The sequence below is a fragment of the Periophthalmus magnuspinnatus genome, chromosome 10 (genome assembly GCF_009829125.3).
Source record: "Periophthalmus magnuspinnatus isolate fPerMag1 chromosome 10, fPerMag1.2.pri, whole genome shotgun sequence".
Lineage (NCBI taxonomy): Eukaryota > Metazoa > Chordata > Actinopteri > Gobiiformes > Gobiidae > Periophthalmus > Periophthalmus magnuspinnatus.
Genome location: NC_047135.1, coordinates 9,476,716 through 9,729,112, shown reverse-complemented (window position 1 = coordinate 9,729,112; position 252,397 = coordinate 9,476,716). Strand labels below are relative to the sequence as shown.

General features: G+C 39.5%; 10 protein-coding genes across 25 annotated transcripts; 5 read left to right on the top strand and 5 right to left on the bottom strand.

Annotated features, from left to right (window-relative positions):
* Positions 1-8,998: 8,998 nt before the first annotated feature.
* On the bottom strand, positions 8,999-27,886 carry LOC117378079 (uncharacterized). The gene is made up of 11 exons (XM_033974617.2): positions 27,772-27,886; positions 27,323-27,382; positions 21,910-22,183; positions 21,224-21,483; positions 20,627-20,926; positions 19,804-19,924; positions 18,238-18,380; positions 17,767-17,809; positions 11,875-11,911; positions 9,980-10,100; positions 8,999-9,237 (listed from the first exon to the last, which is right to left on the bottom strand). Exons 1-11 carry the CDS (start codon positions 27,884-27,886, stop codon positions 8,999-9,001), a joined length of 1,713 nt encoding a protein of 570 aa, XP_033830508.2.
* A 3,401-nt stretch (positions 27,887-31,287) lies between these two features.
* Positions 31,288-36,168, top strand: c1qa (complement component 1, q subcomponent, A chain). Its single transcript, XM_055224758.1, has 7 exons — positions 31,288-31,369; positions 31,859-32,029; positions 33,248-33,412; positions 33,745-33,818; positions 34,251-34,370; positions 34,876-34,959; positions 35,616-36,168. Exons 2-7 carry the CDS (start codon positions 31,870-31,872, stop codon positions 35,754-35,756), a joined length of 744 nt encoding a protein of 247 aa, XP_055080733.1. The 5' UTR covers positions 31,288-31,369; positions 31,859-31,869; the 3' UTR covers positions 35,757-36,168.
* A 222-nt stretch (positions 36,169-36,390) lies between these two features.
* Positions 36,391-43,638, top strand: c1qc (complement component 1, q subcomponent, C chain). Its single transcript, XM_033973801.2, has 7 exons — positions 36,391-36,467; positions 37,839-37,934; positions 39,029-39,091; positions 39,184-39,334; positions 39,736-39,876; positions 40,834-40,960; positions 42,820-43,638. The coding sequence occupies exons 1-7, from the start codon at positions 36,419-36,421 to the stop codon at positions 42,952-42,954; spliced, it is 762 nt and encodes a 253-aa protein (XP_033829692.1). The 5' UTR covers positions 36,391-36,418; the 3' UTR covers positions 42,955-43,638.
* Positions 43,639-45,701: 2,063 nt separating this feature from the next.
* On the top strand, positions 45,702-49,533 carry LOC117377409 (complement C1q subcomponent subunit B-like). The gene is made up of 5 exons (XM_033973804.2): positions 45,702-45,782; positions 47,041-47,203; positions 47,874-48,102; positions 48,368-48,479; positions 49,309-49,533. The coding sequence occupies exons 1-5, from the start codon at positions 45,780-45,782 to the stop codon at positions 49,510-49,512; spliced, it is 711 nt and encodes a 236-aa protein (XP_033829695.1). The 5' UTR covers positions 45,702-45,779; the 3' UTR covers positions 49,513-49,533.
* A 490-nt stretch (positions 49,534-50,023) lies between these two features.
* LOC129456632 (ribonuclease inhibitor-like) lies at positions 50,024-78,151 on the bottom strand. The gene is made up of 8 exons (XM_055225062.1): positions 78,055-78,151; positions 74,258-74,418; positions 73,920-74,008; positions 73,695-73,850; positions 70,098-70,265; positions 62,616-62,780; positions 60,675-60,721; positions 50,024-50,316 (listed from the first exon to the last, which is right to left on the bottom strand). Exons 1-8 carry the CDS (start codon positions 78,149-78,151, stop codon positions 50,024-50,026), a joined length of 1,176 nt encoding a protein of 391 aa, XP_055081037.1.
* A 1,536-nt stretch (positions 78,152-79,687) lies between these two features.
* Positions 79,688-81,984, bottom strand: LOC117377811 (protein ATP6V1FNB). Of its 2 annotated transcripts, none has more exons than XM_033974313.2 (4): positions 81,753-81,984; positions 80,677-80,863; positions 80,277-80,379; positions 79,688-79,806 (listed from the first exon to the last, which is right to left on the bottom strand). In XM_033974313.2, the coding sequence occupies exons 1-4, from the start codon at positions 81,965-81,967 to the stop codon at positions 79,688-79,690; spliced, it is 624 nt and encodes a 207-aa protein (XP_033830204.2). In that variant the 5' UTR covers positions 81,968-81,984. The 2 variants fall into 2 exon arrangements, with proteins under 2 accessions (XP_033830204.2, XP_055081052.1); XM_055225077.1 differs by having other exon boundaries at positions 81,768-81,984.
* Positions 81,985-83,430: 1,446 nt separating this feature from the next.
* Positions 83,431-160,141, bottom strand: LOC117377810 (filamin-B). Of its 3 annotated transcripts, none has more exons than XM_033974311.2 (49): positions 159,722-160,141; positions 135,940-136,046; positions 135,234-135,369; positions 134,821-134,918; positions 133,112-133,259; positions 131,183-131,301; positions 131,023-131,097; positions 129,688-129,850; positions 129,076-129,276; positions 128,549-128,686; positions 126,928-127,054; positions 125,510-125,646; positions 124,775-124,968; positions 124,406-124,519; positions 122,797-122,940; positions 116,067-116,190; positions 113,361-113,521; positions 113,088-113,178; positions 112,602-112,756; positions 112,086-112,203; positions 111,459-111,538; positions 110,984-111,163; positions 110,038-110,352; positions 109,379-109,481; positions 106,809-107,009; positions 106,306-106,479; positions 105,219-105,381; positions 104,740-104,900; positions 103,889-104,180; positions 103,069-103,222; positions 102,486-102,675; positions 102,036-102,283; positions 100,983-101,066; positions 99,066-99,171; positions 97,888-98,028; positions 96,715-96,843; positions 96,239-96,412; positions 95,916-96,074; positions 95,441-95,644; positions 94,618-94,770; positions 93,769-93,891; positions 92,367-92,633; positions 91,482-91,619; positions 90,993-91,108; positions 88,925-89,057; positions 88,101-88,277; positions 87,026-87,244; positions 86,321-86,530; positions 83,431-85,742 (listed from the first exon to the last, which is right to left on the bottom strand). In XM_033974311.2, the coding sequence occupies exons 1-49, from the start codon at positions 160,011-160,013 to the stop codon at positions 85,555-85,557; spliced, it is 7,824 nt and encodes a 2,607-aa protein (XP_033830202.1). In that variant the 5' UTR covers positions 160,014-160,141; the 3' UTR covers positions 83,431-85,554. The 3 variants fall into 3 exon arrangements, with proteins under 3 accessions (XP_033830202.1, XP_055081051.1, XP_033830203.1); XM_055225076.1 differs by having other exon boundaries at positions 83,434-85,742; positions 112,086-112,199; positions 112,598-112,756; XM_033974312.2 differs by lacking the exon at positions 100,983-101,066 and having other exon boundaries at positions 83,434-85,742.
* Positions 160,142-164,663: 4,522 nt separating this feature from the next.
* On the bottom strand, positions 164,664-203,683 carry slmapa (sarcolemma associated protein a). 13 transcript variants are annotated; one of them, XM_033973788.2, is made up of 26 exons: positions 201,934-203,655; positions 190,870-191,017; positions 190,377-190,449; positions 187,760-187,796; positions 185,794-185,856; positions 185,270-185,365; positions 184,676-184,747; positions 184,371-184,511; positions 183,632-183,769; positions 181,835-182,003; positions 180,543-180,593; positions 179,234-179,485; positions 178,397-178,462; positions 177,533-177,583; positions 177,371-177,445; positions 176,715-176,798; positions 176,566-176,625; positions 176,047-176,172; positions 175,414-175,488; positions 174,741-174,841; positions 174,127-174,325; positions 173,683-173,800; positions 172,689-172,860; positions 171,956-172,090; positions 170,213-170,299; positions 166,714-166,852 (listed from the first exon to the last, which is right to left on the bottom strand). In XM_033973788.2, the coding sequence occupies exons 1-25, from the start codon at positions 202,129-202,131 to the stop codon at positions 170,216-170,218; spliced, it is 2,784 nt and encodes a 927-aa protein (XP_033829679.1). In that variant the 5' UTR covers positions 202,132-203,655; the 3' UTR covers positions 166,714-166,852; positions 170,213-170,215. The 13 variants fall into 13 exon arrangements, with proteins under 13 accessions (XP_033829675.1, XP_033829677.1, XP_033829676.1 ...); XM_033973789.2 differs by having other exon boundaries at positions 176,047-176,169; positions 176,715-176,795; XM_033973784.2 differs by lacking the exon at positions 170,213-170,299 and having other exon boundaries at positions 164,664-166,852; positions 201,934-203,683.
* A 2,278-nt stretch (positions 203,684-205,961) lies between these two features.
* dennd6aa (DENN/MADD domain containing 6Aa) lies at positions 205,962-217,982 on the top strand. Its single transcript, XM_033974389.2, has 19 exons — positions 205,962-206,337; positions 208,054-208,092; positions 208,168-208,210; positions 208,864-208,976; positions 209,296-209,376; positions 209,629-209,734; positions 210,540-210,619; positions 210,745-210,804; positions 210,953-211,008; positions 211,341-211,463; positions 211,552-211,647; positions 212,328-212,422; positions 213,952-214,017; positions 214,127-214,191; positions 215,066-215,155; positions 215,328-215,491; positions 216,134-216,236; positions 216,672-216,746; positions 217,737-217,982. The coding sequence occupies exons 1-19, from the start codon at positions 206,122-206,124 to the stop codon at positions 217,866-217,868; spliced, it is 1,803 nt and encodes a 600-aa protein (XP_033830280.1). The 5' UTR covers positions 205,962-206,121; the 3' UTR covers positions 217,869-217,982.
* Positions 217,983-220,787: 2,805 nt separating this feature from the next.
* Positions 220,788-227,210, top strand: LOC117378175 (C-reactive protein-like). Its single transcript, XM_033974720.2, has 5 exons — positions 220,788-221,004; positions 224,780-224,956; positions 225,208-225,488; positions 226,606-226,727; positions 226,877-227,210. The coding sequence occupies exons 1-5, from the start codon at positions 220,914-220,916 to the stop codon at positions 227,055-227,057; spliced, it is 852 nt and encodes a 283-aa protein (XP_033830611.1). The 5' UTR covers positions 220,788-220,913; the 3' UTR covers positions 227,058-227,210.
* The last annotated feature ends 25,187 nt before the right edge of the window (positions 227,211-252,397 follow it).

Here is a 252,397-nt window from a genome sequence, read left to right as displayed (position 1 = left end):
ATAGCAGGCTCATTAAGAGCTGAATAGGGTAGTTCCAGCTGAAACTGGAGACAATGGATGTTTACAGTTTCATTGTAGTTAGCCCCTCCCTTCAGATAGATGTAAGGCAGTGGCCACCAGCAATCTGACCAGAACTGAAGAATGAGCAGTGAAACGTCTTCACTCTTAGCAAAAGATGTTAAAATATGTCAAATGGACAAATCGTAAGGATCAGACCTGGATCACTGAGGGTTTACACAGATAGCCTGAAATAGTATGGCTGTTTCTGCTACTACTGCTAGTACTACTAAGATGTAGAGGTCAGACAGGCTCATAGTTCTGTAATAAATGCACTTTCTTGCTTCTTAAACTTGTATTTTTACCAATTGTACCAGTATGTAATACAACCGGTAGTTACACAATTATGAAAAGAAAACCTGCCTAAAAACCTTTACACGACGCTGTTAGCGCGGGAGAAGCTAGAAGTTGTTAGCATCAAAGCCAGCGCAGCTAGCATCCACTTTTACTTACACAGAACAATTTCAAAACACCTTCTAGTTGAACAAAGTAACATCTTAAATCTGTACATGTGTATTAACTTATGATCTATCAAATGCTTGTGCACTCAACTCACCTGTGAACACAACAAAACACAGTTTTTGTTGAGTAATGGCTTCTTAGTGTTGCTATACACAGCTTATGACTGAACTGAGCTTCTTCTGCGTAAGGCCAAGAAGTCAGTCTGCTTACTCTGCGCCATTACTGACATCTACTGTCGTAATATGGTATTACAAATACAAGCAATTTCACAGGTAAAAAATTAGTAAAATGCAACTTCAAAAATAAAAGAAAAAAATATAGAAATTATTATAAAATGAAATTGTCGGGGTGTCTCTTTTTATGCTAGATATATCCAGGGTGCCACACTATACTGCCTAAAATGTCTTTTGTCCCAATGTTTGAGTTTTTACAGCTTGACTAACCTTTTGATTTTGCAGGTTGCTTGTCTGTGTAATTAATTTCAGCTTAGCAGGGAAAGGGTAAATTGTTTATTAAACCAAATTTAAGATCAGCTGTATGGTATTTAACAACTTTCATATGTGAGCAACCTTTCGATTTCACAGGTTTTGCAGCTTTTAATTTGTATGTGAGAGTACAGCTGATCTTATCGAAACTCGTGTATGAATGTTCTTTGCAGATTTTGTGTACTATATTTTGACTAACAGCCCCTCTTTCATTGCATTTTCTCTGCATGTTCTGACTAACTACTAACACTACTAATATCACTCACTAACCTTGCACAAGCACTGGGAGGTGGGTTTAATCCAGCCACAAAGGGTCGCTGTGTGTCCCCTTTGTGCCAGTCCCCAGCGTGGACAAATGGAGAGGGTTGCTTCAGTGTAAAATCTACCTCTTCTCTGTGCAAGATTCAGGTGACCAAGTAGGTAGGTCACTGTGTCTGCTTTTGACTTTGCCAACCTAACCCTTCCACAGGTGCCAGTTTGTGCTTGACTCCCAGGTCACCAGGCCTTTTTGTGTGAGTTTGCATGTTTCTCCATTAACTTAAAGCACGCACAATAGGTCAAATCCTCAAGCTAGAAAGAAAAGAAGCCTATACTCTGTCAATGTACATGTATTTTTTTTCAATTTTGAATCCAAATTCAAGAAAGAAAAAAAAAAAAAAACGGACTCGCAGCAGAGTCTCTTAGAGCAGTCTCGCTCAGTCTGGACACTGTTTTAAGAGCAATGCTGGATTGAGAGTCATAAATTGTCTGTAGCCTATATAGTTTTTCTGTATTTTTTCTTTAAGCAGAAAACCCGAAAAATGTGTGAAGACAAGGAAAAACCAAAGAATTAACCTATAGCCGTATTACATACATAATGTGTACTGTCTTTTGTAGGGTCAGAGCAGACCATGGAGTGGAGAATGCTCATTTGATGTTTTCTGTCCAAGGAACAGGGAGAAGTAGCTACACTGCAGGCAAGTGTTCACAACCAAAGGTAAAACACGCAGATGGTCTTCTTCCATCTGGACAATTTCATTTCATTGTCCAGATGGAAGGAGTGAATGATATGATACCTCACTTCTTGAGATTTGATCAGTCACCTGCCTCTCCCTCCACACAGCTGCATGTCCTCACTTCTACCCTTGCAGAGGCTCATTAGTGTTTTCACACCTCTGCCCCAGCCCATCAGATGTAGATGGGTTTGTGCACACTTTTCTGATTGTTGATCTTTATTTGCGACAGGGCTGTAGTACACCTTCATGAAGTCAAGAAGTTTATTCTAGTTGTATTTGTGGGGAACTGATAAGTCAAAATCTCAGGCTTTGAGCGGAGTTAGGAGCAATGGAATATGCTACTTGTTGCTTTTTGTTACAGGATTAAAAGATTGTGGCGAGATGTGTTCACAGCAATTACAAGCCGCTTCTATGATGTCCTGCACCAGCTTGAAGAGGAAGGGAATCTTGACATATCCAACAGTCTACACCTGTTTTGCTGCCATTATGCCCTTGTCCCACTCATTCAAGCTCATCTGGATGTATTCAGGGATGGGTGGGATTGCCATTCCCTTTCTACAGGGGGAAATTGCTCACCAAATCAGCTGTTGCATCTAGGACAATACTACCAGTTTGAGGTTTGGCTGGCTATCTTCATTCAGACATAATTTTTTTTTTTTTTTTTTTTTTTTTTTTATTCATTACAATTTGGTGTGGTTGTGTATTCTAGGTTCTACAAATCCAACACATATTGGGATAGTCACGGCCTTTCAAGCGAGACAGGCATACAAGTACCTCATGTTGAAAATCCAGTTGAACCACATGAGTTTGAAGGACTGAGATCTGCAGTGGATCCGCTGCAATCTGAATGTCTTGGTGCGAACGTCTATTTAGTTGAGTTGTGATGTGTTCCTATTTGATGACAAAAATGTGCCATAGTAGGGTTTTTTTTCCCCCAGTCACTAAAAAATATATTTCATAAAGTAAAATCTACTCCTCAGATCTGTAATGCTGTATTATGTATATCAGCTGGTTGCAGGGCAATTCAGTTGATACAGAGCACAATAAATCATAAGTTAGTTCTTTATGTTAACTACAAATTCTCTATAAATAGTGAAACATTTTAACATGTTTCGAAAAGAATATGAACAGTATATATTGTATTAGTTTCACAATTTCTATTTCAGATTTCTCTAAAATGCTAACTTTGAATTGAAATGTATTTTGAATAGCTTAATCTTTGTTTACAACTTTTCAAACAAATATTTTTGTTGTTTTAAAGTGACTATTCCTCACAATAACTAATTCCTAATAGGCCCTGTAACAATCTCCCTGCCCCATAAGGACATGCTGAGGATCTCCTCAAGACGTGTTCAAACACTGTTTGATTGCCTGTTCAAGGTGCTACTAATTCATTAGAAAATCAATTCACAAATTAATTTGTTTTAAATTCACATGTTGATGAATGTACTATTAAAATAAAAGCAGTGTGGCACTAAATGGTATAAGAATGAATTTACTGCTGTGCAAAACACAATAAAGCACCAAAATGAATGTTGTAAATAAATAATGATTGACAAATTATTAGCATTGACATAAATCATTTGCATATAAATTATTGATATTGATACCAGCTCTATACTCTCCATCGGGTCCTCGAGGGCTCATGGGAGTATGCCCAACCAGTCCACATGTGTTTTGTGGATCTGGAGAAGGCTGTGTCCCTCGTGGTGTCCTTTGGGGGGTGCTCTGGGAGTATGGGGTCCGGGGCTCTTTGCTAAGGGCTGTCCGGTCCCTGTATGACCGGAGCAGGAGCTGTGTTCGCATTGCCGGCAGTAAGTCAGACCTGTTCCCGGTGCATGTTGGACTCCGCCAGGGCTGCCCTTTGTCACCAGTTCTGTTCATTATATTTATGGACAGAATTTCTAGGCGCAGCCAGGGGCCGGAGGGGGTCTGGTTTGGGAACCACAGGATTTCATCTCTGCTGTTTGCAGATGATGTTGTCCTGATGGCTGCAAACCGCCCAGTGCCTGTTGCAGGTCCTGGCTCGAAGAAGCCGAGTGTGAAGTGGCTGGGATGAGAATCAGCTCCTCCAAATCCGAGGCCATGGTTCTCGACCGGAAAAAGGTGGTTTGCTCTCTCCGGGTGGGTGGTGAGTCTCTGCCCCAAGTGGAGGAGTTCAAGTATCTCGGGGTCTTGTTCACGAGTGAGGGAAGGATGGAGCGGGAGATTGACAGGCGGATCGGTGCAGCGTCTGCTGTGATGCGGTCGCTGTATTGGTCCGTTGTGGTGAAGGAGGAGCTGAGCCCAAAGACAAAGCTCTCGATTTACCGGTCAATCTACGTTCCTACCCTCACCTATGGTCATGAGCTCTGGGTAATGACCGAAAGGACAAGGTCGCGGATACAAGCGGCTGAAATGGGCTTCCTCCGCAGAGTGGCCGGGTGCACCCTTAGGGATAGGGTGAGGAGCTCGGTCACACGGGAGGAGCTCGGAGTAGAGCCGCTGCTCCTACACGTTGAGAGGAACCAGTTGAGGTGGCTATACATGGCGATACAAACTGTAAGGTAATTTGCCATGCCGTATGCAAAGCGCTGTGCTATAAAAGTACATACCTCTAGGTGGTCTGCACTCTCTTGAAGTTGAATGACTCTTCTCCCTAACCCCACCTGGAGTAGAGCGGCTTCATCACTTGATGTTCTTGGGGAATTCTCACTTTCCAGGCAAAAAAAGAAAATCCAGAACACCAGCTGGTTTGCAAAGTGGAGCTGGTGCCTTTTGTTTCCTCTGGTTCCCAGCAAATATAGCTGGGAATGATCCTGAAAGAATGAGAACATTTTTGAAAATGGAGACTAATGTTACCACAAATGCATTAGTAACCACAGAATATAACTGAGTGTGATTTTGCAAGCACATAAAGTTGACAATATTCCCTTACCTCTACATCTCCTGGTTCAGGGTCACTGGCCCAGGCTGTGGATTTCTGGAGAGCCTGGACTATGGATACACAAGTGGTCTGTATGTCCCTGGAAGCTGTATGCATGTAGATATAAGAAGGCATGGACATATAAACATGGAAATTATTACTTCCCAAAAATAAAACTGACTTACTATGAGGTCCTATAATAATAATAATACATGTATTATTCATATTGTCATTGTTATTATTATTATTAATATTATTATTAATAATTTTAAAAGCCAATCGCATTCTACTGAACATGCATGTAAAGACTGCTTTGAACTTTTAAACATGGAGGCTGTAGATAGATATTCTTTCTTAAATCACTGCAGCTACAGAATTGCTATTGATCATGTCTACTGGGCAAAACAGTCCAAGAGGCAGTGTGTAAGAGGCAGGTCCATATTATGTTTATGTGGGATCAATAATAAGAGACAGTCACTGTTAATATTACGTTTGTACAATTGGAATACTTTAGAATAGACCACCCACCCACTGTATATTTTTCACTATTTTATTATCACGTTACAATAGTTGGACATTTTTATTTTTGGTAATTTTGTGCACATAAAGCAAAGTAAAATTATATTTTTAGTCAGGAGATAAGCAGACGACTCACGCAGGCAGGTGAAGGCAACTCGTGGGGGCCTCGCTGGTCCAATTGAAAAAGTGTGCTCAGACGTGAATGGCGTGGTCACAGAATTGTCTCTTGTATTTAAGTGCATACGGCAAATAAAGGAAGAAAATACCAAACTCTCTCAAGCTCCTTTTTCCGACCAAATGTGCTACATTTACAAGCAATAGCATATCTGTGTAATCCCTTAGTCGTCCAGGTAGTGTCAACATAAAAAGAAGTCTTACTAGAGCCTAGTCATGAACTGAAAAAAAAAAACACAGAAAAAGCCCCACTTGGATCAGTGACCAAATGTATTCAGTTTTGCGCAGTTGACAGATTTTAATCTTGGAATTTTAATTAATTATTAATTAAAAAAATTGGTACGTACTTATTTATATAAATATATATATAATTTTATCACCTTGTCATTTACTGAATGGCAGTAGATGTGGTAGGTTGTGGGGACCTAGATCAACAAAATAGACTGCTTTTTTGACATATTGAAGTAATTAATAAATTCAATGTGTTGTCATCTATTGGTTCATATATTCTTACTCTGTTGATGAGTTGTATGTCTGTAGACAAGTGATCAGATTCCTGACAGTCCTCTCCAGATCAGTATTCTGCTCCTAGGAAAAAGAAAGAATGAAATCCCATAGAATACAATAGCAACAATAGCATTTTGTCCTTCAATTTTATGCCTCGGTCAGACTGCGGCATCAAAAACGCTTTGGACGCCTCGAAATAAATACTACTTGATGGTAGCGAGAAACTTTAGGCTAATGTAGTCTATTCTGTTAGTTCCAAGCACTGCATGTAGGATAAATAAAGTCACATCCTTCCTGTTTCACCCTACAACTTTTATATAATTACTATATTGATCGTCAGTACTGATTTGTCACCTGATCTTGACAAACGCCAGAGTCAGAAGTGGGACAAGCTTGAGAGAACACCGGCATGAGGTAAATGTACCTTCATACTCAGCACCCAGCCTGTTAATTTTTGATCCACCAGTCATTCTGCCACTTCAGTGTGCTGATGATGACGGGACTAGGCAATGTAGGTTTTCCATGAAACAAATGACAAAAAAAATCAACCAGTGAAAGTAGGTCTTTTGAAATGGAAGCGTAAAACGATATTTGAAAGTGTAGAAAATACATTTGTAAAATATTTTTTAATCACAAATTAGCTCTGGCTCCACTCAGGAGATGGCTGTTCAATTGCCATGGTAATTGCCATGGTAAAAGAATGCATACCGTGTTCCTTTGGCGTTCCATTATGAAGGTTCATTTGTTCCAAAAAGTTTCAATGCAGAAATGTTGATTTGTACACTGGCAAATAATTATTTTTTATTAATTTTTTTTAAATACTCACAAATTTTGTTTTAGGCTTACAAATATCGTTTTTGCGCTTGCAAATTTCATTTTACCATTGCAAATATACATACATACAAATCTGAAAATTATGCTCTCATGAGTTTTGAGACATTCGTTGCGCTGAGTTTTTCTCAAAAAGGTTTGTGAGCGCAGCGGACCTGAAGACAGCAGTGGGCGGGGCTAGAGGGGATCAGGGTTCCTGTGGCAACGGCTGGACCAATCAGGTCTCTTTTTCTACTGGAAAAAGAGACAATGTCACAAAATGGGGTAAGTTTCTACCAAAATCTTCACTGTTTATTGTGTCATAAAAGTACTCTCTTTACTGAAACTGTTCGTTCCATTGGAGACCCTATTTTGCGCTCAGTATTTATAAAAGATATCACATCGCATAGGCTACATTGGCCTCATACCAGTGTTCTCTCAAGCTCGTCCCACTTCTGACTCTGGCCGTGTTCCAATATCATTTTTACATTCATAGTCTATAAACCAGAGAACAGTGATTAGTTGTACATAAAGTGGAATATTGGAGTTTAAGGATTCGTTATTTCATGTATGGCTAAACCACTTTAATACCAGTAGCGGGCGCCGTTTACCTTCTATGCCATGCCAGTTCATTTCATTTTATTACTGTAAGTTATTTTCTAGCAGTGCAACACTACATCAAACTGGTAGTTTCTCATTGGTCAAAATTCTCTCACCTCAAAGTTTAGTGTGTTGCTCATTGAAACCCACCAAACCAAACTCCACACAAAACAGCTCTATGTGCAGTGTACAGAAATGCTACTATTGTGACCTCTTAATCAGGAAAACAGGGTACTGGAAGTTAATGTATTATTAGTTTGTAACTGTTCTATATATTTCACAAGAACTATTCCACTGAACAAAGTGCATTGAACACAAAGGACAAAAACTGTAAACTGTATTTTAAGTAACTTTATTTTATTTATTTACTCAATTGGCATTTGGCAAGAATCACAAAACAACATGTAGGTTTCAAGAATTTTATTTGAAAGATGTTTTGTTTGTTTGTTTGTTTTTGAAAATTAAAAAACAAACTGGTTCAAGGAGCGTATCACACACATGGGATAAGGCACTTAACAGCGGAGTAGGGTACCCACCCTGTGGGGGAGAAAATGTGTCATATTAAGTTATTGATGCAGCAAAAACAATTAATTCAAAATCTCAGATTTTTCCACAATGCATAATTTGTATATGTATATTATGTGCCACGTGTGGTAACTCCACATCAGAAAATAAATCACAATTTTGAGTCCAATGCTATGCATAGATTTTTCATGGAATGTGTAAAGTTTGTTTCACAAATGTTGGTGAAGAATGCACAAATTAGGTGATCCACAAATTCAGATCACAAACATAAAATATGTTTTTTACACATATATAGATTTTATATACATATATCCATAAATGCAAGTCAGGCACTGCAAAGAAAGTCTGAAACGTACACCATCTAGTGCCTGGCGTTTTATCCCGTGTGTGATAAGAAGTAGGCTCCCTCGTCACAATTTATGCTCCTTGGACCTGCTCATTCTTGTATTTCTTGTATTTTGTCTTTTCAAAGTCCTTCAAATCGGGAAGTAATTGTTTGTCTGGCCTATAGAATGTTGTGATGTCTCCTGAAACCCAGCATTAAACCTGGATGACTCTGAGCTGTAGATGTGAAAGCAGTCACCTCTGCACTTCATATTTGGCCCGTTTGAGTTTCAGCTGCAGACGCTGGTTTCTGCAGATTCAACCATTTTGATCCAAAGAGTAAAAGTGCAGAACATATTTGTGAACACACATGATGAGGTGTGAGCTCCGGTGACACGCTCCTCTCAGTCTGTTCACCTACTGTCACAGATACTGATCGATACTAAAACTAGTATTGAAAGTAGATATTCTATTGTCTAAATAAAAACTGGAATCGGAATTGGTATTGGTATAAAATTTAATATATATAAAATTAATAAGTAATAAGGAAGGTTAGGTAAGAGATCCCAGAACAGAGGAGGGTAGTACTCCGTTATATTTACTTGAGTGTTTAGACTTGTTTGTGACATACAGCCTTAGTGCACAGTTAGGATGGGCCACAGCTCGCTCAGCAGGAGGTAGTCCTTGAGGGCGAGGGGTAAGTCCAGTGTCCAGACCTTAGGCTCCAGAGGAGAGGGTCTCAGTGCTCTGCGGATCACCCCCCGACAGAGGCTCTGCAATGGGGCCGCACTTAGCTCCTGGGCCCTGGAGCTGCTGTGGAAGTCCCAGAGAGCAGAGACTCCGCTGTAGTCCAGAGGAGGAGAGGGGCCAGTCCCTGAGGATGTCCAGATTATTAAGTTAATTCAAAAACCAGATCAGAAATCGATACTAAAAAGTCACATTCACAGGACAGAAATAACCTTTCCTGAATAGCTTTTTTTTCTTGAGCTGTATCAGAGCATGTATAAGACACACAGACTAGTATTCGCCCATGGACCACTATGGTACCTACCTGGACCGCTGAGGGATTACACAGATATAAGGCCACATGGGAATAGAAAAGAAAACACTACCATTTAATCAGGAAAATTACATTCTATTGTCTTTACTTTACTTCACTCATACAGTTTTATTTCATAAACCAGGTCACATACTGTAACATTTCTGCTAACACAAAAGAACATTAAGGATTTAATTTTTCATTAAAGGCCCTATATAAAAAAAGACTCTTCTGATCTTTAAGCCATGTCATAATGCTGTTACCTCCTCAAAAACATACCCATTTTTTGTTTCATTCCCACGTTTGAATAACCTTGCATTATTAGTCTGTCTACATTTCCAAAGCTCAAAATGCTCTGTTTGAGAAAATAACTCTAAATATGAAAAAGAAGTCTAAATATGCAGGGTTTGTGTGTTAAACATGTGTGAATGAAACAAAGCACAACTCCAGGTCTGTTTGTGATCAGGAAACAACATTAGAACATAGATCAGAGAGCAGCCTGATATGAATCCTTTAAATCGTGGTGTTTTTTCACAGTATTAGTAACACTAAAGTTTGATATGATATGTATCTGTACCAGTCACACGCATCAGCGGCTTGTCTGCTTTAGCCAGCTCCAGCAGTGCTCCAAACAAGAACCATAAGGTTCCCAACGCCTCTCCACGTACGACCCCACCGCCTTGAACAGCACGTCGTACCTACAGGGGGCGACAGTGACACAAAGAAACCTCACATTGTTTTAACCATCTTAAAAATGATATTCAGATCATATTTTATACATTGTCCCAATCCACGGCTGTATCTGCTCCTTGCTAAAGTGACAAACTTACATGGCCTGCTCTGATTGGCCAGACTTCAGAGAATGTGCTGTAAGGTCCTTTTCATGGTGTCGTCTAGTCGGCTAGTTCTGATTCTCTCTAAAGCGAGTCCACACTTCCCGCTAAAATAAATCATTATTTAAATCCCAGAAAGCAGACAGCAGGTTACAGATGGATGATCACAGACAGCGTAGAGCCTTATAACAATGTAAATACTTCACCACAGGAAACGTATAACTTATAAAAGTACATATTTGTGGAAGGTAACAAAGTAGTAAAGTACTGTAGAATTTTTAGGCATCTGTACTGTACGTAAGTACATTTTACAGTGTCTGTGTAATCCCTCAGTCGTCCAGGTCTGATCATAGCAAAAGTTTAAATGAGCAGCGAAACATCTTCACTCCTGTTGACAGATTTAAACTTTGTCTTTTACTACATTTTACAGTGGATACTTTCTACTCCACTACATTTTTGAACTGGACTGAAAAATAAAAAGTACTTTTCATATGATTTGAGGGGTTATTTTTTACTATGTTTGTGGTAACATCCTGACTTTGTTAATCAGTATCACTACATTTAACACTTTAACACATTTTTAAACAGGTACTTAAATACTTTTACTTAAGTAGATTGTTTTACTTTTACATGAGTAACTTTTTACCTCTTTATTTAAGTAACAAAATTGAGTACTTCATCCACCACTGAAGCTAAACTAATCTAAATCGGACAATAGAACATATAAAACAAATATAATCACAAGATAATTCAGATATTAACACTATTTTAACATCAGTAATTCATTTTAATTTCATCTAACAAAGTTAGTTACAATGGAGATATGATCTATTTTTGGCTATCTCTTCCTCTCCTCCTCATACCGGGACCAGCAGTCGTGGTCCTGGGGGCAGAAGGGGGCGCCACTGTCTAGGAGCAGAACACTCAGAGGCAGCAGAGAGGGGAAATGTTCCAGGGAGAGCTTTAACAGAGAGCCTGAAGCAGTGTTTTCCACACAGCAGCGCAGAACCAGGCCCGAGCGCAGTAACAGAGACACCATCTCCACAAACGCTACAAGGTCAAAACGCCGCTGCTTATCCCAGAAGAAACCAGCGTCCTCCTCTTCCTCCTCTTCCTCCTCTGTTAGCACAAACCTGAGACAAAAAACAAATAAGGATCCCACTGGGGCTGCAAATAACCATTATTTTAGTAGTCAACTACTCAAGTGATTATTGCTATTGTAGTGTTGTCATGATATTAAAATTTCAATACTAAGGAATAGACTTGATATTCAATACTGATTCGACTACCACAATTATAATAAAAACACACTTTCTTCTGCCAACAGAATATGATTTTCAACATTCAGTGGTCCAGGTAGGTTCCATAGTGGTCCATGGGTGTATACTAGTCTATGTGTCTTATACTTGTTCTGATACAGCTCAAGATATTCAGGAAAGGATTATTTCTGTCCTGTGAATGGGACTTTTTTAGTGTTGATACCTGCAAAAAATGAAATGGAACTACTAGCGAGTGGCAGAAGTTTTTTTTTTTGCATTTGTACGAAAAAAACTATGTGATGCTGCTGTATCCTACGTGTATCACAGATTAAGAAAATAAAATTGGAGAATGAAGAATATACAGAGCAGTGGGCATGTACCGGTGTCAGTGACGGGGGTTGATTGGCAAAATGGCATCTTGAAAATAAGCGAACAAAGATTAAGAGTAAAGAGTAAATGGCGAGGAGAAGGTAGGTCTGCTTTTGTATTTTAATTTATTTGTTTTAAAGCCTTTTCATATGTGTTTTAGAGTCTGTATAGTCTACATAATTATTACAATGATAAAAATACAACTAAGATTACTTTTTTATAGTCAACTAGTAACAATTAGCCCTAGATTTCACACTGGCTTTGTTCACATGCACAGAAGAATCTGATCAATATCTGATTTCTGAAGATTTTTCAGATGTCATGTAAACAGTCTGGTCTGATGTGAGTAATTTGATCTCTTTCAGACTGTTCCCATCTATGCAGGTTTTGACAAAGAAATTATGCAAAAAGGTCAAAGTCATGTGGCTAAGACATGTTAAATTAATTGTACTTGGTCTTTCAAATAAAACAGTTATTCTAAAAATCCACTGATTCACTGACACGTGTCACCAGGTGTTTTTGATGATCTGATTTCTCTTGTGCTGAAAACACACACCACAAATCAGATCTCATTACTGGGTTATCAGAGCGCTCTAGGTATGGTCACATTTTATATAGTGTTTTTTCACCTTCAAGGCACTCAAACTGTTTTACATCAAAGGAACCACTCATCCCATCATGAGGAAAGAACATTATGTGGAAATACTGAAGTAACATCTCAAGACATCAACCAGGAGGTTAAAGCTTGGGCACAAATGAGTCTTCCAAATGGAAAATGACCTGAAGCATACTGCTAAACTGGTTACAAAGTGGCTAAAGAACGCTGCTGCTCAGGTCCTGACTAGAACCAGGAAGTACGAGCACATAAGTATGAGCACTGTAGCTCAAAGAATACTTTAAAGCAGCTCTGCTTGTGTATAAGTCTCTCCATGGCCTAGCACCAAAGTACATCTCTGAAATGTTAGTGCCATATGAACCATCTCGCAATTAGAAGACTTCGGGGACAGTCAGGACTAAACATGGGGAATCGGCATCTCAGTTTTATGCAGCTAAAACTTGGAACAGTCTTCCTGAAGATGTGAGACAGGCCTCTACTTTGACAATGTTTAAATCCAGGCTCAAAACGGTTCTGTTCAGCTGTGCACTGAAAGGTTTTTATTATGCACTCTTCTGTTTTAATGTTAATTTTATGATGATTGTGATTATTTATGTTTTGATTTGTGTGATTTTAATGTCCTTCTTATTCTGTAAAGCATTTTGAATTACTTTGTGTACGAATTGTGCTATACAAATAAACTTGCCTTGCCTGCCTAAAGGATAACAAAGTCAATATTTTGGAGTGGTCATCACAGAGCCCTGATCTTAATCCTATTGAAAATGTATGTTCAGACCTGAAAAGGCATGTGCAAGCAAGGTGGCCAACAGACTTATGCAGTGACACCAGTTCTATCAGGAGGAATAGGCCAAAATTTCTGCAAACTATTGTGAGAAACTTGTGGAAGGATATCCAAAACATTTGACCCAAGTCAGATTTAAAGGCAATAGTACCAAATCCTTCTCTCATTATTTTTGGAATATAGCAAATAGAAATTATTTCGGTCATCCTAAATGACCTAAAACAGGAAAAGTTTAGTCTGATTTCATCTCAGTGAGAAAAAAAACATGTATCTTTTTAAACAGTGTATGTAAACTTCTGGTTTCAACTGTACATGCCCAATCATGTATCGACTGAACTAATATTTGGAATCTAGCAAATTTTTCAGTATCAGTGCCAATATTCGATAACCAGTATCAGATCGTTACATCCCTACACACTATATTCATTTATAATCATGTAATATTGTACAATGGGCCTCCCCTGTTTCTGATATTGTCACATAAACAGTCTTCCACTGACTCCTCATGCATCGACCTGGCGTTTGGGTCTGACCCTGAAACACACATGTACAGGTGAAACATGCACACACGTACAGGTGAAACACACACACGCACAGGTGAAACGTACACACACATACGTGCAGGTGAAACGTACACACATGTACAGGTGAAATGTACACACACACATACAAGTGAAACACACACACGAACAGGTGAGACATACACATGTACAGGTGAAACGTACACACACACACATACTGGTGAAAAAAGAAACATACACACACAGAGAAATGCGTACAGGTGAAATGTACACACACACGTACAGGTGAAACATACACACACACATACAGGTGAAACGTACACACACACACATAAACATGTATAGGTGAAACGTACACACACACGTACAGTTGAAACATACACACATGCACACACACACACACACACACATAGATCCAAACACACACTGATCAACACACATACTGATCCACACACGCACTGATCCACAAACGCACTGATCCACACACACACACACACACCCCACACAATGATCCACACACACCTATCCACACACGCAGTGAACCACACACGCACTGATCCACACACACTGATCCACACACACACTGATTCACACACACACAATGATCCACACACACTGATCAACACACAATGATCCACACACGCACTGATACACACACACTGATCAACACACACACTGACACACACATGCACTGATACAAACGCACTAAACCACACATGCACTGATACACACACACCCCACACACACACTAATCCACACACGCACTGATACACACACACAAACTGATACACACACACACTGATGCACACGCACAGATACACACGCACTGACACACAAGCACTGATCCACACACGCACTGATCCACACACTCACAGATCCACATACGCACTGATCCACACACATACTGATACACACACACACCCCTACACACACACCCCTACACACACACACTGATCCACACATGCACTGATCCACACACACTGATACACACACATACTGACACACACATGAACTGATACACATACACTGATACACACGAACTGATACACACACACTGATCCACACACGCACTGATACACACACACACACACTGATCCACACACGCACTGATCAACACATGCACTGATACACACACACACTGATCCACACACGCACTGATACACACACACTGATCCACACACACACAAACACACCCCCACACAGACACACACACACACATACCCCGACGCACACACACCGATACACACACACTGATACACACACACACACTGATCAACACACGCACTGACACACACATGAACTGATACACACACACACGATACACACGAACTGATACACACACACTGATCCACACACGCACTGATCAACACATGCACTGATACACACACACACCTACAGACATACACTGATCCACACACACACTGATCCACACACGCATTGATCCACACACGCACTGATCCACACGCACACACACATACATGGATTCAAGCACACACTGATTCACGCACACACTGATACACACACGTACTGATACACACACACACACACACACACCCCTACACACACTGATACACGCATGCACTGATCCACACACACTGATCCACACACACACTGATACACACGCACTGATCCGCACACACACACTGATGCACACACAAAGATCCATACACACACTGATCCACACACACACTGATCCGCACACACTGATCCACACACACACTGATACACACACGCACTGATACACACACACACTGATCCACACACACACTGATCCACACACACTGATAAACACACATATTATATACACACGCACTGATACACACACGCACTGATACACACACACACACACACCCCCACCCCGATCCACACACGCACAGATACACACACACTGATACACACACGCACTGATACACAGACACTGATCCACACACACAAATCCAAACACACACTGATCCACACACGCACTGATACATACACACAGATACACACAATGATGCAGACGCACTGATACACACACACTGATCCACACACGCACTGATACACACACACAGATACACACAATGATGCAGACACACTGATACACACACGCACTGATACACACACACACTGATACACACACACACTGATCCACACACGCACTGATCCACACACGCACTGATCCACACACAATGATCCACACATGCACTGATCCACACACGCACTGATCCACACACGCACTGATACACACACGCACTGATACACACACACTGATCCACACACACTGATACACACACGCACTGATCCACACACGCACTGATACACACACACTGATCAACACACGCACTGACACACAAACACTGATCCACACACGCACTGATACACACACACACACTGATCCACACACGCACTGATCAACACACGCACTGACACACACACGCACTGACACACACACGCACTGATACACACACACTGATACACACGCACTGATACACACACAGTGATCCACACACACACTGATACACACACACACCGATCCACACACGCACTGATACACACACACACTGATCCACACACGCACTGATACACACACACACTGATCCACACACATTGATCTTACATACACTGATCCACACACACTAATCCACACACACACTGATCCACACACACTGATCCACACACGCACTGATACACACACACACTGATCCACACACGCACTGATCAACACACGCACTGACACACACACGCACTGACACCCACACGCACTGATACACACACACTGATACACACGCACTGATACACACACAGTGATCCACACACGCACTGATACACACACACACCGATCCACACACGCACTGATACACACACACACTGATCCACACACGCACTGATACACACACACACTGATCCACACACATTGATCTTACATACACTGATCCACACACACTAATCCGCACACACTGATCCACACACACTGATCCACACACACACTGATCCAACTACACTGATCCACACACACACACACACACACACACACACTTAACTGTGAAACTTGTCTTACGCTCTTTATGTTATAGATATACAGTAAGATCTTCCACAGTCAGTGTTTAAGATGCTTTGGGCCTAAGTGGAAGAAGTTTGATGCAATCAAATTCTATTTTCCAAATCTATTCCAAATTTCCTATTCCAAATTTCCTATCACCCCCAGAGCAACAGATTTATCATGACCGACACGGCTGCGCCCTATAACCCAGGATTAGATTTCAAACAGAATGACGGCTTTAAACAACCGCTCCAGTAAAAGTCAAAGAAATGTGTCCTCTGCATCTGCCCTCTCCTTCAGTGTCTCTGGGTTAAAGCCGTTGAGAGCAGTGGACCAGGTCTGAGCCAGGATCCTGATCTGGAGTCACAAACACATTCTAGATATGAGCCAAGAGCGCTGCTAACTACTCTGCCACACAATAATGTCATATTTGATAAGATTCAAGCAAGAGAAAGTTTGAATTTAATATTAAACTGTGAAAACTCATGAAGCCTCAGAATGGTGTGAATCCCTTAGGACAGGGATGTCAAACTCAAATTCACAGAGGGCCAAAATTAAAAACTGTGACTAAGTCGTGGGCCAAATTTAATATTTATTGAAACATTTCAACAAGATCTGCATGTTTTTCAGAAGGGGTGGATTAAATTTCAGTGAAGCGACAGGTAGCAGATGCTACTGAGTGTCAACAAAAGTGGTGGGGGCCAGCGCCAACACATTTGCAAAGCATTCTGGGATTCATATTATTAGAGGTGCATGCGCTATACTGACGCGGCGGCCGGCGGGCCAGCTTTAATACATATTTGATATGATCTCGAGTGCCAAATATAATTGTATCAAGGGACAAATGAGTCTGACCTGTCTGACCTGTCTGGCTTAGGGGCTTCTGATTGGACGCGAGTATGAGCTCACCCTTAAAGGAGCAGGTTTGGAGCAGATGATAAACACAGAGTAAAGTGTTAGACTCACGGTGGCTGAGGGTTCAACTCCTGCACTTCTGGCTCACTTGGAGCTACAACACAAAAGTACAGTTTATTACACACAGTGAAGCACTGCTTCTGCCTCTAGATTACTCTTTGAACAACAGTTTAAAACACAAATCTACTTTGGAAATCACATTAACACTGTGTTATGATGAGTCACAAAGGCTTATATGAAATTTCATACAAGTATTGATTCTTCTAGAACTTTATCGATACAATAAATTAGAACAGCTGGTATCGAAAGTATCGATACTTAAAATCGATTTGCACATTCCTAACTTATCGTCACAGTACCGTAATAGTAGTAGTATTAATAAAAGTAAATAAAGTAAATAGTAAATAAAAGTGTTACTTATGAGGCGTGGGCTGTTTGGCTGAAACAAAAACAAAAAAACATGTTAGTTTAATGTTTGAAGTTTTGACAAAAGGAGAAACGCATGACTAAATGTTGTGTTACCTTTACATCTCCTGTACAAGATGAAGGTGACCACAGCAAGGACAGCAGCAGTGAGAACAACAGCGAGAGCAGCCGACACAGGAGAGATGAGAGCTGTGCAGTTCTTCTTTGAGACAGACAGGGGACAGCACAGGTGAGTCACGCTAACACCACAGACACAGGTACAACAGGTGAGTCACGTTAACATCACAGACACAGGTACTGATGTGCGTTGTCTGCATCCTAAATGTCTAGTTTAGTTACTTTAAGTGAATTCATACTCTAAATAAGGGGTGCCCAAACTCTTTTCAACGAGGGCCATATCTTGAAAAATATTCGACACAGAGGGCCAGTGGTCAATACAGTGGATAATTCAGATGGGTGCATTTAACATAGTTTTGACTCTATACTTTAAATAAGGCTTGAAATATTAATATTAGGTCTGTATGACAATGCAATGTGATGTTATTTAGGTTATATTGGTAGGATTGCTCAAATTTGCTGTAAAAAGTACTGATTATGATCAATTGGGCCAGTTCAACTGAAGACCTGAGGGCCAATAAAAATTCCTAGCATCTGGGAAGAATATGATATATTAGACCAGTACATTAATTAATTCCTCTTTCAACCTCAAACCACCTGAAACATACAACCGCAAACCACCTGAAATATACAACCGCAAACCACCTGAAACATACAATCGCAAACCACCTGAAACATTTACTCAGGATGGATCTCATCCACCCCTGGAACCTTGTCACCGAGGAGCTTGCCAACCATCTCAGTGACTTCAGCCAGGGAGATGGATGAGTCCGCCTCCGGGTACCCAGTCTCTGCTTCCTCCTCGGAAGACGTGACAGTGGGATTGAGGAGATCCTCAAAGTATTCCTTCCTCTGTTAAGGTCAGCAGCTCTCCGCCTGCATTGTAAACAGTGTTGGTGGAGCACTGCTTTTGCCTCTTGGGGTGCTGGACAGTTTACCAGAATCTCTTCGAGGCCGACCTAGGGTGTCCTGGTATCTTGTGCTCGAACATGGTGTTCGTTATGGACAAATTGTGACTAGCACAGAAGTCCAACAACAGAACCCCACTCAGGTTCAGATCAGGGAGGCCGTTCTTCCCAATCACCCCCCTCCAGGTGTCACTGTCTTTACCTGGGCATTGAAGTCGTAGAACAACAGAGTCCCTGGTCAGTGTGCTGTCTAGTACCCCTCCCAGGGACTCTGCATCGCTGTTTGGCCCGTAGGCCGACATGGTGAGAGACCTGTCCTCAACCCAAAGGCGCAGGGACGCAACCCTCTCGTTCACTGAGGTGAACTCCAACACGCGGCAGGTGAGCTGTGGGGAATAAGCAAGCCCACACAAGCTCACAGTCTCTCCCTAGGGGCAACGCCCAATAAATGGAAATGTCACTCTCAAGAAGTTGGGTTCCAGAGCCCAAGCTGTGCATGGAGGTGAGGCCAAGTATATCTAGTTGGTAACGCTCAATCTCTCGAACAAGCTCAGGCTTCTTTTCCCCCAGCGAGGTGACAGTCCATGTCCCCAGAACCAGTCTCCATGTCCGGAGATCCGGTTGTCAAGGCCCATGCCTTCGACTGCTGCCCAGATCTCTCTGCACCAGCCTCTCATGGATCAGCCTGCAGGCGGTGGGTCCACAGGAGGACGGCCCCACGTCGTTCCTTTGGGCTGTGCCTGACCGGTCCTCGTGGTCTTCGTGGCCACCAGGCGCTTGCTGTCAGGCACTCACCCCAAGCCTGGCTCCAGGGTGGGGCCCCAGTGATGGCGGTCTGGGCAACGTAGCTGACCTTGCTTTTTCACTCGTCATAACGGGCTTCTGAACCACTCGTAGTCTGACCCAATCCCCCTCGACCTGTTTGCCACGGGTGACCCTACCAGGGGCATGAAGCTCCTGATGATATAGCTCTCAAATGTGCCTTGATACACAGGGCTCGTAAACATAAGTAGCGTGTGTGTGTGTGTGTGTACAAGAACTTTCCTCCAACCAGGCCAAAGTCCACTCACACTGGACAAACGTACCACGCTTTAGGGGCTATCTATGCTTGGGTCTGATTGGGTGAGTGTGAGCATCCCCTAAGGAATAATGCATGATCATCTTATACAGCACTTTTCCAGACGCTCAGTCACTCAGTTTACAATTTGGTGCATTATCCATTTACTCTGCCCTCAATCTGCCCCATCAACCCCTCTGACCACCAACACTCACACACCACATTCATACTGGGCAGGGTGGGTCAAGTGTCTGCTATTAACCACAACAAACTCAATTAAGGATGTAACTCTTGTTTGGTCAGAGGTCAAAAACTACAGAATCTTTAAGCCGTGATAGTTCTTCTCACAATAATCTTCAGACTAGAATGTGATATTGTGACATCCCTGTGATCAAAAACTCACCATTGTTCCTGATCATGCAATGGTCCAGTCTGTTCAGATACTTATTTTTGTCCCCGGACAACTGGAATGCACAGTGGTACCTGTCCCAGTCCTCAGGGGGGACAGAGGACAGGTCCAGGGACACACTAGTCTGGAAGGTCCCATCTCTGTTGGGCAGGATCTCTCCAAGTTCCACGTCCTCCAGCAGCTCATCTCCGTCTTTGGTCCAGAACAGCATGGCTCTGTCGGGGTAGAAGCCTGTGGCGTGACACGTGACTAGGGCTGAGGAGGACTTCTGCAGCAGGGACACCAGGGGGAGCTCTACACAGCACCACAACAGTGCATTACACAACTACTGACATGTTGACAGATGCCCTCCCAGCCTCCTATGTGTCAGATGCCCTCCCATCCTCCTGTATCCCTGTGTGTCAGGTGCCCTCCCATCCTCCTGTATCCCTGTGTGTCAGATGCCCTCCCCTGTAGTGTTTAGCTGAAATGGGAGCAGATAATCATTATAGTCCATAGTCGTTATTGTCTGTTTTCCTCCAGCGTGAATTACACGCACAGACAGTTTTTGTCATTATCTGTTATAGAGTTTTAAAACTACATGTCTCTTACCTATCCTGTTCAGAGCGCTCTCTCCGTGGCGCACATATTTCTTCAGATACTCAGCACATTCATGGATGATGTAGTGTTTCACTCTGACAGCCTCTCCATCCCTCTCCCATATCAGTTGGGTGATAAAAGCCTGTTGTTTTGGAGCGACAAAAGTTTCAGGGTCAAAATCCAATGAAATAAAATCTTCTCCATCAAAAGAGTGTTGCTCATATCCTCTGATTTCACTAGTCTCATTGTCCCATTCACAGCCATAGAGCTTCAGATAATCCTTTAAAGGATTCAAACTTCTTCAGGGACATTTATTTCATTTTTTATAAATCACAAGTTGCATTTTGGAGTGAAATGTTTACATTTGCAATGGTTAAATTCCTCACATTTTACAGCTTCAGTTGGTCAATGTTTCATTATTGTTTCTTTTAAATCTACAACTTTGTGAAGCTCTGTGAGGAAACTGCTGTTGTGATTTTGGGTTATATACAAAGATTGACTGAATAGAATATGAAAAACAAGTAAATGTACCACAGCCCTGATCCCTGACCAACAAAACTCCAGTGCTGCAAACAAACAAAAAGATTTACATCAAAACTACATTTTTCCTACTTTCACTACAAGAAAAAACTGTCCATAAATATTTCAGACTAAATGTGTTTCATTTATAAAAAGTTGATACATGATAATCTGAAAAGTGCAGACAACACAAACCTCCGGTCACATTAAGGCGGCGTTTCACAGTTTCTATGTTTCCTTTTCCCGCCTGCTCATTCTCCAAACACCTCTGAGTGTTTCTTTCCCAGTACCTAGGGTCCTCCTCTGTGAGTTTGTTCATCCACTCTTGTTTGGGGACCAATTTCTTTGTGTCACTGTCGTAATGAATGATCTGAAGGTCGTTCACAGAAACATACTTTGAGAAGTTTGGAACTTGAAATGATGAAGTGTAAAAATATCTCAAAGTGTGAACTGCTGTGGAAACAACAAGAACCATTTCAGATCTCAGTATAAATAACAGTTAAGGCTCTTGTGTTATTAGTGATTTTTATGAATGACTTTAATTTGAATGAACGCTGCAAAGTTTTGAGATGAATATACAAAGCAGTTTACCAATAATATAGAAAATCCACCCCCTGTGATTTTCTGCCATTTACTCCAACAACAAACTGGAGCAGCCATTACAAAAAGGGCTGTGCAATGAATCAAACAGAGATTCAGTCATTTCTAGTGGTCAATAATCAGATTGGGTCTTTTGAACGGAGAAGTCTATAGCCAGTCCTCTGTCAGGAAAAACAACAGGTTTGGAGCAGACGCAAGACTCTGGATGAAGGAAATATGGCTTTTGTGTGAAATGAAACTGATTAAAAGTCTGTCTTGTTTATGTTCATTAAATTAAGAAAGACATTTTTATTTGTTTTAACACGACAAAATACAACTGAATCCAAAAATATAAAAGTAAAAATATTTATCATAATAGATTTTATCATATTGCTGAGCTTTAAATTCTAATAAATGAAAACACTACTACGTTAAAGAATGAGCTTAGGGATATTCAGTTCTATCTGATATTAGTGTAGTAAGTGACTGGTGCAGGATTAAGATGGGGCCAAATCATTTAACTGTAACTAAAGTGTGAACAAGATTAACAGGTAAATATCCTTTTTATGACCAAATTTGTTTTAATTAATGTTTAATAAACAAATATATTTAATTTTCCCTTAAATTTAAACTGATTTTCATTTGCATCTCAAAATGGAAAATGGTAGTATTTTTAACTACAAAACTACGACGGCATTAAAGTCGTAATTTAATGAGAATAAAGTCGAAGCCAGAAAAAGTCGTAATTTTGTGAGAATAAAGTAATAATTTCATAAGAATAAAGTCAGAATTTTATGAGGATAAAACTGTAGCGAAAAACATTGACATTTAATGAACAATATACAAATATAATAGATTACTTGCTTTCTCACAAAGGTACAAAACGTTCTGTTTCCCATGCAACAGTATAACAGTATATTCTTGTAATCACAGGAAACTGAGATATAGCGGCTATACTTTTCTATCACTTTGGTCAAGGCCGCATTTATTCTGTGGTCTCTTTCATACAGGAGTGCATGACTCCCTCTAAGAGAGGATTTAAAACAGTGGTGTAATCTCAATTTGTTAGACTCATCGTTAGATTCATCGTTAGACTCATCGTTAGACTCATCGTTAGACTCATCGTTAGACTCATCGTTAGACTCATCGTTAGACTCTGCTTTTGACTCTGCTTTTGACTCTGCTTCTGACTCTGCTTCCAATTTTGCTGTACGCTGCCTTTAATCAGCCACAAACTGTTGAATGAAGTAGGCCACATTTTGTCCTTGTGGAGTGACTGGACTTCTCCTGGAAAAAGCTGCAGAGACTGGCGCCCCCTGGAGCTCACTGTACAGAACACAGGCTGTGCTCTGAGACGCAGACAGATGGAGGAGTCTCAGCGCAGACCCACTCTTCACTAACAGGTGGAGGAGTCTCAGCGCAAACCCACTCTTCACTAACAGGTGGAGGAGTCTCAGCGCAGACCCACTCTTCACTAACAGGTGGAGGAGTCTCAGCGCAGACCCACTCTTCACTAACAGGTGGAGGAGTCTCAGCGCAAACCCACTCTTCACTAACAGGTGGAGGAGTCTCAGCGCAAACCCACTCTTCACTAACAGATGGAGGAGTCTCAGCGCAGACCCACTCTTCACTAACAGGTGGAGGAGTCTCAGCGCAAACCCACTCTTCACTAACAGGTGGAGGAGTCTCAGCGCAAACCCACTGTTCACTAACAGGTGGAGGAGTCTCAGCGCAGACCCACTCTTCACTAACAGGTGGAGGAGTCTCAGTGCAGTCTCATACTCCGCTTCGTTTACCTTCGCTTCTCTACTGTTGTAAACATGGGCACTTTGCGCACACTCACCGTTCAAAGATGTGCTCCTTGTTGATAACTTCAGCCCCTCCGGGCCTGTGGAGCCGTGCGCACTGGGCAGCCCCGGCTTTACGCACCGAAGTAGCCTAATCTCTATGTCCACTGTGCTGTCCTGTTTCTGTGTGCAGATGGTCACAGTTTAGTGCAGTCCTTCTCAATTACAGTAAATACAAATATAAATCACGTTTATAAGAAACAATGTTATCAAAGTAATGTTTTGTTGTAAATGTATCTATATTTATTTATATTTATATTATATTATATTATATTATCTATATCTATATAATGTTTTTCTTTCTTTTTGTTTTGTTGTTATCTAGTACTTAGAGCTATTTTATAGACAAATTTTATAGACAGCTTGTTTCAGTCCCTGATCCCAAATTCTTTATGCGGGATCGACATTGCACACTGTCTTCCGTTCCCCAGTACAGGGTCTGGAGCACTGCGCACACCCTGTATCTGTGGATGTTCCAGGTACACCTCAGGCACAGACTCCTACACCTGTCGGTGTCCTGCCCAGGAGCGCTCAGCTACGCACAGAGGCTCATGGGTGTCATATCTGGGTAAATGATTCAACAGTTGTTAATGTTTAAACGGCCAGCAATATAAAGATCTACTATCGTACGTAGGTTTTAATGTAATCTTTTAACTCAAATAAAGGCCATTCTTTTGCACTCTGGTCGTGGTGGTGAATTACGCTGTCCCCTAAATCTGGATAAAATTACATCTTTGCGCTGACTGCGACTTTATTCTTGTAAAATTACAACTTTATTCTCATAAAATTGGGAATTAATTCTCATTAAACTATGACTTTAATGTTAAAATGTTACGATTTTATTCTCAAAGCGCCCGCATAATACAAATATAATAGTAATAATAATAATAATAATAATAATAATAATAATAATAATAATAATAATAATAATAATAATAATAATAATAATAATAATCGCTGCTCCACTGCTCCTTATTGAGTGTCTCACAGTTGGGGTAGTAAATTCTGCCTTTAAACTGGCTATAGCTGTATGTGGTGGGGAGTTTTCCGCACTTGGTGCATCTGTTGGGAGGTGATTGTCCTTGTGTGCTTGCGGTTTTGTGGTTTGTCTTGTGTTTGGGCAAGATCAGTAGGAGTGCTCTCAGATTGTGGTGTGGAGATGAAGAGAACATTGGTGTCATGTTGCCTGGTGCTGTGGTCTGAGGTGGCATTAGTGGCATATAAAAACTGGCTGAGATGTTTGAGGTGGTTTTGGCTGAATGGGACTCAGCTCTGCTCTGTCCCTGACACAAAGCTTGGTATTTGCCTGCCCACTTGTATCAGGTGGCATGTCTGTGTGGAGTAACTTCAGTGGGCTTTGTGTTGATGGAGAACAATGGTCCACTGCCAACCCTTGCAGCAGAATGGCAACATCTTGTGCCTTAAACCATTTATTATGCAACTGCCTTAAGGTGTTCAAAATGAGTTTTAGAATTAGTGACCATCTTGATAAGGTTTGGTGTCATGGCTGTTATGAATGTTACATAATCGCATGAATATAGTTTCTACTAGGCAGCTGCAGTTCGGCCACTGAGCTGCAGACCCAGTAGAACCAAGTACACACCTTTGTGTGCTGTCAACTCCTGCATTAACAGCCTTCTTTTTGGGGGACCTACAGTGCCCTGTGAACAGCTTTTCCTGATGCCATGCACCATACAAAATTCTGTCCTTATCATTTTATTCCAGATTGGGCCCCAGACCAATAATGGTGCTAGCATGCTGCTTGGTAAGAGTTAGAAGTTTGCAGCAGTCTTTCCAAATCTATTCCAAATGTCATAACACCCCCAAAGCAAACAATGATTTATCATGACCAATACGACATGGCCCTGCCCTATAACCCAGGTTCAGATTTCAAAGAGGCTTTAACTGCTTTAAACAACCGCTCCAGTAAAAGTCAAAGGTAAGAAATGTGTCCTCTGCATCTGCCCTCTCCTTCAGTGTCTCTGGATTAAAGCCGTCAGGAGCAGTGAACCAGGTCTGAGCCAGGATCCTGATCTGGAGTCACAAACACATTCTAGATATGAGCCACGAGCGCTGCTAACCACTCTGCCACACAATAATGTCACATGTAATAAGATTCAAGCAGGAGAAAGTTTTAATTTATACTGAAAACTCATGAAGCCTCAGAATGGAGCGCTGATCTGTCCAAACAAATATCACCTGTGAACAAACACAAGTGTCAGAATGAGAAATACAGCTTACACAGTCCTGTTCTACAATCTGATGATGTCATAGTTTCAAATGGAGGGCGGGGGTTATACAACTCTGGAGATTTGTTTCAAAAACAGTGAATCTCCCATAAACTTACCATCGACACGTGTAGAACCTTCTCATTATGCTTGAGATTGGCTCCACAAACGTATTAATCTTATTAATATTATTGATTAAACATTAATCTTATGGCTTAAAAAGTGGCTTAGCCATAGATCAAATTAAATCTGCCCAAATACTGAATCGTTACGTTGCTAATCAGTGTTTTCTGGTTTATAGACTATGAATGCAAAAATTATATTGTCTCTGTTATTACGTTTTAACAAGGTATATTTTGTTAACGTTATGTAGAAACTACAATTGGGAAAAAATAACTTTGAACGTTATATTTACCTATTTATATTCAAACGTAGTTCATTCAGTCTAAATAGAAATAAACGGATGCAAGAATGACACCTTGTCTCTTTTTTTATTAAATAATAAATTATTATAAATAATTAAAAATAACATGCGTAACGTACGCGCAAAGACAGCAGTGGAAGTACGGTCCGTGGTGTAGGCCTGTCCCATTTAAGCAAGATGGCGGCTACACTGAGGAATACACCTTTTTGGTACTTCGAAGGGTATGCATTTGGCGAAATGAGACACGGTCTTCGGTTATGGTCGATCTCCATGGAAACACTTGGCACATTTTTGTCCGCATTCGTCGGGTGAGCTGAAATGGGACAGCGCCGGAAGTTACGTAATGCCCTTCGACGCACACTTCGAAGGGTGCTTTTAAGGGCATTTTGGCGAATTGGGACACGGCCTCTGGCGTTAGTCAAGAGCAGGTGGCAAATCAGTGCTGACGATCAATATAGTAATTATATAAATGCTGGAGGGTGAAACAGGAAGGATGTGACTTTAGTTACCCTACATGCAGTGCTTGGAATAAACAGAATAGACAACATTAGCCTAAAGTTTGTAGCCACACTGACTTTAATGTGAAGACATAACATACGTTTAAGTTAACTTCACAGTATCTATATTAATTGACTTGTACTTGGGTACTTAATATACTTTTGACTCCATTACATTTGTGGTGACAAAGTTTTAATCTATTTTAGGGTCATTAGGGTCAGTTCTAATCTTTTTTTCTAGAACTGTATAAGAATTAGACAAATTGAAATGTGCATCTTGTCAAGCCATTATAGACAATACTGATTTAAAATGATTTGCAAAAATGTCTGTATGTTCAAATTATTTCTATGGATAATACTTGAGTACTTTAACTAAAGTAGTAATTTGACTGAGGTCCTTTTGTTGTATTGGAGTAATATTTGACCAGAGCAACTATACTAAAACTCAAGTAATGAAATGCAGTACTTTGACCACCTCTGCCAAGGTCATCTTTGTCTTTGGCCCTGACCAGCAGATCGGAGATTGGACAGCGCTCCACCACCCATGTAAAATGGCACAAAATAGGGTAGGTTTCTTTCATTTCAATTTTTCACACTGTCATTAAGACGGGTCGACGTAAAAGAGCCCAGCAGTTGCACTGTAGGCCGGTCCGAGAGCGCTGAAAGAAGAGGTCTCAGAGCAGCTCCACTCGTACTTTGGAGCGGACAGTCTCCATGGTGTATTTAGCCACAGGAGAAAGAAAAGACAACCTCCTGCAGAGGAAGCGAGCGTGTGCGCCTTTATTCACGAGTCTCCGTCTGCTTGAAGCGCTTTGTCATTAAAAAAAAAAAGTTCAGGGATCAGCTGATGGACTCGCACTTGGCTCAAGCTGCGTGTTAGGGATGAATGATGGGTGCAAGTTAATAAAGCTGATCAAAAAGTAAAATAACCAAAATAAATCTAGTGTGCACTGGGGTTGCTCCACAGAGCGAGGGTTTCACACCAGCATGTGTGAAAACCACTTAAATGAGTATTAGTTTAATTGTAATCTTACCTCTGTTAGGAATAGATATAGTTTTGTCCCCTGGGAATCTAGCACAGGCTACTCTTGCACCCCCAGCACCCCTGCTTCCCGCGGTTATGAAAGTCACAGTCCGCTTTTGTCCACGCTCCTAGACTTAAATGTTATGTTGTTTTTTATGAGAATTCAACTGATTTTTTCCTAGAAATGCGCCACCATATGCTTGCGCTATTGAATCTACATACATATTATTGCATCAGCAGTTGAATAAGAGGCGGATTGTCCAAAAATAAAAACATGGCTAATAGCTTGTGTAGAACATCTTTATGGACTCTAAACTGTTCCTTCTGTGTTTGATTTGGCGCCATATGCTGTTAAGGCAGGGGTCACCAAACTTTTTTAACCTGAGAGCTACTTTATGGGCACTGAGTCATACGAAGGGCTACCAGTTTGAGACGCTCTTCTGAAATAACACATTTTCTCAGTTTGCCTTTAGTTATATATTATTAATAATGATAAATGATAATCATCTATGTGAACACACTGATCATGTTGCAAGACACTGATCACATTAATGACTTCTCAAAATAATTATCAACAATGAGCAAGGAGGGAAATAGATATCAGTATTTAGCACATTAACTTTACTAATCTTAGTAATTGTTAAATTTCCAGATGACATTTACAGCACTACATTTCATAGGAAAAGTGTCCCATTTTCACTGTCCATTGACAAACCTTTTTAACAAAACATAAATAATATATATATTCACCATGTTTCATAAAGTTATCAATTATGTAATGTTAAAGAAAAATAAGCTTACATATTTTAAAATAAATCTCGGTTGCGTTGTGTGACTTTTTCACCGGTGTCGTGAAAAAAGCCTGTTGTTTACCCACAGCTGCGTTTAGCTCTGGGCTTGTTCTGCCCATAGTGTGCGCCCCCGTGGGGAGTGCGCGTCCCCGTGGGGAGTGCGCGTCCCCGTGGGTAGTTAGTGTGGAGTTTTGTGAGACGTAGTGAAGTGTCCCTCCACATTGTGCCGCTTTGCCGTCACCACAGTCGCTCCGCAGATGAGATACGTGCAGGTTTCTTTTACTGTCTTAAATCGTTGTGAAAGTGATCTCTTAATTTTCTACCATGTTTTGGAGTAAGAAACTGCATTCAGCGCATCCTCACAACGCAGAGCGGAGCACTGGTTTTGTCACGCGCACAATAAACATATGTTTAAGATATTGTCACTTTTAAATCTATATAAACGCAAGGGTGATAAAAAAAATAGCAACAGAATAAAATTTTATTTTAGATGCAGCTCATTAGTGAGTTGTGCTATTTTTAGAACAGGTCTGCGGGCGACTCATGTGGGGCTTGGGGGCGACATGGCGCTCGCGGGCACAGGGTTGGTGACCCCTGTGTTAAGGTTAAGACACACGTGGAGTCTGAAGCTGTGACAGACAGACGTACATTAGTGCGCGAGAGAGAAGCGAAACGACAGCGACATACTTTAATTGTTGAGTGTTTAAAACCCCTTAGCATTTCGGGTGATTTTGGTGAAATTGCCTTTGTTCTGACCTCTCCAAATTAAAATAATCACCATTATTGAACCCTCAGTAGTAACTGCACTAGTTTGGGGTCTTTGTAAAGGTAACAAACTATAGTTTTACCCACAGGTGTCAGAATCACTGTAAGTTTGTCTGCTGAGCATTTATACACTTTGGAACACACATAAAAAATTTTTTTTCTCATCCTCGCCAAAGAAATTTTGTGAAAATGAAGGTGTAGAAAGCTGCAGTGGGGAGCTGGGGACAAAAATACACCATACCTCAACTGACAAGACTGTTGACCACTTACATTTCAAATTTGAGGTCAATACCTATAAAAATGAGAGTTTTACAATCATTTTATCATGAGTAAGTCCAGGCCTCTCCACACCTATCCGAATGAAGACATTTGGAGAACGTTTGGAAAAAGTGCAATAACTTTTGAATGTTTCAACCCACAGACATCAGTGAGGGCTCTACTGAAAACTCACACTGAGAGGAATCTGTATCTGCACACCCAGCTGCTCTATTACTGTACATTTATATATCATATCAAAACACAATATAAAATGTATATTTGTATATAAAATACAGTCAAAACAAGTGCTATGGGTCAAAATAAATATATATTTACAAACCACACACTGCAAACAATCAACAAACACACACACACACACACACACACACACACACACACACACACACACACACAGTCATTCTGCAACAGTGGCTCAGTGGTTAGAGCTTTGGTCCCGCAACCCGAAGGTTGGAGGATCGAGTCCCACCAATTTCTGTCATTGACACTTCACCCAAGTGGTGTGTGCGTGATGATTGGTGGTGGTCGGGGGGCGCAGATTGGCATTAGCTTATGATTACACATGATACACATTTGACCCACAATTAAGTAAATAGCAGAATAAACCACGCTTACCGATCAGGAACAGCATCCAGTCCATCAAATCATAAGGTCCCCCTGCTCCTGAGTCCACCATGAGATCTTCACTCGGTTCCACGAATCTGAAGGACCATGACCAGAAAGAAATCAGATTTTGCTGTTTTTTGAGTGTGCACGTAACCACAGTAAAAAGCCTATACTAATCTGGTGTAAATCTTTAAAATAATGTTAAGGTGCACTGTGTATCTTTTTTCTGGCTGAGGGTCACTTGATTTTTTCCATAGAGATGTTATTGCTTTGCCTGAAATGTTCCACAGTATGGCATTAGACTCATCGATCCCCATTGTGAAAAGCATATAGTGCCATCTCACCAAGTTATAGATCAAATCTGTGGAAAGGTGCCCCCGTTTACACTAAGAATGCATGTTTTTCAAGATATTTTTGAGCAATAAAAAAACGGTCATAGAACAAATGCACGAGATTTAAGATGAGTGCCTCTTTAAAATGAGAATGATATTTATGACACTCCATTGGTTGGTGCAGATCTCATCAGTTTCAGTTCCTCTGTGAGAGTTTGGGAGTTTGAACCTTTAGAGGAATAGTTCAGGTCAGTCTCTGCAGAGAAGTGGGTGAGTAAAACACTATAGTGTTTAGGCTCATTTAGATCAGTTGTCGGAGATAGATTTTCATTCAGGTTTTGGTTGCAAAATGAGAAAATGATATAAAGTGATGTCCAAAAACTAGACTTTTAAGTTTTCTTTTCACTTTTATTTCTGGGTTTAGTGCTTTAATTGTGATTCACTTTGCTTCTTTATGTATTTTATATGCATTAATATTTACCTAACTTTGTATTGGTATTCTATTTGTATTGTATTGTATTGTATTGTATTGTATTTGTATCATGGAGCTAAACTGTTAATACTTTTTTTTATCACCTTTTGAAATATTTTTGTTAATTTAAAGTATGCATTTTAACCTAAGCAGGCCTGTTAATAAAGGTCTCTGGGCTTGGGGAAGGAGGCACAGAATATGCTACTCCTCTGATGTCAATCCACGTAAAAGTTAAATGTATTTCGTATGTCAATACTATAAAACCTTATTTCTTATTTTCTGTTTAGTGTATGTGAAAATGGGAGGCTCCTATTGGCTGTTGTTGCTGGTGGGCGGGATTTTGCTTCTGTCAATCAACTGTGGTGATGCCAGTTGTCCGCAAGATGGGCGTCCGGGAGTGAACGGAGGACCGGGACGAGACGGTCTTCCAGGGCCCAAAGGAGAGAAGGGGGAGCCAGGTGGGACTATTGGCTAAACAATGACTGATACACAAGAGGTGTCCTGAATGCACCCTTGACTCAGTTTATTTTCCTTTAAGTTGTTTTTTTTTTTTTTTTAATTAAACTAAAAACCTAACTCTTATTTGGTCTGGAGGAGGGCCTCTTCCTGCTTGTTTCCATGGCAATGTATAAATTGTGTTTATCTCTGCTGGAACCGCTGAACATATTACCTTAGCCTGAATAAATGAATAGTGGCTTGAAAGGGATGGTCTGCTGTGATTGGCCATTTGAAATGATGAATTTTAGGAACAGGATTAGTTAAGGTGAGGAAAATGGTTAAGGTTAGGGTTAGGAAGCAGACCTAGTTGGCAAAATCAACTTTTCAAAGCTTTCAACCATGTTGTTTCCACTTACCATTTACACACCCAGAGTTGTATTTGGAGTGATTTGTGCATGTTTGTGTAATCTTTAATCGCTTATGTTCCAGACGCCATTTTACTGATCAACCTCCCTTTTCACTGCTGCTAGCACTTACCTCCTTCTCCAATTTTATTTTCTTGTGATATGCACGGGGGAAGTGTCATGTCATTTTGATACAAATGAAAAAAAAATTGTGATAAGATAAGATATGCCTTTATTAGTCCCACAGTGGGGAAATGCCAGTATTGCACCGCACAGTTCAAAAACAGCAGGAAAATGGTACATGCAATAAAACAAGATAATAGATAATAGCTTAAAATTATTTTAAAATAAACTTAAAAAATAAACTAAAAATAGACTCTAATGTAACTCACTGTTTCTTATTATGTACAATAAGAGTAACAGTGCAGCATATAAACAGAATCAATCTCAGTAAAGTGACTTCAGTAGATTTACATGGTAAGTGACTTCAGTAGATTTATATGGTAAGTGACTTCAGTAGATTTATATGGTAAGTGACTTCAGTAGATTTACATGGTAAATGGTTATTAGCAGAAGTAACTTTAAACACAAATTTGCCCCCCACTAGCCTTATTCCAACTTACACAATTAGCATAAAGCAGTCAAAAATATAACATTTAAACCTGGTCACAGCTACAGATGATAACACATTACAGTGGTAACCAGAGCTACATCATTACTTCTGTCCTGACCTGACTATGTACATGGATCTATTAAAATAACTATCTTGCACTAAGCAGTGTATTTCCCTGTAGATCAGTTGTGTTTAGCTTCTCTCTCTGTCTCCCTCTGCAGTGCTGGAGCAGTACACTGGCTCTCGCCTGACGCTGAAGGGAATCTCTGGGCCACGCGGTGCCCAGGGGCCGATGGGCCCAAAGGGTTACAGTGGGCAGCTGGGCCCGCGTGGAGAGCCTGGTTCAACAGGGAAGCCAGGCCCGGACGGAGTGCAGATCGGACAGGGTGAGGGTTTCAGGAGGGAATACAGCAGTACAAATGTGTTGTTTTCTGTAGTTCGAGAAACTGTATGTATGATCTTTATTATAAAATCCATAAATATGAATTATCTGTGTTTGATATGAGAGATATGTTCAACTCAAATATAGGTGTTACTGATAACAATTGTAATGTAACAATTAATACATCAGTATTCCTAGACACAGAAACATTGATCCCAGGTGGTTCACATTACAGTATAATTTTCCACTATATGACGGTTAAGGCTCTGGCAACCCAGGTTCAGTTGAGCTTGTAGTACCTTTCTAAAACTAGCATTTTTCCTGTGTTGTTTTCAGTTAAGAAGGCTCCTCAGAAGAAAAGCGCATTCTCTGTGATCCGAACAAACAACAGATATCCTCAGGTTGGACAGGTAACTCATTTAGAGTCATCTGCTCATGAGCCGTGAATGATCAGAAATGATTCACAGTGAATACTTACTTTGCAGCTGTGGTCGCCGATGTTGAAAACTAATATTAAAGCACTAGAACACAGTTATTGAGATTTGCAACAGAAATTATGAAATCCATATGTGAGCTGTTTTGGTGTCCTTGGGCAAGACACTTCACTATGTCCAATATGAATGTGGTGTGAGCATGAATGGTGGTGGTCAGAGGGCATGTCCTTCTATAGCGCAGGGCAGTTGTGAGTCCAGAAGTAGTCAATGATTAATGCACCTTTTGAGTGAATAAAAAAGCTCTCAAGGCATGAAGCCTTTATAGTTATTATTATAAAAGATATCTGCTGCTTGAAAAAGTCTTTGCCTTGGCCTAAAACTCTGACTTTATTTCCCTGTTCATTTTAGAATGTGGCGTTCGAGAGTGCTGTGGTGCTGACCAACCCAAGCGAATTTAACTTGCAGACTGGAGTGTTCACCTGCAGCGCACCTGGAATCTACTATTTCACCTTCAACAGCGTCGCCAAGGTGAGGTCAGGCAGACAGTGGGGGAAAGTCACAAAGTACAAAAGTAAAAGTACTGCAGATTAATACATTAGTTAGGTTAAGTATCTGTCCAAAGTTTTACAGTGGATCCTTTTTACTTACGTCACTATATTTGAGAGCAGGTATACAGTAGGTACTTTCTGGTTCTTCGGGAGTATTAACATTTGAAAGAAGACTGATAGAGGTCAAACTACAAGTATAAAAGTTTTGTATAAAAATTTGATATTTTGTTGTAAATTAATGCAGCCTTTGCGAGTTTGATTATTGCAACCCTAAACTAATTTACACAATAGTCAATATTATTAGCCAAAAAGGTATATGACAACACCTTTATTTTCTTAAGTAATATATAGATATTATTATATTAAATTATGTTAAAAATCTCAGTCCCTACATTTTGTATAGAATGTTGTACCTAGTGCTCCTTCCTGTTATAACATGACAATCTGTCTTATGCACCTTGATTCACCTGTTTGGTGTTTTACAGGTGTCCATGTGCCTGGCCATTAACAGCAACACCCTGAATGCAAGACTAGGTTTCTGTGATCACAACAACCGCAATCTTGACCAGGTTCGGACTGGTTTATACCTGGTTTGGTCCTGGTTCAGTCCTGAGTTAATCCCATTTAGATCTTAGTTTAGTCCTTGTTCAGATATGTTTTTTGTCCTGATTTAGCCATAGTTTAGCCCTATTTTTATCCTAGTTTAGTCCTGGTTTCAATTTTGGGTTAGTTCTTGTTTAGTCCTGGTTTCGTTCTGGTTCACTCCTGGTTCAGTCCTTGTTTAGACCTTGTTTAGCCCTTGTCTGTGTAATCCCTCAATCATTCAGGTCTGAAAAATTTAAATCTGTCAACTGGACAAAAAGTTGTAAGAGTGAAGACGTTTTGCGGCTCATCCAAGCCACTTCTTTAGTTCTGAACTGTTTCTTTTACTTTGTTTAGTCCTTGTTTAGTCCTAGTTTAGCCCTAGTTTTAGTCCTGGTTTAGTCCTTGTTTAGCCCTGGTTTAGCCCTAGTTTATCCCTAGTTTTAGCGCTGGTTTCATCTTTGTTCAGTCCTGGTTTAGTTCTTGCTCAGCCCTGGTTTAGTCCTGGTTTAGTCCTGATTTAGCCCTGGTTTAGTCCTTGTTTGGCCCTGGTTTAGTTCTTGTTTGGCCCTAATGTAGTCCTGGTTTAGTCCTGGTTTGGTCCCGGTTTAGTTGTTTTTTATCCCAGTCTCTCTTTTTGCAGGTCCTTTCTGGGGGTGTGGTGCTTCAGTTGGAGGCAGGACAGCAAGTTTGGCTGGAATCTTTTCGTGAAATTCAGCAGAGCTCAGACTTTAACGACAGAAGAGACAAACAAGTCATCTTCAATGGCTTCCTGCTCTTCTGATTCTGAAATCTGATATTTCCATGCACAGTTTTATTCTCTTTTAAGGACTTTTTCAATAAATGTTAAGAAAGAAAGTGTGAAAATAATTCTTTATTAAAGTGCTGCAGCTGTAGGTTTTTGTTTCACCATATTTATCTTGTGGTTTAAAAAATCCTTGTCATATTACAAATGATTAAGTTTAAATACCTTGTCATTTGTCTCCATGGAGATGTTATGTCTGCATATCTTGCATTTATGTCATTATGGATGTTATTTTTGCTCGAAAATAGACTGAAAAACATGCATTCTTACGGGGCTCACCTCTCCATAGATGTGACCTGTAACTTGGCCTGGTAGTACCCTGTGTCAGTATGGAAATAGTTAAATCTAATGCTATATTGTGGAACATTCAGGAAACATAATAAAATCTCCTCAACCAAAAAATGCATGCGTTTATGTTTTACTATTATTATTCATTGTTAAACCACATCACCAAAGTAAAACTATAGTTTGTGAAGTTTATTCATCATCAATAATGACAATAAAATTCTTCTGATTTTGAAAAGGTCCATAAACACAACTTAAGTCACCCCTTTAAAAAATGTTCATCATTTCAAAAAGCAGAAGTAAAAGTACACGCGCTGAGTCTGTCATTCTCTCAGTTTTTGCTCATTTCACTTTTGATGATCAGTTCGAGATCTCCAAGTGTCCTTTGTCCACAGCAATTCTCAGGTAAATCTCCTGTTTGTACCTTCCTATATAAAAGCATTATGACTTTATTTACTCTTTAAATGTGTGTTTTTGTGCACTTTATGTTACCTTGCAATACTGAAGTAAATATTATTTCGCCATCTTGTCAATAACATTTTTGTGAGTTGCTGGATAAAATTTCCTTAAGATTTTAAGTCTCATCTACATTAATTTGTTGTTGTTTGGATTCTCAACAATAGAATGACAAACACAATTACCAAAATTATTGCCAGTCATTTGAACTGGGAAAAGGAAGTTCATACGGTTTTATATAAATGCTATCTCAACTGTACCGGATTTTTATTGAAATACTAAATACTGACACCTCCTCAGATGGGGGAGGGCCTAAGAAGTTGCTTTGATTTGATTTATTTAATTCTTGCTGGCAAAAAAAAAAAATAAAAATCTGAATTTACAACATTAAAAACTACAAAATAGGAATAAAAGTGTCTGGGGAGGGAGAGGGGTGGTGTAATCAAATTACCACTACCACACAGGCTGCTTCAGGTGAGACCTAGCCCAGACCTGGCCCAGACCCGACACAGACCCAGTCCAGACACGGTTCAGGCCCGATCCAGATCAAGTGCAGTCCTGGTTTAGTCCTGTGTTTATTTTCCTGATCTAGTCCTGGTTCAGTCCACATCAGTCCTGGTTTAGTCCTGTGGTTTGTCTGATTTAGTCTTGGTTTTAGTCCACATTAGTCCTGGTTTAGTCCTGTGGTTTACCTGATCTAGTCCTGGTTTTGTCCTGCTTTAGGTTTTATATGAATGCTCTCTCAACTGCAAGGGATTTTTACTGAAATACTAACTCTTATTCATTAAACTAATGGCAAAACAGATGTATTGATACTTTGCAACCGATGTCATCAACATTCCTCGTGGGTGTAATGCTAACTGTAGGCACTAACCTGTTTGAGGCTTTGTTAGACTTTAATCTGAGCTTTGTTTTAAAACAATCTGACCCCCAAAAAGATGACTTGGCCGGAAATACAACAGGTGAGATGATTTGAACTGTTAAACATTATCTTACACATAACATCACAGTCACAAGCTAGCTAGCATTAGCCAACAGTTTTTCAGTTACTCCCTCTATTGAAAATGTGTTGTTTAATTATATTTCATATTTTTCTTGAGTTTTCAGACAATCTTGAAACCTTTTTGTCTTTTTTGTGTTTGCTAATTTATGTATTATGTCACCATGTTAACTGCTGAACATTTCTCCATTGACATACATGCAGAACACTCCTAGAGTGATTCAGCGATTTCAATTATTAAAACCATAGAAATTATTGTTTATTAAATTTTTTTCACACCAGTAAAGTAACATTTAAACCTTACTCTTCATATTTGTCAGCTTCAACCATGTTTTGGGGAACTCTCCTCCTGCTCTGGTTGGCTGTTCCTGTCCTCCTGGCTCTGGAATCATGTCCTGCTGCACCCGGTATCCCAGGTAACCACTGCAGCTCCATGGAAACTTCTGCTGCTCCATGGAAACAAAAGTCACCATACCAACCAGAGAATGCCCGATATCATCAGATCTCAAAATCTAAACATGGTTGAGCCTACTATTGAGAGGCTACAAAAATTTCAAACTCAAAACTAAGGAATTCACTCTATACTCAATACGATTCCAACCATGATGAAAAAACAAACAAAACACTCTCTATTTAGACAGTATTTAGACAGTCATTTTCAACTTAAAATCATAGTACTTTCTTGTGTATTACCATGTGGCTGTATATCTGTAATCCCTCAGTTGTCCTGTGAAGGGGACTTTTTTTAATATCGATACCTGAGAAGCTAGTGTCTGATTTTTTATACTTTTGACAACCCTAGTTAGGTCTGGTTTGTACCTGGATGGGAGACCGCAGGGAGTAATAGGTGCTGTGTGGGGAAACAGTGGCTCCTGTGCATGCTGTTGTTGTGTTTTAAGGCAACACACTTCTATGTGATTGGGTATGTGAGTGAGTGGTGGTGGTCGGAGGGGCTGGTGCCACAGATTGGAAGCCTCACTTCTGTCAATTTGCGCCAGGGCAGCTTATAGAGGCTAGTTTAACATAAGTGTGTATGGAATGAATAATATACATAACTGTAAAGCAACTTTGGCTGTCTGGAAAAGCCTTTAGCATTAATGCATTATTATCACTGTTAATAGGCTATTGGTGAAACAGCAGTTATGGGGACGAAACTGATATGTCCAATGCATGCCTGGACATTATAACGTCAACAGCAACACAGTGAATACATGAAATATAAAAACCATGGCATGATCTACTATAACTAATGGAGGATTTACTTTAGAAGATTTTGGAAGCTGAGTACAGGACAGATACATGGTTTACTCATTCAGTGGTCCTGGTGCTAATTCTATGAGCTAACCACTCTGCCACAACACCTGAGTACAACAAAGAAATTTACAAGTAAGCAGTCAAGAAAGAGGAGCAAGTTTGTTGTTTATGGTCAAAGGAGAAATAGTTCAACAAACCTGTTAGTTTCAATTATATGGCATGGATAGGAAAATAACATTTCCCCCCTTTCCTCCAGGAATACCAGGTTTGCCAGGTAAAGACGGACGAGATGGTCTCAAAGGACAAAAAGGAGATCCAGGTAAAATCTATTGAGTTTAACTTAGCAAATTTTTGACATTTGCAATAAACTTAGGTCAATTAAACTAGTTAATATTGTTTATTTCTGCCCAGGTTTAGCAAGCAGCGAGCTGAGGGCCCAGAGAGGAAAGGAGGGCGAGCCAGGACCTGAAGGAGCTATGGGAAAACGAGGAGAGAGCGGGCTGCCTGGAAAACCAGGACCACTGGGATTCCCAGGGGAAGATGGAGAGCCAGGAGAACCGGGGTATGGAGGAGGTGTCTGGGGAGGGGGATGCTTGTCTTGATATTGCTGCATTCATTTTTCCTGGTTTGGTCATGATCAAACCAGGAAAAATGATCTGTTCTAGGCCAGGTTTAGCCCAGGTTTAGTGCCAGATTTAGAGTTCATTTGGTATTGGCTTTAGCCCAGTTTGGTCCTGGTTTAGTTCCAGATGCAGTCTTGGTTTAGTTCCAGATTTAGTCCTAGTTTAGTCAGATTTTTGATGTGGTGTGAACACTGCTTTATAAATACATTTTACTTTGACACTGATAAAGCTCCAGTTTTCACAGTTGGAAGAAATGTCTGGGAAGAGGGAGGGTTGGAGGAGTTGTCTGATGAGAGGGAAATGGCAGATTTAAGATGGCGGATGTGTTTTTTTGTTCCAGGGTGGGTGGGGTTCCCCAGAGAGTGGCCTTTAGCGTGGCTCGAATGACCAATGACAATCCACCCAGAGCCAGCATCATCAAATTCACTAAGATCATCACCAACTTAAACAACAACTACGACACCCAGACAGGACGCTTCAGGTGAGACCCGGTCCAGACCCAAGTCCTGGTTTAGTCCTGGTTTTGTTCTGGGTTAGGCCTGGTTCAGTCCTTATCAGTCCTGGTTTAGTCCTTATCAGCCTCTAGTTTAGATTTTACCCTGGTGTGTTTCTGTCCTGGTCTAGTACATATTTAATCCTGTTTTAATTTAGTCCAAGTTCTGCCTCTTTTAGTTTGGGTTTAGTCATGGTTTGGTCATGGTTTATTACACACTCTGCCTGCTTTAGTTCTGGTTTAGTCCTGGCTTAGTCCTTCTTTAGTGCTGGTTTAAATGTTTTGTTTTTGTCCTGGTCTAGTTTAGATTTGGCTCCCTGTCTCTTATCAAGTTGACCTGCTTCAACCCTATGCTCCTGCTCGCTCACTGGGACCGTGCCTTCTCTATGGCCGGTCCCAAACTGTGGAACGCGTTGCCCCTGCACCTTAGACAGGCTGAGTCACTTTCTACTTCTAAATCAGCTCTTAAAACACACCTTTTCTCTTTAGCTTTTCATTGATATGTTGACTTTTATAGTGTACAGTTTGTAGTTATTAATCTGTATGTCTGTCATTTATCTGTGTTTTTAAAATGACTGTTGTGTACTGCACTCTGGTCAACTCTGTTGTTTTTAAAGTGCATTAGAAATAAAGTTGGATTGGATTGGATAGGTCCTGTTTTAGTCTTATTTTAGTTCTTGTGTAGTCCTATTTTAGTCCTGGTTTAAATGTTTTGTTTTTGTCTTGGTATAGTCCTGGTTTAGTTCTGGTTTAGTCCTGGTTTAATCCTGGCTTAGTCCTGGTTTAGTCTTGGTTTAATTTTGTTTTAGTCCTGGTTTAGTGCTGATTTGAATGTTTTGTTTTTGTTCTGATCTAGTGATGTTTTAGTTCCGTTTTAGAACTATTTTAATCCCGGTTTAGTTTTGCTAGTGTCCTGGTTTACTCCTGGTTTTCCTGCCTCTCCAGATGCAGCGTCCCTGGCACATATTACTTTGTGTACCACGCCTCACTGGACAGTAGTCTCTGTGTGAAAATGAAACTCGATGATACTCTTCTGGCTTCATTTTGTGACCACCGACGCAAACAAAAACAGGTACAAAACTGAAACAATAATCTAACCAGGGGTGCAGCTAAGTGTGACTTCTGCTATTCCCAGTAGTTGATGACATGACACAGAACTGCCCTGATTACAGACAGGTGTTTTTGATTAGAAACATCTGGCTACAGGGGTGGAGTTTGAAGTATGGATACCTGTTAGACCAATCACACTGTTCCTCTGTGCGGTTGCAGCTCCTCTCAAACAAGCCTAATGGTTCACTCTGCTTTGAGGGCAGGAGGAGGCAAGTGGACAGAAATTGGACACCTTCTTGTCTCCATGGAAATGTTATTGCTATGTGTCTTTCTAGGATTGATATAATTACGGAGTATTTTTATTGCTCAGAAATGCCTTGAACAACATGCAATCTTAGTGTGAGCAGGGTCACCTCTCCACAGATCTGACCTGTTACTTGGCCTTGTGGTGCAACCTGCTTCTCTCTCTGGGGAGGAATAAAAGTTTAATGCTATATTATTGAACTTTCTAGGCAAAGCAATAACCTCTCCATGGAGACAATCAGGTGGCCTCCTCTAGAAAATGTACACACTGCGCCTTTAAGAGAACATTTCATTTAAAACTCTTGAGCTACTTGTTCTAACAGCCGTGAATTAAAGAGTTCTTCAAGATTCATTATAATTGAATCAAAAGGGTCATTTTGTTACACATGTGACAAAGATTATTTGTATTTATTCAGTGTGTTTATGTTGCACTTTTTCACCGAATCAAGTTCCTAGTTTGTGAACTGTGTTCAAAGACTATGGCAATAAAAGTCTTCTGATTCTGAAGAAGACTGTAGCTGATGTGTAACAGTGTGACTTTATTTCTGTGAACACAACAAAACACAGTTTTTGTTGAGTAATGGCTTCTTTGTGTTGCTGTACACAGCTTATGACTGAACTGAGCTTCTTCTGAGTAAGGCCAAGAAGTCAGTCTAATATTTTAGTAATTACAGAGTTAATTACGATCACTTGTGTTACATGACTTTTACAAAAGAAAAACATGTTTCATGGACATAACCTTGAACCTGTAATAAATGCACTTTCTTGCTTCTTAAACTTGTATTTTTACCAATTGTACCAGTATTTGCTATGAAAAATATGTAATACAACCGGTAGTTACACAATTATGAAAAGAAAACCTGCCTAAGAACCTTTACACGTCGCTGTTAGCGCGGGAGAAGCTAGAAGTTGTTAGCATCAAAGCTAGCGCAGTTAGCATCCACTTTTACTTACACAGAACAATTTCAAAACACCTTCTAGTTGAACAAAGTAACATCATAAATCTGTACATGTGTATTAACTTATGATCTATCAAATGCTTGTGCACTCAACTCACCTGTGAAAACAACAAAACACAGTTTTAGTTGAGTAATGGCTTCTTTGTGTTGCTGTACACAGCTTATGACTGAACTGAGCTTCTTCTGCGTAAGGCCAAGAAGTCAGTCTGCTTACTCTGCGCCATTACTGACATCTACTGTCGTAATATGGTATTACAAATACAAGCAATTTCACAGGTGTCATGTTATTGCAAATCTTGTCGTAACTTACGCTGTATTTTCCATGGTCCCTCTGAAGTTTTTAGCATATTTTAGCATATGACAATAAAAAAATAAAAAAAGATCACACCTCATTTTACCTGCCGTCTGACTGGTTTAATCATATTTTAGCATATGACAATAAAAAAAAAAAAAAAAAAAAAGATCACACCTAATTTTACCTGCCATCTGACTGGTTAACCCTGATTCTGTTCTTTGTTCTGATTGGGTGTTGGTAGCTTCCCTGTAGGTGATTTTCATTTTGAGAAGTCCATGCTCTTTCTTAGTTCCTTCTCATTGGTTGTTGGTTGTTTACCTGTAGGTGACTTCTGGAGGCGTGGCGGTGTATGTGTCCAGAGACCAGGAGGTTTATCTGGAGACGTCAGACTACAGAGGCATGAGAGCTAACCCCTCCGCATACAGCATCTTCTCCGGATTCATTCTGCAGGCCCACTGAACCCTCTGGGTCAACAGCACAGAATACCTTACCTTTACCAGAACAGACAAATAAAAATATTACCATATCTGTGTAATGGATTGCATTCATGTGACATCACAACACTCTACAATCCCTATAGTGTAACACTGCGCTGGAGGACAGGTCAGAATGTCTGTTTAAACTGCACATAACAGGTTAGACTACTCATTTCGCTAATATAAAATTAGACTAATACAAATAAATGCACCTTTATTTTGTTAAATCAGTGTTTTATCAGCCCCAAAAATGTCTCTCTCCTGCATTTTGAATGGAATCTTGTGTTGATGACATAGTTCAGGGGTGTCCAAACTGTGGCCCAGGGGCCTCAGTCCAATTTTTATTGGCCCTCAGGCCTTCTGCTGAACTGATCCAATTGAACATAGGCCATAATTATTACAGCAAGTGTAACAAATCCCACCCTCATAACCTCCATAACACCACTTCTCAGTTTGATACAGATCTAAAATGTATGTTTCAAGCCTTATTAAAGATATCTTTGCTCTGTAAAAAACATGGGAAATATCTGAATGCCCTCCACTTTGAATACGTTTCAAGATTTGGCCCTTGGTGAAAAAAAAAGTTTGGACACCCCTAGGTTATGTTTTAGAACTCAGCACTACTTCATGATTTTTGTTTACTTTTCTTTTCCATTTTCTTTTTCTTCAAACTGCCGCTTAACTAATGTGAAACTCTGATAAATATTTACCACAGGTACTATCTCACAAACAAAGCAATAATTATAAAAACATGAAAACCTGTAATATGCACTTTAACCGTCAGATTCAGATTTACCTGGTTTATGGTTAGTATCTCTGTAATAACTGTATACAGATTACAAAAGCCTCAGAAAGTGGTGCCATAATTCAGTCCAATCAAGACATGATTGTTGTCAACTGAAAGAACTTAAAGCCATAAGATTAATACGACAAGTTTGTGGAGCCAATCCAAACAAATAATGATAAAGTTCAGCAAAGATCATAACATTTCTTTCAAAGACTGAATTTCCCATAGAGTTATATAGACCCCTGGCTTCCATCTGAAATTATATCATCAAATTCTATAACATGAATGCAACCTACTGACTGTTGAGCTCCATAATGTTGTTTCTTCTTAAAAAAATGCACCACTAAACTGATTTAGCTTGTTTTGTTCATCAGCGCTTAAAACACTTGGTTGCACCTTGTGTCACCGTTAAGTGGAGATTCAAAATGTGCACCAAATGTGAAATTTTAAAATCCATTCATATTCTCTTAAACCAAGAAGCATCTCTTTGACGCTAGCAGCTGCTTTTGCTTTAGCCTAATTTGAACAGCTTCACTTGTTTCCATATATATGAAAACTAAAGCTAGTGTTCCCCAAAGTGTTCATAATAGCTCCTTTAATCTGTCTCTTGTTGCAGCTAAATAATAATAAAATACAATACTGACATTCCTTCTGACTGATTTTCATGTTACTCAAGTATTAAAAGTACTGATAGATTTAATACCAGCAAACTCTGATGGTAGTGAAGAGGAGAGATAGTGAGGCTTGAGGTAGCTGATGATTCTGTTGCTGTGGTCTAAATCTTGTTTTTGTATTTTGTTTTGGTACACTTAATTGGAAGATTTTTGTCCTCTGCATTTGACCCATAATACTCAAGGACAACCTTCCAGCAGCAGCAAGTGATTGCAGCACTTCTTTCCTACTGGTTTCAACATGCTCACTTTGCTAAATATTTTGTTGGTAGATTTTTTTTTATAAGATTCTGGGAAAGTAATTTATAGTCTCTTGAGAAATAACAAATTCTCAGAAATTGTTTTGACAGTTTTTGGTCAATGGATGAACCCAAAAGAAGAACAGATACTGACATCTCTGCATGAATTTCAACTTTGAACTAAATACAGAAGAAATATATAATTCATTCAACACAGATTTGCCTAATCATCATTTTATACAGTTGTTTCACTTCTCTGTGAAAAACTGGCACAGAAACACACTGCAAAAAACAAACATGTGCATGACTTTTTGGCTTAGGATGCAGCACAACTGCAGGTGCACTGTATACATTTTCTGGTGGGGGGGGGTCTGCCGCTTACTTATCTCCATGGAGATCTTAGTGTTTTGCCTAAATTCTTCCACACACATTAAAACTTTTCTATCACCATGGAGACAAGCAAATTACACCATTAGGCCAAGTTATATATCAAATCTGTGGAGAAGTGGGCCCAGTCAAGTTAAGAATGCATGCGTTCCAAGGCATTTTAGCAATAAAAAACAAAACATGCAAGATTGATACATTTAATGCTATATTGTGGAACATTCAATGCAAAGCAATAACATTAAGCAGGTTTCCCCCCCCACCCCCCCACCCACCACCACCACCACCACCAGAAAAGTTACATAGTGCCCCTTTAACTAACACTCTGAACACTTACATTTCAGCATATGGGGGAAAAGAAAAGATTTGTGTTTTAATGGTATCTTTTCTATAGTAAATTAGGTGTAAACCATAGACTGTATATATAATATTTATACAGTCTGTGGTGTAAACTACATCACTACAGCACCTATACAAAGAAAAGGAGCACCAAATAGTAGATATCTTTGACTCTAAATGAAGCCAATATCAGAACAGAGGACCTCTGTACCACCAGTGTTTATTGTCATTTAGTGACATGTAAAACTTAACTGAACTTGTTATTGATCGCCACATGAACTGTCTGCTCTTGAACTATGTGTGTGTCACAATAGTTTCATTTCTCCATCTGCATCACTTCTGTAAAACACAATCTTTATTTTAGGAGACAACACAAGAACTGGGAGAAATGGTGAGATAATTTCATTTTTAATATGCAATAAGCTTTTTTGCATTTTGTTGATTTTTCATGTGAAAAATATTATTTAAAGGTGCACTGTGTACATTTCTAATGAAGGGTATGTCACTTGCTAGGCTCCAAATGGTTCTGTTTAGCTGTACGTATGACAGAAAGTTTTTTATTCTGCACTCTTCTCTTTTAATGCTCATTTTAGAATGATAAATACATTTGCCTTGCCCTGCCATCTCATGCAATGTTGCTGTTTTGCCTGAAATGTTCCACAGCACAGCTTTACACTTCACACATCATTACAGGTCAATAATTTGACCTGGCAATGTTTCCAGGCCAAGTTACAGGTTAGATCTCTGGAGGCGACCCTGCTCACAGTAACAATGGAAAATTTTCAATGTATTACTGAGCAATAAAAACACCTGTATATGGATAACTGTCAGACCAAGTTTAAAGCTGTACTGTGGAACATTCCAGGCAAAGCAGCCCCATGTCCTTGAGAAAAGCAGGTGGCGAATTGTTTCAGAAAAGTTACAAAGTGCACTTTTAAATTAAACTGACTCATATCCTACTCTCAACCAATTTGCCAGTCCAGATTTTGACAATGCCAAATCTTAACCAAAATATATTTGTAAGTTCCTTATTTTGGCATGTGTGTATTGTCTGTATGATAAATTATATACATTTTTCCAACAAAAAGGTTTTTTTTTATCTCTAAATGCACACAACATACACATTGAAACTGTAGCTCACTGTTTTGACACTGTTTTTTTGTTGTTGTTTTTTTTCATCAATCAATCAATCAATCAATCAATCAGTCAGTCAGTCAATAACTCTATTTGTCCCTTAGGGGCAATTTAAGCACACTGAGCAATAAAATACAAAAAAAAAAAAAAAAATATTCTGGAACATCTTCTGCAGAGCATTATGCTAACCAGCTAGCTCTGAAATGCTACAGGGTTGCCATAAATACATGAAGAAAAACAACTGCTCAGTTCACACAATCCAATAGTCCACTATCCTTTGAACTGTGCTTTGAACTGTGCACTTCTTCCTTTGTCAAAATCCCCAAATTAAATAAAAAATTTAAGATAAACATTTTTGCCAGCCAATCAGCCACAAGAGCAGCCAGGCACAACCATGAAAACCACAGCATTTTAGCCTGATATATGATTTTAATGCATAGTTATTTGCCATTTGAAATATGTATAACACATATTTTAAACACAAAGAGAACTACTGTTTTCCCCTCTCTGTGAAGGCCCCCTACTGGCTGATAAGTGGAACTGCACTGCTGTTGCTGATGTCTGGTTTGAGCCTGGTCTGGAGCCAGTCCTCATGCGATGGACCAGGCATTCATGGTGTCCCAGGAACTCACGGACGCTATGGCAGAGACGGACCTAAGGGAGATAAAGGAGAGCCAGGTGCAGATGTCAATACCCTCTCCTCTGCATCTCTTCCCGTCATTACTCTTCAATTAAGCCTTCCTCCCTTAGCATCCTTATTCACTATCCTTCCTCTGTTCTATCAATCTTCATGCTAACTTGTTTTGGCTATTATTAACTTATATTTATATAGCCTAAGTTTAAGTACTTCACCCACTCTACAAGTTAAGGTTAACATACACTTCCATACAAGAAATGTGTCCTCATTTCACTCATCCTTCACTGACCCATGTCCACATCTTGAACTAGGCTTGGTCAGGGTTGAGACTAGCTAGAGGATTTTACTATTGCTTTCCCTGTTATGTTTTAAGTGTTCATGCAAATTAATACATTTTTTTTTCTTAATAATTTAATTTATGGTTTGGTATCCCATCGAACCACAATGATCACAATATTTATTGCTGTGTTCAAAAAATAAAACAAAACAAAACAGGGATTAAACCCAGAACTAAACCTGGACGAAACCATGACAAAACCAAGACTGGAACATGAAACAAATTTACATCAGGACTAAACCAGGATCAAAGACCAGAAGTGTGAATAAAGCCATACATTTTCTTACCTTATACACAGGCCTACATAATCCCCGTATATCATTACATTCTAGAAACAACCATAACAATCACCTGTCTCATGTAATTTGCTGCAGGTGAGTCACTCAGTTCATCCCAGAGACTCAAAGGGGACCAAGGAGCACAGGGCCCCACAGGACGTCCGGGGCCAAAAGGGGACCCAGGTCTGACCGGGCCCCCCGGTTACGCTGGGCGACGAGGAGAGAAGGGCCAGCCATTCAACCCCTATACCCAAAGAGTTCTATTCTCTGTGAAACGAGAGATGGGAAGCTACCCTAATAACGATGAACCAATGGTGTTCAACAGGTATGCCTATAGAGCAGAGCAGAGTAGTAGAATAGCTGATTAAAGGTGCACTATTTAACTGTTCCAGTGGTGTGCGTGTGGGCACTTAGTTAAAAACTGTTTGCTTTGTGTGCCAGTCACTCAGCCACAAGAGCAGCCAGCCACTGCCATGGCAAACACAGGATCCTAAATTAGTACTAGACACAATGGACTAAAGGGTTTTAAAGGTAGTCATGTTTTGTTTTTTGTTTTTTCTGCTCCTGACTATAGTTTTCTTGTGTTACAGGCCCATCCTCTCAGACCAAGCTGCTCAGGGCGTCTCTCTCATAAACAGCTCATTCGTCTGTGAAACTCCAGGAGTCTACTTCTTCAGCTTCCACATCTCAGTCAAAAGCAAAGTGAGCTCCAGCTGTTCTGTGTTTCACAAGCCAAACAGCATCCAACATTATAAGCTTTTAACCTTTAATAATGCACGTAAGAACTGTACCCTAACGTGTTGTTTTTTTGTTGTTTTTTTTTGGAGTAAGGTTTGTGTGAGGTTAGTCCTGTTTTAACACCTAAAATAAATCCTGTTTTCATAACTTTTATACTTACACACCAACCATGAATGGTTATCTATAGATGACAGAGCATGTGCCTATGATCAGTTCAATGCATTGCATTTATTTTATGAGCAGTGTGAGGGGCTAATAGAGATGCAGTGACACTGGGCAGTTAGACTCCACAGTTGACCTGCTGCACTTTCTGGAGTTGGGTTTGACCCGTGCATATGCAGTGTACATATCTAACTCACTCCAGTTACTCCAGACCATGGATGTATAAGAAGAATGGACATATTACATTTTGTGCATCAGGCTACTGCAGTTGATCAGAGCACACACAGGAAAGTCTTTGTTCATTAATCAGTTGATTACAAAAGAAATAGCTTGCACCTAACACATTAAAGAAGAACCTAAGGCAGCTGTGGGCATAGCTTTCATGGGGGCTCAGGTATAACTTAATATTCATCCTGATTTTTGTCATGAAAACAGAAACTTTTATCAAGTGAATGCAGTAAGCTGCCATACGGGGAAAAACCTAACCTACTATAAAAAGTATATTACTTACAGCCTTTGGCTCCATTTCCAAGTCCTGGTCACTTCATTGTCACTGTTATATGGTTTGTGTAATTGCAATGGTGCATATTCATGGGTTAATGGTTAAGACTGATTTGCTGTTCCTCAACAGGTGTGTCTGAGGTTACTAAAACGCTCTGACGTCCACCTGACCCTGTGTGATAACTGGGAAGGTTACCTGGTGACCTCTGGCTCTGCAGTGCTCCCCCTACAGGCTGGAGACAGTGTTTCTCTACAGACCACTCGATTCAACCAGATCGTGACCGCTTTAGGGAGCAGCCACACGTTTAATGGGTTCCTCATCTACAAAACATAAAATACACAGCATGTACACACATAGTTTTAATTTACTTTTTTTTTTTGTCCATTTGTGGTTAAAATCTGGGGGAATCTCTTTATATAAGTTCAATGTAAAAGTGATTGGAATGTACAAAACACCAACATATGAAAACAAGATGAGGACATAACATAAAAAGTAGTAGTAGTAGTAGTAGCATAAAATGTGTTTTACCACATCTTGAACTCAATAAAATATATTGCAAAAATGTCCCCCATGTCTTACTGTGTGTCCTCTGTCCTCTGTTCATAGACTTCCATGTAGGCACAGGAGGTGGCAAGTGCATATGACAGGTTAGACTATTCACTTTACTAAAACACAGTTAACATCATTATATTTAAGATTTTACAAAAAAATTTGCCCAGTTTCATCTAGTTTAGTTTATAATTTCACTTCCTGCTTATGTCACGGTTTTACTTAGGACCCAAAAGAAACTCACAACTGGTAAGTAGTTCAACTGTTTATTATCCAGGCTAGTAATCAGGTAAATCTACCTCAGACTCCAGGATTGCTCATTGTCTCCAAACCTACAGTCCTCCGCGTCTCCTCTCCGTCTGATTCCTTTATAACTCACTGCTATATCTACATTCCCTCTCCACTCCACCTCCCAGTAACAGCGCCCAGTCAGACCAGTGGAGCTCAGGACCTGGGCACAGGAGCTGAACCTGTCCTGGTGAGAGAGATACAGCTGGAGCTCGTCCACACTGGTCACAGTCCTTTTGTCCACAGACAGCTCCAGTGTGTTGTTGGCAGTGTTTGGATCCAGAGAGACCTCACAGAAATCTGTTAGCACACAATTATAATATAGTTCATTAACAACTAATCAATCATTTTTTCTTATTATTATCATCATTCTTTCCCCCTTATTTTATTTTTGTTTATTGGCCCTCGCCACTCACGAAGTGATGGCGAGGGGCATTGTTCTTCCTGGGTTTCTTCTTCTTATTATTATTGGCCCTCGCCACTCACGAAGTGATGGCGAGGGGCATTGTTCTTCCTGGGTTTCTTCTTCTTATTATTATTATTTTTCCGCCAAAAGGATCGCAGTTTTCACCCCCTGAACGTCGACGAAAAGTCCCACATATAGGTATAGGATCGACCGGCTCGGCGAAAAATTTCATAAAATTGGCATCGCGATAATGTCCGAAGCACACCGGCTCGACAGCGCCACCTAGAAATTTTGAGATTTTCAATTTAATAGGAAGGCCCGACTCAGATTTTGACGAAATTCGTACCAGTGATAGAGCTCATAGAGAGAAACAAAAAATATAATTATAGCGCTGCCCTATGACAGACAGGAAGTCGGCCATTTTGGATCAAAAATTCGCCGCTTCATTCGCAGCGTGTTTTCAAAACGCTACTAGTCTCAGGTTTTTGGTCCAAATGAGCTCAGATTTCACATGCCACATCCACACACATGGGTTTTCAAAAGTTATCCACATTTTCTCCGAATTCCACACGGTTCGCCCATACGCCGCCGCCAAAATACGCCTTCGTTTCCTGTTTTTTCGATGTCCTCTCACGACCACAGGCATTGCCCTACAGAGCTCACATTCACATCACATATGTGTGATTGGGGCATGAATGGAATGCAATATTAATTTTAATCAAAATGAATACTATAGCGCCCCCTACCATAGGGGTGAAACGCCAACATTATCGGATTCCTACGAAATTCGGGAAATAAATTGGGGGAATGACGTGGACCAAAAAATAATATTACGGGCATAGGTCATTTTTCACACTTGGCCACCAGGGGCGCAAAGACTCCAAAAAAAATCATTTAAAAATTTCTGACACGCACATGCATTGGTCTACACAGCTCAAATTCACATCACACGTGTGATATGAGGGTATTAACAGAATGCACTATTAATTGTTATCTAAATGAACACTATAGCGCCCCCTACAGTATTGGTAAAATACACAACTTTGTCCGATTGGCATGAAACTTGGGGAGATAATTATGGGCATTAAAAGGGTCAAAAAAGTCCATTACACCATACCTGTATTATGTACACGGTTGCCGGTGCAAAGCCACAGACCCCTCTCATATAGAGTCAGAGCCACACAGCTCAGGGCCACACTGCATATTAACATTGTTCTTCGTTTTTCCGCCAAAACAATCGCAGTTTTCACCCCCTGAACGTCGACGAAAAGTCCCACATATAGGTATAGGATCGACCGGTTCGGCGAAAAATTTCATAAAATTGGCATTGCGACAATGTCCGAAGCACACCGGCTCGACAGCGCCACCTAGAAAATTCAAAATTTAAAAATGAATTGGGAGCCGACATGCATTTTTCGCCCTAGCTCGACGAAATTCACACCAGTGATAAAGCTCATGGAGACAAGCAAAAAAGCCAATCATAGTGCGGCCCTAGGACGGACAGGAAGTCGGCTATATTGAATCGAAAATTTGCCAAATGTTTCGTTGCGTATTTTCAAAACCCTACTAGTCTCAGGTTTTTGGTCCAAATGAGCTCAGATTTGACATGCCGCATCCAGACACATGGGTTTTCAGAAGTTATCCACGTTTTCTCCAAATTCCACACGGTTCGCCCGTACGCCGCCGCCGAAATACGCCTTCGTTTCCTGTTTTTTCGATGTCCTCTCACGACCACAGGCATTGCCCTACAGAGCTCACATTCACATCACATATGCGAGATTGGGGCATGAATGGAATGCAATATTAATTTTAATCAAAATGAACACTATAGCGCCCCCTACCATAGGGGTGAAACGCAAGCATTATCGGATTCCTACGAAATTCGGGGAATAAATTGGGGGCATGACGTGGACCAAAAAATAATATTACGGGCATAGGTCATTTTTCACACTTGGCCACCAGGGGCGCAAAGACTCCAAAAAAAATCATTTAAAAATGTCTGACACGCACATGCATTGGTCTACACAGCTCAAATTCACATCACACGTGTGATGTGAGGGTATTAATAAAATTGATTATTAATTGTAATAAAAATGAACACTATAGCGCCCCCTATCATAGGGGTGAAACGCCAATATTATCGGATTCCTACGAAATTCGGGGAATAAATCGGTGGCATCAGAAGAAACAAAAATTACATTATGGCCATGAGCCATTTTCCACGGTTGGCCACCAGGGGCGCAAAGACTCCAAATAAAATCATTTAAAAATGTCTGACACGCACATGCATTGGTCTACACAGCTCAAATTCACATCACACGTGTGATGTGAGGGTATTAACAGAATGCACTATTAATTAGTATCTAAATGAACACTATAGCGCCCCCTACAGTATTGGTAAAATACACAACTTTGTCCGATTGGCATGAAACTTGGGGAGATAATTGTGGGCATTAAAAGGGTCAAAAAAGTCCATTACATCATACCTGTATTATGTACGTGGTTGCCGGTGCAAAGCCACAGACCCCTCTCATATAGAGTCAGGGCCACACAGCCCAGGCCCACACTGCATATTAACATTGTTCTTCGTTTTTCCGCCAAAACAATCGCATTTTTCACCCCCTGAACATTCACGAAAAGTCTCACATGGGGGTATAGAATCGACCGGCTCTGCGAAAAATTTCATAAAATTGGTTTCGGGAAAATGTCCCATGCCCCCTGACTCGACAGCGCCACCTAAAATTTCACCCCTATGGGAGAGGAGCCTGGTTTATTTTGGAAAACACACACAAAAATCAGAACAGTGATAGAGAATGGGGGGACAAGCATAAAAATGAATTGAAGCACTGCTCTATGACAGACAGGAAATCGGCCATTTTGGATCAAAAATTCGCAGCTTCATTCGCAGCGTGTTTTCAAAACGCTACTAGTCTCAGGTTTTTGGTCCAAATGAGCTCAGATTTCACATGCCACATCCAGACAAGTGGGTTTTCAGAAGTTATCCACTTGGGGCGCAATGAATGAACTTTGACTTGCATGTCTATGAATCATATCTACTCCTAGGTTTTTCATCCGAATTACATCAAACTCCACATACAGTATGTGCATATGTCGATTGTCAATAATCATCCACGTTTTGGGGATATTCTTTCTGGTTTATGCACAGCACACTGTCAAAATATGACTGCTTTCCTGCATATTTGATTACCTCTCACAGACACATGGATCAGCCTAAAAAGCTCAAATTGTAATCACTGATTCGGATTAAAACTGTGAATAGAGAACCATTATAAACATGTGGCCAGTGACCTCCATAGCGCCCCCTACTGTACAGGTAAAAAACTCAACTTTGTCCGATTGGCATGAAAGTTGGTGAGATCATTGTGGACCTCAAAAGAGGCAAAAAAGTCCATTACACCATACCTGTATTGTGCACAAGGTTGCCGGTTCAATGCCGTGGACCTCCATTATAATGTGTGGGTCACGCATATTTATATAGAAACTGTGTGAAGGGGGGCGGGTTGCAGCCGTGGGGTGGCCAGGCGGGGAAAATGGTGCGTGAAGGCGGTGGCCGGCCCCGGGCGGTCGCGTGGGGGGGCGGTCGCGCAGGGGGCGAGGGCCATCATCGCCGCTTGCGGCTTTAATTATTATTATTTTTCCGCCAAAAGGATCGCAGTTTTCACCCCCTGAACGTCGACGAAAAGTCCCACATATAGGTATAGGATCGACCGGCTCGGCGAAAAATTTCATAAAATTGGCATCGCGATAATGTCCGAAGCACACCGGCTCGACAGCGCCACCTAGAAATTTTGAGATTTTCAATTTAATAGGAAGGCCCGACTCAGATTTTGACGAAATTCGTACCAGTGATAGAGCTCATAGAGAGAAGCAAAAAATATAATTATAGCGCTGCCCTATGACAGACAGGAAGTCGGCCATTTTGGATCAAAAATTCGCCGCTTCATTCGCAGCGTGTTTTCAAAACGCTACTAGTCTCAGGTTTTTGGTCCAAATGAGCTCAGATTTCACATGCCACATCCAGACACATGGGTTTTCAAAAGTTATCCACGTTTTCTCCAAATTCCACACCGTTCGCCCGTACGCCGCCACCGAAATACGCCTTCGTTTCCTGTTTTTTCGATGTCCTCTCACGGCCACAGGCATTGCCCTACAGAGCTCACATTCACATCACATATGCGAGATTGAGGCATGAATGGAATGCAATATTAATTTTAATCAAAATGAACACTATAGCGCCCCCTACCATAGGGGTGAAACGCAAACATTATCGGATTCCTACGAAATTCGGGGAATAAATTGGGGGCATGACGTGCACCAAAAAATAATATTACGGGCATAGGTTATTTTTCACACTTGGCCACCAGGGGCGCAAAGACTCCAAAAAAAATCATTTAAAAATGTCTGACACGCACATGCATTGGTCTACACAGCTCAAATTCACATAACACGTGTGATATGAGGGTATTAATAAAATGGATTATTAATTGTAATAAAAATGAACACTATAGCGCCCCCTACTATAGGGGTGAAACGCCAACATTATCGTATTCCTACGAAATTCGGGGAATAAATCAGTGGCATCAGAAGAAACAAAAAATTACATTATGGCCATGAGTCATTGTCCACGGTTGGCCACCAGGGGCGCAAATACTAAAAAAGAAATCATAAAAAAATTTCTGACACGCACATGCATTGTTCTAGACAGCTGAAATTCACATCACACATGTGATATCCGGGTATTAATAGAATGCACTATTAATTGTTATCTAAATGAACACTATAGCGCCCCCTACAGTATTGGTAAAATACACAACTTTGTCCGATTGGCATGAAACTTGGGGAGATAATTGTGAGCATTAAAAGGGTCAAAAAAGTCCATTACACCATACCTGTATTATGTACGTGGTTGCTGGTGCAAAGCCACAGACCCCTCTCATATAGAGTCAGGGCCACACAGCTCAGGGCCACACTGCATATTAACATTGTTCTTCGTTTTTCCACCAAAACAATCGCATTTTTCACCCCCTGAACATTCACGAAAAGTCTCACATGGGGGTATAGAATCGACCGGCTCGGCAAAAAATTTCATAAAATTGGTGTCGGGAAAATGTCCCATGCCCCCTGACTCGACGGCGCCACCTAAAAATTCACCCCTATGGGAGAGGAGCCTGGTTTATTTTGGAAAACACACACAAAAAGCAGAACAGTGATAGAGAATGGGGGGACAAGCATAAAAATGAATTGAAGCACTGCTCTATGACAGACAGGAAGTCGGCCATTTTGGATAAAAAATTCGCCGCTTCATTCGCAGCGTGTTTTCAAAACGCTACTAGTCTCAGGTTTTTGGTCCAAATGAGCTCAGATTTCACATGCCACATCCAGACACATGGGTTTTCAAAAGTTATCCACGTTTTCTCCAAATTCCACACCGTTCGCCCGTACGCCGCCACCGAAATACGCCTTCGTTTCCTGTTTTTTCGATGTCCTCTCACGGCCACAGGCATTTCCCTACAGAGCTCACATTCACATCACATATGCGAGATTGAGGCATGAATGGAATGCAATATTAATTTTAATCAAAATGAACACTATAGCGCCCCCTACCATAGGGGTGAAACGCAAACATTATCGGATTCCTACGAAATTCGGGGAATAAATTGGGGGCATGACGTGGACCAAAAAATAATATTACGGGCATAGGTTATTTTTCACACTTGGCCACCAGGGGCGCAAAGACTCCAAAAAAAATCATTTAAAAATGTCTGACACGCACATGCATTGGTCTACACAGCTCAAATTCACATAACACGTGTGATATGAGGGTATTAATAAAATGGATTATTAATTGTAATAAAAATGAACACTATAGCGCCCCCTACTATAGGGGTGAAACGCCAACATTATCGTATTCCTACGAAATTCGGGGAATAAATCAGTGGCATCAGAAGAAACAAAAAATTACATTATGGCCATGAGTCATTGTCCACGGTTGGCCACCAGGGGCGCAAATACTAAAAAAGAAATCATAAAAAAATTTCTGACACGCACATGCATTGTTCTAGACAGCTGAAATTCACATCACACATGTGATATCCGGGTATTAATAGAATGCACTATTAATTGTTATCTAAATGAACACTATAGCGCCCCCTACAGTATTGGTAAAATACACAACTTTGTCCGATTGGCATGAAACTTGGGGAGATAATTGTGAGCATTAAAAGGGTCAAAAAAGTCCATTACACCATACCTGTATTATGTACGTGGTTGCTGGTGCAAAGCCACAGACCCCTCTCATATAGAGTCAGGGCCACACAGCTCAGGGCCACACTGCATATTAACATTGTTCTTCGTTTTTCCATCAAAACAATCGCATTTTTCACCCCCTGAACATTCACGAAAAGTCTCACATGGGGGTATAGAATCGACCGGCTCGGCAAAAAATTTCATAAAATTGGTGTCGGGAAAATGTCCCATGCCCCCTGACTCGACGGCGCCACCTAAAAATTCACCCCTATGGGAGAGGAGCCTGGTTTATTTTGGAAAACACACACAAAAAGCAGAACAGTGATAGAGAATGGGGGGACAAGCATAAAAATGAATTGAAGCACTGCTCTATGACAGACAGGAAGTCGGCCATTTTGGATAAAAAATTCGCCACTTCATTCGCAGCGTGTTTTCAAAACGCTACTAGTCTCAGGTTTTTGGTCCAAATGAGCTCAGATTTCACATGCCACATCCAGACACATGGGTTTTCAGAAGTTATCCACGTTTTCTCCGAATTCCACACCGTTCGCCCGTATGCCGCCACCGAAATACGCCTTCGTTTCCTGTTTTTTCAATGTCCTCTCACGACCACAGGCATTGCCCTACAGAGCTCACATTCACATCACATATGCGAGATTGGGGCATGAATGGAATGCAATATTAATTTTAATCAAAATGAACACTATAGCGCCCCCTACCATAGGGGTGAAACGCAAACATTATCGGATTCCTACGAAATTCGGGGAATAAATTGGGGGCATGACGTGCACCAAAAATTAATATTACGGGCATAGGTCATTTTTCACACTTGGCCACCAGGGGCGCAAAGACTCCAAAAAAAATCATTTAAAAATGTCTGACACGCACATGCATTGGTCTACACAGCTCAAATTCACATAACACGTGTGATATGAGGGTATTAATAAAATGGATTATTAATTGTAATAAAAATGAACACTATAGCGCCCCCTACTATAGGGGTGAAACGCCAACATTATCCTATTCCTACGAAATTCGGGGAATAAATCAGTGGCATCAGAAGAAACAAAAAATTACATTATGGCCATGAGTCATTGTCCACGGTTGGCCACCAGGGGCGCAAATACTAAAAAAAAAATCATAAAAAAATTTCTGACACGCACATGCATTGTTCTAGACAGCTGAAATTCACATCACACATGTGATATCCGGGTATTAATAGAATGCACTATTAATTGTTATCTAAATGAACACTATAGCGCCCCCTACAGTATTGGTAAAATACACAACTTTGTCTGATTGGCATGAAACTTGGGGAGATAATTGTGAGCATTAAAAGGGTCAAAAAAGTCCATTACACCATACCTGTATTATGTACGTGGTTGCTGGTGCAAAGCCACAGACCCCTCTCATATAGAGTCAGGGCCACACAGCTCAGGGCCACACTGCATATTAACATTGTTCTTCGTTTTTCCGCCAAAACAATCGCATTTTTCACCCCCTGAACATTCACGAAAAGTCTCACATGGGGGTATAGAATCGACCGGCTCGGCAAAAAATTTCATAAAATTGGTGTCGGGAAAATGTCCCATGCCCCCTGACTCGACGGCGCCACCTAAAAATTCACCCCTATGGGAGAGGAGCTTGGTTTATTTTGGAAAACACACACAAAAAGCAGAACAGTGATAGAGAATGGGGGGACAAGCATAAAAATGAATTGAAGCACTGCTCTATGACAGACAGGAAGTCGGCCATTTTGGATAAAAAATTCGCCACTTCATTCGCAGCGTGTTTTCAAAACGCTACTAGTCTCAGGTTTTTGGTCCAAATGAGCTCAGATTTCACATGCCACATCCAGACACATGGGTTTTCAGAAGTTATCCACGTTTTCTCCGAATTCCACACGGTTCGCCCGTATGCCGCCACCGAAATACGCCTTCGTTTCCTGTTTTTTCAATGTCCTCTCACGACCACAGGCATTGCCCTACAGAGCTCACATTCACATCACATATGCAAGATTGGGCCTTGAATGGAATGCAATATTAATTTTAATCAAAATGAACACTATAGCGCCCCCTACCATAGAGGTGAAATGCCAACATTATCCAATTCCTATGAAATTTGGGGCATCAATTCATGGTCTCAGAAGACACAAAAAATTACATTAGGGCCATGGGTTATTTTCCACTGTTGGCCACCAGGGGCGCAATGAATTGAAAAGAAATTGGCACTAGGCACTTTGACTTGCATGTCTATGAATTATATCTACTCCTAGGTTTTTCATCCGAATTACATCAAACTCCACATACAGCATGTACATATGTCGATTGTCAATAATCATCCACGTTTTGGGGATATTCTTTATGGTTCATGAGTAGGATGCCCTCAAAATATGACTTCGTCATTGGATTTAAATTCCTACACGACTTTTCCTTAAGTGCAAATGAAACCTATCTAGTCCTAGGTTTTTCATCCAAATTTCCTCAAACTCCACATACAGCATGTACACATGATTATTGTCAATAATCATCCACGTTTTGGGGATATTCTTTCTGGTTTATGCACAGCACACTGTCAAAATATGACTGCTTTCCTGCATATTTGATTCCCTCTCACAGACACGTGGATCAGACTAAAAAGCTCAAATTCTAATCACTGATGCGGATTAAAACTGTGAATAGAGAACCATTATAAACATGTGGCCAGTGACCTCCATAGCGCCCCCTACTGTACAGGTAAAAAACTCAACTTTGTCCGATTGGCATGAAAGTTGGTGATATCATTGTGGACCTCAAAAGAGGCAAAAAAGTCCATTACACCATATCTGTATTGTGCACGAGGTTGCCGGTTCAACGCCGTGGACCTCCATTATAATGTGTTGGTCACACATATTTATATAGAAACTGTGTGAAGGGGGGCGGATTGCGGCCGTGGGGTAGCCGGGCGGGGAAAATAGTGCGTGGGGGCAGTGGCCGGCCCCGGGCGGTCGCATGGGGGGGCGGTCGCGCGGGGGGCGAGGGCCATCATCGACGCTTGCGGCTTTAATTATTATTATTGTATCATTATTATTATAACTTTAATTTATTCCTTTACTAGTATTATATTATTATATTTTTCTCCTCTCCCAGTCCCCTCTTGAATTACTAGCAGCAGCATTCTCCTCTGCTGCATTCTCCACCTTATCCCCTCCAAAATCACACAAATATCACACACACGTCACACACAACACAAACTTGCCACATACAACTGTAAATATCTGTTATGTCTACAAACCATGTTATGTCTTGTTATGTCTTATTACCACTTGTCATCTCTGTGTATGACTGGTCACTAAACACTATACAGAATACACTACAAAAAAAGTACATTCTGTAAAAGAAAATATAAATGAATGTAATCTAGATTTGGGATGGGGTTAGATAGTTTATTGTAATAAATATAATTATACATTAATTTATTACTCAATACATATTATTTAAAATAATATATGAAGGAGGAATAGGGGAAGTCAGTTGTTAATTAGATCTTTATAAATATTTGTTTTTGCCTTTTTGTTAATCAGATGGTTTACAGATTCAGTGTTATGATTTCGAAAAGTATTTGGAAACAAGGTTTGTATTTAAAGAATTTTGCCATGTGAATTATTTTTATTTGTTTGCATAAATATGGTAAAACAGAGTGTACATGTGACATGTTTTCGTGTTTTTCTCATTATTGTTTAATTGGTGATAATGGAAACATGAGAGTTAGTCTTCCTGCCCCCTCACACTACACTTGCTGTCGAGAGTTGAGACCCTCTCCACTCACTCAAACTGTACTTGATCATTTGCACTGTACTCAATGTGACATGAACACACAAACCTGAATGTTAGAGCAAAGAGACGGGTGTTTGGAAAGGCACAGGTGAAAAACAGGTGAGTTTCACTGTTGACGTTATGTCTTATTCTTCATACCACACTTATGACATCACTTCCTGTTTACTCACGTTTCTTGAGACCTGGAACCATCCAGCACTCTCCAGCAGGATCCAGCCTGAAACACACACAGCTCAGAGGATCACTCTCACACATGAATAGTAGAGTTTTCTAGACAAGAGCAGGTCCTAAAGTTGTTTGAGAGAGCAACTATTCGACAGACATGACAGAAAATAGGCCACATAACAGTAACTAGACACAGTAGAATGGCTGAAACCACTGTGAGTGACAGTGATTAGTGACAAAGTGCCAGAGTCTAGGTTTCAAGCAGCAACTCTGTGATGTATCCCCTACACTATGACTTACACAGGACAGAATGGACTGTTAGACCCAATAGGTTAAACTGGTGTCAGCTGTTAAGAACACTATCTAATAACCTCAACAAAGAGCACACTCGGAGCAGTCTTCAGTGTTCAAGTCTGACCCATTAAACCATCAGAGCGAACTTATCTTTCAACATAACGAACTAGGCACAGTTTCGTGACACCTGCTGGTTTATAAATACAGAGTGTCCATAAAGTCTCTTCACAATTTTAAAATTGAATTACACAAGCAATTTATAAGATATATCCATTAGATTTGTTCTACTGTTGTCAGTGGTTATAAAAGTTTTTAATCACATTGCATTTTTTGTGAGTTCTTCAATAAAACATTTTCAGGCCGTTGGATTGGAAGAGATGGACCAATTTCATGGCCACCAGGTTTATTAGATATCACACCTCTGGATTTCTTTCTATGGGGCCATGTTAAAGATATCGTGTATTGAACAAAGATATGGGACATTACTGAACTAAAGCAAAAGATAACAGATGCAATTGCAACCACTGATGAGGCTATGCTAGAGTGAACATGGCAAGAAATCGAGTACTGTCTTGATGTGTCTGTAATGGTTCTCGTAAAAACATTTGACACGATATCTTGCCTTCGTAATATTTTTTTTTTAATAAAAAGAGATTTTACGTAATTGTAAAGAGACTTTAAAGACACCCTGTTTATCAGCTCATACAATCAGTTTTAATAGTTAGGTTGATGTAAGGCTCCATTCACACTCTGGAGCAGGGCGAGTGCGGTGTGAAGTGCTTGAAATTGGGCTCGCCGGACAAGGCGGTTTGGATCAACTTAATATCAGAGAAGTCTCCTCCAACCTCTGTCTGCACAGGTGAGCCTGGGTGTGTCTGTGTGTCTTTCAAAAATCTTTTACTCCTCCGCCACCAGGACATACAGTCCTCACAGTATATTTAGCTACACTTGTATTGTTGAACAGTGACAGTTAAAAGTTCTGCAGTCTGGGTTGTCAGGCAGTGGACAGTTCCAGTTTCAGTGGAGCCTTAGCTGATGGGAGTCATTATTTTATTATTTATCTTTATTTATACAGGGGGACCCAATGAGAGCACTTGGGCTCTCTTTTTCATGGGTGCCCTGTTTAAAATACAACACAAACTGAAAAAACAATCAAAACAAATAAGTCCATAAAAAACATCAATAACAAGTGCAGGTGTGTGTATAAAAGTTTGTTATCAGATTATTAAATTGCAATTGTGTCACCAACGTGACCAGTTTTGCTTTTGCTTGGAGCATATTCCATTTTTGTGAAGCAAAACAGCCAAAAGCCCTCTTTCCCATCTCAGTTCTGGTGTGGCTCGTCCTTAGCCTTATGCAGTCATGTGATCTGGTGTTAAATGTTCCGGTATCAATAATTAACAAGCAGGTGAGGTATTCTGGCAGTTTTTGAAGTAATCCCTTATAGATAAACTTAATGCAGTGCTGTTCTCTTCTAACAGATAGTGATGGCCAACCTACTTTTTCATAGAGCGTACAGTGATGAGTTTCAAATCCATCACCTGTAACAAAGCGAAGGGCGGAGTGAAACAGTTACATTACAGTTTATGTGACAGCAATGTGGAGTGTAGTGCTACAGTTTATGTGACAGCAATGTGGAGTGTAGTGCTCACCTGAGGGAGTCCAGGGGACAGTGGTCCCGTAGAGTGGTCAGGAGCTCTGCTGAGGGTCCTGGATGGTTGTAGCTCAGGTCTAACTCTCTAAGATGGGAGTGGGCGGAGCTCAGAGCTGAGGCTAGAGCAGCCCCGCCCCTCTCAGAGATCAGACATCCAGACAGCCTGTAGACACACAAGGACAATTTCTTAGAGCCCCTCCAACTCATCTGTGCACTCAGGAGTTTTCATTATTTAACAGTGATTATGTGGTAGTGTGGATTTGTTGAGACAAAATGAGCATATTCTTATGTTACACTTATTTAACCTGTTAACCTTCCGACGGCCCGCCCCTGGGCCACCGTCTTCACTTTACAACTTGACAGCAATGTACATATATTTCTGCGTCATGCAAACAATCTACACATCAAATGAAAGCTACAGCATTCATCTTTCTGAATATGCAAACCATTTTCACCTCCAATCACCACAGTGCTGACAGGAAAGACATTTTTACAGAAAAGTAAAAAATGTGGATTTGGAATTCACTTATGTTTGAAGGCTCTGGTTCTGTTAAACATCAACATATTCCTACACAGTTGGTCTCATTCATTCCGTACAGGTCCAGAAAATATAATTAAGTGAAGAAATTATGTCCACAAAATAAGTTAGTTCCTCCATATCCAATCTGCTGCAGGAAAGTATTCCAAATGGGAAATCTGCTCCATCCTTTGTTGCATTTCTTTTGTCGATTTCAGGCATAATAAACTTGTGTCAATGCCAACTTTGTTCCTCGGCGCTAAACAAACATGTTAGCTTGTGACTGACACCAATGTTGGCCAATAAGGTGGAGGTTGTGGGTTACTGGAGCCCCAGACAGCGAATCATTGCTACAGATGAGTGAAAGTTTATGCCCCACTCTTCCCCTTGTAGAACCAAACAGTTACATTACACACGTTTACTGATGTTTTCCCCTTACAGCCAATGAGCAGCTGAACACGGCGATGTATGACATGCCAGGCTTTTCCATAAACGATCGAGGACAATGTGGATGTTTGTGCAAGCTATACTAGAGGCATCTCGGACCCAGAGTGGTTCGTGGAACCTTATGTTTTGATGGACTGGATGCTGTTACTGATCAGTAAGCGTGGTTTATTCTGCTATTGACTAAATTGTAGGTAATATGTCATGTGTAATCATTAGTATGGCTTCTGTGCACATTTGTGTTTTTCCTTAGGCACATGGGTGACGCTGACCTATCAGATGCGCTCATCGGCTAGTATGAGTTTATTGGATTTTCTTGGGGGAGGCGCTTGAGATGTAGACGTGTTTCTTGCAAGCTCCGTGCAGGTCCACTATTTTTCATTTTAATTTGGTTCTGTCTTTTGATTTCTGTTTCTTTTTTCATCAGTGTTGTACGAGGTTATATTTTTTTGAAAGAATAGTTCGAAAATGGCAACTCCAGTGACCCGAAACCAGTCAAATAAACACCGTGGCTGCTCCCAAGCTAGCTCCGCGTTAGCCGCTACTGCACCGGAGGAGGCGGAGGCTGAGAACGCGCTAACGACTACAGTGTTCACTGAATCCCTGAAGAGTCTAAGGGAATCCATATGTGAGAAGATTGGACAAGACATAAGGGACTTGAAAACTGATCTGAACAAGAGCATTGAGTCTGTGAGGGCTGAATTGACGGCATCAGTTACCAATATACAAGCCACGCTCTCATCACATGATACTCGTATCAAGGATCTGGAATGTTCCGCGTCCTTCACTGGGGACACTGTAACTAGCCTTGACTCTGCTACGGCACAACTCCAAAAAGAGATGAAGGAGTTACACGCTAAATGTGAAGATCTTGAGGGCAGGTCCAGGCGTAATAATCTGAGGCTGGTCGGGGTTGAGGAGGGCGCGGAGCGCGGTCAACCAACAAAGTTTGTGTCTGAACTTTTGAAAGAAATCTTGGGATTAGATGCTGCTCCTCTTCTGGACAGAGCGCACCGGTCCAGTCAAGAAAAAACAAAGCAAGGTGGGCCTCCACGTGTGTTCATCATGCGCGTTCATTACACTCACGTGAGAGACGAAATTCTGCGCAAATCCAGCCAGCAACCACTCATGTACATGGGAAGGAAAGTGTATATTTTTCCCGACTTTACCTCGTCTGTGGCGAAGAAGAGGGCAGCATTTGGAGACGTAAAAAAGCGTCTGCGGTCTGTGGAAGGAGCCAGGTATGGCATGCGCTTCCCTGCGACTCTGCGCGACACACTCCCGGGAAAGAGAGAGCGCACGTTTGTGGACCCTAAGCTGGCGATGGACTTTGTGAACCACGAATTGGAGGACACTGGAGCTGAGTAACGGGACCCATCGGCGTCAACGTATGCATTAGATTAGTTATTGTTATTGTTATTGTTACTTTTATTTTTATTTTTACTTCCTTCCTGTTTTTGGGTTTATCTCAGTCTGTTCTCATTTCGATGTTTCTCTTCACATGCTTTATTTATATTGGAACTCTGATTTACGTACTTCGGGCCGAACCTGGCACGTTAAATGCCGTTGTGTCACCACTTTTAGTTTAAAATTCTTATATGTCATCATCTATAGGTTCTAGTGTAACATTTGCAAGCTGGAATGTCAGGGGGTTAGGAAAGCCATCAAAGATCAATAAGGTTCTTTCTCATCTTGCTAGTCTAGGGGTCAAGGTTGCCTATCTACAAGAAACTCATTTTAAAAAATCTGACCATATGAAGATTCGCAGAAGCTGGGTTGGCCAATCTTATCACTCTCTTTTCAATGGAAGAGCCAGAGGCACAGCCATTCTGATTCACAAATCATTACAATTTACAGCATCAGATGTCATTGCAGACTCTGGGGGTCATTACATAGTTGTTACAGGCCATATTGCAAATATACCATTAATTTTGGCAAATATATATGCACCAAATTGGGACAGTGACAAATTCTTTTCAGATTTTCTTTATAATTTGCCAAACTTAGACACTCATCGCCTGGTTTTGGGCGGCGACTTTAATTGCTGTCTCAACCCGTTATTGGATAGATCTTCCTCATCTGCATCCAAATTAACTAGATCTGCACATGTAATCAATGCATTTATAAATGACTATAGTATGACAGATTTATGGCGAAGTCTCAACCCAACTGGACGAGCATACTCATTTTTCTCACCAGTGCATCAAACATTTTCTCAGATTGATTATTTTCTTGTTGATAGTAGGCTGCTCCAATCAGTAGAGACTTGCTCATATAATGCCATTATTATTTCTGACCACTCGCCTCTCACTGCTACCTTCAGACTTGCATTCCATGCTCCGAGACCACCATGGAGGCTTGGCATAACTGCCTTGTCCCAGGATGAGGTTGTCCAATACATTGCCCTTCAGATTGATCTATATTTTGAAACAAATGCATCCAATGAAATTTCATACGGAACATTATGGGAGGCCCTCAAAGCTTTCGTCAGGGGACAAATAATTTCGTATAGGGCTCATAAAAATAGAGAGGCTAACAAAGAAAGATCAGATATGATTAATCGTATCTCACAACTCCAAGCAACATTTGCTTCTGCCCCTACACCTGATTTGTTGAAGGAGCTGCTCCTCACAAAAAACAAGATGGATATCCTGTTGTCCACTGAGGCTGAAAAAAATTTAATTAAGTCCCGCCATCTTTACTACGAATTTGGAGATAAAGCAAGCAAGATACTTGTTCATCAATTAAAACAGACTTCAGCCTCAAGGCTCATTACTAAAATTGATACACCACAAGGTTCTACACATGATGTCAAAAAAATTAATGATAGTTTTAAGGATTTTTACTTGTCTCTCTACACCTCTGAGCACGATACGCAGCCTGACTTTGACTGTTTTTTCTCCCATTTAAATCTACCCCAACTCAGTGAAGAATCTCAAAATAATCTTGAAGCTCCAATAACAGTTGAGGAATTGGGAATTGCCATTAAGTCCTTACAGTCTGGTAAGAGTCCTGGACCAGATGGGTTTCCACCTGAATTTTTAAAAACGTTTTCCCATCAATTAATTCCACACCTCTTGAACATGTACAATGAGTCTTTTGATGTGGGTATTCTTCCCCAGACATTAAGAATGGCATCTATATCTCTCATTGCAAAAAAGGGTAAGGATCCAACAAAATGTGCATCCTACCGCCCCATATCGCTACTGAACGTCGACGTTAAAATTTTGTCTTGGCCTTACGCTTAGAACATGTTCTAGCACAACTAGTCTCTGCTGACCAAACAGGCTTTATAAGAAACAGATACTCTTTTTTCAATATTCGCAGATTATTCAACATTATTTATTATTTAAGTGAACCAGTGAGGCTGTGGTTCACACCCAGACTGAGACATCTGAGGAGGGAAAAGGAGATGGCTTACAGGGCAGAAGATCATGAAGGCTACAGGTGTTGCAAGTATGCATTTAGCAAAGAGGTGGAAAAGGCAAAAGCAAAGTACAATACACGTCTGGAGCAGCATTTTTCCACCAACGACTCTGCTTCTGTCTGGAGAGGGCTTAGGCAAATCACCAACTACAGGCCCAAAGCCCCTCCCGCTGTGGACAACAAACAACTAGCAGAAAAGTTAAACAGCTTTTATGTAAGGTTTGAGGTCTCACACCCCTCCCACTCCTCCCTCACTACCATGGACATTACAGCCAAACCCACGTCGGTCCCCTCCTCCTCCGCCACTGCGCTCGCAGTTTTGGAGCAGGACGTGACTAAGCATTTCAGGAAGTAAAACCCCCGTAAGGCCGCTGGCCCAGACGGTGTCTCTCCTTCCACCCTTAGACACTGTGCTGAGGAACTGGCTCCTGTCTTCATGGACATCTTTAACACCTCCCTGGAGTCATGCCATGTCCCAGACTCCTTCAAGCTGTCCACTATTGTCCCCGTCCCCAAGAAGCCCAGGATCACTGGACTTAATGACTACAGACCTGTGGCGCTGACGTCTGTAGACATGAAGTCATTTGAGCACCTGGCCCTGCACCACCTCAAGTCCTTCACCTCCCCCCTCCTGGACCTTCTGCAGTTCTCCTACAGAGCCAATCGGTCTGTAGACGACGCCATTAACCTGGCCCTTCACTTCATCCTCCAGCATCTGGACTCCCCGGGAACCTACACCAGGATTCTGTTTGTGGACTTCGGCTCTGTATTAAACACCATCCTCCCTGCTCTGCTCCAGGACAAGCTTGCTCAGCTCAACGTGCCTGACTCCACCTGCAGGTGGATCACTGACTTTCTGACGGACAGGAGACAGCGCGTGCGGCTGGGGAAGAATGTCTTGGACACTTGGACTATCAGCACAGGATCTTTCTCCCCCTGCTCTTCTCCCTGTACACCAACTGCTGCAACTCCAGCCACGACTCTGTCAAACTGGTTAAGTTTGCGAATGACACCGCCCTCATCGGACTCATCTCGGATGGCGATGAGTCTGCCTACAGGAGGGAGGTGGACCGGCTGGTGTCCTAGTGCAGCAGCAACAACCTGGAGCTTAACGCCCAGAAGACAGTGGAGATGATCGTGGACTTCAGGAAAGTCACAGCCCCCCTGCCTCCCCTCACCCTGACGGACTCCCCCATCACCACTGTGGACTCTTTCCACTTCCTGGGCACCTGCATCACCCAGGATCTCAAGTGGGAGCCGACCATAAGCTCCCTCATCAAGAAAGCCCAGCACAGGATGTTCTACCTGTGGCAGCTGAGGAAACGCAAGCTGCCAGTCCAGATGATGGTGCAGTTCTGCACGGCCATCATTGAGTCCATCCTCATCTCCTCCATCACTGTGTAGTTCGCTATTTGAGCCATTTCCCTTTGGCAGGAGACTACGGTCCACTGGGACCAGAACCTCTCGTCATAAGAACAGTTTTTTCCCCTCTGCCGTTTGTCTCATGAACACTTTATAATATCTGCACAAAATTGGACACTTTATAATACCGGTCACTTTCATAAGTCATGTTTGCACTGTTGTTCTGATGCTGCTGTTGTTTATATTTTCTACCTCTAAGTATTTTATTTTATTTTTTAAGCATGTCTTTTTTAACTTTGTGCATGCCCTTATTTGTATTTGTATTTATTCAGTGTGTTTTATGTTGCACTTTGTCACCGAAGTAAGTTCCTGGTTTGTGAACTCTGTTCACAAACGATGGCAATAAAATTCTTCTGATTCTGATGATGTTTTACACAAAACAAAGAAATGGCACAAGACTTTTTTTTTTAACCATTTTGTGGACATTGCCTTTGTGAATGCCTTCAGTCTCTATAAAGGATGCTGTAAAGGGTAGAATCCTTATTCACCAAAAGGCCTTTAGAGGCCTTTTATCTTGGAGCTGGCAGAGGCAGGAGCCATCAGAACACAGCAGGAAGAAGGAACCAGGGAAAAGTATCATCGTGTTGTGTACATCAGCCTGGGCAGTGACATGACACACAGGGCAGGTTGAAGTGCAAGAAGTGACATGCCAAAACTCCAGTTAAATGTTTAACCTGCAATATACCTGTGCTTCCAGCAACAAAGAGACTGCTATAATGACTGGCACACAGAAGACCAGTTATCATCATGTACAGTGTGTTTTCAGTTTGCAATCTGTGTTTGTTTACATTTTGAAGTGTGTGTGTTTGGTCACTGTTTGCAGTGTGGAGTTTGTAAATATATATTTATTTTGACCCATACCACTTGTTTTAACTATATTTTATATACAAATATACATTTTATATTAGGTTTTGATATGCTATATAAATTTAATTTAATTTAAATTCTAGGTGTGCAGATACAGATTCCTCTCAGTGTAAGCTTTCAGTCGAGCCCCCATTGATGTCTGTGGGTTAAAGCATTCAAAAGTTACTGCATTTCTTCCAAACGTTCTACAAATGTCTTCATTTGGAGAGGTTTGGATAAATTTGGATACATCAGAAGTCCCTCCATAAAACACCTGCATTTACTAATGATAAAATGAGTGTCAAAATTTCATTTTTATAGATATTGTCCTTAAATTTGAAATGTGAGTGGTCAACAATATTTTCAGTTGAGATATAGTGTATTTTTGTCCCCAGCTCCCAACTGCAGCTTTTTGTACCTTCAATTTAACAAAAAAATGGAGGATGGCGAGGATGAGAAAAAAATATTTCTTTATGTGTGTTCCAAAGTGTATAAATGCTCAGCAGACAAACTTACAGTGATTCTGACACCTGTGGGTAAAACTATAGGGTGTTACCTTTACAAAGACCCCAAACTTGTGTATTTACTACTGAGGGTTCAATAATGGTGATCATTTTAATTTGGAGAGGTCAGAACAAAGGCAATTTCACCAAAATGACCTGGAATTCTAAGGGGTTAATATGATTATGTATTAATAAATAAAGAGGGACCTCAGTTCAGCTGCAGAGGAGAGTTCACAGCCAGTGTAGAGGAGTGCGTAAAGAAGAGGAACTTTCACAAAAGGCCAACAAAATACATTAATGTGGGACATGGGGCCAGTCTTACCTGAGGACCTCCAGTCTGCAGGCGGCGCTCTTCAGTCCAGAACACAACTGTTCCACTCCTGAGTCCTCGAAGTCGTTGTTACTGACGTCCAGATGTGTCAGACAGGAGGAGCTGAGGACTGAGGCCAGAGCACCACAGCAGCGAGCGGACAGTTCACAACAGGACAGACTGAGGAAAGAACATGTGGCACTTCGAGATTTGTTTTCAAATGTAAAATATGTTATCAATGAAATGCATTATTATTAGAAGTAGTAAGTAATTAGTAAGTATTATTCCTACTACTACTACTATAATAATAATAATAATAATAATAATAATAATAATAATAATTAAAACTGCAAGCAGTGATAAAGGCCACCGCGGAGATCCTGCCTTTTGTTCCCGCTTACATCGCTCCTCCCCCCAAAATCAGCGACTGAGTAATACTACTCCATTCACTCCAATGACACCATTTATCACATTGTCACGCCTGCACGGTTGGAAATAAAGGTATGTCTTCATTGGCTTTTTTGTTCAGTATGATGAGAGGAATATGTGTACCAAATTTTAATGGTCTATGACACAGTAATTATTTTTCATCCTTGTTGACCAAAACCCATGTATTTCAATGAGAAATGTCAGATGTTGTCATGGCAACACCTTTCAAAATAGAGGTATGGTGTCTTTGACTTTTTTGTTCAGTATTGGAGTAGGGATGTCCATGCCAAATTTCAAATGTTTGTGACAAAGTAATTTTTTTACGTGCCATTTAAAAATTTCAAGGGGGCGCTGTGGAGCAATGTAATATTTGATAGGTGTAAATTGCATATCTATCAAAAAATTCAAATGTGAGAGGTAAAATTTTGAAAAAATGGGGTTCTGCCCACAATGGCCGACTTCCTATAGGGTTTAGGGTGGGGTCATAATATAATTTTTTACTTGTCTTGACATGTTCTATGTTTCTACCAAATTTCATTTGTCTACGATGAAAAAGGTCTCTCATTGCCGCAATGTATTTCAAATTTTGAGGTGGCGCTATTGAGTCATTTTTAAACATTAATTTTTTTTAAAGATCAAAATAATAAATTTTTCACCAACCTTGAATTTTGGGTCCAATAAAATTGACTTTTCATTAACGTTCAGGGGGTCAAAAGTGGCTTTAATTCGGCCACCAAAATAATAATAATAATAATGGATTTTTTTTTTCCACCCATTATTTTTCTCCTAAACCATAACAGCTACAGTCATGTGACTTTCTCACATTGTGCCCCATCACAAATAAGGCCCCTGTGAATTTTTTCACACGTCCACGTCAAAGCGTTTGTCTTCTACGAATTTTTGAAAATGAAATTTGAAGAGGGCGCTAGAGAGCCATTTTGTGAGAGAGTGCCTTGATTTGCATATCATTGCGTTCAGCTCACAAATGTGCATAAACGCTGTAGTAGCATTTTCCCAACAAAAAATGTGTGAAAGAGAAATATTTTTTTGAAATATTCCAAAAATTGTGATTTTGTTGAAAACAACAAAACAACTGACCACACCCAAAGTCATAATCAAAATGTAATTTATAATCTTTAATCACACATGGGTTTAGTGGGATTTGGCCAAATTTGAAGTGTTTGTGATGAAAACTGTGCGAGAAAATGTCCTAAATGCACTTTTGTCATTCCTGTGTTTGATCCAATATGGACGACTTCCTGTAGATTTTAGGGCGGGGCCATGATATCATTTTTGTCATGTCCCGACATGTACTATTTTTTAATGTGAGTTTCAGATTTTTACGTTGACTTTTTTCCGAGTCGGGCTCCCATTGGCCCCATGAAAATCAAAGTTTGAGGTGGCGCTACCGAGTCGTCTTTTGTTATTTTTTCTCGGGGTCTTTTGTGACAATTAGAGCTCGTCGAGTTCTAATTTTTGACACCACTCACTGCCATGTCGGGGCGTGTTTACTACTTGATTTTTGCCATTTTCCACGCTCCGGACGCGGTTTTAATGAGTCCCTCGCCAGGACGGAGTCCCAGGCTCGGGCCTAATAATAATAATAATAATAATAATAATAATAATAATAATAATAAAGGCACTGACTCTGACAATGTTTATTTCATAAATAATACAAAATGTGCATTCTGACAAAGCCAGAGAAGGTCCCATAATCCTGCATTTACTTTGTTTACACAACAATAAGTCACTGAACAAAGGAGAAAACTTAATATTTTCAGTATTAAGGTGTGATGGAAATTTAAGTATATTCACGTTATGTCTTTAAATGCATTTGATCTGTGTCTGTCAGACCCAGACCAGACATTAACATGTGTGAAGGCTCTGTCTCCATCCCACAGGAAACTTGCTGAAAAAGTAAAAGTTCATTATCTTAGGGGTGTGAAACAAAAGTCACACTGAAATGTATGTAGCATTGTCATTCTGGTATAAAATGTTAGAGCTCAGATGCTCAGAGGTTTTTGAGACTGGGACAGACTTGGTGCAGATTAGGGGAGATGCCGGAAGACTACCAGTCTGTGGCCAGGGCAGGCCTGGGCGCTGTCCTGTCTGTATCTGCTGTAACAAAGAATAAAGCATTTTTTCAAAACAGGCAAGTTTCGCAAATGTATTACTTTTCATTGAGAATTACTTCCACAACAAAGGACTCTGAAGACACAGTTCCAGCTGAATGTTGTCCAGGTGTTAGAGTTACTGCAATCCCACTGAAAAGCCCACTTATATTTATCACCATTCATTTGGATTGGTTGGATTTAGTACTGACATACTGCCCTTGGTTTGTGTTTAGTGTTACCACATAAGATTCCAGTTTTTCCACAGCAGTGCTCCATTTGTTGATAAATATGTCTTGGTTTTGTTATTACCACATTTTCACATAAATCAAATCAGAATCATTCACATAACTATGAAATGTAAACATTAAGACTATTTAAAAAGTGAAAATGGGCAGAAATAAGACCCAAGCTCCAGTTGAAACAGTTTGCAATAAATGTATTCCTTTCATAGAGCCTTATAACAAGACTTGAATTTAAATATTTGAACATATGAGTATTGACTTAACAACAAAAATATAGCATTTTAAATCAAAATACCAAAACTGAAACTAAACAAATCGATCCACTCTAAATCATCAATGTTACCAAGGCAAAAACAAGTTAATTTTGTGTCACTCAAAGAACAGAACAAATGACTGATTAAAAAAGTTCAACATTTCCATTTGTTTTCAGTTGACAAAAATATAGAATCATCTAAACACTATTTTTGCTTTTAAGGACTCTGATCTAATAGATCTCACTCAGTTTTCTTGACTCTTTACTTTAAAATACTTCTCTATTTATTGAGAAGAAATTATTTAGTTAATGTTTCAAGCTTTTTCCCCTTTCTGTCAACTGTTGTCATGTTTTTTGTTAATATAATATATCTGCTGACTAAAACTGAATGAAATAAACAGTAATAAAAAATAACTAAATCTTTATAGTGTTTTTTCCTGTAATGGTCATGTCTTTGTGTATTCTAAAAGTGATTTAAAATTCAAATAATAAAATGCGGTTGTACAGTCCTGCAGCTCTGGTGAGAGGCAGAGCTGTCTATGGTCTGATCTGAGGCTGTTCTGAGTCTCACCTGAGGACCTCCAGTCTGCAGGAGGCGCTCTTCAGTTCAGAACACAGCTGCTCCACTTCCGAGTCCCCGAGGAAGTTGTTACTGAGGTCCAGATGTGTCAGACAGGAGAAGTTGAGGACTAAGGCCAGAGGTCCATAGCAGCTACAGTTGGACAGACTGAGAAGAGACAGGAATGAGAGGAACAGTAGAATCATGATGATTCATATTAATAAAGTCCAGACTCACATGACTTTGGGGGAGGCTCTCAATACAGGCAGCAGACCAAGGAAAGCCTCCTCAGATGTATCATATTTCCTGAGGTCAAACTCCTCTAGCTAAGAGTCTGAGGACAGTAAGAGGAAGGCCACAGCCGACCACTCAGCAAAAGACATGTCTTTATTAGAGAGACATCCTTCTCTCATGTAGCGCTGCACCTCCTCCAACAAACTGTGGTCGTTCAGTTCGCTCAGACAATAGAGCAGGTTTATATAACTCTCTCCTGGCATAAACTCAAAATCCAGCCTCCATTTGAAGTACTCTACTGTGCCCTGATTGGTTTGTGAGTTGCTTCCTGTGTGACTCACCAGACCCAATAACAGGCTCGGATTGACCGGCAGAGACAGACCGAGGAGGAAGCGCAGAAACAGGTCCAAATGTCCGTTTGGACTGGACTCTGCCAGCTCCGCAGCAGAGTGGTAGAAGTCTATCTCTCGACGTTCCTGTTCTTCAAACTCAAAGTCAGAGTCTGAGTAAATTGGCCCTTAATTATAACATACACTGCCTGGCCAAAAAGTCACCACCTGGATTTAACTAAGTAAATACGCACGAGCCTCCTATTGGATAATGACTGCATGGGCGATTGAGGTCAGAATGAAAGAATGAGGTGAGCTGACTACCTGAATATACTGAATGACCAGGTTATTCCATCAATGGATTTTTTCTTCCCTGATGGCACGGGCATATTCCAAGATGACAATGTCTGGATTCATCAGGCTCAAATTGTGAAAGAGTGGTTCAAGGAGCATGAGACATCATTTTCACACATGGACTGGCCATCACAGAGTCCAGACCTTAACCCCATTGAGAATCCTTGGGATGTGCTGGAGAAGGCTTTGTGCAGCAGTCAGACTCTACCATCATCAGTGCAACATCTTGGTGAAAAATGAATGCAACATTGGATGGAAGTAAAGCTTGTGACATTGCAGAAGCTTGCCACAGTGAATGTGTGCCGTAATTAAAGCTAAAGGCGCTCCAACGAAATATTAGAGTGTGTGACCTTTTTTTTGGTGCTGACTTTGTTTTTGGCCAGGCAGTGTACATAGACTATACCTTTTGTTGTAATTGTAATTCCCAAGAATAGCATTGAGTTCAAACAACTTAATAATAGAAAATACATCCGATTTTCACTTCCTGCTACATGACAAGTTAAGTTAATGACAACATTTATTTGGATTCTTAAAGTTGTCTTAACCTACATGTGACACCATGCTGGTTTGAAGTTAATCTATACTACCAGAAATATGGAGCTCAACAGTGACCTCCCACCCCGCGCTTCTGAACAAGATTTCCCCAAATTTTTCTCATAGACTTTACAAAATTAAAAAAATAAAAATAAAAGTTTGAAAGCTTGCTCAGGAACAATCAGCTATGCAGTTACTAATGACCACAACACCTATAATTTTATTTAAAATGTGTTTCTGAAACTTTATACCAAGCATGACAACCACAAAAGCAATAGAATCACTTTTTTAAAAAGCTTTAAAAATATTTGATAGAAAATCTTTATCTTTTCATCATTGTCTCATATTTCAGAAGTATAATATTTTAAGTTTTGCAAATTTTAGGAAATTTAAACTAGCCTGTTCAGTATATAAGCTCTTAAATGGACTCACTCCATCACCCTTGGGTGAGTTCATTATGGCCAAAACCAGTACTAGTGGTAGGGTAACAAGAGCCTCTATCAGAGGTGACTGTGTAATACCTTATAGACGCACTACATTTAGTGAGCAGGTGTTATCAGTCAAGGGTACAGAAATCTGGAACAACATCCCAGCTGCAATAAGAGACTCTACGACATTCAGTATATTTAAAAAATAATCTGAAACGATGGCTCAAGAGGAAGCAGAACTGTCATCATTAATGTTATGCTACTATACATGTCAGTGTTGTATATTATGATTGTGTTTCATTGTGCTGTTTCATCCATGTCTGTCCTATGAATTGTAATTGACAATCTGTTCTTATGTCTATTGTATGAACTTGTTTCTATCTCTATAAGCCTTCGGGCTAATTCTGGCATATTTACATTTATATGTTCATGAATATGCACTGTCCATTTAAAAAAAAATAATAATAATAATTATATATATATATATATATATATATATATATATATATATATATGTATACCCCTCCCTGAACCGCCACCTTAATGTGGTGGAGGGGTTTGAGTGCCCGAATGATCCTGGGAGCTATGTTGTCGGGGGCTTCATGCCCCTGGTAGGGTCACCCATGGCAAACAGGTCCAGGGGGACGGGTCAGACGAAGAGCGGTTCAGAAGCCCTTTATGATGAGTGTAAAAACAAGGCCGTTTACATCGCCCGGACCGGCGTTACCGGGGCCCCACCCTGGAGCCAGGCCTGGTGTGGGTGCTCGACAGCGAGCGCCTGGTGGCCGGGCTCAGCCCGAAGGAGTGACGTGGGGCCGTCCTCATGTGGACCCACCACCCGCAAGAGGATCCGTAAGGGGCCGGTGCTTGAAGATCTGGGTGGCAGTCGAAGGCGGGGGCCTCGACGACCGGATCTCTGGACATGGAGACTGGCTCTGGGGACATGGAATGTCACCTCGCTGGGGGGGAAGGAGCCGGAGCTTGTGTGGGAGGTTGAGCGTTACCGACTAGATATAGTCGGCCTCGCCTCCACGCACAATTTGGGCTCTGGAACCCAACTTCTTGAGAGGGGCTGGACTCTCCATTTCTCTGGCGTTGCCCGCGGGGAGAGGCGGCGAGCTGGTGTGGGCTTGCTCATTGCCCCACAGCTCAGCCGCTTCGTGTTGGGGTTCACTCCGGTGAACGAGAGGGTCGCGTTCCTGCGCCTTCGGGTCGGGGACAGGTCTCTCACTGTTGTGTCGGCCTACGGGCCAAACAGCAGTGCGGAGTACCCGGCCTTCTTGGAGTCCCTCGGAGGGGTACTAGACAGTGCACCAACCGTTCAAGTTCAAGAGTTCAAGTATCTCGGGGTCTTGTTCACGAGTGAGGGAAGGATGGAGCGTGAGATTGACAGGCGGATCGGTGCAGCGTCTGCAGTGATGCGGTCACTGTATCGGTTAGTTGTGGTGAAGAAGGAGCTGAGCCCAAAGGCAAAGCTCTTGATTTACCGGTCAATCTACGTTCCTACCCTCACCTATGGTCATGAGCTCTGGGTAATGACCGAAAGGACAAGATCACGGATACAAGTGGCCGAAATGGGTTTCCTCCGCAGAGTGGCTGGGCGCACCCTTAGGGATAGGGTGAGGACCTCAGTCACACGGGAGGAGCTCGGAGTAGAGCCACTGCTCCTACACGTTGAGAGGAGCCAGCTGAGGTGGCTCGGGCATCTGCTCAGGATGCCTCCTGGACGCCTCCCTAGGGAGGTGTTCTGGGCATGTCCCACCGGGAGGAGGCCCCGGGGAAGACCCAGGATACGCTGGAGGGATATATATATATATATATATATATATATATATATATATATATATATATATATATATATATATATATATATATATATATATATATATATATATATATATATATATATATATATATATATATATATATATATATATATATATATATATATATATATATATATATATATATATATATATATATATATATATATATATATATATATATATATATAAAATCTACCTGTCCTCGTGGTATATACCTGTTTTTACTGATCAAGGCTGTGTGTCTGTGTGTCTATTTGTGTGTGTGCGTGTGCGTCTGTGTGTGTGTGTATGTGTGTGTAAACAATCCTAGACTTTACTTAAATTCACCTGTACAAGCCCAGAGAGTTGATTTGGACTTGATTTGGTTATAGAAATGATCCTGTTGATCCGGGTTTAGAGTTTATTTTTTGTGTCTGTGTGTGTGTGGGTGTATGTGTGTCTGTGTGTGTGTGTATGTTGTGTATACATGTGCAGGTGTGATTTAAGACTCTAGGTTTGGGACTGGTATCCAAAGAGGACCTAATAATGTGAGGGCCACAGGTCACAGAGGACGAGCCAGAGGCAACGTGACATTAAGAGCAACCAAACATGAAATTAACTGAGAATAGTGTCAAGGGGAAGTACAGAAGTAAAACTGTGAGATGAGATATGCCATGGGACGACTGACGACGTGTCTGTTCAATAGGAATTTTCTTTAGCGTGAGGCTTGAGAGCAGAGTGGAGGGCCCAACTAGAAGGAGCTGCAGTGCTGGAGGACTGACCATCTTAGTTTGACATCATTTTTAGTCAGCCCAGCCCTTCAGCATCTGCTTTCATAAAACCTAACCTATGCAAATTATAGTAAAAGTGTTACTTTAGTATATTCCAGGACATCTGCATTGTGCACTTTGTCTCTGCACCACAATAATCCAGATATTGTAATTGTGTGATTTTTTTGCTCCCCCCAATAACTTTTAATTTTGTAATGTTCTGTCTACATTTTGGTTCATTTATGTGTGTCACTTACATTTATTATACAGTTACAGATGTAATACTCAATACTCAAAAATGACTCGAGTAGGTGTCAGTAATGGCGCAGTGAAGGCAGACTCACTTCACTGGGCAGTTAGTCTGATCTGAAGCAGATCAGTGTAAACTGGTGTTTACAGTCAGTGCAGAGAAGCCTCATCAAAGCTGTTTTTCTGTGTTAAAAGAAATAAAAGGCAACCTGTTTTTATTTATAGGCTATTTATATATTTTTTCCATAAACAAACACAAAAATCACACCATTATAATCTATAGACAGCGCAGAGAGAGAAAGTGCACAGTGCGCATCTCAGAAGATGGAGCTGCACTTTGTCCTGAAATATACTAAAGTAACACTTTACTAGAATCTGTATAGGTTAGGTTGTATGAAAGCACATGGTCTGGGCTGGCAAAAAATGATGTCAAACTAAGCTCCTTCTAGTCTTCCACTCTGCTCTCAAGGCATGCAAAAGAAAAAGAGGAACAGACAGTCCTATGGCGTATCTCATTTCTGACCTCTGTACTGCCCCAGAAGTCAAGGGGCACAAAATGAGACACAAAGCAGCTATTGCTGTATTTTTAACCCATAATGGCTGAAGGAGGAGAAGAGATTGATCTGGTTGCAGATATACTTTCAAAATGGGCCTTTCACTAAAAGCTGGTTATTTGATATGATATTTGATATAATAGTAACAAGTTTGTGGTCCCAATCTCTAACAAATAATGATATGGTTCAACGTTTGTAAAAGAAATATCCCAAATAAAAACTCACATCATCAAGACATCATCAAATTAAAGCCACCTATCAATGAATGTAAGCACTTTAGGTTCTTCAAAGATGCTAAATAAAGTTGTTATTATCTTTGTAATTCCTCGGGCATCCAGGTCTGATCCATAGCAAACGTCTACCTCCTATCTATAACTCCATCCTCAGACCCAAAGTGAAACAAAGAAAGCACCAGGGCTGACCAGGATGCTAATAGGTGTGAAATCACTCATTAGGGGCTTGAATGACTATGCTAAGTATGACTCAGGCACAGTGCACACTTAGGGTAGCACAATAGACCTAGACTACTAACAGCAACTGTAAACAAACAGGTGTTTTGAGTTTCAATGTAATTAGCTCCTCCCTTCAGACAGATATAAGGCAGTGTCCACCAGCAATCTGACTCACTCAATCACTGCAGGAAGAGCGAAATTTTAGTTTTTATTATCACTGTGCAGTCAATTTGGAAGAAATACACATATATAATATTTTAAACTATACGTTATTTTTATGTGATGTGTGGTGCTGTTCATCCCAGTGCATCTGTGGGAGAGGGGCTGTTGAAAACTCCATTCCGGGCATAAAATGTGCTTTTGACGACTGACGATCGAGCTCGAGTTGGAGTTTTGTAATCCAGAGTGAAGTCGCCTGGAGAGACAGAACAAAACAGAACAGGGGATTATAGAGGAACTGAGAGAGTGAAATGTTCAGGAAATCAGCTGGATTCTGGTGTAACTGACAACTCATTAGAACTTACATTAATATGTTATGAGCTATGAAAAAACTACCATCTATAATTATATTGGCTGTTTGCTTCACCACTAGATACTGTCTACATTACTGCTGTTTGATAGTGTACCAGATTTGCCCTGACAGAAAAAGACCAGTGGAGGGCCCGCCACCTGCTTGTCTCAGTGGAAATGTAATCAATCTAGAGTCCAGGCCATGTTACAATGTTTTTGGGCAGCTGTAATTCAATGCATGCAAGTTTAATGCCATCCTGTGAAACATTTCTAGCAAAGCAGTAACATCTCTGTGGAGGCGGACATCCCAAGTTATATAGTGCACCTTTAAGTTCAAAAAGTACAAATATATTAAACATGTTTATATGTCCTGACCCAGTCTCCAGCCGTACTCCCAGGATGACACCAGTGGGAAATCAAACTTCTGCTCAGGTAGCATCAGGCCACGGCTCCTCAGGTACTGGCTCCGCCCCCTGCCCTGGACACAACAAGCCATTATTTATTATGTATCCAAATGCAGTTTTGGACATGTGGTTAACAGTATGCTGACTAAGAAGGTCTGGACGTGCACAAAGGATGGCACAGAGGAGGGACTGTGAGTGTATGGCACAGAGGAGGGACTGTGAGTGTACGGCACAGAGGAGGGACTGTGAGTGTACGGCACAGAGGAGGGACTGTGAGTGTACGGCACAGAAGAGGGACTGTGAGTATATGGTACAGAGGAGGGACAGCGAGTATATGGTACAGAGGAGGGACAGTGAGTATACATAGTCACCTGGTGGGAGGAGCCTTGGTAGAGTGACTGTCTGGTCTGAGGGGAGGCGGGTCTCATCACTGGAGGAACTGTGAAGGGACGCGCCCTCTCTGCAGGAACAGGAAGTGATGTCACAGGAAGTGATACCGAGGAGAGGGATGTGTTACTCCGCTTCATGGTCGTCATGGTGATGGGAGGAAGCACAGGACTGAGGAAAACAGAGAATACAAGGTTTTATACCAATCAGAGCCCACCTACAGAGGATGGATGAATATTTGATCACATGAGATTGCAGAAATTACACAATTTGTTAGGAGTGGGGAGAGACTTTCAGTAGAATTTCAGGACTTCAAAATGTCACCACCTGCTTGTCTCTATGGAGATGTCAGAGCTTTGTGTGGAGTGGTCCTCAGTCTGGCATTCTGGATCTCAATTTAGGCGATGCCACTAGATCAAGTTACAGGTCAGATCAGTGGAGGGGGAATGCATGAATGGGAGACCACTGAGAATTCCAGGTGCCACAGTGGGGCGTCAGTAGAAAAAAATGTTGTGTCCTTGGGCAAGGCACTTCACTCACATTACCTGGTATGAATGTGGTGAGTGAGTGTTGATGGTGGTCAGAGGGGCTGATGGCACAAGTTGGCAGCCTCGCTTAGCTCAGTCTGCCCCACGGCAGCTGTGGCTACAATAGTATCTTACCACAGAGTGTTGAGTGAATGAATAATGCACTGTAAAGTCTGTTTGAGAGTCCAAAAAGCACTACAACTCTGATGTATTATTATTATTATTATTATTTAATTGAATAAATCTACAACATGCAAGTTTAATGTGATACTGTGGCACGTTGTGGCACATCAAAGTCACCATGGAGATGAGCAGAAAGCGGACACCCAACTAGAGAAGTTACATATTTTAAAGTCATTTTCCCCGTGAATCAATACAGTTTGTTAAAGTGTGTGTATTTCTATTGACTCCACCCTGTGGCTGGTGTTGGTATTTTTATTTTCAATCTTGCAGTCATATCAAGTTCATAATTATATTGTACTAAAGGTAGACCGACTTCTTTGACTTTAGATCAAACACAGACCAAATCTTACCTGGTTTTGTCCCACCTGGCCCCTCCCTGCAGTGGTCCTGGGCCGGTCTCTATGGAGTCCTTGTTTAGACCTGGTTCAGACCCAGAACTGGTTTTGGTCTGGTTGGTGGGATAGAATCTGCTGTAGCGCTGTTTCCAGGTCAGTCGCATCATCATTTCTTTGTGGATCTGTTCTCTGTAGGAATTCTGGCTTTGAGTGGTCAACAATGAATGCATCTAGAGTAGAAAAAAACTTTAAATAGTGTCTCTGATGTCCACGCACACATGTACAGGCGAAGTGTCTCTGGTAACACACTAAACCGGTAAAATAAATTATTAGACTAACATAAGGACAATCCAAACTAGAAATCCTGTCTTAAACTTGGCATTCTTTTAAAGCTACGTTGACTTATATATTATCTATACACTACCTTGCTCTGAAGCTGATGCCTTTGACCCAACTGTGCCTGCTCAGGTGTCACTGTAAGTAATATGATTCTCTTTCTACCTCTCTCTCCTCTCCCTCCATCAGCCCACCCTTTTCTCTTTCCCGACCTGCCCCTCCCTCTCTTATCTCTCTCTCCTCTTTTGCTTCCTCCCTTTTTCTCTGAACTTATTTTACTTTCTCTTTAAATCTTTCTATAATCCCCCTCTCTGTCCCTCCATCTTTCTCCCTCCTTACCTCTCATCCGCTCCTATTTCCTCTCCGTCTCTTTCCCCTCTCCACACTCTCTCTCCTACACCCCTGTCTCTCTCCCATCCTTTACCCCTCTTTTCTCTTTCGCTCTCCTTTACCCCTTTTCTCCCCCTTCTCTCCCCTTCTTTATCCCCTCCCCTCTGTCTCTTTACCTCATCATTTATCTGAGGTTAAATTCTAACTCACTGCTGGGGGGCTTTTTTTCAGATCCCACTGACTGGAAAAAACTCATAACTTTAATTCAAAACTTTTAACTTGAATTGAGTAAATGCATTTTTTTTAATAAGCAAAGGACTTTTTTCTCTGACAAGATGAAGTTAATGCTTGATATTATTGGCAAATCCCATTTCTAGACCAATGAAAATGTCCTGCATTGGTGTGGGTTGAGAAGCAAAACAGGACAATGAACTATAAAAAATAAGTCAACTGTATTCTACACTTTCAGAAACTGACATTGTAAATACAATGTGGCATTTTACATTGAACAAATATGATTTACAAGGAAGTCCTGAGGAGGTATTTTACTTCTATGGGGTATTGTGCCAACACATATTTTGAAAATGCTATATTCTCCGAAAACATTGTAGTAACGTGTCACCCCTCCCTTAGCTCTCCACGCTAAGTCACTCCCCCTTCAGAGCACTATCACAACACAATCAGTGTGCATCCCGCTAATGAAACTACTGCACACGCATCAGGTTTGTCAAGTTGCTGTGCACAGTTTTGCATCATGTTTTTATATATTTATGGAGGATTGCTGTGTGGGAGCATGGGTGACGTAGGCTTGTGGGCGGAGCACTGGACAGAATCCTACAGCTAAATGTAAGAAGGGTTTGAATAGGGCCTGAGTGAGATCGCTAAAAGACTCAAACATGCATGGATGCCATCTAAAACCTCATCAGGCATGTTTTTGATGAAGGAACCTTTACCTCTCTTTTGCCACTTGTTGTCAGTGGTGTGTGTGTGTGTGTGGTTAGCTTGGTGAAGATCAAAAACAAGAAGTACTACAATTTTAATCATTTATTTACCAAATGTACATCCAGTTAGTGTTTCCTGTCACATAAAATCCCTTTTTCAGAGCAGCACTGATTCACCAGCCTGATACAGATCACATACACATGGACAGGACTCCAGACTATAGCACAAGAACACATTTCAAATGAAAAGATACATTACAACAAAACATTTGTGCAATTTCTTTTGACAGTGGAAAAAATAAAGATTAAGACTGATTTAGGCCACATTTTTACAGAGACATTTGAATTAATTTGTTTGAAAACACATTTTTCTCGATTTTGAAAAAAAGTGAGTGTGCAACCCAAAAGGTGTTGCTTTTCAATTTCAGTTCTCGTGATACAATTTCTTGCTTACAGTGTTTTCTTATCCAATTTTGCCAAACAGCTATGGCACCAACACAGTTCAAGATGGCTAAAAACATGCAAATATTCCTATCAAATAAACTTATGATTTACAAATTTCGAAAATGTTTTGTTTTTATTCTTGGCCCAAACCTCAAATGCACATTCTTACACATTATGAAAAAATACATCAACAAAACACAATATAGTGCAGAAGACAATTGGAAAAGCAGCTTCTAGTCACTTCAAAGGCACTAAACAGAAATCATTATGTCAGTAGTAGAAAAAGCTACAGCGAGATTTCAAAATATAAAAAAATATAAATCAGAAATTAGATGAGTTTTTGTTTGACAGCAAGCCATACTTTTAAAAATATGGCACCAAATCTGATCACTGAATTTTCAAAAATATTCTTCAAAAACAAATTATTACAAATTTTGAGATATAATTTTGAGGAAATTTAGATATTGCTACAGACAGTTTTGGATTTGCTCAGAGTGGCATCAACAAATAAGCATCCAAGAAATGCAAAAATGAAATCTTATTATTATTCTTATTTTTTATGTGATATTGATATTTAATATATTTTTTGTGTCAGGGCTTAATTGACTGATGTTAAATGAATGCTAAAATCTGTGGTATTGTAATCTTGCAGACCCAGCTTCCAGTTCCAGATATCAAATTAGTTCCAGTTTTAGTCTTACATAAAGTATAAAAATATAGTTATGGACAAAACTCCCACAACTTTCCAGCACATTGTGATATTTTGGACATTTCAAAATTATTTACACAAGATTGAAGAGTCTAAGAGTCTACATTCATTTTTGACATTTTTTGTTTAGTTTTTATGGCACTTAAACTTAAGGTTTATAAACCGGAGTGTAAGTCAAAAGTAAATACACCAAGTGAAGACATAATGTGTGCATGTGGGGGTGAAGATTTACAACATAATTTAACATTTCAACATTTAATTTTGCAATTTTAGAAGACAACAAAAGAAACATGGAAATGAAGAGCCCTCATTAAGACCAAGTCATGGTCTGCTAAGAAAAACTAATATGTTCTAACATGGTGATACTCCCAATTTTAGACAATTTAGACAGATGTTTTTTTTTCTTTTTTACTTTAAATTGCAATTGTGAGCTAGTTTGAACTATACATAATACAGACACTATGAAATACATAAAAACAAATGTGTAGCCAGATTTTTAAAGATACAGTATAGGCTAGCACTTTGAATGAGTCATGGATTCTAGCTGAGTTTGAGATGTTTTTGAAGTTTTAAAATGCATTATGTAGACATTGCTTAAAGTATTCATTCTAATGTCAAAAATAAATAGTGTTTTTGTTATGACTGTGATATTTGGGGCAGGGTTTGAGGCTTTTAGGGCATTTAAGACTTTTTAGTTAGCCAGCCAGAACCACACACATTGACAAAACTTTTTAAAATACGAGTAAAAAGTTGTATATTTTGATCTGAATATTACAAGAAATTTTGAGAGGAGACGTCTTCCGCATTTGAGAGACACATGATACAAATTAGCGGTTGTGGTTGGACTGTCCCAAGTTAGGACAGAGGTTTTTCACACTGTATGATCTGATTCCAGACCCTTCTGGATTTGAACAAAATGTAGAAGGGACTGGCTGCTCAGGCAAGGTTTTTAGGGCATTTGGGGCTTGTAGGGCATTTAGAGTATTTAGAGCATTTAGGGCATTTAGGGCATTTAGGGGATTTAGGACTTTTGGGGCTTTTGGGGCAAGTAGGGCTTTTAGGGTACGACGACATGGAAGGGTGACCCAGGCACATGCTGGTCACCCCATTTGACTACCAGGGTGTAGTCCCCTCTCTCCTTCAGGACGTAGCCCACGTTGTACTGCAGCCTCCCCATGTGTTTGACCACCACCTCCTCACATGGGACATGGGGGCCGTGCACACCCACCAGCAACATGCTCTTTCCTAAACATAAAACGAAAGTATTTATCAATTTTTCCTTCAGTAGGTGAAACCATGATAGCGTACTAGTCCTGCTTATTGCTTAAAGAACTGCTTAACGATGAAAAAGAAAAAGAAATATGACGTTATGAAATAATATAATGGGGGCACCATGTAACCTTTCTTGTGGAATATTTACTACCTGCTTGTCTCCATGGAAATTAACAAATGAATGCATTTTTTAGCATACACACATGTAATTTGGATAAGTTTAAGATAAGTTTACTTCCAGACTGTGGAAGCTTTCATGTGAATCAATGACATTGCCATGGAGACAAGCACTGGCATACCCCCACCAGAAAGTTACATAGTACTTCTTTAAACATTAAATAAAAGCATGTGCCATCATAATACATATATTAAACAATATAAATAGCAAAGGAACATTCTTTAATCAAACAAGCAAAAAATATTGTCTTTGACAATTCCTACATTACAAGGGAGTAGATTAAATGAGTTTTAGTTTAATTGGATAATCAAATTTCAAATGGAAAGGTTACCATTGACACTATAAACCACATAAAACTGTTGCGCTTTCTGACCTGCTTTGCTGCAGTCCACACTGAAGCTGCTCCTCTGTCCCACAAAAGCCTTACTCAAACCCGGCCCTCGGCTCAGGACTTTACTGGCATCGGCCTCACTGGTCCAGGAGGGGACACTGTGAGCAGGACTGATGCCGGAGGAGCGCACAGCCGGGTCCATCGTCAGTGTAGAAGTTTCACTGGCGTTTGTCACATTCACCAGACGAGGACCTGAGGAGGCGATACAGGGATAAAGGGTCATTTTAAAGTGGACCTATTATGCAAAATCAACTTTTTAACCAGGCTATAGTTGTTTCCCCTTTTAATTTACCCTCTCAAAGCTGTATTTTTATAGTGATTCATGCATGTCTTTATTCTCCTGTATTGAAGACGTCGTTGGATCCATCTCAATTTTCACAGCCACCAGGGCATACACCCATTGTGACTAAAGATCAATTATAAACAGTATTTTGGATTCTTTTGTACAGAAGGTAATTTTATGGATTTTTGTGTTAAATATTTCTCATGATAATTGTGACAAATGTATTTTTCACATGTCTTCCCATATCCAATTCTGATATCAAATTCTATTAACTGCAAACAAAGTCTCCTAAGTTCTGTTTATGCTATAATAAAACCAAATGTTTTGAACTGTAGAGGGGGAGACTAAATATACAGAATTATTGTGAATGAAACAAAACATGGTTTAAAGCTCATATAAGTCACCTATGACTCTGGCAGTGAAGGGGCTGCCCTGGATATGGTTGGGCCCTCCGTACTTCACACTGATGCAGTAGTTCCCAGGGGCCATGGGCGTGTAGTGCACTTTGTACCCCTCAGGCAGTTCCACACAGTCCAGTTTCACTTTGGACGGGCCCTCGATGCTCACGCTCAAAGCTCCGGGGCCGGCTCTGCTGTTGTTAATGATGAACTCCGACTGCACTCCTGCAATACAAGAGAGTGAACGGTTGATTTTATTTAAAAATCACAAAACTTATACAGCATTACTATATTGCACTTTTTCTCCATTTGTTATTGTAAAGCACCTTGGACACAATAGGTTGTTGTAAATGTGCTATTTAATAAAGTTGACTTTGACTCTTTCTTTTCCATGATAAAAATGCATTAGTTTTACATTGAACTGCCTGCCACTCTGATGGTAAAGAAATTAAATATTGTTGTTGTGCCAAGACACTTCAATCATGTTACTTGTAAATTAAAGAGTATTAAGGGATTGTGCGAATAGTAAAGTCAGCACGGGCCACGGGTGAGAATCCTTGAAAATGTTTCACTTTTGAACCAAAACTTAACTCAGAAATATCATTGATGTGATGGCAGGTTAGTGGTTGATTTCTATAACTATTTGGATTCAGAATGGCCTTGAGCTATATTAAAACCAGTATAAAACCAGATGGTAATATATCAAAAACTACTATAATTTTGTGTTGTGTTTGTTTTGTGTGTTTTTATTATTATTGTGACATAGAAATTTGTAATGAGCCTGTAGTATTAAACAGAGTTGGGAATGTTACTATTGCAACAAGATGAGTTAAAGACCTCATACAGTGTCTATGCTGGACAATGTTACAAAGACTCAAAAAACTCAGCAGGATGACACCAAGGACGGCACCAAGGACGGCACCAAGGACGGCACCAAGGACGGCACCAAGGACGGCACCAAGGACGGCACCAAGGACGGCACCAAGGACGGCACCAAGGACGGCACCAAGGACGGCACCAAGGACGGCACCAAGGACAGCACCAAGACTAAGCCAAGATTTGAGTGATGCAGTGGTCTCACCTGTGGTCCCCCTTTCTAGTCCCGCTCCGTAGGCTGTTACTAGCCCCGCCTCTCCAGTCTGCCCAGGCTCGCCCACCCTGACTTTAAAAGGACTTCCTGGGATGTGAGCTCCGTTAAACTTCACATCGATTGAGTGCACGCCGTTCTCTCGAGGAATGAACCGGATCACATACTTATCTGAAACAAGAGTGGAGAAATATACAGGGAAATGTTTGTTATAGCTGAGACATTTGACCCTCTGCATTCATCTTTCTATGGATACGGGGTCAACAAAAGCAAAAAATATTTTGTACAAGTCTGCAAATATTTGAGAGATTGTAATTAGTGTTTTGTTTTGGTCTGATCCCTCCCATTTACAGACCAAGAGGTAGATTTACGTATTAAGAACAGCAGAGAGACATATGGGATGCACATTACTCTTCTCATTGGCTTGGAGTTCAGACTTTGAAGAAGCATTTCACCTTTGGCTTATAAATTTTTGTGTTAAATGGCTGAGATTAAACATATATCGTTTATATTCTAGAAATCAATACTGAAAACCCATGTATTGTTTCTAATATGACAAACTAAAATCAAATAGAAAATCTTGAACAATATGAGAGGGGAAACATTATATTGCCATATTGCAGTCACTAAAAAAAGAACTGAACCATGTCTAAACCAGGACTTTATACTTTTAGCTTATTTAACCTTTATTTAATCAGGAAAAGTCTAATTGACACAAAAGTGTCCTGACCAAGAGCTATGTTAACCAGGACTAAAACAGAGCTAATCCCAGACTAAAGAAGGTGTAAACCAAGTCCAAACCAGTTCCAAAGCAGTACCTTTCTCGAGCTCTGTGACAACACACTCGTCTAGGGCTCCAGATGGACTGTGGACCTGAGCCTCCATCTTCCCCTGGGCTCCATTCAGACGCACTGCGAATGAGGCTGGATGGTTCACCTTCAAACCAGATTCCTGCACACATACAGGGTGAACCAGGGCTAAACCGGGGCTAAACCGGGAGATAAAGCGGGAGATAAAGCGGGAGATAAAGCGGGAGATAAAGCGGGAGATAAAGCGGGAGATAAAGCGGGAGATAAAGCGGGAGATAAAGCGGGAGATAAAGGGGGAGATAAAGGGGGAGATAAAGCGGGGGATAAAGCGGGGGATAAAGCGGGGGATAAAGCGGGGGATAAAGCGGGGGATAAAGCGGGGGATAAAGCGGGGGATAAAGCGGGGGATAAAGCGGGGGATAAAGCGGGGGATAAAGCGCGGGATAAAGCGCGGGATAAGCAGGACTAAACCACAACTAAACCATGAATAAACCGGGGCTAAACTAGGAATAAACCACAACTAAATAAGGGCTAAAGCAGGACCAAAGCAGGACCAAAGCAGGACCAAAGCAGGACCAAAGCAGGACCAAAGCAGGACCAAAGCAGGACCAAAGCAGGACCAAAGCAGGACCAAAGCAGGACCAAAGCAGGACCAAAGCAGGGCAAACAAACAAATCTAAACAAAGATTAAAGTGGAATAGATTGGATTGAGTAAAAATACAACAAAATAAAGATAGAATGCATACTCAAGCAGGACTAAACAGACCTATGGTGTTACTTACCTGTGCTATGATTGGTTCATCTGCAGCCAATTATAGAGCATTGGCACAGCTTTGAAAAATCTACAGAAGTACTACTACTACTACTACAGCTACTACTATTATAACTACTACAAATTGCCACATATATTACAGTGGTTCCCAGCTAATAAGGAGAAATAAGGAATCTAACCCATAACCTTATTGAGAGGCAGGAGACAGGATAACCACTCTGCCACACAGGGAGGATAAGCTCAATCAGCCCCACTGTGAAAACATGCTAAGTGTTTGATCAAATGGGAACCACTTACTACTTTATGTTAAGGCATAATTGTAAAATGGACAGAAAATATTAACTAAAAACTAGGATTAAAAAGTAGCTGTAAGGATGCTGGCTGCAGTTGGACCAATCAGAGCGTAAGTGAGTTCTGTTAAAAGTCTTTAAATGAAACACAGAGAGGAGCCTCATGAACTGGACTGAGTCAGGACAGGGGCACATGGAGAGGGACTATGAGAAAATTAATCAAATTCTCAAATCAAACTTCATATCTGACTTTCCAATAACCCCTTGAGTAGTATTATGTAAAGTTCAACAGGTCTAAACCAGCTAAAAAGCTAAAAAAAAACAACAAACATAATAAGGACTGAACGAACATCAAATTAGAAGTAAACCAGGAACTAACTGAGATTTGTCTGAACCAGGACTACAACAGGATAGACCAAGCCAGAAATAAATAAGACAAAATTTAGAAGTTAAAAAAAAAAAAAAAAAAAAAAAAAAAAATGGGGAAGGGAAAGTCTGTGAATATAAGGCACTAACAGCTGATGGAAGGTCAGATGAAGGCCTTAGTTTTTAGCCAAGATCAAACCGTAATTAAACAGGGACTAAATAAGTGGACTTCACAAAAAAATCTTCATAAAAGTGTTTGTATGCAATATATTGTTTGTTGGTTATGTCCTACTTGAGATTGAGCGAAATAATTACCATTACCACTAAACCACAGCAAAATTGAGAAATTACCATTAAAATACTTTTACTACTATTGCAACGACTACTACTCCTACCACTCCTACCACAACTACTATGACTACAACGATGACTACGACAACGAGGACCACCGCATCTACCATGGCCACTACTGCTAATACAAATCCTACTTTTTCATTCAAATTCTGATTTAAACAAAACAAAAAACTGACTTTTTGAACCCTTTTCCATGTTTTATATTTGCTAATGTGGCCAGTCTCCATGCCACTGAGTCCAGGTTTAGTCCAGTCCAAGTCCAAACCGGTACAGATGAGTCCCCTCTGAGTCTCACCTGAAGACCGCTAACAGTTAACCGTCGAGCATCCGTCACTGGGGCAACTACAGGGACCAGGAAGGGGCTGTCTGGGATGTGCTGCTCGTTAAACTTCACTGAGATCTCATAGTCTCCTGCAAAGAGAGAAGGATCATTTCAAATCATTCCCTCAGTTGGGGAAATAATTACTGAATCATTTTTATGCAATTTAAAAAGAAGAGAGGGGGGGATTTTATATCTATGGGGTATTAACTGCTAACATATACCATATTTAGATCACCATGCTACCTTTTATTGTTTTGAAAATGCTATATTTGCTGAGAACAATGTTTTATGTCCCTGTTGTGTATTGGCTATAGGAGCATAACAACCCCCAATGCTGTGAATGTCCAGATGTCCACCGTTGAAATCTACATTAAACCACTCCTGGACGAATGAGGGATTACACATTACAAAAAAGCTGATTTAGGGTTTAGTCTCAGTTGCCCCTCAGTTTGTGAAGAGTACCAGGCTCCTGTGCGATGTAGGCCACTCCACAAGATCCATCTTTTCTGTCGTCGAAGGAGATCTCTGCTCGACTCGGACCCTCGATCGCGATGGACAGGCCCCCCGCCCCAGCCTCCCGAGTCCAGATACTGAACTCCGCTACACAGACACAGGAAGCCAGGGGGTTGTTATAGACATGTATGAATAAAAATGTTTATAATAGTGGCCTTTCAGGCATCAAAACAGTTCTGTTTACCAGTGCATATGGCTGACAGGCTTTATTCTGCACTCTTTTCTCTCAAGTAATGTTGTTAAAAAGATTGTTTATGTTTTATTTACATGTGATTTTAACATCTTTCTTAATCTGTAAATCACTTTTTTTTTTAAAAATACTTTTGTGTTGAACTTAGTTGTGTGGTCCTCTGTTGTCTTTTATTCATTAGTTTTATTTATTATCGTTTTACCCTGTTGTTTTTATTCTGTTTTATAGTTTTTGTTTTATTGTATGGTTTTATTTGCTGCGTTAAAGTGATAATATGTACATATGTACAGCCACATTCTCCATGGTGATAAGTTTTATACCATACTGTGGAATATTTAAGCCAAGGGAATAACATTTTATGTAAACAAGCAGAAGGAGACTCTCCTCCAGAACAAATTAGAGTCAGGTTTGTGGAGATGCAAGCCCGTTCACAGTAAGAATGCATGCTTTTTCCTAAGACTGTCACTGCAATAGATACATCAATAAAAAAAACCAAAAAAAACATGCTTTTATTTAAGTGTATTTTTGGGTTAAATAGTTTCATACTAAAGCTTTCTGTTAATTTTGTTTCACATTGTGCAGCACTTTGGAAACTGCTTTTCTTTGTAAAATGTGCTATGAAAATAAAGGATAGGAAATTGTACCTGGCTCTCCAACCTCTGCTCTCTCCAGCCCGGGACCCCCAGCCTTCACCTTCTGGGCCCCTCCCTCTCCCAGAGGTCCCACGGTGAACTGGAAGGGGCTCCCCGGAACGTGCATGCCCCTGTACTTCACACTCACGGCATGCACACCCATTTCCGTGGGAACAAACCGCACGCAGTAAGTGTCGTTTCCCACAGCAACAAGCTCCGCTGGTTGCCGAGAGCCGGATGGAGATGTGACCTCTGCGGTGACCTCGTGAATATCCACAGCTGAAAGAAAGAAAGAAGTAGGAGAGGAGAAGAGAGAATAGAGGAGGGGCAGTATTGTTAGTGAGACATTTATACTGTATGTAACTACTATGTAAAATTTGTGGTAGAGGGTCTACTTCTTGTTTATCTCCATGGTTATGTTATTGCTCTGCCTTGAAAGTACTGTAAACCCATCAAAACCCATAAACATTATCAAAATAAAGTCAGATCTGTGGAGACAGGAGCTTGCAGAGACAGAAAGTTTTTTTTTTAAGCAATAAAATATGTGTTAATAAGTTTACTGTCATACTGTGCAACTTTCAAAGCAAAACAAAATAAGACCCTGCACCAAAACTTAAACCTTTAGGTAATGGAGGAAATATAATATACAGTATATAAAAAGCAATGGATAAAAAGGGCTTAAGCAAGATTCACATTTTTTCACCAAATAATGGAGCACTGTGGAATGTGTTATTAAATTGTATTACTTTCCTGATCAAATTTTACAGACTAACAATAAACATACGACAAATTATGAATAAAACTGAACAAAAGTGCAGGTATTAGCATGAAATGGGGCGAACCTTGTGCTGCCAAATCACAGGGCTCTATCACACACCATTGGCCCCAGAATCAAGCACCCACATGGCCCGGGACACTTTGACTGCCCGGTCCATCACCACCACACGGCCAGACACGAGGTGAGTGTGCCCAGGAGAGAGGCACCGTGTCTGGGCAGGAGGAGAGCCGACAGCCTCCCGAGAGTCTGGAGCTCCAGAGAGACGCAGAGAGCAAGAGGAGCGGTAGAAAAAACGACAGAAAGAAGAGGAGAGGACCAGCAGGAACCAGCTGACTGAGAAGAGGAGACAAGGAGGTGGTAAGGAAAGAAGAGGCAAAGAATAAAGGGTTAGAAAAAAGTTAAGATCAGATTTAAAGACAAGGTAAAGGTTGAAAGTAATAAGTAAGCAGCAGTTTCAGATAAGGTTCAGTCCTGATCTTAAGCCCTGGTATAGTCCTTGTTTAATGTCAGTTTTAGTCCGGGTTAAATTTAAGTTTTGGTCAGGGCTCAAGTCAAGGTTTAGCCGTGATTTGGGCTTTCTTCAGTCCTTCAGCCCTGACTCAACCCTTGCTCAGACCGGGTTCAGTCCTGGTTTACCTGGGATCTTGATGCTGAGGTCACACACAGAGCCCACAGATGTGACAGAGGCGGCTCTTTGTCTCCGACTGATGCTCTCTTTGATGCGACCCTCTCCCACCACTCGCACTGTGAATGGGCTCCCTTCAAAAACATGGAATATATACATCAAATTGGATTGGTCGCATTTATAGACAGTAAAATGTGCTTATAATTGTTCTGTTTATAATGTACATTTCATTGTCTTCGCTCTAGTCGTATCTTGCCCAAGAAAACAACATCTGAATACCCTGACAATTGTTGGATTTAAAACTTTTAGTTATAGACCCACTAAACATCATTGCAAAACTAATTGTATAAAAGACATACATAGAAAAATAAGCTTCCAAAATAGAAATACAAAATATAATCTAAACTAGTGTTTTTACAAGACAAACATTTCCAACTCTTGATATTAAGGAAAACGTCATGTGTTCCATGTAGTTTTTTTCTAGTTCTAATAGATTAGAACTAGAAGTGATTATTTGATCTAGTCTCTAGCAGGTATTAGTAGTAGTATTTGGATACTTCTAGTTCTGATTCAGATCTGGACACTGTTTAACCTAATCTGAACTAAATCCAAATTTAAAGATATGGACAGCGTCTTCTTCAGAGATACAACGATAGTATGCACTTGAATGAAAGTGGAACTGACAACCCTGTAGTACTTTGGTAAATACTTAACCCATAGGAAATAAGTAAGTAGTTTTAGATAAATATTGTGATTTAAAATGTACAAATTATATCATATTGACCCACGGGTGTCATAGATTATAACTATATAGCAAACACAAGCACAATATGTCTGCTTTATTATCTTTGTTGGTGTACCTGGGACGTGCTGATCGGCGAATCGTATAGACACGATGTAGTTTCCAGGTTCAGTGGGACAGTAGGACACCTCACACGTCCCGTCCTCCATGTCCTCTGTCTGAATGTCCACTTTACTGGGTCCCTCCACGGACAGGGCCAGACCACCATAACCTGTCGACATATAGAGCGGGTATATTTACATTATTAAAAACTACAGGCTGTTCCTCTAAAGCTACTAAGACTAGTGATATTCATGATTGATCAGTTCTTTTGAAGACTTTTTAAGTGAATTGTTCAAATTCGATTATTTTTTAAAAGACCAAATCCTTTTCCATTTACAAAAATTGACTCTGAATTACCTTAAAACCAACAGGCAACACAAGCACATACTCTCATTACATTACGTAGATGTAGTAGTCCGGTAATACTTAGAAGTCTTGGGGTGCGTTCAGATGTCCTGGTTTGTGCAAAGTTTAGTTCTAGTTCTACTTCTAGTTACTGTCTATTTCCCGTTAACCTTTGGGTCTAGTTTCATTTCGGTTAAATTTAAAAGGTGCATTACTTTTCTGGTGGGAGATCCGTTACCTGTTTCTTTTTATGGCAAATGCTTTGCCTGGAATATTCCACAGTAAGGCATTGAACCCTTTTATATAGCAGATGTAAAAACATGCATTGATAATGTTATTACTGATTCGTCCTGTAACTTGCTTGTCTCCATGGCAATGCCATACTGTGAAACATTCCAGACAAAGTAATAACCTCTCCATTGGAGGTGGGCAGTCCACGAGAAAAGTTACACGGTGCAGCTTTAACATAAAATGATCTAAAACTCCTTACAGACCTGCCTCCCTGGTGTCGACGATGAAGCTGCAGTTGCTGAAGGTGGTCCCGTGGGTGAGTCCGTCTCCATGGACAACAACTCGGCTGGCGTCTCCAATCTCAGACTGGACCACCCTGATGCTGATGGGGCTGTTAGCCACGTGCACCCCGTTCTTCAGAATACTCACCACGTGTTCGCCCACCTCCCTCGGGATGAATGAGATGCCTACAACCGGAGAAGGTCGAAAGAGGTTATGTTAGTAAAAATGTATAACAATTTTTCTTCTCATATTAACTAATCTTAACCATTTAACACTTTGCTTAAAGTACTGGGTGAAGAACCTGTTTATTACTGGTTGATTTATTTTGGTCTTGATTTAAGTACTTGATCCTGATTCAAGTTCAGAGGTCTGTCACTCAATTTTGTCTTTTGATTCCAGAATAATCTCCCTATACATTTGTATAGTGTATACCGTGGGGAATTGAGTGCATGTTACCGATGTGATTGTTGGGCATCCTCTTGAGCAGGCAGGGCTCATCTCGTCCTGATGGAGACTTGATACTGGCTGTGAGTAAACTCAGGTCTGTTTCATTTATGTCTAATGAGAAATCTGCAGCAGAGCCCAGCTTCACCTGAGAGCGCCGCTGACTGTCCTCTGCAGCACAGAAAAATATTTTAGTCATTTTTGGACAGCATTCAATAAAGGATGCAAGTTGAAAGACTACTGGTATAACATGCTCAGGAGGATTTTACAAAAACTAAACTTAACCAAAACAAATTTTGTTTTCAACACGGACATAAAACAGAAATAATTCTGACCTATGATCCTGGCAGTGAAGGGGCTGCCTGCGATGTGCTGCTCGTTGTACTTGACCAGGATGTTGTAATCTCCGGGCAGAGTGGGCAGGTAGCTCACACTGCAGGTGCCATCTTTGTTATCCACACAGCTGATCTCCGCTTTCGACGGGCCCTCAATCGCCAAGTCCAGACCTCCTGAAGATAAGCACAAAGCACATGCTGTGGTTTAATAGGAGCTAGGCAAGTCAATGTTGTCCACATTAGGTAGAGAACAACTAGTGCTACTTAATCAGGGATCCTATTTTACTGGTGCAACAGTTGCTCAGAAGGTAGAGCTGTCAAATTTACAAACACACGATGATGTTTCAATCCCGGCTCCCATAAGTAAATACTGTCATTGTGTCAGACACTTTTTAAATCATTTGCTAACAATTTTGCACAATACATGTCCTATATTTGACATGAGCTTTTGAAAGCCCATAGTTGGCCATAGGTACCTTCAGAGGCGTCCTCAGTGTAGACTGTGAAGTTGGCTGGTTTGTTGGCAACTCCGTAGCTCAGGCCAGGGCCGTAGGCTGTGACTGAGGGAGAGCTGCTGTGGTTCACATAGAACTGAAGAGGAGACTCTGCACAGGGGGGAAAGTGGAAGAGTTTAGGTTAGAGAATTATTTAGTTGCCATTTTAATTTTCCAGATTTTTACAATAGTTTAAAGATATACTATAAGTTTTTGTGGAGGGTACACAACTTGCTTGTCTCTATGGAGATGTTATTGCTTTGCTTGTTATGGTTCACAGTATGGCATTAAACTTTAAACTGTATGGAGACAATCAGGTGTAACCAGTCTATGGCATCTTTGAGCAATAAAAACATCTGTAATTGAATAAATACAAGATAGGCATGTTTAATGCTGTACTGAGGAACATTCCAGACAAAGCATTTTCATGGAAACAAAAAGGTGGCAGACCCTTGACCAGAAAAGTAACATTGTGCACTTTTAAGTTAAAGGTTTTTTTCCTATCATCAATATACCCGGCAAATGTGTCTGTAGTAGTAGCAGCAACAGTAGTTATCACCGTAGTCATAATGGGAAATAGTAGCATCAGTAGTAGTGTCAGTGTTAGCATCAATAGTAGCAGCAACAAGGCAAAGCAAGGCAAGTTTATTTGTATAGCACAATTCGTACACAAAGTAATTCAAAGTGCTTTACAGAATAAGAAGGACATTAAAATCACACAAATCAAAACATAAATAATCACAAATAATCATCATAAAATTAACATTAAAACAGAAGAGTGCAGAATAAAAACCTTTCAGTCGTATGCACAGCTAAACAGAACTGTTTTGAGCCTGGATTTAAACATTGTCAAAGTAGAGGCCTGTCTCACATCTTCAGGAAGACTGTTCCAAGTTTTAGCTGCATAAAACTGAAACACCGATTCCCCATGTTTAGTCCTGACTCTGGGCACCAGCAGGAGGCCGGTCCCTGAAGTCCTCAGAGTGCAAGATGGTTCATATGACACTAACATTTCAGAGATGTACTTTGGACCTAGGACATGGAGAGACTTATACACAAGCAGAGCTGCTTCTAAGTCTATTCTTTGAACTACAGGAAGCCAGTGCAGAGACCTGAGTACAGCAGTAGTAATAGCAATAGCAGCAGCAGGAGTACCTGGTATATGTGTCCCATTGTACTTGATGTGCATCTCGTGGAGCCCGGCCTCAGTGGGAGAGTACTGCACTGTGACTGTCCCATCCAGGTTATCAGTGATAAGGGGCTGAGCGCTTTTACCAGATGGCATCAGCACCTCTCCTGGATACATGATAGAAAAAATCTCTAACAATGATTCACAATTACAGTGTTCATGGTATAACTAAATATTAGAAGAAAATCTGCGATATAACCTATAATCTAAAAAATACTAAACTTATATGGATATACATGAAAATGTGTTAAAGACAAACATATAAGACACATAAGACAAAGATATTTTTTTTATTCATGGGGTCAACTGTGAGAAACAGAATGCTAGAATTAAACATCCATATATATAATAGCAAAAGAAAAATTATTTCAGTCAACTGGACAAAAGTTTTGTAACAAATACGTTTCACTTATCCAAAAGGTTTCTTCAGTTCTGACTAGATTCTACCTTATATCTGTCTAAAGCAGACATGGGCAAACTATGGCCCGGGGGCCACTCACGGCCCTTTGGGCTTATCAATCCGGCCCGCTGAACGTGACCAAATTATATTAAAATATATAATTCACTTCATTCAATTTACTTTTTCACAAGTTGTTGATCTTTTGACACTTGATAAAACTGAATGTGAGTTGTTCTGCTGAACTTATTGAACTGAAATTTGATAGATGAATTATTAATTTAATTCATGCATTTAGAAAACAATCTGTACAATGAGCTTTGCATATTCATGCATTGCTACATGTTACTGGCCAAATCTCTAATGGCCTAATCTCTACCCTGGCCTGGCCCCTCAAATTTTAGAACCCATTGTGGCTGCGTTATTAGTTAAATCCCACTGATTAATTCCATTATCAACTGAGGGATTACACACATACACTACGTAGAATCCATTGACCCCCAATATGATAAGTGTGGGCTAAATATACAAATCAGAACTTTCTAAGCTTTAAAGTATTTTAATTAGAGCAGACTTGGTGAGGAGGTGCTTCAGAAAGTGGCAGTGGCAATTTGAGAGGACAGGGAATATAGGTAACCACTGCAAAATGGACTGTCATGTACATACAGAATTGTCATACATAATTACTCAACAAAAAATAAAAACAATTAAATTGGATATAATGGCCCCTTATTTGAAGTTACTGACCTGTGATCTCTCCCTTCCTGAAGGAGAAGGGAATGACCATATCGAATGGTCTGAACCCACTGCCATTTACACTGCTACTCATCGGATCATAGCCGTCTGGCGTCACCTAGGAGATGAGACAACAAGGGAACATGGGAGAAAGGGAAGAAAGAGGGAAGGAAAAATAAGCACTGTTAAAACACTGATTGACATGTGATTTACTTTTAGTCCCCAGTAGTTTGTTAGAATCATGCTGCTGCCTCCAAGCCTCCTAAAGGAAAGGCAAAATGGAAATAGAGATATTGAGAGGGCCGTCTAATTAGTGCAACATTGATTTATGGTTTATTATTTAAAAGGTGCACTATGTAACTTTTCTTGTGGAGGGTCAGCTGTCTGCTCATCTCCATGGAGATTTCATTGCTTGGCTAGAATGTTCCACAGTATGGCATTGAACTTGGCCATCTCCATCAAAAAAAGCAAGAAATATCCCTCAAGCCAAGTTACAAGTTAAATTTGTCAACTTGTCACAGTCAAAATGTACATTTTTTGTATTTTAAATGTATTTTTGAGCAATAAATAATGATAAATGCATGTTACATAAGTTTAATACTATAGTGTGGAACATTCCAGGAAAGCTATACTGGAAAAGTTACATAGTGCATTTTGGACACTTTAAGGAGGATTAACATTTGAGAGAAGACCGAAACACGATCTATACATTTCAGAATATGCTTGTGATTGCATTTTTGATTTGATTCCAACTTAATGTGCAGCCTGAAAGAATCTAAAGAGACAGAAAGAGAGCAGCTGAGCCAAGCAATGAATCCTTGTTAAAACCAGCTCATGATGAGGTTAGATCTATGTTGATCCCATTGGCTGAGACAAACAGGAAGTAATGATGTTTGCTGCAATCCCATTGGCTGAGGAAGCGATGATGTCATAATGAGAAGCAAAAAGAGTAACCAGCGCCATTCACCGTCAGCAGCTGTGATCAGTGTCCAATACAATGATTTTAAATGTGTTCAAACTATGTCCTCTTTATAACTAGCACAACCAAAAATACTTTTCTGTTATAAATCTCATTGTATAGAAGACCAGGCTGACCCTTGGCTTAGTAGTTAGCACCCACCTCAAATTAAAAAAAACTTCTGGGTTAGTTTCCTTGACCAAACAAGACATTTCTGAGCCAAGTATGCATGTTCTTCACATGTTTGTGTAGGTTTCGTCTTCAGTTCCAATTTACAGCAAGTTCATGTTTGGATGTACTGCATGCATGTATGTATGTATAATTGCAATTTAAAGCGCTTATTTAAAATGAATACCCTCAGTGTATTAGAGTATTATCTTTGCCTATGTTGCTCAATGTATTCAGTCAGTCTATTTTTAACGTGCCTTTATTTTGTCATAGCCTATAGTTACCTTTGGTATTCATTGTTTGATGGTGCACCATTGCGCTAAAGCAAGTTCTGAGTTGTGGGTTTTGAAAATGGCAATACAGTTTTTTCTGACTTAAAGTAAGGTCTATCACTTTATCTTTTTTTTTTTTTTTTATCAAATCACAGTGCAAGTCAAAGACATTGTGCCTGATTTTTTTGCTCTTATAAATGTGAAAAATAGAACCAGCTAATTAGGGGATATTACGCTAAATATGTTATGTTTTAGCAATTAATACCCCATTAATCTCCCTCTTCCATTAAAAAAATCCTCACTTACCTTATGTACTCCCCACATCCTACTAAGTAATAAGTAATTAGTAATGAATTTAGAATGCACTTTTCACAACTTTGTAAACATTTTTGTAAATAGGACATAGTTTGATGTTGATGTACCTGTATTAGAGTGGTTTGATATGTTGTATAGGTCTCTTGATGCACCCATCGTTTGTGTGTGCGTGAATGTAAGAGTATATTGATGTTGTATTGAGGTCTGTAGTTGTACCCAAGGCTGAAAGCCGGCTCCAGGGGGAGCGGCCTTAGCAGACATCTGCTGCTGCTGCTGCTTCACAGGAACCACCTCCGTCGCCTGAAGATACAACAAAAACGTTACAATGATCTGAAAGTTTTATTTGTCCACGATGAATCCTCCGCTCCATCTGAACCTCTCCTCTCCACCAAGTAACTTCATGCCCTCTTTCTTTACAGTCATAAATCTACTCTTTGGTTTAACTCCTCAGCATACTTCTACCCACTGTCCCGAACTATGAGATATCCCTGTGACGCACTATTTCTTGTACCGTCATACAGTTATGATCTCATATCATGCAGCTATCAAACAGGGTGGGAAATATTGACAAATATTTCTATATTTTTGCATTCTCACATTAATCACATCCTATTTTTATAATACATAAGAAATTTGCAAAAACAAATGTACCTGTAAACGTCTTGGTTGAGGTTCAAGTATTGCACAAAAAGTGAATGGACTTTAACATTAAAGGTCCTACATTATGCAAAATTGGTTCTTGTGATCTATCCCCTGATAGAATGTTACCTCATCAAAAACACACCCAGTTATATTTAGTTTATTCACCCATTTGAGTTAACATTTATTATTAGTCTGTCTACATCACAAAATGTTCTGAAGCACCTTGTGATGTCATGAAGTAGTAGTTTTCAAGTTAACAGGTACCTTTCATTGTTTAGTAGAGATTAGAAATTCCTGGACTGAAATTATCTAATGACTGATGATTGACGATGGTTTGAGGCAACGTGTATGGAGTTTAATAACACAATGGAGCACTTCCTGTATTACCACATGACATCACAAGGTGGAACAGAGTGTTTGCTGTTTAAGAGAAGAACTCTACCTAAATATGCAGGGTGTGGGTGTTAAACATGTATGAATTAAACAAAACACAACTTTGGGTTTGTTTTTGATGAGTAAACAGCATTATAATATAGATCAGAAAATTGAGTAATATGGGCCCTTTAAATTAGTTTGGAACATGACTTGATTCTATTTTGATTCTATTTGATCTAATTTTGAACCCACCATGACTTTAAAGGGGCTGTGTGGGATGTTCTCTCCTCCGAAGCGCACATAGATGACGTAGTTCCCAGGAGCAGGAGCGGTGTAGAAGATGTCAAACGTCCCATCCTGGTTCTCGATGACCTCAGCCTCCACCTCTGTCCCATCGGGCTGCACCACCACACAGCTCACCTTCCCTTTACCCGCTCCAGCTGCGTTCACAGACAGACCCAGCTCCTCTCCTATGGCCACTGTGGGGCCCACACCTGAGCCTGGGAGCAGAGGAGGGGGAGAGTAATTTTATTGTTGTTGTATTTTTGATCCCTGTGTCCCCTGTTCAATCAACACTTTGCAGTGACATCACGCTGGGCGTGTTCGACATGATATTTAAATGTATTTATTTTATCCTGTGTACCACATTCAGGTGTTATGTGTTCCTGTACATTTTATAATGGTGAGTTCAGGCTCCAGTACCTGTGACGGTGCAGCGGCTGGCATCACCGGTGGCCGTGGCCCTGACTCTGTGAGGGGACCCAGGAATGGCGTCTCCTCCATAGCTCACAGAGATGGTATACCGACCCGTCCGATCAGGGGTGTAGGAAACCCTATACGTACCATCGCCGTTGTCATGGATACTGACTGGCTTCGATCGCCCATCCTGGTCCTGAAAAGAGGAGGAGGGTACAAAAAGTCAAAGGGCCAATATTACACTATTTTCTGATCTATGTTATAATGTTTCCACATCAAAAACATACCTGGTGGTGTGTGTGCAGAGACCGTAATAATAAAGGGTTACTCAAACATGTGTGAATGAAACAAAACACCATGTATGTTTTTGATGAGGTGATAATATTCTAACATGGCTAAAAAGCAAATTTGTATAATATAGGACCTTTAAAAGTAGACAAAACACAAATGCAAAAAAACTGACTGTTGTGTGTGACTGTCTGGGGAGGAGTGATGTTTGTCTGAATAAGTTGAAATGTTAAAGACAAACTTCTGTTTTATCTTGAAACTGAAATAAAGTTATATTCTGTTCTTAGTTGATGTGACTGACCGTGATGAGCACACTGAGCTGGCCCTCTCCTGCGTCTTGGGCGTCAATGTTGAACTCCACGGGGAAACTGGCCGGGATCCCGCTGGTCAGACCTGGACCGCTCACTCGGACTTTACTGGCATCATGAGTCGGCAAAACGCGCACCTTAAATGGACTGGAGACGAGAAACAGGAAGTCAGAGGTGGTTTGCCCTGCATTGTGTTTAGCTTTCTGCTCTGTGTTCTTGTTTGTGATTCTAATGTGAAGTTCTTGTTGTCTGTGGACCCAATGTTTGTGAAATTGTTTTTGTATTTTGCACTGAATGTGAGATTAATGTGATCAGTCTGTCCGGAGACAACCAATGGAAATTAGCCTGTGGCACATTTACATATCCATAATCTTCCATATTCACCAGAATTATGAAAAAGAGTGATTAACAGTTTAAAACAAAATTTCATATTTATTCAATGGGGAAGTCCTCAAATTTTTGCATATCACAGGAAGCCGAAACCCATGAATATCTAAATAAATGAATAGACAAGGGTGGGATAGACCAAAATATCTTACTGGTATACTCCAAAAAAAATATCATTTTTGACAATATCGTCCACTCCTACTTAAAATCGGCAGAAAAATGTATGCACATTTTAGGTCGATGGGCTGTGAACTTTTAACAATTTCCAGAAAAAAAAACTTGGCACCCCCCACAAAGATTTTTTAAACATAAAGATTATGCGACCAAAAAAGAAAAATATATTAAGACGGCAGTCACAGCACATAAAACAGAAAGCTGACCCTACTGAACTGAAATATCAAATATTAAACAATACTTTACACTGACCTGCGGGGGGCATCCTGCTGGTTGTACTTAATTCCCACAGTGTAGAGTCCTTCGGTGGAGGGCGTGTACTTCACAGTGTGGGTCCCGTCCTGGTTCTCTTTCACCTCCACTTCCTCAGCCACTCCTTTGGGTCCCTTCACACTCACAGCTAGCTCCGCCTCCCCTGCCCTCCTGGAGTCCACAGTGAAGGATTGTGGCATACCGGCCCGTACACCTGAGCCAACACCCGGCCCAGATATCTTCACTTTACTGGGATCCACCACATCCTTTACCGGGACTTTGAATGGACTTCCTACAAAAATTAAAAATAAAATGTAATTCATTAGTTCTTCTGTCTGTTCACTCTCCCTCCTCTGTACAATTAGCCCCACCGAGTAACTTTTAAACCCCAAACATTTTTTATTTTTAATTTTGAATATTTTAATTGCACTGAAAACCATCATTACTCTGACTGGGCTTGCATCTCCACAAACCTGACCCATTTGACCTGGGGGAAGGGCCTCTTCCTCCTCGTCTCCATGGAAATGTTGTTCCTTTGGCCATAATCTTTCACAGTATGATATGAAACTCATCTATCCACCTCCAGAAAGTTACACAGTGTTGTTTTAACTATTCCTCCTCTGTGCATGTTCAAACCATCAAAACTGGAAACTATTTGCACAAAACATCCAACACGAGCTTTGATTTGCATTATTCTATACATTCTAATTATTAGCAAGAGTAACATCAACATTTACATTCTCCCGTTTTTTTTTTTTTCCTTTGAGTTCCTTTCAGTTTGATTTGGTTGACCATATTACTAGAACAATAGTTCCACGTCACAGATTCAGTTAACACAAGTATAAACTGACCTGGTATATGCTCTCCTCCATAGGTGATGTTGACGTCGTAAACCCCAGGACTGAAGGGGGTGTACTCCACGCTGCAGCTGCCATCTTTGTTGTCTTTGCAGGACATTTTAGACTCAGACGGACCTTCCACTGTGATGCCTAGGCCTCCAATACCTGCCCCCCTGTGGACAAAGAGGAAAGGACAAACTTAGTTGATGGTGTTCTCGTTATGTCTATGGGTTTCTGAACGATGAAAAATTAGGACCGTTGCCATCACAATTAACAATTCACACAATAGGAAGGTGACACCCATTAACCTGCAGATTGTCAGTACTGGTGCTACGTCCTTAGTAAACTTTTTTTTTTTATGTATGAATGTGTTGTGTGATTGGTAGATGTATGAAAGACAGACACACCGGTATCTATGAGTTCTAGAAAAGTATTATATAAAAACATCAGTGAGATATTTTAATTTGAATTTCATATTTCATAAAAGATACCTGGTGATGATGTTGAAGTGGTTGGTCTGATCAGTCAGACCCTGCTCCAGACCTGGTCCAGAGGCCTGGACTCGAGTTGGATCACAGCCCTCAGACACAGAGACACTGAACGGACTGTTGGGGACCAGCGTGTCATCGAACAACACATCAACACTGTGCATGCCTGATGAAACAGGAAGTGACATCATCAGCATGCAGCAACAGTTAATTGTGACATCGCATAGCTTTATGGGATAACCCCTTAGACCAGACATGGGAAAACTACAGCCCGGGGGCCACACACAGCCCTTTGGGCTTATTAATCTAGCCCGCCAAACATGACCAAATTATATTAGAATATTTCAAAGTTGTTCAAGGTTTTTCTGCTGTGTTTATTTAACTAAAATTTAATACATTAATTACTAATTAAATTAATGCATTTGTTTTCTAAATGCATTAATTAGCCCCCGTGACCTGGCCCCGGATAAGCGGAAGAAAATGGATGAATGGGCTGGACAACAATTTGTACAATGAGCCTTGCATATTCATGCTTTGCTACATGTTACAGACCAAATCTAAATATCTATCTATCTATCTATCTATCTATCTATCTATCTATCTATCTATCTATCTATCTATCTATCTATCTATCTATCTATCTATCTATCTATCTATCTATCTATCTATCTATCTATCTATCTATCTATCTATCTATCTATCTATCTATCTATCTATCTATCTATCTATCTATCTATCTATCTATCTATCTATCTATCTGTGTGTATAGATAGATAAGATAGAGAGATAAGATAGATAGCTAAGATAAGATAGCTAAGATAGATAAGATATATCAGATATCGATATAAATAGATATAGACATTTATATTATGTATACATCTATATCCTGGCCCGGTCCTTCTGTCAAATTTTAGAATACATCACGGCTTGTGTGGCAACAAGTTTTCCCACCCCTGCCTAAGACAAACAAACACTAAAGCAAAACCAGCATGTCATCCTCTGTCAAAACAACCTCCTCACTTCCAGTTCTAACATTATGTAACATTAACTTTTTTTTTTTTCACACACAATTTCTGGTGTGCAGATTTACCATTCTCAAAAGGCGTGTACTCGACACTGTAGGTGCCGTCCTTGTTGTCTGTGACGACTGTCTCGGTCTGCGCTCCGGATGGGTTCCTGACCTCGGCTCTCACGTGATCTCCTCCTCGACGAATCACAGGCTGCGCATCCACTGTGAAGGAAGTAGTGGCCTCTCTGTACACATCTGCAACACAGAGGAGGCATTATCATGCAGCTTAACCAGATTAATATAGCTGATAAATGATTTGACATTTATTTATTTTCATACATAGTGTAGTAGTGTGTAAAACTCCTCTACGTATATGAAACCTCTTCAGGCATGTTTTTGATGAGGGAACATTATAACATGGTAGAAAGCCATGATACCCAATCTTTATAAAAAATAATATAATAAGTGTTGTACTTAAGTGCTGTACACAAGCTCTATCATGATAAAGACAAAAGTGTGTAAAAAATATAGAAAAAAAGAACTTAAGTCTGAGTAGCATACAGTGCAGTTGTACGAATGTCTACCTGGTCCATCAACTCCGGGCCCAAATGCCTTGATTTTAGACGTATCCACCGCAGGATCCACTGAGACTTTGGCAGGAAATCCAGGGACCATCTGACCCCCATATTTGAGCATTAGAGTGCAGAGTCCAGCAGTGAGCGGGACATAGGTAGCTGTGTATGTCCCATCCAAATTATCCACCACCTCTGTCTTCACTTTACCACCTGGAAAGAAGTGTTTACAGTGGAAGGTAAAGCTATTCCTTACAAACCTTATGCATTCTGCGCATCCTAATTATTTATCATGAGTTTATAAGTGCTTTTCAAAACTTTCAGAGGGCAGAGCGGTATTTGCCGTCACGATAATGCTAACAATAACACTCATGCTAACGACATAACTCCTCCATGGAGTCAAGGAGTTGGCAGAAAGTTACATCAGAAACGTTACAACCTGTATCTTTAAAGAGCCCATAGCATCCAGAAATCTAACCAAGATCTGCTACGAGTTTGCCGTTATAATAATGCTAACAATAACACTCATGCTAACCACATAACATAACACCTCCATGGAGACAAGGAGGTGGCAGAAAGTTACATTAGAAAAGTTACATAGTGTTTCTTTAAAGAGTCTATAACATCCAGAAATCAAATCAGATTTGATCAAAAGTGTTGGATCTTGTTTCTTCTAATCACAGGGAATTTGGTGAGTCAGCTCCAGAACAAGTCTGTAACTAAATTATCATGGTAAACGGGAGACAAATCCTATGTTTAGTAATAATGTAAAGTACACTACATTCTTAAAAGGTGCACTGTATAATATAGTTGGGCAATATGACAATAATATTGGATAATGTGGTATTGACAGTGACAGTGTCACCTTCAATGCAGACTGTTAAAAAAAACCAACAATCTGCCATCTGCAAAGTTTTATATTGAACACTGCGGCCAATAATTTGTTCCATTTGACAGATATTAAACCTCTATTTTGCAGTCAAAATATCTTTCATTTAATTTTAATAAATAACTAGTCCACAAAAGCTGACGCCTTCTGCCTGTCAAAATGACTGTTGGCGCTCAAACAACACTGTCTACAAGAAAGAAGAATATCACTTTTTATGGAGCAATGTGAACCGAGTGGAGCTGGACTCTGACTTTATGAACTTGTGTGTCATAGATACACATTCGCTTTCGATGTATTGTTTGGTTGTTATTTTCTTCATGTCTGTGAAGGACAGAAGAGGAGTCACTTGGACCGAACAAACAGGTGAGAAGAGATGTTTTCCTTCACACGAACACATTGTATATCCACATGCGCGCACCTCCATTTCTCTGTTATAATTCGGTCACGCAGTCAAGAGTATCCAGTCACAGGCCCATGCCATATTTGACTACAACGTGTGTATTTGGTGTCATTAAAGGCTGATGAAAACAACACTTTTTCCACCAAGTTCAAATTCGGGTTCTATTTAAATCCCTGAGTGTTTCACTCATGTGTGAATTTACATCAGGTTTAGTTTTCACAGATGAAAATCATTGCAATTATCCTCCTGAGACCCAAGCTCTTGCATGACATGCTTTATTAATTTCTTTTTGTTATTTGGGCTGGCTGGGACCTGATGAGTGTAAATACAAAGCATTATCTTTTTACATTATGTAGTTTCTGAGAAAAAATATGTAAATGAAATGTCCTCATATGTGGACATTTTACTCATTTTGATAAAACATTTCAATAATGATTTGCAAAAACTATTTATTAAAACCCTGAACACAGCAACATTTGTCCTGAATGTAAAAACAAAATGAGAAACAACAATTGTGCCTCTTGGAACAATGTGTCTCATGTGAAGAGCTGCTGACAGGAGCAGGAAGAAAAACAAAAAAATAAAAATAAAATAAAATATTCTAAACATTCTAAACTGTTAAAAATGAATATATATAATATATTTACATTGTTGCTGTTCTTGTATGCTGTTATTCTTCATCTAATAATTTGCACTGTGGCCTAGACAAGCCAAAAACATGTTGTCCACATATGAGGACGCCAGGTCTCAGGAGGTTAATAAAGAAGATAAATTATTTCTTTTGCTTGTGACTAAAACCGGCACAAGCAAAAGAAATAATTTGTGCACCTGGCACAAAATTAAGTAATGTTTTCATCTAATTAAAGAGTGTGTTTGATGTCTTAAAAGTGAAACCAACCAGCCCCATTAATATCACTTGTGTTCTCATGCATTTGTAAGCTAGTGCTTTTGCATGGTTGTCTGAGTGTGCGCTGTCCTTAAAAATGAGCATTGTTTTAACTATGTTAAAACACCATGTATGTGCTAATAAAGGAAAAATCTAAATTTTAAAGTTTTAGAAGATTTGGCTTGATAAGGGCGATATTTAAAAAATGGTTATCACCCAACTCTACTATGTAACATTTCTGGTTGAGGATCTGCCTCTTGCCAGTATGGCAAGAATGCCTTCCCAAGTAAAAGCATTAGCATCTTCATGGAGACAAGTAGGTGGCAGGCAGCCCACCAGAAAAGTTACAAAGGGCACCTTTCAGAAACCAAAGAAACAAAAACCACGAAAGAAAAATATTTTCTGACCTGCTCCCTTTGCTGCAGAGGAGGGGTCTGGTTCGGCCTCTAGAATCAGCTGACCCGGTCCTGCTTTGGAGCAGTCCACGTTCACCACACTTGCCTCTCCCACCTAAAAAAGTCATTTAAAATCAACGTTATTATTATATTGTATGTTTGTTCAACTGGAGCAGTTATATTTACTAGTTTCACTGTTTTTGGGGAAAGTAAAAGTATGCTAAACGGAGGATCAAATCTGCCATAACTATAAACAATTACATTATTAAATGTACAAATCTGAAAAAGAGATATATATTATTCAAAATATTTTAGATACATTTATAAAAAAAAATAAATAAATAAACTACAGCTACATAACAATACAATATTTTAGCCCATAATGTTTGCAGTAACATTTTTTTTTTTTTAAAGATATTTTCTTTAAATGTGTCTTATAGTTTTTGTATTTCCAAATTTTTATTGTTTTCCCATGTGCATGGATTTATAAATAAACACTTCTATTGTCTAGTAAACTATACGGTTTAAATACATTTCTCTGTCCTCTCAAGTCACATAGAGAGCATATTCAGCATACGATACTGCGATAAGGTTTCTCTAATTATACTGTAGGGTTAGTATCCATTAATGAGGCTGCAACTATTCACATCTCCAAAGATGAACCCTCTCACCTTGGCTCTCTTGAGCCCAGTCCCTGAGGCCTGGACTTTGGTGGGGTCGAAAGGTCTGTGCACATGCGCAGAGAAAGGAGACCCAGGCACGTTCACGCCCTCGAACAGGATATTGATCAGGTACTCTCCGGGCTCTGTGGGCAGGTAGGACACGGAGCAGGTGCCATCCCCATTGTCTGAGCATTCGATGTTGGCTTCGGTCGGACCCTCCACAGTCAGCCCCAGAGCTCCGGTCCCAGCCGCGTTTGTGTCAATGGAGAAGTGAGCATGAGAGCCCACCAGCCCTTCCTTCAGGCCAGGACCAGACACCTTCACCTGCAGAAAGAAGAACATGGAAAGAAGGTGAGGTAAACTTATTCCCAGTTATTCATAAGTCACAATATTGACACCATGGTAAAATTAACATGTTTTGTCCTGTACTATGGGCCAGTGGGTTAGGTCGCAGCACACAATATGCTATAAATGACCTCAGTGTCAATAAATAAAATAAACGTGTTTCCTTTACCATCTCACCATCTTATGGTTTACAAAATGATATATAACCTATTGTATATATGATATGTTTAATTTTTTTAATTTTCAGGTAGTAGTGGTTAGCATAATTACATTTGACTGAAGGTAATTAAAGTTTCCATTTATAATTACATTGGCCGACCTAGACATTGTCTACATGACTGCTGTCTGATAGTGTGCGAGCTTTGACCTAACAGAAGCCTGAACAAAGGCCAGGTGAGAGGGGGGACCTACTGGTTAAATGTATATTATTTTGTGTGTATGTATGTGTGTGTGTGTATATATATATATATATATATATATATATATATATATATATATATATATATATATATATATATATATATATATATATATATATATATATATATATATATATATATATATATATATATATATATATGATGGTAATGACATGATTTTGTGCTCTCACCTTGCTGGGGTCTGGGGGCAGCTGGGCCTCCATGGGGAAGGGGCTGCCTGGGACGGGGTGTCCATCATAGGTCACATTCACTGAATAGAGCCCCTCTTCTCTGGGAGTGAACTGGACCCTCTGGAGGTCTGCAGACACAGGCTCCAACCTGCACTGCTTTGTCTTCTGGTTCGGGCTCACCTGAGGATAAAAATACGACCTTAAAAGAACCCAGCTTAAATAACTAGACCAGGTCTAAACCAGGACTAGGTTTAAACCACATCTAAACCAGACCTCCAGGTCTACACAAGGATCAACCAGGAAATAAACAATCTGGACAGTGAGGACAGAGAAGAAAATATGTTTTCCACTTAAAATATTTACACATAAAAGGTCTAAATCAGGCCTATGAAGGTCAAACTGGGACAAAAAAAAAAACTAAAGCAGATCTTACTTATTCAGACTTTGAGAGCTAATCTCAACAATCAGGACTCACCAGTGCCACCTCCAGCTGACCTTGTCCTCCTGCACCTTTAGTGTCAATGGTAAACTCCTGCTCCTGACCCACCTCCACTCCTACAACACAACACCATAAGATTTAGATTTTAAATTTCGTAAAATTACCTATCTGCCTCCTCAGATACGAGACAAACATGTTCAAATCAAATGATGATTTTACTGACAACAACTGTAATGTTAATTTATTCCATGATTAAAAAATGTTGGACATGATGACCAAGCTGTTTATGTTATAATTTAGATTTTGGCTCTCAAGCGATTATCAAATCTACCCAGTTTTTCATTTTGGTTGCCGGTTTCAATGCTGAAATCCAAACTCTTTGCTCTGAATACTGACTTCCTAAACCCCAGCACCTGTATTAATCATTAACTAGTGCTAATGTAGCATCTGCAGCTCAGTGAGCAAATTCTGAAGGTTCTGAGCTTTCACATGAGGCATGGCCTGTCCGTATACTGAGAATGAGGAAAACGTATGTGTTTATATGCAGGTTACAGTTCCTGTAAAGCTCCAGTAGCAGAGTTTATTCATGTAAAATGAGTATTTTCCCTGAGTGCCGATTCTTAAATCAATACTTGACAAAATCAGTGGATTGACTGAACTCACGTCCGCTGAGGTTGTCCACGGTGATCCTGCTGAGGTCCAGAGGAGCAGCCACGCCCACAGTGAAGGGGCTTCTGGAGATGGGGTCACCTCCAAACGTTACATCCACCAACATCTCTCCCTGAAGACACAACACACGATAAGAGATTAAAACAACACATATTGCATTTATGAAGAACAAACGCAAATTTAAGGCATATTTGTAAATGTGTATACAGTAGGTGCGCACAATATAGGAGAAAATTCTAATTGCAATTTTTCTATTATTGTGATTTGCAATACATGTTTTAAAAATAGGATTCTGTTAAGACAGCACACCAGGAGCATTAGCATTTGAAAGAAGATTGAAATATGAATGAAAGAGTATTCTATGGAAAGATGACATTCTACAATCCAAGTACTTGATCTGATTTGCGATTGCAATTTGATAATTCTGCCAATTCAAATTGAGATTTTGATTCAACTGCAATATATTGTGCAGCTTTAGAATACAGGTATTATCAGCATCCAAGCACTGGCCTGGTTGACTGGAGTGAACTTGACAGTCTGGGAGTAGTCGTAGTTATCGATGATCTCAAAGTCTTTCACCGGAGTCGAAAAGGACACGTCCAGAGGAGCCTTTCCTGCTCCTTTAGTCATTACAGTGAAGTGAGTCGGCTTCCCACTCTCCACTCCTGTCCAGCAGAGGGTATAAGACAGAGAGAAATGAGCCATCAATATATACTAAAATAAACTAGTAGTAGAGTAAAATGTATGACAGAGGTAAGGCAAGTGGTGCCATCAGTCCACCCCGACCACCACCAACACTAGAACACACACCAGATTCATATTCATACATGGGTGAAATGGAGTTAAACTACAGAGTTGGCCAGTTTCATACACAGAAAGACCCCATGAAGAAAAGATATTTAGTTTTTATTATTTTACAAAAAAAGGCAGTTTTTGAATTTGACTCTAATCCAAATTTTGAATTTTTCTTTTGGTAATAATCTTTTGTAAACTGACCTGTTCGAGAGATTCCAGGTCCTTCAGCTTTAACTCTTGATGCATCATGGCAAGGATCCACTTTGACAATGAACGGGCTCTGAGGCACTTCCTGTTAGACAATTAAAATTTAAATTATAAAAAATAAAAAATGGTATACAGGCAATTTTCTTTAACAAGACTATAAACACTTGTCTAGAGCTAAGCCAGGGGAAAAGCAAAAATCCAACACAATACTTTATGTTGCAGGATATATTTAAATAAACCAAACAGTCCATTAATATACTGTGATACCTTATCTGTAAACAAGACTTTCACGGTGAGGCATCCGGCTGCAGGGGGGACATATTTCACAGTGAAGGTGTCATTTGGGTTTGGGATAATGTCAAAATCCACATCGGCTTCTTTATCTCCCACCATGTTCGCATCACACTTTATCCCCACACTCACGTCACCTGAAAATAAAATTATTATTATTATTATTTTTTTTTTATTATTTTACATTTATTTAACTTCATTCACTCTCCTCCCTCTGTACCACATATTCACTCTCCTCCCTCTGTACCACATATTCACTCTCCTCCCTCTGTACCACATATTCACTCTCCTCCCTCTGTACCACATATTCACTCTCCTCCCTCTGTACCACATATTCACTCTCCTCCCTCTGTACCACATATTCACTCTCCTCCCTCTGTACCACATTCTCATACCATCTCAATTGGAACACTAGGAGGAGCTCTAATACCCAGATATCTTTAATACCTGGTGTGTTCATGTTCTGTTTGCTCTGTTTCGATATTTTTGGAATAGCCAATTTAAAATAGCATTCCATAAGAGTCTCTTTTTGCAGTGATATGTTCTATGATTATAGTCTGACAACTAATTTCATCCAATTATTAATCACTGAAAGTAATTGTGAGATTACCAACTTTTATGCCAAATTATTTTAAGTACAAAAAGATTTCACTCTGCTGCAAAGTAATTTCTTGCTTTTGTTTGTGTACACTACCAGTCAAAAGTTTGGACACAAAAAAATGTACTCAAAATAACTCAAAACCACACTCTGCTTTGAACCCTGTTGTGCATTTTCAGCATTTCTTGACCCTGTCAAGCACAGCTGTGAAATGAAAACCATTTCAGGACACTTTATTAAGAATATCATTGAGAGAAGGCCAAAGATTTGCGGCATTGTCCACAAAGCAAAGGGCTGCTATTTTGATACACATTTGATATAAAATATATTTTTATTGACTTATTTACATTTTTCCTTTGCTACATAATTCCATATATCATTAATATATAATTATAATGCCTTCTGTATGTATCTAAAATGTAGAAAGCGGTCAACTAAAAGAAAAAATACATTGAAAAAAGAAGGCATGTCCAAACTTTTGAAAAACTGTTTAAAGCAGGGGGAAAGGTTCAGCTAATCTCTCAAATAAGCTCCAGTTAATGTGCAAATGTTATGGCACCATTCCATCAGATTTGTTCATTCTGATCTCAACCAGTTACAGTTCACCAAAACCAAAACCTTGTGTTATATCATGTGTCAATCATTACAAGAATTTGACCTGTTCTTGGTTTCATTCCTATCAAAGTCCAAAGACATCTTCGACTGTCACTGACACAGAAACTGCACCAAAATATGTACAATATGCTGTGCAAGTCAAGTCTCTCCTCTGTTTTTTTTGTTTTTAAATTGGATTAAACACCTAAACTCCTCCCACAACCACATTTTAAAGAGAGCTGCTAAACTGGGCAGAACCTAGTAGACTAAAGGGGAGAGAGAGGGGAAAAGAAGGGTGGGGTCTAGAGGTATAAAGAACAATGGGGTTGGCCTAACACACTTCAAACTCTGCTCCTGCAGCCAGGTGTTGGTAATCAGAAACACCTGGCTTAAATTAGGGCAGTCTTTCATGATGTCACCAACTACTGGAAATAGCATACTTAGATTTGCAATTTCTAGCACAAAGTTATATTTGAAGGCAGCACAAACTTATGTTTAAAAAGTTTTGTTTTACCAGAAAGCAGCAAATTACCTAATTTGCAAAAGTTGCCAAAAAATGACTAGAAACAGTAGCTAATGCTATTAAAACACCATGTACAAAGTGGATTTAGTGTTTAGTTCTACATTAAGTTCATTTACCTCAGAGGTGTCCAAACTTTTTTCATCGATGGCCACATCTCAAAACACATTCGAAGCGCAGGGCCACAGACCAGTGATCAATGCAGTGCGGTACTTTAAACACAGCTTTGATGGAGCTGCTGTGTGTTAATAAAGCTTGAAACACATTCATTTTAGGGCTGTCTCACACTGCAATGTGATGTATGAGGTTATGGTGATAGACATAGTTTAATTTGCTGTTAAAAGTGCTGCTTATGATCAATTGGGTCGGTTCAGAAGGAGGCTTGAGGGCCAATAAAAACTGGTCTGAGGGCCGCATTTGGACCCCAGGCCTTAGTTTGGACACCCCTGATTTACCTTCACCTGAGTCATTTCATGTCGACAACCAATCAAAGTGTTTTATCCTCAGAAGATCTGGAAGTGTGTGGTTATTACGCTAGTTGTTAGCATTACTGTGACCAAAAAAAAGTTAAAAGTTGTGAAAAGCACTTATATACTGATTGCCGTGAATAATTAGGATGCTTGGAATGCATAAGGTAAGTGAGAAGTAACGATGGACCACAATGGTTAAGACAGTAAAAATCAGGTACAGCGCCTTGAATTAACTAACTGCAAGTCTTCATTATTAATTGTAGTACGTTAAACCTGACCAAACTGAAGGTAGCACCATCATCTGTTTTACAAAATCATACAAACCATGTTTCACTGCACACTATGAAACATAGGTTAGGTGGTAGGTTAGGATGATAGATCCTGAGTGAATATGACAACAAATCTGTGAAGTTGTATGTTTTCTTGCTTAAAAGGTGTATTTAGAGATATTTTATATTAGATATTAAAGTGTTCACTATTCTGCTAGAGCACTGCCTCACCGTCCCCTGCCCCAGAGCAGTCCACTGTGAAGTGGGTAGGCTCATTGGCTTTGAGTCCGGTCCGCTCCACTCCGGGTCCAGACACCCGCACATTGTTCGGGTGGCTCCCTTTGCCCACAGACACCTGCAAACAGCAAACATTTAGATCCCATTAATACTTTCAAACAGGTTCTTACAAGAAACTAATTACCTTTTACAGCAACTACATGGATCAAAATCTTCACGCTGAAATTTCAAAAAATGGTTCACAAGAAAACATCAAGTTACACCAAAGCAGGGTTTCTACAGGGTCCATCTTTGAATTCATAAGTTAATATTTAAAATATTCCCAATTGCAAGATAACCAAAGCATTTAAATTCAAATCTTTCTAAACTATTTTATGAAAGAAATTAAATCTTCGAATTGAACATGGGGCCCCACAAGGTTCAATCCCCACACCACCAATCATCGTCTTCAGTAAAATGCCAGAAGCTACTCATGACGTCACAAACTATTTCAGATCTTTAAATGATATTGCATGAGCTTCCCTTTTTAAGAAAATGTTCAAGTACAAAGTACACAATAAAAAAAAAAAAAAAGGTGTTGTGGTATGCCAGAATTGTCTAAAATGCAGGACACAGGATAACCACTCTGCTACAGTAACAAAGGAAAAACATGCACACTATAGTAGAGCCATAGTAAGTCTCTTCCATGTTAAGTCTCTTCCAAGAAGTCAACACAAAAAGAAAACTACACAACGCATTTAAAAATGTAAATTTGAATTTATTAAAAATTAATAGTTGAAATCATTGGGTTAACACTGGTGAGGTGATTAGTAGGATTAAAAATAAAAATTGTTAATACATTACATAGAAAATGTGTAATGAATGACCAGCTCTGTTTAGATGACCTCAAAGGAGTTCTTTATTCCTGGTTCATCTGGACCTCATTTTTATTATACAACTAATGTAAATAAACCTGGTTTAATTCTAGGTTTAGGATTGTCTTGGCCTAGTCCCCGGTTTATCCTAGGTTTGGCCCCGGTTTGGGCCCGGTTTGGGCCCGGTTTGGCCCGAGGTTTGGCCCTTTGTTGGTTTTTAAGATGGAGGCTAGCACACATGCAGGTTTGTTTCGCAGCTGTCTTCTGTGACGTGAGCACTGTCAAACAAAACAGTTCCTGAGCCAGGTGTGACTTTGGTAACTAGGAGGATTCACCAGACTTACAACACTATCTGAAAGAGTTGCACAAATGGAGATAAACCATACTGGAATATTGCCTTAATTTTAGATTATGAAATTCTGAATTCAAAACACATAGCAGTAGCTTTAATGAGCTCTTTTCTAGTAAGTTGGTTTATAATTTGGTGTAGTATTTATGTATGATGTCAGTGTTTCCCCAAAGTTTACTGGATTGGCAGGGGGGAAATTGGCTGCATACGAGCACATGTGCACAATGCACACCTCCGTTTAGCTGTCAAACAAATGACGCCAACAGACTTATTTAAACTAACAGGTTTGCCTTGCATTTTGTTTACTTTTAAAAGGGCCACTAAGTATTAACATGCATTTTATTATCTTCTACAAACTCTAATATAACTTACTCCTGAGCTGGAACACTTTCTACATCTGTCTCTGTGGAGTTTGCTTTGGAATCAGCACTGGTACCGCTTGCTATGAGCGGAGCGGTACCAAGTACGGCATAGTGCATAACCTGAAGCACCTTGCCAATATAATGGTAGAGAAAACATTGGATCTACTTTACTAATGATCTAAAATATCTAACACAGGCAAGTGTGTTCCCCATGGACACACGGACAGCGTGTGGTATGAGGCTTACTTTGATAGCTTGTATGACACCTATATGTGGTTATATGATTTCTCTAATTTGGAAAAAAAAAAAATTACATGCAGTCTCCATTATCACACTATTACCACTATGTATACTACTGTTACATAAACATATTTTAAAAAGTGTAGAGGTATGCCAGAATTGTCTAAAATGCAGGACACAGGATAACCACTCTGCTACAGTAACAAAGGGAAGACATGCACACTGCACTCAGACAGATCAGGAATCTAACCCGCAACCTCCTTACTGAGGGACAGGATAACCACACTGCTGCAGTAACACAGGGAAAACATGCAAACTCCACACAGTCTAACCCATAACCTTAATGAAAGACGAGAGAACATGCACACTCCACTCTGATCGCATTGTTCTGGCGAAGCAATCTAACCCACAACCTCCATATAAAAAGGGACTAGGAGACAGGCTAACCATTCTGCCAAAAGTACCATTTGTTGATAAAGTTCACTTGAGGTATTCCCCATCTCATGTAAGGGTGCATTGGTCCAAGTTGCTTCGCTTGGATCCAGAATTGGGGTGTGTCTGTTGACTTTCTCACATTACCTTATCCTCAAGGAGTGGCTAAAGACAGGTTTAAAACCAGTTCCATGCACTACTATCTAAAATAAAAGGAAAAAAATACTTTAAGACACTCCAGGACTTGTACCAAACTTGTATGGGACTATGGTCATACATCACTGAACAGCTTTTGTGCCATTTGAACTTGAGATTTGTCACTTTGAATGAGGAGTTGTGCAATAAGCAACATGAAACGGTGTGCTCCATTTACTCCGTATAAATGGACCAGGTGCATGCAATTTGATGTAATTTTACGGGTACACAATGTAAAATATGAACATAGTGTATTTGCACCAGCTTGTCAAATAGCGTGACAAAGATATAACAAAAGGTAATGGGTTATTAAATAATTGTTCTATCATCAAGAGTCGAGGAATTTAAGTCAGTTTGATATATATGTTTATGATTAATTATATTTTGTATCTGTACATCAAAGTCTATTTATTCACTCTATTATAATGCATGCTCTTACTTTTATTATATCATAGGTTATATTATATTGTTTGTTTAATGTTGCACCATAACGGCAAAGCAAGTTCCTACTTTGGGAAATTTGTTCACCAACAATAACAATAAACTGCTTTTGCTTAAACATGCTAATTTACATCAAAGCAGTATACATTAAAATGTAATTTCTTCATACTTTTCACATGGCTAAGATGCATTTAATCTCCCATAAGATGACATATGTGTAGTGTCCTGTGTCACCCTGACCAGAAGACAACAAATGATACCTGCTCGCTCTAAATAGATCACCTGTAACTGTAACTCTCCCTGATCCTCACGGTAGAAAGACAACAACTCCTATTGTATCACACACTGTAAACATTGTTCTCTTGGCCAAGTAAATTAAAATGTCTACTGAGGATTTTTGAGACAATGTCCTGACTATAATTTCATATCAAATTTCTTAAGTGAAAAATGCACACTATGCACACTACACTGGTGCATACTACATAGTGTACACCGGTGACTACATGCGTTTATCCAACCCTCTACCTCATGCCTGGATTCGAATATGGCCGTCAGGGAAAAAATAATTCCCCACCCTGCTCTAATGTGAGCGAGTACTTAGTACCAATTTCCTGCCCTACCCTCAACTGTGCATGTTCAAGACTGAGGGGGGAATCTGGGTAACAAAGCTGATTAAGCAGAATTTTAAGTGTTGCATTGAGGAAAATCAAAGGGTGCAATTATTGGTAGATCTTTTTTTTTTTTTTTTCCTCTACAGATATGCAATATTCTGTTGCAATCAGGTCATGTTGTTACAAGACTTGGTAACATTGTAATTTAGACTCCTATGCACTTGTACATGTTGAAAATACACACTGTGAAATGAATCTGTATTTACATATTGCAAATCTGATTGCTACGGCAATCAGTAAAATGTAATTAGATATTATTCCGAAACATTCACTCCTTGTGCCACGAGTGAACGATTTAGGAAATATATCCAAATGCGATTTCTTTGACAAGCAAAGTGACTCATTTTGTTTTCTGTTTTAATAATAGGATTCTGATCAAAGTTCACATTTAAAACGTGTCCAGAAGAACTGATAAATAAAGACTGAAGTATGAATTGACAAACTAATACAAGAATCACGCTTGTTTGTACAGATCTAAATTGCCCCTAGGGAATAAATAAAGTTATTTGACTGACTGATTAAACTACAGGGTTAGTAGTTTTTATGCAGAGTAAGAATACAAATATTTTGTTGTTTATATAAGAAAATGATGGTATGGTAACATTGCAGCCTCTGATTTGCGAGTTGTGTCCGTTCAAACTGATTTCAATTTGATTGTGATTAATCTTGCAGCCATAGTGCACACAATTAACTGCTCACATTTCCTAGGTAACATTATAACCTGCTTTTGTTTTTAGACTTCCTTAAACCAAACAAGACCCTTTTTTATTTTTCATTCCCGTCACACCTTTGGGATTTCCTCTCAAATTCCTGAATGGTATCCAAAAACCTGGTCACACCGCGCACAGGCCCCAGTGGCAGTTTCTCACACTTTTTACAGTGCGTTTTTACAATGCATTTTAGTAGCATGTGTGTTTTTATAGTGTGTGAGAGTAAACATAATCAGGAAGAACAGCTGCTAGCAACCCCATCAAAAACGCAGCAGCATACCGTGGTTTATGTGCCATGAAAACTAGTTAGGTTCTGGTGTTGAATTTTTTTCATTTTTCCTTTCTTATCTGAACCTGTAATGGGCTACTCAATGATTGTTAGCCAAATGGCAGTTGATTCAGTTGTTTCAAGCAGAAATAATCACTATATTTCGCAGCTGAAAAAACAAAAATCTAAATGTAAGACTAAACCAAGTCATAAACCAGACAAATTAGTTTACATTCTTAGTAAAACATAAGAATTATGGTAATTAAAAGATGTATTGCACAGCTCTGCACCAAATAATATTTTATGTGCTAATGGCTAAATGGTTGAGAAAGTAAGGTTCTGGCATTAATACAACAGTGGCATTGTGCATGCACCGATCAGCCTTAATATTAAGACCAGTGACTATAAGTAAGAATTTAAATGTGTGATAAATTTAGATTTTGCAAGGCAACAAGTCAGTGCATCTCAAGCCCCCCTTTAGTCCCGCTTTAGTCCTGGGTTGGTGCAAAACTTGTAGGCCATTTCCATGCTGCAGTAATAAGAACCTACCAGAATTGTTTTAGTCCTGGTACCACTAACAAGTGAGGAGTTATTACTGATAGAAAAGTGTTGCATTGTTGGCTTAGGGCAGTGGTCGTAATGTTATGTCTGATCGATGTATATGGTTAGTGTTAATGAAAATAAAAAGGAAATTGTCATTCAGTTAACATGTGGTTCTATGTGAAGTTACACAGTGAACAGAGACAGAGGGTAAACAATACAAAAGGTGCAACCATCTAAACAGTGACATGTGATAATTATAAACAAAAGTGATCAAGGGTTTAGTAATACATTAAATACTGGTTGATTAGTGCAGGTAAAATATTCAAGCAACATAATACTAAAAAAGACTGGATTGCAAAGGAAATGTGAAATTAGGATTTGAAATTAGGACAATAGTTTATCATAAATTATTTCAGTATTTTGTTTGATTAGTCTGATTTGACAAAAGAAAGAATTATTAATATAATAATAATTATATTTAAAAAAAAAAAAAAAAAGAAACACCACTAAAATACATTTCCTTGACTATAAAGTTACAATATCAGCTCAGCAGTGTTTTGATTTTTCTTAAACTATGACTCCTCTATTACAAGGAACTGTATGCACAATTTTTTTCTTTATTTTAAATTCCATAAGCATGATGTGCGCAGATACGAGGTAGACAAGTCCAAATCAAATATTGCTTTTACTGATAATAAAATGGCCTTAAAATTAATTGCAAAAACACTGGACATGACGGCCATGTTGTTTATGTTTTAATTTAGTTATTTGGTTCTCAATTATCCAATCAGAAAGCAGAATGAACCTCACATGAGTCTCATTTGGTGATGAAAACCAGTTGGTTTAAACCTCAAAGGACTCTCCGATCTGAATCCTCACTACCTAAACCGCAGCACCTGAAGTCAATCATTAATCAGTGTTGACAGTGCCTGTCCTCTATCTGCAGGTTAAGGCATTGGTAACTCAGGTTCAGTTATGATTATAGTACTTTTTTTTTTTTTACCGTAAAAGTGAACGCTAAATACAGTTTAGAGAGTTAACCTAGAAATTAAGTAAGTAAAGAAAGTAAGTATTAAACAAAAAGAAGCCATGCGTTATGCACAATGCATGGCTCTTCATTGTTTAATGCACTTATACCATGTCCACAAATTTAAATGTCTCACCTGTGTATGTGAAAAGCCTGTTCACTGTCTATAAATGTCTCATATTAGTTACTTAAGTGTTTTAAATGAAGCTAGCCCCTACATTCTAGTCATTTTAACTGATCATGTAGGCCTTTTTACTTCTACTATTTTAGGTGAATCTTTCCTCCACAGAGGTTGTAACAATAATAACGGGTCTTTTACGCTTTCCATTTGTTTCATCATCTTTCACGGGTGCTTCTGATTGGATGAGATTTGTCTTCTCAATCTGAACCAAGCTTTCTGATTGGACAATATTTGTCTTTTTAATCTGAACCGAGCTTTCTGATTGGACAATACTAGTCTTCTGAATCTCAACTAAGTTTTCTGGTTGGCCATTGGTTTTGCTGTTTTGTATCTCCATCAACTTTTCGGTAATTTGTTTCTCCGGTTCAGGTTTGGATTTGAAAACAGTGATGTTTTTGGTGTTAAAGAGGAGCTTGGAGGAGGTATATTTGGGCGGTCCTGGCAGGCTTACCCTGAATGGGCTGTTGGGGACGCTTACTCCTGCCCAGGACACACAGACCGTATGTTTTAGAGCTGCAGAAGGAGTGTAGGAGCAGGAGTAGAGGCCGTCTCCTTTAGATACAACCTTCACGTCCACCGGTTCACCCTCAGCATCCTGGAAAAAAAAAATGAAAATAATATTTTGATCCATTCATACCTTCTAATAATTAAATTGGTAAAAAATAAAAAAAAATAAAAAATACAAAAAACAATACCCAGCTACTAATCATTACCCACTGATATCATAACTGGATACCTAAATATCGATATGCGGAAAAAATACAAATATTAGAGCAAAGTTGGACCTTTCCTGAATAGTTTTAGAATTGTCTGAATACATATCAGAACTAGCATAAGATTACATGATAATATTAAAAAGAACACAATGTATTGTGCAGAGAATTACATTATCTTATATAACACACAAAAAACTACAAAAAAGTATTTTTTTTAATTATTGCGCTATCAAAATTCAGTATGAAGCCTTTTCTGTAGTATCAAAATAGAGTTGGACATATTAGCAAAAAATCTCTGAGCTCTGCTCTAAACCAGATGCTTTTACTGACAGGAGATGGGCCATAGACCTCTAAAATGACCCAAGTGGATCACCGGATTACATGTGCATTCTAAATATGATTATTAGAAGAATATTTTGAGTTATAAGACAGAAAAAAACATCAGATGTGCATAATCAGAGGGACCATGATCAGAAATAAGTCAGATCTTGTGCTTTACATGTAATTTAAATAATCTTAAAATTCCAGAAACCAGATATAATCAAATTTTGGTGTGCATGGGAACATAGATATTGATTCAAAATAATTGGATCTCAATTCAATAAAACTTTAATTGCACCGTCTTAGTTGAAACTGAATGCTTGCAAATGAAGACTGCAGGTGATGAAAGAACTATTCTAGCATGGCAATAGATTACTGGATCAAGCCGCAATTAACAAAAAGGGCCTTAAGACAGACCCGTGAGGGACAACCTTGGTAATTGTCAGTGGACAGACCTGATATCCAATCACTGTAAACATTGTTCATGACCATTTAGATAATTTAAAAATACGAGAGGGAAAGAGAGGGAGGAGAGAGAAGGCTGGACAAGAAAGGAGGGAAGTGTCAGGAAGTGAAAGAGGGTGGGGAACAATATTACAGTACATGGCATAATTATGTGTTCATGCATGAAGAATACAGTAGTATTTGTTACAAACCTTAATACTGTGCCCTCCCTCAATAAAGGCAACCCTGATTAAATTTGTAGTGATGTAAATAAATTTAAATTGTAGTTTTGGAGACTCAATAAACTAAAAAAACATGAGTAAAAGAAATGTGTTTTAAAATTGTCCATAACAGTATAGATGTTCAGGTTTACACACACCACATCAAAACTGGGATTAAAACCGGACTTAAGATAGAACTAAACCAGAAATAGACCATGACTAACCTGGAACTAAAGTCTCCATTGGAAATAAATCAGAATCAGTTAGCGCAGTCTTAGAAGTTCTTGTTTGTACTGTGTAGAGCCAGTGGAGATTTGAAGCCATTATATAACATTGTGGACTTTGCAACATATCTTACCTGAGAAATGATTTTGAGCGGTCCTTTTCCTGCATCTTTAGTGTTTACAGTGAACTCTGACAGTTTGTTTATCAGACACCCAGACTTCTCCAAACCAGGACCATACGCTTGGACCTATGGACAAGGAACACGTGTTAAAATAATTGTGTTTTGCCATACATTAGTATGAATGTACCACTGAATCAAAACTACATAGACACATGATCATGGTGTCAGTTCAGCAAACATGAATAGCAATAAAGCATTTCTGAACTAAACCAGGATTATCTTGGTTACCTTCTTTGGGTAACTGTTGTGGTAACTGCTGGTCTAAAGCAGATTCCAAGACTAAACCAGGCCTAGACCAGGACTAAGCAACATCTTATTTACCTTCTCTGGGTAGCTGTTGTGGTTGTCTGGAGTAATGTAGGCCATAAATGGACTGAGCTCAATGTCCTCCTCATCACAGGTCACGTGGATGGCGTATTCTCCAGGCTCCGTGGGCCAGTACCGCACATCACATGACCCATCGTTCTGGTCTTCACACTCAATCTTAGCCTGGGATGGGCCCTCGATTGCAAAACCTGCACAGCACAATCAAAATAAAAGGTCTTAAATATTTTTAAAATGTGTTATTTAGACTGAATTATTTATAAAGTTGAGAATCATGACCAGGATTGATGGAAACTATTTTGGTAGTGGTCTATGGCAGCAATATCAGTGAAGCCAAGACAAGTCATACTTTTTATATTTCAGTTAATTTTTCTGTATATTACGCAATATTTTTTTACTTTCTAAAGATAAATAAAAATGCATATTAAAAAAGTAAAGATTTTTTCCATAACATTTGTTTTTTGATGAGGGAACATTATAACATGGAAGAAAAAAAAAAAAAAAAAGATAATTATTTAATCAATAACTGACTTTTTTCCTGGTCACAATATACTCAAGAGAACCATAAAAAAGAATTTCAGGAGCACATTAACTTCAGAAAGGTTGATTTCATAAAGCTGGTCACATAACCGAAGAATGATAATGATATTTCTTCTCACAATTAACACTAATATCCCTATGGGCAAGAGGTGTTAGTTTGTGTCTCATCAGGGTGTATTTAGTGACACTGACCTAGGACTCCCACGTCAGTGCCGATGGACTCCACCACAAAAGCAGCTGGTTTTCCCACGATCCCTCCCTCCAGACCAGGACCATAGGCTCTGATCTGCTGAGGACCTGCCTGGGGCCCCACCGACACCTCAAATGGACTGAACAAGCAGAAAAATCAAACAAGCATTTATTTTACATTCACTTATTAACTAGATTATTTTGTGCTCAAGTTTAGACAGATTCAATTCTGTTTAGTCAATAATGCAATATATGACAAACAGAAAGTGTTAGCGGTACCTCCAGTCTCTTTCCAAAACCTTTAAATCAGACTAGACATTTAGGGGTAATAATGAGAACTTTAACAGCCACATGAAAGCAATAATATCTGCAGCTTTTTACCATCTAAAAACATTGCAAAGATCAAAGGTATACTGTCAAAACCAGACTTAGAGACTTATCCAGGCATTTGTCTCCAGTAGGTTAGACTACTGTAACGGCCTGCTCATTGGCCTCTCCAAACGAACATTAAGACAGCTGCAGAACATCCAGAATGCTGCTGCTGCTTGGGTCCTTACTAGAACCAGGAAGTATGAGCATATAAGTCCTGTATTCAGGTCTCTGTACTGGCTTCTTGTGGCTTAGAGAATAGACTTTAAAGCAGCTCTGACTGTGCTTCCATGTCCTAGCACCAAAATACATCTCTGACATGTTAGTGCCATATGAACCATCTCACACTCTGAGGACTTCAGAGACCTACCTCCTGCTGGTGCCCAGAGTCAGGACTAAACATGAGGAATCAGCATTCAGTTTTATGGAACAAAAACCTGGAACAGTCTTCCTGAAGATGTGAGACTGGCCTCTACTTTGACAATGTTTAAGTCCAGGCTCAAAACAGTTGTTTAGCTCCGTTTTATTTTATTCTGCACTTTTCTCCTTTAATGTTAATTTTACGTTCATGATTTGTGATTATTTATGTTTTGATTTGTTGCATCGTGACTTTAATTTATTTTTTTATCCTGTAAAGCACTTTGAATTACCTTGTGTACAAACTATGCTATACAAATAAACTTGCATTTGAAGGTATTTTTGGCAATACAAATACATGTAATTAATTAAATGCAAGATGGAGAAGTCTAATGCCATACTGTGGAACATTCCAGAGCAATAACAGACAAGCAGGTGGCAGGATCTTCCAGCAGAAAGTTAGTGTAGAGGTATTACAATTATGATGTATTAGACTCATATTTATAATATTTTGTGACTTATGTGTTAAAAGCCACTGTAGATTTGATCACCTATATCATTCAGAAAATAATTTATTGTTTTTGCTTGTTTTGCTTAATTTTCAAAAAAGATTGATAATTCCACTGTCTTGTATACTTTATTTTTCTTTTTTTTAAGACTGTTCAGTAGAGTGGATAATTAGTGTTTTGTCTGACCTCTTGGGGATGTGCTGTCCTCCCCATGTGATGCTGATGCTGTGTTTTCCTGTAGTTTTTGGGTCATATTCATAAAAGTACACTCCGTCCTGAGAGGAGAGCAGCTTCACTGGCTCCTCTACACCCTCTGAAAAAATAAACAAAAAACACAATTACAAAAAGCCTATATTCACTGAACAACCAGTGAGACTAAATGAATGAACAGATGCATTATAGTTATGGATTGTAGTGGTGATAGAAATAGTAACTGCAGTAGTAGGAATACATCAAGTCAATTTAAGAAAGACTACCAAAGCTGATCTATATGCCAAAGCAAAGAAGACCGGCAACTAAACTGTAAGTAGTGTAGGAGAAGGTACACTTTACAGGATACACATTATCATTTCTCCTTCTAGGTTAATTTGTTCTCTGCATTTGACCCATGCTTCAATATTGCAGGGGCAACTTGTCAGGAGCAGATCCATCTCCTGATTTTGAGCCAGTCTTGGTCAGGTTTACCTTAGCTGGAGGATTAGTATTAGTATTAGTATTAGTATTAGTATTAGTATTAGTAGTATTAGTATTAGTATTAGTAGTATTAGTATTAGTATTAGTATTAGTAGTAGTATTATTAGTATTAGTATTAGTATTAGTATTAGTATTAGTATTAGTAGTAGTAGTAGTAGTAGTAGTAGTAGTAGTAGTAGTAGTAGTAGTAGTAGTAGTAGTAGTAGTAGTAGTAGTAGTAGTAGTAGTAGTAGTAGTAGTAGTAGTAGTAGTAGTAGTAGTAGTAGTAGTAGTAGTAGTAGTAGTAGTAGTAGTAGTAGAGCTAGATTCCCAACAGACCACATATGGGCCTAATTACTTTGGTCAGACATTTCCTTGAATTCTCTGAGTGTGGTGTGTTCATTTGTTACACTAAATACTTCACACTCCAGTTACTGCACTCTTCCACAAATGCCCCATTCACTTAAACAGAAGCCGAGCCACAGAAATGTTTTAATTGCATTAGTGACCTTTGCAATAATGTTTTAGAGCCAATAAAACGCTTCCTAAAACTAACTTTACACAGAAGTAATTATGTGTATGCTGCTCCTGTAGTGTTTAGTCATCTGAGATAGTGGTTCTCAACACATAGTGTAGAACCCAAAAGGTACACAGATTTCTTCTAGTGTTTTTAGCAGGTTTAGGTTTTGTACCTCCTTAGTCTGCATAGACATTTGATTTGGTCTTAATTTGGTTGTACGTTACAACTACAGTGCATTATTGAACTTTTCAAGTAGGTAGGTGGGGTGGGGATTTCTTTGGATCATTCCAAGCAAAATAAATCTCTTCATAAATGCTCATAAATGCCTTAAACAAGCATTCTTACTCTGGGGTCACTTCTCCACAGATCTGACCTGTACCTTGGCCTAACAGAGTAACCTCCTTGTCAATGGAGCAATCCAGGCAAAATCATAACATCATCATAGAGCCATGGTGATGCTTGATGGTAGACCCTTCATGAGAGAAGTTATAATGTGTGTAGTAGTAGTGGCATGATCACAAATGCAACAACAAAGGAAATGCTTTTGGTTGGTCTGCTGCTATCTGTATAGACTCCTCCAGCCTGATGTTAGTATGTAAATACAATGAGTCTCACTTGGTCCTTTGATGGTAATTTTGAGCTCTCCACTGCCGGCATTCTTTGTGTCCACTTTAATGTCTCCGATTTGATTCACTCTGAGTCCTGAAGGCTGCAGCCCCCGTCCGCTCGCTCTGCACGCCCCGGGGACACAGGCTATTGGGAACACAAATACAGGACATAAGTCTTGCTCATCGAAGAATAGGGACTAAAAGAATGCATGACTTGGGCATTAGTGAGTGTTTGAGGGAGGATGAGCTCTTCGTGGCTATTATTAGGCCCTTAAACAGCTTGTTGTGGTGGTCTGACCTAATAAAATGACAGCTTTAGACAGTTTCACAAAATAAATATACAATAACAAGAATAATATAATAACAATAATACAAATTGATCAATAATCTTTCATTACTGATCAATTTGAAGGAGATTGTGCAAATTCATCAAAGAAATGCAACAAGGAGAATGTCGTGAGAAACACTTCAGCATTATTCAAATTTTGATTTAGAAACAAAATTTGTCCAGCATGTTAAAACTGTAGTACAGACCTGGAGCTATGTCGACATTGAAGGGGCTCTTAGGCACTGCAGCACCCCCAAAGGTGACAGATAGGGAGTGCATGCCTGACTGGGTGGGTTTGTAGGTGCAGCGGTACACACAGTCTCCCCTGTCCTCCATCATCAGCTCCACACTGTTCTGCCGGCCCAGAGGGTCACGCACCATCACAGTCACATCTCCTGTCCCTGCACCTAAGGGATACAAGAGAGAGGGAGGGGAGAGGATGATATAAGGCTACCAGCTATGAAAACAACAATACACGGACACATAAGATATTTGACGAAAAATTCAGAACACACCAAATTGTTTATAATTTTAATAAATCATTTATAGAAGTTGGTAAAGTGGTCAGATCCACAGGTAAGGTCTGAAGTTGTATTATAAGTGAATACTGTTCTTGTGTCCTTGGGCAAAACATTTAACCCATCCACACCAAGTGTGTGTGTATACTGGTGTATGAATGTGTATGTTTCTTGATGTAAAATGCTTTGAGTACCATTTAAGTTAGGAAAAATTTAAATAAACGCAACCATTTGTTACGACACATTCACTGACCAACTGAACTGTCATATAGATGTCGCTGTCATCTTGCATTCACTGACCTGCTGTATAGATGTCGAAGTACGTGGGTCTGTTGGCAATGTTCCCCACTGGCTCAATTCCCTGCCCCTTCACTGTCACTTTGGAGGCGTCGCCCAGAGCCTTGTCTACGCTTACCTCAAAGGGACTCTTCGGGATCTGCTGCCCAGCGAAGAGCACCGTCACCTGGGCACAGCACACAGCACAGGCCCCTGAGTTGAAAGTACAGTCTAAAAATGCTATCTTTCTGTATAAACATTTACTAGATAATCATTTTGTGTAAATCTTTTAAATTTGTGTGGAAACTTTTGAAAGTGTAACTAAACCTTAAATCCTTAAAGCCTAAAACCTTAAAGTCGACAGATTTAACTTTGTTGTTTGCTATGGATCAGACCTGGACGACTGAGGGTCTACACATAAACCTTAAATCAACTTTTTCACTTCTAAACTGTGTACATGGTTTTTAATCACATTAGCTATTGTTCATAGTCCTTTTTTGGCTATTTTAGTGCAAACTGTGTATATTTGCAGTTTTTTGGTCAAAAACATCTAAATCTAAGTGTATGCTGCCCTCAGTGGCCATTGCAAGCTTAAGTAACAGCTGACATCATGCTGTACTTCCTTGATTACTGCAAGGTGTTTCTGACAAACACCTTGCTGCAGGGTTAGACCAATCACACTGTGCCTCATATGTCCAGACCCCACTCCTCCTCCCTCCTTGCTCTCTTATTTAGTCCTACAGGTACTGCTCAGTTTAGCAGCTCTACTTGAAATGCAGTTGTGGGTGGTGTTTAGTCCCACTTTAAATTATGACGATACTATGCCTGAGAATGCCTGATCTTGTTTAATCTTTTCTAATCTCGGAAGCTAAACAGGGTTGAGCCTGGTTAGCATTTGGATGGGAGACTGCTGGGAATACCAGGTGCTACATGGAACAGCAGTGGCTCTAGTGCATACTTTGCCTTAGGCAAGACAATTCACCCACATCGCCTAGTATGAATGTGGTGATGTGAAGGTCTGATGACACAGATTTGCAGTCTTGCTTCTGTCAGTCTACCCCAAGGCAGCTGTGACTACATTAGCAGCTTACCACCGGGTGTGGAGTGAATGAATAATGCACAAAATTTTTAAGTAAACATTTTTTCCAAATTGGCCTATCATGTATGTTTGTACAGACCTAAACTACAAGGTGAGCAGATTTTATCCAGAAAACATTGCTGTTTGTGGAGGAGGAAATTATGATACTCCCAATTTGCTAATTGGGTCCATTCAAATTGTGATTTAGATTCAATTAAGATTAATATTATTTATTATTATTATAATATTATTTCCAGCAGCCATAGCTTCTCTGATGGTACCTTGTGCGTGCCCATGACCTGAGGGATGTAAGTGACTGTGTAGGTTTTCTTCCCTTCGTTCAGCTCTGGCTTCAGCTAAAAACAAAACATATTACTCAGTTAATCCTTTAATTTAATCAAGTACATTTTTCACTATTGTAAAGCTCTTTTGCCCCCTTACCTCTTCCCTGGTGCCGTCTGGTTGGTCGAGGTACACAGTCACATGACCTTGCCCCGCACTGAATGTATCCACAGTGAATACCGCAGGGCGCAGCACTCTGTTTCCAGTCGGCTCAATACCTAAAAGATTAGATATAGAATTAATGTACAGCAAAGCATATGTTTTTACTTTTTATTATTTAAGCTTTAAAAGGAAAAATTTAAGAGACATTATGTAACTTTTCTGGTGAAGGAGCTATCGCCTTCTTGTCTCTATAGCACCAGGCCTGACCTTAAAGCCATAAAGCATTTTACTGTCCAATAATGGGAAAGTGCGCATTAGCATGCTAGTTTTTGTTAGCAATACAGTGAGGGCAAACCTCTGACCTAGCTCTGAAAGTTGTGAAAGGCACTTATAAACTCTTCACGGTGAATAAATCCCTTCTTACATTTTTAAGGGTAAGTATGCATCAAGTTCAGTACTTCAAACAAGTACTTATTACACAATATTGTGCCAGGTCTTTCCTTTAAAGACCGAAGCTGACCTCTGCTCACTATTGTTTTCACTTCCTGCTTTTGTCACTAATGAACTTTCCAACAGGATTTTAACCAACAAATAACAATACAACAATATTTTCTGAAACCACTGTGAGAATCATTACACACTGATCGAGCTACTTACATGTTTGGAGGTGCAGACAGGAGCAACAGTTAACACAGACACTAAATTAGGAGTGAGCAATTCCATATTGATAAGACCCTCTGATGTTCTATGGTGATTCAGTGTGTCTCTGGTTAATGCAGTTCTATAGTCAAACACAGACTCTTTTCCCTTTCCACTCCTCCTACTGCTCAACCTCTGTCAAGGTATTTGTGAGTGACAGCTGGATTTCACAAACTACAGTGGAGTGTGACCATACAGCATACCCTTACTGGCAATAATTGAATCATATCAAAGTGGAACTAAACACTAAATATTGTATATGGTGTTTTAAAAGCATTATCTACTGTTCCTAGTCACTTTTTTGGCAATTTTAGTCCAAACTAGGTAAATGCGCAGCTTTGTAGTCAAAATGTTGTGGTAATAATAATGGCTTACACTTGTAATGCGCTTTGTCAAAGCCTCTCAAAGCACTACACTATAGTCATTACTCATTCATTTCCACACTTGGTGATGGTAAGCTACTATTGTAGCCACAGCTGCCCTGGGGACTGACGGAAGCGAGGCTGCCAATCTGCACCATCGGCCCCTCCGACCACCACCTATCATTCGCGCACACACCACTTTCATACTAGGCAATGTGGGTGAAGGTTATCTTGAGCAAAATAAAAGATTATATATGCATTCTTGTGGATTTAAGTCATTTACAAACATGCTTTTGGTTACCATGGGGATAAACATTTCACATTTTCTAACATAAAATAATGTCTGCATATGGAAAACACACTTTTATAAACTACACCTTTCTTCCAATGAGGCATTTAGGCTCCCTCTGCTGTCAGCAACGGGAATGAACAATGGGAAAGTAAACAAACTATGTTGTTAGGCCCAGTGACTGCTAATAGAGCCATGCACTTTGTGAACACAATATGACCGCAGAAACTGTGTAGGAGAAATCAGGATTTTTACCCGTCATGCAACAATATGGGCAAAATGTATTTTTGAGTGCTAACAGAAGATGATTTTGGATTATTACATTGATGAAACAAGCATGAATTAACCAAAAATACAACTCCAGGAATGTGTTTGAGAGCAACGGTATAAACATGGTTAAAAGTGCAAAAGTGTCTATTTTGCATAATATGTGCAAACTCCTGCCTTTTACCAGGTGTCTTTCATGATATTGAGTGATGCACTGAATCAAAACTCAGAAAAGTAGGTGCTCATCGGACCAGTAGGCTTGGGTTCTTGTAGAGATAAAGGAAATATGGTATTGTATTTAGCCGTTACCTGGCCCATAAGCGCGTGCCTTCTTGGGGTTGAGTTTGGGTTTGAGAGGTGCTCCAGGTTTGAGTTTGGCTTTTGGAAACTGGGACAGGTACGTCATCACGGACTGTTCATCTACACTCGGGTCGATGATCTCCTCTGGAGCGATCACCTGAAAAATACCAAATTATAACATCAACAACTTGGCCACTGTGTGTTTTTTGTTAATAAGAATAACTCATTACAGTCTTTCAGAGAAAGAGAAACTTGGGGACACAGTTAGGTCACATTAATTAAAGCAGACCTATTATGCAAAATCAACGTTTTAGAGCTTTTACCCATATTATAGTTGTTTCCCCTCTTTATTTGTTCAAATAGGCACAAATAACTCCAAATGCAACTTCTGGTGAGTGATCTTTAATCGCTTATTTTCACAACGCCATATTGCCGATCAATTCGTTTTTACCATCCCCGCTATAGGCCAACTGCATTGTACTTATTTCATTCTCCAATTTTATTTTCTTAATTGGTGATAAATGTAGGATTTGGCAGCACCACAGTGTAATTTTAGTACAAATGAAAAAGAATCCACTACTCATTGGCGCGACGTGCAGTTATCCATCGGAGATGCTGACTTTGTTGTAATGATGCTTACAGCGACATTGGCTTCCATTGGGCACAGACTTCTTTTATTAAATCCTTTTAGAGCAATATTGTTTTTTTAAATGTTCAAATTATAACATAATGATCCATGGGGGTCATAGAAAATATGAAATAAAAAATGTACATACCCTCCATATACGAGACATGCCATTTAGAAGCAAATTTGCATGTGCTGCCTTACGGTCTTTGTTGTTTGTAACGTAAAGTAATGTTGTAATGACAATGAACAAGCAGAATAAATAACATCTCAGGTCTCAGGCCATGTTATTATTGACACATCAGACCTTTGCTTGGTTAAATGGAAATAGAGTAGTCTAAATGACCATCAACGTAGATGTGAGTTTGAAATATAAGGAAATAAACTGCAATTCCCAACTTCCTGTGCAGCAAACACAGGAAACTCTGAGCTATGACGTTTGACCTTTAAGTAAAAGCTACAAATTACTGAGGGGAGCTTTTCCTTTTTCCTGGTTGTACCTATGCATTCTTAACACACATTGTTCAGTCACATATTTGGTTTTGTGTTAGAATGTGATTCACTATAACTGCTTCTCAGTGTGTGGGGTTGCCTCTGCCTTTTCCCTCTCAGAGCAAAACACTTAAAAGTATCTCTAGTTATGACATTGTCCTCTGAGTCCTGCTCTTATCTCTGCATTGTTACATGTAAAATTCTGACCAAAAATTTTGTCTTACAGAGCTGCTTGACATCTACACTGTGATTGGTTGGATTTTCGAAAGTGGGCATGGCTACTTGTAAATCCATTTCTTTTTTGTGAAATTGAAATACAAAAATGACAATTTCATCCATTGTGATGAACATGTTGCATGTTTTTACTGTGCTGCCCCATAATGTTCATAATCTCCATAGTAAGATCATAGCAAAAGTTGTGGGGGAGGGGCACAGAATGGTTCCTGCAGCAGAACGTCTGATGAAGTATGAAATGTCTGAGCTCGTAAGAAGTTTGTTCTTGTTCTTACTCTGGGTGTAAGAACAAAGTTCTTCCTTCTAATGACATATGAACTGGCCTTTTCTTCTTATGAAGTATAAGTTAGCATTTAGTGGCACAGACCTGGGGGATGCCAAGCCAGTCGTCAGCCAGCTGCATGGCCTCTGTGGCATTCTCCACTGGTTTCACACAGTCCCAGGTCTCCCAGTCCGGACACAGGCCTGAAATGGAGGACACAGGTCAAATTGGGAGAGTTATAATAATGAAAGTAATAAAATACTATATCATTAGTTCAAAACAGTTAGAGCAATTTCATTTAACAATTTCTACAATTGAATTTATTATTTTTTAAAATCACAATTAAGTCACACTACAAACATGTTTTGGAGGACTGAAACATGACCTGCTAAACTAAAACAAGAATATATTTATTTCAGAACATATTTGTAGCATTCTAAGATCATTACCAGGTTTATACAGTAGAGCCCTACCAATAATACATTTCTCAGTATATTTTACACATATGTGGAGGTTACCTGGAGCACAGCTGTCGACCAGAGCTCCCAGAGCCTTGCCGTCTCTCCAGTCCTGGCTGAAGTTGGTGATGGGCAGGTCCGGCACTTTGTTCTGAATCCAGCCCAAAAGACGCTGCTTCGGTGTCTTGGACTCAGACTGAATAAAACACAAACAGTAGTTTATAATGATGAGGATTAACCTGACCTGGTAGTGTGACCTGCTTATCTCAGAAGAGATGTACAAGATTAATGCTATACTGGGGAACATTCCAAGTCAGGGGTCTCCAACCTGTAGTCGTGACCTACCAGTAACTCTCACACCAACACCATTCCAAGTAGCTCTCTGAAGGATTAAGGAGTTATACATATTACTCTGATTTAAATGTGATGAGTCACACTTCTGTTATCGGAGTAAACGTCTCATTTAAATGCATCGTTTTGATATATTGATTTATGGTTTATGTTTTTAAGTATCTAAATATAACCCCATCTAAAGTTATAGATGTTACATTTATATTGGCTCAATTTCGTGCAACACCTAAAAGGAGTAGCTCTCTGCTATTTTCGCTTTATAAAAATAGGTCACTGGCGGAAAAAGGTTGGAGACCCCTGTTCTAAGCAAACCAATAACATCTCCATGGGGACAAGCAGGTGCCATGCCCTCCACCAGAAAAGTTGTACAGTGCACCTTAAAATAAAATGCAATAATTTGTCTGAGAGCACAGACCTCCTCCTCTCCCTCCCACACGGGCATAGAAATGGAGTAGTGCAGGATCAGGGTCCAGACCAAACCCAGGATCAGCTTCAGGTTCCCATCCACAATGGCCTTTGAGTCTGAAACAGAAAAAAAAACACAAATGAGGAAACAATGCCATCTAACAAAACTAGAGGTAAATTTCACATTTGTCTTTTTTGCCCAAAATATTAATTTTCAGTCCAAGACTTAAACTAAATCAAAACTTGCAATTTGGGAAAATGTTTTTAAACTTTGTAGTTTATAAACTTTCAGATTATTTATATATATATATATATATATATATATATATATATATATATATATATATATATATAAACTTTCAGATTTATATATATATAAATTTTCAGATTATATAGTTATATATATAAATTTTCAGATTATATAGTTATATATATAAATTTTCAGATTATATAGTTATATATATAAATTTTCAGATTATATAGTTATATATATAAACTTTCAAATTATATATATATATATACATACACACACATACATACATATATAGATACATACATACATACATAGATACATATACATATATACACATACATATACATATATACACATATATACACATACATATAAATATATACACATACATATACATACATATACATATATACACATATATATACATACATATACATATATACACATATATATACATACATATACATATATACACATATATATACATACATATACATATATACACATATATATACATACATATACATATATACACATATATACATACATATACATATATACACATATATATACATACATATACATATATACACATATATATACATACATATACATATATAAAAATAACAGTCTTATGGTCATTGATGTTTAGAAAGATCATCCAAGTTGGGGGGGGTCTCTGTCACCTGCTTGTCTCCATGGAGATAATGTCAAACAGTGGAACATTCCAATAACATCTCTCAGGACACAAGCAGGTGGTAAACCCGAAAAGTGACATATTGTATCTGAGTCTACCAGATGCACGTTTACGTGTTTAAAATGAGCACAGATTTTTACTAAATACAGCAGTTTCTAATCACAATTGCAATACTGCTCAAAGGCTAAAATGTAATCAGATTTTTTTTTTTTTTGCAAACTCCCAAGCAGCGAGTAAACGGTGAGTTCAGTACCATCTCTGCTTCAAACGCCACATTCCTCTCATTTTAATCTGCTTTTCATTTTAATCCACCTCCAAATAACAGCCTTTTGATGAAAGAACACAGTGACACTATTTACCCCAAAACATTTCACAAACTGAAGTCTGGAGAGTTGTAGTCTCACTCACAACACACAACTGTGCAGGAGTTCAGTCAAAAGCAACTATTTTTGCAATACTTGGAAACAATGTATTTATATAAAGACAGGGTTAAACTTGTGAATCATGAGTTTAATCTTCCTTTTTACCCATAAATAGCGTAATGCACTCTAACACACACACACTAATTTCTCCTTTCTGCTGTTGTCCCATACAAATCTTGGTCGACTAAGATACCATCCACCGATTAATCGACTAAATGACTTGAAGGCCTACAGTCCAAAGAATAAGACAGTAGGATTGGCAAAAGTATCAAAAATCAGCTTTAGAATGATCTTGAGCTGTATCAGAACAAGTATAAAATCATATAAACACCAGTGGACCATATGGAATCTACTGGATGACTGACAACTTACAGATATAAGACATGGTAATATAAAATAAAGTACTATGATTTAATGTTGAAAATCACATTCTAATGTCTAAAGAAAGTGTGTTTTTTTAAAAATTATTATCATCATCATGGTATTGGCATAGGTATCGCATACAGAGCTTATTCCAAAATAGAGTTTGAATTTGTTTTTTGTGACAACACTATAAAACAGGGTATTTTTTGTTTGTGTTGTTTAAAAGGAAATTATGTTACTTAAAAAAATGTACGTTTGCAATTTGCTATTTGTGTCCATTTAAATTGCTATTTCGATTTGAATGCTATTAATCTTGCAGCCCTGTTATGAAAGTAACAGACCACCTCTCCGCATGAATGGGCCTACAGCTTATGTAACATATTCAGAGATGAGGGAGTGGTTGAAGTGTAGATTCCCTCAAGCGTTTGTGCCACCACCGTCTCTGTGGAAACCATTGTACCCTGAAGGTCAAAGGCCATTTCAGTGTTAAAGATACAATACCATTTAATGATAAGAAAAAGTGCTAATAATAAGGGCGGCAAGATTAATCGCAAGTCAAATCAAACAACAAAGTAGTAGTAAGTAAGTGTAGTAAGTGTAGTATGTCACTTTTTCTATTGGCCCACCACATACTTGTTACCATGGAGAAGTTAAACTGATCAATCTTGCATTAGTTCATGTGCTGAAAAAAATAAAAATTTTACTCAACCCACATTACAAGTCCAGTAAAATATATGCCTTTCTCTATAAGCACCTTTGCCTATGTGTAATATTACTTTCTCAAAATCTTGCGGTTTCAATGTGTTCTCGCAAATAAGTGAATAATAGACTTTATTTACACAGCAAATTACACGACTATCAAACACTAGAATTCGAAGTGTTGTACTGTATAATGTAGTTTAGACTGCTAGATTCCAGGTGCATTGTGGGAGTGGTAGTCTTTCCGGGGGCGGTGTTATTTAGTGACAGGATGTTTGAGGAGCGGGGAAGATGAAAGAGACGAAAGAAATGTTTAAACAACAACAGAAACACAGAGCGTTAAAAAGGTAAATGAGCTGTGAAGATAAAGTGAAGAAAGGTACAGGTGGAGAGGGAGAAGGTGGAGGGAGGGATAAGACAGGGAGAGAGAGGAGGGGGCAGGAGAGGGGGAGGGGGGAGAGAGGGAGAAGAAAGGATTGGATAATCAAGTCTAGAACCAAAACACCAAATTATAATAAACTTGGCCATCATGTCCAAAGGTTTAGTAATTAAAAATAATTCAGCATTACAATTGTTATCTGTAAAAGCTATATTTGATTTGAACATGTTTACTTCATATCTGGGGACACAGTTAGGTCATGCTTATGAAATGTACAATCACAATCTTAATAGGCCGTCAATTCCTTTAAAAAGTCCAAAACAAGAACAAACATTATGAATGCACCTTTAAACTGCCTTAGCTTCAACTACACCATTAACACAAATTTCTCTTTTATATCATGATAAAAGTTTTAGTACACTGTCCAGCCCTCCAAGATGGAGGCCTAAACTACTGAAATGTTGAGGTGAAGTTATCAAACAAATATAATTACGTTTGCGCTCTGTGTGTGGGATACAGGCAGAGGGCTGGTGGTTTAAGTGGGTAAATTGCAGAGTGTTGAATGAAGTGCTGCGTGTTTCAACTGTTTAACAAGAAGTCACTTTGGGTGCGGCTCTGCTCCACCTACAGCCAGGTCCAGGCATGTTTAATGATCCAGGACTGAGCCAGGACTGAGCCAGGACTGAGCCAGGACTGAGCCAGGACTGAGCCAGGACTGAGCCAGGACTGAGCCAGGACTGAGCCAGGACTGAGCCAGGACTGAGCCAGGACTGAGCCAGGACTGAGCCAGGACTGAGCCAGGACTGAGCCAGGACTGAGCCAGGACTGAGCCAGGACTGAGCCAGGACTGAGCCAGGACTGAGCCAGGACGGAGCCAGGAGGGAGCCAGGAGGGAGCCAGGAGGGAGCCAGGAGGGAGCCAGGAGGGAGCCAGGAGGGAGCCAGGAGGGAGCCAGGAGGGAGCCAGGAGGGAGCCAGGAGGGAGCCAGGAGGGAGCCAGGAGGGAGCCGGGGCTAAGCTGTGGCCAAACCAAAACTGGCTAAACTGTGCTTTCACTAAATTTTAATTTCTATTTTTAAACACCACAATGCATTTTTTTTTTTAAATTTTGTTCAAATTAGTGTCTAGATTTGAAACTACTTTTAATATCAATCAACTAATGTTTTTTGATAACTCTAACCAGAACAGGACTGAACCAGGATTCAACCAAACTTGAGTTCTACAGAAGAATTAACCATGATTCTTGTCTGCATCTTCTTTTATCGTCCAATGAAATCTGTTCAACAAATTCTAAGCAGATGTATGGTTTTCTCAATCACTGAACCAGCTGAAAAATAACTGTATCACTCCACGTGAGATCACACTACCCGTAGGGTTTATTATTGTGACAACAGTAATCAAACATAGAAAACATTTAAATATTCCCAGACTACTCAGATACAGGAGTCGGGCTGAGACACTGAGTCATCTGAGCTGTTCCTGCCTGGAGTCTAACCCTTTTCCTCTGTGAGCTGTTCCTGCCTGGAGTCTAACGCCAACCCTCTATGAGTGGTCCCTGCCTGGAGTCAAAACCCTCCACCTCCTCCTCTGCAGTCCTCTTTATTTCACTTCTGGTTCAAAGCTGATCTGTTCCATTGTTACCTGTGGTATTCTTTCTGCTGCTATGGAAACACTAAACAATACAACATACGGAGAGAGGAGGCAAAGAGACATTTTGACTTAAGTTGGTGGGATAATACCTGTTATACATATAAACTATAGTTTTACACCAGTCAAGAAGAAGTTTGCAAAGAAAAGTTGAAAATTATGTTGAAAATTACAGGAAGTAGAGAGTTCTATTTTATAGAGTTCTAAAAAATATATAGATGACATCACACAAGGGCAATCCCATCTAAAACTTAGGCTCAATTTACACTTAAGAGACATTTTTCTGATAAACACATTTTTTTTTCTTTAAACACTATTTCAACAAAATAAAGTCATTTTCTTATAATTTTATTTGTCAAATAATAATCATGTATAGAGTCCATTGGTCAATGCTAGCTAATTTGACTGTAATTTTATGTGTGAGAGACTTGTTTAACAGTAAAAACCCAGTAAAAAGCTCAGATTAAAGTCTGGCACAGCTTCTGACAGAGTAGTGACTTCAGTTAGCATCACACCCCCAGGGAATGTTGATGACACCAGCTGCAAAGTATCAATCATTTTATGAATACGTTTAAACAACTATATTAGAATTGTTTTGTGAATGATCCAGAAGATTTTTTTTTCTCTGCACTATCTGCTGGTGTGCCTCCCAAATCCACTCGTCAAGTTTGTGAAGAGCAACACACTCAAATATTACTGAAACAAGAGGTATACAGCCTTCACTTAAATTTACTTAGTTTAAATTTGATTAACTGAATGAATCTGACTAAAAGCCTGAGTGGGAAACAGGGCAAAATACTGTTCAAGCAAGAGGAACTTAAACTTAATGCACATTATAGCCAAGGTGTGGCCAAATCAAGAATGCAACAAAAACAAAAGCTGTTCGATAATAGTTCTGTGTGAAGAATTTTGACAACAGTAACAATATCCAAAACAGTCCACAGACGTGCTATGCCAATGTGCATAGAATGATTTGTACTTGAGTTATTCATTAAATATTAGACCTGAATGATTTGGGGATCTTATTGTATTTTTCAGACAAGCATTGTGACTGTGATTAGAAATGCGATTTATGTTTTGATCAAAGGATCCTGTTCATAGCTCACGTTCAACACGTTCAGAAGAATTGACATAAATACTGAAATATGACCAAAACCTTTTGTATCATGATAACACTACATTAGACATCAGGAGCAGACAGGAGCAGTGTATGGCCAGTCTATCACATTCCTGCACGGACAATGCACATAACTCTTTTTCTTCACTAAAAACATTGGCTACAGCTGACTGCCACTGCACAGTCACTCCAAGCTAGCCTTTACCTTTTCAAGTACCGTTTCAACTCTCAATACAACTCCGCCTCATTTTAGTAATAATCTCTTTTTAAAATCTCTATTAAACCTCATCTTACAAAGGCATTGTATCTTATTTATATGGTCTCAAAAAATTGAAAATAGAACTAGTTCATTTTAAGCACTTTTAGTGGTCTAAAGTTATTCCTCGCTACCTTAAGCATTCCGAGCATCCTAATTATTCACCAGGATGAGTATAAGTGATTTTCACAACTTTCAGAGACCAGAGCAGAGTTTTGTCACTGTCACACTAAAGCTAACATCTGCTATGCTAACATGTGCTTCCTGATTATAGGATAATGCACAGATGAACGCAGCAGACTTATTTTGACCTCAAGAGCTGCTTATCCAGTACAGTATCTGTACTGCATCAAGACACATTTTAAAAATACATGGAAAAAAAAAAAATCAAGTACAGGGCCTTTAAACCAGAGGTAATTTTTTTTTTCATAAACCACTTGAGCTTGTATTTAAGATATACACAAATTTGCAATATATTCCCCAAAACTCTGAACAACTTGCATTTTGGCACAGTAGACCAGTTGATTAAAAAAGCCTCAAGCAAATAATTACAACCAACTACTTTGATCATGATTCAGTCAGAGCCCTAATAAATCTCTGACATACTGCAGGGTTGGGTTGGTTGGCGTTATCTGCTCCTCTGTCCCAGTAACAGATCTGCTGTTGACAAAGTGAATTCTTTTGTTATCACAAACACACCTAAATATTACACAACTTCACCACTGCCGGCTGCAGCATTACTTAATACATCAAATCAGGCAGTTTGAAACGCACAGTTGATCTAGATGCCACTGCTACTGATTGAATGGGTCAAATGTGAGGACAAGTGTGTAAGACTTTGATTTTAAATTTTGTAAAACATGACCATATATATATATATATATATATATATATATATATATATATATATATAAATAATGGCCTGTTTATATAAAGTTGTATGTGGCCTCATTCTGCAGGTTAAGGCACTGCAACCCAGGTTCAGTTCATATTCTAGAGTCTTATTGAAAATGGTAAGTGTGCGGCCACATATGGTGCCTTTAACACATTTTTGAAATTGATTAGAGAAATAATTTTAATCTTGTACTGAATCAATTAAGTAGATGAGAACGTAGAAAGGTATCGATGCAGCCTTTTCAGTTCAGATACCAAGTTCCATAGCTTTGACTATCTGCCAATACAGATATCAATCGATACCAGTGCAGACTGGAAACAGCATTTATTGCCAAAAATAAGACAAAACGGATCCAAATGTGTATATAGCTGTTATTTATTTATCCCTCAAATAACTGCAGAACACTCTGTAAATGAAGATTCAAACATTGTGAGATTTTCTGAGCCAACTGCGATTAGTAAATAGTCTTATTACATCATTTTATATGTCCAACCAGGACAATGGCTGAACCAATATATGGAAGCTGATGTCTGAGTCAGCTAATTTTTCAGTATTGCCCCTCATATATCAGTATCGGATCAGTGCATCTCTACATAGAAGAACAGCTGGAGTCACTACCCTCTGAATAAGATATTTATTAATTTATTTTATTTTATTTATTTGATGGACAGTGTGCAAAGATGGCTGCACCAGATTTAGCAAAATGCTAATTTCCATCTGTAGTCCTTGGTGTCACAAACATAAAAAAAAACCAAAAAAAACAATTCACATATGAAAAGTGCAATACAAAAGACAATGTACAAGTGTGCAAAATTTTCAATACATAGTGCAAACTACAAGTTATTAAAGTGCGAGACATATGCAACAGATATCAGAATAAATACGGTGTAGCCGCTATCAGATGATACCCACGAGGGTAGCATCTGATAGCTCTGTACCTTATTGGTATTGTAAATGTAAACAAGACAGTAATATGACACTAAGACAGTACTATAACACTCATAATTTGGTAATCTAGTGGCCATCAGATAGTACCCACGAGGGTAACATCTGATGGCCGAATACCTGTCTGGTATAATTAGTGTGGGCAGGACTGATGGTCAAGAAGCCAGTTTTTGACAGCCCCTGAAAAGCTGTGATTATCTGCTATGTTCTTAAGATTTTCTGGAAGCCCGTTCCATTCCTTAATGGCTTTAAAAGAGAAGGCAGACTGAGAGAAAGCGGACTTTCTTGTAGGAACATTACACACACACACACACACAGTGTACACACAGACACGGACCTTAACACTCTACTTGTTAGTTGAGAGCGAGGCTGTACATAGGTCTTTAGTGGGGGTGGGGCAGCGTCATGCAAGATTTTATGTACCAGGCGAATATCAGAGTACCTGATCAAGTTGTCAAAGCTTAATATTTTAAATTTGTCCAATATGTAGCAATGATGGTAACGTCTGGGCTTTTTATCGAGGATTTTCAACGCCTGATTATGCAATGATCTAAGACGATTTAGTACTGTTATTTTGGCTTGAGACCATGAGGAAATACAATACAAAACGTGAGATATAATCATAGCATTGAGATAAGATTTTGCTGCTTCTAATGATAATGAGCTTCTAATGTGTTGGAAATTAGCGATGTTGAATTTCAAGACATTACAAACCTTTTCAATATGTTTTTTTAAAATTAAGGGTAGGGTCTAATATGATTCCCAGGTATTTAACTTCCTTGACATTTTTAATCATGCAACTATTCACATAAATATTTGGACATACACTTTGACTGTTTGAGAAGTACATTGTAACAGTTTTTTCAGTATTCAGAGTAAGGAAAGATTTGTTAAACCACTCTATTGCTTTTACCATTGCCACAGATAGCTTAGCTGCGACAGAATTTGCGTCGGGACCGTGTGTAAGGAATACTGTGTCGTCAGCGTACATCACGATTTCTACATCGTCACAAATAGAAGGTAGGTCGTTGATGTACAAGCTGAAGAGCAACTGTATCCGTGGAGTGTTTTGACCGGAAACCAAATTGCATTGGATGCAACATATTTCTGTAGTCGAGGTGGTCAAAAAGTTGTTCTGCAACAATTTTTTCTATGACTTTGGAGACCACAGGAAGCACACTAATAGGTCTATAATTCTTGATATTCATACGATTTCCTGATTTAAAAATAGGTGTTACAATAGCTGTTTTAAAGGAGTCTGGAAACACACATTCACGTAACGACTGATTAATTATGTGCATAATTGGTGCTGCCAAAATAGTCTTATGCTTCTTTAAGAAAAGCGTGTCAAGTCCCCAAGAGTCTTTTGCTCTGGAGTTTGAAAGTGATGAAATTATGTTAATGACTTTGTCTTTACTCACAACACAAAAATTCATAACGTCCACCTGAGTGGAAAGTGGTCCTCCTCTGTGGCCACATGCCACAATTCCGACAGAGCCAGCAAGTGATGTCGCAGGTTGCTCTGTGTTCGATGGGTTACACAGTTCTGAGATGGAAGTGATAAAATAGTCATTGAACATATCTGCTACAGTGAGATTGTCCTTTATAGTTTCTTGTCCTTCAGGTAAGAGTGCTCGGCTGTTGTATGAGTTTATATTAAGTTCAATAGGTGCATTTCCAGTCCGCTCTTTCCCCGAAAGTTTATCAATACACTTCCATAGCATTTTGCTGTTGCCTTTAGCCTGTTTTATTATTTCTAAGAAAAAGTCAGCTTTTGCCCTTCTCAGCTGCCCTATAACTTTGTTTCTAAGACTTTTAAAAATCAGCTGATCCGTGGTCAGCCTTGACTTGAGATACTTTTTTAAGGCAGCATCTCGTTCCTTAAAAGCCACACCCGCTCACTGAGCCAAGGTAAAGTTTTTTTACTTTTAAATTCTCGTGGCAGTGTTTTTGTAAATTTAGAAAGAATTTGAACAATAGCATTTTTAAGAGTGCTGTGAGCCTGCTCAGTGTCCTGACCATACACTAAATCAATTTGGATGGTGTTTTTTATTTCATTGTCTAAGAGCTCCATGTCACGCTTTGGGATAATAGATATATATGATTTTTCTTGATTTTGATTTCTATAACGAGATTTAATAACCACTGAGACTAGAGGAGTCATGAGGTCACTACAGTAGAAGCCCTTACACCCATCTAGTTCACAATCATTGTCTGTGTGTGTGTGTGTGTGTGTGGGGGGGGGGGGGGGGGGGGGGGTGTAGAGCTGGGTACTGTTAGATTTTTTTTCAATACCTGTAGCACCTTAACCACACCTGCATATGAATATTGGTTTCTGAATTATCCTTTTTTTTGGTGCCTATATTTTTTTTTTTGTGGAGCACATGCTCTTTGTGCATACTCATTTGGCTGCATCTTTGCTCAGATGCTTGCTCCACACTGGATATTTACTACACTGCATTTATTTGGGAATTATGCCTTCCCTGACCGAGGGGTTTTCGTTCATATCATTTCGTTTTCATATTATCTGTTTGGCTTCCACTTTACATGGACACTGCAGATGGTGACTGGATGTGGATTTATTATTAGGCACAACAGTTTGACTTTGAAACACTGTAGAGGCCCCATAATGGAGATTTGATGTGTTTCAAAGGGAGATGTTACTACTGTTCTTGTTTCTTCTGTTTTACCAAAAAGATGACACACTGTGCATTGTTTGGACACATGTAGACATATGTTAAACCATGAGTGCAGTTTATGCCATTTGCTTGTGCAGAGTGCAGTGATTATGGGTGAGTACCTGCACTGCTGATAAATAAACCATTGCGGTGTATTTATTGGCTCATTGACGCAGCCATTTAAAGCAAAGAAACCGAAAGTTGGCACCAAACTAACCTTTTTCTGTGCCGGTACTTTTGGTCGGGGCCTACTTGGAACAGAGTTTTGGTGCCCAGCCCTGTGTGCGCATGTGCGCGTGTGTGAGAAAACAGAACAGCCCTGAGGCAGACTGCAGTCACACAGATCTGACTCACCTATGAGCAACACTTAAACTGTAAACTGCACCGGTGTACAAATTAAACCAGGAGCTGAAGTCATGATATGAAAAGCACGATGATGAATAATGACTAGTGAAGAGGTTTGAGAGGCATTACAAATGTATGGTATTTTTATTTTTGTTATAAACATGTACCAGTAACTATATTTAATCTGTAATCAGTGTTTTTATTTTTTTGTTTGTTTGGTTTTTTAATCAGTAGAGGTACTGTGTGTCATTTATATTCCAAAAATGTTATTTAAAAAAAATAAAAATAAAATCACATATGGATTGCTTATCTCCCCACAGTCTTAGTAATAACTTGTGGGAAGCGCTGCAAGATCATTTTCCACATGTGTGCTCAATCTTGTGGCAATTTTATCTTGCAAGATCTTGTGACTGATATTTTGTCCCATCCCAAGTAACTACCGCCTTCAACGTCTGACTCAACCCTTATAATCTGGTGAATGAGAGGCTCCATCAAAACATAATAACCATGGGAATCCCAAAGACACAGGTGACGTTGCCCCTGAAATGTTCAAGCTGAAAATGCTTCCAGTAGTGTTTATGATGCTGAGGTCATACGCTTACTTGCAAACTTCTGTCAAGGATTAAATGACTAGTCTTTAAATGACATCACAACATTATGAGCTTCTGTTTGGTTTAATTGAGGTGAAGTCTTTACAACTGTAGGTAAAAATAGAAGCAAAAATAAGTAATTTTGATTTAATCTATAGTTTGGTAATGGTTGAATTGATCCAAAGAGGTGGAATATATACTTGATATTCTAATTTAGCGGTATTCACTTTTCAATATATCTTAAAAACTGTAAAAAATTGTGATACAAAAAAAGGGTTTCAGTGTAATCTTTCAGAGTGAGATTTCGACAGCTCAAACGCATATTAACCACTTATCACCAAACTCAACAAGGCACTGTTTAGCACATTTGTGATGGATTGTCAAAATAGTGCTTGAACATTGTCATTGTAATCATAAAAAAGATGCCTGTGTAATCTCTCAGTCGTCCAGGTATGATCCATGTAGGCCTGTCACGAAAATTGCTATATCGAGTTATCATTCAATATATGTTAGATGGAACAATAGTTTTTGCGGGTCAATATTTATCGTGGAGATTTTTTCTTTGGACTAGTGGAGAACATTTTGTTATTTTTCTATTCTACGATAAGATTTGATCTTCAGGTCTATTGAACGACTTAGCTAGGTCTATTGAACTGCACTAACAAACAGAAACTGTACGCAAACAGGTGTGCTAGTTTCAGCGTAGTTATCTCCTGCCTTCAGATAAATATAAGGCAGTGTCCACCAGTAATCTGACCAGAACTGAAGAAGCTGCTTGGATGAGTAGCGACACGTTTTCAATCTAAAACCTTTGTCAAGTTGTCAGAATAAAATTTTTCTTTTGCCTTTATAAAAACAAAAAAACTAAAACTAAACTTAAAAACAGACATGTTTTTGCCAATATATTGCCCATCCCATATACAAACAAATCCAATACTCAATAATATTCTAAGGTTCTCTATGAAGAGCATGGAATGTTCTACAATATGAAATTAAATGCATCTATTTGCATGGAGACAAATAGGAGTTCCACCAGGTCAAATTAAAGATCAGATCTTTCGAGAAGTCCACTGAGCCCACTCAGAGTAAACATGCATGTTTTTCAAAGTATTTTGAGCAATGAAAATATCTAACTGAAATAAATGGGAAATAGATACTGTGGTAACATTCTTGGCAAAGCAATAACATCTCCATGGAGACAAGCAGGTAGGTGACCCTCCATAAGAAAAGTTACTCAGTACCTTTAATGGAAAGAGAGGGAAAGTAAAATTACTATTGTCAATATGCAGATTTATGTTGTGATATAGAAGGACCTATAGGTACTCCTCCACCCTCCACTCTCCCCCCAACAGGCACCTCCACCCTCCCGTCCACTTTCGCCTCACCTGGAACCTCCACCCTCCCCTCACCTGGCACCTCCGCCCTCACCAGGCCTTTGTTCAGGTTGGCCAATCTAATTACAGGTGGTACATCTGTTGGCATGCGTTTAGTGCAGACAACGATTACAATACAATTATTTAAACAGTCGACTAGTAATTATTCCAATTAATTGTTGCAGTCCTAATAGGCAGTGATACAAATGATCACATTCAATATTCAACATTTACCATTTTTTTTCTCATGAGAATCCATTATATTATATTGTATTATATTGTATTGTAGTATATTATATATTACATCTCCATTTAATTTTATATTTATTTAACCAAGTAAAAAACAATTGAGATTGAAATTATTTTTTCAAGAACTACGTCTATACAGGCATTTTGAGGGACTACATCCTTCCTGGACCAGACAATCCACACTAGACGGATTGTGTTCCTGCTAAACTTTCCTCCGCTCCATTTAACCCAGTGTCTGTTAGCTGTTAGTGGTTAGCAGTCGAGTGCGCAGCACTGAGGTCACGGTAAACTGAGATACATGTAAACAGGAAGTGATCAGGCGAAAAGGGGTGGAGCCTGAGCTCAGAGCGAGAAAATGGGCCTCAGGTGAATGACATCATCAGACACCAACGGCATTACATCATCAAGAATGAATTAAGCCTGAAGGAGAGAGAGAGGGAAAGGGTGTGTGTATGAGAAAGAAGTTCTAGACCAGGACTGGACTAAGCCAGGACTACAGGTAAGATGTTAAGCCCAAGCCCGAGTCCGAGCCCGACCCGACCCGGGTCGGGCCGGGCTTCTCTCTAGCTGACTTTTTAAAAATAAATATATGTTTATAAAAATGTATACTAAAACAATGTGTGGATACTAAATTTAGGAATACTAATAATTTGGATAAAACAGAGAAGGCGCTGTAAGGTAATTGCTATTTAACTACTAAACAGGAGCCGCAGAGCCAGAGCCGCAGAGCCAGAGCATACTCTGCGCACGTGAACGTCGCCCTCTTAATAATCTTCCCCTCCGCAAGTCCGCATCTATTTTGACCTGGTATCCCTGATATGGAGCAGCAAGAAGTAAAGGATAAACTAAAGACAGGGGAACTGAAAAGGCAAACACGCACCGGCAAGAGTGAGGTGTGGAAATGCTTCAAATTGATTGTTGAAAATGCTACAGAAACTTGCGTTGGCTTCGCTGAATGTAGTCAATGTGGTGCGTTGCTTTCATACGCGAGCAAAAAGACTGGCACCTCGACGCTGAGCAGGCATTTAAACAGCTGTACTGGCAAAAGTGATGATCGTCAAACATCTATATTATCATTTGTCCCAAAGACTGTACCTCTTCACGCTAAGCAGGCCATCACAGACAAGTGCGTGGACTTTTGCTGTCAGGACCTTAGACCATTTTCAGTAGTTAGTGGCGAAGGTTTTTTATTAGTAGGCTTATTTTTACGCATGTTTAACTTTGTTTGGTTCTTTATTTTTTTTATTTATCCTCACAAATAAAATATGAAATTTCGGGTTTGCTTCAGGCTCGGGCCTGCAAATCAAGTTAATTGGTCAGGCTCGGGCTGGGTCGGGCTTTAATACCCACGGGCCTGGGTCGGGTCGGGCTGGATTTTTTAGGCCTGATCTTACCTCTAGCCAGGACTAAGCCAGGACTAAGCCAGGACTAAGCCAGGACTAAGCCAGGACTAAGCCAGGACTAAGCCAGGACTAAGCCAGGACTAAGCCAGGACTTCAGACTGATGAGAAATTAGGACTGCATAGTGATTACCAATTTACAACTAGATATTATATATTTGGAATGCAAAAAAGCTCTCAAAAGCAAAAAACACACATATATATTTGGCTATGGAAAATCGCATTGCAAATCTCTAATCCCTTTGTCCTCAAGAAAGCAGGAATGGAATATTGGCTGTGTAGGTTGTGTTTCAGTGGATAGTGTAAGTGTTATAGTTGTTCAAAGGGGTAGTAGTGGTAAGTACAGGGCCATAAAACAAAATGGGGGTAATTTAAGGGTATGTGGAGTAAATAACAGAAGAGGAACACATCATGCTCCAGTTCACTCCACTGTAAAGGTACTAGTACTGTATTACACAAAATTGACTCTTGGGAAGCTTTAAGCCACGTGATAATGCGGTTACCTCAAAAACATACACTTACTATATTGCCACATGACATCATCAGTATGCAGGGTTTGTGTGTTAACCAAGTGCAAATGAAACAAAGCAAAACTCATTGTAACAGATCAAAAAATTGTGTAATATAGGCCCTTTAACTCTGAAGTTCAAACTCACAGTTGGCAGAGAACCATATATTCATCTCCAAAGGAAATGTCTGTATAAAACCTGCTAGTTAGATAATATCAATAATCCCAATAATAAGATATTAAACCAATATTTATTGATAAAGATATTCAGCCAATTTATTAACAGTACATCAGAATCAGGTGATAATGAGCATGTAAATAAAAAAATAATAAATCAAGTCTAGCACAAAGCATGAACGGACCATAAAAAGAACCTCAGAAGGGCAAATCACTTTATACAGCTTTATGCAGCTTTTTTTTTTTCCCTTACATTTTAATTCTAGACAATACCCTCGATATTCCATTTTTGCATATCTCCTAAGCAACCACTGCAATATACATTTTTTGATCCATCTCACCTATAGTTCAGACTTCAGACATTTTCTGAAATGTACTTGTTCTTTTCAAATGCTAATGCTTCTGGGCGAGTTTAAAATGTGCACTGTGAAAAGAGTCTTTACAGTAGATACTCAAATCACAAATGCAGCATTTTAAAATGTACATTGATAGAGATTCTAAAAATTGTCCAAATGGTTACTTCTAAGTACTCACTCCATTCATTCATTCTTCACTGAGGCTTGCAAGTAGTGGATGCCAAGTTAATTGTAGGAAAATGCCTCTGATATGAGTATATAAATCTACTACTAGTAAGAAACGCTCTGCTATGCGTGTACATGCTAGACCTGTTCCAAATATTTTCAGAAAAGCATAAAACAAAAGTCTGCTAAATTTATCCATCGATTTGTCTCCACCAAACCACTGAAGCCGAAGAAGCAGAGGCCGATAACACATCTGTCATCAAACATCTGCAGAGCATGAGACGTATGACATCACACACGCCGCACATCTGGAGGGGGGGGGCAAAAGAGAGGGGGAGCAAAAGAGAGAGTGAGAGAAAGAGGAGAGATCAAAAGACAGGGAGAACGAGGTGAAAGCAAAAGGAGGAGGGAGAGTGAGGGAGGGAGGAAGAAAGAGAGAGACAGAAAGAGACAGAGTGTGAGTGTTGGTTGAGAGAGAGAGAGGGAGAGAGAGGGAGAGAGTGAGAGACAGACAGGGAGAGGGAGGTGGGGTCTACTGATGTGGTCCACCAGCGCAGCAGCCCCATCCATCTCTGTCCTCTGCGCTCATTCACTTTGAAGTGGGTTCGAACTCCTCTCACTCGAATCCTTTCCACTACAAACAACTCACCAGTCACAACAAGATCAAAATCTGTATAAAGTAGAGGTAAAGGCTCTGTGCAACTTTTCTGGTGATGGAAGGGTTTGTCACCTTTTTCTTCTTCAGCATGTTCCACAGTATAGCAATGAAATAATCTATTACTGCATGAATTCAAGTACAAGTGTAATGTTGCTAAAACAATACTCTGAAAAACATGCATTCTCCTATCAGAAGTGATACCTCTCCACAGATCTGACTTGTAACTTGGTGGCCTGGTGGAGTCACTTACTAATCTCCATAGAGAAAGATAACCAAGTTTAATGCCATACAGTGGAACATTCCAGGAAAAACAATAACATCACCATAGTGACAAGCAGGTGATGGTCCCTACACCACAAAAGTTACATTATGTACAATAAACACTTCCCTTAATTGATAAAAAGGTTCAGATATCAGCTACATCTCAGCCTTTATGGAACAACTTTTAAGTGATATAGACAATGCTCGATATTCCATTTTTTGCTCATTTCTAAAACTACAATTTTAATAATATTCATTAGTGACATTTCTCCCACCTTAAATTTAGACAGTTTGTTCTGTGCACTTTCACATAGGCCTGTCACAATAATTACTATATCGACTTCGTTCAGTGAGTTACAGAGCACCAAAATATATTGTGTTCTCTTTATCATTTATACATTTTCTTTGCCATACTGGGAGTTTGTTTTCCCATTTCTTATGTAATACAGTAAGATTTGAGCTGTATAAAGGTTGAATAAGTAAAGTCTAATACTAATTATTGGTTAATTCTGCTGTTTATTTGTTTCATTTTATGCCTTTTAATAATAGTGTATATTTTGAGAAATTGTTGACTGGGATTATCGTGCTTCCAAATGTGTCATCATGACAGTGCTACTTTCACATGCTCCTGGAAATATAACCTTTTTTTATTCACTTTTTTCTGGTGGTTTTGGCCCTGGTTTAGTTTGGATTTGACAGTGGGCTGAGGAGGCTTAGTCAGAACCAGACTCCAGGAGCAAAACCAGAGTCATTATCATGGACCGCCCAAATTACACCCTCCTCCCTGAACCACAAACCCTGAGGGATACGGAGAGATAGTCACATCCATCTATCTGTTTTACATGGGCTGCATCAATGTAGTTTTACTGCAATATATTAAAGGTACACTATGTAACTTTGCTGGTTGAGGGTCCGCCATCTGCTAGTCATCATGGAGATGTAAATGCTTTGCCTAGAATTGTACACAATATAGCCTTAAGCTTGTCTATCATCTCTTTGGAGAAAAGCAGGTGACATTTCCAGGCCAAATTAAAGGTCAGATCTGTGGAGAGGCGAACCTGCTCACAGTAGTAATGCATGTTTAAACCAAACACCAAGGCTCGTGGACTCATTACATTAGAGGGCGCTCAGGGAGTGGCCCAGAAAAGGGTTTAAAGGTATAGTCAATTAATGTTCAAGTGTGTGGCACTACCATTATTCAACAAAGCTGCAAGTTAGCATTATTTTTGACATTTTCACTCAATAAATGGATTGCATAGACAAGTATTTTTTTTTCTTTTTTTTTTTTAACTACAGTACAGCGTTCTTCCAACTCAAACGTGCCATCTGAAAGGCTAAACAGGAGGGAATAAACCAGGTCTCAACCAAAAGTGAACCAGGATTAACCCAGGACTGGGTTAATCTTTGGGTTTAAACCAAGACCAAATCAGATCCGCACAGGAAGTAAATTAGGACTTAGTGTAACTTTAAATCATGCTTTAGTCACCTGCTTGTCTCCATGGAGATATTCTAGTTCTCTTTGCTTATAATGTTAAATCACTCCCACTCCAGGAGAGCCCTCACTTTACAATCAGTGTGTATGCCGCTAAGGAAACTACTGCATATGGCATCAGGCTTGTCAAGTTGCTGTGTACAGCTTTGTATCATGTTTTTATATATTTATGGAAAATTGTCATGTGGGAGCGTGGGTGAAGTAGGCTTGTGGGCTGAGCTTTGGACAGAATCTTACAACTAAATGCAAAAAGGGATTGAGGAGGGAGAGATCACTAAAATACTCAAACACGCATGAATGACATATAAAACTGCTTTAGGCATGTTTCTGATGAGGAAACAGCATTATATAATGATAGAAAGATCTTAAATCCTTTTTAATAAAACTAAACTGGGACTAAACCAGAACTTAACCAGGTTTAAACCAGTTCTAAACCAGGTCTACAACATAACTAAACCAGGTCTATTTGAAAGAATGGCCAGTACTGCAGAGAGTGGAGGAGGAACCTGATCCAGATTCATTACATTTGAGTCAAAGCTCCTTTTGTTAATGTGAAGTTTCACTGAGACAGTCCTCTGCTCTCTACAAACCACTCACAATGTACCATTTAAATGCATGAATGTTAGACAAAACTGCAGTTATTTGGGTAATATAATGTCCTCAGTTGCAAATTAGATATTCCTATGTCCATGGTGTCTTATTCTGTGTAAAAGCTGCTAACGCTGTAGTTTAGACAGCAACAAACATGTTCTGAAATGCAGCTGATGCTTGTATCAGTTCATATTTCAGACTTAAATTTTAATGCTCCTGGAGGTGTTTAAAAGTGCATTATGTGACTTTTCTCCATGGAGATGTCATTGCTTTACCTGGGAAGTTTCACAGTATCACATTAACCCTATTGTGACTGATGTTATCGTCGCCGACAGAGCGCGGTTGTGGATTTTCCATTACCATAACTTCGCAAACAATTGTGCAATCATGTAAATTCAAATGGCATCTCAAAGCATCTAAATACTTCATTACGGTCATTACGGTAATCTGCTTACGATGTCCCTCGAAGATGACGAATCAGAGCGCAAGTGCCGTGGGGATTTCCCAGTCAGTTGTGGTAGTTGTGTGGAAAAAATGCAGTACATGCTGATATTTCCTTTAACATAATTCTTAAGGCTAAAAAAGAATAGTCTAGTCTAGGCGAGCTATACAGGTCTATAATGTGCTCAGACCTTAAAGGGTTAAACCCATCTCCATGGAGACAAGGTGATGCAGCCAAGCCAAGTTACATCCAATGTCAACGGAGAGGTGACCCTGCCTTACAGTAAGAATGAATGTTTTTAATGTTTTGTGTTTGAGTGCAATGCTGTATAGACACTGAGAATTCTAGGCAAAGTAATATCATCTCTATGGAAACAAGTAGCTGACGAACCCTCTACCAGAAAAGTTACATATTGCACCTTTAAGCTGTGCATTGTGAACTACTGTAAATCATGAATACAGGGTAGACCTTGGGTTGCTCGAGAAGTGCCATCCCCAAAGACACAACACCAGAATGTGTAGGAGAAAAGTGAGAACTGAACCACCAATGCTCTGGTCACTGGGCAAAATTCTCTAGCTTCTGCACCTCTGTGTTCATAGTAGCCATTACGCTCGTCTCATTTAAAAGCTACTTAAATGCATATCTTCAACTATTCTTCCTTCCTTTTCCTGTCTGGGGTTTTGGTCAAAATAGATAACAAAAGTATTCTGGTTATTTGGTGTGTATACATTTAAGTTTGCCAAACTTGAACTGAATTAACAGGACTAAGCTACAAAGCCAGAACTAAAAGAGAAACTAAACCTGAGAATGTATTTTTATGGAGAACAAAGAAGTAAAATTAATTGGGGACAAATTGGGTACTGCATTTTCTGACATTGGTAATTAAAGGTGTATTCTGTAATTTTTCCGCCACCAGCTTGTTTCAATGAAAGCAGTTGACGCCACAACAGGCCACACAGCTTACGGGTCAGATGTGTGGAGAGGTGACCCCACTTACAGTAAGAACACATGTTATTCAAGGTTTTTTGCAATAAAAATGCCATAGCTGAATAAATGAAAGATGATAAAATTAATACTGTGGAGCATTTCAGGCAAGGCAATGACATCTCCATGGAGACAAGCAGGCGGCCTACCCCCATCAGAAAGGTTACACAATGAATCTTTAACCAATCTTTTTTTTTCCTAAAGTGGGAGACAAACAGGAAGCTACGGTCAGTCTGTGTCAGTAAAGATCAGTGCTTTGTTAACAGTGGAGTGGGCGGGGCTTAAATGTGGCGACTCCACTTGTTTTGCTATCGTCCAGTTTATCTGAAAAACAGGTACAGGTGAGGTCAAGCAGGGTCAACCTAAGGAATTTCTTGAACAAATATGGAGAAACATTTTAAAAGGTCCTATATTACACAAAATCAATTCTTATGAGCTTCAGGCCACGTTAAAATGTTGTAACATAAATGTTGTGTTTTGTTTCATTCACACATGTTTGAGTAATCCGCAATTATTAGTCCATTCAATTGGCAAATCCAGGGTTGAAATCATGCAAATGATTCTAGACAAGGTTTATGGAGTTTAAAAACACAGTGGAGCACTTACTGTGTTGCCACATGACATCACAACATATAACAGACTTTTCAGTTTGAGAGAAGAACTCAGCCTAAATATGCAGGATTTGTGTGTTAATCATTTGTGAATGAAACAAAACAAATCCAGGTATGCTTGTGTTGAGGAAACAATATTATAACATAGATAAGAACATAGCACAATATGGGCCATTTAAGATAAATCTAATTGACAATGCAAAAAGTTGTGAGAGAAGAAAATCACAAAATTGAAACCACCATATTGATAACCAATTACATCATAATATCTTATTATAATGAACTTGGACATGTAAGCAAACTTAGCCCTGATAATAAATACAGATAAAGAGTGAAACTTGATTACAGGGTCAGTAATCGAAGAGAACTCAGCAGGACCAAAGCAGGACTGAAAAATACATTGTTTCAGATGAGAGGACCCGTTTTAAGTGGCTCTTTCACTCAATTATAGTGTAAATAGTCTATGTGAAAGATGCTACCTTGGTCTCTGTGCCTACCTGGACAAATGAAAGGTTAAAAAAAGTATTATAATGGGACAAAAACTGGAAACCCTGGTGTTAACAAGGATTAACTCAATATCTAACATGCAATTAAAGACACTACCTCATTTTTTTCCAAACAAAATGTGCCTTGCTCCAGTACAGATATATTGTATAAGCAACACTTGAGATCAAAATAAGTCTGGTGTACTGTCTCCATCTAATTATAAAGTGTTTTATTGTCTGATAATCAGGAAGTGCACACTAGCATGCGAGCCAATGTTAACGTGATGGCAAAACTCCGCTCTCGTCTCTGAAAGTTTGTGAAAAGAGCTTATAAACTCTGAATAATTAGGATGCTCAGAATGCATAAGGTAAGTGAGGAATAACTTTGGACCACTATAAACCGTTTAAAATGAACTAGTTCTGTTTTTCTTTTTTTTTTTTTAAAAGACAGTAAAAGGTACAGCGCTCAACTGACACATAATACCACTCAAATGACATATTGCTGTATAAATGTACTTAAACCTTTTGCTAAATCAATACTTTTCCACACACTGACCCTCCCTTTGCTGTTTCCTGTACCTCTTGTGTGATCCTTTTGGTAATACAGAGTTCAGACCCAGCCCATGTCTCTGGCTCTGCTCCAAACAGGTATGCACTCACTCACCTACGCACTCACTCACTGCTCAAACATGAACCTTGGGACTCAAAGGCATCACGAGGCATTCAGGGAACAAAATAATGATGGGCTATGGGTGCTGCGTGTCTGTGGTGATGCATTCATTTGAATAGAGCTTTGTAGGCAGTCACTTCACAGTGCATTGGATTTAGAGGTGTTGATTTGGCAAAAAAAAAAAAAAGTTATTATAGAAGTCACACCACAACTTAATTTACTGAAGCCAAAGTATGCCCATTAAAAATAGTAAAATCAAGCAAATAACTTTTTGGCAACCTGCCACAAAAACACTTAAAATGAGAAGGAATGATTTCATCATGTATCGGTTATTATTTTTATTTTTGTGTTTGTTTCATTTTAAAATGTATACGGTACCCAGAAGTGGAGGTTCACCGTATAACTTTTCTGGTAGTGTAAGCCACTTCCTTGCCTCCATAGAGAAGTTCTTTGAAGTGCTTTGCCTGGAATGTTCCACAGTCTGGCATTTATTTATCTCCATGGTGACTGGAAGGTGACCTCACAAGGCCAAGTTACAAGTTAGATGTAGGGAGTTAGAATGCTGTAATTTTGACCAGTAATTGAATAATAGCGTGATAGATGCGTTTAATGTCCTACTGTAATAATAAGAAGAAGAAGAACAACAACAACACTTGTATAGTTCTTTTCAAGGTACCAAAAGATGCTTTGCATGAGGAGAGAAGCAAAGACAGACAGAACAAAAAAGTTAATGAAAGGTGGCTTTAAACAGACATGTTGTCAGGGCTTTTTATATTTTATTAATGAAATAAAATAAATGAATAAAAGATGGGAAGTGTGAATGAGTCTCTGATGTGTGGGAAGGAGTTCCAGGGGGTGGAGCCCCCCCATGGAGTTCATAATGTATTTTGGAAACTTTGTAATCTGTAACTTCACACTGCACGCTATTAATTTTAATCAGGTTTATTTTACTTAAATAATTTATAATAATATAAATCATTTCACCAACTCGTCCCACAGTTCAGACAGTACAAAACAAAACAAATGGACTCACAATTACTCTGCATGTCCCTTTCTTATCTTGTTATTTTAGTGAAACTCCCACATCCTTCTACATGAAAATCTAATATGGAAAATATTATTTTCTGATGTGAAAGAACAGTAATTATATATTATATTATATTATATTATATTATATTATATTATATTATATTATATTATATTATATTATATATACCCACACACATACCTATTTCTGTCTTCTTTTTTTTTACTTAAAAGCAATTAACAATCTTAGCCTTCACACAATATATTTTGGCCCTCCTGGAGACACTGAAAATTTGAGGTTGGAAGTGTTTTAATTCACTCACACATATGATTACTTAAAAGAAATCACTGTGGACTACCCCAGGACTACCCCAGGACTACCCCAGGACTACCCCAGGACTACCCCAGGACTACCCCAGGACTACCCCAGGACTACCCCAGGACAACACCAGGACAACACCAGGACAACACCAGGACAACACCAGGACAACACCAGGACTAAAACTGGACTAAAACTGGACTAAAACTGGACTAAAACTGGACTAAAACTGGACTAAAACTGGACTAAAACTGGACTAAAACTGGACTAAAACTGGACTAAAACTGGACTAAAACTGGACTAAAACTGGACTAAAACTGGACTAAACAATACGTCAGTCACTCAGCTGCAGCAGCACCAAACCTGGGCGTTCCTGAGGCTACACCTGACCCGAGTCCAGGACCAACGAACGATCTCTGGGTAGTGTTCACACTTTCGTCGTCATTTGGACCTGGTTCGAACCCAATTTTAGTCCCATTATATACTTGGTTTGGTCCTGTTCTAGTGCTAGTTCAACCCTGGTCTAGTTCAGGTTTAGTTAAAGTTTTAGCTCCAGTTTATAACCACTTTGGATGTAGTGATTTTGGAAGTAAAAATGTACCGTCTCTCTCAGCCAATTATAAAGCCAGGAAAGTTTCCCTGTAATCTGTTATGTTACATCACTTTTACCAACACTTTCGCGCACAAATATAGATTGTTATGCCCCCGTGCTTCTTAAAACTTTAATGAAGTGGACTGACCTATCGACACCAGCTTGATATTCTCGCGCTCCAGAAACTCCAGCGCCACGGACACGTTCTCCAGCTTCATCTGCCTGAATGTGGGGCGCGAGTGGTATTTGCGGTACATTTTCTTTTGGCTCAGGACCTCGAGCAGAGCCACGAGCCGTAGTCCGTCGCCGAGGTCCAGCTGCAGGTCGGCCACGCGCTTGTTCACGCATTTCAGGTGTTCGTTGATCCAGCGCGTGAACGTGTTCTGTTGGATCTTCTTCCACGGCGCGTCCTCGGCCAGGTCCTTCTCTGTGGCGGGCATGGTTCAGGCTCGGTGCTGGTACTTTCTGTTACTGTTCGGGGCTCGGTTGCAGTGGTTCCTTCCTGGGCTGGGTCCCTTCTCGCGGCTCTTTGTGTTGCCTGTGTGTGTCGTGTTGGCTGCTATGAAAGGACTCGGTCAAACTCCACAAACTCAGCCCTCCTGCTGCTTTCAAGGAACCTGGGAAACTTTTGCTTCAGGTAAAGTAGGATTTGTATACACATTTAAAATATTATTAGTTATTATTATACTACTCCCAGTGTTATTATTGTTATTGTTTTTGTTGTTGTTTTATTTTTATTTTATTTTTTTTTACCTCAAATTAATCTATGCCTATTTGATAAACAGAACAAGCACTATTGATAGCTTACTTGAAGTTTGAATTTTTTTATATTTTACTATTCAAATGGGTTTCCAGGTTGTCATCCATTGATAGACTACTTTGTGCAGAATTGAATGATTGATGTAACTATTAAATTACACACATAACCGTCTTTATTTTTGTTTAGGCAATTGATGTTTTTAATACTGATGAGTTTCCAAATATTGCTGATCACTTATTTTACCTCAATATTCTATACGGATCTGTACCTAGAATTTGGCAAGACTTACCGGTAAATAGCCTAGCCTACTTGAGGACATTTTGTTTATTGTTAAATTATATGATTCTGAGTTTAAACGCTTTCATTTTTTAAAAACTATTTTTAGAGATGATTTCACTTTCTCAAGTCTTTAAACGCACCTCGGCCTTGGCCCCGTCTCTTCCGGTGCCAGAGCGTTTCCATGGAGACGGCACAAACTTGGACAGATCCAGGTTTGTTTTAGATCTATGACCAGGCACAGTAATTACAACAACCATGCACAAAATATAAAGATAATAGAAAGGGAAATGTCTTTATTAAATTCAAGATGAACAGTTGAATACTCACCTAACTACACCCTAGACTGAACGGACTACTCATTTTATCCATTTGTTTGTCTAACACTTGTGTAACATTATGTCAAATCTTTATTTAGGCCAGAGGCAAGTGTAATATTCTCTATTATGTATATACATAGACCGTAAGTTGGTAGTAGGCTACTACTATGTTACATTTACTCGAGTACTATATGCCTATTTTGAATAAAATAGGCATACTTTTGGGAGTAGTTTTTAGACACAGCCTTTGCCTGACCTAATAATCTATATTTCACAGTGTAACAGTAGCCTACTGTTTATTGAGTATACAGTCAGAAAGTTTACAACAAGTCTACATACTGTGGCTTTAAAATGACATTAACTTCTAATTACAAATCAGGTAGACAGGGACATTTACATCTCTTGGTTTCGTCCAAATATTCATTCGAGTCATTTTCATAAAGCGTTAAGCTAGTTTCATGTATGAAGTTACAGTGGGCCAACTCTTACTTGGGCAGATTTTTGGCTCTTTACCCATGTGTGACTCTGGACTTCCCTTGTCATCACCAGATTCAACTCTTGACTTATATTAGTTTGATGAGTTCATTCATGCACTCACATCTCACTCTGCTGCTGTATTTGTGACTCAGGCTGTCTTCACCCTCTCATTTACACATTTAAACACGATCATTATTGGAGTCCTGATTCCTAAGGGCTGCTGTAATGTCTCGAGGGTAGAAGAGGAGCGGACGCCATCTTGGGCAGGTCTGTGCATGACTCTGAATCATCACTGTTACCGGATCGTCTCACACAATGGGAAAAAAAAGCCGACAAAACCAGCACTTAACAAGATGGCTCCAACTCACATCAAATTGGTTGTCAGATTATAACATTTGATTATGCCTAGGCATGTTACAGTTGCCAACATCTTGTTCATTAACTGACAGGTTAACAATATTATTTGGGCTCAATGTTTCATGAGTACCTTTATTGTAGAACTTTTTCTTTCTCTTGAGTATTAACATTTGAGCTGTGGAGGAAATGTTCCAATTGTGCCATAAAAGATTTTTCTCTGTGATATCTGATTGAAGGTACAGTATATAACTTTCTGGAGGTGACACGATTCAATGGAAAGTTAAAACCATACTTCAGAGCATTCTCCATGGAGATAGATGTTTTATGCCATACAGCAGTGGTCCCCAACCACCGGTCCGTGGACCGGTACCGGTCCGTGGATCAATTGGTACCGGGCCACCGGCCGTCCAATAAATAATTAATTATTTCCGTTGTATTTATTATCTGAGTCTGAACAATCGTTTATTTTGAAAAAATAATTTATTTTGAAAAATGACCGGATTCTCTCGGTTACATTTCCGTCACTTGAGCGCCGACAACTTAACCACTTGGCGTTCCGACGGCCCGCGGGCCGAAATGTGGATTTGGACTTCACTTACCATTGAGCGCTCTGGTTCTGTCAAACATCAACATATTCACACAAAGTTGGTCTCATTCGTTCCGTAAAGGTCCAGAGAATATAATCCAGTCAAGAAATTATGTCCACAAAGGAAGTTAGAGCCTCCATGTCCAATCTGCTGCAGGAAAGTGAAATCTGTTCCGTCACTTCTCTGCGTTTCTGTTGTCAGTTTCAGGCATAATAAACTTCTGACAGCGCCAACTTTGTTCCTCAGCGCAAAAAAAAAACTTGTTAGCTTGTGATTGACACCAAAGTTGGCCAATAAGGTGGGGGCTGTGGGTTACTGGAGCCGCGGACAGTGAATGAGTGCTACAGATGTCTGAAAGAGTACGCCCCACTCTCCCCCTTGTAGAATCAAGCTGTTACATTACACACGTTTAGTGATGTTTTCCTCTTAAAGCCCATGAACTGCGGAACACGCCGATGCGTGACATGCAGTGGTTTACTGTAAACAGACAGAGTTTGCTACGCGCAAAAAGACGAGACTGGATATAAAGATCCGAGCGTAAAATTACGCGCGCGTATTGCGTAATTTTACGCAGCAGTTTTGCGTTTTAAACATGACGAAACGGACAACACAAAGGAAGTGCGCGACCGAGGACACTGTGGATGTTTGTACAAGTTAAACTAGAGGCATCTCGGACCGGAGCGGTTCGTGGAACCGAGTGAAGATCTCATGGTGGACTGAGGAGTAGAGGGACCTTATGTTTTGGACTGGATGCTGTTCCTGATCGGTAAGCGTGGTTACCGATGGTTACCGATGCTATTAACTTAATTGTGGGTCAAATGTGTATCATGTGTAATCATTAGCATTAGCTAATGCCAATCTGCGCCCCCCGACCACCACCAATCATCACGCACACACCACTTGGGTGAAGTGTCTTGCCTAAGGACACAATGACAGAACTAAGGACACAATGACAGAAATTGGTCCAAGTGGGACTCGATCCTCCAACCTTTGGGTTGCGGGACCAAAGCTCTAACCACTAGGCACCACTTGTTGATTGTTTGCAGTGTGTGGTTTATAAATATATATTTATTTTGACCCATACCACCTGTTTTGACTGTATTTTATATACAAATATACATTTTATATTGTGTTTTGATATGATATATAAATGTACAGTAATAGAGCAGCTGGGTGTGCAGATACAGATTCCTCTCAGTGTGAGTTTTCAGTAGAGACCTCACTGATGTCTGTGGGTTGAAACATTCAAAAGTTATTGCACTTTTTCCAAACGTTCTCCAAATGTCTTCATTCGGATAGGTTTGGAGAGGCCTGGACTTACTCATGATAAAATGATTGTAAAACTCTCATTTTTATAGGTATTGACCTCAAATTTGAAATGTAAGTGGTCAACAATCTTGTCAGTTGAGGTATTGTGTATTTTTGGCCCCAGCTCCCTACTGCAGCTTTCTACACCTTCATTTTCACAAAAATGTTTTGGCGAGGATGAGAAAAACATTTTTTTATGTTTACCAAAGTGTATAAATGCTCAGCAGACAAACTTAGTGATTCTGACACCTGTGGGTAAAACTATAGGGTGTTACCTTTACAAAGACCTCAAACTAGTGCAGTTACTACTGAGGGTTCAATAGTGGTGATTATTTTAATTTGGAGAGGTCAGAACAAAGGCAATTTCACCAAAATGACCCGGAATGCTAAGGGGTTACAAATTAGCAAAATGAGTAAACCCCCCCCCCCCCCCCCCACTACTTTGCAGTGCCATCATGCTAGGGGTATTCTGTACGCCTATGGCAGAATGTGACCATGTAATTACCAATTACACAAGGAACACATTAGCAATAACTACCAAAAAGGTTTAAGACTGCATGAAAACTCAAGAAAAAATACAAAATTGACTTCAACATTTTCAGTGATCAATATGAGCATTCATGGTCCTATTTAGGACAGTTCTTTATGGTCAGATGGTTTAAAAACCAAGCTCAGACTAAAATCTATCTTGAGTAGCAGAGCTTCAGACAAAGCAGTGCCTAGAGTTAGCATCACAACCCCAGGGAATATTGATGACATCAGCTGCAAAGTATCAGTAGCCAAGGGAGCAATATATCTTTGGAGACAAGCAGGAGGGCCTTAGTTTTTTCAGTGAAATAAACAACCAAAATGAAATAATAGTATAGTATAATAGTAATTAATGCACTTAATGCAATCAATAATTAATGCGGTAATTAAAATTTGGCTTTTGAGTACATTTCAAAAATTTCACTCTTGTTTTATCTAATATTTTATTGGTGGGAAATAAAAACTCATGAGACATGCTGGTGGGTCAGCTTGCTACAACTTTTATTCCAAACACCTGCATATTTTCAATACATCCTCCTCCTTATAATACTCTGCTCTACAGCTCTCTCTAAACAAAATAATCTAGACACGTTTCCGCTCATTACACCTATTTTACAATTCTCTGTAGTGTTTCTTATATTTGTTCGTAGTTTAAATTCTTCAGAACACGAAGACGACAAGACAGAGATTTTACACGGACAAAGTGTGGATAATGGACACGAAATTCTCACGCACTGAAAAAATGTGACGTTTAGTGACAAAAATAACAAAATGAATCAAGAGACGCTGCTCAATCAGACACCACGTGTTAGAATAACTTTAGATTTGGCCCATTGTAATGATGTACCGGTAGTTTTGTGTTAGATTTGAACTCATTTGTCAGGGGAAAAGCCTTATGTATAAGAGCATGTCAAATATATATAATACTACACAACAGTTTTGAACAATTGAATAAAATAATTTATTTGTGAAAATATAAAAAAGTATTACAAAATAGGTATCCAAACTGATGCCATTTTATTAGCTTTTAATATTAGTTATAAATTGTAAGTCGTCTAGTTTTAAAACATTACACCAGATATCCTCCCAGTAATAACAATTCCGAGATACAGGGTGAAGTGTTTTGCCAAGGGACACCACAAAAATCTTTACCAGCCGGGCTGAACCGATGAGCCCCTGGTTGATGGCAAATGCTTAACTCAATATGGTGATCGCAAATAAATGCAAGAAATACCAATATATGGGAGCATGGATTATTTCTATTTTTTTTTAAACAAAATTGATAAGGTTTTTTTTACTACCACCGTTGTAAGTGCTGTTTAATTATATATAACATATTGGTTTAAAAAGTAATAATTCTTGTCAAAATTGTATTATTGCTTATTATTTATTGTAAGTTATCAAAAACATGGCGTCTGATTTAGTTGCATTTCTGTTGACTGAAACAAACTTTTGGTGAAATAATCTCATTCAGGAAAAACGTGATTTTTTTTACGGTATTAGTTACATAAGAGGCACTTCCCCCCCTTTCTTTGTGCGCGCCACAAAATTCTGGAAAAAAAAGCAGGAAAAAAATTAAAATAAAATCAAACTTTATTATTTATTCAATCATTAATTTGGCTTAAAGTCTGAGCCCCGCCTCCCAAAACAAAACTACCATTTAAAACAGGAACGCGCTGAGTAGAAACAAGAACGGAGCGCCCAAACACTGCCTGAAAAATCAATGCTTTCCAACTATTACATTTTTTAGGGATTAAGTCAATTTAAGTCTAACTATTTACAACTTTAAATGCAAGTTTGTCTAATGTATTACTTATAAAAATAAGTAATTGCATAAGACATAAAAATGAAATTGTTATATTTTTTATAAATAAAAAATATTTTTAAAATGACAGGTTCGCATTGTTTATTTTACAAAAATTTTTTCTAAACCTTTCTATTTTTGAAGTGAAAATATTTTTCGGTCAAATTGTTATTTTTGAAGAAACTACCAGTACCACCCAGTTCATGTTTTGTTTTGGTTTTTTTATGTTTTTTGTTTATTTTTTACAAATGCAGGAATGCTTCAGATTTCTGCTCGGACTATAATTTGGCCAATAAAAATGTGTTACTTTGTTCATAAGTTAAAGTAGGTATATCAAGTTACAGTACAAAAATATTTAAACTAAAACAGGAATTTTAATTATTAGAAAAACAAAAATTATGTGTGTGATAGCAGTTGGAAAGGATTGATTTTTAAACCTTATGGTGCAATTTTATGCAGTTTCCAAGATCATTTGTGACGCTGGTTGAATAATTCAGCAGTGAGACAAACCCAGGAAGCCCCCACCAGAGCGAGAGAGCCGAGAATAAAAACAAAAGTAAATAAACGCAAAAATCTCCTCCTCCATACAAACCACAACCTTATATCCCTCTACAATTATGTACAATTTGACTTTTTACAAGTAAAGCTCTCCTCAGCACACCCATCCTTACGATATTTAGACTTGATGTTGCATGTCCACTCCCTATGTGGAGTTTTTGTTTTTTCTGTTTATTTTTACATTTTCTTGTAGTTCTGCTTCCCGCCCTTAGGTGGCGCTGCTCTTGGAGAGGTTGGGGTAAAGAATGGCGGCTGTCACGGCAACCATCACTGCGACGACCGGCATCCAGGGGCTCCAGCCGCTCTGTGAAAAGTATGACAACAGAGAGGGACAAAGAACAAGACAGGTTAGAACAAGATTTGACGATGTCTTTGGAGAGAAGTGAGAAAGTCAAGCAAAACCAAGACCACAAGAGACCACGTCCACAAAATTTGAAATTTAATTTGAAAATTTGATTTAATAGAGATTAAAGGCTACAAGACACTACACAGGATTTTTCAGTCTTAAATGATTTTAAACATGCAATAGTTGTAAAATGTGGTGCAATAGTTCAGATAAATGCTTTCAATGCACAGACGGCTGGAGATAAACTACACAGAAAGCAGAGTCACTATTCCTAATCTGCAGCAGCTTCACACCGATCCTCGCTGTGTGGATGTAAACAGACACACGTGAGGAACTACTCTTGCCTTTTTACTTTTAAAGAACACTTCAAAGTGGATTCATAGCGCTGTTTTGCGGACAAGGTGTCATTATTTGCGGAGGACACATTCTAATGGATAATATGGATGAGAATGCTGCAATTTAACAACTTTAGTAGAAGTGAGTAATAGTCGATTTTAAATTATTTTCACCATTTTCTGAGTTTGTATCTTGCGCCTCTGTGTCCGTTACAGTCTGCCCCTGATGCTGTGTTTTATTGTGTTTATACCACACACGAGGAGTGAAATCAATAAAAAATTGCATACGAAAACACAAAGTCAATTAACACCTCCCCGAAATGAATACGAATAGGAAAAACTAGCATAATATGACCAAAAAAGTAAATTTTGATTGTCACATTCCCCAGTTCTACCTGAAACAGATGTGCAAATGTGTAAATATCTTCTGTTTCATCTAGTGTATCAACAGTTTTAAAACACATTAATTCACTGACTTTGCACATATTACACAGTATAAATGGCATTCGTTAACATTTCTAAGTGTAAATATGAAATTTACCCAAGCACACTTAAAACGGGTCCCTTACTACCAGAATAACAATATTTATTAATGTTTTTTGGGGGTTTTTTGTGGACAGGGTCAGTCTTTAGTCAATGAAGCCCCTTTGTTCTCAGAGTTTGCAACAATTCACTTTAACACATTATAAAAAATAATATATTTGGGAATATATACACATACATAGTAATCTATTATATATATATATATATATATACACACACACACACACATATACATACATCGATTTAATTTTGTTTATATTTTGTAATTTGGGGGAAAGCCAAGACAATTTTGCAATGGTGTCAAAGCTGCTATGAATACGAAGCAAGCATTTAACTTAAAAACTGCATGTATGAAATAAAACAATGCAAACTTTAGGCAACTAAGAGGCTTCAGGTGAAAATATAAAATGAACAGCAAAGAAAAACAACCCAAGCGTAAAACAAAAACACCAACTTCCCTCAAACCAGCAGATAGTGGTCGGAAACAAGCAACAAATGCATAAAACAGACAGAACTTAAAACTAAAAATGAAGAAAAAAATGTTTAAAGTCAATGAAAACAAACCTGAAACTAAAAACATGAAACAAGCAGAAACAGTCATGCAAGGAAATACAAAAAACAGAAATTCAGAAACAAGAGAATTAGAGATAGGCCAATATATCGGGCCGATATTTGTTCTTTTTAACATATTGGTTTAAATCTCAAGCAGATTTTTGCTGCCTAAAGGACATACCATATTTTCCGGACTATAAGTCGCACTTTTTTCATAGTTTGGCTGGGGGTTTGACTTGTGCCCAGATGCAAATTATATGTAAAGTTATTAAAATATATAATTTCAAATCTTTGTTATTGTCACACTGACAACTGCACGAGGGCACTCTAGGCTCGTGTACCAGTATGATAACCACGTGGAAGCAGCGCTTCATCTACTTCCGGAGTTGTCAGAGTTGTTGAGAAACGTCACCAAGGATCAAGAATTCAATGGATTTAGTGATTTAGAGAGAGAACGAGAGTAAACTTGTTATCTTGTTTTTTATGCTTTAGTTATCTGATTAACTGTTAATATCTTACATTAACATACCAGACACATATTCAGTTTGATGTCTATGGTTTCATGTAGCTGAATACATATAAATGTGCTACGTTAGCGTGTTGTACTGCTATTCAGCCTGTTATTCTTTATTTTGTTATTATAACTTGCCTTTAAAGATAACATGTCTGTTCTTAGTCTCAGGTTTTGTAAATTAAATTTCCCCCAAAAATTGCGACATCTAGTCCAGTGTGACTTATGTTTTTTTCTCCATTATGCATTTTTTCGCTGGTGCAACTTACACTCCAGAGCGACGTATAGTCCAGAAAATACGGTAATGCTTTATTTGAACACTTAAGTGCTAAGAGGACACTGCGCAAAATGTGCTCCCTTATAGGTTTACAGTAAAAAGGGCTTCCATACCAGCCTAGAAATATCAGCAGAGCTCATCAGCCATTGTTTTATCTGGATTCTAAATAATTGGTATCCGCATCGGCCATGAAAAAACAATATCAGTCGATCTCTAAAAAGAATGATGAAAAAGACGTCTGGCATTTTAAAGGAAGATCTGATTGGACTAGTAACAAATGTTAATAGGTTAAACAATATTTATATATTAAATATTTTTATTTTTATTCTTTGTTTAATCTGGAAAGTCGCATTGAAATTCAGAATGTCATTTTCAGGGGAGTTCTGGTCCCAGAAGGGAGCCTGTTCATGTTTTCAGTGATAGGACTCCAACCCAGGACATTCCTGCTGAGAATGACATGCTAAACGGCTCCACAACCAGGCCACCCACAGCTCTTTGTCACTTTTGGTGAAGAGTCTTTCCATCCCAACTTGAGAGCAACTAACACAATCAATCTATGTTGAATGATAAAAAATTTACAGTTCAAGGGGGAAAAAAATGTAATCCAAAGAACAAAAAAAAAACCTGAGTCCTTTAAAAAGCAGCAAATGGAGCAGAGAGCAGAGACCCACCACCAGTGAGTCAAATGTGATAAAAGACACGAGACATGGATGAGATGAAGGCAGAGGAGAGAGAGGAGGAGACAAGGCACGAAGAGAATCAACTCTGGGTCACCATTTATGTCAAAATAATACATATGACTTGATAACCATTTCTAAACCAGCAACTTCCTATTTACAGACGCACATATTTGCTTGCTCTGAGGTCTTTGCCGAGTCGAGCTGAAATCAATAAATAACTGACAGATCAGGCAGTAGACAGGGAGCTCCCCGTGGATGTCCCTGACAACATGTTAAACATTTAACGAATGTGGTAGTGTGACTCGGCAAAAAAAACCTAATATCCCTTTGGCAGAAAGTATTTGTGACCCAGAATCTCACTCAGGCATGTAGCCTCCTCCTTTCCCTTTGTTTGTACAAAGATCCATTCACAACTGATACCTTCTACCACAACTGTCCGAAACACCAGTACAGCACAGCCAGCACCAGGCCCATGAGAACAGCTGGGACGGGCTGTAGGAGGGAGGGCTAAGAGAGGGACAAATCAGGTGCAAAATCAGGGGCAAAATCAGATGCAAAATCATGTGCAAAATCAACTGAAATCAGCACAAACAATGGGAGCAACAGCGCAGGACACAGCTGAGTGGAGCCTAAAAAGCCATTATTACAACTGGAGACAGGAAAGTTAAGGTAAGTTGTTTTTATAAACAGTCTGATTGAATGAAGACTTAGTTCAGGTCTCTGTATTAAATGTTAGGGCTTACAAGATTTCCATAATTTCCTAGGTTAAAGAACTAGGTATAAAATGGTAAAAAGGTAAAGGGCATTAAGTGATATTTCTGCACTGTGCACAATTGTACAGTCCATTCACATTTAAGTTACTTAATCCACAACAAATACATTTAACGACATATTTTAGCACATTTCTGTGCTTGTTTGATATCACCTGACTACTCTCAAAAAATATAGAGACGTTCATTTTGGTCAGTATTTTCCACCTCTAGAAGCAATGAACTGGTTTACTCCCTGCGTAAGTCCTGGTTTGCTCTTATTTTTGTACTGTGTTTGGGAACTGGTCTGAGTCCCCGGCCTGAGTCCCCGGCCTGAGTCCCCGGCCTGAGTCCCCGGCCTGAGTCCCCGGCCTGAGTCCCCGGCCTGAGTCCCCGGCCTGAGTCCCCGGCCTGAGTCCCCGGCCTGAGTCCCCGGCCTGAGTCCCCGGCCTGAGTCCCCGGCCTGAGTCCCCGGCCTGAGTCCCCGGTCTGAGTCCCCGGCCTGAGTCCCCGGTCTGAGTCCCCGGTCTGAGTCCCCGGTCTGAGTCCCCGGTCTTAACTCTGTGTCCAGTTATAATAATGCAATACAACAGCCACATTCACAAAGACCAGTTTACACAGACAATGACAAACAATTACTAATTGTTCAAACTTGAAGTTTCAAATTTGATTAAATTTTGACTTTATTCAGAAAAATACTAGAGTTTTATAATAAAACATTTGAATAAAAGTTTAAAAGGGACCTTACAGTTGGATATTACATGTCATGTAATGCTTATATGTTGTACGTAATTGTTTGTGTTTATACTTGTATATGGCCAATTTAAAAGCAAACTGAATAAATTAGCATCGCTCTTATCTGATATGCTAAAACAACAAACTGGGGGTGTTCTGCATGTATAGCTATGGTGGAATGTTCAGCAGTCACCATGGTGACACAATGCAAATATTAGCAAACTGTCACAGCTGTCTTTAAAACTCAAGAAAAAAAATATAAAAAGGCACATTTTCATGAGCCTGTATAAGAGCATTAAGGGTCCTGTTTAGGTGTTAGTGACTAACTGAAAAACTGTTGGCTAATGCAAGCTAGCTTGTAATTTTAAGTGTGAGAGACTTGTTTAAGAGCAAATCATCTCACCTGTTGTAGTTCCAATTAATTCAGCTCTTTGAGGTCAGATAGTGTTAAAATAAAGATCAGATTAAAGTCTAATAGGGCCTCAGACAGCTCAGTACCTGAGTTAACTTCACACACCCCGGGAATGTTGATGACATCAGCTGCAAAGTATCAATAGTACTCACAGTTGCCATAGTTACATGTATGGTACTCAGTTACCATAGTTACATGTATGGTACTGATTGCCATAGTTACATATATGGTACTCACAGTTGCCATAGTTACATGTATGGTACTCACAGAGGTGGTCTTGTCCTGTAGGAGCTTCAGACTGCTCTTGCATTGCTCCAGTTCCTGATGGATGTTCAGTTTCTCTCTCTCTGTTCGCTCATATCTCTGACGCAGGTCCGACAGCTGCGACTGTGTGTCCTCGTACTGACAACAAACATAGAACAGCAAGGACAAGGAGTTCACTATAAATTTATTTTCTGGGGTGACTGTACTTTTTGAGTAGATTTTTAAACATTAACTTATAATTGTAGCAGCCATGTAATTGTAATTATTTTGTATTGTTTAAAATCTGATTACTGATTAAGCACAATTTTGGCAGCAGTACTTGTAATTGTAATTGAGTACCAGACCGTGCTCCTGGGCCTACAGTATGACATAAGTATTGGTGCATATGGTGTGCATATGGTGTATATATGGTGTACATTAGTGTTGTCATGATACTACAATTTTTAGCTTGATACTGATACAAAGGAATTGACTAAATGTTTGATATAAATTACAATACCAGAATGAAGATGAAAAACTAAAAGAATGCAATTTTCAACACAAAATAATTGTATTTTCTTTATGTTACCATGAGGTATTATAACTGTTCTGATAAAGCTCAAAATCATTCTAAAACTGTTCAGAAAAGCTCAAATTTTGATTTTGCAGTATAGAGTTTCAAAATTTGTTTTAATATTAATTAGTACCTGATTCTCAATATAGAACCCTAGTGTATATATATGGTCTCTGGCTCTACCTCTCTCTGTAGAGTGCTAGTGCGCTCCTGGGCCTGGTGCAGTTGGGTCTTCAGGCTGGTGGCGTCCTGCAGGTGCTGGTTTTCTAAAGAGCCCAGTTTGTCCTGAAGAACCTCCTCACGTTTCTCCAGGGACTCGAGACTGCTGCTCAGAACCTGGCTCTGCTGTCGAGAGCTGGGGCACCCAAACACAGTGGATCAAGATTAGCAGAAACATTAAGGATGTTTATATATTTCTACAACAATATATCAATTAATTAAAAAAAAAACTAAGAATGATTATTATGGGCCAGGACACTACATTCAAGTTTATAAAATAGCTGTTACATGTACACCTACTGATGTATATTTTGATGTCCCGTAACAGGTTCAGATGTGTCAGTTTTACATCTGAGTACTGAAAGTGCCTCAATGTACAGCAAACTTTGTGGTTCAGTTGGTTCCATAAAGAAAATAAACTTGCTATGTTCTGATTTTGTAATAAAAGCACGTGCTACAGCAGCCTCCAGTGTTTGAAGGAGATTTGATTTCTGCTGAAATGGACCAAATGTTTAGTGATGTTCTGTCTCTGTCTGAAGAGGCCTATCCAGCTTTCAGCTGAGGTCTCTGAGTGGCTCAGACAGCTGTCAATCATCTGTCAGTATCCTCCTCTTACTCTGATTCAGCTTCTGTTCGAATCAGCAACACTAATACTTTTAAGTGTGTCTGTACACTTTCACAAATTAATTTGAGATGTTTTGTTAACTAAAAAGATGAAAAACATTGTCATGGAGTGTAATTTAAAAAAACAACTTAAAATAGTGTCAGTTTAAATGCAAGATTTAACATTAAATATTTTTTGTCACAATTGATAAAAAACAAAAGCAGACAGATGCAAACCTTTGTATCATATATTGAAAGGTTAATTAAATGCACAGACAATAACCACAAATAAATACAATATGCAGATGACCTCACAGATATGAGTCCAGAATAAGGTGGTGTGGTGGCACTGTACCTGATCAGCTCATCCTCCAGGTGGCGCAGTCTGTCGGTCAGAGTGGTGCGTTCAGCTCTGAGCGCGTCACAGTCCTGCTGCAAACTCACACACTTCTGCTGCAATGACACACACTCCGCTGGAAACAGGGAGGGGGGGCTGGTTACTACTAAAGCTACAGGAAATACATATTTCTATCAAAATTGTTTTTAAATTCAGACAAGTATAAAAGTAGATTGCAGACAAAACAGTATGAGTGTATGTTGCACCCCTCTCTAACCTAATAAGAACCTCTGCTGTGAAGGCCAAGTAATGTAAAGTAGTGTCTTTAGCCTTTTCTTGTTTTTGTTTTTTTTGTTAACCACAAATGTTATTTATCCTATCTATTTTAGAAAAATGCATTCGGTGTATCACGGTGCGAGTGCTGCCCTGTGTGTGTGGGTGCTCTGTGGGTCCTGGGTGTACCTTGTATTTGGCTGTGGGTGTTTGTCTGCTGCTGACTGAAGACCTCTTGCAGATGGCTGATTTCTTGCTCATATTTTGTGGCTGTGTTTCTCCACTGCTCCAGCTCCAATCGCACAGATACCAGGTCAGATTGAAGAGCAGAGATCTCCCTCTCTCTCTCAGAGGAGGCCGAGTCCAGCGCGTGACGAAGGACCAGGATCTGAGGGCAAAGAGAAACAATTTAGACAAAGTACAGATAAGGGCTGTAGGTCTTTAGTCATTTAATCAATTAATTGGCCGATGACATCTTAGTGCCATTAGTCGACTAATCATTTTATTTGAATAATAATGATTTATATGAGACAACAACAGAAAGGAAGAGTGCACTAGCTGAAGAATTGGTATTTTTTGGTATTTATATGTACAAAGTCACATTAAACTCATGATTCACACGTCAATCTTTATATAAATACATTGCTTATTAGTACTTTTTTCTGCTGTTGTTGTTTTTGCATGAACCTCTGCATAGGTATAGTTGTGTCACTGCAGTTTCGGTCAGAAACAAAGATATGCGATAGCCAATACATTTTTTGTTTTTTTTTTCCATATCGCCATGCCCTAATATAAGGCATTACCTCCTCCTGGGCAGAGTACAGTTCCTCTCTGGTGCTGCAGATGGCGCTCTCCCTCTGTTCTCTCAGAGCCTCCATATCGGCCTGAAGCTTCAATAGCTGACCTGTGCCACACACGGAAATAAACAAGAGATTAGACAATAAAACTAAATGCTTGTCCCTATTATTGATCATATGAAACAGAAGGACTCAACCTCAAAAGATAGATTTTTCTTCATGTGAACTCTCCATTATACAGGTACATACTATTGTGCTCTGGTGTGTTTTTTGATGAAAAGACTGAAAACCAAATAAATATTGTATGGAATAAAATAAGCAAAACTTAAAACAAGGGGAAAGAAACTTATTTGCACTTTAAATGGGTGGCAAAAAGAGGGAGAAAGAATGAGGAACAGATTAAACACAGGGATGACATGCAGAACATTTTCTACTGTCCACATTCAAACTGAAGGCATTGAGTTAATTCACAAATTCTAATTATTTCATTAATATGATAAATGTTTGTCTACTTAATCTTTATCAACAGAGTACAGCTTATTCATGAGGTTGATATGATTCTTTCTGATTGATTCAAGTTATGAATGCCATTTCCAGGACTTTTTTTTTTTTCACTGACAAATCTTTTGTTTTGAAATGTCACTGTGTTAATTTTACATCACTTGTCAGATACACTCACTCTGCAGGTACTGGATTTGTTTGTTCGACTCTTCTGTGAGCTGGAGGTTGTTCCTGCGCTCCTCCTCCAGAAGAGCTAAAACACATTTATAAAACAAAGAAAACATCACCATAAACAGCATTTAAGCAGTATCTTCAATAGTGTGTGTGTGTGTGTGTGTGGGGGGGGGGGGGGGGTATGTATGTATATACACACACACATATATACACACACACAATCAGACACACATATATATATACACACACACATATATATATACATACACACACACTATAGACAGACAGACATACACTATAGATCACATATGTCAAACTCAAGGCCTCTTGGCCAAATGCGGCCCTCCACATCATTTTATCTGGCGCTCGACAGGCTAAATTAAAAGGTATGATGGTCTTAAAATGTAATTTTAGCAGGAGATACACAGTTACATAGCCTTATTTTTACATCTAGGCAAATGCATGTGCAATATTTGTACTTTGAACAAGTAATAAATACAGAATCAATGAATAAACAAGTTAAAAAAGTAGTATTTATTTTACATCTGACCTTTTGAGGGCCGCCATTTTACATTTTACTGATGTGGCCCTCGGTGAAATAGAGATAGTATAGTAATAGTAGTAGAAGTCCATGTACCCTGTAGCTGCTGGCACTTGTGCTTGCCGGCGTTGGCCCTCTCCTGAGCTCCGAGTAGCTCACGGTGCAGGTGGTGAATCACCTGTTCTGTGTCTGAGGGCTCCAGTCCCGCTCGGTGCAGCTCTGCTACAACACCACAAAGAAAGCATGTTAGACATATGTACTGCAGTTACTATTCTGTCAAACTGTCATTTATTTCACAAAATCATATGCAGCTAAATTAATTAAATCATACACTTATAAAAGATGATGCTATAACACACTTTAGCTGACGAGTGGCCCACAATGCATCAATTTCAAGTTAATCACTTAATTGCAATACAAAAAATGAATAAATGAATGAATAAAATAAAATCTTTTTTTTTTTTTCCACACCAAACACTAAACACTAAATTGCAATTCATACTGGTTATGAGTCTGACACTTTGGAAACAATGCTGATGATTTTCCCATAGTAAAAATACAAACTTAAATTAACCTCCTGTTTCAACATTTGAGAAAAGCTAAAAGAGATTTCACCTTTGAGCAAAGCCATTCTGTTCTGAGGTTCATTCAGATCCTGGTCGTCCATGTTTCCATCTGAGGAAAAACAACATTTTACTCTAAACTTGCATTTGTCAATAAAAATAAATAAATGAATAAAATAAAATAAATTCACAGATCCTGACCTGAAGTGTCGTCACTGCTGCGGTCCTTGCTCGGGCTCAGAGTGTCCGACATGTCCGACTCTTTGGCGTCCATCGCATTTCCTGCTGACACGAGACAAACACACAACAATGAACACAAAAAAAAACCAGAAATAACACACGGACAAAACAGGAGACAAAAGAGGAGTGCACACATAGAGAGACAACGAGACACTGGTTAAAAGAAGGGGGACATAACTGACATTTTTGTGTAATATTCACATTTAAGCTATGGATTTTCAAACTGTGATAAAAGTAATTTAAACCTGTAGGTCCAACTTTTTTCTTGTTCTCACAAACCCTTTGTTACATGACATTTACATACATGGAGTTCCATCAAGCAATCAGATTTTGACACAAAATGCTGCTTTTACAATGTATTCTGTGAGGGATAAACTAATTTATACTTTTACAAGTAAAAAATTGAGAACCCCATCTTTATTTTAGTAATCCTAATACTTTGTTGCCTGTCATAGTAAGTGGTTTATATTCTGAAAATAACATATTGGTTTACTCAAATGTGAAGCACCAACTTTGAAAGCTTATAATCAGCTCTATCCAAAGTACCCCATTTTTTGATAAGTACACAACTATATTTTGGATAGAATTACCTCAAAACATGTATAAAGTAAAAGTACCTTTGAGCCGATCAGGGCTGCCTAGGTTATCGTCCTCAGATATTTGATTGTTTTGGAGATGAGCGTCCATCACTTCTACAAAAAACAAAAGAAATAAGTAAAGAGCCAAAATCAAAACATGAGTCATGAAAAATACAGCTGTAAACCAAGATCTAAACTTACCATCAAAGTTGGCAATTTTGTGAAGGGCAGAACTGACAGACTGTTTCACCGCTGCAGACACAAAAGAAGGAAAAAATTACATGTCTAATAGTCTACAGTAGTCTATAAGTTCTTAACGATAGAAGAAACAAAATCAAAATCCAGTTCAATGAAAACATCAAAATGAACAAGCAAAATAATTATACAAGACAAAGCATCAGACATGACAAATAATACCCTTCAGTAATTTGAGCTATAGTAATAGTCTGTTGTGCATGGCCACACTATTCCTTCTACAGTCATATTTTGACAGAAAACACCCTACATGAGCTGCACTAAACCAGGACTAAGACGGGATTAAACCCAGACCAAGACTGGGACTAAATTCTGATTAAAACAGGAATTAAACAGGACCAAACCAGGTCTTTTGCACCCCCGGTAGATACAGACAATAGTACACCAATAGGCCTGTCACAATAACAAATTTTGAAGCGTGATATATTTTCAAAAAGATATATTGCGAATATAAAGTGCACTAGGTACTACTGATTTTAATAATTCCAGTAAACCATTTTTAAACAACAAATAAATATAAAGGACTAAAGAGGGACTAAAGCGGGACTAAAGCGGGACTAAAGTGGGACTAAAGTGGGACTATTGCACCCCCAGGAGATAACAAACTATTATAGACTGGAAAACTCCCCAGTAACTGCTATCAGTTATCTAAATCTCCACGAATTTCCAGATTGTTAATACAGAGGACAAAACAGTTTACTCACTACCACCCACTAATGCACAATGATCATGCCGTTATGCCTGATTGGTTTAAAAATATATATATATCCAAAAAAGTGCCAATATTCCCAGCTGCACTGAAGTACTCACGCGGACATTCTATTAGCTGCTGTATTCGAGTCGAGTCTCCTCCGCTGTTGTTTAGGTGACAGTTGTCTATTAGAAACAAGAATTGCACATTACGCAAGATTTTTATTTAGGATTTTTGTGATGGACAAAACAGGTACAGTGAGCAACAGGAACAAACAAACAGAACAGAAATGACACAGGACAAATACATGTAAAAGCAGATGGAAATGAGAGAAGAGACAGAGGAAGCTGAAATATGAACATTCAAAATAAAGGAGGTCTAAAGGAGGTCGCAAACAATGACCAACTTTACCAAAGTTACAGATGAGCTAATTGTGCAACTGCCAAAATCGTTTAACTGGCAAAAAATCAAATTTGAAACTTTCTAAACAAAATCACAGCACAGCTATTTATCAACCAAATAACCAGGTGGGGGGACTTCCAAGAGTCGCTGAAAGAAAATAACTTACAATTAAAGCCACCGCATTTTTTTATTTTTTCAATAAAAGCCGTTTTTTTCATTTTGGTTGTGATTATTGTACATGGAACCACTGTTGTTATGCCTGGAAAATTTTGTTCCTTTTGCTATAAACTTTTACAGTATAGTATAAAATTTATCCATCTACATAAGAATAATCCGAAGTATGTTTCTAACTTCTAGTAAATTATGTAAATAGTGGTCTGCCTCCAGGATGTTGCTTACTATACCTTTTAATTAGGAAAGAGGTTTTGAATGCATAAAAAAAGAGATTTAAATTATCAATAACCCACTCTTACATCCTAAAATGCAATTAAAAATCTTAAATACTGCAGTACAATCAGAAACAGTGCATAACATTTTTTTATTCATAAATCTACCATCATCTTGCTCCCCGTCGGTGTCTGTGTCTTCCTCCTCTTCCTCGTGTAGTGATTCCTCTTGGTTGTTTTTGTCCTCTCCGGGCTCTTGTGGCACGGAGATGAGTTCAGGCAGAATGTCCCCTCTGACTTCCACTACTTCTGTGGGGTCACTCTCCTCCTCCACCTCTGGGGGCACTTTGTGTTCTCTCTTTTGGTTCTTTTTGTCCTCTTCGAGCTCTTCTACCGTGCCGCAAATTTCTATATCCACATCTGACCACAGCGGAGATAGGTTTGTGATCATGAATATTCCAATTGGATCAATCCCGCAATGAGAAAATTCAGCCAAAGATGGGAAAATAGTGATTTGATTCCTGTTTTGCAGTGTTTTGCAGTGTTTCAGTCCATCACCAGGAGAAAGAGATTGTAGCCAAAATCATCACCAAGTCATCACCAAATACAGAGATTGATGGATAATAAAATCCTGTAAAATGTGTGAATCACCAAGGAATTGCCTTATTTTCTTCTTGACACCTTCCAACACCGACTGTTACAATCTATTATATTTCCAGTATTTATTTAGTTAAATATCCAACGATCAACCAAATCTAGAAAACCAAGCAACGGTTTATCAAAAATTCATTCAGAAAGGATAAATGAAATGATGAACAGAACAGATTGAAAAGAGAGATGAGACACAGCCATGCAGGGAGTGTTCATGCATTTGTTAGGGACTCGATACATTCTAGGCATTTCATCGTCAACGTTTTTCGTAATTAAAAGTGTACTAGGTAATTTTTCTGGTGTGGGGCCCATCAACAGTTGATCTCCTGAAAATTGTATAGCCTTACCTGGAATGTTCTACAGTAACGTATAAATATATCCATAATCTACTCAATTGCAGGCATTTTTATTGCCAAGAAAATACTTTGGTGGAGTCTCCTACTCCTACCTCATTTCCATGTAGTGTGCCAAGTTTTAGGCCATTTTGCGGAACATTTCAGGCAAACAAGCAATATCTCTATGGACAAAAGAAGGTCTCGGACCCTCCACTTAACAACTGATGATAGAAAATATCTCACTTGACAAACTGCCTAAGGTAGTTATGGTTAAGATAAGAAAAAGTAAGGGTTTTGGGTTCATTTATTCTATGTAATTTGAACATTAATATTTGGCTTTATTCCTACTAAGGCAAGCGAGATAGCCCGCCCTGAACAAAATGCCTAGAATAGAGCCTCCCATGTTTGTTAGTACATGAAATTGGTGAGGAGGAAAGGCTAGGAGCATAGGGCAGCTGTGAATGGACGATGGGAGCGGTCACATGACTCACCCAAACTGTTGTTTTCTTTTATGCTTTTCTCCTGAAGCTGCTCTAACCGCACTGTGAAAGGTAATCCCATAAAAGAAAACAGTAAGCACAGGGCGTGTGGTCAGCAGAGGAGCGTGTGATTGGCTGGTTTTATTAATAGAGGGTTAAACGTCATGGGATAATTCTACTATTTTTGTGACGAGCTGGCAATACAATATACACATGTTAAGAAAGAATTGTTAACTGTTAATTTGTCACACAATTTACGGGTTTCAGGCAAAAAATTCCCTTCTGATTCGAAGAACTTTGTGACGACTTCTTCCCATTTAAAAGATCTAATATTGTGTGGCTCAAACCTCTTTAACTGTATACTGTCAGAATACTTTTGTGTAACTACAATATTTTATATCATTATATTTACCAATTAAGAAATGGTAAATCTGAGGATAACGTAGTTAGATATTTAGGTATGAGAATATTGCTGCCCCTTGTGGCTGGAGCAAGGCGTACAAGCCTAAAAGCAACATTTTTGTAGAATACATTATTATTAGCAGTTTCATCATATCATCATTAAAGGGCCTTTAGTTAGTTTGTTAGGCTATTTTCTGATCTATTTTATAATGTTGTTTCCTCATCAAAAACATACTTGAGTTCTTCCCTCAGTCTGAAAACACTGTTTCAGTGTGATGTCATGTGGTAATACAGGCAGAGACACCTTTACTAGAATCATTAGGAGCTTTTTTTTTTTTTTTTTTTTTATAATTAGCCCTGGAATTGCCAATCTCTACTAAACAAAGGGTAAAAAGAAGCTGTTCTTTAAAACTACCACTACAAGAAATCACAAGGTGGTACAGAGCATTTTGATCATGTGCATGTTTTTGAAGAGGTAACACAATATAATATGGCTTAAAGCTCACAAGAGTCAATTACATGTAGTATAGGACCTTTAACTGTTTATTAAATGGTGAAGATTTTAAGACATCCAGGGAGATAAATTATAAAATTAAAACAAAATTTGAAATGCAACTGGACTTTGAGTTAACAAGCAGACGTTTTGCCACTTAACTGATGGCTTCATTTTTTCATTTTTCATTTCATTACTGTATAACTACATCATAAGACTTGTTTTCTTGTTTTTCGGATTCAAAAACATGCACATGAACTTCATACTATATTTCTGAGCTATAACCGTCTTGTTCATGACAAAAAATAAATAAAGTGGGTTAACTATAAAGCAATAAACATATTTATCATTTATTATAATTTTCCCTCCGATTGCGTTGCCCCAGTAGCAGTGCCCCTGTGGTCCGTACCTTGCAGCGCAGCCAGCCTCTCGTTGGTGAAGTCGTTGTCGGCCTGCAGAGCCTCAATTCGGGCCTGAAGAACCTGCTCCTTCTCCTCCATCTCCTCCACCTTCAGCTCCAGCTCTCTGCGCTCAGATACACCCCTCTGAGACTGCTCCTCAAACCGCACCTCTGCAGCCTTAAAACAATCACACGGGTCAATCAAAATGTTCACTTTACCTTGGGAAGATTATCAGCAAATTAAGAATGAGGTTTATACCAATATGATTTTTTGTTTGTGGACACTACAATACGAATTTCTTTTAATCCATAGCAACCACTAACTGACAAGGATGGTTGATATTTTGAGGCTGATAAAAAAAATCGTTCATCTCAATATGCAACATAATTTGAATTTACCATGAACTGAAATCTAGTCTATGCCACTGCTTTACAAACAGGGCCGGCCCAGCCTATAAGCAGACTAGCTGCTTAGGGCCCCAAGGCTGCCAGAGGGCCCCCAAGAGCCCATACATTTGTATTTAAAGCAATATGATATGTAAAGTTACACTGGAAACAGTGCTCAGGTGTTTACAGCAGCCTAAATAGCCCTCTATAAAGATTACATTAGTTTATATATATATATATATATATATATATATATATATATATATATATATAGTAGATAAAGTAGCTGCCTACATTTGTTTTTGAAGCAGACGTAAGTGTGGGCAGCTGTGTGTTTACACCCTCGAGGTACTCTTGAATGACTGTTTTACAAGTTAGATAAGTTAGAACATTTCAGTCTTTTGGTCATATAAATAGAAACACAATTGGACAATGTGATGAGAGCGTGGTCACAATGTCGTCAAATGTGAGTCGCCCAGCTACTTAGGGCCACCTAAAAGCTAGGGCCGGCCCTGTGTACAAAGAAAATATAATGGGTAAATGTAATAAGAAAAATATTATAAAGGAAGAAAAGGATTTCTTTCTGGAAATATCTATGATCAAGATCTTTAAACATTCACAGCCCTGTTTCCCTACAAACCTATAAGAGCACTGCTGTCACATTCTGTGCAGTGCCTCGTTCCTATGAAGGATTTAAAAGGCTCCATATGCATCCATCCTTTGGTCCACATGAGAATTTTAATTATCCTTTTGCTTGTCAATTAAACTCAATTCAACCTACTTCATCGCCATAAGTGTAATGGGGCAAATAGATACGTACCATATGGGTAGTGTGAAGTTACAATGATATGCAATATTTATATAAAAAAAAGTCACAACAAAAAAAGGAATCAAAAAACTACAGATTTCCTCTCAAGGTATTCATCCCTCCTTGCACTAAAGCACTTTCAAAACTACTCCTGCACCTTAATTGCCTTTTTATGCTAAGGGTTATTCTGTATTTAGACTATTTTTTAACACTGTATTCAACATGTTGAATCTGTATTGTCCTTATTTTTGCACCGCGTGTTCTGCAGATGTTCAGCACTTTGCCCAAGACAAATTTCTCTGAGACAATAAAGTTAAGGACAGCTCCCACCCTGGCTTCGATTTGTTTCACCTGCTGCCCTCAGGAAGGGAGAGTTGAGAGTTGTAGTCTGGGGTGTTTTAAATGTTTTAAATGTCTTAATGTCTGGCACTAGCTATCTTAGTTATATTGTGTTGTAGTGTCCCATGTCTGTCTGTATTGGAGGGTGAGTTGTTTTTAATCTCGCTGTGCATGTGTATGGTGTTGTACATGTGTATAGTGACAATAAATCCATTCTATTCTATTCTATATTTGATTGATAACCTAAACTCTCTCTCCACTGTGTCTCAAACCTTGATTTTGTCTGTGAGCTCCTTGATCTCGTTCACTGAGGCGTTGTATTTATTGGCCAGTTCCCTCAGCTCGTCCTGACTCCGTTCTGACATCTCCTTAAGATGAGTACACTCATCCTCTGTGTTACTCAAGGAACGCTGCACACAAAAGGAGAATACATGATAACTTCAAGGGGTGACACCACAAGTTAATGTCATATTTAACTATTATAGGTTATATGTTGATCTCTATAACTGGATAAATTGGATAATTGACACTTTGTGACAGTTAATAATGCAAAAGACGTGGTTTCTGAGCTCAACAGTCAAAACTAACAGCACGACGGAGACTATGTGGCAATTAATGAACACAACATAATTATTTTTAGTCCAATATAAAAACCTACAATTCCATTAAATGTTAAATGTTTTAATAACTTTAAATTATGTATTTTTTAAAAGGTCAATGCGGTAAATGGGGATCCAAGAGGTGGACAAGACTGTAAAGCTCCAAGGCCTTGGTTACAGCCAAGTAGAAGTGCTGCAGTACAATCTAGTGGCTACACATGGAAATGCATGTTTTAGGTGTTTATTTAAGACAGTAAAAATCTATTAACAATACTTTAAGCACCTAAACCAAAACAGCGACCATCAATATAAATAAAGCTGATGACCAGTGCAGCCTGTAAAAGGAGATGGACAGTGGTGTGATAAGTCGAGACAGTAGTTAAGTCCTAGTGCCTTGGTGCCGGTGTCTTACCTCGACCTCAGACAGTTTTCGTACAACCTCGATCTTCTCCTGCAGCACTCGCCTCAGAGACTCTTTGGCTGTGGTCTCATAGTTGTGTTTGTCCTCCTGCAGCGCCAGCAGCTCTTTACGGATGCTCTCCTCCGTCTGCGACTGCACACAGAAAAAAATGTATGTTTTTGATTACAAGTTTTCATTACACAAAAGGTTTTAAATTCTCCCACCACCTCTATGCCTCTATTGTGAGTGAGTTTTTGTGTAATAAAATGTATCTAGTTGTAGAATGTGCACGTATTTTTTTGTATAATTCTTCTTACCTTGGAGTAGGCCTGAAGCTGGCTGCCCATCACCTCCAGTCGAGAGAGCAGCCGGTCCTCATCGATCAAGGCCTGAAGGAAAGAATACAACTGTAAAATCACTGCTACAACCACTTTAGAGGTCAAAATAGATTTGTGAAGAAAGCATGCAATTTTAGTGACAATGGGAGACCAATCTACAACTGAATATTTTGTTGAAACCAAGTATTAAAGTATTTAGTATTGTTTCTTTTTAAATCCTCTACCTAAATGATCCAGAAACTGCAGCAGCAGGTATTATAGATGTAACAAAACTAAAAAGTTGATATCACTGCAACATCAAAAGTTTGACAGAGACTGTGGGCATGTAAATACATTGCCATAGGTAACTACATAGGCCACAAACATTTGCTCTATTTCAGTGCATCCAGCATTGAAAAAAATGCAATTACTAAACATTTATTGAATCTTAAGAAAAAAAGAAGCATTTCAACAATGCTAGCCCCACAATTTCACAAGAAATAGCACTTAGTGACCATAGACTTGAGTTACTTAAATTAAATTAGATGGCTCATTTGAATATATCAAACACGTAAAACATAGGAGTCTCTGTACCTGCCAACTGCTCTCTGAAGCTTCTTGTGTCGTGGCTAAGAGTCTCTGAAGAGTGGCCAGTTTCTGCTCCAACATCTGCTCTCGGTGTAAGGCCTCCTGAGGAAATTAACATACAAACAAATGAGGATGACTAATGATACATAATTTTTCTGACTTATTTAGATTGCAATTAGACTTGCGATATAAATTTCAAAAGTAGGACTTTGTTCCAAGTGCATATTGTAAACAAAAAATAATAATTGAGAAAAGATTGAAATATGATAAGTGGCTACTAATACAAGAATCCAAAGCATTTTAAAACATTTTTGTAGAGGTCTAAGCTATAGGTTCAAGATTTTTCTATTAAAAAACAGGATATTTTGATCTTTACATTTTATTATTGAAATTGCAGCCTTTGTGATTTGATATTTGCATAAACTCAAATAGCTATTTCGATTCAGTTGCAATCAATTGTACAGTCTTAGTAAGAAATCTATCTGAACTAGATAGTAAGTACTATCTTAAACCCTTTAAGAGAGAGGTACCTGTAGGTACTGGGAGAGCTGAAACAGTTCCTGAGAGTACATACTGGGAGTGTTGGCAGACACCTGAAAGAAACAAGCAAAAACATATGAATATGGCAGAATGAATATATGGTACAGAGGATGGATAGTGAATGTATGGTACAGAGGAGGTAGTATAGATATATGGCACAGAGGAGGAATGGGACAATATTGCAATTTGGTGTCACAGTTATCATGATATAATCATTCAATCTCAGTTATTTTGGCCATGATAATTATTAGAGTTGACCATTTAATTTAATTTAATTTATTCATTTATTACGAGCAGATTAATGAACATATGTATCCAGGACACTTAATGCATTTTTCACATATTTTTCAAATTTTTTCTTATTTAACCTCAAAAAGGACTGGTAGGAACATTTTAAAATGTTATGGATATGAATAATTTTAATATTGTGAATAGGTTCCATATTTAAACAACTGTTATAGTATTGTACTTTGTAATAGGTGAAAACAACATTGATCTAGAAGAGATAATCATGGAAGTAGATTTTTTTTTACACATTCTGGTGATTATCACAAAGATATAAAATGTCCCATGAATGATAATTGTCTACCCTTTTTATCACAGTAAACAATATTACTGTTTATTGTCCCATCCCTAGTACAGAGGAGGGGCATAGTGAATATATGGCACAGAGGAAGGAGAGTGAATATACGGTACAGAGGAGGGAGAATGAATATATAGTACAGAGGAGGGAGGGTGCAAGTTTAGTATTCTCCTTGTATCTTTTCAGTGATCCTCTGAGAATGGACAGTGGAGTAATTATGTTCAACAGAAAAAGTTCACGTTTAATTACAGCAGCTTTTTTCACTGACACTGCAAATCTGAGCTCCACACAAAACACCGATGGCTCTTGCTGCACAAGGAACATTTCACCTATTCAAAATACATTACATTAGCGATGGCTGCCTCTAGAGATGTCGTTTTAAAGATGCACTATGCAATTTTTCTTGTAGAGAGTCTACCACTTGCTAGTCTCCATGGAGACATGGAAATATTGATTTGCCCGGAATATTCCACAGATTGGAATTAAACTTTGAGACAAGCAGGTGATACCTCCAGGCCAAGTTACAAGTTAGATCGGTGGAGAGGCGACGTGCTCACAATAAGAATGGATATTGTCCCTTTTAAAAAAAAACATAAAAATCAATCAAAACACGAATGAATAGAATCAAGGTCGATTTGTTTAATGCATTGACTGTATAAAGAAGAGGACTGAGGGAGTGTGATGTCACACAATGTTCAGCTCCAGTGAAATGAAGCTCAATCAGGCTAGCAGTTATTAGCGGCAAATTTGGAGTCAAGTTCCATACATGGAATTCTGACTGCAAGTATCATAGCAAACTGCAAGCATAGCAACCAAAGAGCCAATCCGGGGTGAAGGTGTTGAAGGTAATGCTCCTTGCTGCATGCACCGCTGGTTTAGCAGGGAGCAGGGGGCATGCCCATGCATACTTCCTATTTGAAATGCAGCAGCTAGCAGGTTAGCTATGTCCATTTATATATACAGTTTATGGTTTAAGGCCAAACTGCTGTACACAGCAGGCACAGTAATAACATCTCCATGGAGAGAAGCAGGTGGCAGAAATTTTTATCATGTTTTAAGGAGGGTTGCTTACTCATCTAAAACAGAGCTTGGTCCACAAACTCCAAATTACTCAATTGCTTCAAGCCTTTTCAACTAACAATTGTACCAGTATTAATGAATAATGCTACAACCTTTTTGTATAATCAGCTTGTTGTAACTGAAACAATCTTAAACTTTGAGACAGTTTATTATCGTTTCACATTAACAAAGCTGAACAAAACCAGTAATTACCGGTATATTATTTATAAACCAAGTCCAGGCATGCAGCACATATTCAACACTGTGAAAAAAGTAACTGTAGTGTAAAAATTCTGAAGGTTTAGGTAATTTACCTTGTCTACAGGCAGCGGCAGTGGAGTCTGGATGACACTGAAACAGAAGACGCACAGGTGTTACTACGACGATAGCAGGGATACGGTAACCACAGCAACACGTTTCTGAAGGTCACATGACTCCACACCTCCATCCAACACTTCACCTATGTTTTGACTGAACTGAACCACAAGACCACAACAAGATTTGAAAATGAAATTCAAAAAGTTTATTTTATTAACTATTTTAGTAAACCCTTTGAAAGCAAACAGATAACAACTGCTAACAATAAAATATAAATCTTAATAAAATGTGTGAATGAAGGACGTAAAAACGTCATTGCTCATAATATTAGAGATTAGATTCAAGGAGGTTTAGGACTTGCACGCAACACTGCTCAGACACACTCCATTCTTGCCCTATCACATAGCAAAGAACGTACTCAGAAAATGTATAGTTTGTTTCGCACCAACGTTCTATGGACAAAATCAACTAATATGTTGTCGTTCCAGCAAAGTCAGTTCTTTATGGTCAGATTGTGTATTTAAAAAAAGGCTCAGATTAAAGTCTAACTTGAGTAACAGCTTCAGACAGAGCAGCGCCTCGAGTTATTGTCAACTTTCCCTGGAGGGAGGGTGATGCTATCAGTTGCAAAGTTTCAATACTGACTGTGACCATAATATTATTTATCAAAACACAGGTTTCTTTTGCCATTAACTGTAACAATAAAGACCAAAGGCTCACAATGAGAAGGAGTATAGGGAGAGAAAGAGAGAGGAATGAGAGTAAACAGGTGAAACCTTTGAGTTAATGTGTAACTGAACCAGAGGTGTGAGGAAAAACTCACAAACTTAAATTAAACCAACAACTGCTCATAACTCCTTTGAATGTGGACTTTGCATTATGGACACCACTCACAAGTGTAACTCTTGTATGCAAAATATTACTTGGAAACTTGCTTCTCAAAGTTTAAATGTCTTTAAAATATTGTATTGAGAAATGTAATGTTTTGATTGAATTGTACAAGTTAACTGTAACTAATTGTATGTTATAAACTGTAAATATTTTGTATTAACAGGGCAACTGACAAAAGATAGCACTCAAATGGTTTCCCCTGTAGTAAATAAAAAGTTTATTACATATTATATAAAAGTTGATCAATTAATCAGAACCTAGATTTAATTACATTATCGGATTATCAAAGTCATTAATAATTTGTTTTAAATTGTTGGCTATGGCAAAAGTTCTAATTTTTCATCATTCTGAAACCTATGAATATGAGGACTAACGTACCAGAATTTCAGGAAGATTAAATCAAAGCTATACTAGGTGTGAATGAGGTTTAAAAATGAATAAACAAAGGACTAAACTAGGACCAACCAGGATTAAAGCAAGGCCAAACCAGGACTATACCAGGTCAAAAATCTAGGCTAAAGTCACAAAGCCTAATAAAAGGCTTAACTAGGTCTAAGCAACAGTAATATGCAAGTCAAATACCATCATTAAATCAGGACTGGTAAGTGGTTATATGGACAAGCATCTGCAAACTCCAACTGAAAATCAAGGCTAAGATGTAAATGATTAGCAAAATAATAAAACAGTTACCTTTATTTGAGTCATGGGACAAAGTTCCCTTCAGAGTCTCTTTCAGAGTGGGAAATCAGAGCGCTCTAAAGAACAACTCACGCCACAAACAGCAGATTCACACTCGTCTGAGCTCCTGCTCTAAACTCACGTCTTTCACTTTCCGTCCTTCTATTCCTTCCTTAAAGGTATACCTGATATACTTGTGTCTTGTCCCTTAGCTCCACCCCTCCCGGCTGTCCCTGCCAGCAAACGAACGCCACACAGCTGCAGATCTGGTTCACTGTTGCATTCACTGCTATGACATTTAAATGGAGGTTTGTAGAACTGGTTAAGGCCTGGTTTTATAGTTCAGAAGTCCATGCTCTAGGGCTTGGCAATATAACAAAAAAATCAATCACATTTTTTACCCCACATATTTGACCAATTTCAGTTTTTCAATTTTATTTTTTCTTTTCAAAAATAAAAAAATGGCTTTCAGTACTGATTCAATGAAAATAACAGATTTTTATTGTTGATAGACTAAACAAAACTTTAATCAACACTAAAAATTGTCTAATTTTTACCTTTAAAGTCTCAACTCCGCCCCAAACCACATGCTTTGACTGACAGAGGCTGTAGCCTTCTCGATTAAACTGACCTAACCACATCGTTAACTATTAGACATGAACCTCAATTAAAGTGTGATTAATCACCCAACCCTACCCTGTTCCATCCACAGCACACTTGTTATATTGTATCCTTAACCCAGCTTGGCGTGTAAGAAACTGGTAGGGGTCGTAGAGGCCAATTCCACAAATTAGCAATCATGTATCTGTTTTATAGGGACGTTGATTCAATATAAATCTAATGCATTATTATTATTATTATTATTATTATTATTATTATTATTATTATTATTATTATTATTATTATTACTCAAGGTATGGCCTAAAATTATATATGTCATAATTAAAATGACAAAAGGTCAGGTTAGATTAATTCGAATAATTTCCGGTGCCTGGATCTTGGGTTCACCATTTTATTATGAAGTTGTTATAAATTGTCTCTTACTCGCTGCGGCGGCGAGCCTCCATCCCATCTGGAAGGAACAGTTTGATCGTGGACACGATACAGCCATGAGTCACTGAAACAGGAGAGAAAGAGAGAAGTGTCAGTTTTTTTGTATTCGTTAAATGCCCTGTACCCGATTTTTTCTCATGTACTTGAGCTAAATTTGTCTTGTCTCAGTACGGATGTATTTTACAAGCTGTTGTGTCTGCATCTAATTAGAAAGCATTTTTTGTCTGATAATTAGGAAGTGCGCATTAGCATGCTACTTGCTTTTATCTAAGCCATCACTGCAAAACTCTGCACTTGTGTCTGAATAGCAAAATACGCTCATGAACTCAATACATGAATAATTAGGACGTTCAGAATGCATAAGTTAAGGGAGGAATAACTTTGGACCACTGCAAACCCTTTAAAAATGAACTAGTTGTTTGTCACGATTTTAAGAAAGTAAGAATCAGGCTTTAAAAAAATAAGTCTGCCCCAGAGGCTGTACCTTTCCTGGTGTTCTCAGTGACGTCGACACCAAACTGGATGATGTCACCAGACAGAACCTCACATGGGGGGCTCTCCTCGGAGCCCCGGCTCAGGCGCTGGCTGTTAATGAAGGTGCCATTACTGCTCTTAGTGTCCTGGAGGTAGAACTGTAACAAAAAAACAAAAAAACAGACTAGGTGAACAGGGTTGCGCAATAATTGCAATCAAACAGAAATGCGAGTTGGCACAATTATCAAATCACAGCGGCTCACAAACTTCTCACATCAAGTACCACCAAAGAAAAAATTTGGCTTTCTAAATACCACCAGATCTAAGTCAGAACAAATGATCCGAAGGAGCACAAAAAAGTGGATAAAATTAACTCTAAATCAGGCAAACCCACAAACTGAAGAGTTGTTAAGTATCATCTGAAGGAGTTTGCGGTACATATACCTCAGCTTGAGAAACACTTGTTCTACCTGTAATTTAGACTACAAATATGAAATACACAGGATGGTAGTATTAGTTTAACAGTTCATATTTCAGTTTTCTATAAAATGTTAATGCTCCTGACATTGTTTACAATGTTCACTTTGAACAAAATCCCATAAGGACATAAGCACATGCAAATCTAATACCAAAAGTAAATGAGGATTGGGACTATTTTAAAGTCTCCAGAGTGGGAAATATAACTTCATCACAAACTTTGCTGCACAAATTGTAAACTGCCGCCTATTCAGTCCAATGCCAATCAACTTTGGCTGCTGCTTCATAACTCTACTCTCAACATTTCAGCACATCACAATTGTCGCCCAGATCTCTCTGCACCCGCCCCTCATGGCTCCTCTCGCAGGTGGTGGGTCCACGGGAGGACGGCCCCACGTCGTTCCTTCGGGCTGGGCCCGGCCGGGCCCCGTGGGGAAAGGCCCGGCCACCAGGCGCTCGCTGCCGAGCACCCATCCCAGGCCTGGCTCCAGGGTGGGGCCCCGGTAACGCCAGTCCGGGCAACGTAAACGGCCTTGATGTATTTTTCTTCATGAAGGGGTTCTGAACCGCTCTTAGTCAGACCCGTCTCCCAGGACCTGTTTGCCATGGGTGACCCTACCAGGGGCATGAAGCCCCCTACAACATAGCTCCCAGGATCATTCGGGTGCTCAAACCCCTCCACCACGTTAAGGTGGCGGTCCCCTCCCCCGAACCGGCGGTTCGAAGGCGGGGGACCTCGACGACCGGATCTCCGGACATGGAGACTAGCTCTGGGGACACCTGGATGCCTCCCTAGGGAGGTGTTCTGGGCATGTCCCACCGGGAGGAGGCCCCGGGGAAGACCCAGGACACGCTGGAGGGACTATGTCTCTCGGCTGGCCTGGGAACGCCTTGGGGTCCCACTGGAGGAGCTGGAGGACGTGTCTGGGGTGAGGGAAGTCTGGGAGTCCCTGCTTAGACTGCTGCCCCCACGACCCGGCCCCAGATAAACGGAAGAAAATGGATGGATGGATGGACAATTGTACACATTTTTTTAGAGTACTAAGAGGTAGGCCGTTCACGATGATTACTATATTGACTTATCGTTCAATAAATTAGGTCAATAGTTATCATGTATACTTATTCTTATTGTTGTACAAAAAATAACTTATGAAAATCCCCACTTGCACAAAGATGATGAGTTGTAGAGGGGTGAATACATACTTTTATTATTCATTCTTGATACAAATTGTGTTTCATTGTGTTTATTTATTATAGCTTATGTTTTTAAAAATAATGTACATTCAGAATCATTTTTTGGGGGATAATTCTACTTAAATAAATTAGTTTCATTGTTGTTTATCATCTATATTTTCTTCAGCAATATATCGTACTTCAAAATGTGTTATTGTGACAGGCCTAATAAGAGGGAACATACCGTACAAACTGACTGAGTTCAAATTAGGACACAACTATGTCCCGGTTTCTCTGTCCCATTATTCTTGTTCAATCCTCCCCCGTAATGTTTATCAAAAAGTCCAAATATGTCCCAACAAAGCACATTAACCTTGGTAGTAATTGCCAATCATATTATTTATCGTTGTCGACATAATTCCAATGTTTGTCTCAGCAGCTAACCAAAACAACAGCAGTAGCCAATGTTGTCTGAAAAACACAGATTAAAACATAGTAATTTTGCTCAGATCTGTTAAAATCCGGTAGGGTGTAAAGTTGTAAAATCCCATCTTAAATCTACAGACAGAAAACACAGTATAGGTCCACACAGGGGCAGAGAGAGAGGAGTTTTACGACGAGCCGACTCTGCAGACCCGAGGATGCTGAGGCTGACGTTGCCGTGGGAACCTGCGCCGGACGTAACCACGGCGACTTTACCCCGGCAACAACACACACACACACACACAGCTATGATGTCATCAGCTTAAAGATGTCCAAACTTTATTTCATTCATAGATTCAGAAACTGTATGACGTCTTCATGTTTAGATCACTAGATAAAAGCACAGGTCGTAACAATTAATTGACGAATTATTACTGGCTAAAAAATTATATTTTGATCATTGTGATCGCTATCTGGACCATACAGACTCTAAAACAGCAAAGACAGGGGCATAATTAAATCAAAATGTCAAAAATGAATACACAATTTCTGATTTTCAACAATAATACACTTTATTAGTAAATATTATAAGCACTTGATTAATCGGCTAATCTGAAAATGAATTGCTGACTAGTCAGCTACTAAAGTAATCAGATGCAATCCTAGATGAGGAATGGTAATCTATTAAGATTGTGTGAATTTAGGTCAATAATCATGAACAGTTGTAAAATGTGATGTCTTTTCACAATCCTAACACACTGATAATATACCGTCAGGTGTCACAGTGATTAGCCCTGCTTCTGACAAACAGCAAAGACGTCAAATCACCAACCACCACCTTCTCCTGCATTTGGTCAATTAAAATATTGTGTTGTTGTAAAAATGCAGAACTTTTGTGGTTCGTAATTGACCTAAACCCAAAGTTTTCAGATCGCCATGAGTTTCATTCAATCTTTCCCCTCCTCCATCCACCCTATCCACCCGCTTTCTCCCTTTCCCTACCCCTCTCCCCTTTGTCCATCTCTCCCCCTATTTAGCCATCCCCTAGCTCTCTTTCTCACGTGAGTATTCTTCTCTTCAGTGTGGCTCATGTCCCAGTTGCTTTCAGCTGTTTGACTGCTCCATCAGTCGCTGCAGAAATAACTCCATAAACACACTTCAAACAACATTAAGCTCAAAGACACAAGATCACATGCAATACTTTACAATAATTTACCCTAGCCTACCCTACTATACTTGTAATGTATTTATACAATAAGGTAAAATTTGGTATTGAACGTGGTACTACTAGTAGTACTACTACTAGTAGTACTACTAGTAGTACTAGTAGTAGTAACTACTTTTTCAGCCAAAAACACAGAAACAGGCAGTCGACCAGGATCTATTTTTGGGGCATATTTTACAACAAGAGCCTCCTGCTGTCTGTGTTTGGAATGAGGGAGAGAGAGAGAGAGAGAGAGGAGAGAAGAGTAAAGGAAAAGAAATGGAGAGGGGAGAGAGTACAGGGAAAAGAGAGAGGGGGAGAGATTGAACATGTTTTTGGAACCCAAAATCTGGAGATGGTTCAAACTCACAGAATTAATAAAATATATTCAGAAACAGCACCACAAACTGGGAAAGCTGGCCTCGGATCAAACTTGGATGACTCAATGGACACACACATTTAACCAGCAGTGTTCAGTTTTAGAGTGGATGTATTTATAACATTTACTGGGATGTGGAATAGTCAGGCATAACATTAAAAAATATGAATGTAGGCTGTGCTCTTATTGTTTTTATAACAGGTACCATCACATCTGAACCTGGGTTGCAAGTATACGCTAGACAGGCACATGCACATGTTTTTCTCAGTATATGAAGAGGCCTCATGTGAAAGCTCCCTCCAGAATTCACTCGCTGAGTTGCAGAGGCTGCACTAGCATTATTGATGATTGGCTACAGGTACTGGGGTTTAGTGAGGATTCAGATCAAAGTTTCATTTTATCTGAGCATTGAAACTGTCAACCCAAATTAGACTCATATAAGGCAATCTGGCATTCTGATTTCTGATTGGATAATCGTCCTGTGAACCAAATCACCAAATTATAACTAATAAATGGGGCAATATGTCCACTGTTTTTGTCATCAAAGGAAACCTTTTATGAAAAATCTGAGGTTTTAACCATGTTAAAGTTGTTTCCCTGTCTAATTTATCCTCTCAAGGTTGTTTTTGGAGTGATTTGTGCAAAAATTCCATAGGAGGGGCCGTAAACTCCACAGCTCTTTGTTGTAATAACGTTTACGGCGATGTCAGTTTCCACTGGGAACCCCATTTTTCTAAGGCAGAAGTCAGCTGACTTGTTTCTTTTAATAAGTCATTTTAGAATGATTTTGCAACATGCAAATTATAACATAATGGTCCATGAGTGTCATAGATTATAAGTATATAGCATACACAAGCATAATTGGTCTACTTTAAGAATAAGTCTGCATTAGAATTTCTATCAGTTGAACATGTGTACCTCATATCTGGGGACACCGATAAGTCAAGTTTATGAAATTTAAAATCATAATCTTACATACAATTCCTTTAAGTGGCTTTTCTTCACTATGTCTCTGGTGGGATTAGAAGTGAAAACATTTCATTCTAAATGCCGCAAAATGAGCTGATCATATGAACTAAAATATAAAAACAACAGAAATAAACTGCTGTATAAGTCAATGTTGATGCTATAATGTCTTTTTGTTCCTGGGGGTTTTCTGTGTTTTTATGTCCCACATGTCTGCACTCGCTCAGAATTTCCAATGATTGCAACTCACAAAATGCCTTGTTTAAGTCTATCCTGGTTTATCTGACCCATCTATGAGGCCTGTGCTTATTGTCTGCATGTCATGTTAAATTGTTTGGTTTGTTTTAACCCCAGCCTCACACAGGAAGCAATAAAGTCTAAAGGTTCACCAATCAGAGAAGCTCTAGTCCCCATAGATGACCAAATCGGCCAATAACGCGAGTTTAAGCATTTCCCACTTGACCCCTAATGAGGATGGGAATTTCTCACATCAATATCCTGTCACTAGGAAACTAATGATTCATGTTTCATACAACTACTGTCTAGTTTAGTGTTGTCACAATGCTAAAATTTCAAACTTGTTCTTGATACTAAGGAATACATTTTATACTCGATACAGGCAATAACAAAGCACACATTAGACAGTAGAATGAGATTTTCAACATTAAACCGTAGTACTTCCTTTTATATTACCACGTGGTCTCATATCTGTAATCCCCCTCATTCGTCCAGGTAGGTTCCACAGTGGTCCACCGGTGTATACTAGTCTATGTGGTCTTCTGATACAGCTCAAGATCATTCCAAAGCTATTCAAGTTAATTTCTGCTAGGTGAATATGACTTTTTTAGTAACTATACCTGCTCAGATGCATATCAAGTTTTGATACATTAGTATCTGATTTTTTTCGCAATGCACAGCCAGATTGTGTTGCCACGATATATAACACGTGTGCATGACAAAAGCTCTCAAAACTATTATGCATCTCTATGTATCTGACTCAAGCTACACTCAAGACTACGTCTGCACAGGAGTTAATGCAAAAACAAACTATTTATGCAGAAAAAAAGTACAAGGAAACAATGTATTTATATAAAAACAGATTAAACTTGTGAGTTTTATCTTCCTTTTTAAAATTCTGAATCTTCACCTAACTTTCTCACTCACTAACATGTTCTTCTGCTGTTGTCCAATATAAAGTATAACTGAAATAAAATGATGAGTAGACCAAGACTCAATCAACCGATTAATCAATTAACCAATCTAAGGCCTAAGCTACAGCCTTAGTTTCTTCTTTACTGAGATTTAAGATTATTTACATATACATATTGAAAGTAGTAAACAAAAAATAAACTCAAAATAACTAAAAAATATACACTCTTTGCTCTGACCACTGGTTTGCCCTTTTAGCATTTCTTGACCCTGACAAGATACATCTGTGAAGTGAAACCATTTCAGGAGACTACATTAAGAAGATCATTTAGAGAAAGCCAAGGGTTTGCAGCACTGTCAACAAAAAGTTACTACTTTGAATTTTGAATCTAAAATCTTATATAAAAATATAAGTTATTACCCTTTTTTTCTTTGCTACATAATTCTGTACACCTTGCATCATATATATGACTATATACAAAATGCACAAAAAAACTACATAAAGAAAAAAATACTAAAAACCTTTTGACTGGTAGTATACATTGAGATATAGAACATTATTCAGGGAAAGCCCAAATTTATCTTGTGATATTTTAGATTCTTGTTCTAGTTTCAATACAAATTTTAGTATCTTTTTTTGACAACCCTACAGCCAACTATGTGGGTAAGTGGACGATTCACTTTTGTAGGTCAAGCTAAGAAAAGCAATAAGATGCAAGCAACAAAAGCAAAGTGGGTGAAATTCCACAGAAAGTAAAAAAAAGTAAAGTAGGGATGGTCTGATATGGATTTTTAAAAACAATTGACCGAATCTGATATCAATATTTAGCTTTTGTTTTGTTAAATTATACTTAAGTTTACAAATCAGCCTTTTCCTTTTGTAAAAAATAATAACACCCTGTATTTTATCTGGCATATAAATTCAAATTTTTTAGTCTGCTCAAAAAGACACATCTGATGCACTGTGGACACACTGGGAATGGCACGTGCAAACAGATCGGGGCAGTGTAGATACAAATATCGGTGCTAGCTATCTGTTAAAATTTCAATATCAGACAGATACAGTACTTGGGTAAATCCTTACCACGGTTAACCGTTACACCAGCCCTAGTAGAATTATTCAGAGAAAGCCGTGAGTGTTGATGGACTTTGGCAAAGGTTTGAGGAAGTGACTGTGACATAAGAAGTTTAGAAACTGAGGGAAGCCGCTGTGTGATGCAATATTCAAATCAACAGGGAAATACAGGCTCTAAATGTGTAGCATTATAGTCACACTGATCAATGAAACTCAATTACTCTGTGACTTCCAATAAAATCTTTATACTGTATATATATCAGTATACTATGGACAACCTTACAAAGTCTAAAAGTTCACACTTTACTGTCGATGTCACAGAGAATGGCAGAGGCTGACCAATCGGAGGATTATGGGGGTATGTTGGTTTGAAAATAAACAAAATAGCATCACAGAGATCAGATCACAACTGAAATTCTATAATTTCCCAGCCCTAAATAAAGAGGCAAGATTGACTGAATTCAATTGCATTTGTACAATTTATATTCCTTAGTCATTTTCCACTGTACAAGTCAAACATTGGATATGTCTAGAATCTTGTTTAGATGTATTAAACTAGAATTTAACTAATGAATGTACTAGACTAAAATTTCAAACTCAGTTTTAACTACCTGCCAATACTGAATTAAGGCTGAATCTGTGTAGCCAAAAAAGTCACTTACTCATATGTTTTTTACATTAAGGGCACTGTGAACATGAAATTGCAATGTATTTAGCTACAGTTTGTTGTTGTTTTGTACATTCTACATCAAAATATATGAATTTTGTGCATTTTTGTGCTTTTTTTAGGGATATGTTTGGATCAGGATATGTATGAGGTACTTACCTACCCCTAATCAATATTACAACTATTAGAAATTACAAAAATAGGACAACCTTTAAACTTTTTTTTTTTAAATCTATTGAAATGTATTGATGCCTGCTGAAATAAGCATCTATATATTACTAGTTTTATTATTGATCCAGTATTCATCTAGTATCCAAGTGTATAGACTTTTTGATGACTCTAAAATTTTGATGTTTAACTTCTAGAACAATTTCACTTTAACAGAATATAATATTCTGTGTACATACAGTTGTTAGGTAAAAGGAAAAACATATTGCTTAATACTGCATGTCATTTAGGTTGACAGCTCATTTCCTCTGCAGCATCGGTGTCAGAGTGAAAGTGGCGTTGGATTATTTAAAGCGTTGTTATCCTCAGACTTAATCAGCTCTGTCTCTCTCTCTCTCTCATAAAGTGTGAACTACAGTCTGCTCCATAGGGCTGCAAGATTAATCACAATCAAATCGAAATTTGAATGAACGCAATTAGCAAATCGCAAAGGCTGCAGTTTTTGAAGTACCATAATTTCCATACCATAAACAACAAGATATCCTGTCTTATTTGGTTCAAACATGTTCTCAAATGTTTATATTTCACTTATTTTGTAAATTCTTCTGGATGAGAACAGAATCCTAATGTTAGTATTCCCATACTGATAACGCTGCACTTTACCATGAAAGATCCAAAAGATATATTCACAAAACCTGATCATTTCTATTCTGCTTTGTAACAATATTAATTTTAACTGCCCCCTTGTCTATATTAAAGGTGCACTATGTAACTTTTCTGGTGGAGAATCTCCCTGTAGATATTGAATTGCCCAGAATATTACACACAACTTGTCTCCATGGAGACAAGCAGGTAGGGGTGCTAAAAATGAATCATATTTCCCCCCTCATATTCAAGAAAATTACTTTCAGTAATAATTTCCTTAGCAGCAATACAGGCAAATAGACAAATGATTGTCTGTAGACATTTTGATTTAAAAGACCCAAGCATCCCTCCAACAGAAGAGTTACATATTACACTTTACATAATTTAGATTATTGTGATGTCATCTGAAACCCAGTAATTATAAAAAAAAAAAAAAAAAAACATACATCGCAAATCTAATCCCTGTCAGAAAAAAATGCAAATATTTTTCACAAATCATTTTCACTACTCCATACGTTTGAACAGGGACAGTCATGACACAGCACTTTGGCTCTGCTGCTCCCATCTGTGTGAGAATATCTGGGACACACCTGCTCAAACACAACTGATTATTAATGATGGACATAACTTTGGACTAGAACAAGTCTACAATGTTATATTTAGGATAGATTCAGCTCTAAAATAGTAGTGTGTGTAGACTAGAGGGGTAAATCTTTCAATTCACTGCAAAATATACTTAAAATCTATTTTCAGTGGTTAGAGCATTCATCCACCAACTTGAAAGTTCAATTCCTGCACTGACCAAGACCTGTTGTTGTGTCCTTAGGCAAGACCTTGCTTAATATGAATGTGGTGTATTTATTCCCAGTCAATGCCAATGTTAAGATTTTCACAATTACAGCAAGACCCATAAAAGTGTCAAAAAGTGTGTAATTTTGTGTCACGTTATTATGGCCAAAATGCAATTAATTAGCGATAATGTCATGATAATATTTTTAAACCATCAGCAATTTTAATTATGGAAATAGACAGGAATTACTTGACTATATATGACCTTATGTTATATACTTAAGTTAAAAAGACATTTAAAATGTCATATAATGAAAAAGTTGACTTGTTAGAGGTGAAAACTGATCTGGAAAAAAAACATGATGAATAATTTGTTTTGTTTTTTTCTAGTTGGTATGATGGCGATCACAACTATACAAAATGTACCACAATTATTGTATTAATAAAATTTGTATTAATCAGTTTATTTAGATAAGGATTTATATTTAGTACAAGGGCAGAAAGGTGAAGTTTGTGAGTTAGCTAGCTAAAGATATATATATACACACACACACACACATATATGTACATACATATAAAATATATATATAAAAACAAAACAAAAAAACTCATGATTCACAAGTTGAATCTGTCTTTATATAAATGCTTTGTTTCCTTGTATTTTTTTCTGCATAAATAGTTGTTTTTGCATGAACTCTCTTGCAGTTGTAGCCCTGTCACAACTAGTTTTGAGAGCTTTTGCCATGATCAGCAGGACATTTCTTTAGTTGAACCAAGAATTTCTTTAGTTGACTATAGCCCTATTATAGTAATCCTTTTTTTAAAATCACAATTTATTTCACTCTTTACCGTCCCTTCTCTAGTGGCCTCTTGTACTACATTTATTGCAGTGCATAGAGTGGAGAGGTTGATAGCCACAGGGATAGACTTGCTCCAGTCGGACCTGTTCTTCTGATCCTCTGAATGACTCTGATTCAGTCTCTGTCTCTGGCGCACACACACTGACACTGGCAGACGACGGCTTCATTCATGCCACTGTCTGTGACTGTGGGGGCAATAGTGACTCAGTGATCGACATAGGAGCTGAGGCCAGGGCAATTAATCACATTTTAATTGTGTTTACTGCTCAGAATCAATTACAAAAATTGTGTAATCCATGAGTTTCAGAATAATGAAAAATTAGGGCAGTCACCATAGCAATTAACATTCAAAAAGCCAACCATCCTCAAAATGGCACCATATAACAGGAAACAAATACAAAAAAAATCTAACCATTAAAAGCAAAGTATTTTTCATCTTTTTGTCTCCGATTAAAAATGCCACTTTCTATGATAACTACTTCCAATCTGTAGAGCTCATATTGTGAGTGATTCAGTGCTCATTTTAACCCCAGGCTATCATCTTTCCCACCCACTCCACCTACGGGTCATCCTCTATCATAACCTGAGACCAGACCAGCCTAGTAACTGTACATCAATTATAACATGAAAGTCATGAGTGACATAACCTCTAAAACTATGGAACTTAAAGGTTGAACACACCATTGTTCAACTTTTAACCGGACTGTTAAAGGTGCACTATGCAACTTTTCTGGTGAAGGGCCGCCATCATGGAGAGGTTATTCTTTTGACTGGAATGTTCCCTAGTACGGCATCAAACTTACCCATCTTGCCCTTTTCTTTTCCAATAACAGTTTTTAACACACAAAAAAATACAGGAAAAAATATGCATTCTCACAGTGATTGCCTCTCCACAGATATGACTTATAATATGGGTTGGAAGAGTTTTACTGCTTAATATTATACTGTGGAACAATCCAGGCAGAGCAACAGCTTCTCCTCCATAAATGCAAGAGGGAGCCTCCATCAAAAAAGTTACATAGTGCACCTTTAAATAAATAAAAAAATAGCACCCCACCTCCTTCATGTGTTATTGTTTTTGTCTGTGTACTCCTCTTACCTTGCCGGTCTTATGGTCGAACCAGACAAGCGCGTGGTTCCTGGACAGCACTTTGCAGTCGAAGGTGGCGTTATTCTGGGCAGGTCGGCAGCGGGCCACAGAGCGGCCGATCTTGACGGGCTCGTCCAGGTAAACATGGCGCTCCTGGAACGGGTGCGAGTTTGGTCGGCACGTGAACACAGCCAGCGCAGACGGCATCGGTTTGGACTTTAGCGTGTTGCTCCAACCAGACACCAACGAGAGGCCGTCCTGCTCCAGAGTGGCTGATACTGCTTGGTCTCTCCACAAGAAAAAAAATATCCCACTCTACCGGGTCCCCTTCCTTGAGTTTAGTGTCTGGTAAATCCTTCAGGCACTAACTAATGTGCATTGTCCACCACTTGAAGCACATTTCTTGGATTCAGTAACAAACTGGACCTACTTGTTACTCATTGATTGAAGGTTTGATTTTTAGTTATAAACTCACAAACAAAATTATGGAAAGTGTCTCATTTATTCTATTACCACACCAAATTACTTATTAAACCTAACTAGAACCTTATTAGACCTCTGGAGTACTTGTGAAGACTAATTAATTTGGTCAAATGGACAAGTGTTGCAGCTGAGAGGGTAATTATCTGGGGATTAATAGAGTACTAGGACTCCAGGCTTAAGTCCAGGGTTTACAATTTTAGCGCCACTAAAACTACATACCTAAACCTTAAAGCAGCAATACAAGACTAGGCACTATGTACAGACCGCGGTGCCATGTGTCAAGACATACATGACTGAGGATAGCACTGACAGCCCTCCACGTCCATCAAATCTAACGCTACCGTCCCGTACAACTCACCATAGAAATAATTCAATGTAAAGCTATTAAAAGTACAATCAATTTATGCTTCACCACTTCTTGCACGTCTTTCTGCGCTTGGTCTCTGAAGTTAACACGCCTTGAATTAAGCAAACCTAATCTTCATGTCAATAATAATGTGCTTCAGCAGTGGCAATACACGGAATATAAGCTAATATCACCACTCCCTCATATCAACACCTTTACCAGGCAACCCTGAGAAAAAATACGCTAACTAAGGCTAAAACATTCTATTCCAACGTCTAAAATCTGTCTTATTAACTCAAGTATCGTGCAAATACTTGTCCAGACTGGTTTGAAGTCTGTCGATGCGGCTAAATGCTAATGGAAGCTGTAGACTGGGGTGAGAAGGGTAGTTAGCGCCTGGTTTTGGCGTAGTACCAGCGGCAGGCTAGGCTAGGCTAGGCTAATGACAAACTTATCACCAATAACTCCAAATGTTTTCTCTTGGCCCTTCTCAATCAGTTCGCTAACCAGCTGAAGCCGAAATGCCATCCCTGTCGCTTGGTGTTAATAATTAATGAGGGAAATCCCAGGTAATTGCCGCAACGAAGCCGAGAAAGCGACAGCAGGTTAGCTTAGCCTAGCGGTGAGGTGAGCTAACTAGCCCCGGCTAACTGCCACTAAATCAGGGGAGTTTCTGGACTTAACTGCGGCTCCACTCGCATCGCACCAGCCGCAGTCACCCGGCCGTGAGTCCCCCAGGGCGGGCCGCAAACCTCCGTGCCTCGGTCCTCGTCAGTGTGGCTGATATTTTTGACCGCGGTATAGTAATAAATCCACCACCTTTACACAGTTTTCTGGAAGGAATCTCGAAGAAGTTGACGTGCTCCAGCCGCGGCCGCCATACTGTTACTGTGGTGCGTTCAATGTCCTCTCCATACTGTGACTGAGATGCATTCACGGTCCAGTTCAGTTACTGTGATGCATTGATAGTTCTTCTCTGCATAAATAAATTCTCTAGTGATAGAAGTGACAGCTGATATGTTAAGGACACTAAAAAAAGAATATTAAGCAATATTTTACATTTGCATGATTTTTTTTAAAGACTGTTGAATTAATTTTTCAGCCTATATTTTTAGCATCATACAAATTGTGATTGGATAGTAAGGATTTTTTTTAAAGGTTTTGTCTTGGTCCAGGCCTGTTTTAGAACTGCTTTGGGCCTGGGTTTAGTTTTGATTTAGTTCTGTTTCTGATTTAGTCTTTTTTTTTCTTTTTTTTTTCTTTTTTTCAGCTAATAAGTTTTCAGTCACGAACTAAAAGAAGAGCAGCTGGACCATTATCCCAGCACCTACCAGCACTTGCAGGGAAGACACTTTGAAAAAACATGGTTCAGCAATTCAGTTTTAGACCTTCTTGCTGTGAGAAAGTGAGCTATTTTTTCAGAATTAAATCTTCCACCTTAAGCATTTTAATCTGTGTGATTTAATTTGGTTACACAGCTCATAAAGACCATGCATTTGTCCCCTTTTCACCAGTGACACAATAAACCTTTATACACAATCCTCTTCCTGAAGATTTGACCCGTGCATCTCTCTTGGCTCTCTAGATTTACAGTAACCCAGTCTCTCTCAGCATTGATTCTCTCTCGTCTGTCACTCTGTGCTCTAAGGAACAGGCTGAATCTGATCTGACCCACCATCTTTGCTCAGATCTGGGCAACTGGATGGGGCATTTTTCACTGACAAAAATGTAAATAGTCAAAACGACATGAGAACTGTTTGTTCATGGATATATCTTATGGACAGTTATACATTGTACAGTATAATTTAGTTTGGGGAGCACTGATATCATTGTTGGTTTTCATGAAGGAGATGCGTCAAAATATTGTCTATTTATTCCTTTTTTATGTTATTTATTTAACAGGGACACATTGAACATTTATTTATTTTTTGCAGTGGTTAAGTAATTTACCAAGTCCAAGTATAATATAAATGACATTAAAAATTACCTCTGTTTTCAAATTGCTGGTAAGTTAGTGACAGTTGCCTCATTTTATTCGAAGATACTTCTGTGCATTTATTCGGTGCAAATATGTGCATGGAGCAAAGGACATGAACCCTGCAGGCTCAGAGTGCAGTCGATAAGATAAGCTTTATTTAACTTACAGCTCAAAGTCAGCTCATAGACTCTGTATGCTAGTTTGACATAAATGTGAAATGTTCCTTTCTGGGACTTTAACTCCAATTACAATCAATAATTCCTTAGTCTTAACTGATCTTTCAGCTGATATTCCTATAGATTTGTTTTCAAGAGGTCACAAGTGGCTTTTAATCAAGATATTCAGTCATGTCCAATTATCAGATGTTTAGTTTTTTTTAATGGGGACATGCTCAGTCAAACCTTTGTCAGTAAAAGCAGTGGGTTGAAGTTTAATGCAGACTTGGAAGAAGAAGTTTGGAAGAAAAAATCTTGACGATCAGTCAAGAAAAATCATTTGGATATGGATAAAATGAATGGTGTTAGGTGACCTTATTCAAATATACACGGCTGCAGGAACAAAAGTGTATCTGTGTCTGTATTTGTATTGTCTTATTAAGGAGTTAGTGGTCCATCTTAAATGCAATCGCTTTAATATAAAAGATTTAGCGTGTCCTTTTGAGCCAGGGTTAATCCCTTTTGCAACACTTGCTTATATTGTTTGCATTAATAAAGCAAGTAGATGCGAAATAATTGAGAATAATTGAATTGTTTATTGAGAGTCAGTGTAAGAACTGGTCAGGTTTCCAGGTTCCCACTGTGTAGATTACACTGCACTTTATCGCTTATATTTACAGGAGTTACTATTGAATATACAATAGGATTATTACCTCCATGCTGGGGGTCTTTGCTTTGTCTATGTTGGGATAGCTAGTGGATTTTGCCTGTTTACAAAGCGTATTTAGATGCACTGTAATTAGGTTATTGAAGTAATTAACATTTAAAAAATGTTGGAATATGTTATCACTACAATGGTGTAATGCAATAATAATTAATATTAATATTGGTAGGTCATATTTTTTAAATATGCAAATTAAAAGTTTATAACTTTTATACACAAAAAAAATATGATGAGCAATATGGCATGATGGCTTAAAAGACAATATAAATACATCGGCCAAAAAATAAAAATAACGAAAAACTTGTGACCGGAGGCTGCGTGATTACGTAGGCCTTGTACGTGTGACGCAGCCCGGTTTTACGCTAAGTGCTAGCTGCGTGCCTCTTCTCTTTTTGTTGTGGGGAGAAAACATCGCAAACTGTGCGAAAATAACTCCGCAAACTCCTCGTTTCAACTGCTCGGAGGTTGAAGAAAATTTCCCCCGGCCTGAGTTGACTGTGGGGCTGGCCTCATGGCTCTCCAAGGCCCGGAGGAGCTGCTGGAGGAGCCGGAGGACTTGGACGAGGACGCCAGCATCTCCCCGGCGGAGGAGATAACACTGCCTGTGGGCCCTGGAGCAGAGGACGAGCCGCAGGAGGCCGTGCTGCTCCCGTGGGACCGCTTCTCCGCCTGGCTCCACTGCATCTGCGTGGTGGGCTTCGATCTGGAGCTGGGACAGGCCGTGGAGGTGAGGCCGAGCCCGGGGATGAGTTTCGGTCACGGGATGGACAGGACAAGTACTCTCTCTGAACCTGTGGCTTTGTCTGGGGTCTCAACTCCAATCCCCATGGGGTTCATACTTAACTTACTACTGCATTAAACTCTTAAATGCTCACTATTCATTAAAACTCTTTTTTAAATGATTCGACTTAGCTTTCACTTAGCAGCTAGCATCCCAAATGCTTGAAAACTAAAACAAACATTTATTAACGGTTGTTTAGTGTGACAGTAGGAAAACCTCAGGCTAACTTAGTATAACAAGAAAAGAGAAACTGGGTCATATGGCAGCTACCCTTGGAAGTTGCAATTTATCAATAGTCTTTCTACTGTGAAGGCATGTAATAACTGGAATTATTTAAAATGTAATTTCTGTTAATCTAATCCAGCTGTCTTTAATGTGGATAATATCTATTCTATCTAATTTTTGCTATTAGTAAGCATAACATTGGTAAAATTGGGGACAGACAAACTAGCTAAATTGCACCATTCAGGGAACATTTACTTGGGTCAGACTCCTCTTTTTTTTTCTTTTTTTTTTACCAAATAGTGTTATAAAATGCTTTTTTATTATTATGTCTTTACTGGAGGTGTGATGAATGAAAATACGTGGAACAGATCAATTACAGACAAAACATTTGATTCATGATCTGAAGGAGCAGAACCATGGATTCTGCAGTCATCACAACTGCATCTTAATTGTTTGTGACAGCTCTTTCTGACCTTTATTAGACCTGACACGTTTGCTTTGGAAAACCCTTTTTTAGGCTTGTCACAATAAGAAATTTTGAAGGGTGATATAATTGGTGAAGAAAATATACCCATGATACATATTGACCCCCATTAACTATTGTTCAATCTAACATATTGAATAATGGGTCAATATAGTAATTATTGTAACAGGCCTACTCTTTATTTTTAGAGAAACAATATATTATCCTGTATCCTTTTATGCTAATTTATTACATTTTAAGTTTTCTAACTAGGTTTTTAATTTTAGGTCTTTTTTTAATCATGTAAAATATTTGAGAATCACTTCTTTTACAAACATAACCTGGGGCTGACGTCATGTTGCTGCTTTAGAGCTGAAACATTTCCAGTCAGTTTCAGTGGTAAAACAAACCAAAAAAAAAGAGAATATGTGACTATTAATGCAGTGGTTCCCAATTGTATTTGTCTTGAGTACCCCCTAAGACTTGTCTCACACTCACACTTAACTCGGATACTAAGCAAATACATCTGTTTACTATAGTAGTATACTTTCAATTGTAGCCATTATATTTTCATATTTTTATGATGTTGATGTCAGAAACATTCTTAACAAAGGTAAAACAATTTATATGAAAGAACATTTAAAATTCAAATACTACATAAATTTCACCTTATTTTAAAATCAGAAACCACTCCAAGTTACCATACCACTAGTTTGAAAACACTGCACTAATGTGTTTAATCTACTTCTTGCTCTTGTGGTTAGCGATCGTAAGAGATCTCAATGTCTAACCCCAAAACAAGTTTCTCTGCTAAATGTTTGCTCCTAATTTACAACAACAAACAAGATACCATCTACTGCTGGTAACATATTTGAAGCTGTTAGCAACGTAGTTTTATTTATTTCATAAACAGGTCCTTGAAAGTGACAAACCTTAAGTTAATGTGACTGTAATTATCTTCATGTGATTTGCAGGTGATTTACCCTCATCACTCCAAACTGTCAGAGAAAGAGGTGAGTTCAGCATATTTACAACCACAAACAAACTAAAACCATATTTTAATCCAATCTTCCTTTTTAAATTCACAGAAAACAAGTATCTGCTACCTGTCATTTCCAGACTCAAACTCAGGTGAGACATTGATAATTCCTACTCTTTTGTGGTCCATGAACACACCTTGACTCGGAGTTAATGCTTCAAATATGTTACCAGCAGCAGATGGCTATACACCAAAATGTACACTGAACTTCCTCTGTCCTTCTGCTGCTATTTCCTGTTTTTTGGAAAATCATAGAGCATTAGAACAGTTCATCTGAAATCAAGAATTATTTTAGAAGTAAAGAGGGTTTTTTTTAAGCAGATTATACAAAATCAATTTTTCAGAGCTTTTAACCTTGTTAAAGTTGTTTCCCGTTCTCATTTACCCCCTTGAAGTTGTTTTTGGAGTGATTTGTGCATGTTAAAGTGATCTTAATCACTTATTTTCATATTGCTGATCAACCCCTGTTTTCACCACCTCTGGCATACACCCACTCTCCAATTTTATTAGTGATGCGCCTTGAATTCTGCAGCGTCACATAGTCATTGTACAAATAAAAAAAATCTACTGCTCGCTAGCATGATGTGTATTTCAGATGAAGGGCAGGTGCTTAATTCAGTGGAAGATTTACAGTTATTAGTTTTTTTTCACTGTTAACCGGTACAGTCTAGCATTCTGGCAGTGTATGCAGATGATGGCGATAGTTGCCACAATAACCATGTCCCTTACATTACCTTCTCTGCAGGTTGCCTTGGTGACACACAGTTCTGCTTCCGCTTCCGTCAGGGCTCCAACAGGAAGTCCTCTCTGGGCTGCTTCCTGGAGAATGCAGACCGCGACGCACCACCATGTCTCAAGGTTTGGATGTGGATGAATATTATTGTTATTATTATTAATAATAAAAAAACGATAAAAATAATGTAAGAATGAGAAGCTAAAAGTTGTACAAAGACAATATAGATTCAGGCATAGTTCCCAGAAAATTGCAAGGTACAAAATGCCAGAACACTCAGCAGTGACATATCCTCAGCCCTAGAACATTGCCGGGTCACAACAATAACCGAATATTCTATAATTCCATTTGGTTGAAAGTGTCATTTCAATTCATTTATTTCAATGGGTGAATTTTTTTTTTTTTAACTTGTTTTTATGAATGCTTTTGTTTTATGTGTTCCAGAGAGAACAGGGCCACTATTATGGATATGTTTACTTCAGACAGGTTCGAGACAAGAGCCTGAAGAGGGGATACTTCCAGAAGGTGAGGGATTAACTGTCTGTTTGATATTTGAGTCAGGGTTGCTCTAAGGGGACTGTATAATGACTAGTTGAACCTTTCACCATGCTGTGACTTCTAGGCAACATTGGCACAGAACTTGTTTATTTTGTATGTATATATACATTATAAAACAGGAAATTCCAGTTGCTTAATGTGTCAGAAAATGTTTTTAAAGAGCCATAATGATTCATAATATTGAACCTTTTAAAACCAAAAATATCCATTCTGTTTCAGTCCCTGGTGCTGATCTCTAAGCTCCCGTATGTCACGTTCTTCCACTCTCTACTGAAGATATTGGCCCCAGAGTATTTCGAGAAGCAGGAGCCCTGTCTGGAGGCTGGTCAGTGCATTAAACTCAACGTGTGTGTTAGTGTGTGTGTGTTAGTGTGTGTGTTAGTGTGCGCGTTGGGGTGTGTGTGTGTTAGTGTGTTAGATATATCTGAATAAAACAAGAAATATGCTAGAATATTATAAGAGGTAAAGACTCCCCCTGTACCTCTCCAGTCTGTGTGTCATCTCTGCTCTGCACTGAGCTGCACTTAGAGAAGAGACCTTAGTGTTAATTTAAAAACTAACTTAGAGAGAGCAAACATGTCTAAACTGATCATTTAGGAGGGAAACTAGTCAAATAAAGTTTGAAAAGTCTCTCTCAGATCCATGCTCTCTCCAAGGAGCTGTTTTCTTCATGCATCTGCAAAGGGATGGCAGGGTTAACTCTTTCATTACCGAAGAGCAATATCGGCCAGCTGGTATTGGTGCTTCTAGCCGATGCCAGTATTACTCAATATCGTCCAATACTGATAATGGGCCGGTAAATTGGTCCAGCCCTATTAATGAATATATCTTAACTCGTCCCCATAGAGGAGAATATACTACTCTCCTGACAAGGTCAAGTTACTACATTTTTGGTTCTTTGCTATGGATTTTAACACCTAAATATTGGTATTGCTATTGGCAAATATAACTTACGGCCACAACAGCTAGACAGATATCAAAATTGGCTCAAAGTCCATATTTGATCCCTAGTTCTGACTTGATTAGGTCTCTTAAATAGTTTTTAGCATTCTTTAGCACTTCAAGTGTAAAAATAAATCAGAACAGTTATCCAAGTGAACTTAAATATATATTACTGCTTTTATTTTCAGCATGTAACGACATTGACCGTTGGCCTACGCCACACCCGGGCCGCGTCCTTACCCTCCCCATCATGGGAGTGGTCATTAAGGTACTGACTTTTCCCTGGCCTGTCCCAGCAAGTAAATGCCTCACTCCATCACAGAATGAGTCACTGAGAATCAAAGAATGCATCACGTTCATCAAATTTCTCATAAAGCTTTGCGTCTTTTCCAGGTTCGAATCCCAACGTGTTATGACAAACCAGGGACCTCACAACTTGTTCAATCTACGCAGGTAAAAGATTGCATATATATGACAAATATATTCTGAGGAACTGAAGTGGGTTGCGTTTAGAGTGGTGTTTTTTATTGTCATTTAAATAAGACATTAGACATTAATGACTTTAATAATAATTTTCTGACTTTTCTTTGTTTTGTTTCAGAGTGACAGTTCTGTTTCCATTGTTCTCCCCACCATTCATGAAGTGGACCTTTTCAGGTTGGGCTAATATTATTGATATATCACATTTGATGGCTTTAATAAACGCACAATTAAAATGCCCACTACTGGGTTAATTTTCTTTTTAAAGCAAATACATTTTCATATATTATTCAATGTTTTAAAAATTTAAGGACTATGTGGCCATTTAGTCTGTACTATGTAACACAGCACATCTTAATCTGCCAAATATGAACTTTTCTCCAAATTACTATTACTATTAGCCAATATGCTGCCTCCAGCCTTCGGCTTGTTTTAATCAGACTTTTAGAAACCATCGCAACAAATTTACTTTCTACACCGGATAGAAACATTTGTATTTTGTTTTGCAGATGTTTCTACCCAGTGTTCTTCCACATTCAGATGTTGTGGGAGCTGGTTCTTCTAGGTGAAGCATTGGTGGTGATGGCACCCTCTCCGGCTGAGTCCTCGAACACAGTTTTGGCTCTAGTCAGGTCTATAGATCAGCATGAACACAGAATTATAATTATATATTTACCACATATCAAACTCTTAAACTGACTTTGTTCTTTGTGTGTGCAGCTGTATTTCTCCTCTCAGATACTGCAGTGATTTCAGGCCCTACTTCACCATCCATGACAGCGAGTTTAAGGAGTACACCACCAGAACACAGGCACCGTGAGTTTCACAAATGACCAGGACTAAACACAAAATAATGATATGTGTTCAGCACAATAATCTAAAGGGCTAGTGGTCACATGTTATCCACCTATCCAGCCAAGACTACATGCTTTTAAGGTTAAGTTGTCCTCTGCATTTGACCTATCCTTCAATGCCGCTGGGGCAACCTGGCAGGAGCAGTGGCCACCAGGGATCTATCTTCCGAGCTTGAGCTAGTCAAGCTATAATTGACAAGCGGCTTAACCAATCAGAAACGCATGTTCTGTTAGTGTTAAAACAAATATAGCAGCTTACAAGTTAAAAAATAAATTAATAACACGGAGCACTGAAACATTTATGCAGAATCAACAAATTAATCACTAAACTCCTAACCTATCTCAGGTAAAAGAAGCTATAGATTTTGTTCTGAATGATAACAGGATATGTGAGAGTAGATATATTCCTCATTTGAGAGACACGTGCTACAGATAAGCAGCTGTGATTAGATTTCCTAATATTGGACAGTTGCAATGTTACAATGTCTCACGCCGTTCTCACCCCAGTTTCGTGCATTCAGCTGTCCTGTCTAATGAAGCCTAGGAGTGAATAAAAAAATGTTCAACAACATTAAACATTTGGTTTATTTTAGTAATATTTTGTAATTTAAAGTAAATGTGTCTTATGTCTTGTGTTTCCAGTCCATCTGTGATTCTAGGAGTCACAAATCCGTTCTTCGCTAAAACTCTGCAGCACTGGCCTCACATCATCCGGATTGGAGACATGAAACAAGCAGGTACAGACTAGCATTGTCATGATACTAGCCTAACTCCATTTCGATACTAAGGAATGGACTTGATGCTCAATACCGAATCCGATACCAATGAAGAACAATAATAAACGTTATTTAGACAATAGAATGTGATTTTCAACATTAAATCATTTTACTTTATTTTACATTGCCTTGTAGCCTTACATTTGCTTAATCCCCTCAGTTGTCCAGGTAGGTTCCATAGTGGTTCATGCTGTATCAGAACTAGTATAAGACCACAAAGACTAGTATGTGCCCAAGATCATTCTAAATCTGTTCAGGAAAGGTTCATTTTTCCTGTGACTTAGTATCTTGGTATCAATACTTGCTCAAACAGTTTTGGTACTAGTTTTAGAATCAAATTAGTATCTGATTCCCGATACTTTTTTACATCCCTAGTACAGAATAGTAACACGAGTATTACTGTCAATAAATTCAGCTGCTCTCCACTACACTACTGCGATTACCAATACTACAATTATAAGTACTTTCTAATGCCGATTTCAGTTACTGCTACTACTTTGCTACTACTTGCGCCATTCAGCTAGTATTATTCTTTTCTACATCTATTATCCCTTTTGAAATGTAATGTATTCATTTATTTATGTAAAAAGGACAATGTACAATTGGAACATAAATTGATTCATTAATCAATTAACAAGTTCAAGTTAAAGCTTTATATGAATACACTGTTTCCTGGCACTTTTTCTGCATAAATAGTTGTTTTGGTTTTGTCTGAGTGCAGTTCAGGTCAGCACCTTAAAAAGCGCTTAAAACAAATAGTTTTGATCGCTTTTTTTGTTGACTAATCAATCGGTAGGACATGTCTTTAGGTGAACAAGAATTTCTTTACTTTTAGGCCTGACTACAGGCCTAAAATGTTGCCCTTGGATGCATTGTACAAGTGTATACCTTTACATACCTTTTTAATGCGTTCCCCTCAGTCCTGCTAGAGTTTCATCTCATTCTAACAACATTAACTTCATTTAGGCCCTGTTCCAAATGACCATGCTCTAAAACACATACCAAAAGTTGTTGGTTTTTTTTGATAAAAAAAGTGGTATTATTAAATCAAAATGTCAAAAAGAATAAACTATTTCAGATCTTCATTACTAATACCTTTTGTAAATATTCTCCATCTAGAAGGCTTCAGTTACCATATTTATATCTTTATTTAGCTAATAATGTATTTACAAAGTCTCAATGTACAATAGAAATAAGTCAACTACTAAAATAATTCTTAGTTGCAGCCCTAACAACATGGTACACATATTTTCTGTTCAGTACTTGGACTATACAGATATAAGACCACATGTTAATATAAAATAAAGTACTAAGTATTTAATGTTGAAAATGACATTTTTTAATCATCATTTTTGTATCAGAATTGGTATTGGGATATTGAGTCCCAATATCCTTTTCCTTAGTATCAAAATCGAGTTGAAATTTTAGAATCGACTTTACTTGTAGCTCACCTTATTCTTTAACTTAACCTTATGCGTGTTGTCTTGAAGGAGAAATGGCCAAACAAATGAAAGTGAAAAAACTGAAGAATCTCAAAACTTTGGACTCTAAACCTGGTAAATATTTATGATCATATTTATAGCACTATTTTAGGTGGACTTCCCTTGCTCCACTAGAGGGTGTTGCTTTGCCTCTGACTGTACTGTTTTTCCTGGTCTGATGCAGGAGTGTACACTGCTTACAAAGCCTACCTGAACAAGGACGAAGAGATCATTAAACAACTTCAGAAGGTGAGTGTTTTTTAAAGGGCCTGTACCAAATTTGAATGTATTCTTGTTAAGATAAATGCTTTTTGGAAGGTGAGGGTTTTTATTTTAGATAAATAATTGTAAATCAAACCAAGTAAACCAAATGCACATATGTATGAATATATTTTAATGTTGCTTATATTTCTTACTCCTAGTAGAAAATTGTATTATGGGTGTGACTGTGTGGTGGTTCAGCACTCGTCCGTGAACCTGTGGGTTGTTTGTTCAAATCCCCTCAGTTTGAGTAATGGCGTGTGCTAATTAGGGATGTCAAGATTATTAGGCTGATTATTTCAGACACAATATAAGACCTAAAAAATAACAATTTTAAATATAGACTCCTAAAAAGGACAATTTATATAAAGTGTTATCTTATTAATCTGTCTGTTAGTGTCACCTCAACTTTACTTTATCCTTCAGAAAGTTTGATTTCATAAATCAGGTCACAAACTGTAACATGGAAATTAAAGAAAGAAATGTCTTCGTAGTTGGTGTGAATAATCGTGAATAATCCTTAAATCTTATTTTTTTTTCTCATAATAAAATCTCAAAAAGTGATTTTACATGAAAGTAGTAATTTTATATTGCCGTGTGGTATTATATGTGTAATCCTTCAGTCATCCAGGTAGGTTCCGTAATGGTCCATGAGTGTATACTAGTTTATTCTTATACTTGCTCTAATACAGCTCAATATTATTCTAAAACTATTCAGGAGAGCTTCATTTCTGTCCTGTGAAAATGAATGTATTTTTGTACTGATGCCTGCTTAAATGAGTATCTAATTTTAGTATTGATTAGTATCTGATTTTTGATACTTTTGGCAACTCTAGTCTGTATAAAGTGTTTTTGTGTTCAGGGTGTGAACCAGAAGCGACCGTCTGCGGCTCAGAATGCCATCCTCAGACGATACTTCCTGGAGCTGACACAGAGCTTCATCATCCCCCTGGTAAATTGTTACATAGGTTGGTGGTCATTGAATGGGCCTGTTTTCTATTGTTTGATATCTGTTGTTGCACTTAATCCTGTGCAAACTAAATGATGATGATAAAGACAAATGTTGCTAAGAACAAGTGTTTCTTGAATCATTTGAAGTTTCATGATGAATTGTAAACATGCAGGAGCGGTACGTGGCGTCGCTGATGCCGCTGCAAAAGTCGATCAGTCCCTGGAAGAGCCCCCCTCAGCTCAGACCGTTCGTTCAGCAGGACTTTATGAAGACTCTGGAGAAAGCCGGACCTCAGCTCACCTCCAGGACCAAGGGGGACTGGATTGGGCTCTACAGGTGAGATGAACACACAGTTAAAGGTGCATTATGTAACTTGTTGGCCACTTGTCTCCAGGAAGGCTTTGCCTTGAATGTTACACAGTGTGGCATTGAGCTTAGCTATAAATAAAATTATTTATTGGTGTTTTATTGCTCTAAAATACCTTGGAAAAACGTTCCAGGCAACTGGTAACTTGGGTCTTTCCCACTTCAGACTTAAAAAATTCCCCGGAACACCTTTTAATAATGCTGATAATTCCGAGAAGCCACATGGCTAATTTGTGTAAACTCAGCTGATGGAGCCCCCGTGCACCCCTTTATGCTCTGCAACAGATGGACTGAAGGACAGGATTTGATGGAATATTTGTTGGGACAGAGGACAAAGCAGAGGACTGTGCAGCTGATGGTGAATTTGGAGAATATTTATTTTCTACTTTGCATGGGCACATGTCGACATGTTGGAGGTGGTTTATGTTTAAACAGACTAAGGTTTTTTGCAGAGAGTTTTTGTTTTTTTTCCCCCCCAACTGTAGTATCATGTTCACTGGGTCATTTAAGTACACTGTCATGTTGATATTTTCATTAAAATCGGAGCAGTAGAGAAGACTGCAGAGAGTTTGTATGTGTATATATATATATATATTTTTAAATCCCTTCCAGACATTTCCTGAAGTCCCCAAACTTCGATGGTTGGTTCAGAAGTCGGAGGAGAGAGATGACGCAGAAACTGGAGGCTCTTCACCTGGAGGCTCTGTGTGAGGAGGTACAGTGACCCCTGCTGGCGTTTATTGCGATATTATGATGTTTTACAGCTTCAGAAATGTTCTCAAACAAGACAAAACAATGCTTTAGGGCATTATATAGTGAAGCTGCATTCAAATGCTGTCAGAAAGCTTGTAAGTTATAAAGGTGTACCTCAAAGATGTTTTGCCAAGTCCTTATAAATCTGTTGGTGGAAGTCAAAATTGAGTGAACATGATACATTTTAAAATAGTATTTAGTTTATTTTTGAAGTACTATTCAAGAACTACTGTCAGCGACTTCTGAAATGTTTTTATTTTTTAACCTGTCTAAAAGGTTTGTTCACATAAACTGTCCAGCATGGAATTGAAAGCAGCATAAGATATATTGGAAATATTGAAACTCAGTGGTTATAAATAGGAACTGAAACAAGCCAGTGTGTGTGTGTTTTTTTCAGGATCTGCAGCAGAGGATTCAAAGACACACAGAAGTGGAGGCTGTAGACTTGGTCTTAAAACTCAAAGAGAAACTGGTGAGTAAAATGCATAGTGTTATGCATTTAAAGCTACAGCACAGTACAACACCATTCAACTAGCCAAGGCAATATGGTTATTTAGGCCATTTAGAATAAATATGAACTAAACTTGACTTAACCTGATTTCAAAAACACCTTTTAAAGCAAGCTGCAGCTAAAGCTGGGACAGACGACATCACAACATTCTACAGGCCAATAATATTTAATACAGATGGGGCAGTTAAAATGAACATTGTTAAAATGCAGTTGTAATAAAGTGAGTTCTTGAGTCTAGTCAATAATGGAAATGATCAGGTTCAACGTTTGTGATATTTTTGGATATTTTATGGCAAAGTACAGTGGAATCATTTGGGGAAAATTGGCTCTTGCCCCCATTTGGAAGAATTACATCATCATATTTTAGAAACTGAAAACCACTAATATTACAGTATTGTAAACTGAACACAAATGCTCAAATAATTTTATTCTCTCGGCATAAAGCTTTTTGTAACTTGTAGTACTGTTAAAAAATATTCTCAAGTAGGAGTAAAAGTATGCCCCTAGAAAGATACTCTATACAAATACAAATTCTTTCAGGAAATGAGTACCTGCCTCTGCATGTAAGTGATATCAGATCCCAGTTTAAAGACATTTACAAGTGTTCTTCCATTTGATCATGCTGTTTTATTTAAGAGATTATTGCACACATTTATAATTTTTGTTGATTGCAAAATCTTGTGTTTTATGTTTCACTGGAGACATCCTTTACTTTAACACAATAGTTTTTTATTTTATCTACAGACATTAGATATTATATGTAGGTATTTTGTATTGGAAATCCAAATTGTTGCTCATTTTTGTTATAAAGACTTGCTAAAACCATTAGCATGTCAGTTAACCTTTGAAAATGTATTATGTATGCTTAATTTTGCCTTTTTTCTGGAACTGATCATTGTGAGGACATGGCATTTTAAAGGATCTATTAATTTTTTTGTTTTTGTTTGTCAGACTCAGGCAGAGAAGGAGCAGCTGCCTGTTCGACCAGGGACTCTCTCCAAACTGCGGTCCCACATCGAGGCCGTGATCCTGGCTTTACCCGAGGATCTCCAGGGTATCCTGCACAAACCTGACACGCCTTGACCTTTGACCTTCAGACTCCTCTGGATTATTTAAACAAGAAGCCTATGGACTTCAAAAACTAGGATTTCAACATTTAAAGACTGGAACTGAACCGTAAAACACTTGAAAGGAAAGGATTAACAAAATAATGAAAAATGGTTCATAATTTTCCAAATGAATATATATATATATATATATATATATGTTTTGTTTTTGTTTTTTTTTTCTAAGAGACTTTTTAAAAAACATTGACAAATAGCATTAACAATTATGTAACGACAAGAAAAGAAAAATGTTTGTCTTTTTGGAGACATGTTAACAGATCTGCAGCTAATTTTTAATTTTTTAACTAAAGTTTTCAAATGTTTTTAAAGTGTTTTTATACCAAGTGCACTTCATACTAACTTCACAAATTTATGCAACAAACTGAATTTGACCTGACCAGTGCTATAGAAAAGCAAGTCCATTTTAAAGGTGCATTATGTAACTTTTTTCATTGTCCTATACCTGCTCGTCTCCATGGAGATATAATTGCCTTGAATGTTCCATAGTATGACATAATACTGTAAGCACAAGGCCTAATTTACAGGTCAGATCTGTGAAGAGGCGACCCTGCTCACAGAAAGAGTACATTCAGTTTTTCTACATATTTTAGCAATATAATGTATTTAGAGGGTTTAATGCCATACTGGTCAGGTCAAAATAATATCTCTATGAAGACAAGCAGGTGGCTTATCATACAAGACATGGATAATATAATCTGTAATGAAGATGATTAATAGGAACATTCTGACTACAGGATTAAAGCACTGTACTGTCTTAAATATGTGCAAAACAGAACTAGTTCATTTTAAATGGTTTGCAATGGTCTAAACTAAATCCTCTTACCTTATGTTTTCGAAGTATCCTAATTATTCACGACTGCAGTCTGTGATGAGTTTGCTGTCATCTCTAAAAGTTGTGAAAAGCTTTTAGTTTTGCTGTCACTAACAACATAACAACAACTAGCATGCTAATGCACACTTTCTGATTCTCTGACAATAAAATGCTTTATAATTAGATGATGTACAGCAGACATATATTGACCTCAAGAGCTGCTTATACAATATATCTGTACTGGGGCAAGACAAATTTTGTACAAATACATGAGATACAGGACCTTTTTAAGGGAAGACATATAAAATCACAATTGTCCAAACCAATAAACCATATCTTTATAAATACTTTACAGAGAAGATGGTGGCAAAACAAAAAAAATAAACATTTTGCCAAATGGGCACAACCATGTCTTTCATGACAGATTTTATTTGTTTTTTCTAAATTACCACACATTTGTCATTTATTGACTGGAGCAAACGTTAAGTATTTTTCAGAAGAAACTGCAGTAGCCAATCAGTGTTCAGCATCTGTATCACATGACCTGCTATTTCCAAATACGGGTTTTAACTGACGCACTGCTCAGAACCAATTGTGACTTTGAATATTCTGTATATAATTGTTTTTTTTTCTCCACAAATCACTTTTAAAATCAGCAATATTGTTAGTCACTCAAATACTGGGATTCAATAAGATGACTTCAGCAAAATTCACCATTTGAGTTTTATTTAGAAAGACATTATTTGGATTCAAAATATACATGAGAAAGCAGAGCTGGTGGTTAACCTGTAGAGATGGTCGATGGACAGCCTATAAATATGTAAATGTACAGATTTTTAACAGAGGTCTATTCTGATAAATCTCCATGACATACACCAACCACTGAATAGATTGTGTTCACCTTCTAGAATCTCATGTCATCATAATTTCAGATGCAAGGGTCTATATAAGTATAGGAGATGCACTGTTTTTAAATTAACCAAAATATTGTAACGTAATTTAAAAAAAAAAAAGAAAAAAAAAAAAAGCTAAACCCTAAGAAATAATGAGTAATAGTCTGAACAATTCATACAGGTATATAAATATATTTTTTTTTGTTTTCAAGATGCAGTTTCTATGAAACAAAATACAAAAGAACAGAAAGCCAACTCATTCAACTATACATAAAAGAGTGTTGTAATTTGTCCAGATATGCACTTGTGTATAATGAATATTGCTATCAAAAGGAGGTTATTAATTGTAAATTCCTTAATTTTATCCTCTAAAAATGTTCGAGTTTGATTTCCTTTCCCAAATTAGTCTTTTGTGTCCAGATACAAAAAAAAACCCTGAATATCTTTGAAAATACACATGAGAAGATTGTGGAATGTTCTGATATCATGTGAACCCAGTGAGAATGTGAGAATGAAAACATGTTTATGTAAAGGGTCATATGACCACTGCAGGTTTGAATAAAAAAAATATATAAGTGTCTTTGCTGTGTCATAAAGTAACACCAAAGGAGTTTTATGCAAGTGAGAGAAATACTGTGTAATAAAAATAAAACTCAAGTGCGGTTTAGAGCTGACAAACAAAATGTAGCCTAAACATTTAAAGGAACTGTATGTAGCCTGAGTTTTTACAGTTTTAAAAAATACATTACAATCACAACTGAACCTGGGTTGCTAGTGCCTAAAGCTGCATATATAGAGGATACATGCAAGTTTTTCCTCAGTATATGGACAGACCATGCCTCATGTGAAAGCTCAGAACCTCCACTCAGAAGCTGCACTATTGCTGGGGTTTAGGTGAGGATTCAGATCAAAGAATGTCCTTTTAGGTTCAAACCAACTGGATTTCAACACTGAAACTCAAAACCCAAATGGGAGACTCATGTGAGGCATATTCTACCCAAGCAATAACTAACTAATTACAGTTTCTTCTACTCAAAATGCTATATGAATAATAAGAACTGAAAATAAAAATATAAAATAATATGGCCTGACCTCTGCCAGCTAATAGTCTGCACCAGGTCACACGTCAGGAGAGGAACAGGTTTCGCTTCTATGTATATATGCAGGAAATGGAAAGTGAAAGTAAAATCGTGCTACGTGACCAGCCAGCAACAAAAACCTAGTGCTGCCGGTTTGCGTCTATAGTAGTAGTAGGACTTGCAGTAGTGATAGAAGTAAAAGCTGTAGTAGTACAAACATGAGGCTGCTTTTGTGCGTCTTCATCATAAATGCTCCCCTGGTGCTGTGTGAGCTCTCGCACTGGCCTACGCGTTACCCTTACACCACAGGTAAGACCAAACAAGTGGAAATCTGATTTTAGACCTGTTTGTCACGGTTTAGACCTGCTGCAGACTGGATGAATTCTAGTTTTGGGGTGATCTACTGGACAAAACAGGACCAGCACCAAACCAGGATCTTGGTCAGGAGGACAGACCTGTTATTGTCCAGCAGCATTATATTTTATTATTTTATTAATATTTTGTATGTAAGAACCAGATGCCTTGATCTCTGTAAATCTGCTTTATTACAAACTGCTAGCTTTAATAGGATTTTTGTATGTAAACATAACAGAAAAAATAATTAAGTAACAGCAACCTCAACTGTCAAGTAAGTAGCATTATGTCAAAAATAGTCTTAGCAGCATATTTTAAGTCATTGATCGTTTTCATCTTTGCTAAGTTTCTTGCATTTAGGCATTGTCAAACAAAATAACTGAAAAAAAAAGTGTTATCAGATTGACAGTGTGTCCAATTTCTTTCTGTCCCACAATAGGACCGCTCCTAATGGGTGGAGATGTGAATTCCCCATACAAGATAGATCAAGTTAATGCCATACTGTACAACATTCCAGGCAAAGCAAAAACAAGCAAAAGTTACATATAGGCCTATGTGTGTGCAAAACACAGATTGTAGAGACAGGAGGAGAGCAAACAATCAGGGAGTTGAACCCTTTTTTACTATCCATGGGTTTCAGAATGATGAGAACTTAGGACCCCTGCCCTGTTAATCAACAATTTAAAACATAATATCCTATCTCTGGATTAGTGAAAAGTTCTCAAAATGTTGTTTATAACAGGAAGCTGACACCCCTGAATAGGGCTAACCACTCTGGACTTATGTGAATAACTTTTTCTTTACTTAATTGTAATGTATCGCTAAACCAGGGTCATCCACATGTGGCTCATTTACCATGGTATAGACCGGGGGTCGGCAACCCGCGGCTCTAGAGCCGCATGCGGCTCTTTAGCGCTGCCTAGTGGCTCCCTGGAGCTTTTTCAAAAATGTTTGAAAATGGAAAAAGATGGGGGAGGGAAATATATTTTTTGTTTTAATATAGTGTCTGTAGGAGGACAAACATGACACGAACATTCTTAACGTTTTCCAATGCTGTAAAAATGTGTAGAATAAATATTAAATTTCAACATTTCTGTCAACGAAGATTTGCGTCATAGCCTGCGACACACGTTTCTACCAGCAGGGCGGGATGCCAGGCAGGTGGCTGTTGTAAACAAACCGGCGGCTGTGTGATGGGCCATGGATCCCAAAGGGAAAAAGAGAAAAATAACTGAGGAGAACAGAGGATTCGACGTTTCTTGGACCGAATCATTTGCATTCATTGCCAATGCGGAAGGATTGCCTGAATGTTTGCTCTGTAACGAGAAGTTGTCAAATAACAAAAAGAGTAATGTGGAAAGACATTTCCAGGGAAGGCATGCTACATTTGCAGCCGAGTATCCAGTTGGGAGTGAGAGAAAAAGTGCGATTGCATTACTTCTGGAGAAATTAGAGGAGCGCAAAAATAGATTTAAGAAGTGGATTGCATCTCCAAACTCCACTACTGCTGCAAGTTTTGTTGCAACCCGGGAAATAATAAAGCGTGGAAAACCGTTCACATATGGTGATTACATGAAGGAGTCGTTCATCAACATATCAGAACACCTATTTGCAGTCTTCAAAAACAAAACCGAGATAATACAGAAAATCAAAGACATGCCTCTCTCCGCTAAGACAGTGAAGGAAAGGGCCATTAAAATGGCAGGCAACATCACCGATCAGCAAATCAAGGACATTAATTCAGCACCAGCATACTCAATTGCCTGTGATGAGTCGTGTGATGTGATCGATATTGAACAGACTGCGCTTTTATGCAGGTATGTGAACTCCGATGGGTCGCAAGAAGAAATGATCCAGTTAATACCACTGAAAGGCCAAACACGGGGGGAGGACATATGTGAGGCTGTGCTGAAGTGTTTAAATGACAATGGAATAAACACCAACCACCTGATTTCAGTGGCTACGATTAATATTGTAATGAAGTTAAACTTGAGGCGGCATCGTACAACAGAGTAGTCACGTGGTGCGTCATTTCAATTCATCTTTATTTCGGACTCGTGGTCCATTCAAAAAACAGACAGACAGTAACAATACAAAACAATAAACATCTATGTTTTAAAAAGACAACCATACCAATGTCTCCACATTCTGGATTGGTAGCGAATTGCACTGCATCTTATGCTTGTGAGTGACAGTAGAATTTCATTTTCTGACTTGTTCAGTCTGCAGATAAACCTGTACATTAAAGTTCTCAGTACAGCTTGCAATGTATTCACACGTGCGGTGACAAACAATTCAGTCGCACTGGTCCATCGTGGCCTCCTCAAGAGCACCCGCAACGCGTCATTATAAGCCACCTGCAGCCTCTGTAGACTGGCTTTTTTTGTACTGAGTCCAGAGGTGGGCAGTGTATAGTGGTGTGCAATATGATTTAAATAACATTAACTTTACATCATCAGAGCATGAACCGAACTTGAACAGAAGAGTATTATCTACATCATTCTCTACAGGATGCGCTGCAGGGAAAATAAACATTTAATCATGAATGCTCATTATGTATTTGTAGCCAACTTAGTCATTTTGATATTAGGCTAATATAGATACATACAGCATGTGTTGCCTTCATTATAAGGCTTATATAAGGCTTTTAATTTTTTGCAGCTCCAGACATATTTGTTTTTTGTTTTTTTGGTCCAATATGGCTCTTTCAACATTTTGGGTTGCCGACCCCTGGTATAGACCCTCTGCATTGGAAACCGATGCAAAGAGTCTCTGACCAAACTGACAACAAAATAAGATGGGCTTACCCACTTAAACCTGAGTTATGTACATAGAACAGTCCCAGTACTGATCAGGTCAAGTTTAGTTCATTTTGTTTTTGCACACAAACTCTGATGAGAGCCAAAGAGGAACAGATTTTGGGAAGTTTTTGTGTGTTTTTTGGGAACTACAATCTCCAGATGTTCAACTTCATGTTTCACTCGTCTGCTTTGTGAAAATACAGTTTCACAACATGATTTGACATAAAGTACAAATTTTGTTCAACTTCAATCCTGGCTTTATTCTGTTTAGATACTTAAGCCCAATCCAGATACACATTTGCACCAGTCCCAGAACATTGTGGGGTCTGCTTTGTTCTCACTTAACCTGCATTTGGCTCTCATGTAAACTGAATAAGAATAGAATGTTAATGGAAACCAAGCTAGTAAGCAAGGACACCAAGATCATAACCAAGGAAACCAAGCTGTAGTACTGGCAATTATACATAAGTCAACCCTGCATATTCCCGGTAATTTACCAGGAAATTACCAGATCAAGATGTCAGTTTTGGCTTTGTTCACATATGATCCTGTTGACCCTGTTCTGGCAAAATGCAGGTAAATACCCCAGTCAGGCTGCAAGTGTGAATGGGGCTTTGGTCTCGCCCCTGTACTTGATCCTGTTTTAGTCTTCTGGTTTAAAACACATAGTTACTTGCTGTAACATTCGTCTCGGGCAGTTAGCTTCTTATTTTCTTTTAATCAGACAACTTATGACACATCATCACCGACACTGCTGACCGTTCTGAAAAGGGCTCGCAGCTAGCAGCCCAAACATGTCAAGGTAAATACATCTTATAAGTTGTCTGATTAAAAGAAAATAAGACACTAAATTACAGAAACTCAACACCTAATGTTAAATTTTTTTTTTCTAGTTTTACATCTTTATTGGATTACGTCTTGTTTCACAGTTGGTCCTGGAGTGAATCTTAAAGGGAAAATGGTCACATTGTCTCAGTACTCAGGTGTGACTTTCAAACCACCGTACTACCAATCTACAGCAGGGGATGGCTCAGTCCGAACTACTGACAGCCCTCAATGGACAACTCAGTGGACGCCTCAATGGACGACTCGTCCTCCCACTCCAGGTCAGCACTTTCTTAACACTTTGACCCAAAAACATCAATTGAAGTTTTTAACATAGTATTTTGTAGGTTTTTACAATTCCTAGCCTGATAAATGAGGTGAAATTTGTATTCTTTGATTTTTTTTTCCACCAATATCAAGTTTACTTAAAGGCTCACTGTATAACTTTCCTGGTGAAGGGTCAACCACTTACTCCATGGAGATGTTATTCTTTTGTATGGAATGCTCCATAGTAGTTGTGCTCCCTCTGCAGGTGTGTCGGTGTGCCTGCGCTTCCTGGCAGACTTCATCTCTGTAAACCTGTTCACACTGGCTCCTGGCTCTCCTCTGAAGCTCTCATGGAGTGGCCCATCACAGTACACTCTGAGCTGGAACTACTACACCTCGGTCTCTCTGTTGCCCAGGATTTCCCTCTGGCCCCCGGTCCAGACTCAGCCCTGGACCAGTGTCTGTGTGGTCCTGGACTCTTTAAAAAATGTAGTCCAGCTGTTCCAGGGAGGATCCATGAGCATCCGGAAGATACCTTCATCTCGGGTAAGCCCAAAGTCCATAGTATATAACTTCATTGGCAAAAAAAGATGAAAATAAATGCATGTTTTTTCATTATGGATATTTTTATAGACTGAAACACGAGCGTGCTTGTATCTCCACAAAACAAATTCTTATTTAGCCTGGAAGAGGCCCTCCTCCTATTTGTTTCCAGGGAAATATTGTTGCTTTGGCTATAATATTCCACATTATGGTTTAAATTCATGGAGTATTCATGGAGAATGTTCCCAAATATGGATTTAACTTTCTGTTTCTTTTTAATTATGCATGGGACTTCCTACCTCCATAAAGTTAAATACTATCACTTAAATGTACTCTGAATGCATTCTTCATATGGAAATAGAGTTTAATCGTTGTCTAATAATAGACAAATCTTTATGTATTTTTGTGTTTTATGGAACACTGTTTATATTATTTTATGAAATTATTTCATTTTCTATTATCTTGTGTCACAATATACATTTACATAGAAAATCAGAAAGTGTGGATGGAAAGTCTTACAGTTTATGCATCCAAAGAAAAATAGAAGTTACAGGTGTGTTATTTAACTATGTATCTGTGTTACAGGTGTGTTATTTTACTGTGTATCTGTATTACCGGTGTGTTTTTTTTACTGTGTATCTCTGTGTTACATGTGTGTTATTTTATTGTGTATCTGTATTACAGGTGTGTTATTTTATTGTGTATATGTGTTACAGGTGTGTTATTTTACTGTGTATCTCTGTGTTACAGGTGTGTTATTTTACTGTGTATCTCTGTGTTACAGGTGTGTTATTTTACTGTGTATCTCTGTGTTACAGGTGTGTTATTTTACTGTGTATCTGTATTACCGGTGTGTTTTTTTTTACTGTGTATCTCTGTGTTACATGTGTGTTATTTTATTGTGTATATGTGTTACAGGTGTGTTATTTTACTGTGTATCTCTGTGTTACAGGTGTGTTATTTTACTTTGTATCTCTGTGTTACAGGTGTGTTATTTTACTGTGTATCTCTGTGTTACAGGTGTGTTATTTTACTGTGTATCTCTGTGTTACAGGTGTGTTATTTTACTGTGTATCTCTGTGTTACAGGTGTTATTTTACTGTGTATCTCTGTGTTACAGTTGGTGTGGTCGGGGGAACGTGTGCTGGACGTGTCGGGGTTTGATGGTCAGGTGACAGACCTGGAGGTGTGGGACTATCCTCTGAGGTACACACAGGTCCTCAGCTACATGAAGAACTACGGGTGAGACGGAGGACAGCCGGAGCCCCATATAACATTTACAACGTGACATCTTGTTGTTGTTGAACATATGTTAAATTATAATATTTTAATGTGTACATCTTTTAAGTTTTTGTGTAGTTGTTTTAAATTTTGGCTGATTTGTTTCTTAGGTCTAGCGGGACAGTTTTGACCTGGTCCAATATCGCATACAGACCCAGAGGAAACATCTTGTTTGAGGAGACCTATGCCCTGCGACAGAAACAACCAATCCGAAGTGGGTATGGGCAGGGCCAAAGACTCAAGTGCAGGAAGATGTGCAAAGCGAAGAGACAGAGGAGCCAGATGCTCTGAACCATTGTGAAATATGAGAGCCTCAAATTTAAAATTTTTACCTTGTAGTGTTTTTAGTTTGTGCTCAGTTACATGGATCTCCAGTCGATGTATGTCTATATGTTTGGTGTATGTTTTCTTTGTTTGCCTCTAAATAAAAATAATGGTGGTTGATCTGACTTGATGTACATCAGGGCGGGGCAACAGTGGCTCAGGTACAGTGCCGTGATACCTCTTCGGCAGGTTGATAGTTTTCATCCTGGATGAGCCATGCTCATGTATGTAAGTGATTGGTGGTGGTGGAGAATAGCAGCTACCCCAGGGCAGCTGTGGATGTATGTATAGAAGCTTATGCCCCCTACTGCCAGAGGTCTTCTCCAGGATTGTGTAGGCTCCCTTGTCTGGCCTCTCTAATTCTACAGTGGCATTTATAAAAAGAATCTAGTACGAGGGTGAACAAGGGGCTAAGAGATGTTCAGGTGGGTATAGTAATTTAGTATTAGCATTAAAACTGTCACTTTTGCTAAAAACTGCAAATCTTCATAAAACCACACTAGCAAATATAGATAAGTGGCAGCTCATTTACTTTGAGAATTAGATTTGTTGACATGCTAGGAAATACTTTATTTAAATGTTTAAAGTATAATACATATCATATAGTGAACATAGTGAACCAAATCATTGAAACAACAGAGGTTGGTCTGCTATAGTGGAGGAGCCATAATTTCCACATCTAAGTAAAAACAATGCAACACTTAGATACAAAACATAAACATTTCTGTGCAGGACAGTGAGAAGACCAGGGGCAAGTCTCAATAATGTGAGTGTGTATATACAGATTTTAGCCCTCACAATGTGATAAATACCAAATCTCCTCTGGTGTCACACACCAAGGTGAGTAATACTCAGTTATGATCCCTGGCCGTGCCCCAATTCGCCAAACTGGCTTTAGAATCACCATTCGAAGTATTCATCGAAGGGCAGTTACGTAATTTCCGGCGCGACAAGGGCTGTCCCATTTCAACGCACCCTACTGAATGCGGCTGACAAACCTGCCCTTCCCTTTCCACTGTTTCCATGGAGATCGGACGTAACCGAAGCGTGCGTCCATGCACGCTTCACGCACTTCTATATCCCATCATGCACCGCGGCTACGCAAAAAAGAGAAGAAAATGGAGTCCGTTGTGCAATACACGTTCAAATGTTCGTACTGGTTAACCTCATCTTCAACAGAGCAACATGAAACTGTTAAATCTGAATAAAGATCTGTACAGTGTGTTTGATGATTAAAAATGAGTTACATGGAATAAAGGAATGTGGAGTTATTGCTAGACAATAAGAAGACATTATTATCATTAAACATTATTACTGCAATAAGAATAATGTAAGAATGCTCGTTTCTATTGTAAGCGTCAAAGACCAAGAGACTGAAACGTAAAGTCAGAAGGGTTTAATGAGTTGCACACAGGTAATGTGAACAATGAAGCAACGGACTCTGAGGAAAGGACAGAAGAGAGTCCTGAGACGTGCACAAAATCTTCATGAGTTCCGTACATTCCATAGGTCTGCGCCCCTCGTGGGCACGTGTCATTTACTTTCGTGCTAGTAAATCAAGATACTAGCTTGATGTACCGCTGCACTGCTAGAAAATACCTTATAATAATCAGATGAAAAGAACTGGCACGGCATAGAAGGGAAACAGTGCCCTCTACTGTTATTAAAGTGGTGTAGCCACTGGCCAAAATACCGAACCATTAAACTGCAATATCCTCTGGTTTATAGACTATTGTAAGAAATGTTCATTCCTGGTGCAAGTGTCAAAGAGGACTAAGAGACTAAAGTATAAGTCAGAAGGGTTTAACCCTTGTGCGTCCCTTGTGCAACTCTCACAAGGGGACTCCCCAGAGGGGGGTCATGTAGACCCCCCCCCCTGCTATCGGAAGGAGACTAGTTGGACTAGGAGACACACACACACACACACATATACGCATGTCTAAAAACCTGGGCCCTGTTCCATTCACTATACAGAAAACACCAAAGGAAGACTAAAATCGGTCACTGTTCAAATGCACAAGCAAACTCAGATTTATTAGAAAAACTGAAGTAAAACATGGACAAATGACTAAAAGGGTTTTAAGAGTGAGTATTACACTTCTATGAGGTATTAACTGCTAAAACATAACATTTAGATCACTGTGTTACATTTTATTGTTTTGAAAATGCTGTATTCCCGGAAAACAATGTATTAACACATTTACTAAGTTTCACTTTCATTTTTTGAGGCTGAGTCTCCTCTCCCTTTGCCACTCCCCATTCAGAACGCTATCACAACACAATCAGCGTGCATCCCGCTAATGCAACTACTGCACATCATGACGGGTTTGTCGCGTAGTGTATTGTATCATGCTTCTGTATATTTATGGAGAATTGTCGTGGGAGCATGGATGACGTAGGGTTATGGGCTGAGCATTGGAGAGAATCTGGTTAAACCAGAATCTTACAATTAACCACGTGATTTTAATGAGAAAACATATAACATGGCAGCAATAAAAATAATTTGCATAATACTTCTTCTTTAAAACGAAATAAATCCTCATTTCATTTTGACAGCTCCTTGCCAACTCCTGATATGGTCATTTTCAAGAGTCACAGTAAATTGATGTTCCAGTCTTTTTTCTCCCATCTCCATATCTTCTCCATCTCACTTCCATTCTTCCTCTACTTTTCCTCTCACAGAGCAGGTTTGGGTTGCTGAGTAAGGAGAAGTCCAAATCTTTTCTTTAGCGTGACCCTGTGTCTGGAAAACTTGTCATCTGGAGAAAATCTAGCTGGATGCACCGAACTGGTTGGCTGACCGTCTGGAGCCACTTTCTATAAAACAAACATGGACATGAATAAGACCCAGTGGAGACACAGGGAGGGCATCTGAAACACAGGAACATTTCAGAACATGTTTGTAGAGGTCTGGACTACAGGGTTAGCTGCTTTTACATAGAATAAGATCCCATAGAGACGGTTTTATTCAGGTTTATAATACCAAACTAATAGCATGTAGATTGAAATTTCGATTTAATAACAGCCCATTTGAACATATGTTTTTATTTTTATCATAACACACCACTAACGATCAGAACAAATAATTTTTGCAGTATATGGCTATATTTGTTAAACTTTTTGGTTTCAATTCATCATAATATGAATAGTTTTGGTACATATGTAAGTAGTGGCATTAAAATTATCCTCAATACTTGTTTTAAAATGCAAGTAAATTACAAGACTGGCAACATCACAAAATAAATGAAAGTGTATTTATTTCACAACATGAGGTTTGAAATAAATATACACTTTAGCAATCACAACAACAACACGATGCTATCAGCTAACTACCTTTAGCGTGTAGACTGTGTGTACAGGCCACAGAGGATGGTAGTGCTCAGTATTCAAATACAGAAGATCATAATACTGTATTTACTTGAGTAATTATTTATTTAATTATGCATTTTTACAACAGCTTGAGTAATTTAGTTTTAATGTAAAATAAGTTGAATTCATTTTTGGGCTAATGCATTCTCAGTGCAGCAGCTGTAATGCACAGCACAGTGGCTTCTATACATATACTGTTACCATGGCTACATATACTGTTAGCTCTCAGCGGATGAACGCACGTGGCTCACTTTGGGAAAGGACCGTGACCCATGAGTCACAGCACTAATCCTCTGATCCACTCACTCTGTGGTACTATTAGTCCTGATTTATGTTTATTTATTATCCTGATCATATTTATTCCATTCTGGGGCATGTATCTGCGCCACTGTCACCCAGGCCTAAAGAGCAGTAGTGTGGATGAAAGTGGTCAGACAGGCTAGCAGCAATTAGCAGCGACAGTAATCCTACGATATTTAAAGGTAATCTTAGTTTAATAAAAAAAAAAAAAAGATGCTAAATCGCTATAGATCATATTTTACAGGCTGGTATAGAAGACGCAAAGATGCGCGCGTACTGACGTCAGCGCGTACGTGCGCGCTGTTGTTGTTGCCAAGCACGTGTTTCAAACATTCTCGTATCTATGCAAACTTTGCAAACATCGGCTGCGCCAAAAATCTGCATTTGAGAACGATTTGAGACGATTTCTTCGGACAAGACATAACTTTGGGACCCAGACTTCACCCAGACTTCTACGGACCGCCTCCTGACTCCGACTAAGAGACTTCTGGGAGAAAAACACGTGAGGTTTGTGACTTTACAGGTTCACGTTAGTCCTTATGGGGTATTACACAGAATACAACAGATCATGTTTACAGTGAGTTTATACAAAGAAATGTGCGTCCTTGTGCGTTTATGATTTCCTTTTCATACAAAATGCATACTGTATTCACTTGAGTATGTATGTATGTATGTATGTATGTATGTATGTATGTATGTATGTATGTACGTACGTACTCTTGAGTTAAAGTTTTGTCTAATTTCTCTTCTCACTGTGAGTAAGATTACAAGCGTTTGTCGACAGTACTACACTATTTGAATATTTGTGCTATAGCGTCGGATCCTATCGTCGCAGATAGAGCGGGTTGCGGACTTTCCAGCAGCGTAACTCCGCCCAGTCGAGCTCTCGTGTAAATTCAAACGGCGTCTCAAAGCGGAGACACGGGGCTATCTAAATATTTTACCGTCATTACTGTAATCTGCCTCTGTTGTCCCTTGAAGGTGACGAATGAGAGCGCGGGGGCTGCGGGTTATTTATTCGATGCGTAAAAGAAAAAAATACGGATGGATGTGTAAAATAGAAGTAGTTGCGTGGAAAAAAGCAGTAAATTCTGATACTTCGTTTAACATGATTTTTATGGCTATAAAAAAAGACAAAACCGTAATCAACATGATTAGCTCTGTTATTGCTTTCAAACGAAAAATGCAGTCTTTCTCCTGGCTGTCAGAAGCTTCTGCCCGAACTGTGCATCCCTCACTGATCCCATTCAATGCAAGTCAGAGCAGTAATTATGAACATGTAAGAAGTTCAATTGTGTTGTGCAGTATTATCTCATGACGTTGTGCAGGTACATCAAAATGCACTGTACATGTAAGAATTCATAAAACATTTACAAATAAATATATGTTTAACATTTTTGTATTAGGTGGTAGATCTTTCAGACACAATCATTTTAAAAGTAGCTCACATACTGAAAAAGTCTGAGCACCCCTGTCCTAGGCCTACACCCATATGAACTAACTACACCCATATGAACTAACTACACCCATATGAACTAGCACCACTGTTGGAGCACCACATTCTGTAAAGGTTTCTTGCTCTTAGCTTGAAAATGATTTGTTTTGTCTCTTGCATAACTTTAAATCAGATGTTGCCTCCACACAGTTCATTTAGTAGCCTAGTATTTCTGCCAATTACTTTTTACTCTTTCTTTCTACAACTACTAGAGTAATTTAGTTTTAATGTAAAAGTACTTGGTCTACTCATAAGCTGAATTCATTTGTTGGACTAATTCATTCTCTTCAGTTTAGCAAATATAACCTACCCCAGAATGGCTGCACACAAACCTTCTGCATCCTGATCATATTTATTCCATTTTGGGACACGCATGGACAAAACTGTTGGTCCCTTCGGTTAATGAAAGAAAAACTCATAATCGCCACAAAAATAACTTGAATCTGACAAAAGTAATAATAAATAAACCAACCATGGTTCAAGAGAATTGTTTTAAAAAATAAACTTATATAACAAGCCTGGACAACCTTCCTATGATGCCATGTAATAGGAGCTATAGATCATATTTAACAGGCTGTGGGTTATATGCACTGGTGGAAAGTAAGTCAAGTTTAAAGTAGATAATTTTTACTTTTACTTCACTTTATTTGAGAGCAGTATCTGTACTTTCTACTCCACTACATTTTTGAACTGGGCTGAAAAGTAAAAGTATTGTTACTATTGTTTGAGCCCTGCTGAAAAGGCTGAGGGTTTATTTTTAACATGTTCATAATTTGAGCAAACAAAAATATACAAATTAAAACAACTAGATTCAGTCGTTTCTATGGAACAAAATTCAGCACAAATCTTTATCAAAATCAATACATTTGAAGCCTTACAGCATATGTGCAAAATGACTTCTTACTCTTTAAGTACATCTTAAACTTTCTTTGCTCCTGTATGTGGACTTTTACTTAACAAAATAGAGTATTTCATCCTCCCCTGGTTATAGATGATGCAAAGATGCGCACGTGGTGACGTCAGTGCGCGCTGTTGTTGCCAAGTACGTGTTTCAAACACTCCCGTATCAGTGCAAATTTTGCAAACCGTGGCTGCGCCAAAAATCTGCATTTGTGACCTTCATTTAACGATTTCTTCGGAAAACACATAGCTTTGGACTCAGACTTCACCCAGACTTAGACTCCTGTGAGAAAAACACGTGAGGTTTTTTGACTTTCCATGTTCACATTTGTCCTTATGGGGTATTACACAGAATACAACCAATATATCAAAATGCCATTTCAACAAAGCGTTGTGCGTTTGATTTCCTTTTCATACAAAATGAATATGATTAGACTGTGTGTACAGGCCACAGAGGCTGGTAGTGCTCAGTATTCAAATACAGAAGATCATAATACTGTATTTACTTGAGTAATTATTTATTTAATTATGCATTTTTACAACAGCTTGAGTAATTTAGTTTTAATGTAAAATAAGTTGAATTCATTTTTGGGCTAATGCATTCTCAGTGCAGCAGCTGTAATGCACAGCACAGTGGCTTCTATACATATACTGTTACCATGGCTACATATACTGTTAGCTCTCAGCGGATGAACGCACGTGGCTCACTTTGGGAAAGGACCGTGACCCATGAGTCACAGCACTAATCCTCTGATCCACTCACTCTGTGGTACTATTAGTCCTGATTTAAAAAAAAATGAAAAAAAAAAAAAAAAAAAAAGATGCTAATATAGCAGGTGTAAAATGGTCACAAGAGGCAGGGTTCTTTTCAATGAAGTTTAATGTGTCTCCCTTTAAAATCAACAGCAGAGGCACAAATGAGCGACAAAACGAACACTCGGTCTCCCAGTGCACAGTCCGCGTTGCTCTGACCATTACAATGTACAATATGCAAAATATAAAATGGATAACAAAACATTCAAACCTTTAAAAACAACAGCAGAGGCACAAATGAGTGACAAAACGAACACTCGGTCTCCCTACAACACAAATAAGATACAGTATTAACACAAAAAACGTTTTTTATAAACCAAAAAATTATTAACTTTACAATGTCAAACTTTATATTACAGAACAATGATAAAACTATGAAAAAAATGTTAAAATGCTAGCTCAACTTTTAGAGAGACAGTGGAGCACAACTCACCAGTGCACAGTCCGCGTTGCTCTGACAGGGGGACAGAGACAGCGCGCACATGTGCCACAGGGCGTGCCACACTAATTACGGCCCCTGCGCAACATTTACCAGGTGGAACCCTAATAAAAAACATCTTTTACAAAGTTATGAAAAAGTTAAAATAAAAATATAATAAAATAAAACTAATACTCCTAACAGATTTTGAGAATGTTCACATATAAGCAAACAAAAAAAAACATTTTGCTACACTAAATCGCTATAGATCATATTTTACAGACTGTTATAGAAGACGCAAAGATGCGCGTGTACTGACGTCAGCGCGTACGTGCGCGCTGTTGTTGCCAAGCACGTGTTTCAAACATTCTCGTATCTATGCAAACTTTGCAAACCTCGGCTGCGCCAAAAATCTGCATTTGAGAACTTTATTTGACGATTTCTTCGGACGTCTGTCATTTGAACATACAAGATTTTGTGCATTATTAAAATTCTGGACTTAACCTTAGACTACAAGAAGACCATATATTTTCACCTACTGCTTTTTGCTGTGTTGTACAGGACACTTTAGAGGTCCACACAGTGCGTCAGATGAATGTGTATGTTGAAATAGAGATGTACTCACTAACTGGGTACCTCTTTATAAAAGCACTGTAATATGTCTTCAATGCAAATATAGCTGACCTAAAAACATGACAAATTCACTATATTAGTTCAGGGTAATACATAAGAGTTGGATAAATCAATCAAAATACTGTTGATCTAGTACTGCAGACATGTTAGACATCGAGAGGCCAAAAAACTGGGTAAGGCCAACTGCCAATGTATTATTTCAAAACATTCACATGCATTTGGGGTTATTAAATACAAAACTAAACAGTACCTTCTAATATAACATGTGTGCAAAGAGCTCAACAATTGTTGTTTTGCCATGTGTGTTCAGCTTTTGGCATAAACTGAAATTTTAGAAACAAACGTGAGAAGCGTTTTGGTCTCTACAGTTTTGTCATTTAGGCCCCTTTTCTTGGGTTTGCTGTGTTCCTTTATATGAGGCTTGTTTGCAGCATCAGTGTCTGACACAAATGTTTCTCTCCACAGATCTGTGTGAGACACAGCCCAGCTGTGCTCCGGACGTCCAGACCTCCTGCAGGCGTCCGGACCTCCTGCACGCGTCCGGACCCCCTGCACGCGTCCGGACCCCCTGCACGCGTCCAGACCTCCTGCACGCGTCCAGACCCCCTGCACGCGTCCAGACCCCCTGCACGCGTCCAGACCTCCTGCACGCGTCCAGACCCCCTGCACGCGTCCAGACCCCCTGCACACGTCCAGACCTCCTGCACGCGTCCTCACATCAGAATCTGAGTCCTCACACACTCTTGTGCACAAAGACATACACATTTACTCAAACACACAAACACACACACATACTCACACACTCTTGCGCACACAGACATACACATTTACTCAAACACACAAACACTCACATATACTCACACACTCTTGCGCACACAGACATACACATTTAGACCCCCTGCACGCGTCCAGACCTCCTGCACACGTCCTCACATCAGAATCTAAGTCCTCACACACTCTTGCGCACAAAGACATACACATTTACTCAAACACACACACATACTCACACACTCTTGCGCACACAGACATACACATTTAGACCCCCTGCACACGCCCAGACCCCCTGCACACGTCCTCACATCAGAAGATAAGTCCTCACACTCTTGCGCACAAAGACATACACATTTACTCAAACACACAAACACACACACATACTCACACACTCTTGCGCACACAGACATACACATTTAGACCCCCTGCACGCGTCCAGACCTCCTGCACACGTCCTCACATCAGAATCTAAGTCCTCACACACTCTTGCGCACAAAGACATACACATTTAGACCCCCTGCACGCGTCCAGACCTCCTGCACACGTCCTCACATCAGAAGATAAGTCCTCACACTCTTGCGCACAAAGACATACACATTTACTCAAACACACAAACACACACACATACTCATACACTCTTACGCACAAAGACATACACATTTACTCGAACACACAAACACTCACACACTCTTGCGCACACAGACATACACATTTAGACCCCCTGCACGCGCCCAGACCTCCTGCAGACGTCCAGACCTCCTGCAGGCGTCCAGACCTCCTGCACACGTCCTCACATAAGAATCTAAGTCCTCACACACTCTTGCGCACAAAGACATACATATTTACTCAAACACACAAACCCACACACATACTCATACACTCTTGCGCACACAGACATACACATTTAGACCCCCTGCAGGCATCCAGACCTCCTGCACGCGCCCAGGCCTCCTGCAGGCGCCCAGACCTCCTGCACGCGCCCAGACCTCCTGCACGCGTCCGGTCCTCCTGCACGCGCCCGGACCTCCTGCACGCGCCCAGTCCTCCTGCACGCGCCCAGACCTCCTGCAGGAGTCCAGACCTCCTTCAGGCGTCCAGACCTCCTTCAGGCGTCCGGACCTCCTGCACGCGTCCGGACCTCCTGCACGCGTCCGGTCCTCCTGCACGCGTCCGGTCCTCCTGCACGCGCCCAGTCCTCCTGCACGCGCCCAGACCTCCTGCAGGCGCCCAGACCTCCTGCAGGCGCCCAGACCTCCTGCAGGCGTCCAGACCTCCTTCAGGCGTCCAGACCTCCTGCACGCGTCCGGTGCTCCTGCACGCGTCCGGTGCTCCTGCACGCGCCCGGACCTCCTGCACACGTCCAGTCTTCCTGCACGTGTCCAGACCTCCTGCAGGCGTTCAGACCTCCTGCACACTTCGTCACATCAGAAGCTAAGTCCTCACACTCTTGCGCACAGACATACACATTTACTCAAACACACAAACACACACACACATACTCACACACTCTTGTGCACACAGACATACACATTTACTCAAACACACACATACTCACACAATCACGCACTCATGAAAACACACACACTCCTTCCTTCTCTCACTGCTCCTACTATGCCCCTGCCTTCTTCTACTATGCTCCTCCCTGCTGCTCCTGGTATCCCTCTCCTTGCTGCTCCTGTGATGCCCATCCTCCCTCCTCCTGCTAAGCGGCCCCGAATTCATCCTCCTTCTATGCCCCTCCCCACTACCCTCCCTATGCCCACCTCCGCCGCTCGTGCTAAGATCCTCCCTTCTCTTGCTACGCTGCGGCGTCTTCGTCTTGCTAAGGCCCGCGATGCTCCACATGCTGAGAGTTTCCCTGCTGCTCCTGCTATGCCCCTAACTGCTGCTCCTGCCCTCCCTGCTACTCCTGCTAAGCCCCTCCCTGCTACTCCTGCTATGCCCCTCCCTGCTTCTCCGGCTATGCCCCTCCCTGCTACTCTTTCAATGCCCCCCCCTGCTACTCCTCCTATGCCCACCTCTGCTGCTTCTGCTATGCCCCTTCCTGCTACTGATGCTCAGACCTCCTGCAGGCGTCCAGACCTCCTGCACGTATCCAGACCTCCTGCAGGTGCCCCTCCCCACTACTCCCGCCGTGCCCATCCCCTTATGCACCTCTCTGCCTCCCTTGCTGAGCTGCTCCCTGTTCGTATTGTTAAGGCCCCCCTTGATCCTTATGCAAAACGCCGCGTTGCTCCTCCTGCTAAGGTCCTCCCCACTCCTCCTGCTATGCCCCTCCCTACCACCCCCGCTGTGCCCCTCCCTGCTACCCCCACGGTGCCCCTAATCGTTACCCCCGCTGTGCCCATCCCCGCTACCCCTGCCGTGCCCCTCCCCACTACCCCCGCCGTGTCCCTCACCTCTGCCCCGGCCGTACCCCTCCCCACTACTCCTGCCGTGCCCCTCCCCTCTGCCCCCGCCATGCCCCTCCCCTCTGCCCCCGCTGTGGCCCTCCCTGCTGCTCCCGCTATGCCCCTCCCCAATACCCCCACTGTGCCCATCCCCTCTGCCCCCGCCATGGCCCTCCCCGCTACCCCCGCCATGCCCCTCCCCATTACCCCCGCCATGCCCCTTCCCGCTACCCCTGCCATGCCCCTCCCCACTGTCCCTGCTATGCCCCTCCCTGATCCCCTTGCCATGCCCCTCCCCGCTACCCCTGCCATGCCCCTCCCCTCTACCCCCGCCGTGCCTCTCCCTGCTACCCCCGCTGTGCCCCTCCCTTCTCCCCCTGCCATGCCCGCTATGTCCCTCCCTGCTCCTCCTGTTAAGCCCCTCCGTGTTCGTCTTGCTAAGGCCCACCCTGTTCCTTATGCAAAACGCCGCGTTGCTCCTCCTGCTAAGGTCCTCCTCACTCCTCCTGCCATGCCCTTCCCCACTGTCCCTGCTATGCCCCTCCCCGCTACCCCTGCCATGCCCCTCCCCACTGTCCCTGCTATGCCCCTCCCTGATCCCACTGCCATGCCCCTCCCCACTGTCCCTGCTATGCCCCTCCCTGATCCCCCTGCTGTGCCCGTCCCCGCTACCCCTGCCATGCCCCTCCCCACTACCCCTGCCATGCCCCTCCCCCCTACCCCCACCATACCCGTCCCCGCTACCCCTGCCATGCCCCTCCCCACTACCCCTGCCATGCCCCTCCCCACTACCCCTGCCATGCCCCTCCCCGCTAACCTCACCATGCCCCTCCCTTCTGCCCCCGCTGTGCGACTCCCCCCTACCCCCACCATACCCGTCCCCGCTGTCCCTGCCATGCCCCTCCCCTCTACCCCCACCGTGCCTCTCCCTGCTACCCCCGCTATGTCCCTCCCTGCTCCTCCTGTTAAGCCCCTCCGTGTTCGTCTTGCTAAGGCCCACCCTGTTCCTTATGCAAAACGCCGCGTTGCTCCTCCTGCTAAGGTCCTCCCCACTCCTCCTGCTATGCCCCTCCCTACCACCCCCGCTGTGCCCCTCCCTGCTACCCCCGCCGTGCCCCTAATCGTTACCCCCGCTGTGCCCATCCCCATTACCCCCACCGTGCCCCTTCCCTCTGCCCCTGCCGTGCCCCTCACCTCTGCCCCGGCTGTGCCCCTCCCCACTACTCCTGCCGTGCCCCTCCCCTCTACCTGCTAAGGCCCTCTCTGCTCCTCCTGCTAAGGCTTCTTTGCTCCTCCTGCTAAGGCCTTCTCTGCTCCTCCTGCTAAGGCCCTCTCTGCTCCTCCTGCTAAGGCCTTCTTTGCTCCTCCTGCTAAGGCCCTCTCTGCTCCTCCTGCTAAGGCCTTCTTTGCTCCTCCTGCTAAGGCCCTCTCTGCTCCTCCTGCTAAGGCCTTTTTTGCTCCTCCTGCTAAGGCCCTCTCTGCTCCTCCTGCTAAGGCCTTTTTTGCTCCTCCTGCTAAGGCCCTCTCTGCTCCTCCTGCTAAGGCCCTCTCTGCTCCTCCTGCTAAGGCCTTCTTTGCTCCTCCTGCTAAGGCCCTCTCTGCTCCTCCTGCTAAGGCCTTTTTTGCTCCTCCTGCTAAGGCCTTCTTTGCTCCTCCTGCTAAGGCCCTCTCTGCTCCTCCTGCTAAGGCCCTCTCTGCTCCTCCTGCTAAGGCCCTCTCTGCTCCTCCTGCTAAGGCCTTCTTTGCTCCTCCTCCTAAGGCCCTCTCTGCTCCTCCTGCTAAGGCCTTTTTTGCTCCTCCTGCTAAGGCCCTCTCTGCTCCTCCTGCTAAGGCCCTCTCTGCTCCTCCTGCTAAGGCTTCTTTGCTCCTCCTGCTAAGGCCCTCTCTGCTCCTCCTGCTAAGGCTTCTTTGCTCCTCCTGCTAAGGCCTTCTCTGCTCCTCCTGCTAAGGCCCTCTCTGCTCCTCCTGCTAAGGCCTTCTTTGCTCCTCCTGCTAAGGCCCTCTCTGCTCCTCCTGCTAAGGCCTTCTTTGCTCCTCCTGCTAAGGCCCTCTCTGCTCCTCCTACTAAGGCCCTCTCTGCTCCTCCTGCTAAGGCCTTCTTTGCTCCTCCTGCTAAGGCCCTCTCTGCTCCTCCTGCTAAGGCCTTCTTTGCTCCTCCTGCTAAGGCCCTCTCTGCTCCTCCTGCTAAGGCCCTCTCTGCTCCTCCTGCTAAGGCCCTCTCTGCTCCTCCTGCTAAGGCCTTCTTTGCTCCTCCTCCTAAGGCCCTCTCTGCTCCTCCTGCTAAGGCCTTTTTTGCTCCTCCTGCTAAGGCCCTCTCTGCTCCTCCTGCTAAGGCCTTTTTTGCTCCTCCTGCTAAGGCCCTCTCTGCTCCTCCTGCTAAGGCCCTCTCTGCTCCTCCTGCTAAGGCTTCTTTGCTCCTCCTGCTAAGGCCCTCTCTGCTCCTCCTGCTAAGGCTTCTTTGCTCCTCCTGCTAAGGCCTTCTCTGCTCCTCCTGCTAAGGCCCTCTCTGCTCCTCCTGCTAAGGCCTTCTTTGCTCCTCCTGCTAAGGCCCTCTCTGCTCCTCCTGCTAAGGCCTTCTTTGCTCCTCCTGCTAAGGCCCTCTCTGCTCCTCCTGCTAAGGCCTTTTTTGCTCCTCCTGCTAAGGCCCTCTCTGCTCCTCCTGCTAAGGCCTTCTTTGCTCCTCCTCCTAAGGCCCTCTCTGCTCCTCCTGCTAAGGCCTTTTTTGCTCCTCCTGCTAAGGCCCTCTCTGCTCCTCCTGCTAAGGCCCTCTCTGCTCCTCCTGCTAAGGCCCTCTCTGCTCCTCCTGCTAAGGCCCTCTCTGCTCCTCCTGCTAAGGCCTTCTTTGCTCCTCCTGCTAAGGCCCTCTCTGCTCCTCCTGCTAAGGCTTCTTTGCTCCTCCTGCTAAGGCCCTCTCTGCTCCTCCTGCTAAGGCCCTCTCTGCTCCTCCTGCTAAGGCCCTCTCTGCTCCTCCTGCTAAGGCCCGTCTTGCTGCTTTAGCTACACTCTCGGCTGCTATTATCATTTCATCATATCATATCATATCATTTCTGACCAGGGACTCCACAGAGTCCACTCCCAACTAACTATAACATTGTGTTATATTGTACATAGGTGTGGAAAAAAAAATTGAGTGATATTAGAAGTATTAGTATTCTGAAGTTTTGTTGTAAATAGTGTGTTTTTTGTGTTTTAGTGTGTTTAGTGTTTTAAAAGGAAAAATGAAAAAAAAAATGCTTTTTTTCTGTTGTAAATAACATGTAAATAGTTTGATTCTTGTGTGTGTTAAGCAAACAAAAAACATATAAATAAAATGTTAGGGATCAGCTATTGTGTTTTCTGTTCCCACTCTTCTTGTCGTGTTTCTTCCCACAGAGCTGGTGGTGACGAGGGATCCTCCCCCTGGTGCCCTGGTGGTTTTCTTTTCTTGTTTTGTCAGGTTTTTGTGTGTTGGCGGCACGGTGGCTGAGTGGCAACACTCATGTCCAACCAAACCCTGGTTTGTGTGGAGTTTTTCATGTTTCTCCCCGTGTCTGGATGGGTTTTCTCCGGGTACTCCGGTTTCCCCCATCAAACAAAACATGAACACCAATAAAAATAAAAAAGGTTACTTAAAATACAGTTCACAGTTTTTGTCCTTTGTGTTCAATGACACCTTTGTTCAGTGGAATACTTCTTGTGAAATATATAGAACAGTTACAAACTAATAATACATTAACTTCCAGTACCTGGTTTTCCTGATTAAGAGGTGACTATTGTATCATTTGTGTCCACTGCACATAGAGCTTTGATGTGTGGATTTGCATGTTTCTCTCTGTGTCTCAGTGGGTTTCAATGAGCAACATACTAAACTTTGACGTGAGAGAATTTTCCTTGTGTTCAAATTGAGTGACCAATGAACACCTTTGTTTCACGCATTCCCTAAAATAAACAAATCTGATTGCACAGTAGCCTACTGTCTGGCTCAAGGCACGACGAGGGAGTGGTGTCCAGACAGCGACCGATATCCTGTTTAAAAATACAGAGGTACATAATGTGGATTTGCCAGGTGACTAGTTAATAGTATTTCCATAGTTTGCACAACACCCTTGAGGTCATCATTCAATACTCTGGCATGTGTCCTCTGTTTGATTAGAAGGTGGTTAATTTATCAAGGATACACGTTACATTACCCATAATGCATCAAAATAATTTAAAGAAAAAAGGGGCATGGATATATATTGCATTGAATATATTTAAGTTTGATTAAATAGGCTAAAAACTAAAACAATAAGCGATACATGTTCAAATGTTCATACTGGTTACATCCCCTACAACAGTGCAACATGAAACTGTTAAATTTGAATAAAGATGTGTACAGTGTGTTTGAGGATTAAAGGGATTTAGATTAAGAAGACATTATTAACATTAGAAATTACTGCAATAATAAGTATAATGTAAGAATGTTAATTTCTGGTGTAAGCGTCAAAGACCAAGAGATTGAAAAGTAAAGTCAGAAGGTTTAATGAGTTCTACAGGTAAAGTGAACGATGAAGCAACAGACTCTCAGCAAAGGACAGAAGAGAGTCCTGAGATGTGACTGACAGCTTTTATATGGTCCCCCAATAAAATGAAATGAACTGGCACAGAGCATAGAAGGCAAACAGCGCCCTCTACTGGTGTTAAAGTAGTTTAGCCATAGATCAAATTAAACCTGCCCAAATACAGAACTGTTAAACTGCAATATCCCACTTTATGTACAACTAATCAGTGTTTTCTGGTTTATAGACTATGAATGTAAAAATGATATTGTTACTTCTGCCTCTGTTATTACGTTTTAACAAGGTATATTTTGTTAAAGTTATGTAGAAGCTACAATTGGGAAAAAATCACCTCAAACCTTATATTTGTCTATTGATATTCAAAGGGAAACATTAATTCCTTACTTCATTCAGTCTAAACAGAAATAAACGGCTGTGACGACGACACCTTGACTCTTTTTCTATTAAATAATATATAATTAAAAATAACGTGCAAATACAGTGGTGGAAGTACAGTCCATGGTGTAGGCCTGTCCCATTTAGGCAAGATGGCGGCTACACTGAGGAGTACACATTCTCGGCCGTGTACTTCGATGGGTACTTCGAATGGCCCTGGACTTTGGATGAACAGCGGAACTTTATATTGTAGGTAAAAATAAAAAATAAAAAGAAAGAGAAAAAGAGAAAAAATACACACATCTGCCACTAGATGGAACCTACGACGGAATATAAGGGTCACTTAAAAAAAAAAAAAAATGCAGGCGCTACGAGAAAAAAAGTTGTAGTATTACGAAAAAAAAAATAAAGTCGTAGTATTAGGGGAAAAAAAAAGTCGTAGTATTACGAAAAAAAAGTCGCAGTATTACAAAAAAAACAAACAAAAAAAAATCGTAGTATTACAGGGAAAAAAGTCATAGTATTGCGGGAAAAAAAAGCTGTTTTACGAAAAAAAAAAAAAGTAGTATTACGAGAAAAAAAGTCGTATTTTTATGAGAGTACAGGCTGCTGTGCGTGAATGAGTGACCAATGCGTTATGCATTATGGAGAATTTGGAGCATTTTGTTCAGCTATACTTTCAACTGGGGTTTACGCATGATGAAATACTGTGTCTTTTAGCCCACCATCACCACACTATCATCAGTCTAAGTACTTTGAAGCGACACTGCAAGCGTTTGAGTTTGTTTCGTCGGAGGAACCATACAGATTTGAAAGAAATTGCTACTTTTGTGGAAGAGGAACTGGCTGGAAGTGGTCGGCTGCAGGCACATCGGTGGTGACGCCATAGAGCTATACAGAGAGGATTTGTTGTTTCTCAAGAAACGATTCGAATTTTACTGAAAATATTGGATCCAAATGGGGTAGAGTTGCGAAGAAGGCGGCGTCTTCGGTGAAGACAGTCCAGCGTAAGGGGGCCAAACGCATTGTGGCATTTGGATTCAAATGATAAACTGAAGCCGTATGGCATCTGCATAAATGGCTGTATTGATGGCTTTAGTCGACACATTATGTAGATGGAGGTATACATTACTAACAGCGATCCGAAAGTTATTGCGGATTACTATATCAACACAGTCACTCGAGTTGCGGGGTGTCCGCAAAGGCTCCGGGCGGATCCAGGTACAGAGAATTCACATGCCCGAGACACACAACGGTTCTTGCGCAGAAACCACACCAACGCATTTGCTGGAGATCAAAGCTTCATCTATGGATGCAGCACCGCCAATCAACGAATAGAGTCTTGGTGGGAAGTCCTGTGTAAACAATGCATTCAGTTTTGGATGGACATCTTTCTAAAGGAACATGGACATTTCACCGGTGATTTCCTGGACAAAAACTTGGCACAATTCTGTTTCCTTAACATTATACAGGTAAGCTATTTTCAGTGTTGCATAGCTTTAGACACTCATTACTTCCCTGGAAAATTAGACTATAGCACATTGGAGTATGAGCTATTAGTTACTTATTGATCATATTGCTGCTGTTGGCGATCTTTTTGTGAGGCCTAATGGTCCGTTTTGTGGGCTAAGAAGGGGCAGTCGCTGTGTAGTGCGTCTGTGGAAATGTGGATGTGGTTTTTATCCTCTATGCGCGAGTCTTTGGGAGCGCACATTCGCGCCACAAAGTATGCCAAAAAATGAAACTCCTATCGCTATTACTGAATCCCTGAAACGTGTCATAGGTAGGCTATAAAAGTAGGCTACTCTAATACTGGCTATATTAAAGTTGGTCTACTTTTAAAGTGTAAAACTGCTTGATACATTTTTATTATTTCCAGTTAAACATATCTATTTATCGTATTATAGGGCGAAATAGATGGTGTGGTCAGAACCTGGAACTCACACCGCATAATGACGAGACGTGGCTTTGGGATGCTTGGAGGAAGACCAGTTCTCATGTACACCATGCCACAACTTCATGGAGGTGAGGACAAGTTGCAGCCAGTCACACCAGAAGAAATAGCAATATGCAAAGAAGAGTGCACACCTAAAGGGCAGTACCCCTGTGATCCAACTGTCTTTGAACTCTGCACTGTCCTCATGGATGAAAATGGATGGAGTGCTCCAGTAAATGGCTCCACAGCTGCGGAACTATACATACATTTAAGAAATGAACTACTTAACTATATTTGAACTGTTGAACTCACCACCTCTACTGAGAGGTGTTATGCTAAAGTTGTTTGTATTTGAAGGAGAAAAAACTTAGCAGAATGTTTTATTTGAACATTGTATTATTAATTATTGTTATTGAACACTCAAAAAGTGCATAAAACTGCTTTTCTGTAAAATGTGTAACATTCAAAAGTTGCAAATGTGCCTACCGGAGGCAATGTAAAGACACTTGGTTTGAAACATGAACCGTAACAGTAGCATATTTGTCAAAAAAATAAAATGTGAAAAATGAAACAATGTTCATTCATAGTAAATAAACATTTACTTTGTCATAAAAAACAAGACAAAGAAAACTGAAACAGTGCCATACTCATGTCTAAACAATATCCATTATCCAGATATTACTGTCAAGGATTGCGTTAAACTCACTGCGGAAGTCTGGGAAGTTATCATAGCTGTCTAGCAAATGCAAAAGTTATGCACAGGTACGCCCAATTGGTCTACGAGTAAATGCTGTCTGAACAACAAATTCGACTTCGATAAAACCAGATACCAGCAAATCTGACCCTGTACAGAACCTCAGAAATTTCTCGACTCTCTCTTCACTAAGTTCTTTGACATGTTTTTTCAAGTACTGTGCCACCTCTGCTTCATTTGGTGTCATTGTATCAGGAAAGTGTAACTTTTCAGCTACTGTTTTTGTAGTAGGTTTCCGCTCACTGTACATTTTTGTCAGTTCTTCAGGGTTGAGTAGCATATGTGGCTGTGCAATCCCCTGCCAGCAGTCAATAACAAACATTGGCTTTTGGATTATTTCTTTGTGTGCTAGCTCAAGCAATATTTCAGGAAGGGTTTCAGAACAGATTTTTCTGTGGCATTCATAGTTAGATAGCAGGTCTGTGATCTCATCAGCATCGACAGAATCAAGGTTAACAAGAGCCTTGCTGATAACATTTTTCTCATGGGAGCTGAAAAGCTGGAGAAAACTTTTGATTAGGTCACTGTAAATCTTCCCAAAAAGCATTTCCTCTAGAAACGGAGGGGAAAGTTTACGAGGCAGGTACCCACAATCTTGAAATCCTTTAACAAAGATCCTACCAATAGCCTTCCAAGTTACTTCAGTAAAATCATGTCTAAGAAAAGGCACTTTATAGGTGGTTCCCAGAGTACACCTTTCATAAAACTCTCCCTAGAAGCTAATGTAGACATCTTTGAGTAAACCTGAACCACTACCCTTCTCCAGTCTGTTGTCTGGAAGAAAACGCTTAACTTTAATAGTTTTGCGTAGTATGTCATCATCTGAAAAAGCCCCTATCATTTCACTGAAGCTGTTTGCATGGTGTAACATCAAAGTCACCTCTGGTATGATGCTTTGTGGACTGGTAAATGAGCGTATCACTGAGAGAAGCCTCACTGTTAGTTGGGTCTGGGCCAAATGTAATCTCTGGGTCAGAGTTGGTAGCATTCAAAACAGAAATACTCTGAGCATAATCTGAAGTATCCAGAGGTATAGCCACTGAACTATCAACATGAAATGTTGTAAAATCTGTACCATTTTCTGCATAGGCTAACCCTGTGCTCATATCCTCTGAAAAAATATAGACCTCTGGCTGCATCTCTGGTAACAGTTTTTGTGGGTTATTAATAGCTTCTGGGTGCTCTTCATCTCCCTCAAAAGGTGTATAATCATCAACATCATCATCATCAACATCATCATCATTATCATCATCCACAATCACTGTTTTGGGTTGGGTTGCCAAATAAAACCTCAGTATTGGTAGCTTCACAGTATTGTATATGTCTTCTACAGACATTTCATGAGGTAGGGGATTTTGTTTAAAATCCCAAACATCAAAATCGAAATCAGTCTCAGCGCCTTTGTTAGATTTCCCCTGTGGAAAAAACAAGGATTTTCCTTGTTCTAAAATGTCATTAAATCCTGCCTGGGTGCTGATGGTAACCTTTCTTGTCCCTCCTCCTTGTTTTGCTCTGACCTGCTTTGTTATTTTGTTTTCAGTGTGGATCCAGCCTATTTCAATTATTCGGTTAAATGGTTTAGCTCTTTTTTTGTTTTGTTAGATGGTCCTGGCTCTTCTTCCCCAGTTTGAGTTTGCTTTCTAACTTTCATTTTTTCCCTTAGTTTCTCAAAAAGTCCCTGTTTTTGTATGGTTGAATGTGGATGAGATTTGCAAAAATTTATCAATGCAATTCTGTCTCCATAGAATGTCAGGTGATCCTCCAAATCTGCATCTTCCATCAGCAAAATTACTTCTCTGTCAATCTGCAAGCAGTGCAAAATAATGAAAGTGTTGGGATCAAACAATTTTCATTGGAAAAATAAATGGACATCATTGTTAACAGTGAAACAAACGTGGCAAGTAATTGATTTGTAATGTAACTGTTATAGGTGCATGTATTAGCCCAACTGCAATAGCATCTAAACATAGCCCATATGATATGAGGGTGCATTTTACAATAAAAGTAACCTTTTGGTCTTCAATCCATTTGATGGTTTCTTCTGAGACCTGACGCCTTCTTAAAAATGCCACTATTTCAGAAATTGAGTCATTCATTATGGATCTGTAAAAGACAAGAAAATATGCCAATAATTATCTGTCCATTTACTGTCTCTTTTAATTATACACTAGTCACAGCATAAAACTTACTAATATCATGATATTCACATCCAAAGCAAGTCTTCCTCCAAAACTGGATATGGCCAGATCCACAATCCACTGTAAACACATGCCTTGGTGAATGGAGATATTCAATACATGCATAATTGTGGCTTTTAATAGCGCTATTCTTAAATTTATGCTTTTGTCCGCTAGCACTGGTATGGGGACCCACAACTACTATAAAGAATAAGAGAATTTGAGCAAAACTGGACCAACTCACGGGGACAGTTGCAAACAATGGCCTAATGACGGGATTGGTGTACATGCAGCTGAAGGACCGCGGTTGTAAATTATGTAAATTTTTGTAATTTATAACCAGTACATCCCGGAGTTCGCTTGTTTTTATTGTTTTTAATTGGCCTTTTACTGGATTTTATTGTTTTTACCAGTGGATGCTTGGACTCTTAACATTTTTATCAACCTAAGACATTGCAGCTAGCTAAGGCTAGGCTACAGGTGCTACAATGCCTTCTCTTACCTCCACATCCAGCTGTGAGAGTTGCGCAGGACTTAGTCAAAAAGTTGCCGAGCTGGGACAACAAGTAACCACCTTGTTTAAAATCCAAAAGGAGCGCGATATGGATGTAATCCTGGGGAAGACTCAGGCTACCGCCACCAGTGCTCAGCTGGCGGACACGGTTAGCTTCTCCACCAATGCCACCAATGCCTCTGTGTCTCAGCCTTCTTCGTCGTCTCCGGGTACCATAAACACCGACACTTGGATTAAACGAGGCGCTAGACCCAAAGTTCTGAGCTCCACTCCACTTCACAAAGATCCGTGGATTAAAGCTGAGTCCCGAAATGTTGGCGGGGCGCGAGACAGCCAACTCTCGCGCCCCACTTCTCCTGCTGACATCGCCCTGTGTAACAAATTCTCAGTCCTGGCTTTGGAAGAGTTTCCTCCGCTGACAGCCGGACAGCCTCAGCGGCAGCCTCCAGCCCGCTGTCGGACACGTCCTGGTAGCATCCACTTCACCCCGGCTCCTAAACCTCCTGGAGCGTGGCGCACGGGCTCATCACCACCTTTCCTGGGCTCTCTGACTGACTTTCCGCTGATGCACCCCTCATCTCCACCTGCCGCTCCAGCAGCCCTGAGCGGAGGCTCCGCGGCCGCGTCCCCACGCACGTCGGGCCAGACTGCTCGCCGTGAGTCGGGTGTATGCGCCGCGTCCTCTCGGTGCACGCAGGGCTCGGCCGCATCCAGCGGGTGTGACCCAGGTGAAAGCTCTGCTCCGACGGGTGTTTCCACGGCGCCACAGAGAGACCCAGCACAGGCGCCACAGAGAGACCCAGCACAGGCTCCACCAGCGGCTCCAGCCTCAGCGCCGCAGCCAGGTCCCTCAGGTAGAGATGTTACGCTCGAGTCTGTGATCTCGGAGCAGCGTCAGGCTCATGAACCCGAAGGGTTGCGAAGCCCTGATTCGACGTCGGATTCACGTGGCTAAAAATCACGTGTCCATGACATACGGGGCTACATTACGTCAACACCACATTATGAGCTCTGATTGTGCGCTGCTTTGCGGGAAGTTTGAAGGGGATTGGCTTGTAATTATGTCATAGCTATAAAAGAGTTCAGAATTCTTTTCATATTGTAGGTCTTGAGGAGAATTGCTGACGCCACTGCTTATTGTTGTTTGAGAAAGGGAAAGTTTGTTGAGATAAAATTTCAGGTAATAACAGGTAAGATATAGACAAGAGGTAAGGTAATAAAAAGGTAAGCTATCAGGTAAGGTAAAAAAGGTAAGAAAAGTGTAATAATAATAATATATGTAATAGGCTTTGTACCTTGTCTACAGTCTAGGCTTTAGCCCACAAGAGACAGGCCAAGTCCAGGCTGTATACATTGATTTACAAAGTCATTTTATATTGGCAGTTTCGGGTAAGTGACAGTGGTAGGCTAGTAGTAGCCAATCAAATAGGTAAGTGACAGTGTTATAGAAAGGTAAATGAGAGTAAGTGTTCAGGGTTTCAGTTATTGCAGGCCTGCTTAACTGTGAGTATTGTGTGAAAGTTTGAGTGTGAGAGTGATAGTTTGTGTGAAGGTTTAGGACAGGTAAGACAAGAAGGGCTATGGAGGGTCGAGGACAGCCAGCAAAAAGAGTTCGCTCTTATGTATGGGAGCACTTTGACTTGAAAACCCCCACACAAGTAAAGTGCTTAAAATGTGGTCAAGAGCTGGCATATTCCTGCAATACGTCCTCAATGGTTCGCCATTTACGCAGGAAGCATCCGGAAACAAATCCAGAAGCAGTGGCTGCTGCATGTGCTTCTGGTGCAGCAAGTCAGCAAGGTATGTAGCCCATGTAGGCAAGGCTATGGAAAGAATTGGTTAAACACTCACTCATAACTCTAAGTTTATTTATTTTTTTCATTCATTTATTTGTGAATTCATTTATTTATTTATTCATTCATTTATTTATCTATTTATTCATTCATTCATTCACGTTTTATCAATTCATTATTTTAAGGCCGCCAATCTGAGCTGGATGAGGCACTTCTGGACATGATCGTCATGGACCTACAAGCATTTAAAATTGTGGAAAGTCCAGGGTTCAGAAAATTTGTTCAGAAGCTGAATCCAGATTATGTTCTACCAACACGCCAGGCGGTCAAATCTATGCTGGAGGCTAAATATGCAGAAGTGCAGGAGCAAACAAATAAACATCTTGAGAATGTTGAGACAGTCAGCCTCACAGCAGACATGTGGACCTCCATGAATATGGATGGATATCTCGGAGTAACCTGCCACTTTGTAAATGACATGAAATTAGAAAGTGTACTCCTTGGTGTAGGGCATTTTGGTGTATCACACACAGCTGAAAACATTAAAGATGCTATGGTGGTGCAGTTGGAAAAATGGGGTTTGAGACAAAAAGTAAAATGTCTTATAACTGACAGTGCATCAAACATGCTCCTCTCTGCCAAACTCCTTGGTGTTGCAAATATACCTTGCTACGCACACATTTTAAACTTAGTTGTAAAAAAGGCCCTGGACCAAACACCACCACTGGCAGAAATAAGAACAAAAGCCAGAAAAATTGTAACATTTTTCAAAACCAGTGTCAAAGCCAAGGAGAGACTAACAGAAATCCAACAACAACTAAATAAGCCACAGCACAAACTCCTGCAAGAGGTCGACACCCGATGGAATTCCACCTTTTTAATGCTGGAAAGATTGTTTGAACAGTGTGAACCTGTTGCAGCAGCACTGGCATCCCTCTCGTCTGAGACCCCCCCTCTCTCAACCATGGATTATGAGATCATTCAAGAGAGCCTCGGTATACTCGGCCCAATTAATCTGGCATCAAATGAACTGTCTGCAGAGAAAACTGTGTCAGCATCAAAAATTACAAGAGTGATTCAACACAAACTGGCCCAGCGAGCAGTCACATTAGTGCAACCAGCAGCAGTTATGCTCTGTCAGAACCTGCAACAAGCCTTCAGCGTCAAGTGCAATGGAGAAAATGTGAGCATTCTGGCAATGACCACCTTGCTGGACCCAAGATTTAAAACAATGGCTTTTGGGAACCAGACACATGCACAAGAAGCAGTGAAGAGGCTCACAGCTGAGTGCTCCAAAATTATTGGGGCAGTAAGAGCTACACCAGTAACATCTTTATTTTGTTTGTTTATAATCATGTCTGACTAACAGCATAGTTTATAACATTTCATTCATAAATTCTAGGGACCATTACCAGAAGCAGCAGGACTTGCAGAAGCAGAGGAAGGTGACAGTCTGTGGGACTTTCTAGACTGTCGAGTTGGTTTGTATTTCACTTTATTAGCTTTAAAAATATATGTAAACTTAAGCTGTATCCTCATTAACTTGTATTTTTACCTTTAGGTGCAACCCAAGGTACAAACAGCACCACGGCTGATGCCACAGTGGAGGTTCAGCGCTACCTCTCAGAGGCCTATCTGCCAAGAGGAGAAGACCCGCTCAAATACTGGGAAAGCAGAAAAGACATTTATCCCCATCTCCATAGAATGGCGATAGACTATCTCCACATCCCAGCCACTTCTGTACCATGTGAGCGGGTCTTCTCCAAAGCTGGAGAGGTAGTGCGACAGAAGAGGAGTAGGCTAAAGCCAAAAACTGTTGATATGATTCTTTTTCTGAATAAAAATCTAAAGCATTAGCCCTTATTCACTTTCACTTACAAAAACAATATGTTTCCTTTCCCTTTGACTACAAGTTGCATAAGCACTTAGGCAGACTTCATTCACAATATTCTTACCCAATAATCCCCCCAGTAGAATGGCAGTTTTTCATTGCACTTTGCTTAAAGTTAATTTCACACATTGTCAATCTACTCTACTCACTCACCAATTCATCATTTATTATTATTATTATTATTATGTCAAGTGAACAGAACTTATAGATTTACAAAGTTAAATATCTTTAATAAGATCA

Coding starts and splice junctions, on each gene's coding strand:
- LOC117378079 (XM_033974617.2), bottom strand. CDS start 27,886: ATGAAAGAAACCTACCCTATTTTGTGCCATTTTACATGGGTGGTGGAG. Junction 21,484..21,909: donor GGAGGTTTGTGTTGTCTGCA/CTTTTCAGATTA, acceptor AAAGGATTATCT/GAAGCTCTATGGCTGTGAAT. Junction 11,912..17,766: donor GAGTTGAACCCTCAGCCACC/GTGAGTCTAACA, acceptor CTTATTTTCAAG/ATGCCATTTTGCCAATCAAC.
- c1qa (XM_055224758.1), top strand. CDS start 31,870: ATGGGAGGCTCCTATTGGCTGTTGTTGCTGGTGGGCGGGATTTTGCTT. Junction 33,413..33,744: donor CGGAGTGCAGATCGGACAGG/GTGAGGGTTTCA, acceptor TGTTGTTTTCAG/TTAAGAAGGCTCCTCAGAAG. Junction 34,960..35,615: donor ACAACCGCAATCTTGACCAG/GTTCGGACTGGT, acceptor CTCTTTTTGCAG/GTCCTTTCTGGGGGTGTGGT.
- c1qc (XM_033973801.2), top strand. CDS start 36,419: ATGATCAGTTCGAGATCTCCAAGTGTCCTTTGTCCACAGCAATTCTCA. Junction 39,877..40,833: donor ACCCAGACAGGACGCTTCAG/GTGAGACCCGGT, acceptor CTGCCTCTCCAG/ATGCAGCGTCCCTGGCACAT. Junction 40,961..42,819: donor ACCGACGCAAACAAAAACAG/GTACAAAACTGA, acceptor GTTTACCTGTAG/GTGACTTCTGGAGGCGTGGC.
- LOC117377409 (XM_033973804.2), top strand. Junction 47,204..47,873: donor GGGAGATAAAGGAGAGCCAG/GTGCAGATGTCA, acceptor AATTTGCTGCAG/GTGAGTCACTCAGTTCATCC. Junction 48,480..49,308: donor ACATCTCAGTCAAAAGCAAA/GTGAGCTCCAGC, acceptor GTTCCTCAACAG/GTGTGTCTGAGGTTACTAAA.
- LOC129456632 (XM_055225062.1), bottom strand. CDS start 78,151: ATGGTCAGTCCTCCAGCACTGCAGCTCCTTCTAGTTGGGCCCTCCACT. Junction 74,009..74,257: donor CGAGCCTGTTATTGGGTCTG/GTGAGTCACACA, acceptor TCAGACTCTTAG/CTAGAGGAGTTTGACCTCAG. Junction 62,781..70,097: donor TGCAGACTGGAGGTCCTCAG/GTAAGACTGGCC, acceptor GTGTGTCTACAG/GCTGTCTGGATGTCTGATCT.
- LOC117377811 (XM_033974313.2), bottom strand. CDS start 81,967: ATGCATTCATTGTTGACCACTCAAAGCCAGAATTCCTACAGAGAACAG. Junction 80,864..81,752: donor GCCAGGTGGGACAAAACCAG/GTAAGATTTGGT, acceptor TGTTTTCCTCAG/TCCTGTGCTTCCTCCCATCA. Junction 79,807..80,276: donor GGAGTACGGCTGGAGACTGG/GTCAGGACATAT, acceptor CTGTCTCTCCAG/GCGACTTCACTCTGGATTAC.
- LOC117377810 (XM_033974311.2), bottom strand. CDS start 160,013: ATGCCCGCCACAGAGAAGGACCTGGCCGAGGACGCGCCGTGGAAGAAG. Junction 104,181..104,739: donor TGGAGGAGAGCATATACCAG/GTCAGTTTATAC, acceptor TAATTTTTGTAG/GAAGTCCATTCAAAGTCCCG. Junction 85,743..86,320: donor TGTGGACTGCAGCAAAGCAG/GTCAGAAAGCGC, acceptor TTTTATGTTTAG/GAAAGAGCATGTTGCTGGTG.
- slmapa (XM_033973784.2), bottom strand. CDS start 202,131: ATGCCGTCTGCGCTGGCTGTGTTCACGTGCCGACCAAACTCGCACCCG. Junction 184,512..184,675: donor AGCTTCAGGCCTACTCCAAG/GTAAGAAGAATT, acceptor TTCTGTGTGCAG/TCGCAGACGGAGGAGAGCAT. Junction 174,326..174,740: donor TGTACTCTGCCCAGGAGGAG/GTAATGCCTTAT, acceptor CTTTGCCCTCAG/ATCCTGGTCCTTCGTCACGC.
- dennd6aa (XM_033974389.2), top strand. CDS start 206,122: ATGGCTCTCCAAGGCCCGGAGGAGCTGCTGGAGGAGCCGGAGGACTTG. Junction 211,464..211,551: donor ACAGTTTTGGCTCTAGTCAG/GTCTATAGATCA, acceptor TTGTGTGTGCAG/CTGTATTTCTCCTCTCAGAT. Junction 211,648..212,327: donor ACCACCAGAACACAGGCACC/GTGAGTTTCACA, acceptor TTGTGTTTCCAG/TCCATCTGTGATTCTAGGAG.
- LOC117378175 (XM_033974720.2), top strand. CDS start 220,914: ATGAGGCTGCTTTTGTGCGTCTTCATCATAAATGCTCCCCTGGTGCTG. Junction 224,957..225,207: donor GACTCGTCCTCCCACTCCAG/GTCAGCACTTTC, acceptor CTCCCTCTGCAG/GTGTGTCGGTGTGCCTGCGC. Junction 225,489..226,605: donor GGAAGATACCTTCATCTCGG/GTAAGCCCAAAG, acceptor TCTGTGTTACAG/TTGGTGTGGTCGGGGGAACG.